Consider the following 259,622-nt stretch of genomic DNA (forward strand, 5'->3'; position numbering starts at 1 on the left):
GCACCCGCATGGGCGGGGGCCCGCCCGGGGCCCCCGTGGGCACAAGGCCCAAGCCAGGGTCGGGGTACACCAGGCTGGAGAGGAGCGGCTGGGGCCCGGGGAGGCTCTGCAGGGCAGCTGGGGAGGGGGGCACACCATAGGGGCTGCTGGGGCGCAGCTCCCGGCACTGCTCCGGCGCAGCCAGGCCTCCGTGCTCCAGGGGGAAGCTGCCGGGGACGCCCGCGGGCCGGCCCAAGCCTGGGGCGGGCTCCCCCAGGCTGCCGTAGAGGGCGCCGGCAGGGCCCATGTCCGCCATGGTGGGCTCATCTGCAATGGAAGCAGAGGGCAGTGCCCGGCGCCATCGTCCTCCGCCCCGCCCCTCAGCCCTCCTCCTGCGGGGGTGGGGGGGACACAAGGCCTGTGCCCGAGAAACAGCTGCCCCAGCCGCCCCCCACCGCGCCGGCGCCCGGGCGGGAGCAGGACCACGAACGGGCCGGCAGGGCACAGGGTCCAGGGTGATCCCCGAGGCGGCCGGGGGGTCAACCCCGTTCCTGCAGCTGGGAGTAGCCCCTGTCAGCCCCCCTCTCTGAGGAGGGCATGAGGTTTGGGGGTGCGGGAGCTCCTGGTGCCTGAGAGTGAGAAGATCGGGACCGGAGAGGAGTGGACCCCTTTTATGGCTTATGCCAAACCTGCGCTCTCGCCTGGCAATCAGGGGGGGCTGGAACCGGGGAGGTCTAGACCCCCGCCGTCTGGCCACGCGGTGGCGGGAGGACCTGCGCGGCAGGCGCGGCCGGCGGGGCTCGGGCGGGCGGGCGGGCGGGCGGGCAGGCCGGGATTGGGGGCCCGACGCGCTCCCGCGGCGGCGGCCGGCGCCTTACCGGGGAAGGAGACCTCGGCGTCGCTGTCCTGCGCCTCCTCCTGGGCGCCGTCCTTGTCGGCCTTGGGGCCGCCGCGCGCGCGCTTCACGCCGCGGAAGTACTGGCCCCAGCGCTGGCGGCCCGCGTCCTTCTTCAGCCGCTTCTCCTTGGCGCGCCGGTTCTGGAACCACACCTGGGGCGCGGCGTGAGTCGGGCCCCGCCCGGCCCGGCCCCCGGCCCCCGGCCCCCGCCCCCCGCCCGCGCCGCGGCGCCCGCTGACCTGCACGACGCGCATGTCCAGGCCGGTCTCCGACGACAGCTGCTCGCGCACGTGGCGCGCGGGCTTGGGCGACGTGTTGTAGGCGCTCTTCAGCGTCTCCAGCTGCTTGGCCGTGATGGTCGTGCGCGGCCGCTTGGCGGTGGCCTCGGCCTCTGCGCGGGGGAGGGGAGGCTGGGCCGCGCCGCCGGCTCCCCGCCCGGCCCGGGCGCCCCACCCGCTGGCCCGCGGCTCCGAGGCGGGGGGGGGGGGGGGGGGGGGCTCGCGGGACGCAGAGGGGGCGCCCGGCCTGGGCGGGCGGGAGGGGATGGGGGGCGCCTCTGGGCAGCCTTTGCGTGCCCCGAAACCCTCGCGCCCAGGTCGGGGCGCAGGCCCCACGGACAACAGTCCCCTCCAAGGGCTCCCTCTTTGTTCCAAGGGTGCGAGTAGCGCCAGGTCGCGCGGTCCAGGATTTGGGGGGGACGTCAGGGCGGGGGCGTCATCCACAAGAGCCCACCGGCTCCCGCTCCCGAGGAAGAGGGCGCGAGACCCCACCGGCCCGCCCTCCGCAGCGGGGTGCGCGCCGCGGGTCGGGGGTGGCCTGGCGGGAAGGCGCCGGGCGGCGGGCGGGAGAGTGCTGGGGCGGCCGCGTCCCTCCGCGCCCGCCCGTCCCGCGGGAGCCCCATTTCTGGGACTGGAGCGGGGCGCGCGCTGCCAGAGCAGCCCGAGGCCGCGCGCTCCCACTGACCTCGCTGCTTGGCGGTCTCGTAGTCCGCCTTGCACACCAGCCTGCTGTCCTCCATGAGGTAGAACTCGTCGCCCGTGGCCAGCTGCCTCTTGCACACGACGCAGGCGAAGCAGTGCAGGTGGTACACGAAGTCCTGGGCGCGGCGCACCACCTGCGTGGGCGGGATGCCCAGCTGGCACGCGGCGCACTTGGTCCCGAAGCGCCTGCGGGACGCACAGGGCGCGGCTCAGCGCTGCTCCTTCGCCCGGAGCGGGTCGGCGAGCGCCGGGCAGGGCGCCGCGCAGGCGGCCGCGGAGGGAGGAGCCGCCCCAGCCCGGCGGGAGAACCGCGCGCCTGTCACCACCGGGGACCCCGGGGCCCTGGGAAGCCACGCCCGGCTCCTGCGCGGTCCGACGGTCCCGCGGACCCCAGAGGCCGATGCGCAGGAGGCCTGGCGCCCGCCATTGAGGACAAACCAGCGCCGCCGAAGTTAGGCGGAGGAAGCGCGTGGGTTTCTACCCCCGCGGGGGCATCTGTTTAAAGACCCTCCTGGGATTTACAGAGCAAATAACCATTAAAGATGGGCTGGGGTGTGGCCGCCCCTGCTCCCCTCGAGGGGTGCCCCGGCCTGACCCGGGGCGCGGGAGCCCGCCGCAGGGGAGGGAGGGCGGGGAGATGGGGTTCCCGCCGCGCTCACTTGAAGAAGTCCTCCGTGCAGTAGACGCTCTCCCCGCGGCTGAAGCAGCGCTCCGCCAGGGGCGTGTGGCAGTCGCTGCACTTGAGGCACTTGCTGTGCCAGTGGCGGTCCAGGGCCTTGAGGATGAAGCGGTCCAGGATGTGCTGGTCGCAGCCGGCGCAAAGTGGGGTCTCTGCGAGCGGGCGGGAGCACCGCAGTCACCCCAGGGCACCCCAGAACCTGGGCAGGGGCCCCTTCCTTGCAGCCCTCTTTCTCAGCAGCTGGCTCCCCATGCATCACCCGCTCTCCAGCCCAGTCCACCCTAAATTTCAGGAAAACCCACAGTTTAGACATGCGCCCAAGGCGGGAGGCGCCAGGCATGGGTCCCCGCGGAAGGGTGCGCTGAGCCCAGCGGCTCCCTCTGAGCTGGGCTGGGAAGCCAGTCCCGAGAGCACCAGGGTCCTGGCGTGCGCGGGATGGGGGCACGCGGCTCCCAAGATCCGCAGGGCCCGGAGGCCCCAGAACGTGCAGCGCCCAGCCTCACGCCCTGCCTGCAGGCGGCCAAGGCGCACGAGCCCCCGGAGGCCAAGGGCTGCTCGTGAGTAACCGGGGCACGGGGCCGTGGTCCTCAGGTGGGTGCCCGGCACACAGTGGGGCCCTCGCCCCCCCAGCTCTCCAACAATGGGGTCCCCTCGCTGGGGCGGCAGGCCTCGGAGGGCCGGCTGGGAAGCCTGGAGCCGCGACGGTGTGCGGGCCAGGACTCGCGGGCAGTTCAGAGAACTCCCGAAGCGGGAGAAGCCAGCAGGGCAGGAGCCGGGGCCTCCGCAGACACCGCACCCCTCGCAGCGCTCGCCTGGCGGCCCAGGCCCCTCGCGTCCCGGGCCGGCCCGCAGCGGGGCTCAGGGAAGGACCTCCCTTCCCCGGGGCCAGCCCTGCCTCCCGCAGCCCCGGGAGACCCGAGGGACTCTCACCCGCATCGGACAAAACCGCGGGCGGCGTGCGGGCTCTGGGGACCCGCCGCGAGCCCCGGGACGCCGCCGCAGCCCGCCCGGGGGGCGCGAGGACACCCGCCCGCAGCGGGGGGCTGGACAGGTCCGTCTGCACCACGCGGATTCAGCACCGCGGCCCGGACAGCGCCCCGGCAGGGGCGCCCGAACCCCGCGTCGGGCCAACGCCGCTCCCGCCGCGCCCCGCGCGCCCCCCGCGCCCCCCGGCGCCGCGGCCTTACGCTGCATGGCGGCTCCAGCCCCGGCGGGGTATCCGCGCGCAGCGCCCGCCGGCCCCGCTGTCCGGCCCCGCCGTCCGGCCCCGCGAGCTGTCCTCCCTCCGCGCCGCCTCCGCCCTCCGCCCCTTCCCGGCCGCGCGGCCAACGCCTCCCAGCAGCCGCGGGGAAATAAATACATAAGTCGGGGCGGATGGGACCCCACAAGCTGCCCCTTCCCCTTCCCCACGCTCTGTCCCTCCCCCTGCCCTCCCGGCGGCCCCTGACGCCATCCCCGTGGGGAGGCGCGCGCGGCCGCGGAGAGCGCCCCGTCCCGGGCGCCGGAGCGCGGCCCGACCTCCAGGAGCCGGGGCCGGGCCCGGTGGGGCTCCCTGCGGGGCGTGCGCAGGCCGGGCCGCGCGGCCAGGGCAGCAGGCGCGTGCCGAGCCGGAGGCCAGAGCCGGGCGGTGGGCGGAGGACCCGCTCCCGCCGCCCCCGGGCAGGGTCTCCTCCCCGAAGGTGCGCGGCCCCCTGGGACGCCCGCCGGGGGCCCCGGGCGCAGGGCTGTGCCGGGCGGGGAGCGGCCTCCGACGCTGGCGGGACCCGAGCGCTCCCCGGCCCGAGCGCTGCGCCACGACCCGCGCCGGACCGCACGCGCCGCGCCAACTGGCCGCCAACTGGCCGCGGGGCCGGACGAGCCGGGGCCGCGGGACGAGCTTCGCCGCGGGGTGGCCGGGACGGGGGACGGGAGCACCCGGGGCCGCGGGGACCCGCCCTCCCCGGGCCGCGCGGCCGGCACCCACCTCGGCGCAGGTCCTCCCTCCGCGCGAGCAGGGCCAGCAGCAGGTCGCCACCTGCCGGCTCCCGGGCGGGGCCCAGCTCCGCGCGCGCCTCCATGGGTCCCGCCGGGGCGGCCGCGGCGCTCGGCCCCGAACTTTCCCAGGGCCCGGTGAGGCCACCCGCGGTGGCCCCGGGTCGCGTCCGAGCGCCGCGGTGGAGCTGGGCGCCGCGCCGCCCGCCTCCCGGGGCCCCAGCTCGGCCGGCGCGCGGAGGGCGGAGCGGCGGGGGGCGGGGCGCGGCGCGGGGCGGGGCGGGGCCGGGGGTCGCCGGGCGCCCGGGCAGCAGCCGCCGACTCCGCGCGCCCCGGCGCTGGCGCCCTCGGTGCCCCGACGTGGTCGGCAGCGCCGGGCTCGGAGGCGGGACCGGCCGGGAGGGCCCGGTCCGGGCTGCCGCCGGCGCTTGCCCGTCCCGCAGCCGAGGCCCGGGCGCGGCGTCGTGGGGGCGGGGAAGAGGCCGGGGAGGGAGCGGGCCCCGCCGCGCCCGGGCTCCGACGGGGGCAGGGGCTGGGAGGCTGCGCGTGCGGGGCTGTCCGCCTCCGCGAGGAGCCCCAGGGAGGGCGGCGAGGGCCCCAGACCAGGGCAGACCCGGCTCCCGCCGGCTGCGGGGCCTGCGCTTGCGACCGGAGCCCCGGGGGGCGGGTGCCGGCGAGGTGGGCGATTCCTGGGAGGGACACCCGTGTCCTCAGCCGGACCCGGACCCGCCGCCCGGACTCCAGGCGGCGGCTGAGAGCCGGGGCGCCCGGGGACGCGGCCTCAGGTCCCTCCGCCCAGCGTGGCGGCAGCCCCGCCGCCTGCTCTCCCGCGGTCTGGGGGAGCAGCGGCGGCGCGGGCCTCCAGCGCGCAGAGACCTCCCGGCTGCCGGCGGCTGCTTCGCCTGCCCGGAGGACACAGCGCCGGCCGCTCAGGACGCAGCCCCTTGGTGGCGGGGCGGGCCGGGGCAGGGGCCCTGGCGGCAAGCAGGAGCCCCCAGAAGTGCGGGGGGAGCCAGCAGGGCTGCCGTGCCGGCCTCTGCTCCGCGCAAAGTGACTCGGGTCAGGCCCCGCCGGCCGGCGGGAGAAGCGCAGCCCCGCGGCTTCCCGCAAAGGTCTCCGCGCGGTGCCGGCGCCGCGCCCTCCTCGCACGCAGACTTCCTACCCCAGGGCGGCGGGGACGCCGAGTGGGCGCCGGGGGCAGCTGCTGCCGGGCTCCCCGCGGGCCTCGGCGGCCTGCGCGGGAGGGAAGGGGCGGCGGCGGGCGTGCCTGCTGCACTGCCAACAATGCCTCCATTATTTCCCAACGTCCGCGGCCATCGGATGGCCCTTGGGAAGGGCGGGTGGGGCGGGAACCCGCCTCCAAGGTGGCCGGTGGGGGCGGCCAGGGCTGAGGGGTGTGTCTGGAGGCCCCCCGAGGAGGGAGGGCCGGGCCGCACCGCGGCAGGGGGCCCAGGCCTCCCCTCGCCCCTGAACTCTGGAATCCGAGAGACTTGCCGCCCCCTCCCCGCCCCCGGGCGCGGCCTCAGCCGCTGCACTTGCGCCCTGTCTGCCCCCCAGGGCACCCCGCTGGCCCCTGGGCTCCTCCTGCCCCGGCCTCCTCTCCCCTCGGCGGTCTCCTGCCGGCTGCGGTGGCCACGCACCAGGACTCTTACCCCGAGTCCCGCCAAAGGTGCACAGGGCCGCGGCCACGGGGCCCCGGGGCCCATCTCGGTCGCGCTCAAGCTCCGTTTCCAGCAGCATCGCCGCGCGGGGCCGGGGCCGGGGCTGGCCCTGGAGGCCGGCCTGGGCCCCGCTGGCCTGGACCCCGCTGGCCTGGACCCCGCTGGCCTGGGCCCCGCTGGCCTGGACCCCGCTGGCCTGGACCCTGGTGGTCTGGACCCCGGGGGCCCGGCCGCGGTCCTTCCGCTCCCGGGGGGCTCCCGGCGCCTGGTCCGGCGGGCGCCGCGCTGCGCGCTGTCCGCGGTGCTGAAGGAGGCGCGGGGCGCCCACCTCGCCCACTGCCGCCGCCCCCAGCCCGCCGCGCGCGCTCTGCACCTCCCCGGCACCTCGCAACCGTCCCCCATCCCGCCCCGCCCCGCCCCGCCCCCCATCCCCGCGGAGGGCGGAGGAAGCGCGGTGGAGGCTCCACCCTGATCTCCGGAGCCCTGAGGCGTGGGGTTCGCAGCAAGCGGGCGCTGGTCCTCTGAACAGCAGCACCCAGGTGCCCTGGCGGGGACCCGCGTCCCTTGGCCTCCAGCTCGGCCTCCGCGGAGGCCACCAACTATCACCGCAGCCTGAGGCCCTGCCCGCTTCCCACCTCCCTGCGCCCGGCACGCAACTTCCCCCGTCTCAGGTGCCCCTGCCCCGGCAGCACCCCTAAGGGCCTCGAGAGCTAGACAGTGGGCGACAGAGCTAGACGGTGGGCAGTGCCACCTCACATGCGGCCTGGGGGGTGTCCCTGCCCCCGGCGGTGCCTGTCGGCCTCTGCAGCGCCGGCTGGGGGGGCCACGGGAACCCTGGCCGCCAGGCTCCCGCCCAAGTCACATGGGCGGCTACGGGAGAGCCCCCCAACAATGTGGGGGGCAGAAGAAATCAAGTAAGTTCAGAATCTGAGACGACAAGGTGTCAGGCAAAGCCCGGGGAACGCTGGGGACAAAAGCTGGGGTGTCCGTGCCTGGGGCAGCGGAGCAGCGTGGGCCGGGCCCGGTAGGGCCTTCGTCAGAGGCCGCCACGGCCACTCGGGGCCCACGCGCAGGCGCGGGCGGCGGCAGCAGCTCAGCCCAGGGTCATCCATAGTTGGGTTCCCGCTCCCGCCCAGCTGGCCCGCTGGCTGTCTCCCGACTCCGCTTCTCCTCGGGAGATCTAGAATTTCAGGGTCAAGTCCACAGAACGCGCCAGGGAAGGGCGCGCTGACGCCCGCGGGCCAGCCGGGGAGACGAGCTCAGGGTTCCAAAAGATCAGCTCTTTTCCCAAACGTCGGATTTCTTTATTTTTAAAATGTGCAATTATAGTTCACTTACATACAAAATGTCCCGGTTTCTGGCAAGTAAGAAATTTCACATTTACATGTCAGCTTCTTTTTAATCAAATTTCTCCCGTTAAAAATAAATAAACATTTAAATTACCAAACTATTCTATTCCTCGGTCTCGACACCTCTTGAAACACAGCTCCAGGAAGCAGAGCCGACACCAGCCGGCCCCGCGCGCCCCGCCCGCACCCCGCTACTGGGGGCCCCGGCCCGGGAACGCCGCAGCGTCCCACAGCGGCCGACCCCACCCGCACCACCACGCGCCAGCCGCCCCGACGCGGCACCACCCCCACCCCGCGCGGAGGAGAAAGGCCCCGAGAGCCCGAGCTGCGGGGACAGAGCCGCGGGCTCTTCCGGCTGGAGGAACGCGGTGTCTTCAGCAACCCAGGCCCGCAACGAGCCGTGAGGACGAGCTCGTGCTCTTGTTTCTACAACACGAGCTTCTGGGCATTGAAAAGGCCCGGTAAGGGGACACTCCAGCAGCAGAAACGCAGGCCCCAGCGCCCCCCAGCCCGGCCTCCCCAGACCTGGCTGCCCGCCCAGCCCCTCACCCTCCGGCCACTGAAGGGTGGCGGCGGCTGGCGGCCGTTCAAGGGGCCGACGGGGGCCCCTCCCGGCGGCAGCAGGAACACGACGGGGCCTGCGAGCGCGACACGCGGCCCCCGCAGCCAGCCACTCGCGCGTGAAAGTGGAGCGGGAAGCACGCCCGACAGCCGCCACAGCCACACGCCGTGCCCATGGACACACGGGCACATGCACACGGACACACACGCTGCCACACACACAGGCATACGCGCGCCCCGGGGCTGGTGCGGCTGGAGGCCACAGAGGGGCTCCGTGTGAACGCGCCAGGCGGGGTTCGTCTGCCTCGTCAGAGGCGAGTCTAGCCCTGGAGCTGGAAGGGAGCACGCAGTGACCGCACCAGGTGTCCACCTCACACTGCTCCCGGGCCCGGCGCTGCCCACGGGGTGCACACCCACCCACCTACCAGAGCCCGGAGGACGGCGCCAGGACGGGTACCCTGCCCCCAGACCGACCAACAAACAAAGGCACGAAGCAGCCCAGTCCGAGCCAGGCCCCCGAGGGGGCAGCGTCCAGGCCATGGAGGCGCCGCGATGGGGGAGGCCTGGCCGTTTGGCGGACGCCCCCCTAGCTCAGACCCGCGGGAGCGGCAGGGGGCCCGCTGGGAAGGGCACCACGAGTGGCCGGAACGCGGCGTGTGGCGTGCCGGGTGTTTAGGGCAGACGAGCGTTTGCAGAGGAGGACGTGGAAGTAGCAGGTGCCGTGGGGTGGGGGCAGCCTGAGGCCGCGAAGGTCGGCTCTGGTCACAGCGGCGAGCGGGGCCTGGCTAGGCGCCGGGGCCAGGGGAGCTACACGGCCGGGTGGTGATGCCGGGTCTTCCACCGCTTGGACCGCACTCGGAAGAAGAAGTACATGACCATGAGGAACAGGGAGGAGGCCGCGTAGAGCAGCACGCACAGGCTCATGTCCAGGCTGGAGAAGCCAGACCCCAGCACGGGCACGGCCGCCTCCGCCTCCCCGCGGTCTGCGGGCCCGGCCAGCCTGAGCGGGGGCCCGGGGGACAGCAGGCTGGGCGGGCGCAGGCTCTCGGCACCCGGGCCCCCACGGGGCCTCGCCGGGGAGGCGCGGTCTTGTCCTTGCGCCTCAGTCTCAGCCGGGCTGCCCCCTGGGCCGGCGTTGCCCAGGCCCACAGCATGCGTGTGGACGAGGTTGTCGCCGCCGTAGTGCCGCTTCAGGAACAGGAGCACCTGGCCTTCATGCCAGCTGTCCAGGCCCTTGACTTCCTCGTGGCAGGCCGGGCAGAGGTCCGGGGTTGGCCACGGCACCTTTGGGAACTTGGGGTCCTCACTCAGGTGGCCTGGGGGGCAGAGAAGGAGTAGGGTGGTGGCAGGAACACCCGTGGGTCCCCAGAGCCAGCCGTCCTGCTGCTCCCCGCCTTCCCACACAGGCGCCTGCCTCTCTCCAGCTGCTGGTCAGGTCCATGCCCACTGCAAAGAACAGCAACCCACGCGGCCGCCGGGCCACTCAAGTGACCAAGTCTGGCTCCATCCACCCAGTGACACTGGCCCCCGCCGAGCTCTCCCCGCTGGGCCTCCGGCCCCATGACTCTGCCTTCTCCTCGGGCGCGGGCCCGGCCCCGGCCCCACACAGCCCGGGGGCACCCCCCAACACTGCAGGCCCTGGCTGCGCTGGCCCTTCTCAAGCCCTAAGGCCCGAGGCGCCACCCCTGTTCCCCGCGCCCCCTAGAGATGGATGTGATGCCAGCTCCCAGACGCGGGTCCTCGCTGGCCACTGCCCCTCAGCAGTCATGAGGCTGCCTGCCCCTCGCCCTCCCAGCGCCCCCTCCCTCTGCGCCTGCGCGGCGGCCACCCCCACAGCCGTCCCATGGCCGCACGGCCGTCAGCGCCGAGCATGAGAAAAACCAATTCTCTTTAGCGCCCTGCTGTGATACGCTTTCTTAACGCAGTGGATTAAATAAAACCCAACAGTTTAGTGCATTTTCTACTCATCCCTGTGAAGGTTTCTTCCTCGGTGGAATTATTTTTAAGCCTAATTTTAACCAGCTGCTGCCTCAGGAGCAGTTGGAATCACTTAACTGATGAAACGTGCCCGGCCCGGGGAACCGAACCAGTGCAGCCGACTCGCGGCGCCCAGGCAGGCGTTAGCGACGCGAAGGCCACACTCACACCAGCTGTGCCAGCTGCCCTGTCAGACATGCTGGGGCCGAGGGGCACCCCCGGGTGAGGGGCAGGACACGGGCTGACATCCGCCGCCAGGCCCTGCCCCGGACTCCGGCCTCACCACCCATGCCCTGCGCCCTGCGCCCGCCAAGACCCTGGCTGCCGCTCACCTGCCAGGCGGTGGTTCACCAGGTTATGCTTCCTCCAGAGCCAGAGAACTGCCTGGTCTGCAGTTTTCACAGAGCCCAAGGACTCGGCAGCCATCTCCTCGAAGTGCTCGGCGCACTCCTTGCAGCCGAAGAAGGTGCGCACGTAGGCCCTGATGGCCTGCAGCACCGCCTGGGGGTCGCCCTCCAGCCCTGCAGAGAAGGCAGCAAAGGCAGGTGCCAGCAGGGCCAGGCCGGGCGCCGGTGCGCCCCGACACCTGCACTGCCTGGGGGCTGCCCGCTCCCGTCACACCATGCACACCCCGGGGAGGGCCCAGGACCCGCACCCCAGCCTGCCCACCAGCACCCGGGCCACAGGCCAGCACAGGAGCGCGCCCTGAGAGCGAGGGCTGCGGCAGGCATCCTTGCCGCCCCACTGCCCTGGGGCTGGTGCTGGAGCCACGGGCCACTCGGCCCTGACCACAGCCGCTTCATGCCCAGAGCCTCGCTGAGCACAAGACCGGGCGAGGCCACAGGCTAGGACGGCCCTGGCCTGGTCGCCAGCCAGCCTGCCGGCGACCTCCACGCCAGGGCCAGGGCCACGACCATGGCTGCTGGCCAGCATCCTCTGGGCAGCGATGGCGCCCACAGCGCGGGCCTGCGCGCTCTGCGCTCTGCCGATGCCTCAGCGTGAGGACACGCACGCCCACCGCACGCAGCGCACGACGCCAGCTGGCCGCCGGGCGTGGAGAAGCCATTGGCGCGGTCACACCAGAGGTGCCCGGGCCTGGACCCAGCCGCCCGCCAGCCAGCCAGCACGGGGACGGCGCGGGCAACATGCCACGAGATTAGGGCAGATTAGGTGCCGGCTTTGAAAGAAACACAGCGAAGAAATGAGGGGAAAAAAACATATCTGAGACTAATGCCTTAACCGAGCAGGCCTCAAGGTCCACGCCGGGTGTCCACCACGCAGAGTTGAGGGCAGCTGCTGCAAGGCGGCCCTGACCCGGCGCCTCCTGCCCCGGGCCATGCCGACCGCTGGCTCCGAGGGGGAGGGGCGCTCCCCGCTCAGCACCGGTCCCCGCCAACGTCTCCCCCACGGGTAATCCGCCCTCCCTTCCCACCGCCCTGCTGCACTCTGCGGGCGCCCTAATCTGTAAAGTGGAGCCCTAAGCCTCTACCTGCGGGGATTAGGGGCGCGGCAGCTTCCAGAGGCGGGTTTTAAAGGCGCGTGTGGCGCAGAAGCCCCGGAAGACGTAATCCGCGCCGGCTGACCCAGTTCTCCGGGCGGGAGCCGCTCCTGGAGGCCCGCCCCGGTGGGTCAGGGCAGAGCCCGCTGCAGTGGGCCCCCCGCGGGGACCCCCTTCCTCCGGGCAGAACACGTCCGCGGCTCCCGCTAAAGGTGGCCGGCCCGTCGGGAGGTGCTGTCGGCCCCGCAGTCTTGGCCCGGCTCGGGCGTCCCCTCAGCTGCACGCTGCTGCCGCGGGACTCTCAGGAGAGCAGCGTCAAGGGCCACCCCGCCCGGCCCGGCCCAGCCCCACACAGCTGGGCCAGGGCCGGAGCAGGTAGGCGGGGCTGGCCCGGTGCACATGCGGGCTGCAGCTCGGGCACCAGCTCCCCAAGGGCCGTGGCCGCCCACCCCAACCAGCGCTGCCTGCTTCTGAGTGGCCACGGCCAGGCGGCCCCCGCCCCACAGGCGTGCGTGGGCAGAGCCACTGGGTCTGAGGGTGGCCTGCCCAGGGCCCCGAGGCAGAGAGGCAGGGCTCGTGCCCCAGCACCCAGGGCCGTCTGCACTGTGGCGCCTCCAAGGATGCTCCCGCCCCCCAGCGAGTTCCCCAGGCCAGCACTGCTGCCCCGACAGGCGTACCTGTGCCGTCCAGGGCTTCCGGGTGGGCCGCAGCGTGGACAGTCAAGGTGTGGAACAGCTTCCAGAGAGAACACGTGTAGCCCCTCAGCTCGGGCCAACTGCCTTGACAGCCAACCCACTTGATCTGGCTGGCGAGGAATATTCCAGAGATCTAAAAGGAGAGGACAAAAAGTTCTGATGGAAGACGCCACAGCCACCAGACAGCGGGAGGGCAGTTGGCGTCTGTCCAGAAGGCGACCCCTGTCTCGGGGAAGGAAGCAGGCGTGTCTGGCAGCGAGCACCGGGAAGCAAGGATGCCCCCCAGGCCCAGCCAGTAGGCTGTCCCAAGCGCCATCCCGAGCTGGTGGGCACAGTTGTGGCCTCGGGTGAGTCAGAACCGGCCTGCGTGCCTGAGTGGCCTCAGCAAGGATGGGCTGCGTCTCAGCGCTGGCCTGAGAAGGGCCGCAACTCCCCTAGGCACAGGCCGGCGCGGCCGAGGACCCACTATGACAAAGAGGACCGGGCCCGGCACCAGCCCCCGCAGCTGCAGGTTCCCAGGGCCAGGGCTCCCGTGGGCCTCAGGGCGCAGGGCTGTGCGAGGGTGTGGCTGCAGGACCGGGTGAGCGTGCTGACACCTGTCCTAAATTCTGGAAGGCCGCTCATGGGGGCAAGCCACGAGCATGAGCTGCAGCCCTGGAGGGCATGGCTGATGTCCAGTGGGTGCGGGCAGGACCGGCCTAGAGGCCGGCGGGAGGAGCCCCTCACCCGCATCTTGTTGTTGACCAGGTCGAGGACGGCGTTGTAGGGGATCCTGTCCAGGGGCAGGCTGGTCAGCCACTCCCGCAGCATCTCCAGCAGCTTCCTGATGGGCGGCCGGCCGGGGAACAGCTGGGGAAGAAGGCCCCACAGTGAGCCCGGGGGCAACTCAGACACAGCGAGCCCCAGGGTGGGGCAGGCACTGCTGCCCACCCACGTGAGCGTCTGACCCAGAACCTGACCGCGAGCCGCCGCTTTCCAGCTCAGAGTTCAGAGCCGCCAGCCAGAGGCCACCCAAGGCGCCGCAGACGGCTGCTGGAGAGCCAGCCTGCGCCCTCTCGGAAGGCCCGTCGACTTGACAGCCACAGGAGACGAAGGCAGGCAGGCCCTTGCCCTCAGGACACCCCAAAGGCCCTGCTGTCCTCACCGGTCCTCCCACTGCTGATCGTCAGGCAGAGGCCACAACCCCACCCTTGGCGAGTCCCGCTTCAGGTCAACACCCCGTGCCCTGGACAGCCCCTGCCTGACAGCGTCGCCTCAGCCTTGGCCTGACACGCTGGGGGGTCTGCACCAAGCAGGTGGCCTCTGCGCCCCGTGCTTCCCTGTGGCCCAGGCGGGTGGGCATCTGGGAGGCCTCTGGACAGCGCTAGGCCCCCTGCAGCCCGTGCCCCTCCCTCGGGCAGCACCCCCAGCGCGCGCACCTTGGCCAGGACAGTCACAAAATCCTTGAGTGCCTTTAGCTCAGCTCCGGCCAGGGACCGGTGGGCGGCCAGCTCCACGCGCAGGAGGTAGTGCAGGCCCGACTCGAGGTCCGCCGTGTATAGCTTCGACCTGCGCACAGTGTGTGAGTGAGGGAACCCCCGACGTGGTCCGCACGCCCGCCGGGGCCCCGCCAGCTGCGTCCAGAGCACCTGCCTGTCAAATTCTCTCCACACCACAACTTCCGAAGATTCTTCTCTGTTTTGCTTTTCAGGTGACAAAAGCAATTTCTTCCTCACACCAGGCAATGACTTCAAATAGGAAGAAAAAAATGACCGGAGGGGCTTCCCGCTGCGAGAGGGGGCAGAGAAGGGCTCAGAGCCCGGAGGTCGCTGCCAGCCGGTGGGCAAGGCTGAGTCCTCGCCATGGGGGTTCCTCGGGGGCAGTCCCAGCCTCCCTGCTCCTGTAGCACCAGCTTGGGGCGCTCCAGCTCAGGGGCCACACGTGAGGCCCCCCAGCAGGCTACTGGCCAGCAGGGACAGTGAGAGGTCTTTGGGGCTGGCGGGGCACCCGTGGGCTCCAGCTCGATTTCCTGCGCTTCTGACCTGCCCGGGAGCCTGATGCACGCACGAGCTGCAGCCCACCAGCCCCGTGGTCCCAGACCCGCCCCACTCCACCCGAGTCTGGGGGCGGAGAGCTCCCAGGAGGCCTCGCCCCTTCTCAGGCCAACGACCAGAGGGGATCCCGGGACCCCGGCTGCAGGAGGCGCTGCCTTCAACCTATGGTGCTGCCCACCCTGACTCGGGGCGCACAGGCCCTGCTGGCCGTGGCCAAGAGGGGACCATGAGCCTCCACCGCGCTCTGGGGAAAGGGGTGAGCACTGCTGGCCACCACAGAGGCCGGGGGGAGACCCAGGCACCGCCCAGCAGGCCCAGACACCTGCAGCCGACAGCTTACATGGCAACCGGCCCGTGAGACCCGTTCGGGTGGATCAGGTAGCACGAGGGGACGGGGGAAACGCCCAGCGAGCCCAGGAGTGCCGCGTCAGTGTCCAGTGCTCTCCTCACCAAGATGTTCTCGAACGGAACCAGGTCCAGGATCACCTGCGCTCCAGAGGGCAAGGTGGCTCTGCGGGGCGGTGTGCGGCACGGCGCCCTGGGGAGTGGGGGGCGTGGGCGCCGGTGCCAGCCGCCCGCCTCAGTCCTGCTCCCCAGCCCGCAGAGCCAGGCCGTGGACGCACCGGCTCAGGCAGCGCTGGCCCCGCACGCCCAGGCGGCCAGCGGCCCTCCCTCCACACATGCGTGTGGCCCTGGGGGCACAGGGGAGCACGGCGCAGCCCCTCAGGAGCACATCCCAAGGGGGACAGGGGCACTGGGGTGTGATGAGGGATCCTGGGGTGGCAGGGCCAGCTGAGGGCTCTGGGCCTCGGTGGCGTGCCGCAGAGGTGGCGGCAGGGGTCACACGGAGCCTGATCACGGGCCGCCTGGCACCGTCTCTGCCTGGGCCTGGAGCCACAGACACGGGCACTGGGGGGGAGGGGGCGCTTCTCTGGCTCCCTCTGGGAACCCCAGTTGCCACCATCACCTCCGCGCCCAAACTCACTAAGGCCCAGACCCCACAGCGGAACCAACAGAGGGACGGGCTCCATGGCGTGGCCGACGCACCCGCTGGTCAGCACGAAGCAGACGCCGACCCCCCACCTACCTCACGCCCAACATAGGAGCCGCTGCTCTCAAACAGAATGGCCACGTAGCGGTCGTCGTGCTGGCTGAGGAGGGAGAGGACGTCGCCGGGGCTGTGGAGAGAGGCTTTTAGGGCCCAAGGGCGCAGTGGTGCGGAGCCTTAGCGCAGGTGCCGCCAGGAGGGCTGAGGCGGGGCGCTGGCGGCAGAGCTACACACCGGAGGGGCTCCAGCGGCGGGCAGGCGGGCGGCCGGTGCTCAGCTGAGTGGTTCTGCAGGAAGTCGACCATCGTGCGTCGCACTGTCTGTAGCTCTCGGTCTGGCCCTGCGGGTTGCACGTGGCACCATCCAGTCTGGGCAACCACAGCTCTCCTCCCGGGGTCCCGGGGCCCAACCTGGGCAAAGCTCCGTACAGGGAGCCCCTGGGTGCCCACCCAATGCCCACGGGACCCTGAGCATGAGCGCACATGCCCATGGACACGCATGGCCAGGCCGGGCGCCTGTTCTGCGTACTGTCTCTGCGTGTGCTCCGGCCTCGGCGCGGCGCCAAGCCTTTTTTTTTTTTTTTTTTAAAGATTTATTTATACAAGCACTGGGTACAGTCAGAAGCGCGGGAGGGTGAGAGGATTCACCAGAGCCAGAGCGGGGAGCAGAGCAGGCAGAAGGACCGAAGGACACTGCTGAGGGGAGCAGCGGGCGGCAGGAGAGGTCTGCGCGCCATGCGGGACCCTCCTCCGGTGGCCGGGGAGCAGCCGGGGATGGAACCGGCGCTGCAGAGGCTGCGGGCAGCTTCGCAACCCGGCGCTCAACCGCTGCGCCACCGGGGAGGCCCCGCCAAGCCTTTTTAATCTGAAATTTTAACGCTTCCCCCCTTATTTTCCCAGGAAGGCCGAGCACAAGCAGCAGTTCCCCTGCCCACAACTATTTGGAGCGGAGGGCAGGGGAGGGCGCGGGGCAGGCCAGCATCCTGGGCTGGCGAGGGATCTGACAGCAAACACAGCTCGCCCTTACCTTTAAAATTTTCTCCAGTTGTGAAGTCCTTGGCGAATGCTTTAAAATACTGAGTGGGAGGCCGAGAACAGGTCAGGAAAGGGCCCGGCCTGAGCCCAGCGGCTGCTCACCTACACGGAGACGTTGGGGTGGGGCAGTGCCAGCTGCGAGCAGGCAAATGCGTGGCCAGAGGGTGCGGACTCGGCGGGCTGCCAAGGCGCGGGCACGCGGCAGGCGACCCCAGAGGGAGCCCTGATGCTCACACGCACACCCACCGCCCCTCCTGGCAGCCGCCCTGCCTGGCGGAGAGGGCTGCATGCGCGCTGCCCGGGGACGCCCGCCAGGTGGGGGCCGCAGCAATGCACATGACCGGCGGGTGGAGGCGCAGCCGCCTCCTGCCAAGCCCCAGACCTCCAGGGTGCAGTGGCCTCAAGGACGAGTGCGGGGCAGCTCCCAGGGGTGCCCTGGCCCGTGCTCCATGCGCGAGGACGCTCAGGCTTGCGGTTGGAGGGTGGGGAGGGGGCACGGCTGTGGGAGGCCAGGCCCACGACCCGCGTGTCCGGGCCGGGTGGGAGAGCGTGGGGGCACGGGGCTGCATGGCGGGCCACTCACCCGGAAGGTGGGGTAGAAGTGGACGTCGTAGGCCCCGCACACCTCGTGATTCTTCTCGTCTGCACAGTCCAGGGCAGCGACGCGGATGGCAGCCGCCCAGTCTGAAAGCAGAGGCCGTGGCCAGGCTGGGGGGAGTCCCTGGGGCCTTGCTGCACCACGCCCCCGCAGTCTCCGGGCCACTGCCAGGCCTCGGGGCCACCGGGCACTGTGGTCACCACGGGCCGGGCTCAGCCATAGCTACACCCCACCTTGCCAGGCAGAGACTAGGGTGTGAGACACCCCAAGGGGCCCCCCACAGCACGGCTCTATCTTGGAGGTGGAAAAGGAGTCTTGAAACGTGTGCATTTCCCTTCTTCAGCTTTTTATTATGGAAAAGCTTATTTTTTTTAAAGGGTAGAGTTATTGTTGGTTTTTTTTTTAAAAAAAAGATTTACTTATTTATGCATACAAGAACTGGGGTGCAGGCCAGCGGTGGGGGTGAGAGGACTCCCCAGAGACAGAGTGGGGAGCAGAACAGGCGGATCCACTGAAACACACTGCTGAGGGGGGCAGCGGAGACAGGTGAGGTCTGCCGCGCCGTGTGGGTCACTCCCTGGCCGGGGATGGACTCGGGCCGCAGTGGCGACAGCCTGAGACTGACCCCCAGGGACAGCGTATCATGGGAAAACTCTAACGTGTGAATGAAACAGAGGCGGCAGCCCAGCCCCCCATGCCCCTCATCTCAGGACAAACCACCGTGCGCCCCGGGAGGCCCACTCCTGAGCATCCAGCGGCGCCTGAGCCAGCGCCGCCGCCGCCCGCACGTGCCTCCAGAGGCGCCCGCCTGCTGCCGGCCAGTGCAGACACACCCCGGGCCACGGCCCTGGCCTGGCTCCAGTCCCCTGCATCTCACCTGTGCTTCCGGCGGGGGTCCTCCCGTCTGCCGCGCCCACCCTGTCCAGGCAGGCCACTCTAGGGGGGTGACTTCCCCAGAGCTGTAGCCTCCAATGGGGGTAGGGGACCTCCTTTCTCACTGAGCACCCCAAAGGGGTTACTCCTGAGGCTGCAGTCAGATGGGGCCTGGCAGGCCCACCTCAGGGGTCCGGGGAGCTGCACAGAGGCCACTCCAGGGCCCCGGGGGCGCTGCCCTTAGTCCTCAGCTCCCTCTTCAGAAGGCACCCCCTTCTCTAGGTCACATGCGCCCCGGGGAGCTGCCCGAGGAAGCGGGACAGGCCAGCAGTGGCCCTGCAGACAGGAAGCAGTGCAGTGAGACTGTGGGGGGCAAAAGGAGTCTGGTGGTCACCCAGGGGTGCGGCCACCCTGGGCAGGAAGTCCACTCAGTGACGTCCATGCGGAACCCAGGCTGGCCATCAGCAGCGACCTGGTTAAGGTCACAGGAGGAGAATCTTCCCCCAGCAGTGACTGCGGCCCACACTCAGAGGGTCTGTGAGAAGCCCCCTAGAAGGGGGATGCTGACCAGCAGTGGACACCACAAAACCGGGCCTGCAGAGACAGCGCCCTGGAGAGGGCCAGTGTTCCATCTAACAGACCCCATCTGCTTTAAAAAGCTCGCTTTCGGGCCTCCCCGGTGGCGCAGCGGTTGAGCGCTGGGCTGCGAAGCTGCCCGCGGCCTCTGTAGTGCTGGTTCGATCCCCGGCTGCTCCCCGGCCACCGGTGAGGGTCCCACACGGCGCGCAGACCTCTCCTGCCGCCCGCTGCTCCCCTCAGCAGTGTCCTTCGGTCCTTCTGCCTGCTCTGCTCCCCGCTCTGGCTCTGGCGGATTCTCTCACCCTCCCGCGCTTCTGACTGTACCCAGTGCTTGTGTAAATAAATAAATAAAAATAAATCTTAAAAAAAAAAATGTTGCTTAAATGCTGTTGAATTAAAAAAATAAATTAATTAAAAAAATTAAACAAAAAGCTCGCTTTCCCTGAGTTACAGCGAACAGCAGCCAGCGGGAAGGCGACGGCAGGATCGAGCGCGGAGAGGCGTTCGCGGCCAGCGCCCACCCGCACAGCACCCGCCCCGGGCCTTGGGGAGCCCGGGCTCACCCAGGGTGCGGGCGTGGGGCGCCGCTCCTCGGGAACAGCAGCGGGGCTGGAGCGCACCAAGGAGAGGACAGCCAGTGCTCCCCCGCCGTGCGGCAGATGGCCGGGCTGGCCTGGGCGCCTCCCGGCAGTGTGGCCAGCACCCTCCCCGCCCCGCAGGGCCCCGCGCCCCCCCAGCCCCGCCTGGTGTTCCTCTCCCCGAAGCTCCCCCTCCAGCAGCTGGCGCCGCCTCCTCCCCGCTCAGATGCGGGCATTGACCAGGAATTCCCGGCACCAGGTGCACCTGGAGCCACACCCGCCTGGAGCCGGCCCTGAGGCCTGAGGGACGGGCCACCCGGAGCAGAAACCGCCTCCCTGGCCCCTGGTGCACCCACTGGGTCTTGGAGGCGGGACGGACCCGCGTTTCTATTTCAGACTTTGCTTAGTGGGGCTGCCTAGGAAAATAAGCCCCCCGCCCGCTGGCCTGACCGCCTGCGTCGCCGGACCTTTGCCTTGGAAGGACCAGCACTCCTGTCCTTGGGGAGAGCCCGGCCTGCACCCAGCCCCGCTGCTCCCACAGGTCAGCCGGGCCTCGGCGCCCCACTGACACCACCTCTCAGGGACCCCAGGACAGGGACGAGACCACGGTCCCAAAGGAAAGACATGGGCCGCGTGGGGCAGGAAGGGCAGGGTGGGGGCCGGCCTCGGCCCCACCAGGCAGCTGACGGTGTCCCCCGTGTCAGGGCCCCCTCCCGAAACCCACCGAGGGCTGTGGAGCGCCACCGCCTGCCCTGCGCCCCCCGCCGTGGAGATCAGCTTCCCGCCCTGGCAGCCCCGGTGTCTGCGCTCCAAGCCTCAGGGTCAGAGGCCTCGGCCCCACTCAAAGGTCAAATCCAAACTCCCTCAGAGACCAGCCCCGGGACCTCCACAGGCCCCCCCTCCCCGCCACCAGGTCACTGCGCCCGCCGGCTTCTGGCCTTCAGCTCGCCCGCGCCCTCTGCACCCGCACAGGGAGGAGCAAGGGGGCACACTGGTGGGGGGGGTCTGAGGGCAGCACCTCACTCCCTGGCCCCTCCAGGCCGTCCCTGTCCCCTGGGCTCCAGCCCTCAGGGGTGCCTTTGTGTGTCCTGAGGCGGGGGTGGGGTGGGGGCCCCCCCGCAGGCGCCCCTGGCAGATGGGAGCATTGAGGCCGCACAAAGGAGACCACCCCGGCGGGAGCCAGCGGGCGCCTGCACCATCCCTGCCCCTCCCTCACGAAGGACAGACCCCCACCCGGGGCGACTGGGAAGCAGCAACCTCAGGTGGGGGGGCCAGGGCGCAGGGGCCTGCGGCCAGTTTTCTGCAGAGCAGCCCTGAGCCGACTCTGCTCCCACCCGGGGTGACGCAGGCTGCCCAGGGCCACGCTCCGCGCCAGTGCCGCCTCCTCCCGGCCAAGGCTGTTGCACCCAAGCACAGGCCCCAAAGCCCAGGCGCAGCTGAGGCCGCAGCGGTAAAAAGGAAGTGGGCGTGCTGCCTAGGCCAGGCGGCTCTGCGCAGAGCCAGGGGCCTGGCAAGAGGCCGGTGCTGCCCCAGCCTCGGGCCGTAGCCGTCAGGCCCACTGAGGCAGCCGGGCAGGTGCTCTGAAGCATGGTGGGTGACTGGCAAGCCCGGGGCGGCCACCATCTCTGGTGGACATGTCGGCACCAGAGGTTGGCGGCTGGGAATGGGCCCCTCGGATCTTCAGAGTCCAGGTGAGCAGCGTCTGGACGCCCCCTCTGGACACCGCCCTTTGGAAGCCTGGGCCTCAGCTCAGGGCCGCTGACCACAGGGGCGTGCGTGGGGGAGGGGCGCGTGACAGGCCTTTCCAGGCCCCTGAAGGGAGGAGGCCACACACCCACCCCAGCCCCCCCCGGCCTCACCACCGTCTGTCCTCCCTCTCTGGCCTCTGGGGTCGCCAGCTCGTCCCCCAGACATGTGTCTCAGTGCACGGCTTGAGCGCCCGGTTGGGGCCTCTCCAACGGGCACTGGCAGGAGGGAGGAGCGCGTGGCGCAGGTGCTCACCCACCAGGCCTCAGTTCCCCTCGAGGATCCCAGGGCCAGCCAGGGCAACGCCCCTGACCCCCGTCTGTCCTCCAGGGACCAGCAGAGGAGCCGGGAGGGCACAGCAAGGGCAGGCCTCCCGCAAGTCTGGGGAGCCCAGCCGACAGGCTCGGCTGCGCCCCAGGCTACAGGTTTTGAGGGCTGGAGCTGCAGGCTCGCTGGAGCCAGCCAGCCCGGAAGAGCCACCCAACAGTGGACCTTTTGTTCGGCACGAGCAAAAGCAATTAGTGTAAAACCCTTGGAAACCGGAGTGACAAGCGGAGCGGTCCAGGCCTCTGCGGAGAAGGAAGGCGCCCTGGGCCGTGGCCTGCGAGACAGGACCCACCCTCTGCAGCCCAGTGGGGGCCTCGGCTGGTGTCCTGCGCCAACCGTGCCTGTCGGGCACCCCACACCTGGGAGCCGCGCTAGACCGCACCCACTCCCGGACATCAGCATGGTGAGACCGGGCTGGGGGCTGGCTGGGGTGGCAGTGGGACACCCTCTTTGTGGAGGGGCAGGAAGAGGCCCCAAGGAGGTTGGCCGTACAGCCCCCTCACAGTAGCTACTCAGGCTCACTTGCTGGCAGTGGCACAAAAGCTGCACGCACTGGCCCCGGGGGGCTCAGGGACCTCCATGCCCTAGGGACCCGCTGCTGACAAAGGCCTGGGTGAGAAATGGGTGGGGCCCCAGCACAGGCAGGGCCGCCCTCTCAGGGGCTCACCAGTCAGGCCTGGGAGGGCTCCCAGCGAATCCACCCCAGGGTGGCGGGGCGGGAGCGCAGGTGTCCTCATGCTCCACAGTCAGCTCCGCCCATAGCACCCAGAGGCCTGACCCAGTGGGTCTGGGCAGGCCAACAGCAAGGAGCAACTCCAGCAAGTCCCTGGCGTGTCTTTGGGGACCCCCAGTGGGACACTCCCCAGAGCCAAGAGCTCTACTGTCAGAGCCTGTTCCTTGGGAGGTGGCCCCTCAGCCTGGTGCCCGCAGGCCCCCTCCCAGTCTCGCAGGCCACAGCTGTCTCACTTTCGGACCAATCTCCCTTTGGGCTCAGGCCTGTTCTTCCTGCCTTGGCTTGGACGATGGCCAGCTGTGCCTGTTCAGAGCTGTGCTTATTTAGCCAAGAGTAATCACACCCACCAAGCATGTATTTCACAGTTTCACTTTCGGAGTGCCCTCCATCCGGGGCCCAGGGGCCACGCTCCTGCACCAAGGCCCCTGGTGTGCAGGTCCGGCTCCAGGATGGTTGGCAACACTTGAATTTGGTTCACAAGTTTTACACTTCAGATACGGAACTGAAAAACTCAAACCGCACATAAAATAGGTGACAGCTGTCCTGCCAGGCCTGGCTACCTGCATTTGAATTTACACATCTGTCTCTGCTACAAAACAACAAGTGAGAACTGAAAGGTCCTCTATGTTGTCCAAGAGCTTGTTCTGGAACGCTTACCAAAAAAAAAAAAAAAAAAAAAAAAGCAGCCTCGGAAACCGCAGGCTGGTGACAGCTCTGGTCATGCCAAACAGGGGGGACTCGGGAAACATGGGCTCAAGGACCAAACCCGTGACTCCAAAGGCCCCAACACCCTGAGCAAGACAAGGGCCTTCGAGATCGTCACTTGCACAAAAACGCTACTTAGCCCGCTCCCTCTAGTTTCTGTGTGCATTTGCTGAGCTGTAAGAAAACACCGCAAGGCAGGATATGAGACTTAAAAAACAAAGGTGCTGGAAGAGAGAACAACACTTTGTTACCCGCTCGCCCACTGAAGAGTGTAATTAGAGGTTAGCCCAGGCAGCACAGTCCTGCCACAAACCTCACTCCTGCTGGGCCAGCGCCACTCCGGAGCAATTCCAAGGAGCCGGCGGGCAGGAAAGCCCTCGCGTGCCCCCTCCCCACGACAACGCTGCCACTTAGGGCAGGCCAGTGACTTGGGGGCCCAGGAACTATTTGCAGCAAAGCCACAGCAGCGTGGGCGCCGCACCCGTCCTTCGGCCGATGACAGACCGACCTAAGGCTGGGCGCCCGCGCGCAGGGAGCCGCCCGTGGAGAGTCCGTTCAGGTCTTTTTTGCCTCTCTAGACAAGTCTCCAGAGTACCGGGACTCCTGAGTTGTGGGCTCCCTGGGCGCACCCACCATATGGTCAGCGGTTCAAAACGCAGAGAGGACGGGGAGGGGCGGTTCACAGGGAGAGGGGCTTGGGAGGGGATGGGGATCCGCAAAGCGTGGGAGTTCTCGGCCCTGAAGTGGACGTGCTGAGCAGGGGGCGGGCGCCCCGCGTCAGCCAGGGGCTGCGGGGGGTCCGGAGAGCAGGGAGCGCGGGCGGGCCCGCCCGGGGTGGGGGGGAGCGAGGCTCGCCCGGCCTCCCGGCCCGCGGCCGCGACGGGGGCGAGCGCGAATCGCGGGGCCGCGCCTCACCTCGCACGTCGGCGGCCAGGGCGCGCCAGGTGGGCGCGTAGCCGATGCAGTGGCCGCACCACGAGGAGTAGAACTGCACGAGCCACGCGGCCGAGCTGTTGGCGGTGGCCCCGCGCACGCTGCCGCTGTCCAGCACCCACACGGCGTCCTCGCCCGGGCGGTACAGCCGGGCCGCGCCGGCGCCCGGCCCCGCCGCCGCCAGCAGGACGAGCAGCGCGGGCAGCCGCCAGGCCCGCCGCGGGGGCGGGCGCGGGACTCCGGCCGCCGAGCCAGCCGGGGATCCCGGGCTGCGCGCCGCCGCCCCGGCCGCCGCCATGTTGGAAGTGCGCCGGCGCGCGCCTGACCTTTCACCCTGGCAACCGCGTCACGTGCGCCGGGCCCCGCCCCGCGCCGGGATCCAGGCCCCGCCCCTCGCCCCGGCCCGCCCCCGCCGGCGGCCCAGGCCCCGCCCCGGCCCCGCCCCGCCGGCGGCCCAGGCCCCGCCCCGCCCTCCCCCGAGGGGCCCCGCCCCCCGCCCGCGCGGACCCGGGGGCGCGGCGTGGGGCGCCCGGACGCGCCGGCGGGAGCCCAGACCCTGCGGGGAAGCGTGGGTCCCCAATAAACGTGGGTCCCCGATAAATGGGCGTCGCGTGGGGCCCGGGGGGGCGGCGCCGGCCTCGGGGGACGCGGCTGGACGCCCCTGGCGCGTGGGGCGCTGGGCTCCCCGCGGGGCCGTGCCCGGTGCGGCGCCGAGGCCGGCCGGGGGGCGCGGCGGGAGGGGGCCGCGGGCCCCGGGCCTCTCCGCGGGCAGCGCGGGCTGTGTCCGGCCGGCATCCCGGGCCCCCCCCCAGCGGGTCGGTGCAGGCTCTGCTGGGGCGGGATCCGCGGGACCGAGGGCGGGGGGTCCAACCGCTGACCCAAGCCAAAGCGCCCTGGCCGAGCCCGGGCCGGCCGGCCCAGCTCTGGGGTCTCCCGGCCGCCGCCGGCCGCCTGGCCTGTGCGGCTCCGGAGACAGCGGGGACCCGCCTGGTGCCCAGCCCTGCGGTCCGGGGGAGCCCGCCGAGGCCGGGCAGGTGGGCCCCGGGCTCTGACAGGTGAGGGGTGGGCAGGGTGGGGGGCGCGGCTCTGGGGAGGGGGCCTGTGGGGGAGGGGGGGAGAGGCCAGCGCTCGAGGCCAGGAGCTGCGGTGCAAAGGCCCCGGGGCGGGGCGGGTGTGAGAGGGGCCTGGGCCCTCTGAGGGCAGCAAGGAAGGGAGTTTAGTGGGAGCAGAGCCACTTGGGGAACAGAACCAGAGAAGCCACGGGTGACCGCCAGGGCCTCGCCGTGTCCCGGCGGCCGGGGAGGACAGGAGGGGGCCCAGCTTCTGCCCTGGCGCTGCCATGTAGGGGCGGGAAGGGAGAGGGGGTTGAGGGGCCACCCAGCCTCCACGGTTGTGGGTTCTGCAGGGGAGGGTAAGACTTGGGGCCGCACCCAGGGTTTGTGGCCGAGAGGCCCTCTGCCCGCCAGGCCTGGCCCTGGGCACCTGGGAGAGTGAGTCGTTCTTGGCCGCAGGCCTGGGGCAGGACAGGGGGTGGGAATCAGGAATCTATCCGTGGCCTATTCAGTCTCTGAGACCGTTTTGACGTCAGAGGGAGCATCTCTGCGTGGCTGGGTGGGCATCGGGGCTCGCCGGGTACATGGGCCTCACGCAGAGCCCTGGGCCAGCTCCAGGGCTGAGGAGGGAGAGGGCCGGAGGCCTAGCCGGCAGTGGGAGGGCCTGGGGGGTGCAGACTCTGAGACAGGGACGGCGTCCAGAGGCCAGCTGGGCATTGGCCCGCGGGGGCGCTCCGTGGTGGCCGGACACCAGCGCCGGTGCAGGGACAAGGCGTGATGGGATGTGTTTCAGGAGGGCAGTGGAGAAAAGGCCCAGGAGGGACGGCCCTCTTCCCAGGAGGAGGGAACAGCGGCGGCTGCATGGACATGACCTTTTCTGGAAGCTCAGAGGACCCAGAGCGGGAGCCTGTGTCCCCACAGTGAGTAGAGCTGCCCACGGAGGGGGCAGGCGGTCCCGGAGGAGGTGGACGGTCCTGGCACAGCTCCAGGGAGTGGCTGGGCTGCGGGGGGGGGGGCAGGTGGGGGGGGGTGTCTTAGCATCTGAAGTACCCCCGCAAGGCCTGCTGGAGCCAGACCCTGCAGGAGAGTGCAGGGCGCGGGGCGGATGCGCCTGCATGTGTGAGCAGCCCTTGCCCGGCCCACACTCAAGTTTTGCAAACACCTGCCTGCTCCCAGCTGTGTTCATGGGCGGTGGGGGGAGGGTACAGGTGGGAGGGGCGGGACACACCGCAGCACAGCCATGTGGAACTTCGTGCTCGCCGGGCGGACAGGACGGGGCCACAGGCACAGGCAGCACGGGGCTGGCCGTGGTCCTCCGGGCCCGCTGCCTGCGGAGCTGGGTGGAGAAGGCCCCGTCCCAGCCTGGTTTTGTCTGGGGCCAACCAGACAGGCTGGTCCGGCACGGCACCGGTTCCACAGAGGGCCAGTGCTGGTCACCGCCACCCTCCCCGTCTAGGCCCCAGCAGAGCACCCTCGCTTGACCCGAGTCCCCGGGGCGTGCCGGCCCCCCACCCCCGCCCCAGCCCCCGCGTGTTTTCGGAGGGCGGGTGCGATGATCTGGGGTTTGGCGCAGACACGTGTCTGGGCATTTCATGCGGGCGCGAGTGGTTCCTCCGGAAGCTGAAGGAGACAGATGACGGGAAAATTAAATGTGGGCTTTAACTGAGAAATAATCATTTTCTATGAAAGATAATGACTTCTCTGGAGGCTGGTATCAAGATTTATTGACCCAGGAGGTTACGACGGACCGGAGCCAAGGCGAGCTCAGGAGACCTTGAGGGAGTAATCTGGATATTGAAGTCCTGCCCGTCAGCACACGGGAGCGGCCCGGGCGTGCGGGGGCCGGAGCCAGTGCCCAGCTCTGCGGGGGACACGCATGTTGCAGCACGGCACCCTGGGGTCCCTCCTGGGCAGGTGTGGCCAGGACAGTCATTAGACCCCAGCCAGCCCCCGCCAAGGGCACGGGGCATGGCCGCAGACGGCTCCTGGGAGGCCACGCACCTGCTGGCCCTGGGAAGGTCACCGGGGGCCACTGCCCAGCTGCCAGTGCACCCAGCCCGCAGCCACCCGCGGGAGACTATCGAATTTCAGGCAAATCAGCAGGGCTTCAACGTGGGAGATTTATTACGGTGCCAAATGTGTGTGTGTAAAATACATAATTCCTCTCACATGGCCTCGTAAATCCAAAGGGTCAACCATAAATAGGAAAAAAATAAAAAATTACAGACTAATTTGTTCAGAAAACTAGAAGGGAATCAATAAGCTGTAGCTCAAAGTGAGTTTTGAAATTGTGTACACGGAGCATGAACACATTTCCCCTCCGTGGCCCTGTCACACAGCCCGAGCCTCGGCGGGCGGCGGAACCTCTCCGCAAGCTCTCGCTCAGTCCTGGACTCCCTCCAGGCGGGGGCCTTGCAGTTCAAGAAGGGTGTTGGGAGAGGACGGACGGACGGACGGACGGGACAGATGGAAGGGTGGGTGGGTGATGGGCGGACAGACCGATGGACGGGCAGAGACGAAAGACCAATGATGGTAAGTGCACGGTAGCTGGTGGATGACACAGGTGACAGGTGAACACAGGCGCCTGGAGACAGCGGCTGCTGTCGGACATGGCGCGTCTGCCAGAGGCCCAACCACAGTATAAGAGAGCCCATCGCAAGACCCCTAGCCAGGTAGAAACAGATTTGAAAGCTGCTTCCCTTTATAAAAGAGCTGATTTCTGGACTCGCTTAAAAGTCACTTAGTCCCCAAGTGCACAGAAAATACAGTTTAGGACAAATATTGAAATGGCAGACCCTTCGGCTGCGAGACGCAGGGTCCACTAAGAAGAGCATCAGGTGGTTTCCGGTGAATTCCTTTGTGTGCCAGCCAGGACGTGCTGCATGTTGGTGTGGACAGCCAGCATTCTGACCACTGGGGAAGACGGTCGGGTCCCTCACAGGTCTCGAGGGTGGCCTTGGCTTCTGGCAAGGGGTCTCATTCATGGGAGCTGCTCCCCCTCCCCGGGGGTCCCCCTGCCAGCCCCTGAATCCATACCTTTTGGCTATTGGACAACAGCCCCCCAACTTTTTACATTCCTGCCTTTTAATCTCTTTGGGTCGGGGCCCCTTCCAGAACCTGGAGGACATGGCGGACCTGACATCCAGACAAATGCAGACGGAGCCGACCCCGCCAGACAAGGAGGAACCGCAGCCTGGTCTTGGACTGGCACCGGGTGGCCAGCTCCACGGCCAGCACAGCGTGACTGTTCTGAGTGGCAGCTCCGCCCTGACCAAGTCCAGGCTTCCTGAAGCCCCACGTACATGCACACACACACACGCACACGCATGCACAGCCCAGCTGTGCACACACCCGTGGCTTCTCAGGCCTCCTGGCCCCGCCAGGACAGCCCGGCAGGCTTGGCGGGCGCCTCAGGGACCCAGCTGGTCCCCACCAGCTCCCCCGTCAGTGGGCTGCCCGGCTGGGCCCGCTCCGAGAACACCGCCCGCGTGTCGCACAGGATCCTCCTGGTGAGCCGGGTGGACACCACATCTGCTGCCTCGGCTGTCCCCACACCCAGGAGACCAGCCTGGGGGCCTGGGCCCAAGCCAGGAGCTGGGTGGCCGCCCTCGGAGCCAGAGGGCAGGGGGTTGCCAGCCACCACCCCTGTCGCCAAGCCTGCCCCGGCCACTCGGGCCACAGTGGACACTCTGGGGAGCCCCCCTAGGGCATCATCTGCCCCCCCACCCCAGGGGGACCCTGGCCAGCCGAGCGACTCAGTCCACTGGCCGCCCACAGTCTCCGTCTGCCCCCCAGAACTCGATTCGCCCGTTTCCTCCTCCAGATGTCTGCCCCGGCCAGCCGCCCCCAGGCCCAGCCCCAATTCCGGGGGGGCTGGGGATGGTGCCTCAGGCAGAACGTCCTCGGACCAGGAGGGTACCTCAGTGCCGGCAGAGGTGTCCTCCCCTGGGGAACCCGGGGGCACCCCAGGAGACAAGACAGCGTCTGCCGGCGGCGGGGGGATGTCCTCTGGCAGGGGGTGGGCCTCTGCCTCGCTCTCTGCCGGCGGGGAGGGGGGCGGCGGAGGGAAGGGGGCGGCCCTGCGGGAGGACAGCGCCTTGTCCACAGGGGACAGGATCTTGGGCAGGATGCCGCCGGCCAGGCCAAGGCGAGGGTCTGCTGAGGCCCTCCCGGCTGCTGGGCCCCAGGCTGCCAGGCTGCTGGGGCCCCCAGGAGGAGCCCACAGGTTCCCGGGGTCCTCAGGCTCAGGCGAGACCCGAAGGAGGTTCCCGTCAGTAGGTGGCCCCTGGACAGTACTTCGGGGCGCCAGCAGGCGGCCAGCCAGGGCCCACACGGCCTGGGTCTCTGCTTTGCCTGTGTCGGGCCCTTCCAAGGCCAAGGCCCCCGAGGGGCGGGCCGGGGTCAGGTGCCCGTCACTGCGGGAAGGGGCTCGGGGCGGCACTGCGGGGCCGGCAGTCTCAGGGGCCTTCTGGCGGGCCGTTCTGGTACCTGGTCCACCGGTCAGGCTCCCGCTGGCTCCAGAGGCCTCCTGCCCCTCCGCAGGGCCCCAGGATGGAGGCGGTCCCCAGTTCTCGGGGTCGGAGGAGCCGCCCGAGGCCGAGGAGGGTCCCGAGGCTCCAGGCCCCGGCAGGTTCTCCTCATCCCAGACTTCTCTGGACGCCTCGGACAGGTCGGACCCTGGCCTCGGAGGGGGGCTCTGGGGGCTCTGGGGGCCTGGGGGTGGCTCTGGGGCTCCTGTCCCTGTGGTGAGGCCCTGAAGGGGACGGGCGCCCCTGCCCTCTGACCTCTCCCAGGTCCCCTGTCCTCCGCCCCCGTGGAGCCCCCGGGAGTCAAGGGCAGAGAACTCCCCAGGCCAGCCAGGGGCCACCTCCGGAGTGTCCCCGGCCTCCCCGCCAGACAGGGAGCTGGAGCTCCGGGAAAGCTGCACCAGGATGGCCGACGCCCTCTGAAACTCCGGGAGGGAGGCCCAGGACGCGCTGCTGTCGGAGCCGGCCGGGGAGGCCCCCCGTCGGCCCGAGCACTCGGACTCGCAGCCCAGGCCCACCGGGGCCACGATTGCAGGCGGGGGGCTGCCCTCGGCGTGGGTGGGTGGCACCTCCCCAGCTGCTGCCGGTGCTGCAGAGAGAGGGGAGTTTGGGGGTGATAGCAGGGTGGTGGCAGCCCACCGGCCCCGAGGCGGCCCCCGGTGCTGGCAAGAGCAGCACAGGCCAGAACAGGGGCAGAACACCTGGACTGAGGCGCCAGGTGGGCCGGGGACCCGGCGGGATCTGCCCCAGGGTCACATCTGGGGGACGCACACAGGCAGGGGCTGGCTAGCTGGGTAGGGGCTGCCCGTGGTGGTGCCTCCGCCATCTGGGACGCTGGATGTGAGGGTGGGCGCTGGGCGGGGCGGCCCCAGCCGCACGGGAGGGAGGGGTGCGGGAGAAGGGGCCTCTGTGTCTCGGCGCGGGGCTGGGCCGGGCATCACCTGGGGCGGTGGGCAGCTGGGCAGCGTGCCGCCTGGAGGGGCCGCAGGGGTCCTCCTGCCAACAGGTCTCCCTCCTGCAAGCACATTCACGGGGCAGTCCTGGTGCCCCCGGGAGGGGCCCATCCTCGCCGCCTCCTCCCCCGCGCCCGCAGGCTCTCTGGGGGGTGACTTCCCTGAGGCCTGTCGCCACCTGCCCCTGACAGGAGGTAACTGGGTAGGGGTACGGGATGGTTTTGGGGGAGCTGACCTGTGCCCCCGCTAGCCTGGTAGATGGGGAGGTCGCCCTCCCAGACACGGAGACACGGCCCCCCGAAGGGCCTCCCGCCGCCCCTGCCCGGGTCTGGACACTGCCCCACGCCCCTACCTCTGCCCCCCCGGCCTGGGGCCATCCACTTCAGGGGGCTTCCCCCGGGGGCTGCAGGCCACGTCCAGCCCCAGTCCTGACACCTCTTGACTCTCGCTGCCTTCCCCCACCTGCGGGGAATGCTGGGACGGGACGGTCAGGCTGTGGACACAGCCCTGCGCCCCGACCTCCTCCCAGAGAGCCGTCCACGGGGCCGGACGCCCCCGCCAGAGCCTCGGCCGCATCAGCCCAAGCCCGCACCCCACTCACGCCGGCTTCCCGGGGGCCTTGAGGGCCTGCTCCACCTGGGGGCGCGTAGGCCACCTTTCCCTTAGGGACACGGGTCTCCTCTGTGGCCGAGGGGCTGGCCCGGGGGTCACCTATGAGGCAAGGGGTCTGTCAGGGCTGCCGGGGAGACCTTGAGATGCAGCGGGCGGCGTCCAGGGCCCTGGGCCACGGACGGGCTCGGCACCCCCGGCAACCGCAGCTCTGCGTGGACAGGCCGCCCTCCCCGCAGCTGCGCCCGTGGGCCCGCAGAGGGGCCCGGGCTCCCGCCGGCTGCTAGCCTGGCCCGCAGCACAGCCCAGTGTGCGTGTCTGGTGTGAGGACAAAGAACAGGCCGTCACCCGCGGGCACTCGGGACGGGCACAGGGCCGCCTGCCCCACCTGGGCCAGGGGCTGCTGCGGCCACCTTGCCCTGTACCTTGACCCTGGGCCTCAGAAAACCGGGCGTTTTCTGCCCGCTTGGGTTACGGCACTTGGCGCTGCTGACTAAGCGTGGCCAGGAGGCAGAGAACCCCCCCCCCCCGAGCAGGATGGCGGGGCAGGGGGAGCTGCTGGCCATGACCCCTGGGGGGTGAACACGCATCCCCAGACCTCTGCGAGAGGGAGCAGAGGCCCCCTCCTGGGCAGCCCCGGGAGGCCTGGCTCCCTTTACCTTGACCCTGGGCCTCAGGCCCGCCTCGGTCCGCAGGTGTGTGCTCTCCCGACCTCAGAGGCCACAGCTGACCATCTGCAGGCGAGGTGGCCCTGGGGGGTGCTCTGTCCTGCCACTCGGTGAGAAAGCTACAGGTAGTGCAGAGGGCACTGATGACCGCGGGCCACACTACCCAGCGGCCAGCCCTGCCCACGGTGGTCACGCCAGGGACGGTTGTGGCCGGTCCGTGGCCTAGCAGTCAACACCCGGGTGAAGGGAGACCCCCCCCCCGGGCCCTCCTCACCCAGCGCCTTCCCAAGCAAAGCCAGTCCCCCAAGGGGCAGCGCCGGGTGAGAGGCGTGGGCGCGGTGCTGGTGTGGGGGGCGCAGAGCGGGCCTGTGCCCTGTCAGGACTGGGCCTGGAGATGGCCCCGGTTCTTGGGCCTCGTGGGCAGTGCTGGCCCCAGCTCCGGGAGGCAGAGGGCGGGAGACGCCCCACACCCAGGTCCTTGGCCGGGCTCCGGCCACACCTGGGAGGCGAGAAACTGCCCCGGGCAGCCCCGGGAGGCCTGGCTCCCGTCTGGCTCAGGTCAGCGCCAACACTGGGCAGCTCCAGAACACTCCACAACCTCTTGGGGGGAACCGCTCACCCCTCTTCCCCCAGGCACCTGCTGCCCTGGACACAGCCTGTCGCTGTCCGCGGGGTGGGCTGAGAGACCTCCAGCTCACCGGGGTGCGGGCGGGGCGGGGTTCCAGGGCCTCCGCTCCAGAGGACACGCTGATTCTGAAGGTCGGGTTCGCCTCCAGGGCAGGACCTGGACTAGTGGGTGCCAGTCCACCCCCCTGTCCGGATGCAGCCCCAGGACGGAGGCTCTTGGGCCTCTAGAGTGAAGCGAGGAGTCTGCCAGGGGGTGCACGGCACCCACAGATTTTAGGCGTTTTCTGCCCAGTTGGGTTACGGCACTTGGCGCTGCTGACTAAGCGTGGCCGGGAGGCAGAGACCCCCAGCAGGATGGCGGGGCAGGAGGAGCTGCTGGCCATGACCCCTGGGGGGTGAACACGCATCCCCCCGACCTCTGCAAGATAGTGATGGACACCGCGGGACAGTGATGGCCGCCCCCGGGCAGGCGTCCCCACAAAGGCCTCTCCCAGGAAGGTGCGGGCCCTTTCTCAAGGAGGGGCCCCTCCTGTGGCCTCCCCCCGGGCTGCTGCTCCTGGGTGGGGCACCAGCTCTGGGGCAGACGTGGAGAAGGCGCAGAGCACCCGGCGTGGGGGCAGGGGCTGGCGGGGTGGCGGCAGGCTCCCTCCCGCGGCAGGGTCCAGCTGGGGCCACCCCATCCTCCCAGCCCAGCCAGTGGCCGTCCTCAGGACCAGCCCCCAGCGGCTCGGGGGACAAGCCAGCACCGACGCGCGCTCCGCCACGCCCACCCAGCAGCCTGAGCAGGGCCCACAGCAGCCCTCCCGGGCAGGCAGCAGCACCCAGCACAGGACTCAGACTTTTAATGGTGAGCCCAGGGAGGCCGCCCGCGACAGACTCACTGTGAGACTCGGGAGCTCAGGGGACTCGTCCAATGGGGGGCCCTGGGAGGGCGGCCTGGCCTGTGTGGCCTGGGGGGGCTCGAAGGGCCTGGCACAGGCCCTGCCGACCGCTGGCTTGTCTCCCCATTGGCCTTGACTCCGCGGCCGGGATTCTAGAGACACGGGGCAGGGTGAGCTGGGTGGGCACCCGCGCCCACCTTCAGGGAAGAGCTGCTGACGGGCGCCACGTGGCAGCAGCTGGGGAAACGTGCAGGGCGAGCTCCCACATGCCCGGCCACCCTCGCCCCGGCAAGTGCCCCAGGTGCAGGTGCAGGCCGGAGGATGGGGCCGCCTGGCCCCGGGCTGTGGTCTCAGGCTGCCGCCCCAGCTGTGCGGTGGACTCAGGCCACCCTGCCCCTCTGCTGCGGGCTGGCGGGGTTCAGAGAAGCCCCCTGCTGTCCTCACCCCACCCAGCAGGAGACTCACGGAGACCCCAACTTAAAGGGGAGCCATCGGACGAGTACCCGGCACGTCCCCGTGTGTGTCCACGCCATCACGGGTCAGTGAGCTGGGCAGCAGCGGGAGGCCAGGATCCCCCAGGGACGGGCCTCCCGGAGCAGCCCAGGCCACGCTGGTCCTCCCCGCTGCCTGTGCCCCCACCACCCTGCCGGTCCCTGCCTCCCCCAGCCCCCTACTCGCTGAGCAAAGGCCTGGCCGCACCCCCAGCCCCAGCCGCGCCCACCTCCTGCGCCCACCTGCACCCTACCCTGGCCACCGGTGTCCCCACACAGCGGCGGTGGACAGCCCTGGGCAGGCTGGCCCGGCCCTCTGCCCGCAGGCGTGTCTGTCCCTTGCCCGGGGGCGGCCTCCGCTGCGGGTGCTCGAGGGGGGGAAGGCGTCTGGGCGGCGCCGAGGCGTCAGCAGGGCCCCCAAAGGCCGCCCGGGTGACGGGAGGGGGGGTGCTCGGGCTGCGCTCGGCCAGGAGGCCCCTGCACTGGGGCTCCCCTCCTTTCATGGACAGGGGGCTGCTCAGGGGTGCTCGCTGCCCAGCGCCCCGGTGGGGCGGGCACGGGCACCTGCCCCGCCGGGCCGCGCGGGCACCTGGGGGACAGGGCGCTGCGGACCCGGCGCCGCGGGGGCGCCCCGGGGATCTGCGCTGAGGGGCGCGGGGCGGCCCCCCGCGACAGGGGCGGGGCGGGGCTGCTCCGGGACCCCCGAGCGCGCGGGCCGGGCGGGGCGGCGCCTCAGGCTTTCCCGACCGGCGCGCGGGCCCTCGCGGCTGCTGAGCGGCCTGTGCGCAGCCGCCTCAGGCGGACAGACCGCAGGACGCGCGCGACGCGGACAACCGCGGGGGGCGGTGCGCGCGCGGGGCAGCCCCGGGCGCCGCGGGGTTCGCGCCCTCGGAGCCGGCGGGGCGGGGCGGGGCGGGGCGGGGCGGGGCCAGAGCCGGGGCGGGGCGGGGCCTGGAGGCGGGGCCAGAGCCAGGGCGGGGCGGGGCTGGAGCCTAGCGGCGGGGCGGGGCCAGGGGCGGGGCCAGGGGCGGGGCCGCACGCCCGCGCATGCGCCCACCGTCGCCGATGCTCCAGCCAGGCCAGCTCCGCGCGCATCTTCTCCTCCAGCGCCCTCTCGCGCAGGCGCAGCAGCGCAGCCTGGTGCTGCACGCGCTGCCTCTCCTCCCGCAGGCTCTGCTGGAGCATCTGAAGCGTCAGGCGGGTTCCAGTCAAGCTATGTCACCCCCACCAAACCCCCAGGCCTCTTCCGAGACGGCCTCGCTGGGTGGACTGTTGCCGCCTCCAGGAAGCCTTCCCGGACTGCCCACCCGCCTCCTCGTTCTCAACTTGTGCCCCGTCCCCAAGATGGGGGCCTGTCTGGACCGAGCACGCCTTTGTGCTCCAGTAGGGTCCCGAGCAGGCCTCCTGCTCTGAATGTGCATCCTCGGCGGGCACCTGCTGAAGCACCCACCGTGCTGCCACCTGCCACTGGGCAGGAGGACGGGGGTGCGTGAGAGGTGCCATTAGAGCGGTGGGTCATGCCCAGGGCAGGGAGAGCCTCCCCCACCCAGAAGCTGCAGTGGAGACTCCCTGGCATAGCCGAGAGGAAAAGGCCACTGCCCCAGACAGGCAGCTGGGGGCACTGAGCCAAGGCATGCCCCAGTGCAGGGGTGGGGAGTGCCCCCAGACCCCACTCCTCTGCCAGCCCCAGGGCCGCCCCCTGTACCTGGAGAGTAGGGTTGTCCCATGGGTAGGGCTGCTGCAGTGGGGGCTCTTGGTCTGGCCGCTCTTCCTGCACAAGCTCTGAGGACAGAAAGCAGGTTGGGGTGTGCAGCAGCTCTGGGGGTGCAGGGCCTTCCCTCCAGAGGGCTGCCCAGCAGGACTGGGGGTCTAAGCGCCCCTGCCCCCATACACACAGCTGCACATTAGCCCCAGGACAATTCGCAGTCTCCTTTCTCAATATGAAGTTCTGTGTACCCCGGTCACTGGACTCAGGGGGCCTCAGTCCAGTTACTTGGCCTCCATAGAGGGGAGACTGAAGCCCAGAGAGAGCCTCTGGGCTGAGCCCTTGGAGCCATCCACAGGGAGCTGGCTGCTGGGATTTGCCGGGGGCTGTGGCGAAGTACCCAGTGGCCATGATGGAAACCCCCATGACCAGCAGGCCCCGCCGCAGCAGCGACCACCATGGCGAGCGTGGGCTGACAGAAGGGAGCGGCTAGGTAGGTCAGGCCAGGGGAAAGAACAGGCTCTGATCCCCGCTGCAGCAGGAACACTGACCTGGGCCAGGCACGAGCCTCAGGGCGGGCCCTGTCGCCGGCCGAGGCAGCCCCGGTGTTATGCTCAGTGGATTTCAGGGCAGATCGGCGCGGGCCCCGCGGGCCACAGAGCGCGGCCACCTCAGCCACGGCGCCTGGCCACACAGCAGGCAGCACCCCTCCCCGGTGAGGGGGCCTGGGCCGAGAGTTGAACGCCACTGCCAGCAACAGGAGAGCGTGTTCCACCCCCCGGGACACTTTTCTCACAGGGGGCGGGGGGGGGGGCGCACCAGGACAGGGCGCTCGGGGGAGCCACCCCTCGGCCTGCGGCTGTGCAGGTGGCTGTGGCTGGATGGGGCAGCTGGAAGGTGGTAAGGGAAGCCGAGCCTCGCTGCTCAGCCTGGGGCTCTTGGGGGCTGCGCCTGCAGCAGGGGCCTCATTCCAGTGCAGGGCGCACGGCAAGGAGACTGGACCGGACACCTGGTCGTCAGCTCCTGAGGGCCTCCAGGAGACCACACACAGGGACAAGGTGAGCGTCAGGGGCCTGGAGAGCATGGGGCTCCCATCCCCAAGGAGTGAGATGGGCTGCAACCTGGCCTGCAGGGCTGGGCGAGGGCCACCCGGGGCCACCAGCAGCTGAGGCCCTCTCTGTCCCTGGTCAGCAGGAGGGCAGGATGACGCCCCGGCTCTGCTGACTCAGCCGCAGCCCCCATTCCTGAGCTGGCCCAGAGCCCCTGCCGTGACCCAGGCCACTGTCCCCAGACGCGGTGGGGACTGTCTCAGGCTCCTGGCCCCTGGCCCCAGATGCCCAGCGGTCCTCAAGCAGGAGGCAGCATGGCCCCTGGTCAGTCACACGGTCCTGGCATCAAACACTCCGCGTCAAACACCAGTCCGCGCGGGCAGGCCCTGGGCAGGCCCCTTCTCTGCTGGGCCGGGCACACAGCTGGCACAGCCTGGGGTCCATGCAGCGCTGCCTCAGCAGGCCCCGGAGGGCGTGACGCCAGGGACACTCACCCCTAGAGGCCGATGTGCCTGCCTGACGCCCCTGTGCTCCCGCGGGGCCCCGCAGGGGGCTGGCAGCATGTCCGCCTAGGGGAGGCAGTGGCCTGCGGAGAGAGCAGCGGGCACTCCCAGCTCTGGTCGGCCAGCCGAGACCACCCCAGCGCGCCCCCGGGCCGGACCCCACCTGGGTCCCGCCGTCTCCGAGCTGGCGAAGGTCCTGGGCGCTGGGTCCCCGCCCTGCGGGAGCTGCTCCTGCCCTGAATCCGGCTCCCGCCCGGCCTGCGCGGGCTCTGTCTGCATCAGCCGCTGGGGGCAGCAGGGCGTGGGCTTGGAGGGTGCCGGGTTCAGGGTCCCAGCCCTGGGGGCGGGGGCTGCCCACGGGGAGGGGCATGGGGGGGTGTCCCGCAGACCAGGGCTGAGCACCCCGGGTGCTGGGGTCACTGGGCGTGACTGCGCCCAGGGCCCGGGGAGCCCGAGGGCCGCTCCTGACCTCCAGCTGGTGTTGGAAGAGCAGCTCCTCCAGGGCCTTCTCGGCTGCCCAGACCTCCCGTTCTGCCCGCAGCCGCAGCAGAGCCAGCGCCCGCTCCTGCGCCTGCGGGTCCAGCTGCAGGGGGCAGCCTCAGGCCCTGCGCCCGGCCGCCCCAAGGGGCTCCTGAGGCCGCCCCCTGCGAGGACCCTCAGCCTGCAACCTGCTCCTCCCGGGGCCTCCCTGCTGGGGCTCTCCTCCCGGACCCAGTTCCCGGCAGGGCGCTTCCCTCAGCCTCCCGGGGCCTCTCCCAGACAGCGGAGCCCAGCATCGGCCCCAGGGGGGAGGGCGGGACCCACCTTCAGGGCCTCCAGGAAGCTCAGGGGCTTCTGCAGGTCTTCGGGGAGGGCCCCGGGAGGCGGCTGGCCCTGCTCACGCTGGCCTGCGGAAACCGCAAGGGGCTCTGAGGCCCTGGCCCCTGCACCAGCCTCAGCTCCTGCGGAGGAAGCAGAGGGAGGGATCCCGGCTGCCCAGCCCAGGCGGGCTGTCCCCAGACCACACCCACCCGGCTCGAGGTGCCCCCTCCCCGCACAGCCAGGGAGCCCTGACCGGGGGCAGCAGGCTGTCCCTGGCCCGATGTCCCCAGGGCCCTGACCCCCTCCCCCGGCCTCCCCCAGAACCCCGGCCTCCTCCTCCCCCAGGAGCAGCGACCTGACGACGGGCAAGAACTCCATCTGCCACAGGCCAACCTGGCGTCCTGCGCGCGCCAGGGCACCTGAAGCAGGCAGCCCAGCCTCACAGCTGGCGGCGGTCCCCTCGCCGTCACTGCTGCGGCCATTGTGAGGTGGGAGTGCCGGGCAGGCCCAGGCCCAGGGCCCCTGGGGTCTCTGGAAGGCTCCAGAGAGTGAGCAGGGCTCAGCCGCCCCTTGGACCACCGGGAGGCTCCTCCCCTCCGCCCGGCCCGGGACGGGGTGTGTTCTCTGCCAGCGTTGCCTCCCAGGCAGGAGGGCCAGGCCCTGAGAACTGGCAGGGCTCAGAGGACGATGGGTGGGCTCCGGCCAGGCCCTGCCCACAGCCGTTGCAGATGGGCGCCCAGAACCCCGCCCGCCCAGCACAGCCGCCAACAGGCCCCGCGGCGGGCCCAGGCCTTGGCCACCCAGCGCCGGGCTCCACGCAGGACCACAGCACGGGCGGGCAGCGCTATCTCCCACGCCCAGTTGGCGGGTGCCTGGGTAGCTCGGACACTCCGACAGGCCTCACAGTGTCTGCTCCGAGCTGACGTCCCCCAAAGGTGCGCCCCCCCAACATGTCGTTGAGAGGCTGAGGCTGCAGGAGCCGGACCCCAGGCGCCCCTGCAGGCCCAGGGATGGGGGGACGGCCCCACCACCAGGCGGGACAGTGCCAACAGGTCACCAGGGTTGGGCTGCCTGTCCCTGAGCTCGGGGTACCCCAAGTCCAGTGTGGGCCTGCTGGCCAAGCACCCCGGAGCCCCTGGAGTCACTGCTGAGCTGAGGGCCACAGGCGACCCCTGTCCCCCCACCCCCCTAAGCAGGAGCCAGCACCGCACGGCACCCCCTGCGCAGCAGTGCCCCGAGGCTGACCCCTTCAGCCTCATCTCAGCGAGGGCGTCCCCACGGGCGGCGCTATACTGGGTACCCCAGGCTGAGGATGCGTCCTCGCCCCAGAAGGCCCCAGCACATGACATCCTGGGGTTGCAGTCTGGAAGTTCTACTGGACACGCTGGCCCAGCCGTGCCCTTGGGGGGCTTCCTGGAAAAGGCGCCTGCCGAGACCCGGGCAGCACTCTGAGCTGTGCTGGGGCTCAGCTCCTGGCACTGGGACTGCTCTCAGCCCTGCAGGCGGGAGCAGTCGGCTCCCCAGGGCTCTTGGGACTGCCCGTGGCCTCGGGCATGACCCCTGGGGTCAGGCGCACCCAGGCCATGTGAGGAGACCACGGCCGGCCGCTGTCAGGCAGGGCGGGCCTGGGAGCCTCCACTCCGCGGCCTTGCTGCCCGCCCCCACCCCGCCAGACGCCTGGGCAGCCAGGAGAGGAGCGGCGGCCCCAGAAGGCCTGGTGCTGCGCCTGCGCAGGTTCCTGTGAACACCGCCGGGCCCTCTGGCCAGCAGCTCGCCCAACCCAGAGCTCAGGTGGACACACCGGAGGGAACAGTGACACTGTCCAAGGGGACAGCTCTGCCGTCTCATCCCCTGAGGGCACAGCAGGTGGGGGGGGCCCTGTGACCAGGCCCTTCCTCCTGTCCTCCCTGTGGCCCAGCCCTATCCTCCCGGGGAGGCCTGGAGCCACGCGCACCCCCACCCTGCCCTGCCCCCCTCGGGTGCGCCTGCCCAGCGCTGTAAGGAGACGCAGATCACCCCTGGGGCTTCCCAGAGGCCAGGGCAGGGTCGGAGCTCACTCTGGAAGCACCGCAGTGCTGGGGTCCTGCAGCCGGTGTCCACCCCCAACACCTTCAGGGGCAGCAGCTGCACGTGGGGACGGGGCAGCCTCCAGAGGCCGAGCTCAGTGCACGCCGCCAAGCCCAGCCCCGGCCACCCCAGCCCCCTGGGCCCCTCCCTCCCGCAGGCCCTCAGGCCCAGGTGCGCCCCAGGCGGGGCCCCCACTCTGGGCCCAGCTTGGTGACCCTGACCACTCCTCCCCTGGGAGGACACAAAGACATGGGTGCAAAAGGAGTGGCGGCAGCCTGGGCTGGGGCGCCAGGGCCGTCGGGACAGGGCCACGGTGAGAGCGGGCACACAGCAGCAGCCAGAGCCTCCAAGACCCTTTAATGCGGCGTGCGGGTGCCACGTAGGACGGGCACTAGGCAGTGAGGGGGGGCCCCCGCGGCCCTCCCTGGCCACCCAACCAGCCAGCCCAGGGCCTGTCCATGGGCTCGCCCTTACCGAAGTGCTGGACGGTCCAGGGCATGACCGGGCTGGGCCCAGGGGCCGGCTGCATCTCCTCCAGCCTCAGGGAGCCACCGGTGGGGTCCCCCATGACGGGTGCCCAGTGCGAGCTAGGGACACGCAGGCACACGCGTGAGCCGCCGGGGCAACACGGTGAGAGGCTGTGGGGGCCAGGCCAGGCTCTCAGATCCACACTATCCGGTGGGATCCAAGGCCAAAGTCCAGGGGGGAAGGTGGGCAGGGCATCCAGCAGCCGGGAGCTTCGTCCCCCGCCCTGGAGGGGGACGGGGACACAGCTGCGGACGCATGCGCACAGCCGCAACCCTGGACGTGGTGGGGCCTTGTTGGACGGAGCGAACCTGGCCAGGCCCTGGTCCTGAGTCCCGGTCTGAGCGCCCTGGTCCCTGGGGCACAGCCCGAATGTGCTGTCCACCTCTGCCTGCTCTAGACCTGGCGGGGGGCTGGGACCAGGGGACAGTGTCCTGGGCCCACACCTTCCCCAGGTGGGGACACCCCAGGGGCCGCGCGCCCACTGCCTCCCTGGCCCATCCTGCATCTGAGAGCAGGGCCGGGGCCTTGCCGGCTCTCCACCTTGGGGCCTGTGCACAGGGAATCCTCAAAGCCTGGCAGCGGGCAGGGAAGGCCTGTCCAGACCGCTGCTGCCCCCTATTGGCGGAAGTAGTCGGGTGCCAGGTGCCACCCTGGGGAGGGAGGCTGCGCCCTGCTGGGATGGGGGAGGTGGTGGGATCAGACCCTGGAGGACAAATGCCAGACCCCCACCCACCCCAGAGGTTAAGGGGGGCTTTGGAGGCAGGGTGATGGGGATCCGCAGGGGCCATGGGGATCCTCACCAGCCGGCCAGCCCCAGCCAGAGGCTCCCAACTGGCCCCAGCCTGGGCTTCTCCCGGGCACCCCGTCAGACCCTGGCTCTGGGCCCCAGGGCCCTGGGCAGACTCACCCCCATGGGACGGCGCCGAGGGCCTGGGAGGAAGTGGTGCTTCTCGCCAGCCTCTCCTCCGGCTCTGAGCGTCCATCCTCCATGAAGCCTGCGGGTGGGCGGGCACCGGGGTTTCGCCTCCCACGAGTCGCTGGGGAAGTAGGGGGACCCCACGCCAGCCCGCAAGAGGACGCACGCCTCGGGGGCAGCCCCCGCCCCTCCTCCAGCGAGACCGAGGGCTCCACACGCCCGCCAGGCCTGTTCCCAAGTCGCCCGCGCCGGGCCCGCAGCGGGGTGTCAGCCGCTCTGAGAGGAAGCGGGGCGGGGAGAGTGGGCCCCGGCCTCCCACAGCTGGGGCCCCCGGCAGGCCCTACCTTGGGGCCTGCGGGTGCCATGGTCCCGCGGGCTCATGCTCTGCCGCCGCTCCCAGTCAGCACCCCACGGCCTCTCGCCGTCCAGGGAGGAGGAAGGAGCGTCCATCGGGCCCCCGCTGGGCACCAAGGCGGCCCCGCCAGCTGGGGCTGCGGGCACGGCACCAGGGAGCAGGGGCGCTGGGTCCGAATCGGAAGGCCCATCGAGGGCCTCGGACCCCTGCAGCTTGGCGGTCAGGACGTCGATCCGCTGCTTGAGCATGTTGGCCATGGTCTCCAGGGCCTGCACGCGGGCCTGCTTGTACCGGAAGTGCAGGGGCCCCGCCATGCCCAGGCGCTCGGCTTCCTCGGGCGCCAGGTAGATGCACAGCCCTGGGTGCAGGGGGCGGGTGCTCAGGTCCCGGAGCCGCAGGGGGCCCCCGGAGGAGCCAGGAGACAGCACCCGGGCAGCCCCGGCCCAGTCATCCTGAGAGCCTCTGGGGTCCGGCGTCTGGGTGTGACTCGGGGCCCTGTTCAGACACAGGCAGAAGCTGCAGGGAGAGGCGAGGGGCTCAGCTGTGCGGCCGCGCCGGCTGTGCTGTGCGCTGGGGAGCGCCGTGGCAGCCGCGGGGACAGACGCCCGTGCCGCTGACGGCGGGGACACCCACGCACGTACTCAGGCCGCAGAGCAAGATCGGGGCCAGGGTGGCACTGCCCAGCACCCCCAGGCCAGAGGGCCGCCAGCAGGGCCCTGCGGAACATGCCCACCCCAGGGCCTGCTCTCCACGGTGTGGGCGGTGAGGGGCGTCCACTCTCGGGCCACACTCGGCTGCGGGGAGAGCCCAGTCTGGCTGCGGCTCCCTGGGTGCGCCACGGAGGCACAGGCGAGAGGGGAGCAGGCCAGACTCTGGGGTCAGATGCCTGTGTCCGAGGAGCGCCTGGCGGGAGGCGGCCACACGCAGCCAGACTGTAGAGGGAGCCGGACTCCTCGGCACCCACGTGGCCCCATCAACAATCAGGCGAAGGACCTGAGGGCGTGTCCCCAAGGAAGACAGACAGTGGCCACGGGCTCCGGGGCATGGGGAGCCGGGCTGGCCGGCTGTGCAGCTGGCCCTGGAGCTGGGGGATGGGGCGCTGGGCAGCGCTGGGCTCAGAGCAGCAGGCTGGACCTGCTCGGAGCTGCTCCCTACATGCAGAGAAGCCAGAGAAGCGAGGGGTGACCGCTGCAGCGCCCTCGCCACAGCCGGAGTGGACGCCCCCTGGGGCCTCCCGACAGGGCAGCACTCAAGCCTGGTGGCGCCCCTGCCATCAGCTGAGGGGCCGGGCTCTTGGGTCGGCATCCTGGAGGGTCCCTGCAGCTGGACCCTCCTGCCACGGGTAGATCTCCCACAGGGAGCCTGGCCAGAGGGGCTGGCACGCCTGAGGCCTGCGTGGTGTCCACGGGTCCTTCTGGGCAGGCCCAGTGCTATCGCCGCCCCAGCCCAGCCGAGCGGGGAAGGTTGCCCACCCCGTGGTTCGAGACGCTGCTCCGGGGCCTTCGGGACAGTGGCCCAGCGGCCAGCAAGGGAAGTAACCAGAAAACACACTGGGAGGCCCGGGGCCCTGGACCCTCCGGCTCTGGTGGGACAAGCACGGTGTGCCCGCGTGGCGACAGACGCAGGTCCTCGGCTGGACAGTGACCGCCACCCGACGAGCCCGCGGGGGCCCAGCCCTGCACACCTGCCGTGCCTCACAGTGGCCGGCAGGGACAGTCAAACCACCGGCCACGCTGGCCCACGGCGGTCACGCCAGGAGCACCTCTGGCCAGCAAAAAGGAAGCAGGCGCGCCGCCACCTGGGCAGACCCACGAGACGCACAGCCCGGTGGGGGGGTGCGGGGAGGGGCGGGGAGGCTGGCGCCCGAGGCCACGTGCCCGACTCCAGGGACATGCAACGTCCAGAGCAGGCAAGTCGCAGAGGTGGACGCTGGACGGGGAGACCCGAGGGTGAGTGCTGGAGGGCTGGGCCCTCCTCCCAGCCCTGGAACGCTCTGGGCTGGACGGGCAGCAGCTGCCCGCGCCGCGCACGGCCTCACCTGCACAGGCTGTCAGGGGGGCGACACAGGCACCCACACGCACCTGCCCGGGGCCTCCTGGTCCCCCAGCACCATGCCGGACGTCACCTTGCTCCACGCCAGCACAGGCCCCCCTGGGCTCCCCGGGGCTTCCTGGCCCTGAGGAGAGGACGCCACGGTCAGCCCCCCAGGCGGGAGACCCCGAGTCAGCTCTGAGCGGCCGATGTCCACGGCCGGCCTGGACCTTGGGCTGGGACAGGGTAACGAAGCCCCTCCGGGCCCCGAGGAGGCGGCATCTGGGGCTCCGGGCGCTCCCCTCCCCGCGCGTACCCCGGTCTGCAGGGAATGCGGGACGAAGGTCACGATGCTGGGGGTCATCTGGGAGACCACCGGGCCGGCTCCGCCGGGCAGCGGCAGGGGCTGGCGGAGGACGGCCGCCCTCTGCTCCTCGTAGACGTCGCGCAGCCGCTGGTTCTTCAGCTCCAGCGCGCGCACGGCCGCGGCCTTCTCCTGCAGGGCCTGGCGCCGCCGGGCCGCCGCCTTCTGCCGCATGAAGGCCCGCAGGCACTCGGGGCTGTAGGGGCGGCCCAGCCAGCCCCGGGGCTTGGGGCAGGGGCGCACCGGAGGCTCCTCATCCTCCTTCCCAGGCGCGGCCCAGGGGCCACGGGGGCTGGGCCCCCGCCAGCCGTCCTTGGCTCTCGAGGGAGGCGGCGGGGAGCCCCTGGCTCTGGCGCGGGGGCCGGGCCCCTGGGTGAACGAGGCGCTCCAGGGCCTTCGGGCGGGGCCCTCCCGGTCTTCAGCGGCGGCCCAGGCCCTCCCCGGATGGGAGGCCCCCCGGGCCGAGGCGCTCCAAGGCCGCTGGGGGAAGGGGCTCCGCCTCGCAGGGGGGCTCCCAGGCCTCGGGGAGGAGGGGCCCTGTCCCTCCAGGCGCGACTCCTGCCCAGCTGGCAGGCTCTGCCGCCGCCCGCTGGGGGGGCTTCCGGTCCCCGCCAGGAAGGGGTCCTGCGCGTGGGGGGCGCTCCAGCAGCCCTGCGGCCGCCTCCCCGCCTGCTCCTTCGGCCCCGGCTCCAGCCCGCCCCTGGGGTGGCCGCCCCAGCTCAGCTCCAGCCCCGCCTGGATCTGCTGCCGGAGGTCTCGCAGGATGTCCACGGCGGCTTGGACGGTCGCAGGCGGCTCCGCCAGGCTGGGCGTGTGGGCGGACACCTGCTGGTGGTCACGGCGGACAGGGGCTGGGCTGGGTATCTGGGGGCGAAGAGGGGGGCTCTCCGCACTTCTGCTCCTCTTGTCGCCTCCTGCAAAGACAGCACAGGCGAAGGGCCTCAGGGCAGGGCCAGGTGGACCAGCCCCCCGCAGAGGCAGCCGTGGCCCCGGGCTCCCGTCTCGGCCTGGCACAGAGTGATGCGCGGGCACCCTCACCCAGGCACCCTGTCTGTGCACCCGGCGGGAGCCGCCGCCCTGGACGCAGGCAAGACAGCACAGGCGGGGAGGGCGTTGTCCGCCAGCAGCCCGGCCACCTGCCTGCGCCCTCAGGAAGCTCAGGTGGCCGCGCCTTTCCGGCCAAAAAGGTGCCTCTGGGGCAGAGATCCTTCTCGTGGGCCTCGGGCACAGCGACCCAAGCCCTCTCCAGGGCGGGTCGGAGCCTGGCACGGGCCACGGGAGAGACGGTGCCTCCTCACTAACGCCACCCGCTCCTGGGCGTCAGGACCGTCTCCTCACCCACCCCCAGGCGCCACCTGAGCAGGTGGAGCAGAGGCCGGGGCAGGTACCTGGTTCCTGGGCGGGGGCCAGGTCCCTCGACGGCGCCTCGCTCGGGAGCCTGGGCCGGGCAGGCGGGGGCCCCAGCAGCTCCCTGGCCCGAGCTCGTCCTGACCTCCAGGCATAAACACCGACCGACTCAGAGTCTTAAACAGAAAGCACTTGCTCAGCCGCGTTTGGGCCCTGATGGCGGACCAGGACGGAGGGGCGGCACCCAGCAGCCCGAGACCAGGTCACCAACTCTGCGGAGGCCGAGCCTCTGGGCAGAACCAGTCCCTCAGCCCCGGCCCCTTGGCCCTGGCCTGGCTTTGCCGACAGGGTCTTGCTCCAGGGAGGTAGGGCAGCCGCCTGCTCCCACGCCTCTGTCCACAATGCTCAGTGGACAGCCCAGCAGCGGTCATGGGCCGCTGGCACCGCAGGGCTCAGCACGGGCCCGGAGGGCAATGGCGCGGCGGTCAGCTGTGCTGAGCCAAGGACACTGATTTGTTTATAAGTGCGTGACTCAGCGGCAACAAGGGGTGGGGGTCAATGAAGACCCCGGGTGGGCAGGACGAGGAGTCCAGATGGGGTGGGTAAACGAGCACCCCAGCCCACCCACTCACGAGAGCCTCCTGCAACGGCCGTCGCTGGCACCGCCGCCTACCAAGGGCACCCCACGGGCCAGTCACACCGCCAGGCACCAATTGCAGCCCTGCGCCACGACAGAGCCCGCAGAGGCAGGACCCCACGGCCCTCGGTGCTCACTCTCACACACGCAGACACACACACACACAAGGAGCTGCTCCAGGTGCTGCAAGGCCGGGACCACCCCGGACCCCTCCTGTCATGGTCCCCGAGGGCCGGCCAGCACAAGACTCACACCCCCACGGAGGGGCCATTTCTGCCAAGTGGGGGGTCCCTTACCTGCAGGGACCATCCAGGGAGCTGACCACTGGGAACAACCAGACAGGGCCAAGGGCTCTCTAGTACACGCTGCGCCCGGACATGACACCAGGACAGCCCTGACCCACGCACGCCAGCCACAGACCTGAAGCAAAACCTGCGTGGCACCCTGCAGGGCTGCGCCCCCAGAGGCCCGAGGCCACGTCCCGGGCCCAAAACCAAGCTTCTCCAGGCATAGAGGCCACGCCCTCTGTGAATCCCTCCCCCCGACTAGAACAATCCCCACAAAATCCTACCCACAAAGGACAGATCCCTGTGGACCCCGAATTTCAGAGCCATGTCAGGAGCCCAGACCCAGCTCAGATTCCTGCTCCGCTGCTCCCTGGCTGTGGGCTTCGAGCGAGACCCCCGGCTGCCTGTGCCTCCGTCTCCCCGTCTGCGGGCCCCCCGACAGGGCCCTGCACTCGGGGCCGGCTGGGGGGTTCCCGCTGGCTCCGGGAGGGTCGGGCCGAGGGTGCCCAGCGGGCCAGGCTGGGGTCCGGCAAGGGTCGGTCCAGCGCCCCACCCCGTCGCCCTGGCCGGGCCGGGCTGGGCTGGACCCGCGGGGAGGGGCGGCCCTCAGCAGCCGAGGGTCCGGCTCGATAAATGGGTCCTGACGGGCACATTTTTTCTTCCACTGAGCAGTTTAATGGCAATTAATTTTTTTACGAGAGGATTTTTAATCTGTGGGAATGGATGAAGTCCCCAGCGCCCTGTCAAAGGTCCGGCCTAATCTATGATAAAAAATGCAAAGCGAGGGCTGCAGCCTGGAATTAAACCTCGGCAGCGCTTCCTCCGCCCGATGGATGAATATTTTATATCTATTGTGATTTAATTTTTTGTTAACTACAGCAAATTTCTAATTCATCCGATTCCCAGGGCCGCGGCGCCGACCTCTGAACCCACACTCATCTCTCCGGCCCAGCTGGGCCTCCTCCCTGACAGAGGCGGGCGGTCAGCGCCGCTCGGCCGCAGCGGTGATGGATGTGGTCCGGGCGGCCCCCCGACCCCGTGTCAGCCCGGGCGCTCATTTTTCAAGAGAGCCGTTGAAATAAAACAAGCCCGGGGCTGGGGGAGGGGGAGGAGGATGCAGAAAAGCATCGTCGTTGGCGTTCAGGAGCCTTCCGGAACCTTCTCTGACCTTCCAGTGTCCTCTCTAGGTCAAAGGGAGGCTTCCCATCTCTCCCGTGTCTGTCCCATGCCCGGCGGCCCTGTGGAGCCCCCTCCCTCGAAGGCCGGCCAGCGAGACTGGAGCAGGGACCCCGGTGGGGGCAGAGGGCTTGGGGTCTGGACGCTGGCAGAGGTGCACCCCACTCCCCACGGGACCGAGGCCCAGAGGTGCCCCAGGCGCCCACCCAGCTGGCCTCACCCCAGGGGCTCTCAGTGGGGCTCCCGATCTTGTGGTGCCCCAAGGATGGTCTCAACAGTGCCCAGGTGGCCCCAGATAGCACCGCTGGGCCGCGCGGCTCAGCCAGGCCTGGAGCTAGACAGGTCAGGGCTGAGCCTTGGCGCCCCTGTGTGGTCTCAGCCTCTGTGGCCTCTCCTAGCCAGGGGCACAGGTCTGCCTGTAACAGGGGGGTCCCCAGGAAAGGGGGAGGTTCCAGGTTCCCTGCCCCACCCAAGGAGGGTGGAGCCGAGCAGGGAGGGAAGAAGCTGCAGAGGAGACTGAGGACAGAAGGAAGCAGGGTGGCGAGCAAGAAGGAGACCTGGAGGAGGCGCATGGAGCCGAGAGACCCGTGGAGAAGCTGCACCTGCCTTTTGGTCGTGGACGGGGTGACACAGACGTGGGTGAGACCCGTGGGGAGGGGACCATGGCGGTTTTTGTCTTGATTTTGATTTTGCTCTTTTCCTCCCAGACTTGTCTGGTTGTTTCTGACCCTTTTCTGTGGGTCCCCCCTGGAAGGTGCTTTAGACTGTGGCAGGTTTTGGGGCCTTGCTCTGGGCCAATCCGCTTGGGTGGACTTTTGCCCACGGCGGATGGCAGAACCCATTTAGAGCAGGCAGGTTTGCGGGGTCTGGGCTGCCCCCTCCCTGCCCTGTGACATGCCCACCTCAGAAGACTGCCGGACGTAAGGAGTGGACAGCTGATGACCCTGAGCATGTGGCGCACAGGATGCCCCACCCAGCACTCAGGGAAGGGCACCAGAGAGTTCAGTGACCCCCATGCAAGGCCCCACATGAGGCAGCCACTGCACCCCAGCCCCAGGCTCCAACGGGCCAGAGAGAGAGGACCCACAAGGCCTCCCTCACCACCTGCCAAGGTGGTGTAACAAAGAGAGCAACATCCGCCTGCCCCCCCCGCCCCGCCCTCCGCAAGGCCCCTCCCCCCGCGCTGGTCAGTCCAGGCCAGCCCCTCCTGCAGCAGCCTCACCTTTGTCCTTTGTGGCTCTGCGGGCCGGTGGCTTGGACGGCTTCTCTCTCTTGCAGGAGCTACTTTTCATCCTTCTGGGTTTTTCCCGCGGAACTTCAGTGGGAGGAGAGGAGAGAGAGGGGAGTGGCCCCCTCCTGGGCATTGCATCCGCCCTGGGCCTTTTTGACCAGCGGGGCCCGCCTGCTTCTGGTCCTGCAGGCCAGAGGGCGCCCGAGCGCCCCACAGTGCCCCACAGCAGAGAGCCCCTGGGGATAGCACAGCCCCCCGCCTGCCTCCCTCCCGTGGGGCCTCCGGGCCCTCGCTGCCCCGTCCGTCACTGGGGATGGCCACGGGGGGCGAGGTGTGGGGACGTGGGGCTGGACCACGCTGCCCATTTCGTGTCTGGAGCACCCAGGACGGTGGGCCTCGAGCTGCTCACCTGAGGCCTGACGCTGGGGGACCCTGGGGGGCTCGTGCCTCTGGGCAGGGGGTGCTTGGTCTTCAGGGCCACGCTCAGCTGCTCTCCTGCCTGGAGGAGGAGAGGGCGGCATGAGGACTGCTCGGTAGAGGTCCCCCCTTGGCAGCCTCTAGAGGCCTTTGAACACAGGGCCTGCGCGCCTGGGCGGAGGGCACCGCGCCACGGCCACCTGGAGCGGGCAGGGCAGCCCGGCAGCCAGGACCATCACGCACGCGGCGCACGCGTGTCAGCTCCCGGGCTGCTTGGGGAGGGACGCTCGGGGAAGGGGCTGTTTTCCCTTTGCTCTTTGGGCTTTCCAAGCGCGCCCCACAGCCCGGGAGCCCTTAGGGAGGACAGGCCCTCGGCTTCACGGGCGGGCAGGGCCCCGGAGGGCAGACGGGCCTCCCTGGCCAAGTGCTGTGGCCCTGCGGTCCTGACAGTGCCACCGCCCACTCCTGCCAAGGCCCCTGCCCTGTGCCCCCAGCGCCCCCACCTTCCACAGCCTCCCCAGCCCGTGCCCACCACCACCACCAGGTCAGATCTTCCTGGAGTGGAAGCCCAGGATGCACCTCCTGCCCGGGAGGACGCCCCCAACCTGGGTGGGTACACCCCGCACTGCCCAGCCCGCTCCCACCATACCGACCCAGAGGGCCGCCACTGACCAGGGCAGGCCGGGGCTGGGGGAGCGGCGGCTGGCCTGCGGGCCTTCCTGTGGGGGGCCGGCCTGGAGGCTCTGCCGAAGAGCGAGGCACCACAGGGCGTGGAGGTGGCCAGGGAGGCGCAGCTGGCCTGGCCCTGGGCCTGAGCCCGGATCTTGTCCAGCAGCCGCTCCAGCTGTGGGCTGCTCTCTCTGGGCTGCCGCTGGGGTCCCTGCACCTGGGGGGGCCTCTCCTTCCAGGGCGTGTGGGCAGGTGAGGACAGCTCATGCCCCCCCGAAGAGCCAGAGAGACGTCCCGATGACACCGAGCTGCCCCTGTCCCCAGACTCCTCGCCGGTGGACCACATGGGGCAGCTGCGGGCCTTCCCCAGGGGGGCAGGCTCCTCGCTGCAGTCCGGCCAGGCCTCGTGGGGAGCCCCCCGGAGGGTGCCTGGCTGCAGGCAGGGCCCGGGCCGCCTCGGGTCAGCCATGGGTCATTCTTGGCGGCAGGCAGGCGCAGCCGGCCTTCCCTGGGAGGGAGGAGCAGACCCGCTGGTCAGCGCTGGTGCCCGGGTCACGGCTCCTCCAGGGACCTGACCGCCCCCAGGGGAAGGCCCCCTCTGCCTCCCACCCATGGCAGCAACGTGCCTGGTCTGCACACACCAGGCCTGGGGCTGAGGGGGCACTGCCTCGAGCTAGCTTTCAGGGGGCTGGTGCACCCCCCAGGCTGGCCGGCAGCACCCCAGGACTGATCAGCTGCAGGGTGGGGAGCGAGGGTGGAGCCCCCAGCACAGCCCAGCTCCGCTGCAGGTGCCGCCTGTCCGGGCCACGCCCACAGTGGGAGCCCTCAGGAGCGATGGGGTGGGGTAGGCACACGGTGGGGGTGCTGCTGCTCCGCGGCGGGAGAGACCCTGGCACCGGACAGCAAAATTTCCCAGTCACTCAGCAAGGAAGAGCCGCAGCCCCAGGGGCTGGGCCCACGATGGCCATGCCGGCCCTGGCTGGGAGCCGCTCGGCCTGGGCAGGGAAGGGGCGTGCCGGGGGCCAGGAGCAGGATTCATCTGGGGCAGAGCGGGTCAGTCTGGGAGCCCCGGGGCAGGAAGGAGAGACCTCCTGGAGTCCCATCGCCAGCAGTGGACAAGGCTGGGCACCAACCCCGACGCCAGCACTGCAGCGGCCCTGCTCCCGCGGTCACCTCCTTCAGCCTCCTGGGATTGTCGGGCAGCGGGCCCCACTTCTCGGCCTCCCAGGCACCTGCTCTGCCCTCAGACACTAGCTACGGCCTCCGGGGCCACAGGCCCAGGCTCCCCTCAGCCCGGGGGCACCTCAGAACCACCTCAGGGGCTTGCAGTCACCTTCCAGCAGCCGGCAGGCCACACAGTGGGCAGGACACAGGCTCCAGGGGCGCCCGGCTCAGCATGGTTCCAGGGGAGGGAGCCCCCAGCCCCGCCCACGGCCAACGTCACCGGGGCAACCAGTGTCCCTGCCCGCGCCTCCAGGTATTGTGAACGCCCAGTGAGTTCACTGCTGGGCAGGGCTAGTTTCAGCCAGGCCCTAAAGGGCCACTTCTATCGTGGCCCCAGGAGAGGGGCCTGCAGCAAAAGCCCCTAATGGCCCGGGCGTGGAGAACCGGCCCCCAGGTGGCTCTCAAGACTCAGGGAGTGGAGGCCACGAGGGCGGGGTGCACAGCAGGGTCTCTGCTCAGGGCCGCGTCATGGCAGCACGGCCCATGGTCAGTAGGTCATTTGTGGGTCATCTGCGTGGGCGACAGGCGCCAACTGCCCTGGCTCTGCCTCCTGCCCCCACCCCTCTGTGGCTGGAGCTGTATCCTCAGAACACAGGGCCAGCAGGACCCCAAACCCAGCCTGCAGGCCCAAGCCAGCCCCACCCAGTGACCCAAACAGAGAGGCCTGGCGGCATAGCCCCAGAGGCTGCACCAGGCCCCCCACTTGTGCCCTGCTGACCGGGGCGGCCGCAGCCTGAACCCAGCAGGTCCCCCCTATGTGCCCAGGTGGCCAGCTGACCAGGCAGGTAGTGGGGCATCCGCCATCCAGTAAGAACTGGTGGTGAAGGTGGCCACCACATGCTGGGGCTGCACCTGCCCACGGGCCCTCGGCCACGCCCTGGGAGAGGTGGGGGCGACCGTGGCCCCTGCACCACCCTGGAGGCCTGGACACCCAGGGGACACCCAGCGCAGCTCGACCCCCATCTCCTCTCACGGTGCGTCCTCCTGGGAGAGGCCCTTGTAGCCAGGATGAGGGCACAAGCCCTGCCCCCTCCGGAGCCTGCCCCACCCCCCCAGCCTCCAGGGCCCACCTGCCGCCCGCCCGCCCACAGGTTCGCTGAGGTCAGGGTGCCCAGCGCAGCCCCTGGAGCGCAGAGGAAGGGCCTGGGGGCCTGCAGGCCGTTGACCCCAGGAGCAGCAGCCCCGGCAGGACGAGGTGTGGCCGCAGCCCGCTGCGCAGGGACGGGAACACGGGCCATGTGAGGGCAGCCCGGCCAGACCCCCGGCACTGCCGCGGCCCCCACTTCAGGAGAGGCACGCGAGGACCCCAGCTCCCGCCCAGGACCCTCGACGGATGTCCAGCCCACAGCTGACCCACCTGCCCTGGGCTGGCAGGTGGAGGCTCGAGAGGGCAGGGGCTCAGGCTGGGGGCGGGCCCGCCGCTCAGGCACCCCCGGAGCAGCTCCTGCTCAGCCAGCCTGAGTCCCCGCGGGGCGGGGGGCCGGGGGGAGGCGCAGCGCGGGTCGGGTGGACGCCCTGTTTGCTGCTGGCGGCTCTCCCTCAAAGCAAACCTGAGCAAGCCCGGGCAGGCCGGGGACAGCGCCCCGGGGGGAGCAGAGGGGCCACCACGCCCGTCCCCAGGGCCCGCCGGCCGACAGGGACAGCCGCTGGCACAGGCCCGCAGGTTGGCATGACACCCAAGGCTCCTCAGGCAGCCCTGGGCACGGCGCCCCTGAACCGGCCGGCGAGAGCCTCCTGCTGCAACAGGTGGAGGCCAGGGGCCACCTGACCAGGCACCCCAGACAGGGCTCTGGCCACAGAGGAAACAGTGCGGGCGTCCGGGAGACACACTGATGACACGACCACCAGGCACGCTGGCCCCGGCCCCCCGGCACAGACACACGGACACACACAGGCACACGCTCACGCCCACTCGCACACTAGGGTCTGCACAGCAGGACACACCCCTGTGGCTGCCAGCGTGACCCCAGGGAGGCCCTGATGCCTCAGGGCTGGGGGCCCCGGGGCGGGTCCCCAGACGTCCCCAGACGCGGCAGGTGCAAGGGCGGGAGCAGGAGACACAATAGCCGGGGCTGGCGGCGGGAGGGAGGAGGGCACCGTTGGGCGGCCAGATGGGAGCAGCCGGTGGCGGTGGGGGAGGCAGACGCAGGACAAAGGGCCGCCCCGCCCCCGCCCCCGCCCCGCCAGCCCCGCTCCACCAGGCACCCAACCGCTAGCCCGGGTCCAGGAGCACAGGGGAGCCCGGACCCCCACACGGCCTGGGTCGGGCGAGGGCAGCTGGACCCCTCAGGCCCCGTCCTGCCACCTCTGCCCTCCCCGCCCCGCCCCGCCCCCCCCCCAGGTTGGCTTCTCCAGGGCCCAAACCAGCGGCCAGCCCTGTGCCCGGCTACTGGGCTCCTTGCCGCAGCCTGGCCCACTGGCACACAGAGCAGACGGGAGCCCTGTACCCCGATGCCACCTCCCCAGCCCGGCAATCCTGGCCGCCACACGGAGGGGCCATGCACACCATGCCAGCCCGCGGCCCGGCCCAGGGCTGCCCCTGGCCGAGCCTCCAGTGCACGCCCCATGGCGTGCCGGCCAGCAGGATGGACAGGCCCTTCTGGGGAGAGGCGAGCAGAGGCCCACCCTGAGCTGCCTGCCTGGCCCGCGTGCCCTCCCCCACCAGCGCGTCGGGGCTCATCTGGTGGAGCCAAGTGCAGAACCACCAATCAGGCCCAGGGGTGGGCCCCATTTGACTGATGGGGAAACTGAGACCCGGTTAATAGGTGACGCCCACGTCTCCCCCAGCAGGAGGAGCCCAGAGGCAGGGACGCCACGTGGGGAGGCCATAGCACCCCTGCTAGAGCAACCTGGCTTTGCCCCAGCTCTTGAAGGGACCCCCATGGGCAGACCCCTCCTGAGGAGCAGGACAGAAGCAGGGTAGCTGCCTGAATCCAGAAGGCAGGCCGAACCCCGGCCCTCCTGCTGCACCCACCCAGCCGCCAGCCCTCCCCACGCCCAGGTGCCTCGGGGCTCAGGTAGCCGCAGAACTCACCAGCCAGGGCTCCAGGCTCCCAAACCTGGGGCAGCTGTTCGCCCAGCGCCTGCTGCGGCACCCACACCTGCAGGGCCTTGGAGGCTGGGCGGGCTCCCGCCCCGATGTTGCCAGAGAAACCGTGGCGTCCACATTGGGCTCCTCCTCCGGGCGGGCTCCCGGGGCCTGAGGGACCAGTGCCACATGGCAGGGCCCCACCTGGGCGGGGCAGGGTGCACACTGGGACAGTCCTCTCCTACACGGGACCCCGGGCAGAGTGGGCAGGACAGGAGAGGGGCTCTGAGCGCCAAGTGCCCCCCAGCCAGGGAGCGGGCAGGTGGACCTTGGCGGAGGTCCAGCGCACCACCCCAGATGTGTGGACTCTGGGCTGCCCCTGCCCACACCCAGCCGCTGCCCCCACTTGCTCCCTCTCCCTAGGGGCCCAGCAGCCACTGGGTCTCTGGTGGCAGCCTGGCCGCTGGAGCCTGGGGCTTGCCCATGGGGGCCACCACCCCCGCCCTCCTGAAGACAGTGGACACACCTGGCACAGCCTGCGGCCTTGAGGGTGGCCCAGAGGCCCGGGGGGCGGCCGAGGGGCTAGAGGACCAGGCCCACAAAGTATACCACGCGAAGCCCCCCACCGTGGGGCCTGGGGGGGCGCCCAAGGGTTCTGGGCGAGCCGTGCAGCCATCCTGGGCCTGGGCCCCTGCTGCTCCTGGGCATCTGGGCCACTGGGCTCTGGGGCACCCCCCCCAAACCCCCGCAGCCTCCCCACCAGCTTCTCAGCGCCAGGTGTCCGCAGGGCCCGACTCCGCCCCACCCGCTTCCAAGCCCAGGGCAGGGGAGCCCCGGGGCCAGCAGCCCCGGGCAGTGCCAGCAGGTGGCGCCCGCTCCCCACCGCTGCCTGCCTGGCCCGGGGGTGCCGGAGGGGCCGGGCCTTTGCCTTCCTGCCGGCCGGACCCCAGGAGCTGAGTCTCTCCCCCCAGAAAACACTCTGGGCAGCTCTCGTGCCAAGAGAGCCCGGTGCTCGGGAGATGTGGCGGGAGCACCTGGGCGCGGGGGCGGCGCGCAGCCCCTGGGAGCCGCCGGGCGCCGGGACAGAAGGGGCGACGCTGCCCGGCGCCCAGGCGGGTGACCCCGCAGCGGGCGTGTGGTGAGAGCTGCCTGGCCGGCGGGGCTGCGGGCTGCCCGCCCGGGGCACGGAAACGGGAGAAGCGCCGCTGCGGCAGGCAGGGCCGGGAGGGCCGGCAGCCCCTCGGGGCTGGGCACGCCGGGTGGGCGAGGAGCAGACCCCCCACGGAGGACCGCGGCGCAGCGCCCGCACACGGTGGGCTGGCCTGACGCAGCCTCGGGGCCCGAGCCACAGAGCCGTGCGCCCACGGGTCGGCCCCGGCCACCCCTGGGCACGGTGTCCGGCACCCGGCACAGCACACTCCCCGCAGAGACTCTGCCTGCGGCCGGTCACCCAGGGCAGCGCTTGGGCAGGGCGGGCGAGGGTGAGGCCAGGGTACTGAGGCCAGGGCTTCCTGCCTCCGCAGACCCCCTCAGCTGTCGGGACGGGCACAGCCCCTCTGGAACGTCCCGCGCCCGCCCGGAGCGTGGTTGGCACAAGACCTCCCCACGGAAAGGTCCGCTGCCCCTCCTCCCAGCTCGGTGCCTGGCGTGGAGGCCGGCGCTGCCCCGAGCAGCTGGATGGACCGTGGCCCCAGATGCACCAGGGCCGTGGACACAGGGCATCACCTAGGGGGGACCTGAAAACTGTACCCCTGGGGCCCTGGTGGCCCGGCCCCCTCCAGACCTGCAGTGCCGGGGAGGGCTGCCCAGGAGGCCCTGCGCCTGCCAGAGCATGCCGGGCGGGGGCACTGGACAGCAGAGGCGAGCAGTTCTCCCGCTGCTGTCCCCAGCGGCCTCTCCTGTGCCCTGGGCCCCGGGCTCCTCAGCCCCACTGACAAGAGGGAAGGCCGGAGGTTGGGTGCCCACCCGCCTGGGTGCGGCAGAGCCAGTTCTAGGATCGTCCCATGGCCCCACGGCCAGCCGCTGTCCCTCCACTCTGCACAGGGACACTGCAAGGCCCGGCCAGCAGTGGCCCCACCTCAGCCCCGGTGTCTCTGGAGAGCACCCCGGGTCCCGGTTGTGCTCGTGACTAGCGCCAAGGGGCAGGGTCCATGAGGCCGAGGCACCACGGGACTCCAGCTACACGGCACCAGGGCCACGGGGGCCACGCGACCATCGAGCGGACCCACGGAAGAGCCTGGTGCAGACACCAGGGCCAGCCAGAGCCCCAGACCCTGGGAGAAGCAGGGGGACCCTCCGGGCTCCAGGGGAAGGGCCAGCCCCTCGGTGAGTGTCTCACCCCTGAGGGTGGGAGCCAAGGGGATGGTCACACTGGGCCCCACAGGGAGGGTGTGACCCCTGCTCTCCCCCAGAGGCCGGGGTGGGGAGCCTCCTGGTGGGCGGTGGGCGGGTGCCCCGAAGGGAAGGATCCGCTGCCCCTCCTGACTTGTCTGGGGGACACAGCCCCCTCCTAGTTCTGTTTGGTTCAGGCCGCTGTTGGGAGACTCCGCCCTGCCACACCCAGGGTCCCCCCCCCCCAGGCCTGGGGCCACAAGCTCTACCCCAAGTCCTTCCCTCCCAGGCCCTGTGCCGCCCCTCCCCGCAGGGTCTCTGGCGCTCTCCTTGCGGCCCTCCCTCTCCCCGCCTCCCCGTCTGCGTCTGCGTCTGCGTGTGTCCCTCTGCTTTTCCCAGCGTGGTGTGTCCCCCCGCCCTGGGCTCAGTCACAGGCCAGGGAGGAGCCCAGAGAGGCCGCCATGGCCCTGCGCGCCCGCCGCTGCCCGTGTGTCTGCCCTCCCCGTCCGGGGCACGTGCAGTGACCAGGCCTGCAGCTGCCAGCGAGAGCCCCAGGAATGCTGCGTGGCCAGCGCCTCCCGCAGCTATTTCCTGGGTGTGTGGCCGTGGGTGGACGGCGCTTCCTTCCGGGTTCCCTGTGCATGAGGCCCTAGACCCTCCGCCCTCCCTGCGCCTCCACCCCAGGGCTGTGCGACCTGAGGCCTGGGCGGGCGCGAGCCCCAGGGGAGCAGACTCTGGGGAAGCAGCTGCTGGAAACGCACAGAACTGGGTGTCCTGTCACCTGGGACCACCCGGAAGCGTGTAGAGCTGAACGTCCACTCACCAGATCCGTAGGCGTGGGTGTGCCCGTGAGTGTGCACAGTGTGAGTTTGCATGGTGTGCGTGCACGGCGTGAGTGTGTATATGGCGTGAGTGCCCGTGTGCATGTGAGTGTGTGCACGGCGTGAGTGCGTGTGCGCATGGCGTGAGTGCCGATATCCAGGCCGCCTCCCCCCCAGGGTGGAACCCTCCAGGTGGCTCCGAGCTCAGGTCCCATCACGCCCCGGGGCACCTCAGCAGTGGCCTGGAGGTGGCCCCAGCATTGCAGGGAGGAATGTGGGGGTGGCCACGGGGGAAGGTAGGGCAGGGAGGCCGTGAGCTGGGAGCTGCCACGCCGGCAACAGGACACCCCATTTTCCCAGCCCCGGGTGGGCCTCAGAGGCCACGCATCCCGCCGCAGCCCACGTGCTGTGTCTTTGTGACCTAGATGGCTTCAGGCCCCGGCCTGGCCCTCCACTGACCCGCGGCGCCTCCATTCCCTGGGAGCCCGGCCCCAGGCCCCGCGGGACTCAGCCAGAACCCCGTGTCTCTTGCCAGACCCGCAGCCGCAGGGTCCAGGGCAGGGAAGCGCCGAGGCAGGGACTCAGCTGGTGTCACAGCCTTGCCTGATCTGCATGGAGGTCGAGGGGTGCCGGGGGCTGGGTGGTACAGGCAGGGCCCATGGAGGGGTTCGCGGGGTGCTGACGCTAAATCCTGGGCGAGGGCCTCCCCGGAGGCGCAAGGGGTTAAGCACCGCACTGCGAAGCAATCCACAACCTCGGCAGCACGAGCTCAACCCCGGCCAGCCAGGCGCGGCAGACCCCTCCCGTCTCCCCGCTGCTCCCCTCCGCTGTGGATTTCAGTCCGTCTGCCTGTTCTGCTCCCCGCTCTGTCTCTGGGGAGTCCTCTCATCCCCCGCATCTCTGGCCTGGATCCCAGCTCTTGTGTGCAGAAATAAATAAATCTTTAAGGAGAAGAATGCTGGGCGATCCAAGTATGGGGCCCGGGCTTGTGGGCTGGTGCTGCCCAGCTGCGCCCACCTGCCCGCCGTGGGCTGGAGGCTGCCCCAGGTGGGAAATCATTTCCTCCCCTCCAGAGCCCCTGGGGACGGAGGCCCATGGGGATGGGCGGAGGGGCGTGCCGCTGCCTCCTGGGGAGCACTCTGTCCCGGCTGGGGCACGAGGCGTGGGAGGGGGTCATGGCATGGCATGTGCCAGGCGCCCAGGTGTGCCCGGCCAGCGACCGCTCCCGTCGGGGAGAGCAGAGGGCTGGGGCGATGGAGCGTGTGGCCAGGAGCGCCTGCCCAGACCTGCCATCCGCTCAGTCCTGCCGCCCGCCGGAACCCCTGCTCTTGGGATGGGGGCGCCTGGGTGGCTCGAGGGCCGAGGTGACACCCACCTTCCTTCGTGGGCTTGCCCCCGGGAGTCAGGTCTCCGGACAGTCGTGGTGCGGCACGGACGAGGCTCCCACCCCGCCAGGACGGCCTTCAGGGCCCCGCAGCACCCAGAGCAATGCCCAGCAGTAGGGCCCCAGAGGCTGGTGTCCCCAGGGCCACAGCGACAACTGGACCCCAACCCTCATGGCCCTTGCGGGCTGCTGAACCCACCCGGGGCGCGGCTCGGAGGGCACGGTTGGTGCGGGTCACGCAGCCCCGGCCTCCCCGCTCACCCGACTCAGCTGAGCCCTTGGCCAGCTCGCTGCCCGGCACCCCCGGGGTTCCAGCCCCCTGGAAGTTCTGGGGGAAGGGGGGGCTGCTCCAGCCAGCGACCCTGCTTCTTCCCAAGGGGGCGGGGTCCCTCATGGCCACGCACGCTCCATCACTCTCCAGCTCTCTGGGCGCCTGCCCTGGGCTCGGGGGCTGGGGGCTTCGGGATGGCCTCCTGATGGCCAGCGCTGGGACCGAGAGACTGGGGCCTGGCTGGGGGGGGGGGGGGCTGCGCAGTCCCTGACCTGACCCTGGTGCCAGTTCTGAGGGTGCCCACAGAGAGGCCGGGCAGGGCGGCAGGGCCAGCACCGCCCACCGTGGGGGCGCTGGCAGCGGCGGCCAAGGCCGGGAGCAAGGCCTGGCCGGCTCCTGTGGTCATGGGGGAGGGCGTGGGCCGAGCCTGGGGCTGTGCTCCGGGCACAGATGGTTCCCATTCCCGCCGCCCCTTCCGTAGGAAAACAAGCCAGCGGGGCCAGCGGCCCGGAGCTCGTGTTTATTTTCGCCGCGTCCTGGAGTCCTGCGGTTGGCTCTGAGGGTCGGCCCAGGAGCCCAGACCTCAAGGCCGCCCTCCCCGAGGCCAAGGAGCTCCCGAGGGCCCCGCCCGCTTCCCGGCCCCTGTCACGGCGGCTTTCCCAGAGTTTGGAGGCTCCGGGCGGTGCCAGGAAGGCTGGGTTGAGAGCGGGCCAGGGGAGGCCAGCAAGGTGCCCGGAGCTGGTCCTGCCCGCGCAGGGCCGCTGGAAGGGGCTCCCCGCAGCGCCGGGGTGGTGGTGGCAGCCTCGGCGAGGTCCCCCGCCACGGCGCGCCCCGGAATTCAGCCGAGGTGGCGGCCCTGGACGTGGCAGGGCGGCGCGGGTGGCCACATCCCCGCCCCTGCCAAGTGTCCAGCTAGGAAGGGCAGCTGCACGCGGTCCCGGGGGCAGGGGGGGTGGGGGGCGCTGGCCCGGACCTCAGGGCGCCCGGGGAAGGCGTGCGCGGGTAGCTGAGGGCACCCCGCGCCCCGCCAGCGCCGGCGCGGGGAAGGGGCGGGCGCGGGGAAGGGGCGGGCGCGGGGAAGGGGCGGGCGGGGAGCCCGCGCCGCCAGGCCAGGCCCCACCCCGCGGGGGGCCGGCCCGCGCCCCTCCCCAGCGGCGGGGCCCTCGGCGGGCGGCGCTGACATCACGCGGCGGGAGGGGCCCCGCGCATCACTTCCCGGCGCCTCCCGCGGGCCGGACAGACGCGGGGAGACGGCGCCCGGGCTGCGGCGGGGCGCGCGCGAGCGTGGGGTGCGGCCGCCGTCCCGGCCCCATGGCGGGCCCCGCCCCGCCCGCCGACGAGCTGCCCGGCCCGGCCGCGCGGCGCCTGCACTCCAGGTGGGCCGGGGCCGGGGCGCGGGGCGCGGGCTTGGGGGGCGGGCGCGGGGCCGGGGCCGGGCGCGGGGGGGGGGGGGTGCGGGCGCGGGGGGCCGGGCGCGGGCGCGGCGCCAGCGCCCCTGAACAAAGGCGGGCGCAACGTGGCGGGGACGCAGCCTGGCCGCGGGGCGCGTGGGGGGGGGCGCGGGGGCGCCGGGGCGGGCAGGGGGCGCGTGGTGGGGGCGCAGCGGCCTCCTGGCCCCTCTGGCCCCCCAGAGCAGGCCGGCGCGGGGGGCTGCACAGCCCGCGGGTGCTGCCTGCGCGGCGCCGGGGTTGGGGTCGCCCCCCAGTCCTGGGCGCGGCCCGCGGCTGGCCTGCAGAGGGGCACCCAGGAGCCTTCCTGGCGCCCCTTCCCACCGCTGTGCCGGACCAGGGGGCGGTGGAATGAAGGGACCCCACTGTGTGGGGTTGGGCCTCTCCCCCAGGTCCCCCAGGCCCTCCTCAAGGATCTGCCTCCGCGGGGTGCGGTGCCCGGCTGCCAGGTGGGTGTGTGGGGCCAGTGACCCGGCCGCCCGCGGCCAGGATGACGGGGTGCCCTGCCCAGGGTGCCTGCCAGGGCGCGAGCCTGCCGGGTGACTCCCAGCCCGAGGTGTCCCCACGGCTGTGCGCGCTGGCGGCCTGGACCCCGCCAGAATGGGCAGGGCCCGGCGGGGCGGGCGGCGTGTGCTGGGCAGAGGCAGCTGCGGGCCAGAGGCCAGCCCGGCTCCCCACAGTGGGCCTGTCGGGCCCGGACTTGGGGGGACATCGTGGTCCTGCCCCCCTCCCCCACGTCACCCCTGAAACCTGGCAGCCCGGCCCCCGGACACCCCGCCGCGCCGGGCGGCACACTCCCCGCCCCACACGCAGAGCAAGGCCTGCTGGCGGGTGGGAGGAGGCCTCGCTGCCCCCTGGCCTGGTCTGTGCTGCTGGCCAGAGACACAGCCCCCATTGTGTGGCCTCGGGGACTGAGCGCTGAGCCCCAAGTTGGGCCCCTGCAGGGGGAGGGGCTGCTGGTGGGTTTTTAGGGCTGATGCAGGAGGCGGGCCCTGCAGGTCCCCGGGAGGGGGCTTGGGAACGGAGAGCTGAGGAGAGCCCCGGAGACTGGGGGGGCCTCCTGGCCCGCCAGGCCCCGTGCGTGGGGGGGGGGTGTGTATGGGGGACCGTGTGTGCGGCGTCCAGGGCCCCGGCCTGCACTGCCCGCCTGGACTCCACACTGCCTTGTCGCGGCAGCCGCCTCAGGCCCCGTGGCTCTGCTGGGAGGAGGCCTCCGCCGCTTGGAAGACGGGGTGTCCGGGAGGCTGTGCATGGGGAAGTGGCTGCTGTGGGGGGCCCCAGGGGCCCGCAGGCTGGCAGGCTGGACTGGCTCCGTGTGGTGCAAGCTCGCTCCTGTGGTTTGGGGGGCCTCCTCAGGGCCAGGCATGTCTTTTCTTCCTTGCCTGTGCCAAAGGGGTGTTCCCCACACCCCCGTTCCTGCTGGTGCCAGCTCCGTTCTTATAAAGCGGGCCCAGGGACGGTGCCAGGAGCCTCATGTCCCAGTGGGCCCGGGAGGGCGCTGGGGCGGAGGCCAGAGCTGGGGCGGACTGCTCAGACCCCGGGCAGCTCGGCTCGCGGCAGGGGGCAGGCAGCTCCTCACAGCTGAGTCTTCACCTGGGCTGGAACGGGCACCCCCACCTGTTAGGGGGTGCCCCAGTAGCACAGGCAGGGACATCTCCAGGAGCGGGGGAGCCCCCCCGCCCCCCGCGCTGCTCTCACAGGGCCCCTTCCGGCTCCCTGGGAGCCTCACCCTTGTTGCTCTCCTGGTGGTGACACCTGGGTCCTTCCTCCCTGGGAGTCCCCGCCCCCCCATTGAAAGGACATCCTGGGCCTTCCCCGTGGGGTCTCAGGAGGGGGCAGGCGCGGGGAGCGTGCTCCAGAGAGGGTGGTGGCTGAGGCTGGCAGAGGGGCCTCTGGGCATAGCCCCGGGTGCGGACGCGGGGAGCTGGCCCGGCTTGGAGACCAGCTGGGCCCGGGGACCGCGGGGTCTGGTGGGGACAGGCAGGTGAGGGCAGGAGGCGCCGGGGCAAGAGGCTGGGGTGCCAAGCCAGGCGGCAGGCTGGCCAGCAGGAGCCCACTCGGCTTCCTCAAGGGTGCCCGGCGCAGGACTGGCAGACCTGCCCGCCTTCTGGCCCCTGCGGTCTGGCTGCTGGGGACGCCGGCCCTGCGGGGAGCTGCCAGGCAGCTGGGGTGGAGTGAGCCGTGGAGTGGATGCTGCCCGCTTGCTGCCGGGCCGGCTGGGCTGTCCCCTGCGCCTGCAGGCGCTGAGCCCAAGCTCGTCCACCGGCTGGGCATCTGTGTAGCCCCTGGTAGAGGCCGGGGCAGAAGGCCGCCCCCAGTGTGACCGACCGGCTTCGGGGAGTCCTCAGACCACAACCTGGAGGCCGGGGCACCGCCCGTGGGTCTCTTGCTCCCTCAGGGCGGCTGGTGGCAGGCGCAGGGAGGCCGGCTAGCGGGCAGACTCCAGATGGGCCGTGTGGCTGCGGCCCCGCACGTCCCCAGGGCCGGGGCAGGTAGTCACAGACTGGCGGAGATAGTGTGGGGGACAGAGGCTCCAGAACCTTCTTCACTGGCTAGGAAGGGGACCTTGCCAGGCCAGCCCAAGAGACGGGAGAGGGTGGCCGGCAGCCTAGACTCAGAGCTGGGCATGGAGGAGGGTACCGGTCCTGCCCCGCCCCTCAGCCGGGCTGTCCTGGGGTGGATGGGCAGCTCCCGGAGGGAGTCGGCTGTGCCCACAGGACGTTGGACAGAAGCCTGAGGGCAAGGAAGGCAGCGCCCCTGGCCTGGACACCCTTGGGAGCAGGGCCCGGTGCCAGCAGCCACCGAACTGTCTCTCCAGGACCGTGGCTGCTCTTCCCCGGTCACCCCCAAGTGGGCCTCGGGCTGGCCTCGGGCTGGCTCTGGCCTTGCCATCCTGCTCGGCAGGGGAGGGGGAGGCACTGGGTGGCCTGGACTCTGCATTCCGTGCTGCTGACTCTGCCACCACCAGCCCGGGAGCTGGTGCCAGGCCAGCTGCAGCGGCCCGGGGAGACATGGCCTGCGGGTGGGGACAGCAGGCCAGAAACAGGCTTCAGGAGGAGGCGAGCGGGCCGGGCCCCACGCCTGGCTCTGCTCAGTGGAGTCTTGCGCTCTTGGCGGCCGGGCTGGGCCAGGTGGGGCTGCTACGGCCAGGAAGCGCCGGGGTCCACGCTGCCTGCCCCGCCAGGCCTGCCCCCTCTGCCAGGGCTGGGGGGAGCGACGCGCCCCTTAGCTGACCGGTGCCGCTTGATGCCCGGTATGCCTGGGGCCAGGGCGGCTGGGCCCAGCTGGCCAAGGGTCAGAGTGAGCCGTGGGTGGGCCCTGCCCACCGGCACCCTGCTTGGGCCGGCCCCCATGGGGAGCACCTGGTGCCGGGTCCCCTGGGCTCCTCCCACCGCAGCAGACATCGGGCAGCTGCTGGGGCAGCTGTTCCTCAGCCCGCCTGCTGCCCGCCCGCCAGCTCCTAGGGTGGGGCCGGCAGGGTAGGCCTAGGGGTGCTTGACCTTGGCTCTGAGGCAGCCGGGCCCTGGGGTGGGGGCGGGAGAGGGGAGGACAGGCCCCCGTCCAGAGCTTACAGGTGGGGTCCCCGCCGTGGGATGTGGCACTCGGACCACACCCAGCCTGCGTGACCTCGACCCGCTCGCCTCTCTGGGCGCGGCCCCTCCGCGGACTCAGACGGGCCCCAGGCTGCTGGGGCTGCTCTGAGGCTGGTGAGGTGCTGGCCCCGGGCGGGGTGTCCGGGACTTGGGGGACTTCCCCCGGCGCTCGGCCCCGGCGCTCTCGGAGGACAGGCGCTGGGGTTCAGGGTGCTGAGTCCCGGGCGTGCCAGCTGGAGGCGGGCGCAGCACTGGGCCCGTGGCACCTCCTTCCGGGCACTTACCCAAGGGGACTGGTGTCGGGCGCCCGAGCGTCCCCGGGTGCCCGCCTGACCCTCCTGCCCCCCAGGATGGAGGCCTCGTGCCTGGAGCTGGCACTGGAGGGGGAGCGTCTCTGCAAGGCGGGGGACTTCAAGGCCGGCGTGGCCTTCTTTGAGGCGGCCGTGCAGGTGGGCACGGAGGACCTGAAGACCCTGAGCGCCATCTACAGCCAGCTGGGCAACGCCTACTTCTACCTGAAGGAGTACGCCCGGGCGCTGGAGTACCACAGGCACGACCTGCTGCTGGCCCGGTGAGCGGGGGCCGGGGGTGCCCCAGAGGGCGTCGGAGCTGAGCCACGCGGCCGTGGGCCCGAGCCCGCGTGGGGACCGGCTCCAGGCTGCGGGCGGCCTGGCTCCAGCCCCGAGCGGGCCGCGGGGGGTGGTGTGAGGTGGGCGACTGGGGCGCAGGCCCCTCCATCTCCTCGGCCTGCACCCCCACCCCCCTGAGCGGCCATCCCAGTGCGGCGGAGCTGCTCCAGCCCCCCAGGCCCGCGCAGCCTCTAGTCCGCGGGCAAACGCGCAGTCAACCCATGCAGGGCTCCCTGCAAGGCTGGTTCTCCAGCCCCCCCAGTCCCCGCTGCAGCCCCCTCCCCGCCCCACCAGCTCACGTGGGGCCGCTGCTTCAGGATGGGCAGGCTCTCCCCAGACGCCAGCCACGTGCGCCTGGACGGGCACCCCCTTGCCGTACCCAGTGGCCAGGGGGTGCCCACCAGCCCCAGGCGGGTCTCTGGCCCCCTGCTGAGCTCAGGGCTGGCGGGTGCCTGGCTCTCACTTCCCCTGCACCCCAGGACCATTGGAGACCGCATGGGGGAGGCCAAGGCCAGCGGGAACCTGGGCAACACCCTCAAGGTGCTAGGGCGCTTCGATGAGGCCGTCATCTGCTGCCAGCGCCACCTGGACATCGCCCAGGAGCAGGGGGACAAGGTGGGCGGCTGCCCTGGCCCCTGCCAGGCCCACAGCGCCTTGCTGCCGCCCCCCGGGAGGAGGATGGGAGGACCAGCCCCAACCCCACAGAAAGCAGGGCACTTCTAGCCGATACCATGGGGCCATGCTAGGCGCCCCCCAGCACCCCTCCTCCAGGACGCCCCCTCCCCCTGACCCCTGAGCTGGCCGGCCCCCCTCCGGCCCCAGGGAGACAGCGGCTGCAGAGGCAGGCCCCAGCGTGGGTGAGACGCTCGGCAGCAGCCCTTCCTGCCCCCCTGGGGACACGCATGGGCTGGGAGCACCTTCCCCAGACTCTGAGGGGCGCCTCGGCTGGAAGGAGCTCCCCGTGCCCCTCTTCGGCCCTGCCCTTGCCAGGGCCCACCACGGGGCCTCCGGCCCGCCATGGGTGGGTCGCCGCTACAGTGCCCGCCTGTGCCCGCAGGTGGGGGAGGCGCGGGCACTGTACAACATGGGCAACGTGTGCCACGCCAAGGGCAAGCAGCTGTCCTGGAGCACCGCGCAGGACCCGGGGCACCTGCCCCCTGGTGTGCGGGACGCGCTGCGCCGCGCCTCCGAGTTCTATGAGTGAGTGCTCCCCGCGGGTGCCCGCCGCCAGCACGCCCGGCACGGCTCCGCGCTGCAGGGGGCGGCTGGCCGGGCTGCGGGGCGGTGGGGGCGGCTCCCCGGGCTGCGGGGACGGCCGGGGCGGCTGTGCTGGAAGCCGCTCAGACTCCCGCCCGCAGGCGCAACCTGTCCCTGGTGAAGGAGCTGGGCGACCGCGCGGCCCAGGGCAGGGCCTACGGCAACCTGGGCAATACCCACTACCTGCTGGGCAGCTTCGCGGAGGCCACGGCCTTCCACAAGGAGGTGAGGCCCCCCGTTCCTGCCGTTCCCCCCCCGCCCGGGATGGCGGCCGCCCGGGCCGCCCTGACGCCCGCCCTGTCCCCAGCGCCTGGCCATCGCCAAGGAGTTTGGAGACAAGGCGGCCGAGAGGAGGGCCTACAGCAACCTGGGCAACGCCCACATCTTCCTGGGGCGCTTCGACGTGGCCGCCGAGTACTACAAGTAGGTGGGCCCCGCCCCCGGCTGCGGAGGGAGGGAGGGGTCCCCAGGAGGGCGCCTGGGCCCTGCCCCCGCACCAGGGCCCCGGACTGGGGGTTTCCACTGCCCCTGCCGGGGGTGGGGGGGCGTGCGGCTCCAGGGCCCCTGCCTCACGCCGGGTGGCTGTGGGCACACGGGGCGTCGGGACCGGAGGGGGCGCCGTCCCGGCCCGCACAGGCTGGGGTGATGAGGTGATGGGCGGGCAGGCCCGGGCACTGGGAGCGGAGCCCGTGGCCACCCCACGCCCGCCCCGCGCCCACCCCGCAGAAAGACTCTGCAGCTGTCGCGGCAGCTCAAGGACCAGGCGGTGGAGGCGCAGGCCTGCTACAGCCTGGGCAACACCTACACGCTGCTGCAGGACTACGAGCGCGCCGCCGAGTACCACCTGCGCCACCTGCTCATCGCCCAGGAGCTGGCCGACAGGTGCGGGCAGCGGGAGCGGGTGGGCAGCGCGGCCACCCCTGCGCCGCCAGGGCCGCGGGCCAGAGCTTTGGCCAGCAGGGAGAGGCTCAGGGCCAGAGCGGCGGCCCCATGGGGTGTCGTTTCCCTCAAGGGGCCGTGAGAACTAGATGGCGCGTGGGAAGGTGACCCCAGTCAAGGAGCGATGACCCCGGACTCCGGGTCACCGGCCCCCATTGGAGGGAGCCGCGGAGAAGGCCCGGCTGGCCGCCCAGGGCCAGGAGAGGCGCGCAGCCCCCACGCACCCCCTGATGCGCCCCCACTGTCCACCGCCCGGGACTGCCGCCTCCGCCAGGGCACTCTGAGTTCATGGTTTCAAGGGGAAGAAAAGTAGAGGGAGACGCTAGAGCTTCTCCCCTATGTTGGCAGCTTGTGGGTGCCCCTGTTAGTGCCTCACCGGCCACGCGGCCTCCTGGGATCCCAGTGGGGTGCCTGTCTGGGGACTCAGTGGCAGAGCCATGTACCCTGTCTGGCAGCTGCCCGGATGTATACCCCGAGACCCCCAGAACTGGCCCTGTCCTTCCCACTTGGTTCTGCTGGCACCCCAGCGCTTGAGATGGCCCAGCTGGTGGATGCAGACGTGACTCAGTTTCCCTCCCTGGCAGAGTGGGCGAGGGCCGGGCATGCTGGAGTCTGGGGAATGCTTACGTGTCCATGGGGAGCCCAGCGCAGGCCCTGACCTTCGCCAAGAAGCACCTGGAGATCTCCCAGGAGGTGAGCCAGGCCCCCAGCCGCTGCCCGGCCCGCTGTGGACCCCGGGCCTCTGCCTCAGGTGCGCCTGGTGCCGCGCGGGTCAGACACCTGTGCCTTGGAGACCTGGTGGCTTCCTGAGTGCTGCAGGGTGCGGGTGGGGGGAGGGGCCTGCTTGGCACCCCCAGGGTCTTCATGTCCCCCGTGGGCAGGTCCATAGCCGGTCCCTCTGGCCCTGATGGGACTGGGCCCGGCTGGGCCGTGGGGATGCCCGACACCCTAAGTGCACACGACCTGCCAGCGGCAGCGTGAAGCTCCCATCCCCCACCTCACCCCCAGCCCCACCTGCCTGGGCAGCAGCCCTAGTTGGGGGGACACCACCTCCCTGTAGCTGTCGGCTGGGGTGGCCCCATGCAGGGGCAGCTGGTGCCCAGGAGGGGCAGGAGAGCCCGCACAAGTCTCTCTCCCGGCCACGCACATGCCCTGGAGCGTCCCCCAGCCTCAGCTCCCTGGCCCCTGGGGGGCTGCTGATGGTGCCTGAGGGGTGGGCATGAGGCCCTGGGGCCAAGGAAGGTGCAGCCGGCAGGCCAGCTGCCCTCGCAGCCCAAGAGGAGGACCCCAGCGTCCCAGAATGAGGGCTCTGCTGGGGCACAGCCACCCCTCCCAGGCTCCCTGGGCACAGCGAGGCACTGGCTCCCCCAGAGCCCCGCGGTCACTGACCACCCCAGGGGAGCCCCTGCCCCTGACCTGGCCTGCTCGGCTGCAGATTGGGGACCGCAGCGGGGAGCTCACGGCCCGCGTGAACGTGGCGCAGCTGCAGCTGGCGCTGGGCCGGCTGACCAGCCCGGCAGCCGCGGAGAAGCCGGACCTGGCCGGCTATGAGGCCCAAGGTGAGCGGGGGCGGGGCTCTCTGGCTGGGCCTGGGGTGCGGGGGGCGGCGGCAGGGGCGCGGTGGGAGGGGTGGGCTTTGTTCCTAAGCGGGAGGCTGCCACTGGCCCCCTCTCCAGGAGAGGGCCCCGCAGGGGCTGCCACCCGCAGGGGTGCAGCCGGGGTGACGGGCGCACGGGGGAGGGCGGCTGTGAGCCAGCCTGCGGCCAGGAGCGTCAGGAAGGCCGGGACGGGAGGGGGCATTCCCGGGCGAGGATGCCACGGGCCGGGGGCCCCAGCTGGGCTTTCTCTGGGCAGCTCGGTCCCTGGGCTGTGGCCCGGTGGCTCCAGGTAGGCTGAGGGGAAGAGGCTGCTCCCTGCCAGCCTGGTATCCACCCGTCCAGGGCCACAGACCCTGTCTTGGACCGAGGATGCCCTGCGCTGGGGCCCGCGGGGCAGGGCCAGGTCAGCAGAACCTGCCGTGACGCCTTGTTCACGGCCGCTGGGCACTCCTGGCACTTGGCCGTGCCGTGCCGGCCTGGCTGTCCGTGCCAAGCAGACAGCGGAGCGCGGTGGGGGGCCGGCTATGCGCTGGCTTCCCCCGCCGCAGGGGGTGGGCCGGGAGCCAGCACCCCATCCTCACCACCCCACCCTGGTTCTTGAGTTTGGGGGAATCTGGCTCAAGCCGCTGCATGGCTGTGCTGCTGGGGCTGCCTCTCGGCCCGCCGGGAACCAGACCAGGGCTGGGGGTGGGTCCGCGGGCACCCGGCGCTGTCCTGTCTTAGGGGGCATGTGTCGCCCCTCACTTTGAGGCCGAGGGGGGGAGGGAGGGAGGAAAAGCTCGTGGACCCACAGCCGCTCTTGTCTTGAGGGTGCCGTGGCTGGGTGGGGCGGTGGAGCGCAGCCCCTGGCCCCTGCCCCCTGGGATCTGCCCTTCAGACCCGGTTTCTGGGGGCGGCCTTACCCGCGCACCTGGCCCCTGCCCTCCGGGACCCCAGCAGTAGCATCTGGGACTCCTGGAGACGGACCCCTCTGGGAACGAGGGGGTGCACCTGCCGGGTCAACGGCGGGAACTAGGAGCTTCTGTCGCCCCCCCGCGGGCCTCCCTGCCCGGCCCGGCCCGGCCCTCCCTGCCAGGGCCTCCGAAAGCGCGCCTCCCCCCGCCCTCACCCCCGCCCTCACCCCCCCCCGCCTCCCCCCGCCCTCACCCCCCCGGCCGCTGGGGGCGCGGGACAAGGCCACCTGCCTGGGAGGTGCGGCGTGTGGCTGCCTGGCCCGGGCGCGTCCAGGGGCCCTGCGGTGTGGCTGCTGCACTGGGCTCCCGGGGGCCTGGCCGGGGCGGGCCTTCTCGGCTGAGGCGCCTTCTCTGACTCTCGCGGCCACTCCTGGCCGGCCCGCCTCTGGGCAGTGCCCCCGGGGTCTGGGGCAGGCCTGCCAGCCTGTGGGGGAGGGCTCTGGGGAGGGCCAGGCCCTGGTCCAGGACCCAGGAGCTTCCTTTCCTGTCTTGGCGAGAACAAAGGCCCTTTATGCTACCGGGGACCTGGAGCCGCTGTGGCTCCAGCTGTGACCCTCATGGCCCCCCCACTTCGCAGGGGCCCCAAGAGGATCTGGTAGCGGGGTGGGGGGGGCAGGGCAGGGAACCAGCACATTTTTGCGCTGCTGCCTGGGTGCATGACCCGCTGGGTTTCCCGAGCCAGCCCCCATGCCTGGTGTACATAATGGGGTGCAGCCCTGAGCCTCAGGGGTGCCCCCTGCCCGCCCGCCCCACAGGGTGGTCCCTGGCGCCCAGCGGCTACTCCTGCTGCTCGTCCTCTCGTCCCACCACGCACCAGTCAGCTCTGCCTCAGTGTCCCCTCTGGGAAGCCCGGGCACCCTGGGGACCGTGCCTAGCTGAGGCGAGAGCTAGTCTCGCCTGCCTGTGCTCTGACGCCAGTGACACCCCCAACCCCCTCCCCTCTCGGCCGGACCGCCTGGGGCCCCGAGTGGCAGATTTCCCCGCCGCTGACCTCCCGTGCCCGGCCCTGGCCTTGCTCCTCCAGGCGCGGTGCTCCCAGTGCCCCCAAACCTGGCAGGGGGCTGTGTGGGCACCCCAGAGACGCCACACCCCACGTTCCCTAGAAGCAGCAGCCAGGGAGCTGGAGGGGCGCCGGAAGCAGGGCAGGCAGAGTAAACCCACGGGGGTTGAGCACCCCGAGTGACAGGTGCTCGGCGGCGGGGGCAGAAGGTGGGGCAGCGTGTGGCCGGCGGTGCAGCGGCCGCGGGGCCGGGGCAGCTTTGCCCACAGACGCTGGTTTCTCACCTTCAGGCCGACGTCCCGGCGCCCGCGGCAACCCCCCCCCCCTGGTGTGCGGGGGGCGCGCAGAGCGTGCGGCGGGCAGAGGCCGGGTCTGGACAGGGCCGGCCAGGGAAGGGCCTCGTCAGGTCAGGGAGCGCCCCGGGGCCCCAAGGCTGGCGGGTAGGTGGGGTCCCGAGGGGCAGAGCAGCCCCGCTGGCGCGTGCGGGAGGGACCAGGGGCCAGGCGGGCCCGGCGGGGGAGGAAGGCCGGGGAGGGGTGGAGAGGCCCGCGGGACAGGGACTCCGGACGGGGAGGGGAGGTGCCCAGGCCGGGTGCCAGACCCCGCCGGGTGGGAGGGGCGCGGCGCGCGGAGCGGAGCGGCCTGAATGCCCCCAGTCAGGGCGGCCGTTGGAGCTGGCCGGCCCCGGCGCCCACACTCCCTCCAGACAGAGGCGCATTTAGCCGGGCCGGGCCGCCTTCACCTCCGCTCGGCGCTGCCGGCCGGGAGCCGAGCCGCCGGGCCCGCGGCGGCGTGCTGGAGGGCCAGGCTGGGCAGGGGCAGCAGGGGCGCCCGGCCCCCGAGGCGGGGATGCCGAGTCGGGCCCCCACGGCGTCAGAGGGCAGCCTGGACCCCCACCCCCTGGCCGGCCCCGGCGAGGGCTGCAGCGGGGCCCTGCCTCGCCGCGGTGAGTGAGGGGCCGCCTGCCTTTGCCGTGGGGGGGCTGCAGGAGCCTGGTGACCCCCGGCGGCGGGACGATGCCCGGGCACGGCTGGGTGTGGGGATGACTGGGCTGTCTTAGCCCAGGGTTGGGGGGGCAGCTGGGCCCCCAGCTCCCCGCCAGGCTCTTGTTGGGGGCACAGATGGGCCCTGGCCAGCCCCCTCCAGGGTCCCACCGCCCTGGGAGCCCCCAGTCTAGCCGTTTTTAGGACCCTCAGCGTGGACAAGCTCTGAGGGGGTGCTGGTGAGCAGAATAGGGCTCCCCTGTGCTCCCGAGCCAGCACCCCACGACCCAGCAGGCCCCCGTGTGATCCCTCTGGAGTCCCTGGGGGTCTGACTCCCGCTGGCCCCCCACCAGCTAGGGCAGAGGCCCCGCTGGTCAGGGCAGAGGCGCCAGCGCTGGCTCACCCCCTCCCCATGCCATCCAGTGCAGGCGGCGTGGGAGGACCCCAGAGGCCTCTGCTGTGTGGCTCGAGCTTGCTGTGCCCGCAGCCCGTACCCCTGGGCCGCGTGGCTCTGGGTGGACGGGTGCTCGCTGCCCAGCCTGGGGCGCGGTGGGGCTGGTCTCATGCCAGGCCAGCGGCCCCGCACACTGGAGCAGAGCCAGGGGTCCCCTGAGACCGAGCTGCACCCCGGTATCAGGAATGGCTCAGCCAGGTGCTCTCTGTAGGCCCCCCAGCCCCGGCCACCCTCACAGGCCCCCCTTGCTACATCTCAGGGGCTCCCGATCCCGACCCCTCGAGCACCTGGTGGCTCGATGGACCAACCCATCTTCCCCACTTTCTGCTAAGGAGCCTCCATCCCTGAGGGGGGCCAGTGCAGGTCCCAGACTGAGCGCACCCCTGCCTCCCCTGGCCCCGCCCCACCCCACTGGCTGGTGCATGGGGGACCCCCAGGGGCAGGGGCGGGCCCCAGAGCCACCTGCTCGTCCCCGGGAGTCGGGCCCGGGTGCTGAGCTAGCCGGGTCCTGTGCACGCGGGGAGGACGGGCGGCTCCACACTGGGGGACTGGGTGGGAGGTGGGGGTGGGCCAGGCCCCTGCGGAGCACCCCCAGAGTGGCGCATGTCGGCCTCCACGTGGGGCTGGCTTGACGCGCCCAGGACTGACCGGCCACTGCCTCCAGGGGCCAGGCCCAAGAGGACACAGAGGCTGAGTGCGGAGACCTGGCACCTGCTGAGGCTGCCCCCGGAGCGGGTGAGTGGGCAGGGCGGGGGGCAGCACGGGGTGGGGGGGTGATGGGCTCAGCAGTGTGTGCTCAGCCGCCTGGAGGCCCCAGGGGCAGGCAGATGTGCTGCCTGCTCTGAGGTCGGGGGCGGGTCGTCTGCTTCAGAGGCCCCCGTGGGGCCAGCCCCAGCCCCTCCCCCCCACATCACGGGGTCCCCCCACATCACTGCATCCTGGGGAGGGGGGCCCCTTGGTTCCCACACAGGCCCTGTGCCGCCCCCAGCCACAGCTCCGGGTCCGGCCCAGCCCCTCTCCTGCCCACTCCTCAGCACCGAGGCGCTGCAAGCAGGGAGGCCACACTGGCTCGGGGGCTCCGGAGCTGGGGCTGGGAACTGGCCCGGCCGCTCTGCACCTGCAGGGGTACATGCTGTGTGGCTTTGGGGGGGCAGCCCAAGGCCCCCGGCTCTTTGAATGCAGGTGGGGTTCAGTTTGTGGGGGTCTTGCGGGGGCCAAGGCCCAGGGCTGCCAGGGCCGCGTGTTGCTGGCGTGGGGCTTCAGCTCCCGCGGCGCCCCCCCTGGCAGCCTGGGCCTGCTGCCCACCCTTCCCCTTCCCCGGGCCGAGCGCCTGCGTGTCCGTGAGACGGGGCAGCTCGTCCCCCCCAGCCTGGGTCGGGCCTTTCACCCATGCCCGGCCTCCTCCCGCGCAGGAGCAGAATGGAGACAGCCACCACGCGGGGGACTGGCGGGGGCCGGGCAGGGACGCGCTGCCCCTCTCTGGGAGGAGCAGGAAGTACCAGGAGGGGCTGGACGCCGCGGACAGGAGCCCCCGAGAGGGCAGCCGCTCCCCGCTGAGCAGCGCCGACGTCCGGCTGCAGGTGCCCCGCACGGTAGGCCGCAGCCCGGGCGCTGAGGGCGGAGTGGGTGGGCGTCCCCCTGCCCGGCGCCGCGCCGCACGGTGGGTCTGGGAGGCGGGGCCGGCCACGCTGCGGGCAGAGGTCCTGGGCCTGCCGACCGCCCGGGCACCCTGCAGCTGGCCTGGAGGCCTGTGGAGGGGGCGGCAGGTGGCCCGGCGGGGCGGGTCCTCGGGCCACGCAGGGACGCGGCATCCAGCGGCGGGTGACAGGTGGACGGTGTGTGCACAGCTGGACGGGGGGGCCGTGCTGGGGCTCAGCAGGCAGACGAGGTGGGGGGGGTGGGCACCGGGTTGCGCCTGCCTGGCGGAGCCCGCGTGCCCGGGAGCCTGGGCGCCCTCCCGTGAGGCGCAGACACTGGTCAGAGCTGGGGGCCAGGGCGAGCGCGCGGCTGGGCCCCACCCATGGGTGCAGGCCGGCCGGAGCCCCGCGGAACACCTGGTCTGAGCCTCCAGGATCGGTCTGGAAATAGCTCCCCGCGAGGCTTAATCAGCCCCTTCCCGCTCGGGGGCGTGGGCGCCGCTGGTATTCTTAGCCCAGATGCTGCTGCGCGCCCGTCTCTGCCACCAGCCTGGCGAGGCCTCAGAGGCCCCGTTTGACCCCAGCTGCCCGCCTCGGCCAGGGTCTGTGCCCAGCGAGAGAGGTGGGGGGAGGCGCCCACAGCCAGGCTGCCCCAGGGGGAGGAGAGATCCCGGGGGGCCCGTGCTCAGGACCCCCGTGGGGCCGGCTGGTGCTGGCACCCGAAGCGTCAGGGCGCCTCTCCTGCCCCCGCCCCGGCCTTGACGGGGCTGGCTGTGGACTGTGGGCCCAGAGAACCCCCTGGGCGACGCGGGGCGCAAGGTGGGGGTCCTGGAGCGGGCCTGGCCGGGAAGGGCCCGGCGTGCCGGGCGGCGGGAGCCAGGGCGCGCCGGAGCAGGGAGGCCACAGGCTTCGTGACCCGCTGCCTGTGCCCCGGGCTGTGGCCCACGTGACGGCGCCGTGTGCACCCACCGCTGTTCCCTGGTGAGGTGGGGGCGGGGGTGAGCTGAGCCTGTGCCCCAGCTGCCAGGGCTCCCCGCAGCAGGGGGAGCAAAGACAGGCTTGTCGTGTGGATTCCCCCGCACCCCAAACCTCATCAGCCTCCCTGCACGAGGCTGTTTTTAAAGCCTTCCTGGAAAGGCAGCTGAGGGGAAGCCGCCCCCTTCGACGGGCCCACACCCGCCCGCCTTCCGGGGTCTCAGCCCCAGAGGTGGGCCCCGGGGCCCCGTGCAGGGGTCTTGCCGGACAGACAGCCGCCGACACTGAGGCTCGTCACTGGGCTGTTTCCACCCGTTCTCAGAGGGGAAACCGAGGCGCAGGCTAGTGAAGATGCTGGCCGCAGGGTGTCCAGCTGGCTAACAGCAGAGCTGGGGTTCCAAGGCCAGGGTCAGCTCCTGGCACCCTGCCCGGCCCCCCGGAGGCGCCTGTGAGTGCCTGAGTGGGGCTGCCCCAGCTGGAGGGCAGGAGCCGGGGCGCTGAGCCCAAGCCCTCCGGGGGCGGCGGCCTGGGCAGGGCCTGTCCGCCCGCGGGCCACGATGGGGGAGGGCGGTCGGGCAGCTTCGAGCTCCCGAGAGACGGACCCGAGAGGGTGCAGTAGCCCCGTCCCGGTCCCGTCCTCCCTCCCGCCGGGCGCACCCCGGCCCCGCTGACAAGGGCGGCCCTGGGAGCGAGGCTGGGCTCCCGGACCTGGTCCAAGGCTCAGCCGCCCCAGCCTTCCAGGGGCTGCGCCAAGGCTGGGCCGCGGGGTCTGCCCTGTGGGTGCCCCAGCGGGCGAGGGCAGAGCGCCCGCCGGGAGCTGTGTTTACAGAGCTGCCTGCCTGTGATGTGTGCGCGGGCTGGAGCCGAGCGGGGTGGGGGGCGGGGGGCGGGCCGGGGCGGGCCCAGCGCTCACCCGGGGCCTATTTAAACCTTGCGCTGACAGCGCGGTGGGTCCCAGCGGAAGGCAACCTGGCACCTCCGTCCCGCCTGGGCTGCGCCTGGCTGAGCGCCCCGTGGTGCCTGCTGCTGCTGCTGTGGAGGCCGCACACCCCGCGTGAGTGTGGGGCCTCTGGGGGGCCCCGACACAGGCGGCTCCTTGAAGTTGGACCAGGCGACAGCTGCCCGGGAGGCCCTGGGCTGGGGGGTGGCCCTGGGTGGGGGAGATGTATAGGGCCAGAAGGACGTGCGGTCGGGGCGCCAGCGGTCACTTCCCTGAAAGCCTTGCCCGGCCAGCGCCTGCTGCCCGGCGGGTGTGGGCAGCTCTGAGTGGCGGCCGGGCTGGGAGGGGCAGCCCCGGCTGAGGGGAGGCTCCTCCATGGCGGAGACGGGCAAGAGTCTGGCCGGAGGGAGGGAGGGAGGGTGAGCAGGGAGGCACTTGGGCGGGGGGAGGGGGGCGGAGGGGTGCGCTGGAGGTGAGCTCCCCTCAGCTCCCCGTCCTGCTGAGCCTGCAGGGGCCTAGGTCTGGGCCCCGCTGCTGCCTGAGGAGGGGCGGTGCTGGCAGGAGCCTCCTCTGTGACCCTGTCTCAGGCCTCATTGGACTTGGGGGGGCGGCCTGGCGCCCCACCGGAGTGTGATGGTGCCAGGAGAGACATAAGCAAACTTTCCTATTCCTTCAGGGGTGTCTGCTGAGCCCCGAGTTTCAGCCCTGGGGAGGTTGGGGGTGGGGAGCAGTGATGATGTCTGGCAGTGGAGGTGCTGAGCCCTAGGGACCCCAGAAAGAGGGCTTGTGACGTCGGGTCACCCACGCAGCCCCTCCTGCATGCAGGCTGATGCCGGGAGAGCCACCCTTTGCCTGGCCTGCAGGTCCCTGAGGCCTGGCCACCGACTTCACAGGACTTGGGGGGCAGCCCGACTCCTCGCCTGAGTGACTGTGGGGGGCACTTGAACCCCCCCAGCCATGACTCTGGTCCTGCCCTCTGGCTCAGCTGTCCTCCCGGCACGGCACCACCCCAGCCCTCTTGGTCTTGGGAGACGGTGCCATCCTGGCCGAGACCTGTTCTAGGCCTTCGACATGGCCCCTGGCTGCCTGGGAGCCTGGCCTGGGCTGGCCCTCGCTGCTGTGACCTTGGGGGCTGTGCCAGCTCCAGGCCAGGCTGGTGATGGGGGTGGGCAGGTACGGGTGGCACGCGTCCCCCAGCCCAGCCCTCAGTCACCAGCACCTGTGCTGCAGCGGCCTCTCCGTGGGCCCTGCCCTGGGGAGGCCTCGACTGTGGAGACATGGGCGGGGGTGCCAGCTGCGGGGAGGCGGATGGGCCCCTCTGACAACAGACGTGCCGGGGGAGCCACACTGCCCAGCCTGGGCCAGACTAGGTGGGGCCTGGCCTGCCTGCCCTTGGGGCGGGGGTGCCCGCGTGGCCGTGCACACTGGCCCAAGGCCTCCCTGTGGGGAGGCTCAGCCAGGCCCAGGGACCTGGTCTCAAGCTTCTCAGCCCGCCCACCCCTCCCTCTGGAACTGTCACCCTCCAAGCACCCCTCTCCCTTCCCACCCACAGTCCAGGTGACACACCATGGTGTCTCCCGGATTCCCTGCCATCTGGGGCAACTCGGAGCCCCCAGCCACCCAGTGCAGCCCGTGGAGGAAGGACTGGGCCGTTAGCACCTTCTTCCTGAACACCCCAGAGGGCCCAGCCCACAGATCTGCCGCCTCTGGGCTTGCCCACTGTTTCAGCACCTTATCAATATATTTTGCCCAAACGCCACAAAGGAGGGACGAACCCTTCAAGAGCGGAACCCAAGAGACGGCACCTCCCTCAACTTGGGCTCCTTGCCTTCAGTGATATGACCCGAGAGTGCCGGCACCTTGGGGTCCACCCATCCTCGCCAGCAGGGCTTTGGCGCAGACCACGGCCAGGATGTAAAGAGCCGGCCGGCCCCTCGCCCAGCCCGGGCCGCTCCTTCCCAGCCGAGCGAGCCCGGGGCACAGGGTGCAGCCGGGTGGAGCCTGCGGAGGGGCGGCCTCCGGCGCGGGCACGGCGCGGGCACGGGAGGCTGCCGGGAGGGGCGGTGGTGATGGCTGAACTAGGGTCGCTGCGGAGGCGCCGGGTGGGCGAGGGGGCCGAGGTGACAGGGAGTGGGCCGGGGGCCGCGTGACGCCTGGGGAGGTGAGGGGGGGGCGGTGCCCCAGGAGCCGGAGCGGTCGGCGGTGGGGGCGCGGGCCGTGCCCCCCGCTGCGGCCGGGGCCCGGGCTGACCGCCCCCCTCCCCGCAGAGCACCCCGCGCGCCCCGTCGCTGGAGGAGGACGGCTTCCTCGACCTGCTGAGCAAGTTCCAGAGCAGCCGCATGGACGACCAGCGCTGCCCGCTGGAGGACGGCCCGCCCGGGGCCGCCGAGGCCACCGCGGGCCCCGCCCCGGAGGAGCGGCTCGGTGGGTGCCCCCGGCGGCCCCGCCCGCCCCCGCCCCCGCCCCCGGCCCCGCTGCGGAGCCCCGCGCCGAGCGCCTGCCCGCGCCGAGCGCCGGGGGTGCCGGCCCCCCGACCCCGCAGCGCGCGTGGGCGCCGGCCGGGGGGGGGGGCGGTCCCGCGGGCAGCCGGCGGGGGGGGGGGAGGGGAAAGGGGGGCGGCCCGGGCCCCGCTCACCGCCCTCCCCGCAGCCCGGCCCGCGCCGCCCGCCTCGCCGCAGACGGAGCAGCTCTTCGACCTCATCGCCAGCTCGCAGAGCCGCCGGCTGGACGACCAGCGCGCCAGCGTGGGCAGCCTGCCCGGCCTGCGCATCACGCACAACAACCTGGGGCACCTGCGCGGGGACCGCGGCCCCCAGGACCCCGGCGACGAGTTCTTCAACATGCTCGTCAAGTGCCAGGTGCGCCCGCCCGCGCGCCCCGGGGCCTGCGGCCGCGGGGGAGCCTCGCGGGGACGGCGGGGGGCGGGCGGCCGAGGAGACCCCAGACCCGCCCTTCCCTCCGCAGAGCCCGGGCAGGTGCAGCCGCGCCGCGAAGCCGGCCCCCCGCGCGCCCCGGGCCCCCCGCGCGCCCCCGAGCCCTCCGCGCGCCCCGGGCCCCCCGCGCGCCCCCGAGCCCTCCGCGCGCCCCGGGCCCCCCGCGCGCCCCCGAGCCCTCCGCGCGCGCGCTCCGGCGGCTGCCCCGGCCCCCCGCCCCCCGGCCCCGCGGAGGGGTCCAGGGCCGCCCGCGCGCGCCCACACACCTGAGCGCCCTGCAGGGTCCAGTCCGGTCCGGCCCGGAAGCGGCAGCCCGCGCGGGGGCTGCTGGGCTCGGTGGTCTTGGGCGCCCCCTCCTGGCGGGGACCCCACGCCCCCCTGGCGGCCCCCGAGCGGCCCGGCCGGGCCGGGGCTGCGTCCCGGGTGGATCCCGACGGCTGGAGGCCGCTGACCGGCCCTCCCGAGCGGACACGGCCCGGGCCTCGCCCCCGCCGGCCTCACCTGCGCGTGTCCGCCCCGGCCGGCCTCACCTGCGCGTGCCCGCCCCGGCCGGCCTCACCTGCGCGTGTCCGCCCCCGCCGGCCTCACCTGCGCGTGTCCGCCCCGGCCGGCCTCACCTGCGCGTGCCCGCCCCGGCCGGCCTCACCTGCGCGTGTCCGCCCCCGCCGGCCTCACCTGCGCGTGTCCGCCCCGGCCGGCCTCACCTGCGCGTGTCCGCCCCGGCCGGCCTCACCTGCGCGTGTCCGCCCCGGCCGGCCTCACCTGCGCGTGTCCGCCCAGTCCTCCAGGATCGACGACCAGCGCTGCCTGCCGCCCGACGTGCTGCCCCGCGGCCCCACCATGCCCGACGAGGACTTCTTCAGCCTCATCCAGAGGGTGCAGGCCAAGCGGATGGACGAGCAGCGGGTGGACCTTGCCGGCAGCCCGGAGCAGGAGGCGGGCGGCCCACCTGAGCCGCGGCAGCAGTGCCCGCCCGGCGCCAGCTAAAGTCGGGAGCCCAAGCCAGGCCCCCCCGCGCTCCTGGACGCAGGCTCCCCGTTGTCCAGGATGCCCACGGCCCCCAAGAAGCTGTGCCCTCCCGAGACCATGGCCACAGGCAGCTCAGAGCCCCCGGCCCTCCCCGCTGAGCTGGGTGCGGGGCGCAGCCCCCACGGCGTCTCCCTTCCCAGGCAGCAGTCTCAGGCCAGGCTGCCGTTGGGGAGGGAGGCGCACCCCAGTGTCCTGGGCCGCCCTCACACGGTACCTGACTTCCGCAGGCCGGCCCAGCCCTGCCCCTGCCCCAGGCCGGCCGGGCCTCCAGCATGTGGGCCGGAACCCCGGTGCTGTGTAGACCCTCCATGCCTTTCCCTGCCCGGCCAAATGTGAACCCCCTGCCACATCCCCAGAGCCCCCGGGATCTCTTCAGCCTCTTCTGGGGGCAGCCGGGGACACGGGCATTTCTGTCCTCCACGGCGGTTCCCAGGGACGGCCCAGCATGGACGTGACCCCCACCCCTGCTTCCCCCCAGTCCCAGCCAGGCGGGGCAGGGCCTGGAAGCAGCGGCCCAGAGGCAGCAGCCTGCCGGGTACCCAGCTGGGTCGTTGGGCCAGGGGTGGCCATGCCTGGCTCCACAACCCCAACCTGGGGGGCACGGCCTGCCCAGGCCCTGGGAGCCCAGCCGGGCCCAGCTCTGCGCCTGCGCCGTGGCAGAGGTGAGAGGGCACGAGGGTGGGCGTGCCCAGGGCCAGAGGGCGGCAGCAGCACAGCTGGCTGGGGCTCAGCCCCACTCACCCCGCCCCACGGGGGCGCTGACACCACTGCCTTCCCGCGGGCCGGCTGCGCCCAGGTCCTGGGGGCCCAGGCCACCTGCTCTCGGCCTGACCCTGCCAGGCCCACAGCCAGCCCGGGAGGCCCCCTGGTGGGGGTGGCTGGAGGCTGGGTGCAGGGTGATGGCCCCCGAAGGGGTATGGGGTGGTCCCGCAGGGGCCGGGCACGCCCATACTTGAATGTACACGCGTATTTATTGCCCACACGTGTTTGCCATGTCTGCGGGGCCCGGAGGGCCGTTTCCTTTTCTGTTTTCCCAATGAAATAAAGTCTGCAAAGTGGAAGCTGCGGAGCAGAGGGGCCGGGCAGGATGGGGGGGATGGGGGGAGTTGGGGGGGCTTCCCAGCGCCGGTCACTGACCTTCCCTGGGAAGGCGGCCCGCACCGCGGGTGCCCGGCGAGCGTGGGCTCAGCGCCCAGGCCTCGGGTCTGCGGGTGCCACCGGTGAGGGGCAGGCCTCAGGTTAAGCGCGGCCACCAGTGGCTGAGTCTCCCCAAGTCAGGCCGTCTCTGCAGACCCTGGAGGCTCCCGCACCCCAGCCTTGCGGGGGGCTCTCCAAGGGCCGGGCCTCAGCTGGAGGCGAAGGCCCAGCAGGAGCAGGTTTCGGCGGCATCACGGTGAGCAGCAGGAAGCCCTGCCAGCGCCCACGTCAGCCGTGCAGGGGCCCCTCGGGCCAAAGGCGGCGGTGAGGCCAGAGCCCTACCCCACACGGCCTGGGGTGTGTGCTGTGCCCGTGAAGGGGCAGCCCAGGAGCCCGTTCGGACGTGCCCTCCAAGCAGGGCCCTGCCAGGAGCCGTGACCCCAGGCTGCGCCCCCAGGACCACATGCCGGGTGCTGGGCTAGGGTGGGTCAGGAAGACACCACGGGGGCCTTTGGGGTGAGCCCCAGAGATGGCTTGGGGGGGGGCAGCCACATTGCTTCCACTCAGGGCGGGCGAGGCTGGTGTTGGGGAGCCCACCATCGAACTGGATGCAGGCAAAGGCACTGGCTTCCACCCAGGCATGAATGCCTCGGGGTTGGCAGGGCCGAGGCAAAGCTCTGGGACAGCCGAGAGGATGCGGCGGAGACACAGGCCAGGGCCCTGCGAGGCCAGCTGGTGGTTAATGGCTGGGGTTGTGCAGCCCAAACACTTCTAGAAATAAACAGGCAGCTGTGTCCACTCGCTGTCACCAACGCAGGTGGTCGGCCGGCCGGGCTGAGGCAAACTGCACGCCTAGCACCGCCTCGCCATGCCCAAGGCCGCGGGAGCAGCCTGCTGGCTGGCCTTGGCAGGCAGCAGCCAAGGGTCAGGGCTGAGGCTGGTGTCTGAGGGGCAGCGGTAGCCTGGCAGGATGTATGGGGTTTCCTGCTGTCTGGCCAGATGGTCAGGACCCTGGGGGCCGCCCCCCTCCAAGGAGAACGGTGGCTAGCCATTCCAGGTACGCCTCCAAAGCCAACAAGTTGGGGGCCCTGAGCCCTTCCATGCCTGCCCCTCACCATCTCTGCTGGCCACAGGCCTGGCACCACAGGGGCCTGCCCAAGGCCACGCAGCCCCAGCCAGGAGGGGCGCAGGCGCCAGGTGACGGTGACCAGCAGGGCTGCCAGCCCCAGGGAGCGGATGCCACCATTCTGCCTCCAGACCCAGGAACAATGGAGTCCTAGCCCTGAGCAGCAAGACGTCTGTTTATTGAGAAAAAAGAGGCCCAGTCCAGGGTTCGTAGCGTCCACTCCCAGGCAGAAGGCCAGTCAGCTGCTCTCTGTCTTGCCAGGGTGGGTGGGATCCTGGTCCTCACCCCCTTTTGGAACATCAGTGGGTGTGGGGGCCCCCGCAGCCTCCAAAACCAGCTCCAGGGCCCTGTCACTGGCCACTCTGCGCACCTCCTCCCCTCTGGCCGCCAGGATTTCTTCAATATTCCTGGAAGGAGGAGGCACGTGACGCTTTGGTGGGGGGGCACCTAGGTTGTGCCCGGCACTCAAGGCCAGGTCTGCTCAGAAGCATGGGTCCGCGGACTGGGGTGGCATCAGGGCCACCCAAGGCTCAGCTGAGGAACCTGCCGGCCCCCAGAGGCAGCCGCTACCCCCACCCCAGGCCCAGGGGAAAACGCAGCTCAGAACTCCGCTGCCCGCGGGCTCTGACCATTGCCCTCCACCGCCTCACGCGCCTCCGCGCCTCGTGTCCTCAACCACCCGGCGTCCTCAGAAGTGGCCTCGGGGGTTCCCTGGCCCGGGAGGGCCCGGGGGAGGACGGAGAAGGAAGCCTCGCGCAGCTCCGCCGGTCCCTGCAGGGGATCCCGCCGCGGGCCGGCCGGGCCTGCCCTCCCGGGGTCCCCCAGCCCCACCGCCCGCGCCGGGGCCGGGCGGGGCGGGAGCGCGGGGCTCACCTCTTCCCGTCCAGGTCCGAGAACCAGCCCAGGTTGTCGGCGATGACGTGGTGGCTGCGGCAGCCGGGGCAGGTCACGACCACCACGCCCTGGTGGTAGGCGCGCTTGGAGACGCGCCGCGCGGCCCGCGCGCCGCAGACCTGGCGACAGGGCGGGAGGTGGGGCCGGCGCCCGGCCCGCGCCCCCGGAGGGCCCCGCCGCCCCGCGCCCCCGGAGGGCCCCGCCGCCCCGCGCCCCCGGAGGGCCCCGCGCCCCCCGAGCCGCGCCCACCTTGCAGGTGTAGACGAGCTGGTAGTGAGCCGCCGCCGCCGCGCGCCCCGGCCCGGAGGCCCAGCGCCGCCAGCCCCGGCCCGCGGGCTCCGGGGCCGCCCACGGCCGCCTCCGGCCCGGCCCCCCGGGCCCCGCGCGGCCCAGCAGCGCCGGCAGGAGGCCCAGCGCGGCCCGCAGCATCCCGCGCGCCCGCCACCCCCGAGGTCGCCCGCCTGACGTAGCCCCGCTCCGAGGTCGCCCGCCTGACGTAGCCCCGCCCCGAGGTCGCCCGGCCCGACGTACCCCGCCCCCGAGGTCACCCGCCCGACGTAGCACCGCCCCCGAGGTCAGCCTCCCGACGTAGCCCCGCCCCCGAGGCCACCCGCCCGACGTAGCCCCGCCCCCGAGGTCAGCCGCCCGACGTAGCCCCGCCCCCGAGGTCAGCCGCCCCGACGTAGTCCCGCCCCCGAGGTCACCCGCCCGACGTAGCCCCGCCCCCGAGGTCACACGCCCCGACGTAACCCCGCCCCCGAGGCCACACGCCCCGACGTAGCCCCGCCCCCGAGGTCGTCCGCCCCGAAGTAGCCCCGCCCCTGAAGCCGCCCGCCCCGACTAGCCCCGCTCCCGAGGCCGCCCGCCCCGCCCCGCGGAGGCCGCGCCGCCGCCATCTTGGGTGCGGGCACGCGGCGGCCCCACCTCCTCAGCTCGTGCGCCCGGGGGCGCCCTCTGCTGCCCCCTGGCGGGCTGGCGGCGCAGGCGAGTCACGGGAGGCGGCGTCCCGGGCCCTTTATTAAGTGCACTTGTGACGCCCGCCCGGGGGGGGGGGGGCGGGGGCGCGGGGCTCCCGGGGCCGAGTCCGCAGCTCGCTAGGAGCCCTCGGTGTCCGTGTTGTCGCTGCCGGTGGTGTGCTCCCTGTCCGCCTCGCCCTGCCGCGAGCCGTGCTGCAGCTTCCTGAGCGCCCGCTTCCTGCGGAGACGCCGCGTGCAGGTGTGTGCAGGTGTGTGCAGGTGTGTGCGCCCCGCCCCGCCCCGCCCTCTCCGCGGGAGCCGCCCTCCAGGGCCCACCTGCGGTAGTTCTCGAAGCTCTCCTTGAGGCGCCGCCGCTCCTTCTCCGGGGGCTCCCCGCCTGCCACGCCTGCATCCTGGAGGGACCCCACCCCAGACGCCGGGACTGCAAACCCTGGCAGCGCCCCATGGCAGCCGCGTGGATTCCCGCCCGTGTTCCTTCCCCTGCAGTGCTGGCCGCGGGTCCTTAGCTCCGGGGGCTCTGGCACAGTGCCGGCCCCCTTCCGCCTGCCGCTTTGTCCAAGCAAGGGGGATCCAAGCACCCCAAGGCCCTGTGAGCTGAGGCCCTGTGCCCACCCCCAGGCTGCTGGCGGGGACTCCCTTAGCCTGGAAGCACAACTCTGCCACCCAGCCAGGAGCCCCTGCAGCCACCAGAGCCCCGGCAGCCTTACGTTGGAGGTCAGTGACAGCCGCTCCTTCTGCAGAGCCACAAAGGGCTGCTCCGGGCTCTCCCTGTCAGCTGGGGCACCTGCAAAGGGCAGTCAAGCTTGTGGGGACACCTCCCCCCTCGTCCCTGGTACATCGCCTGGGACCTCACTTGGTGCCCACGAGGAGCCCCTGTTGCAGAGATGTCACCTGCCTGCTGCTCTCCACGGAGGCGCCCCTGGGGCTCCCACCCTCTGCCCTGATCCTGTGAGCTCATCCCCAAAGGGCAGAGGCAGGCAGGCTGGGCCCCCAGACCCCCGTGCCAGCTTGGAAGGGGCTGCCATTGCAGAACATTCCAGGCTGCTGGACAACCTCCCCCACACCCAAATCTGCCAAGGCCCAGACAGTGCTCTGATGGGCTGCAGGCACTGGTAGTGCCAGGCCGGGCCCTCCTTGCCTCCCGCCCTCACTGCTGCCTGGCTCCTGGGCCACCCCTGGGCCGCCCAAGTCCTGAGCCTGCCCACCTGGAGGGCGGTCTCCAGCCACCCGGCAGGCACCGTCCCTCACTTCTCCCTTCGCTCCCTGCCCCTGGTTCCCCTTTGGCCAGGCCTGGCACTGAGGAAGTCTGGCTTCCCACGCGGCCTCTGCGGTATACCCTCCCCCCTCCCAGCCAGCAAAGGGCTCTTCCGGACCCCCCGACTCCCATCTGACACCCACCTTCAGCGTGAGCCCCTTGTCCGCTCATTGCCCCCCTGAGTCCTCTCCCAGGCACCCCTGCCCAGCCTGACTCCAGCACGCCCATCCTCCCCCAGCACCCCCTGCCCGTCACCCTGAGCCAGTTCCCTTCCCAGGGTTGGCACTTCCTAGCATGGCACACCTGGGCACCCACTTGCCACCTCCGGCCACACTCCTGCTCTGCGGGCCTGGGTGAGGGCTGGGTGCAAGGCTGCACCCCCAGAGTGGGAGGACTGTTGGTGCCCAGCAGGGGCGCCGCACCCATGCACGGGGCAGCTCAGAGCGGCGCTCTCCTCCGCTCACTGGGGTCCTTGGGGCTCCCCTATCCCTCTGAGCCTCAGTTGCCCTGTCTGTAAACTCGCACGTTTCCCTGTCTGTGGAGATGGGGGGCTGGCGTGCACCCCGGCCGCCAGGTGTCCACAGTGGCCACTCCTCACCCTTGTCCGAGAGCTGGGCGTCCTCCAGGTCCTGGGGGGGTGAGAGCTTCCGAGAGAGACAGGCGTGCGGTCAGACCACCCTCCCGGAAGGGACGACGCTGCCCACCCGTGTGCTGCGGCGCCCCCGGCACCCCCTGCATACGTCCCTCAGGAACCTGTGCGGCCCAGTGGCGCAGCAGACAGGCCCCGCCTCAAGCAGGCGCTGGGCACGGCCGGCGCTCGGGCCTCGGCTGCATGGCTGCGCTCCCTCCACCTCCCAGCCCCGCCCCGGGAGCCAAGGGCCGCCAGGAGAGTCTGGGCCTCCCTGGGGCCGTGGTGGCTGGGCGCCCTCCGGGGGGGGGCGGGCCCACGCACCTCCTGGGAGTGCCTGCACGAGCTGTCCTCCAGGTCGGAGCTCTGTGGTCAGGAGAGGGGGCTGGTCAGCAGGCTGCAGAGGCCCGAGCAGCCCCAGATGTGGGGTGGGAAGGGACATGCCCCTGTCCTCTGCTGGTCCCGGCCCTGCCTGCACCCCTACCCCCCCACAGCCGGGCTGGGTTAGGAGGCGCGGCGGCTCCTCTGGGCTCTGGGGACATCCCCGTGCCCACTGTGGTCTGAGCTCCCGTTCGCCTGCCGGTCAGACCCCTCAAGGCCCCACCCCGGGATGCCCACCAGGACGAGCATCTCCAGCTGCTGTTGCCTGAGCCTGCCCTCCGCGGCCAGCAGCTGGCCCTCGCGCTGGAACAGCTGCAGCTGCAGCTCGTCCGCCTTCTCGCCCAGCTCGCGGACCTGCTTGCGCAGCTCGTCCTTCTCCTGCAGGCCCCTGGCGTGCTGCGCGTGCAGCTCCTCCCGTGCTGCAATGGCCTGTGGGGACAGCGCGGGGCGGCCTCACTTCTCAGCAGAGCCCGCTGCACAGGGCAGGGCCGCGGCCAGACCGGCGAGGGCGGCCCGGGCTGGTCTCCGTGGGCGTGAGCTGGTGCCCGGGACTTGCGCTGGCCACGGTGGCCATCCTAGGGCGCGTGGGCAGTTGGAAATTATAAAGAGAGAACATACATCTGCACTCGGCCGTCCAGAGGGCCCTGCTGGCCATGCCGTGGCCGCGCCCCGCACGGCTGTGAGGACATGGCCCACGTTCACACCCACGTGTTTCAGAAATTTCTAGTGCAGCTTGATGTGGAGAAGGCTGCCCTAATGGCACCCTACCTGGTCTCCTCAGGCACAGACGGGACACGAGCCACACCACTGTCCGGCTGGCACTGGCCCCCCGACACACACCGGGACCCAGGTGGCGGGCACGTAGCCCTCCAGGAGACGAGCCTCCGTCTCCAGCAGCAGGCCAGGAAGCTGAGGCCCAGCCCTGCAGCCAAAGGCCCCAAGCAGCCAGGACGCGGTTTCTCTCCATGTCCAACTTCAGACCAACCTTTTGCCTGGCCTGCCTGGCCTCACGCCTAGGCCCCGGGTTGCTGTAAGGGTCCCCCTCCAGCCTGCGCCGCTCCAGGAGGGTGGCCGCCGGCTCTGCTTGCAGCCCTCGTTCCCCCGCTCCCCCGAGCTGGCTCCACCCTGCTTCCCTGGCCACGCTGTGGCGTGGAGACCGGCACCAACAACAGAGGTGACTCTGCCCTATCACCGCAAGAGAAGTTTCTAGAAGTGGAACCATGGGGTTCAAAGGAATCTGTGTTTTTATGGCTGCCGTGGATGCTGCTGCCGTTAGTGAAAGCAGCCCGGAGCTGAGGAGCACCCAGTTACTTAGGAAAGCTACTTAGGGGCCTCCCCGGTGGCGCAGCGGGTTGAGCGCCGCACTGTGACGCTGTTCGCAACCTCCGCGGCGCCGGTTCCATTCCTGAGTGGCCAGGGAGCTACCCACAGGGCGCGGCAGACCTCTCCTGTCTCGCCCGCTGCTCCCCTCGGCAGTGGATTTCAGTCCTTCTGCCTGTTCTGCTCCCTGTTCTGTCTCTGGTGGATTCTGTCACCCTCCCGCGCCTCTGGCCTGTACCCCAGTGCTTGTATAATTAAATAAAATCTTAAAAAAAAAAAAAGCAAGCTACTTAGCAGCTCGCCTGCCCGCCCGGGCCCCGCAGCGTCTCTTTGGGCAAACCCGTCCTTTCCAGGGCGTTAGCCTCCTCACTGCTCAGGTTTTGCAGTGAGCCCCTACTGCTTTTAGCTTTTGTGTGCCCCTTTGACAGTCCCCGCGCCCACCCACCCCCCGGCAGGAGCCCCACCTGGTCGCGCTCCACAGCCACCTCTTCCATCTGCTGCAGGATGGCCTCGATGCGGTCCTTGTACATCTTGGAGTCCTTCCGCAGGGCCAGGCACTGCAGCTCGAACATCTCCTTCTCCTCCAGGCACTGCGGGAGAGGCAGCTGGCCCCTACCACCTCGCCCTGCTCTGGCCCCTGCCCGGGCCCGGCTGGGACAAAGGGAGGCCTCCTGTACCCCTGGGTCCCGGCCAGGGCCAAGGTTGGCCCTGGCTATCCTGGGGCGGGGGCAAAGAATGGCGCGAGAAGGCTGGTCCCAGGGGGGTGAAGTTAGGGTGTCCAGGCCGGAGCTGAGCATCCCTCCTCGGGGCACCCACCCAGCCCACCTGCCCCGCCCGGCCCTGCCCCCCGGCTCTCCTACCCGGGCGCGCAGGGCCTCTGCCTGGCGCAGGTCCTTGCGCAGCGAGAAGATGGTGCTGACCTGCGCCTGGTGGTCCCGCAGCGCCTGCCGCCAGTCCTCCTCCGGCACCTGGACGCAGGGGCGGCTCTTGTCCAGCCTCCGCTCCTGCGGGCGCGGCAGGGAGGGCAGCGGCCGGGCGGGCGAGGACTCCTCCCGCCCGCCCCGCAGGCCCGGCCCCGGCCGCCCTACCTGGGCGGAGACCTCCAGCTCCTGCACGCGGGCCTGCAGCAGCGCCTTCTCCTGCTGCAGCTCCCACAGCAGCTCCTGGCTGGGCCGCTGCTCCATGGCGCGCCTGAGCTTCAGCGTGTGCTTGCGCTCCACGGTGCAGTCGTCCTCCGCCCTCATGAGGCTGTGCTTGAGCCGGTCGATCTGCAGGACGCAGCTGTCAGCCGCGGGCCATGCCCCTCCTGGCCAGAAGGGACGAGGCCCGGCGCTTCCCGCCCTCCGGCACCTCCAGCTGCAGGTCGCGGTTTCGCATGAGCGCTGCGCCCTTCTCCTCGCTCTGGCGGGCCAGGCGCACGGCCAGGTCGTAGTTCTCGTCCTTGCAGCGCCTGAGCTCGCGGCCGCAGGCCTCGGCCTCCTCCCTGAGCCTCTGCACGCGCTCCTGGTGCTGGCGCAGCAGGCTGTCCTTGACGCGCAGCTCCTTAATGAAGTCGTCCTTGGAGCTCAGCAGCGCCGTCAGGTCCTGCACCTTCTTCTGCAGCTTCATCACCTCGCTCATCAGCAGCTGCGTCAGGCCGGACTCCCCGGAGGCATCTGGACGCGGGCCAGTGTCAGGGGCTGGTCACCGCAGCCGCCTCGCTCCACAGCCTCCCGGCTCCGACTGGAGGACCGGCGGCCCTAGGCCCGTCTGGGCAACCCCGCCCGGACTCGACCGGCCAGCACCGGACTCGACCCCTTCGGTAAAGAGACAGGGCCAGGGAGGGCCGAGTCGCACTTGCCGGGGCCAGCAGACCCTCCCCTAAGGGACAGCGGTGGTGGCCCAGGTGCAAGGCCTTCGGCGGGGCGGGAAGGCCTTCGGGGCAGGAGGGGCTCTGGCCCACGTGTCGACTTGCGTGCCCACCTGCTCCCCACCCCCACCCCCGGGCCCCGAGCGGGACCCCCGGCGTGTGGGGCAGTGGTGATCCCGGCAGGGCTCATGGACAGCAGGGCCCGGAAGGACAGCCCCGCTCCAGCCTCCGCTCCCCACACGAGTGCCAGGAGCAGAGAGCGGGATGCGAGCGGGGCCAGTCACGCCCTGGCACCTCTCGGCTGCGCGGCTCTTACTGTTTTCATCCTGATTTACCCAGCAGGAGCCCAAACGGGGCGGGGCCTGCCAGCCCCAGCTCGCCCCAGGGCCCCGGCCCCGCCCCCAGGTGCAGGCCCGCGCCGGCCGCCGCCGCCTCACCGATGATCATGGAGAAGACGCGGGCGGGCTCCTTGCCCGTGACCTTCTTGTAGAGCTGCGGGTAGTAGAGCTCCAGGCTCTCGAGGAAGGCCACGTAGCCCTTGTGGCCGGTGCGCTGCAGGATGTCCAGGAGCGCGCCTGCAACCAGAGGGGCCGGCCTGGACCCTGGGGCCGCGTGGCGCCCCTGGCACGGACCCGCCCCAGTGCTGAGGCCGGCCTGGGCTCTGGGGGCTCGGGGCGGCAGGGCCCGGCATGCGGGCAGGGGGTGCCGGGCGTTGGAGCGGGGGTCACTTCAGGGCGGGGCGAGGCCAGGGGACACTGACCCACTTTCCGCTTGCGGATGACCAGGTTGGGGTCGCTGAGCACCTGCTCCTCGTCGTCGGGGTTCAGAACCTTGCACTGCCGCAGGTAGGGGGTGATGCGCGAGGGGTCAATGATGGAGATGAGCTTCACGCGGAAGCCCTCCAGGGCGCTCCAGCACTCGTCCTCGTTCTCATAGTCAGACATGGCGCCTCTGGCCCGGCCCTGGGCGGGGAGCAGGCGCCAGTGTTCCGGGTGTTGGTGCCGCCGGCCCGCTGGGCTCAAGGCAGGTGTCCGCCTCCCCTGCCCCGCACGCCCGCCTCTGCTGCCCATGGAGGGGGACCACGGCACCCCGTCCCCCGCCGGGTCACCCGCCTGGGCCTGGGCCTGCCTCGGCCACCCCGGGCTCACTTCTTCGGGTCACCCGATGGGCGGGTGAGATGATGGCGAGGCTCCAGAGACGACCCCCAGATGCCCCCGTGCCGACTGGCAGGAACGGCTGCCTCCGTCCATGGAGGTGGGTGAGCAGCCGGTGACCCCGGGGGGCGCGCGCCGCCGTCACCCTCCCACCTGCACAGCAGCAGCCCGCGTGCGACTTCCTCATTCCCGTCGCGGCTCCCGCCGGCCGCGCCCCTCCTCCCGCGGTGATGCAACGGTTGGCGGCGCCCGGCCACCGCTCAGTCACCGCTGCCGGGAAGGGACGCTGCGCCCACCCCCTGGGCAGGGCCGGCCGGCCACCGCCGCCGCCCCGGAATGCTGCCTGGCACCCGCTGGAGGCTCTGGTCCTGGGCACCCTCGCAGGCGCCCCCACCTCCAAGATGGGGCCCGCCCCGGCCCCGCTTTCGGAGACCATCACGCAGATGGCGGGCAAGGGCCGCGCGCCACCCGGCGGGTCCGACGCGGCCACCTTCGCGCCCCCACGGCGGGCCAGGCCGTGCTCGTGGACACGGTGGCCTGGGCTGCGCGGGGCTTCTCCAACTTCCCACCGCCCCGCGCACCCCACGCAGCGCGAGACCCATGCTGGAGAGCCCACCGCGCCGCAGCGCCCCGTCCTGGGGATGCCGGGGCCCGCCCCCACCTTTCTAGTCCCGAATCCCCGGGCCCCACCCGCACCCGGGCTCGCCTGCTGGAGCGAGGGGGCAGGCGCCAGGTGGTTGAGGGGACGGGATGGCAGAGCTGGGGCCACTCGGTGCCCTTCTGGGAGTTGGGCCCTTCTAGGAGCCTGACCCCCAGCGCAGCGCCCCCTGCCACCTTCCAGCGAGGGCGCCCGCCCGCCTACCTCCCGTCCCGCCGCGCGTCAGCCTGCTCGCAGGTCAGTGAGCGGTGGGAGGCGGCCCGGGAAGCCTGGGCACTTCCTGAGGCCCGCTGACTCCGGCTGGCGCCACCTCCCATTCGCCAGCCAGGCCGGGGGCGGGGCCGCGGGAAGTGGAAGTCTGGGCACGGAGGAGCCCCGCGCGTCCTCCCAGCAAGCGGGGGCCTAGCCCGCCCAGCCTCTCCGGGGCGAAGCTGGCACCCGGAGGCGTCTCCAGCGGGGCGCCCTGGGCTGACGCGCCACCTGCTTGCTGGGCAGCCTCGTCGGGCCAGCAGCGGGCCCTGGGGCCGGGCATCCCGGGCATCGACCCTCCGTGTGGCCAGCACGGGCCTCCCAGGGGTCGCAGCATGGGCCCGGGCCCAGCCGCGCCGGCTCCGCATGCCAGCCAGCCGCGCTGCAGCCGCACACCCTCACCCCTCCTGAGGGCCCCCGGCCCCAGCACCCCCGGGACAGTGGCAACAGGTCCGGGCACCAGCCAGTTCACGCGGCTGCCCACAGCAGACGCCCGCCCACGGCGAGGCAGCTTGCTCCGCCCTGGCCGCGGCCGCCCACCTAGCGGGGAAGCCCCAGCCGCCCCCGGCGCGGCAGTATCGGCTGAGCTGCCCGGCTGAGGCAACAGCTCCGGGAAGGGCGGCCAGCCCCGCTCCCGGTCCCACCCGTCTCACCCGGCCCAACCGGCTCATCTCCACCGGCCTCACCCCTCGGCTTCCCTCCAGGCAGCTCAGCCGCGCACTTCTGGGGGTGCTGTGCCAGGGCGGCTGGGCACCCTAGGGGGGGACAGCGGCCTGACACTGTCCTAGCCGCCCGCAGCCGGGGCTTCCGCCCGCCCCTTCGGGGAAACTGAACACGGGGCCCGGGAGGTGCACCCTGCCCTCAGCACGCAGAGCCGCTCAGCCTCGTGTCCCCATGAGGCCCCTTCCCGAGATGCGATGCCCCGGCCGGGAGCGGCCAGTGGGGCACCGCACCTGCTCTCCGTCCGGAGGCGGGAACCTTCCACGAGGCCGCGGCAGCCGCGGGGAGGCTGCGCCCCGGAGCCTGCAGTGGGGACGGTGCACGCTCGGGCGCTGGGCTTGGTCAACGCCAGGGGCGGGGAGGGGGCCGGCCCAGGCCTCCGTGACTGTGGGCAGCCGGGTGGCCGCCGGCTCCAGGGAACCGGCCCGGGCTGGCCGACGTGGTCTGGCGGGCAGAGGAAGTGGCTCCCCCTCGGCCCCCGGGGAGCCCGGCCGCAGGCCCGCTGGTCCAGGCGGCCCAGGCCTTCTGCCGCGAACCTCAGCGCGCGACACAAGTCTGTGGCTTACTTTTTAATTAAAAAATAGAACATTTTCTTTATTCCTTCACAGCCCGGGCGGTGCTCGAGGACCAGCCGAGCCCACGACAACGCGGTCACCGCCAGCTGGGCCTCCCCGCCTGCTCCCTGAGCCGCGGGGGTCCTGGCGTCCAGCCTGTCAGCAGCAGCAGTGGGCGTCCCGGCATGGGTGGCCCTAGAACGGGACACCCAGGGCAGGGGCTGGGCCACAGGGGGCAGGTGGCGAGCCAGGCCGTGAAGAGCGATGCGCCCCGCCCCCCGACCCCAGGACCAGGAGCCCAAGCTGGGGTTCACAGGGACCTGCTGGCCAGGTTCAGGCCGGCGGCTGATCCGTGCCGAGCCACTTCCGGCCGGGCCTGCGCGCAAAGGCCAGGCACATCTGACTCAAGACACGGGGCCACGGCAATCCGGGGGGATGCCGGGGAGGGCAGGGCGCGCCAAGGCAGGCAGGTGGACCCTGGGCCCACGGGGCGCTCAAGACAGAGAGAGGGGTGTCTCGAGGGCAGACCGGAAAGGAGGGCGGGCAAGCTTTGCAGGCACAGGAGACAAGGACCAGGTGCGGGGCAGCACAAGGGCCCCGGGGCCCACCGGAGAAGCGTCTGAGGCTAAGGGGTGGGACCTGCGGGGCAGGCGCGGAGAGCCAGGGGGCATTTGGTCTGGACAGTTCTCCCCCAGGAGGGCCCGAGGACCTATGCCTGGGCCGTTACCCCTGACAGGAGCGCCCAGGGTGGCCATGCCGATCAGCAGCCCTGGGGGTGCCACCTGGGCGAGCCCAGGGCTGGCCAGGCCTGGAGGTGGCCGGCAGCTGGCCCCAGACAAGTGGCCTGGCTGTGCGTGCCCTGTAGAGCAGAGGGACAGCCCCTCCTCTGGGGCACGGGTTGCGTGGCCCCCAACACACCCTGCAGTCACACGAGCCTCCTCCGCTTCCGGGCGTGCCGCGTCCGAAGGACATCCAGGTGGTCAGCACCGTCCGGGGAGGAGGGGGCAGCGCCCCCACCAGCATCAGGGACCCCCTGAAATCGTGCACACGGGAGGTGAGCGGCCCCGGGGTTGCTGTGTGCTCACGCCGGCCGACAGGCAGCGCTCCCACAGGAGGCTGCGGGGAACCCGTGGGCACGCGTGGGGTGAAGACACGCAGGGGCGGGAGGTGCAGCTTTCCCGGATGGCCTGAGGCCCCAGCTCACTCGGGACTTGCCCCAGAGTGGCTGTGGGCAGCTCCCGGGGCCCACTAGACAGTGACCAGGCACGGGCTGGAGGCTGCAGAATGGCGCAGGGGGTTGCCCTTGGCGTGGGGGCAGGGGCACCTGCCCGCAACAGCAGTGTAGGGCCTGCTCAGCCCAGGCCCCTGTGAACCCCTGGAAGGGGTTCCAGGCACCCTCTGGGGCCACCACTGGGCAGGGCTCCCACCACACCCTGGTTTGGCACGAACCGGCTGAGGCCGCTCTCCAGGCAGCCCCAGGCCGCAGCAGGAGGGCCGCATGAGGTGAGGACCCGCTGGGAGGCTGGCGACGGAGGACTAGGCAGGGGACCTGGGGACAGCCCTGCCGCGAGCCCCTGCCCACGCAGGACCCCTCCCCGGGCCATGGGGCTGGGCCCTCCCGGGAGGGGCCCCGCAAAGGAGCAGAGGCCCCTCCCTCCCGCCTCCCACAGCACCGACACGGCCACGCCCCGGCCGGGGGACCCAGCTTCCTCCTCTGCAGCCTCGTCCACCCACCCACCCCTGGGCGGGCACCTACCTGCACAGGGGCGGGGCCGGCAGAGCCCTCCAGGCCATGGTCCTCACTCTCGCTGTCGCTGTCGGAGGCGGCCCTGGGGGCAGCCAACAGGGTGGTGGGCACGCCGGGCGGGGGCAGGGTGGCCAGGAGCGCGGGCAGGGTGAAGGCGGCCAGGAAGCGGGCCCTCAGCTGAAGGTAGGCCGGGCTGTCCTGGAACTGCCCCCGCACCTGCCCCAGCGCCCCAGCAGGCCCGAGGGAGACGGCCCGGCCCTCCAGGGCCTTCTTCTGCAGCAGGAGGCCGGCCAGGGCCCGCAGGCTGCACAGGGCAGGGGGCAGGTAGGGCAGTCTGCTGCCCAGCGGGGGCACACACACCCCTTGCTGTGCCCTCAGCCAGTCCCGCACGGACGCCTCGCTTTCCCGGGAGAGGAGGCTCAGGTCCAGGGTGCCCTTCTCAGGTCCGGGCTGTGGTGGGGGCGGCCTCTCCAGGCCCAGAGGTCCTCTGGGCGCCTCTGCTGCTGCTGGGGCCCCTGGTGTCTCTCCGGGGCCACTCCCCGGACAGGAGGTGCTGCTTGGAGGCCGCTGGCCGGGGCAGGGGGGCTGCGTTTGAGGGCGCTCAGGCAGGAAGGCGGCCTGGGAGGATGTCCCGGCTGCCGCTGACTCCCCAGCCTCCCCAGAGGCACAGGCCATGTCACTGTCCCCTCCTGCAGAACTCTGGGATGACAAAGGGGCTGGCAGGGCAGAGGCACATGACGCTGTGTCCTTAGTCGCCGGGAGCTGTCCAGGGTGGCTCTGCCCAAGGAGCTGGGGGCCCTGGCCTGCGTGTGTCCTGGTCACGCCTGGGGGCAGGGCCACCACCAGCGCTTTGGGGTCAGAGGGTGCTGCTGGCCCGGGAAGGCCCAGCATGGCTGGCACGGGGAGCAGCCCCTGTGCCGTCAGCACCCACGTGATGGACAACGAGGTGCTGGTCACTGCATGAGGCACGCCCTTGGGTGTGCTCAGAGCCGGAGGCAGGCTGAGCGGCTGGGCAGGCAGCTCGGGCGGGCCTTGCTTCTGGCAGGCGGCGGGGGCCTGAGACTGCCCGAGACCGCCGGGTGGGCTGCTCTCTGGGGCGCGCCCGGGGTCCAGAGCTGGCGCCCTGGAGACAGCAGGGTGGGGGAGCTCAGATGTGGGAACTGGGGCCCTCACTGGGGCCGTGGCCAGGTTGAAGGCAGGCAGGACAGAGGGTCCCGCTCCCCTGGCTGTGGCCGCAGGAGCCCCGGGGCCGGAGGGCCGGAGCAGCACAGGCGGGACCAGCAGAGGTGGCGGGAGCACGGCGGGGCCCAGGGCGGCCTTCCTGGCACGGGCCTCCCGCAGGCGCTTCTCGCGAAGCAGCTCAGACACCGTCTTGGGCTTGGGCCGGGGGCCCCCTGGGGCCGGCGGGGGCGTCTGTGTGGCGGAGGCTGCCCTGCAGGCCTGTGGGGTCCCGCCTCCGCGGCTGGTGCTCTTCTTGCCGGCCTCCCGGGCTGGCGCGTTGGGGACGAGGCCACCTGGGTGGGGACAGGACACAGCTGCCGGCGGGCCCACGTGCCCCCCCTCCGCTTCAGCCTTGAGTAGCCTCTGAGCCAGGCTCCCTGGAGGCCAGCGCCTGCCCCACCCAAGCACCCAGGCCCGCGCTGGGTCCGCAGGCAGGCAGGGCTGCGTCCCAGTGCCGTGCGGCGGATCTGACACCCGAGCGCCCGCCTGCTCGCGTCAGCCTGTCCTGTGCTGGGGCCGGGCCCCTGGCCCTGGGGCCGCCAGGCTGCGGAAGGCCCACCGGCAACGCCAGCGCCGAAACAGCTCTGCCCCGCGCTGGACGCCAACAGCCGAGAGCTGGGCAGTAGGTACCTGGGGTCTTCTGGGCACTCGGCGCCTGCAAAGAAAGGCCGGTCGGCACCTCTGAGAGTCCCGGGACCCGAATCTCCCTCTCTGCTCCCCACCCCAGCAGCACAGAGCCCGCCCCCACAGCTCTGCGCCCTCAGAGGCCGCTGTCAGCCTGGACACCCCGGGGTGCCTGGGCTCCCTTGAGAGATGGCTCCACCTGAAGGCGCCCTTGGCTGAGCCCGCTGCGGGGCAGTGGGGCGGGGGGGGGGCCAGGCGGGCCCCGTGGCCAGGCAGCCGCGTTCAGGCTGAGACCGGAGTCCCCAGTTGCATCTCCCCCCGACGGGCTCAAGGATGCGCCTCTCACGGCAGCCGGGGATGGGAGCGGGGCCCACACTGGGCAGGCGGCGGCAGGGGTGGGCAGTGCAGGGCTGGAGGCAGTTGCCCAGGTGGCTGCCCCTGCCCCTCCCTGGCTGACAAATGCACCTCCCGGGCCTCCTCACCCGCTGAGGCGGCAACGGCTCCCTCCTCTCGCGCACGACCTCCATGCAGCCCGCCGTGTCGATCTGGAGGAGCTGAGGTGCAGAGCAGCATGCGTGAGAGGTCTGCGGGCTCCGGGCCAGCCCCCACCGAGTCTTCTGGCGTCTGGCATGGCCCTGGGGCGCGGCCCAGCCCAACATCCGGCCCTTGGGTCAACATGGGCAGCGCGCACTGTGTCCAGGCTCCCTCCCCGCAGCCTCTGGACACACTGGGCCCGGCTTGGCGGACTGAGCAGGGACGCTGCTCCCGGCCGTCCCCTCCGCGTCACAAAGGCCACCGAAGACCCTGGTGCAGGACCCAGAGCTTCTGAGCACCAGCTGACGTGGACGGACGGCGCCACCCAAGGCCACGGGGTGACACTCACCTGGATGAAGAGGGCGAACACCGGGGTGCTGGCCAGGCGGGCGTCCTGCAGCTGCTCCTGGACACGGTCGGCTGAGGGGACAAGGACATGCCAGGTGTGCCAAGGGCCCCCTCCCACGGACCCCAGACCCACGGTGTGGGGGCGAGGACCAGAGAGCGGGTGCAGCTGGCCCTGGAGAAGGGGGCAGCCAGGAGCCCAGGAGTGGCCCCCATGCACCCCCAGTGTGGGCTGAGCGCCGCATGCCAGGTCCTGCCCCACTGACCGCCCGCTGTGTCTGGGCGGGATGCTGGGAAGAGGAGACGACATGGTCTCTACCCAGCAGGCAGGCGCAGCCTCCTCAGGCCCGTGGTCCCCCTCAGCCCTCTCCTCTGGCCCCCCTCCAGGGCCCCAGGCAGTACCTCGAGTGTGCACCCTGAGGAGCCTCTGGGGAGGGCAGGGCAGGATGATGTCGCCCACCCAGGGGCTCACGGCCATCAGTAGCTGGCGGCCCAGGAGCCTGTTCTGCAGGGCGTGTCTCCGGCGTGGCTGCTGCCTACATGGCCCGGCAGCGCTGCTGCCACCACCGGGGTTGGTTCCTGGAGGGAGGCCAGGCAGGCGGGGCCGCCTCGGCCGCTGCTTCTGCAGGGGTAGAGGGCATGTGGGCCTCCTGGCCATACCCAGCTCCAGGTTGCCCCGTGGCCTGCGTCCCCCCTCGGGTAGGGCTGGGTCAGATGCGCAGATGGGTGGGGCACAGCGGGCCTTACCAGCGGCCGGCACCAGGCGGTCGTGTTGGCCCTGAGCACCTGCAGCACGGTCGCCAGGGGCACTCTCAGTGGCCGCCTCCCACTCTGACAAGAGACAGTGTGAGGCCGGGTGGGCACAGGTCCCCGCCGGGGTCACTCACGCTGCCTGGTGCAGACCCCGACGGCCACGTGCCCCCAGGGTGCGGGAACATGCTCTGGATCTGGAGATGGTGGCCCTGGCAGGGCCTCCCCCAAAGGAAGGGGTGTCGAGGGCCTGACCCACGCCCCCGCCCCACTGGGCTGCAGCCAGCCCCGAGCGGTGGCTCCAACGCCCACAATAGGCTGAACAGCAGCTGCATCTGGGTGGCATGGAGGGGGCCGCAGCCCAGGACCAGTGGGTGTGCACATGCCCGGGGTCCCCTGGCGTCAGCGTGAACCTCCAGCCCATGCCAGGACAGACCAGCCGGGCCAGCACTGGTGTGGGCAGAGCTGATAAGCCCCGAGCGGCACCTCGGACGAAGCAGGTGGCCCCCCAGGCCACACGCTGTTGCCAGCCCTGCTTGGCCCTGCAGCTTTCACAGCCAACAGGCCAGGGACTCGGAGCCGCCAGCTTGAGCTTGGGCACCCGAGGCACGGCCCCGTGAGGCTGGAGGAGCAGCCCTGGGGGGAGCGCGAGGGGCCCACCCCAGCCTGGAGACATGACGGGCACAAGATTGCCCGTCCCTGCGTCTCCGAGCGCCAGCCCAGATCCCCAAGCGGCCCTGCCCAACACGCCCGAGCTAGGGTGCACCAGGGGCCTACCTCATCCACGGTCTCCTCTGAGCCCTGAGGCTGAGTGTCTGCCAAGCGTGGAGACGCGCCTGCTCTCGGGCTGGCACTGGGGGTCTCCGAGAGTGTGTGTGCCCGGCATGCCTCCTCCCCGGGAGCCAGGCCTGTGATGCCAATTTCCCCGAGGCCACCCTGGGTCGCCCTGGAGCCAGGGGCAGGGATAGGGTGGGCAGCAGGCCGTCCTGGCCAGGCCCCTGCCCCTCCTCGCCACAGATGGTGGGCGCTCGGCCTGGTGGGGACCCAGAGGCCCATGTCTGGCACAGAGCGCTGGGCTGGAGGCAGGGCCTGGCCGTCCTCCTGGGCCTCTGGTGCTTCCTCTGCTTCTGAGTTCTCGCTGTCCCCGCTGCTGCTGCCGCTGCTGCTGCTGCTGCTGGAGGCCCCGCTGCTGGAGCCCCCGCTGCTGGAGCTCCAGCGCACGCTGCGCAGGGGCCGCCGCCGCCGCCGCCGCCGCCCCCGACTCTGCTTCTGCGGGGAGAGGGCACTCTGGGGCTGCGGCTCCCCGGCCAGCCCGTCTGCAGAAGCTCCCCCTCCCAGCTGGCCTCCCGGAAGACGCCGGGCTAGGAACTGGGCCGCCCCACCCCCGCACCGCCGACAGGCCTCCGTGCTCACCCTGACCATGATCTTCCACTTGCTGAGGCACTGGGAGCCCGTCCGACGGGGCAGTTCCGCAGCTATTTTTGCCCAGTGACCTACACAAGCGGACGAGGGCTGCTCGCACGGCGCTGACCCGCGAGCTGGCCGCGTGGCCGACAGCTCCCCTCCCCACACCCGAATACCGCAGACGGGCCCTAGCCTGCAGCGGGACAGGGCTCGGCGGCCACACACTGCACCCACGTCCCCGAGGCTGGACGAGCGGCTGGGTCTCCCTCAGCCCCATGAGTGTTCTGACGGGTGCGCCAAGGGGGGCACGTGCCCCTGCAGCGGCTTCCCATGTGACAGGCAGGGGGCGGCTGTCATGGGGCACTGGGCCATGCCTGGCCCTGGCCTCCGGGTTGTACATGCCCCTGGACCTGGCAACCTGCACCCCGGCTCTTGCCCGTGGACATGTGGTCCAGGTGAGTGGGGCTGCGCTGTCAGCCCCGGCTTGCTCCGGCCACTCAGGGTCCCTCCGCGGACTCGGGGGGCAGCCCTGCCCAGGGGTCACAGTGGCAGCGGGAGCCATGCCGGCGCCCCAGGTGCTGGGCAGCAGGACGTGTCACGGAGAGAAAACTCCTGGCGTGAAATTTACTGGACGCCCGACATGAATGCGCCGCCTCTCCCCAGAATAGCTGGCGGAGGCGTGTCCTTCTGTCTGTCTTTCCCCGCAGGCCGTCTGGGGTGGGGATGGCTTGTCAGCTGCAAGAACGGTCACTGCCAGCAGAGCCGCGACCGCCAGCCCGGGGCGTGCCCTGGGGGAGCAGGGGCTCACCCACACCGTGTTTCTCGATCAACTCAAGCAGCTTCTCCTCCTCTTTGGGAGTCCAGCGCCCCTTCTTCAGGCTGAAGTGCAGCCTCCTGAGATACCTGCAGGCACACGTGGGGAAAGGGGCGCCTCAGAGGCTGAGACGTGCCCGCCGGCCTGGTCTTCACCGCGCTTTCCACAAAGCGGTGCCCAAAGCGCGGGCACAAGCAGGGCGCGGGCCCTTCCTGCGCCGGGCCCCAGGCCGCGAGGGCTGCCAGGTCCCCGCTCTAAGCAGCAGCCCGGGCAGGGCCACGTCCTCGGGCAGGCCAGCTGCAGTGGGGGCCGGGGCGCGTGCAGACGCTCGCAGAGGAGACAGGCGGCCGCGCCGGCCTGGGAACCCGACCTCAGCCTGGAGGAGACCCTCCCTCGCGCCCTGGGGTGGGACGCGTGGAACAGCAAACGCTGACCAGGGCGCGGGAAGTGGGGGCTTCACCCTGCTGGTGGGACAGACGTGGGAGGCGGCCGCCCCCGCAGTGCCGTGCCATGTGGGGGCGTGAGCAGCGGGCACGCCACGCAGACGCGCAGGCCCACCCTGTCCTCGTCCCTTGGGCCGGCTAACGCCGTACACCCGCGCAACTGGGCGTGGACACCACGGCTCTCCCACCGCTTGGCCAGGCGGGATAGGGCGGCCGGTCGGCAGTAGGGCTAAGGGTCTGCCACAGGAGCCCTTCCTGGGGCGCAGCGCCCCCTTGCGGCCCCCGACACTGGTCTGTTATGCGGCGCCGGGCCAGTGTGCCCAAGGTGGCCTCGCACAGGGAAGGGCCTGCGGACGCCCTGGCCGGCACCCCGGCGCCCACTTCCTAGAGAAACAGCCACTCAGCCCGGCCTGTTTCCCGGTGTGGAGAGCGGGTTCTCTGTCAGGGGCTCAGAGCGTTCTCAAACTGACGGTGACGGCGGCGCGAAGCCCCAACACCCTAAAACTGAGATCGGGGTGCTCAGGGCTGACCCTGTGGTCTGCACGCTCAGTTGCTGGGAGTGGCCTAGGGGCGAGGCCGAGACCACAGGGCTTGGGGAACCCACCACCAGTGTCGGCGATGCCAAGTCTGGCTTGGAAACAAGCAGCCACCTGCCGTGGGCCAGCCCAGCCCTGGCCACACCATCTGCTGTGCCCGCACATCGCCCTCGCCCCTGCCCACGGGAGCATGTCCTTGAGCAGGCATGCAGGCCAAGCCCAGTGGCCACCCGCCCCCATCAGCGAGCCTGCAGGCCCTGCCCAGTGCCGCCCCCCCCCCATCAGCAAGCCCGCAGGCCCCGCCCAGTGCTGTCCAACTCACCGATCTCGGCACTGGGCATCGCTCCTACCTGGCACCTCCTCCCGGATCTTAAACCAATCCTGCTCCCCGTATTTGGCAACTGCTTGAAGCAATTTCTGCGGAAAGGCAGCAGGCAATGCACCTCCTCAGGCAGCCAGGCCCCCGGCCTGAACTCGGCCCCTTAAAGGGGAGCTCAGGCCCCAATGGCCACCCTCGGTGTTGGTGACCCCAGAGCACGGGCTCCCGGGTCCTGCTAACTCACCTCATCTTCCTCGGGTGCCCAGGACCCCTTCTTTAGGCTGGGGTCCAGGCTCTTGGTCCAGCGGTAGATGAGCTGCATGGAGTCCCGGCCCTCCATGTAGTAGACAACTGGGGACAGAGGGCCCGTCCTGGGTCACCAGGCGCAGGCCGCAGGCGGGAGTCCCCCTGATCACGAGGACCGGGCTGTGGGATGCCTGGGAACGCCGACCCCTACGCCCTCCCCTGCCCTCAACTACCCTCGGGACCCGCCTAAGCGACCTGCGCTGGGCAGGCGCCCACTCACTGCGGCGGTAGGGGATGTGGCTGCCCACACGCATCTCCTGCACCAGCTGGCTGAGCATGTGGTCCTCGGCCTCCGTCCACTCCTTGCGCTTCAGCGCCGGGTTGTGCTGCTGGTACTTCTGCAGGCACTGGAAGGCGCTGCGATGGGTCTGCCAGGTAGGACATGCCAGCACTGTCAGGGCAGGGCCAGCCCCGTGCAGCAGCCATCGACGCCTACTGGGGCCTTGTGGGGAGAGCAGAGAGCACCCGGCTGGACCTCCCAGGAAGCGGGGCTGCCTGGCACAGGTCTCTTCAAACTTAGCCCCTGTGCTCTGGCTAGAGATCTGGAGACTGACATAGGGCAGTAAGCGGCACTGGGGAGCAGCGGGGCAGCCAGGGGGCGGCTCCCACACCACAGGAACAGCACCAAGGCGACCGTCCCCCGTCCGCGGACGTGTTCTGGTTCTTCTGACAGTGACGGATCTGCCCGAATCTGTCCCCACTCATGTCCGAGGAGCTTCCAAGAGCTGGTGAGCGTGACTTGAACCTCCCTATCCCTCAGGTGGCCAGCAGCTCCCGAGGGACACACCCTTGCCAGCGTTGGGGGAAAAGACCAGCAGGCACAGGCCAGGCTCTGCACCCTAACGAGGGTTCTCAAAACAAAGCATCTACCCAAACCAAGTGCTTGCCAGTGAGACACCTGACGTCAGCCGTGGTCTTCGGGCAACGCCACCGTGCCCAGCAGGTTCACCTTGGTGGCCCGTGATGACAAGGCCAGGGCACATAAGTGCGGGCGAGTGCGCGCGAGCCCTCGCTCCCCTCTCTCAAAGCTGCCCTGACCCTAGAGCTGCTCCGTCGAAACAGGGCCTCGACGTGGCGCCAGAACCAAGCACTTGAGAGCCCCAGCCGGCGGCACAATGGGCAGGCTCAGGCCAACAGGCGTCCCTGGGGCTCTGGGGCTTTCCTCGGCTGTGATGGAGCTCATATGGCTCTGGGTGCTGCACACACATGCTCGGCCGTCACAGCCACACACTAACACACGGACGCCACGCAGCCCCTCAGGACCCCGGCCAGATGGCGCTGACTCCCGGCAGCCCAGCCGAGGGCCGCCCTGTGTAACCTCGGCAAAGAGGCGTCTAAAACCTATGCAGGAGGGCCTCCCCTGGTGGTGCAGCTGTTGGGCACCGGGCTGCGAAGCTGCCCGCAGCCTCTGCAGCGCCAGTTCAATCCCCGGCCGCCAGGAGAGGGTCCCACATGGCGCGCAGACCTCTCCTGCCACACCCGCTGCTCCCCTCAGCAGTGTACTTCGTCAGTCTGCCTGTTCTGCTCCCCGCACTGGCTCTGGTGAATCCTCTCACCCTCCTGTGCTTCTGACTCTATCCAGTGCTTGTATAAATGCGTAAGTCTTTATAAAAAAAAAAAAAATAAAATCTATACAAGAGAGGGTCCCCGCCCGAGCTGTCCGCAGAACAGGACCCAAATGCCACGAAGCAAACACTGCTGAGTGCGACGGGGATAGCAGCACGGGGCAGGGGGGGACTCAGAGATGATGGGAGGACCCCCGGGCGCAAGGTTTCTGAGGACGTGTGTGTGGGTGCCCGGCGAGCCCTCAGAGGCGGGCGGGGAAACAGGCCAGGGCAGCAGGCAGGTCACCCCCCCCAGAGCACTGACCCGCAACAGCAGTGGGACAAATGCCACAGCGCCGAGGGTCCCTAGACCCCAAAGAGGGCCTGGCTCAGTTCGAGGGTGACACGGCCCTCGAGGTCAGTCCCCTCCCCGTTCCGTCCTTACTCCCAGCTCCTCGGCGATCTTCTGCCAGTCCAAGTGCCCGTGCCTGGCTGCGAGGGCCTTCAGCTGCTCCACTTCCTGCCCGCCCCACTCCTGCTTGTTGATGCTGGGGTGCTCGCAGTTCTGCCAGAACTTCCGGATCTCCTCCGCACCCCGGCCCCCTTCAAACTGCACCGACAGAGAAACCAGGCTGCTGGCCGCTGCTCTGACGCCCGAGCGTGGCACATGGGGCAATGCGCAGGTGCCAAGGGACGGCCTGGCCCAGAAGCGAGGCTCGCAGAGGCAGACACAGGTGTGGCTCCGAGCAAAGCCCGAGGCTCTTGGGACCGCCCACCCTGGGAAAGGTGCCGCACGCCAGCAGGGAGGGTCCAGAGACTGACCCGCACCACTGGACGCATGTGTTGCCAAAGGAGGGAACTGCTGAGGCCACAGTCCCGGTGCGGCAGCCTCCCCCACCCCAGGTGCACCCCCGACCTGGGACAGAAGAACCGCCGCTGTTCGGGGCCGCCGCGCTCACATTCACGTTGGCGATCTTCTCCCAGTCGTGGCTGTCCAGCCTGTCCCCCAGCAAGGCCTCCTCAGGGAGCTGGCTAGAAAAGGGCGAGGGCTCGCATCTGGCAGCCTCCCTGGCAGCCCCTGGCCCACCTCCCCTGCGAGCCCTCTCACTTGATCTCTTGGACCTCGCGCTCGGCCTCCTTGGCCTGCTTTTCCAGGACCTGTCTCTCCGCCTCGCTGCTGACGCGGCTCTGTTTCTGGTGCAGGTACTCGAGCCTATAGGCACCGCAGAGGCGTCGGGGCTGAGTGACCCCACCCCGCTCACGCGCACGCTGGGACAGAGCCGGGCGTGAAGCAGAGGCGGACCACTGTGGGGGGGCGGTTAATGCTCTCCTCGCTGCAGGAGTACCCTCGCCGCAGCAGCACCCCTCCCTGGGGTCCATCCCCAGGACCCCACAATGTTTGCTGACACGGGTGGAAACAGGTGGCCACCCCCACCTTGGAGCGCGGGTCCCACACCCAGCACTGCACCCTGCATGCATGGAGGAACGGCAGACGCTTCCCTTCACACCCGGCAGTGAGGCCAGAGGCGGGCTCATGGCCCACAACCTCCTGCAACGTAAACATCTGCTCCACTGGCAGGGATGAGGCGGCTTTCCCCAGTCTGGGAAACACCGAGTGTTGCAGTAGCAACCCAGACCCCACAGCCAGTCACAGGCAGCCGAGTCCCCTCTCCCCCTCCCCTCCCTGCCCAGCCAGATGCCGTGACGCGGTCACCCGTCCAAGCTGGTGGGGACGCACAGAGCAAGTCTCGGGTCAGCCAGCCCCCACCCCCCAGGTGGAAACTAAGGCCTGGACCAGAGCACAAACCTGAGCCGCACAAGTCAACGTGGCCGCTGGGCTAACCTGGCCCTCCCACGTGTGGCCCTGACGCCGGGCTGCCTCCTTCAGGGGAGGCTGGGGGTCAGCCCCTCCCCCCACATGAGCTGGGACCCAGCAGGGAAGGGCCAGTCGCGAGCCAGAGCCTGACTCGACTCCTGAGCGGGGACATGGGCCCCCGCGCTCTGGACTTACTTCAGTAGCTTGGGCTGAAGCAGGCGCTGCAGGCGGCCACTCACCACAGACTTCCTCAGCAAAGCCTTCTCCCAGCTCTTCCCTGAGGGATAAGGAGGTCAAGGGCATGCATGGAGCCCTGGAGCAGAGGCACCCCTTCTCTTCCAGGGCTCTCTGTAGAGCCCCCACCGAAGACGTGGAGCCCCGGCCACGCCGAAGGATGCCCCACACTCAGCCACACCCTCATGAAGAGCCTGCTTGACACAAGGGGGGCCTGCACGGTCGGTCCTGGGGCCGAGGCCTCACAGGAGAGGCCTGAGGAACTCGCGCACCCTGGGGGCCGGGGTGGCGATGGCCCCGGGAGCCTGAGTTCGGTGGATGCTGAGGCCAGCACTTACATTTGGTCACCAGGAGCTCCTCGAAGGCCTTGATTCCCTGGGCTGCCTTCTCCCGAGTGTCGTCATTGGCAGGAGGTCCCTGTCAGGGATGGAGGTCACAACCTGGACCAGGCCCAGGAGCGTTCACCTCAAGGGCCCAGCATTTCCCTCCAGAGCCCTCCCCAGGTCCCAGGACCCCCCGTCTCCTCGGACACCCAGCCCTGCTGCCTCATGAGCAGCCCTGGGCTCCCAACAGATGCAGGGCAGTAGGCCGGGCCACTGCACTGGGGTGGCTGGGAGGTCAGGGCTGTGGTCGGCACCGGGGGGGTCCTGGCGACCCCTCCCCAGGGAACACCTGGGAGCGTATCCGTGGAGCAGCCTTCCTTGGCCAGGGTACTCAGTCATCGCCAACGGACCGGGGAGAGGGAACTCCGACACCGTGGTCCTGAAGGACCCAGGCAGTTCAGCCAGCCGCAAAGAGCTCCCTGAGGCGAATAGCTGAGTTTTGGCCACTCACCACGCCGGTGACCCTGTCCTTGAAGTAAGGCTTCATGAAGTGCCCGATGTACATGTTTGGGGGCAGGCTCCTGCCGTCCTTCACCCTGGGGCCCTTGGATCCAGCCAGGTCCCAGGCCAGCTCCTCCTGTGACAAGAGACCCTGCGTGGGCCAGGGGACCCGGGCAGCTGGGGAGCGGGCCTGCCCAGAGGCCTGGCAGGGCGCGGGGCTCCGGGCCAGACCCCCATCCCACCTGCTGCTCCCGGTTCTGGGCCAGCAGCAGACTGAGCTCGGCCAGCTTCTCCTGGATGACCTCCTGGTAGACCATGTTCAGCTGTAAGCACGTCTCCGGGTCTTCGGGGAGCGCCTTCTCTTTGGGGTCGTCCTCGTCGTTGCTGGCTTCACCCCACCGCTCTTCTTCCTGGTTACACGCAGGGAAGGGTGGGGAGGAAGTGAGGTGTGCACCCGCTCTCCCCGCCTTGAGCACCTGTCTGAGGTCACCATAGCCTAGGAAGGAAGCACAGAGCCTCCGGGTGGCAGGACTGTGGAGAGCCTGAGACACTCCCGAGTCCAACACACAAGATTCTGCCCCAAGGACAGTGGGGGTGGGGGTGGGGGGAGTCGCTTTCCCGTTTTGTGGTGATAAACTCCCCAGACTCGGGAGCATAAGGCACTCCCTTTGTTTTCATCACTGATGGGTGACAGGTAGCAAGAGCCTTGAGGGGGCCCTGCCGTGCCAGCCACGCTAGAAACACAAAGTGACCCAAATGCCTACGGAAGCTGGGACGCCAAAGTGCCATGGAGCCATGGCGGCAGCCCAAGCCCATGGACTTAGGAGGAAAAAGACACGTTGCAGAAACCTTCCAAGGTAACACGCAACTCCAAGACCAGTGCCACGGTGGTGAGCAAAGCTGCACGTTGCTTGCCAGACGGTTCTGGCAAGAACACGTGGTGTCCCCACGTGACAACCACCACATGCAGTGACCATCCCCCTGCCCAGAGCAGTGAGCGACCGGGGGCAGGATGCAGGCGGGCTGCTTGCCACCTTCACATGTGACGCCACCCGTGACCGCACGGGTCAGTGCAGGGCTGGGAAGTCAGGAGATGCAGAAGCCAAACTACTAGAGGTGCTTTTTATGAGGCCAATGAAACCCTGGTGAGAAATACTTCGTGACACTCCATCTCACCAACAACACGCGCCGCTTTGTGAAGGAGGAAAGCCCCCCGGGCCTGTTGAAGGGCACGGCCGTCTCAGGCCAGTAGTTACCGAGATTGAGAGGCTGACAGCATCTGAGTCCTCATTGCACGGCGAGTCTGCGGGGGGGCAAGCACACCATGTTAGAACGGGCATGGGCAAGGGCAGCTGGCAGGGCCACACGAGCCCCATCGGCCGAAGCCGCAGCTGAGGAAGGGGCTGGAGCCCAGAGCCAGGAAGTCCCTGGGGAAGGCTGGAGTCGCCAGGTCTTCTTCCCCAGCTGTGCCCTCAGCCGAACACCCTGCCCTGACTGAAGGCAGTCTAATATAAAGCATCCCGCAGGCCTCTAGGGCACGGGGACTGTCAGGACTCTGCAGGCCAGCCTCCGGTCAGGGCTGCACGAGGGGTAATGAGGCCCAGGGAGCCTGTGGGGCAAGCCTGGCAGCAGGCGCCCCAGATAAAGCCTGACTGCTGACTGAGCCCTGGGATGGAGTGTGGCGGCTGTCCGAGCGGGGGCAGGCGTGCACCGAGCTCTGGAGCCTTTGATTCCTGAGAGCAGCCGGCCCTCCTCCAGGACAGCCCGATGCATCCGGCAGGGCACACTCAGCCAGCGGCTCAGGGCCGGTCAGCACAGATGGTGACAAGCTGCCCAGGCAGCAAAGGTGGCCCAGCAGCATCGTGGTGCGACATGGCTGACCGCTGCAAGGGTGGACCCAGCCCCGGCCCAGGAGGCCCAGCACATGGGGCTCACCTGCGTCAGAGTCTGAACCGAGACTTGACTCTGAGACCTCCACGTCGATCCTCGAGGAGCCGGGGTCCAAAATCCTCTCCAGCTCCTTGATCTCCTTCGCTATCTTTTCTCTCTCGGCATCTACATCCATGGCGTCTGCTGCCTCCAAGAGACACCACCCAGCGTTAAAAGGCGCGGCTTTGCGGCCCTTCTCTTTGACGCGAGCGCCTGTGGGCGGTGGGAGCCTCACCCCCTCCTGCCCCAAGGACTCAGCCCCGCTCAGCCCAGCGCTGAAGCCCGCGAGGGCCTGCTCTGAGGCTGCGTGGCAGGGAGGGGGGCAGAGCCGCAGGCCCCACGGTCTCCCTTCCCACCGCCAAGCCGCTGGGCGGCCGTCAGGACGGCGGGAACGGGGAGGCCCGCACAGGACAGAGCCCCGAGCTCGGCCCTCGGAGCCCGGAGCGCAGGAGCGGCCCGCTGGGGGGGGCGCCGCCACCAGGCCCCCCCGACCCCCACCCCCCACGCCCGGCCCGCGCGAGCACCCCCGGCGGAGGACGCCGTCCGCGGGACACTGCCCTGGGGAGCCGCGCGGGGCCCGGAGGAGAGCTCGGGGAGGAAGACGCCGGCGCAGCGCGTTCCGAGCGGACCCCGGCGCCGCGCCGGGGCAGACACCGCCAGGGGCGACGCCCTCCCGGCCGGGCGCGGCGGGGCCCGGGGCGCTGCGGGTCGGTGGGGTCACGCCTCGCCGCCCCCACGCCCGGCCCGGCCCAGCGGAGCGCCCCGGGCCCGGGTCCTCGCCGGCGCCTTCCCCGCGGCCCTCGGCGCCGACCCTGGCGGCCGCAGCGCCCGCCCGCGCCGCACGCTCACCCGCCGGCGCCCCTCAGCGCCCCTCAGCTCCCCGCGCCGCCCGCGCCGCCCGCTCACCCGCCGGCGTCCCTCAGCGCCCCTCAGCGCCCCTCAGCTCCCCGCGCCGCCCGCGCCGCCCGCTCACCCGCCGGCGCCCCTCAGCGCCCCTCAGCTCCCCGCGCCGCCCGCGCCGCCCGCTCACCCGCCGGCGTCCCTCAGCGCCCCTCAGCGGCCCTCAGCTCCCCGCGCCGCCCGCGCCGCACGCTCACCCGCCGGCGCCCCTCAGCGCCCCTCAGCGCCCCTCAGCTCCCCGCGCCGCCCGCTCCGCGAGCCTCGGGGGCCGCGGCCGGAAGTCCCGCCCCACGGACAGGAAGCCCCGCCTCGAGGGAGGAAGTCCCGCCCCCGCGCGCGGCACGCCGGGACGGCGGCGGGGCGGCCGCGCATGCGCGCGCGCTAGGGTCCCCGCCGCCGGGTCGGCCCGCGAGCCTCTCGAACGGGCTCCCGCCCCGGGGCCGCGTGGTGGGCTTTGCTGCAGCCGCCAGGGGGGACGCGCGTGCAGGCTTTGTGGCGCCTGCGCTGCGCGGGGCAGGCCGGGCCGGAGGCCGGGGCGCGGGCGGCCAGCCTGAGGGCGGTCAGCGGGACGGAGCCCACCCCGACCTCGCGCGCGCGCACCCTTGGGGGCCTGAGGGCGTCTGTGCCCCGCGCGCGCTTGTGCCGGCGGAGGGCAGAGGCGAGCCCGGCCCGGTGACGGCGGGGGTCGCGCGGCCCGTCCTGAGGGGATCCCTGAAGGATGGGGGGGACGGGCGGCCTGTGCTGGCCCCCGTAGGGCTGGCCCCAGCGGCCAGCACGGCTTGGAGCTGGAGTGAGGGGCCCCTGGGAGGTAATGTCAGCACTCCTGGGCCAGACCCGGCCGGTGGGGCAGAGCTAGACTCTGGCCGTGCTCCAGGGGTGTCCCCGTGACTCGTGTTTGAGTCTCTTTTGTGGAGAATGTCAAACCTACAGGGATGAACAGTAGTAACGTGTCCAGCCTGGCCTGCAGCCCTGGGGATGCCAGGCTGGTGATCTGCCCGGCCCACCCCCCACAGGCCGGCCCGCAGCCAGCCCTGCTTTCACAGCTGTCCCAAGAGAGCCTCAATATTCTAGCACATTCCTGCCAGACAACTCACACTCTGCCCGACAGACCCTACTCTTCCCGCCCGGCTGGCACAGCTGTCTGTGGGGTGGGCTGCCTGAGTCCAGAGGTGCCTTCTGGGAAGCACGGCCAGGAGGCTGAGGTCAGGGGCTGGTGGTTTAAGCATCATCTTAAATGTCGAAGCAAGTGGTCGAGGGACTAGAGCCCAGTCTCCAACTCTCAAACGCCAGCTCTGATGTGCGTCTGGAACAGCATGTCACATGTTGAGTGCAGTGGCCCCCACCAAGGCGCCCGCCGCCGCATGTCAGCCCTCACGCCAGGACAAGCTGCAGCCCCGGTGCTGGAGGCCTCAGTCCTCGAGGACTGGCTAAATCACCAAAAGGGACACCATGTGTGAGCTTTAGAATTTATTAAATTAGTTGTGGATTTGAACAAGAGGTAAGAGAAAATATATTTAAAAAAATAACATCTTCTGAAAACAGCCCCAAAGGCACACAGTGTACGCGATGCCATCCCAACGGGGAAGAGTGGGCAGAAAGGCACTGGGGGCCCGGCTGAGCCTAACCCTAACTGGGCCTAACCCAGCTGAGCCTAACCTAAGTGCGCGCTGCTCATGCCATGGTACGAGCGAGGCATGAGCCCAAACCCTTCAGCCAGAAGTAGCTTTTCCAACCTGCGGACCCGCATAGGATGCTCACAAAGCCTTGTGGTGCGGGTGCCCGCGAGGGGGAGGGCAGACCCACCAGACACCAGAGTTGCCCCAGGAAGGCTGCGCGGGCACTGAGTGGGCACAAGGGCCCGCGTCCCTGCGTGTCCCGAGGCCCGCCTGTGTCTGCTTTGGAACCTGACGGTGACCGAATAAAGCTACGTCCCAGAGTGACGGCGGAAGGTGCTGCTTTCAGAACTGCTACGCGCATGTTTAGTAACTGAAAGAATCACCCGCCTTTATAGAAACATCTTCTGGGAGGGTACACACGGCGGGAGAGGCCCGGGAAGGGTGGCCGAGAAGCCCTCGTGCTGCCTCTGGCACGCTCCTGCTCCCTGGCGGGGAACACCGCCGCGCCAGGCCGTGAGGTTGGCACTGCGTGATGAACGCTTTACTAGCGAGGACGCAGGGGCGCTGAGAGGGACTCAGTGGCAACTCCGGGACGTAAGCAGCTCCGGGCCGGAAGCACCTCGCGGTTCAGGACGCCGCCTCCTCCTCTTTTACTTCAGAAATCCTGTCTATAGATTTGAGGATCTCAGCGACGAGATTCAACGTTTCAGCTCCGGAAACCAGCTGCCTACGATAGAAACAGACACAGGCGTCAGCATGGCCGCAGCGGTACCGGGCGCGGGGCCTCCGGGCTGCAGGTGCACTGGGTGGCCCTCGCCAGACGCCTGCTCCCCTGCGCTGGGAGGGCACATGCCGAGGCCAGCAGGGTCATGATGGGGGATGCCCACCCAGGGGTCTCGCCCCAATGCGCCCAGCTGGGCTCTCTGAGCTAATGTATGTTTTACAAAGAAAGGGAGGGCGGCGCCCCCTTTACTTCAGGGCCCTGTGGGTGGGAAGGCGGGGCCCACCGCTGGGGTGGTTATGGGCCCAGGGAGAAGCCCCGCGGCGCTCACTTGATGGAGGTGTGCGCGCTGCTCATGACCAGGCGGAGGTTCTGCAGGGCCACATCCGTGTTCTGCCTCACCACCGCCAGGCTGGCGCCCTGGCCGCACCGCAGGGCTTCGTTCTCCCGCTGGAAGTTGGAGACCTGGGCCTGGGGGAGGGCGGCCGCCACAGGCGCCCATGGGAGACGGCTTAACACCATCCCCTGGACTTCAGCCCCCACCACCGGCCCTGAGCTACAGGAGAGGCCTAAACACAGGTTACAGGACGGACACCTGGGCCTCTTGCTGACACGACCCCCCCCCCCACGACCGGCCCAGTCTTTGCTGGTTACCTGGAGTAGACTCACTTCCTGTTTCAGTTTCACGACGTGATTTTCTGCCTTTACGGCCCGTTTCTGTTACCCGCCCCCCCCAGAAACAGCCGTCACTGACATGGGAACATGGACTTTGGATGAGCTCCCACCGGCGCCCCCACACCCCCGCCCCGTACGGTCATCAGCTCCAGGTTCTGCTCCGCCCGCTGCACCACAGACTCCAGGTCGTGGTAGTCGCTTTCCTCCTTGAGCATCTTCGCCTCCAGCTTCCGCTCGAGCGTCCTCACCCTCGTTAAAGAAAAGCCTGAGTGAGCAGGGGCCCCGCGGCTGATGCTGAGGCACCTCTACCGGGCAGTCAGACCAACGGGCTCACGGCCCCACCCGGCGGATCTGGGGGCAGAGGGTCGCGAGCTGGGGCGGGAGGCTCCGTGGCGCAGGGCGCGTGGGCTTGGCTCTGGCCTAACGTTAGAGTAAACGCCTCACAGGACACAGGAGCCGCGGCCGGCCCCGCGGGTGTGCGTTTGCTAACAGGACTCGGCCCTGCCGTGCCCAAGGGTGCTGTGCTGCCCGGCTGACTGCTCACGTACATCTCGGTCTGGGTTTCAGAGAAGCTCTGGACTTCGCTCAGCTTTCTCCTCAGCTTGGCGTTCTCATCTTTCAGCTGCAGGCAGGAGGAAACCCTCGTCAGAGACTGTGAGCGCCTCTCGGGGCCGTCTGCAGCCCGCGCGCTGGGCCCGGCGGGGAGCCAGGACGGAAGGGGCGGCTTTTTAAAGACATGTGACCACAACCTCCGGGCCTGGGCACGCCTGATGGCGTCGCCAGCCGCCGTCCTCGCCAAGTTCCGTGTGACCAGGAGCACCTGCGAGGGGCCGAAACGCCAGCTGGGGCCTGGCCCAGGGTCCGGCTGCGCGGGCTCCTGCTGGGAGCCTCCCCACTCCCCCCATCCGTGTGACCAGCCCCTGGGCGAGCACGCCACAGCAGGCCCCTGCAGCCCAAACCCGGGCGCTCGAGGGCTGTGCCCTCCTCGGCGAGCGCTCGGGCCAGAGCGTCTCCCAGACCCACACTTACTGCTTCGTAACTCATCTGCAGCGTCCGGAGGTGACGGTCCCCGAAGGACTCTCCGTGGGCTGCGAAGTCAGTGCCGGGGCTCCCCACTGGAGTGACGCGGGAGTCAGAGTCGCTCAGCGTCCAGGAGGGCAGCGACTCGGGCCCTGCCAGCTCCGAAGGGTTGGAGAAGAAGGAGATGTAGGTGCTGGTGCAGGGGGACGTGCTGGCCGCCGCCCTGGATGAGTGCGTCTGCTCCACCACCGAGGGCAGGTAGGCCCCGTCCCACCCGTCCTCGTCCTCCTCCTCGTCCAGGAGGTCGCCTGCCCCCGTGGGGTCTTCAAAGAACGGCTGCTGGTACTCCAGGCCATAGCCCACCGTTGGGGACGTGGGGGAGCTGTGGTCTAGTCCCAGGGAGTGCCTCGGGGCTTCCTGAAGAACAAGCAGGAGACAGGCTCAGGCCCTTCTCCCGCCAGGTGCAATGTGGGCACACAGAGGCCTGTGGCAGGGACGCAGACGCAGCCCAGCCTGCTCCTCAGGCAGTTGCCCCAAGAGCGGCGCACCCAATCAGCAGAGACGTCCTTGGAGCTTTCCTCAATCACCCCAATACCCAGCTTTACCTTTGGATAGATTCTGCTGTTGGTCGTGTCTTCTTTCGACAAGCTGAGGTTCTTCGTTTTCAGAAACTCTTTAAAGGAGAACGGATTTGCCTCAAGATCTTCAAGTTTATCCTCTGAAACAACAGTGGACGTCACAAACAGTAAAACCCACCAAGGAGGGAACTTTCCGGTCCATTCCCCGGCCGAGGCCGTGACAGCATGTACGGCGGGAAGGCACCCTGCCCACTACCGCACTGGGGCGCCAGGAGAGCACCGGGTAGACCTCCAGCACCAGCTTCTTCATGATGTGGGTGAAGAGAAAGAAATCAGGACCCCGGGGGCTTCCCTGGTGGCGCAGAAGTGAAGCGCAGCGTTGTGAAGCTGCGCTTCTGCAGCACGAGTTCGATCCCTGGCCAGGAAGCTACCTACAGGGCACAGCAGACCTCTCCTGTCTCCCCACTGCTCCCCTCAGTGGTGTATTTCAGCGGATCTGCCTGTTCTGTTTCCCGCTCTGTCTCTGGTGAATCCTCTCACACCCCGCACCTCTGGCTTATACCCCAGCACTCATAACGCATAAGCCTTTTCTACCTTTTCTAAAATTTTTAAAAGATTTATTTATTTATACGCAAACCAGGGTACAGACCAGAGACGTGGGAGGGTGAGAGGATTCACCAAAGACAGAGTGGGGAGCAGAACAGGCAGACTGAAACGCACTGCTGAGGGGAGCAGCGGGCGAGACAGGAGAGGTCTGCCACACCATGTGGGACCCTGGCCGGCCGGCCGGCCGGGATCAAGCCAGCACTGTAGAAGCTGCGGACAGCTTCACAGCGCGGTACTCAACCACCTGTGCCACCAGGGGAGGCCCATGAACCTTTCCTTTTAACGATTTACTTATTTATACAAGAACCGGGGTACAGACCAGAAGCGCGGGAGGGTGAAAAGGATTCATCAGAGACAGAGCAGGGAGCAGAACAGGCAGACTGACCGAAATACACTGCTGAGGGGAGCAGAGGGCGAGACAGGAGAGGTCTGCAACGCCATGTGGGTATCTCCCTGGCTGCCTAGGAATCAAACCCGCGCCGCAGAGGCTGTGGACAGCTTCACAGTGCTGTTCTCAACCCGCTGCACCACTGGGGAGGCCCATAAAATAAATCTTTAAAAAGGAAATCAGGACCCACATGGAGCAAAACCATCTTATTTAAAAGCCCACCTTTATACAACGTTCTTTCACCTAGGGTCACAATTTCTAAGAACTTATCACTGATGTCAAGGGGAGACTCACTGTACTTCCAAGTTCTAAATTCTTCTCCCTCCCGTCCACCCCCAAAGCTGTCTACAAAGACGCCCTCCACTGTCCCCTGGCCTGGGTGCTATGTCACCCAAGTCCCAAAGGGGCAGTAGGGAGTAGCTACTGGGGGTTCACCCCCCCAGTGCCCAGCCTGCCTCCCTGCAGCCCCCCCAGTACCCAGCGTGCCATTCGCAGGGCCCTCCCCCCCACACCCCGCCTGCCACCCTGCAGCCCTTTCCTCTGTGCCTGAAGCTGTCAATTATCTGTGTGCAGGGACAGCCTGGTATAAACTGGCTCCTGGGATCCCAGCCCCCGTGGCCCCTCATGCCACAGGGTCTCCTGCCTTCTGCTAAGTGCAGGGGCCCCAGCCGGCCTGGGGTTCCAGGTACAGGCTATCAGGTGGACAGTCCTGTGGCCCGGCGCCTGCAGGAGGAAGAGGGGAAGGAACTACTCTACCTCCAAAATGTGTCTCCTGGGCTCCCGGTGGGCCTGGCTTAGTACACTTCCCCCTTCCATAGCCAAAATCTGCAAAAGAGGGTCCCCACCCGTCACCGCGGGAAGCCCCTGAACAGCCTCCTTCCGCGGGGCCTCTGCTCGGTTCTGCCGGCAGACCCCGGCCCGAGGAAGCCTGACCGGCCGGCCGGCACCGGCTGTTGGAACGGGCTCCCCGCAGGCTGGGGTGTCCCGCGGCCCAGGGCGCCCCTCTCTGCCTGAGACCGGGGCGTCCCGCGGGGGCCTGGCCCCCCAGGCCCGGGAAGGCCGGGCCGGCGGCGTCCCGCCCCGCGGGCGCCCCTGAGGGCGGCTGCCCCGCGACCCCCAAGGGCGCGGGGCGCCTGCCGCGCTCCCCGGCCTGGACCGAGCCGCGCGCCGGGCCGTGAGCCCGGGCTCACCTGCGTCTCCCAGGGAGGCCAGCGCGGGGCTGGGCACATAGCACATAAAGGTCGGCCGAAAGCCGAGGAGGTGGGGGTCCCGGTCCCCGGCGCGGGGGCGCTCACAGTCTAGCTGGGGGAGACAAGACCGGCGCTCATAGCACGCGGGAGCTGCAAGGACAACAGAGGCTGTTCCCGCGCCCGCCGCCGCCCGCCGCCCGCCGCCCGCCGCCGCCCGCCGCCCGCTCACCGTCGGGGACCAGCAGGCTCCGGGCCCGCGTCAGCGGCGAGGCGCCCGGGCGGCGCGCGTAGCCCGACATGGCGCCGGCCCGCCCTAGCCCGGCAGCGGCGGCGCCATGGCCCCGGCTCCGCCCGGCCCCTCGCCCGCCGCTCGGCCCCGCCGCTCCGAGCCGCTCGCCGCCGCTTCCGCTCCGGGCGCCGGAAGCGCGCGCGGGGGGCGCGGCGCCGCGGGCGGAAGTGACGCCAGAAGCGGGGGCGGGCCCAAGATGGCGGCGCTGGTGCTGGCGGCGGCGCGGCTGCTGCGGGGCGCGGGCCCCGGGGGCCGCTCGCGGCTGAGGTGAGCCGAGGCGGGGCCGGCCGGGCGGCCCCACGCCCGGGGCCCCCGGCCGCGGGGCTCGCCCCCGGGGCGGGGGGGCCGGGGCCGCGCGCCCCCCGGAGGCCGATCTGGGGCCGCGGGCGGCCGCCCCCGCCTGGGCCGCCTCCCGGCCGCCGGGGCCCGCCCGCGCCCTCAGGAAGGCGCCTGAGGCTGCCGCCGTCGTCCAGAGCCGCCGCGCGGGCCGGGCCCGGAGCAGCCTGGGCGGCGCCCCCGGCGCCTCTGTGGCCTCGGGCCGCCGGGGCCCTGCGGGCGGCCCAGCAACCGGCGTCGCTCTGTTCCAGGCCCGGCGCGCCCGCGCGCAGGGGGTTCAGCAGCGGCGGCACCGACCCCGGCACCCCCCTGTCCGTGCCCCTGCCCGGCGTCCCCAAGCCCGTGTTTGCGACGGTCGACGGACAGGAGAAGTTCGAGACCAAAGTCACCACCCTGGAAAACGGGCTTCGCGTGGCGTCCCAGAATAAGTTCGGACAGTTCTGCACCGTGGGGAGTGAGTGCCCGGGGCGCCGGGGCGGGCGCGGGTCTGCGGGCGGCCGCTCGAGCGCCCCGCGAGTCGCAGTTGCAGTCACCCGAGCGACCAGTGGCCGCTTAGCTCGTGGGGGGCCTCCTCTTCTCCCGGGGTCATTTTGAGAATTTCCCGCCGCGAGAAGCTTGCCCGGCTCCGGATGCTTGTACCAGCGAACGGCTGTGAACGCACCCCCCCCTTTTTTTCCCTTGGGTGCCAGTTCTTATCAACTCAGGATCAAGATATGAAGCAAAGTATCTTAGTGGAATTGCACACTTTTTGGAAAAATTGGCCTTCTCGGTGAGTGTGGAGGCTCAGGGGAGACGCGCCACTCTTTGCTGGCTCCCAAGGGCTTTCTAGTCAGTGGCTGGGGCAGTGTGCTCGTGGGGGGGTCTTCAGGTCACAGGGTGATCGGTTCCATGTTTTAAAGCCAAATGCCAATTTCCTCTTTAAAAAGTGCACTTCTTGTTGTCCTCAGTCCACCCAGCGCTTTGCCAGCAAAGACGAGATCCTGCTGGCCCTGGAAAGGCACGGGGGCATCTGCGACTGCCAGGTGTCCAGGTAACCCTGCCGCAGCCCATCCTGCCACCCCTCCCCGGTCCCACTGACCCCCCCCCCCAAGAGGCCATGGGGGTCAGTGTCAAGGTCATCCCTGCTGCAGCCCATCCTGAACCCCCCCCCCCAGGCCCTGGGGGTCAGTGTCAAGGTCATGGTCAATACTGCTGCAACCCATCCTGTGCTCCCACCCCCAGTCCCAGGGCCTTCCCCCGGAGGCTGTTGGGTCAGCATCAAGGTAACCCTGCCGCTGCCCCCTCTCCAGTCCTGCTGAGCCCCTCCCTCGGGAGGCCTGGGGGTCAGCGGTGAGAAGCCCGCCTGGGCTCAGGGAGACGGCAGACTCTGCCGCCCACCGGTCATATGCAGGGCCAGTGGGGCATCCAGCATCAGAGAAGGGACACTTGACATAGGGCTGTTCAGAGAGGACCTCGTCGAAACAGTGGAGGGCTTGGCCGAGGCAGTGGCCGTGAGGAGGCGGCCGGGGCGGAGGGCCTGTTGCTCTAAGTGATGGGTCCATCGGGGAGGCAGACGTTCACCTCGAGACGGTGATCAGAAGCTTCCGTGTCACCTGTCCGTGGTGAAGCTTAGGCTGGTGCCCAGTAGGGGCCCTGGTGTTCTTGCTTCCAGTTTCTTGCTCGACTCCCCAGTGAGCTCAGCGCCGTTGGGTTTTGCAGAGACACCACCATGTACGCCGTGTCTGCGGCATCCAGTGGCCTGGACACGGTGGTCGGCTTGCTGGCGGACGTGGTCCTGCACCCCAGGCTGACAGGTGTGCGTTGGGCCCTCTTGGGGCCAGTGGTGCGGGCTCCTGGGGGCACCCCCGTGGCCTGCGTGTCCCGGACTGTACTCCTGAGATGGCCTCTGAAGTCAGTCCCGACTGTCCCTTCCCGTTGGCGGGTGCTGGCTTCCCTGCAAGAAAGGGTCGTGCTGATGGCTCCGTGGCTTCCCTGCCCTCGGGTCTGGGATGTGGTTTCCGGTTAAGCTCTTTCTGGCTCAATTAGCTGATGAAATGCTCTCCCCGACTTCAGTCTTGCCTCTTTGCAAGCACCTTCGTACAGGAGTCTTGGCATTTCTTAGCAGCGTAGGTCAGACAGGGTGGAACCTGGTGCCTTTCAGGAGCAAGCGCAGGTGGCTGCTAGTGGCCGCACCGGACGAGAGGCCTGGCCCCTGGGACCTTGCACCCCAGCTCCACAGACTGCTGGTCAGCAGGGCCGGTCCTGCCGCCATCCCGCAAGCAGCAACCTCTGGCCCCAGGGACTCGGGTGCACGCAGCCTCTGTCTCTGCTGAGCCGGTTGTGCCTGTTATGGGTCCTTTGTAGATGAGGAAGTGGAGATGACACGCATGGCTGTCCAATTCGAGCTGGAGGACCTCAACATGCGGCCTGACCCTGAGCCGCTGCTCACCGAGATGATTCACGAAGTAAAGCCGCGCAAGTCCTGCCTAGCACCGGCCCTGTGTTGGGGGAAGGGGTCCTCCGCCTGCTTGGGTCAGCTTAGGGCAGTGACACAGTGTTCTCAGCCTCTGCTGCCCATGTCAGCCAGCCTGACGCGGTGGCCAACTGTGGGCCGCCCGTGTCCGGGAGGGCATTTTAGTTTCTTTTTTTTTTTTTAAAGATTTATTTATTTATACACGTACTGGGTACAGTCAGGAGCGCGGGAGGGTGAGAGAATTCACCAGAGCCAGAGCGGGGAGCAGAGCAGGCAGAAGGACCGAAGGACACTGCTGAGGGGAGCAGCGGGCGGCAGGAGAGATCTGCGCGCCATGCGGGGCCCTCCTCCGGGGGCCGGGGAGCAGCCGGGGATCGAACCGGCGCCGCAGAGGCTGTGGCCAGCGCTCAACCACTGCCCCCCGAGGGGAGGCCCTTTGTTGATGTTTTTAACGAATTTCTACTCTTGGGAGTGGTTTTTGCCATTTTCTGAAAACAGCACAGCTGCGTCTGCCAAACGGGAGGCTGAAGAACCAGCAGCGGCTCTCCCCGGCCTCGCTCAGTCGTGGCTCTCGTTTCTCAGGCCGCGTACCGGGAGAACACCGTGGGCCTGCACCGTTTCTGCCCCCCCGAGAACATCGCCAAGATCGACCGCGCGGTCCTCCTCTCCTACCTGGCCAGCTACTACACGCCCGACCGCATGGTGCTGGCCGGGGTGGGCATGGAGCACGCGCGCCTGCTGGAGTGCGCCCGCAAGCACCTCCTGGGGGCCCAGCCGGCCTGGGGCAGCGGGCAGGCTGTGGATGTGGACAGATCCGTGGCGCAGTACACCGGGGGACTTGTGAAGGTAAGGCGGGGGCTTCTGAGGTGCGTCTTTCCCCACGTGGCCTCTGCAGTGCCCTCCTCACCCTGCCGCATCAGGCAGCGCCGGCTCTGTTGGGGGCGGGAGCGGGCTGGGGACCGGCAGTCCGCGAGGGCGCCCGTCTTCCGTCTGTTACAGCTGGAGAGAGACATGTCCAACGTCAGCCCGGGCCCCACCCCGTTCCCCGAGCTCACGCACATCATGGTGGGGCTGGAGAGCTGCTCCTTCCTGGTAAGCCCGAGGGTGCGGCTTGACCACGAGGCCCCGCCGCCTTGGCCTCGGCCTCTGCCCTCCGCCCTCTCCCGCAGGAGGAAGACTTCATCCCCTTCGCGGTGCTCAACATGATGATGGGTGGGGGCGGCTCCTTCTCGGCCGGCGGGCCCGGCAAGGGCATGTTCACCAGACTCTACCTGAACGTGCTCAACAGGTGGGCGAGCCCTGCCCTGCTGCACCCCCACCCTGGGCCGCCGGGCTGGGCGAGAACGCACGCCAGGTGTCCCCCCTTGTGCCCACAGACACCACTGGATGTACAACGCCACCTCCTACCACCACAGCTACGAGGACACGGGCCTCCTGTGCATCCACGCCAGTGCCGACCCGCGGCAGGTGCGGTGGGGTGGGTGGCGGCCTCCTGCTCCTGCCAGAGCGGCGTGGCTGGCGGCGCTCACGTCCACCTCCTCGTAGGTTCGTGAGATGGTGGAGATCGTCGCGAAGGAGTTCGTCCTGATGGCCGGGGCTGTGGATGTGGTGAGTCCGGCAGCTCCCCAGCCAGGACAGGGGCCCTGGGGCCTGCGAGTGGCCGAGCTGCTCTGTGTCGGGGCCCCTTCTGGCGGCCCCTCCCTGTCCGCTGTGCTGAAGAGGGAGCCCGAGATGTCTCCCCACAAAGTGGGCTACGAGGGGGCTTTCGGGGATGTGAAGCCTCCGCTTGGCTCCGTTTTGTACCTCGGTCTCCGTCTCTAGGTCAGGGCTCGCTCCCGGCCCTGCTCAGAAGCCTCGTTGCTCCCTGGGCCGCGGCTGGCCGCGTCAGCCAACGCCCCTGCTTCTCTCCGGTTTTTTCCGTTCTGCTGCACTTTCTAAGTTGTGAAATGCTGTTTTTTTCTAGTCAGGAAAGGCGTTACTAAGACAACGAAAATGCCTTAAAAAATGAACGTTTTGTGGTTTCCTTAGCGTCCCGTGGGGATCCTCCGCCTGCAGCCCCGTCAGGCTCCGCCCCGAAGTGGACGCTCCCCAGGGAGTGCGCGCCCAGCCTCCCTCTGGTGCCCTGGGTCCGGGCAGAGCGCGGGTGTGGTCCCCGGGGCCGTAAAGCCTTGTGTTTCCTACCTGCTCGGAGGCTCAGGATTGGAGTGGCTCAGCTACCTCGGGGCTCCCAGGGCCTGGCCACAGTTGCCCGGCCAGGGCGAGGGCAGGGCCGGCGTCCCCCTAGCCGGCGTGGCCAGGCCCCATGAAGTGCGGTTCTGCCGCCCAGGGGGAGGCGATGGCGGGCGCGAGGTGCTGGGCGCCCCGGCGTTGGCAGGGCAGCCCGTCTCTTCCTCCTATGGCCTCGGGGAGCGGGAGGCCTTCTTCCTCGGGGCCGCCCGGCGGCTAAGGGAAGGGGTGCGTGAGCCGAGCGGACGCTTCTGTGGCGCGGGCCCCGCAGGTGGAGCTGGAACGAGCCAAGACGCAGCTGATGTCCATGCTCATGATGAACCTGGAGTCCCGGCCTGTGATCTTCGAGGATGTGGGGAGGCAGGTGCTGGCGACGCGCTCCCGAAAGCTGCCCCATGAGCTGTGCGCCCTCATCCGTGAGTCCTCAGCTGCTGGGGGTGCCCCCGGAGGAATCCCTCCCCCCCAGCTCCTGCCTCAAGTCCTCCTCGTGCGGGCTCTTTCTGGTCCACCACCTTAGCTGCGCCCTGCGCCCCTCGGGAGCAGGCCTCGCACTCCCACTGGGTGCTGGGCGTCGGCGGGGGTGGGTGGAGCCGGGGCCCGAGCCCTGGGGTGGAGCCAGCAGCTTGCGCCGGGCCTCTCGTTTCCTCTGGGTCCCGCGGTGCCCTTCGGGGGCCCTGAGGCTTGCTCCGGTTTCCCAGGGGCGGGAGTCGGGGGAGGGCGGGTTTGTTTGTAGGTCATCGGGTTCTCGAGGCTCCAGGACCCACAAGTGGGCCGGGTGTCCCAGCGTGGCGCGGGCCGCCTCCCGGGCTCAGGGCCGCTGGGACAGTGCTGAGCCGGCCAGCCGGGTCTCGGCCCCTGTTCTCCCTTGGGAAGCCCCTTTGGCCCTCCACACCATGGCACCCAGTTTCCCTGGGGTCTCAACTGTAGCAGTGACCCCACTGGTCAGTAGTCAGCTGCCTGGTCCCACCCCACATGTGGTTCAGGCCTCCACCTTCTGGGGCGTGGTCTGCCCCCCTGCACGGGGCGCTCCCTCATGTCTCCTTAGCCCCCCATCAGTCTGCCTGGAAGCAGGGCCAGCGCCGAGCCGGGCACCTGACGCCTCATTCCCGTGCCAGGCAACGTGCAGCCCGAGGACATCAGGAGGGTGGCTTCTGCCATGCTGCGTGGGAAGCCGGCAGTGGCTGCGCTGGGTGACCTGACGGACCTGCCGAGCTACGAGCACATCCAGGAGGCCCTGTCGAGCAAGGACGGCCGGCTGCCCCGGGCCTACCGGCTGTTCCGCTAGAGCCCACCTGCCGCCGCCGCCGCCGCCGGGACTCGCGTCCAGTCAGCAGCCTGCGCTCCGCTCGGCCGGGTGGCGCGGACGTGTCCGGAGCCTCCCCCTGTGGCCTCTGCTGCCGCCATGGGGTGAAGACGGCCCGGCGGCAGCCGCTCCTCCGCAGGGCCTGCCACGCCCAGGGCGCCGCCTGCCCCTTGAGAAGATGGTCTCGGCGCCGTGTTTTTCGCCCTGATGAGGAGCCATTTGCCTTAACGAGAGCCAGCTGGGGGCGCGGGCCGGCTCCAGGGGGACTGGCCAGCCTTGCGGCGCGGGGGCTGCGGCTGCCACAGCCGGCTCAGCCGCCACTGCACAGCCCGTGTCGCGAGGGTGGGCCAGGCAGTAGCGTGGGCCCGCGGTGGGGCTGCTTCCAGAAGCAGAAGGGGTGAAGGGCGCAGCTTGTGATTCTCAACCAGAAACACCCATGGAACCCCGAGGTCCCGTGTGGAGGTCCGGGGCCCTGGAGCCACCGCTGCTGCCGTGAAGAGGGCAGCCCCGGGCAGTTGGGGTCTCCCAGGACCGGACTGCAGTTTGGGGGGAACGGACACCGGGTGGGAGACTGCAGCGAGCAGCCTGGCCTCGGGCGGGGCGGGGCGCGGCTAGTAAACGTGTGAGCGTCACGCACCTGTACCTGAGCGCTCATTGCATGCGGCCGGCAGGTGGGGCCTGTAGCCGGGGGCCGAGGGTCAGGTCTGAAGGCAGCCAGACCCGCAGCGTGGGCTTCCTGCCGCCGGGCACTTCTGTGGTCACCCCCCGGCGGGGAGGGTGGAAGTGGAGCTGCTTTTCGACCTGCCGGTTTGTGGGGCCAGAGCCGGCCCAGCTTACAACCGCCCGGGAACTTGCCGAACCCTAGATCATTCTAGAGAGTGCTGGTATCCAGACCGTGTCCCCATTTTGGAGATTGGTGCAAGCACAGGTTTCGTCCTGTTTCACTCCCCCGTCCTGGGCTGGGGGGCCTGTCGGAACCCCCGAAGAGCGTTTTCCCAAGGTGACATCCCGTTGCCTTGAAACCCGAGGGCTGGTCTGACTGGACGCCAGTCCCCTCTCCCCCCAGCCACCCCAGCACCACCTGACGCCTCCGTGGCTGGTGGGGGTGAGGAGCTGTGGGGGACCCTGTGGCGCTGGCGTGAGCCCAGCAGTTTGGGGAGCAGGCCACTGCTCCTGCCGGCGTGGCGCGCCCGCCGGTTCCGGAGGCTGAGTGTGCCTGAGTACGCTTGGGGGGGCGAGCGCCTCCGAGTCTGCCCTGCTCAGCACGACCCGCTTTCCAGGACTCGGTCTGGCCAGGAAGGGTTTAAGATTCAACGTATGCATTTATTTAAAAATATAAATATGGAAAAATAATTTAAAAGACTAGATTGAATGCCCTAGACTTTGACACATTCGAGACCTGTTCCTGTCAGATGAGATGAGACGAGACGGTGACAGCAGCTCCAAGACGGGGGCCAAAGAAAATGGGGGCCGCTGGCTGCCGGCTTCTCTGGCCAAGAACCAGCCTCCCCCCAGGCCCAGCGGCGGGGTGCCCCCTCAGCCTGACCCCTTCAGCCTGAGGATGGACGGGAGGCTCTGGGGGCGGGGGGGCAGAGGCGGCCCCCTGCGCTCAGAGATGGGGCAGGCGCCAAGGGGCTGCCAGGGCTTCGGGCTGGAGGCTGTGCCTGGCTGCAAATGGACAGGAGGGCGGGGGGGCCTGTGAGCGGCCCAGCGCCAGCCCCACTCAAGCAGCGGCCCCCCGAGTGACTGGAGGTGGCATGGCCAGCGCGAATGCCGGTCTGGGCTGGTGAGGGGGACACTCAAAGGGCTGTCTGTGGGGACAGCTATGGGTCAGCCTATCGGGACCCGTCCCAAGAAGGAGGCCGGGCACCTGCAGTGGGACAGCCGCTCACAGCGGCCCCACTGTGCCCCAAAAGAGTGAGAGCCCCTAAAGGTGCGGCCCTGCCCCGCCGTTGAGCTCAGGAAACCGCGCACACGGCGCTGGAGTTCTGGCTCCTCAGCGCCTGCTGCCGCTGCATTTCTTTGGAAATCCGCCGTTTAATCCCCAGCAAGTACAGCTCTCGGTCGAACTTGCCGGCAGCCAGGGGGATGCTGCGGAGGAGGGGCCGTCAGGAGGGTGCCCGCCGGCCCGGGCAGAGCCCCGGGGCCCCCGCCCGCCGGCAGCCTGCCCAGGTGTGCAGACGCAGAGGGCGGCCCACGCGTCCAAGGGTGGCGCCCAAGCAGCGGGCGGCTCTGCCCCGAGACCAGAGCGGAGAAGTGGGGGTACTGACTTGTCTCTCCCCGGCCTCACTTTCACCCGGAACAGGCCGTACACGGGCCGGTGGTCCGACGTCCTGACGCTGGGGCAGGAGGAGTACCTGACCGCGCAGATGTCGTCCTTGTGGCGGCTTCTGTACAGGACCCGGTCCTGCAGGCCCCAGGGCCAAGAGGGCCGTGAGGCGCCATCACCGCACACCCGGGCCGCCCGCTGACCTGGCTGCTCCTGAGCTCCCGGCCCGCCCTCTCCTCGCCCGGCTCGGACAGGCAGGGCTGGGGGGGTCTTCCCCACTGCTCTGGGGGCTGCAGGAGCAGATGCGGCCAGGGCCCCTGCCCCGGGCCTCGGGGCTCCAGGTGCCTGCAGACGCAGGGCTGGGCGCCACCCACCCCCACCCACAGCACAAGGTCCTCGGCGGGGAGCGCTGGCCTCCTAAGGCGGCCCTGGGGCGAAGCTGACGCCCCACCCCTCCCGGCTCGCGCCTCAGCCCCATGCGGACCTGCTGTCCCTGCTGACAACCGTCCTGTTGGGCCCCACCCCTGGGCCAGCGCGGGGCCTCACCGTGTAGGACGGCGTCCTCTGCTTGGACGTGCTGTCGTAGGAGTCCTTCCCGACGTCGAACTTGTAGGACGGCAGGAAGTGGATGTCCGGCTCCTGGAAGCCCCTGAAGATGGACCCTGGGGCCCGCACAGCCCTCAGGCCACCGGGCAGGCCCGGCCGCTGCCCCACGGTCCTCCCGGGCCCGCCCCGAGGGCCCCCCTCCCCCAGGACCCCCGCCCTGCCCGGCGCACCCTTCCTCATCTCGCGCGTGAGCTGGTCGTGCTGCAGCAGCGCCCGCACGTCGCCCCCCGGGCCGCGCCTCAGGATGGCGTCCACCGCCCCGCGGCCGCCGCTCAGGCGGAAGTTGAAGTCTCCGAACCAGAACACGCCGTCGAAGCGCGTGGTGACGTCGGCTGGGGGCGGCAGGTGAGCGTGGGGCGCGGGGGTCCCCCGCCCCCCTCCCCCGCACAGCCCCGCAGGCTGGGCTCGGGGCCGCGGGCTTCACCCCAGACAGCGGCGCCCCGGCCCCCCCCCCTCCGCCCCCCGCACCGCAGACCCTCGGGCCCACCGGGGCGCGTCCTCACCGGCGTCGGAGCGGTAGGGGCTCGTGTCCGGCACGTTCTTGGGCAGCGCCAGGCCCTGCACGGTCTTGCTGTAGTCCAGCAGCCGCTCGCTGACCTTCGCGTCCCCGGCTGCAAGACCCAGCCCGCTGGGCCGCGGCTCCGGGGCGCCCCGCTCAGAGGGCCCGGCGGGGCGGGGCCGAAGAGACTCGGTCCCCCGCTTCCCCATGCGGCTGGGGGACCCCCCCCCGCCACCCCCCCCCCCCCAGAGGCCTGGGCGTCGGCGCCCGCGACTCACAGGTGAAGTGGGAGGTGATGAAGAGGAAGGAGGTGCCGAAGAAGGTGAAGCCCACGCCCAGGGCGCCCTTGGTCTTGATTTGCGACACGATGCGGGTGGTCACCGTGGCGCTCTCCACCTCTGCGGGCGCAGGAGCGGGTGTCGGGGCGTCAGGGCGCCACCGCAGGGCCCCGCCCGCACCCGCCGGCCCGCTCCCGCCTGCGCCCACCTGAGCAGAACCAGATGAGGTCCCGGCGCAGCAGCAGCGCCAGGTGCAGCGCGCCGTGCGCCGCCGAGTGCAGCATGACGTAGCGCGGGCCCAGCGTCTCCTGCAGGCGCGTCTCCCACTCCCGCCTGCGGGGACCCTCGGTCGGCGGGGCGCACCCCGCCCGGCCCCGCGGAGCTCCCGAGGGTCCCCCCTGCCCGCCCGCCCCCCTCCATCTTGTGCAGGGCGAAGGGCCAGGAGACCAGGCGCCTCCCTGGGCCCTGTCCTCTCCCGCATCAGAGGGACACCGGGCAGGCCCGGGAAAGCCGGGCAGGGCGGGGCCGGCTGCACCCCCCAGGCACCCACACAGACACCGCAGGAGGGCGCCGGCCCGCCGGGGAGCTGCCCCTGCTACGGTGAGTGCCACCAGCCAGTGGACGGCGGGCGGGGGACCAGGACACCCACCCGCCCGCGCTGCCTGCGCTCTCGGGGGCACCCATGAGAAGGCCTCTTTGCTGGGCCTCGGTCCTCCGAGAGGGCCCTCTGCTGGGGCGCCAGCCCACCTGGCACGCGGTCACGGGGGCCTACCTGTCGGAGCAGCCCTCCTGGACCCCCACCACGTACAGGTCCTGGGCATAGTCGGCCTCGGCGGGCAGCAGGAGCTCGTCCAGGTTTGTGGGCAGCTCCTGGGGGAGGGAGGGCCTCGCCAGGGGCAGGCAGAGGCCAGGCGGACGCTCGCCCGGACCCAGCCGGGCTGAGGGAGGGGTCCTGGGCTGCAGGCGGCCCCCATGGCCCTCCATCACCGCCCACCCACGCCACCGCCCCTGTGGGCCCCCGGCTTGCCCAGATGCGCCCGCCCCATCCCCAGCACCCCTCCCCCGGCAGCCCCAGCAGCGCCCGGCGTGGCCGGCCAGATGGGTCCCAGGGGCGCCCCTGAGCCCCGCTCCCCGCGTGCTGCGCTGCCCGGGCTGGTCCTTCAGCCACGGGTGGACACGTGCTCCGAGGCCACCAGCCTGGCACCCGCCTCCTCCCTCATCTCAGAAAACCACCTCCCGCTCCTGCCGCCCGGGGGTTCCAGGGACACTGGCTGACCAGCCCTAGTGACGGCACCTCCGGCCACACCCTGCGCCTGTCGCCCAGTGTCACTGGGACCCCGCGGCATGGAGGGAGGCACCGCTCTCGATCTCCTGGTCACCCTGGGTGCTCAGGAGCAGCCTCTGCCCACGAGCACGACGCCCTGGACCTGAGTGTCGGGACAGCTGGAGCGTGGACCAGGCCCAGACCGCCCCCGGGGCCGAGGGCCAGGTGCCCTGCAGGGCAGGGGACCCCAGGGGCTGGCACCCACCTTCTGGCCCTGCATGTTCCAGGTGGCCACATAGAGGGCCAGGCTCCGGTCGGGGAAGTACCGGGCCAGCTCCTCCGCCCCCATCAGCGCCCCGCTGGCCAGGAGACTCCCCTCCAGGTAGCTCCTGCGGAGACAGGGAAGACCCTGCTCAAGGGAGGGGTCGGCACCCGGCTGGGCCCGCTGGCCTCCCGGTGCCCCAGGCCCGCAGCGCAGTTCAGCCAAGAGGAGGGGGCAGGAGGCCGGGCGAGAGGTGTGGCGCCCCCACCCCCCCCCGCCCCATGCCAGCTGCGCCTGCCGGGCCGCCCACCCCCCTCCATGGGAGGTTTTCACAGAAGGACACAGCAGATGGTTAGGATGTCAAAGAGTGCCGCCAGCCCCGCCCGGGCTGGCCACTGCCCGCGGGGACACATCTAGGACGGGCGAGGCCAAGGGCTGTGGTGGCACTTTCCTTTCCTGCTTCTTCAACCACTTAGGGGCATGAAAATGCAGGGAGGCGCCTCCCTGGACGGGCCCCTGGCCTGCCCCTCTGCACTGCCCTCCCGAGGCCCACAATGGAGACCGCCGGGCCCTTCTGACGGTCACTCTCGTCACCGGCCTCTGTCTGAGGAGGCCTCTGCTCGGAGCTGCCCACGGGGCTGGGGGCACCGCTGCTTCCCACACGCGGAGCCTGTTCTAGGAGGAAGGTGAGGGGCGGGGGGGGGGGGTGCACAGACTGGGGAGCAGAAGCCGCCGCCCTCCGCGTGCTGCGAGGGCACCTGGCATGAGCCCTGCTTCTCGTCCCCCCAGAGCCCGCGGGCCGGGCCGGCCACAGCGGCGGGTCCTGCATGAGGGCAGTAGCAGCCCAGGGGCGGCCAGGGGCACGTGGCCCTCTGTGTTAGGGGCATGTGGGGCGGACGCACCCCCAAAGGGGCGCCTCCACAGCGGCTGGCTCGTAGCACCCCCACACCGGGCTCCGGAGGCCCGGCACCGCCCTGGGTAAAGGGGCGCACAGAGCGGGATGCAGGGCTGGAGAGCAGATGGCAGCTCGCCCTGTGCCCTCCCAGATGAGGTCCTGCTCGACGCGGCGGCGGGGACGTCCAGCGCGCGCACGGGCTAGTGCTCCGGCGGGACACTGGGCTCCCCAGAGCCGGCGCCCAGGATAAGCGCGCGGGAAAGGAGCAGAGAACCACCTGGCCTGCCCGAGGGGTGTGCCGCCAGAGCCACCCCTCGCTCCCCGCAGCCTCTCCCCGCCCCCGCCCCCCCACGGCCCGCGGAGGGGGCTCCACAGCCGCAGGGCTTGGGAGGAGGCGCTGAAGCACTGCGAGACGGGCGCCGGCCCGCACACCGATGTCCGCGCCAGCAGAAGGCGCTGCTCGAAGCCGGGTTGAGTGGCTTCGCCAAATCTGGGAGAGCCTGTCAACAGCCGGGAGCGAATACAGCGGCGAGTCGCTGGGCCCGGAGGAGGAGAGGGGACAGCCGGCCCATCAGAAGCGGCCGGAGGCCTCGACAGGCCACGCAGTGGCCCATCACACACTAACCTCGGCAGGCCCTTCGCTCAAAAATGAATAGAGACCACGTCAGCGAAAGGGAACCGGCGGATGGTTTCACGTCTATGCAGAATCGAGAGAAAAGGAACCACGGGTCAGAAGCGCAGATGCCAGGGCAGCAAGAGAAAACCAGAAGCCTTCACCCCGAGTTCATCAGACCCTCCAGAACGTGCGCCCATCTTGCACGGGTTGTTTTTACAAATACAAGAAGAGGAAACACTCGCTTCTGTATTTGATGATGCCAACATTACTTCAGCGTGGGAACTAGATGAGGACAGCACAAGAAAAACGACAGACCGATATCCCTGTGAACGCTGACGTAAAAGTCTTCAACAAGACGCTGGCCCGCAGCCCTCAGCAGTCCACTCCAAGGACGTTATGGTCACGGTCGAGTGGGGCCGGTCGAGGTCACACGCCGTATCAACAACAGTGAAGACAGAACTCAAGGGGTGCAGCGAAGGCCTCGCTAAGAGCCAGCACCCACTACGATGGAGCTCTCAGCAAGGGGGGGCTGGGATAGAGAATAATAAAATAAAGACCACACATCCTACGCCAGCAGTGAATGTAATACCTCGGGTGAAAACACAAATCTTTGCCCTGAGACCAGGAAGAAGCCAAGGACGCCACTGTCACCACTTCTGTTTGACTTAGTGCTGGAGATTTTGACCTGAGCCATTACACAAAAAACAGAAAGAGAATAATGAAATTTATGCGGAAGCCCAAAGGCCTTGAATAGCAAAGACAATCCCGAGAAAGCAATACTGGACTTCAAACTGTACTGTAAAGCAACAATACTTAAAACGGTATGGGGTGTTGGTGCAAAATAGATACAGGGGTAGCGGAACAGAGTCAAAAGCCCGGAAATAAACCCGTGTCAGTGTGTTCTCTATGATCATGCAGCCACAAGCACGCAGGAGGGTCACACAAATCAATAAAAGAATGACGCTGAGTCACCCTCTAGCTCCATGGAAAACATAAGTTTCAAGTGGACTAGAGACTCAGCTAGAAGACGCGGCCACAGTGCCAGCCACGGAACCGGTTCTGGAAACTTGGCCCCTATGGCAAGGGGAACAGAAGCAAAAACAAGCAATTGGGATGATCTTGACCGAAAAAGCTTTTGTATAGTGAAAAGCACAAGACGATTAAAAAGACGCCCTCCCGAGAGGGGGAGTGTTCAGACGAACAGGCACTATCAAGGCGTATACGTACAACCCCACACGGTTAACACCACAGACACCGACGCCCGGCCAGTCCACGGGCAGCAGTCTGAACTGACAGGTCGCCCAAGGGGAGAGCCCCGGGCCAGAGATGCAGAGAGTCCGGCGCCACTTCTGAGAGACGTGGGGAAAGCCACGAGGAGAGCCCCACCCCCGTGGGGGGCACACACTAAAAGGCCCCCAACAACCAGTGCCGGAGGGCGCGGGCAGGGGAGCTGGTGCAGCGTTCCGGGGGATGACCTGGCTTGGCCGTAGGACGGTAGCTGCGGAAACAGGACCGGCCCGCGCCCGCGCCGGGCAGCCCCCCGGGAGCCAGGAGAAGCCGGCCTCGGCGGAGGGCCCAGGGCCGGGACGGGGCCAGCCCCAGCATGGAAGCAGGTTCGCGCGTGGGGGTGGGCAGGGGCGTGGAAGGTGCCCCTCTGGGCGGGACGGGGGCAGAGGGTGCGAGAGGGCTGCACAGCAAGGCAAGGCTGCGGCCGAGGACATGCCGCCTGAGCACCTGGTGCGGCCTGGAGCCCCAGCTCCTGGCCGGCCGGCTCGGGAGTCTCTGCCCTGCAGCCTAGGGGTTCGCGGCTCTGGCCCCGGGAGAGCTGAGCCAGAAGCAGGGCGCTGTGGGGGTGGCCCCGACGCACGTCGAGCTGAGTCAGTACAGGAAGTGACCCCCACAGCCCCGCAAGCCAGGGCGGGCCAGCGTCCCCTGAGCCCAGGCCGGCCCCGCCGTCCACCCCCTTGCCCATGAGTGGACCCCGGGTCCCGCTGCGGCCCGCAGGAGGGCTGCCCAGCACGGCCCGGCAGGGGTGAGCCGCTGCGTCTGCAGCTGACCGGCCCACCCGCTCTTCCTGGGGCTACCTCCTCAGGTTCTCGGGTCACCAGCTTCTGAACCCCAAAGCAAGGGCCCCTCACTCCGGAAGCCCCACCTGCTGCGGACGTCCTTGGCGCGGATGGGCGCCAGGAGGCTGAAGGAGGACTTGGCCGAGCGGAGGGAGCAGTGGTCGTAGGTCAGGGGGCTGGGGGCGCGGCTGGGGCCCAGGCTGCTGTGGGCCCGGAAGAGCCGGGTCTGCGGGCGCGGCTTGTCCTCCTGGTCGGCGCCCGCCTTGCCGGCCGCGGCGGGCGGCAGGCGTGGGGGCAGCAGGCCGGCCAGCCTGGGGGTGCCCCTGCCCGCGGCCCCTTCGCGGTGCAGGAGGTCCAGGGAAGAGCTGATCATGCCCGACAGGCAGGTGCCCCAGGAGGACGGCCCCCCGGCCTGGGCGCGGCGGGAGCTGGGGATTTCCTGCAGGGAGGCGCTCAGGCTCGGGGGCGCGGCCTCGCGGGTGGGGGCCCCGGGGTCCTCGGAGGCCCTGGGCGGGCCGGCCGGGTCCTGGGCGTCCAGGTCCTCGCCGCTGGCGCGGAAGCGCCGCCGCCGCCAGCCCTTCTCGTCCAGCGACAGGGCGCGCTCCAGCCTGGGCCTGGGCGGCGGCTTCGGGGGGAAGGGCCTGGGCCGGGCGTGTGGGTCCTCGGGCCCGGCGGGGATGCTCGCGGGGATGCTCGCGGGGCGCGGGGAGCCCGCGCAGGCGAGGTCCGGGGCGGGGCCCGGGAGCCGTCCGGGGAGCATGCTGCCCTCGGGCCGCGGGGGCGCGGGGGCGCGGGGCTGCCGCGGAGCCGCCGGCGAGGGCCCCGGGCAGGCCAGCCGGGACGGCATAGCCCGGCGGCCCGCGGGACCCGGGCGCGCGTCAGGGGCGCGGGGGCTGGTCGGGCCGGCGCGGCCGGCGCATGGCGGAGCCCGAGGCCGGGCGCGCCGCGGCCACCTGGAAGGACAGCGGCCTCAGCGTCCGGCGATGCCCGGGCGCGCGGCCCCGAGGCGGCCCCGGCGGGCGCGGCGCGGGGAGCCGGGGTCCGGGGCGCCCCGCGGGGGAGGCGGCCTCTGGGCGCCGCGCGCGACCCCGGCCCCAGGCAACGACCGTCGCGGGGCCCCCCCGCCCCAGGGCCCCCCCCGCCCGCCCGCCGGCCCGCCCGCCCGCCGGGGTCCCCCGCCCGGCCCGCGGGCCCCACCTCGCGGCGCCCGCGTCTCCCGCCCGGCGCGGCCTCTGCGCGGTTCCCGGGCAACCGGCGCGCGGGGCGCCTCGGCCCGGCCCGGCCCGGCCCGCAGCGGCCCCTGGCGGCCGGAGGACCCCGCGCGGCCCCGGGGAGCGGCGCCCCCCCCCCCCCCCCCCCCGCGCGCCGGGGCCCCCCGGGCCGGCAGACCCGCCCCTCCCCCTCCGATGCCGCAGGCCCGGCTGGCTGAGCGCGCAAAATATTTTATTTAACAATTTGCCGTGTAACAATTTGCATTTAGGAAAAATAGCAGCTCCCGCCTGAGGAAGCTCTTGAATCACGAGGGCCGCGGCCCCGCGCGGGCCAGGGCGCCGGTCAGCGGGTCAGTCGCGGGCGGGAAACACGGCTCCTTCCAGCGGCGCCGGGCCAGGGGGCCGGGGGGCCGGGGGGCCAGGCCGGCCGCAGGACCTGCGCCCACCCCGCCGCTCCCGGCAGAGCCCGCAGGAGGCGCGTCCTGCTGATCCTTAAGGGTGGCACGTCCATCTCTCCTTCAAGTCGCTTAGATTTCACAAGTTTTAAGAACAGTCGAGAAAGCCTTAAAGCTCGGAGGCGCGTCCCCCCCAGTCTGACGTGGCTGGCGGGCAGGGCACGAGCCACCGAGGTGGTCGTGGGCAGGAAGGCCAGGCCCCAGGACGCGCCGCCCCTTCAAGAGCCCTGGCCAGCCGGCTGCTGGCCACCGGCCCCAAGAGCTCCGCACTCTCCCGGCTGCCACCAGTGAGGCCTGCAGGCGGGTGGCCGGCTGCTGAGTCTGGACAGTCACATTCCGACCCAAGTTGCCCGGAACCGCGCCCGCCCCCCTGCCCGGGGGCCGACCCAGCGGCCTGAAATGCCCTGTGGGCCTGGTCAAGCCACAGATGCTCGAGAAGCTGCAGGCATCTTTGCTAAAGGAAGGGCCGCTCTCCAAGCCCCAGGGGGCCACTGCCGAGCAAGGCTGCACTTGGTGGGCGCCACAGCCCCTGCCCGGGCTGGGATGGGGGCGCAGGGCCCCCTCTGCGGCAGAGTGGCCAAGGCTACCCTCCTCCAGTGCCTCGGCCCACAGCAGCGGCACCCCAGGGCGTGGTTCTGAGAGGCCCAAGCTCCTGAGAAACGTTTCTCCCTGTGCCAAGATGCGTCCAGCTTCGCCTCACAGTGGGAGCACGCTGTGCCCAGCGGCCATTCCTCTGGGCAGGGGTCTGAGCTGAGTCCTGTCCCCCAGCATCCTGGGGCTGTGCAGTTCAAGCTGATGACACGTCAGAAAGGGGTGGAAAGGAGGGAATTGCACAGTGGCCGCCTTGAGTCACCGCTGTGTCCACCTGGGGCGGCGGGGTCCTGGCCTGACCCGGTGGTGGAGAGCGAGAATCCGGGGTCCTAGGGCGCGCGCAGGGGCCGTCCTAGCTCAGTGCCGGGTACTTCCTCTGGCTGGCCCTCCCCGTCCTTGCACTCCCTGAGGCCTGAAACAGAGAGGCGCTGGCTCCCACGGGCCCGTCCCCCGGCCGGCTCCCCCAGGAAGGTCAGCAGACCTGTGTGACCAGCACATCGGGACGTGCACAGCAGGCAGGTGAGCGCCTTTGCTTTGTTTCGACAAGCCCCAGTGGACTGAGCACGCTGGGCTCTGACCCTGGCCTTCTCTCCCAAGGCGCCTGCGGGTCAGCGAGGGCGGCGGGGTCACCAAGCCTGCTAGCAGAGGGACACGGGCGCCAGAGAAGGCAGGGAGTGGACAGGGCGTGCTCCCGCCCCTCAGTGGCCCCGACTGACACGGGAGAAGGCGTCAAGCGGGAACGCAGGGCTAGGGAGAGAAGGTGGCCGCCCGCAAGCCACAGCGCAGCGCAGGGGAGCTGGCGGGGACTCGAGATGTGGGAGGGATGGTATGGCCGCAGGTCTGGCCCGGAGTCTTGGCAGGCGGTGACGACAGGGTCTGCACTGTGAACAAGCCCTCCCCTCTGATCTCATCCCCCATGGGCATCCCCAGGCTGGCCGCCCGGTCCCCCACTACAGGCCGGACACGGGGGCAGACGGGAAAGGACCCCTCCTGGCCTGCAGGGAGGGTGTGGCGAGCCACAGCAGTGAGCAGGCCCCGCAGGGCGCCCAGGGCAGCAGCCCAGCAGGGAGGAGGGCGCAGGTAGGTGGGGAAGGCGGGGGCCGGGCACTTACTGCTGAAAACTGGGCGGGGTTGTAGAAGGGCACTGCTCCCCCGGGGGGGCTGCCTGCGGAAGGGGAGCCACCGGGAGCCTAGAACCACAGAGAAGGAAGTTAGAAGGCCCCACCCGCAGTGGGCTCCAGGGCAGGCGCACGCGCTGCTTCCGGGCCGGAGTGAGCACGCTCCCGACGGTCCCGGGACCAGGATTCAGTGGCCTGAAGGTTCCTAGAAAACGTGGAACTGCAAGCGCCAGGCAGAGCACATGCTTCAGAGACGACGTGCGGACATGCAGCGAACGCCACGGTGGTGGGACTCGTGCCCACTCCCGCCTGAGGTCAGCCATGAGCTCCGTGTGCTTGGCACCTGCCTGAGAGGCCCTCTAGGCCGCAGAGTCCACGGCAGCAAGGGGGCGCCTCCGCCCCTGCCCAGACCCCAGCCAGCCTCCTGTTCAGTAGCCCTGGGCCGGGGATCCGACTGGCTGCCCACGTAGGGGCTCCAGGGGAGGGCGCGCTGGCAGCAGCACCGCTCCCTGCCGCGCTCTGGGGTCAGCGCGGGCATCGCCCTGGCTGGGGAGCGCCCCTAGCAGTGCAGCTAGAGAAAGGCGCCTGAGTCACGGGTCGGTGGGTCAGCAGCGGGCAGCAGGCCGCGCTCCGCAGGGAGGCAAGCGCCCGCGCCAGGCCCAGCGTGCCGCCAGCCGCAGTACCTGAGCGAGATGCTGGCTGACTTCACGCGACAACGAGCTCATTGAACTACAGCGCGAAAGCTACGAGACAGCAAGAACACACAGGACAGACGGACGGTCAGCATGCGCGCCGCTACCCAAGCCGCCAGCCTGCCCACTGCACTCCTGAGGCCACTGTGTCCACCTGACTCGGGGGGAGGAGCCCGAAGGATCCAAACCCTACTTGCGTGGACGGTGTTAACGTGAGCCGGGGAGGCCCACCCAGACCTCGCGCGCGCCCGCCCACCGTGAACGCCCAAGGACCCCAGGATTCCTGGCCGAGCTGAGGGAGGACTCGGCCGCAACTCCAGCTCAAGCCCCCTGCAGTGTGAGCTTCCAACTGTGCAGAACAAGCGGGCCACGCGTCCGCCCTGGAGCGCACCGCGCACGGAAACCACTGCTCCCAGCTCACAGGCACCTGTCCAAGGACCAGTGCCAGGCCCCGCGCCTCACCTCTCCTCCCGAGTTGCCGTCCAGAGAGCCAGGGAGCACTGCTGTAGGGCCTGGGACCTGCCGAGAAGGGGAGGAGGAGGTGCAGACCAGCCTCCATGCCAGGCCTGCCCGAGGAGTCCTGGCAGGAAGGCCTGTGGGTGTTCCAGCCCCCACACCCACAGGCGCTGGCAGGGGGCACACGGGGCCTGGGGCCTGTGCTACTGCCTGGGTCTCAGAGCAGAAACTGAGGCTCACGGGGGCTTCGGGGCTTCCCCAAACTCTGATGGGCTAACCAGTGGGGACCCAGGGCAGAAACCAGGTCCCCCAGCTTGGAGCCCCCTGGGACGGTGCCCCTTCACGTGGACGCTTCACGCTCGCAGACCATGCGCCTGTAGGATACGAGGCCGCCACGAGCACCACGCAGGGCTCGCGACTGAAGACAGGAGGGAGAGACTCCGCACAGAAGGCCCCCGTGCCCACGGGCCGGCTTGCAGGCACCTTCTGCCACGCCCTCCCCGTCGCGCTGCGTTGGCTCACCTTGGGCTCTGGGGTCAGCTCTGGGGGGGCTGGGCCCCTGGCCAGCGCCTGCCCTTCCCCAGCAGCTCCGTCTGCAGGTGGTGCGCGCTCCGCATCTGTGGAGGGACAGGGCAGACAGAGGCCGCTGTGGGGGCTGTCCCTGCCCGGGGGGCCCAGGGGACCCCACAGCCCGGGCGCGGGAGGTGGGCACGCGCGGCCTACCTGGCTGTGGCCCCAGCAGGTGAGCTGGGATGGGCAGCGGGGCTAGTGGGGCAAAGAAGTCCGCGGGAGCAAGAGCTGGCTCAGTGCGCCGGGTGCCCCCTGGGTTCAGGACGTCCACATAGCGCGCCCTGGTTCCAGCTAGGAGAGGGGGAGCCTTCAGGTCCGCTGCCCCCGCAGCCCCGGGTGTTTGCCAACGCGGCCCCTTCCAGGTGGGATGCAGGAACCTGCCGATGCGCTCCTGCCTCCGGGGCGGCCCAGTACCTGCTTTTCTGGAGAACATGTTCACAGAGGCCCGGGGGGGCCCTCCCGGGCCGGCGGGTGCAGCCTGTGTGGCCTTGGGAAGCGAGGTCGGCGGAGGCGGAGGCGCGCTCTTCTGTGGAGGACACGCGGCTCAGAGGGGCCCCCCGCCCCCCCCACCCTCTCGGGGCCCCGCCAGCTACCTCCTCGTCCGGCTCGTTGACGTCCACCCACCGGTTCTTCTTCTCGTCCCAGACGATCTGCCCAGATCGGAGAACGGAGTCTCAGGGCGGGGGCCGCGCCGCCATCGCACCCCCCGCGGCCCAGGGCGTCCTCAGGCCCCGCGAGCGACACTCACCGACTTGTTCTTGTCATCGGGCAGGTAAGCCTCCGTCCTCCTCTTCCCGGACAGCCAGCGGGAGAAGAACCAGGGCTCACTGCTCTGGAACGGAGACCGGCAGAGCCTCCTGAGGGCCGCTCGGGAGCCACCCACAGCAGGACGGGGCCTGGGGCCAGAGGCAGGCGCGTCTGACAGGAAAGGGTGCAGGGGCACGGGGAGCGCTGGGCTTGGTTTTAAGAACTGCGTTCTTGGCAAAAGACGCCCCCAGACTGGGAGAGGAAGCTGGCGCTGCGCCCCCGCAGAGGCGCTGTGCCCACATGGAGCTCCCACCAGCACCCGGCGCCCCGGCTGAAACGGAGCCCCAAGCCGGCACCACCCGGAGGACGGAGGGTGCCAGCCACGCAGCCCGCCACGCCCAGCCACGCATCCAAGCAGCGAAGGGCTGAAAAGAGGGCGGCCGGCCCCGGCCTTGGAGGCCACCAGTGCCGGGTAGGCGGCCCCACCTACGGCCACGGCCTGCGGTCCTGACCGGGCACACACACAGAAGGCTCTGCCACCGGACACTCCAGGGCCGCACGCAGGAGCGTCCCCATGACCAAGCCCAGGCGCGCATCACGGAGGAGAGCGGCCTCCTGCACAGGAAGCTCCAGGGCAGCCAGAGTCAGTCAGCATGTGGGCAGGTCCGGGTGGGGCCGGGGCGCCCTCGCCACGCAAGCTCACCGTGCACACACGTGGAGGGGAACTTGGGGCCGTGGGATGTGTGAGTGAGCCCTGTCCCTCTGCAGCTGGGAGACTTACCTTCTTAGGCTCCTTGGTCTCCTTTTTGGCCGCCGATGACCCGGCTCTCTTCAAGTCGGGAGCAGGTGTTGGGGGTTGCGGGGGCGGCTCCCACGCCATGGGGGCCTCAGAGTCCGGCAACACCCCAGAGGGGCCCTGTCCCAAGGCAACATGGGAGGCAGCTCACCTAGGGCTCCTTGTACAATGCCAGGAGAGGGGGGCCGCCCCCCAGAGGCCCTGGAGCCGCCAGGGAAGCCAGCCCACAGCAGTGTCAGGGGAGCCGGGCCCCTCGCATGCCCGCCTGACCGCAGGAAGGGTCAATGGACAGCATCACCAAGGGCAGCTTGGGTTCTGAGGGTCATGGGAATTACCAGGCTGGAGTATGCGCCAAGGTCAGAGGCGGATAGTGGGCGTTTAAAGGTAAAACTGCTTTAATAGAACATCTAACCCTGGGTCAGTGAAACTCCCACTTCTGCTTTCCCAGGAACAGCAGCACATTTTAAGTGGAATGCACAGCTCGAGTTTAACAGACGGACACCGCGCTGCCAGCTCCTCCAGAGCTGAGCGCCTCCAGAGAAGGTTCTGGCCTGCAGAGCAGTGCCGGGTCCTCCCTCTCAGCAGGGTCAGAGCCGAGAGGAGCCATCGACACGAAACTTGTCTCACAACACGCATCTCCGAAACCAGCGAGCGCTGCAGGTTCTGGAGGGCGGGAGCGGGCTCTGTCCAGTCGCCTCCCCCACGGGCCTCATTACAAGCCCCCTCACGGACTTTCACAAGAGCCCTCTCTGAGAAGCCCTCTGAATGGCTACCCCAGGCGTTGCCTCTACTTACGACCAAGGACGAGGACCCCGGGTACCCACTTGGAGAGGTTTAGGGAAAACACAGCTCTAAGTAAAAGGGGGGCAGTACCAGGTCAGCAAGACTTTGGCCGCAGTCCCCGTCCCGGAGCTCTGGCAGCGGGCTCCCGCCGGGCGCCTCTAGAGGCCCTGCCCCTGTGGGAGAGGAGACGCGCGTGAGCCCAGCCAGGGCCGCTCCCCTAGGCCGTGGGCTCCCCCAGGGCTCCCAAAGCATGGACACAGGTCCCCCGAGCGGGCTCGACACTGGGCTGTGTGCAGGCAGGTGGAGACAGGGTCAGGGCTGCACACCTCCCGGACCAGGCCTTGGACAGGTTTTTCACCCTTCCCACCTTGACGGAAAGTCACCTCGGCGAGAAGACGACGACTGACACAACTAATGCGCTCAGCCGGGACGTCTTTAAAGCTTTTGGTCCGCGCCCAGGTAAGTCACCCAACTGGTATCTTATTTCAAGTTCAAGCAACCGAAGTCTCTTCTACCCATCGCCTCGCCCAGCACTGACCCAGCGCAGCTCTGCTCTCGGGCAGCCTCTCACACACCCACCTGGCTCCTGGGTCCTGAGGTCCTGGAGAGGTGGGGCAACAGGCAGCAGGCCGGGCCCAGGGTACAGGGCTGCAAGGTCAGGCCCAGAGGGCTCTGAAAAGCCGAGTGCAGGCCCTGGCTCAATAGGACCCGGGGGTGGCAGCACGGGGAACATTGGCACCCTGGCGGGGATGGCTGGCTGGCCGTCAGGGAGCACCTGTGGGGCTGCAGGGAGACAGCAGAGTGAAAGGGTAGGGTCACCAAGACGGACATGCCAGGTGGCATCTCCTCAGCAGTCACCTGCCTGGCTTTCTCGGGGCAGCAGAGCCAGTCACCAAAGCAAGCACCGCAGATGCCAAGGCACGCCACACCGCAGGGCGGGCAGACCTGTGGAGTGGGGCCTGGGCTCTGACACACCGCACCGCCCTAGGAGTGCTGAGCAGCGCCCCTGAGAGCTCTGGGTCCTCCCCCCATCCCCCACACGGGGCGGACGGGCACCTGCCCACCCAGACAGGCGTTCACAGCTGCGACTGGCGCAATGCTGGCCGAGGGAGCGAGTGGGCCAGTGCAGAGGGAAGGACAGGGTGCCCCAGTCTCCTGGCAAGACAAGAAGGTGCTGCCACCCCGTCACCGAGTGGGTCTCACCTGAAGGTAGCAGCCGCACACCTGGGGCGAGACACTCGACACCCTGCACGGGAGGGGCCAGCAGCGGGTTGTCCACGCCCAGGCTGGTGGGCTGAGCCAGGGCAGGGCCATCACACTGCCCCAGCTCAGAGCTTGGGGTGCTGGGGCACTGCTGGGGGAAGGCCACGTCCTGGCTCCACAGCACTGCGCCCTCCTGCAGGAGAAAAACCCCACACTCCCAGCTTCAGACAGCAAAGGCGTCAGTATGGAGCAGGTGCCTGCCCTGCGTGGGGATGCTGACTGCCCTGCTCTTGGAGGGGCCCCGCGGCGGGGAGCATGTGGGAAGGCCTGGCCCAGTAGGGACGGAGGGGTGCCCACCTGGACCTGCTTGTCCACATGCCGCAGCCGCACCAACCAGGCGGGCTCCAAGAAGGACTCCTCCTCCGGCTTCTCCTTCAGCTGAGGATCGAAGAGACGTAACTGGGACGCAACCTGCAAACACGCAGTGGCAGAGGCCTTCACGCCAGGGAACAGCAGGGTACCCCTGACCTGCCTATGCCTGGCACAGAGGGGGCAGTGCCAGGTGGCAGGAATGCCTGGTCAGCAGCCCTGGCCCCAGCCCCATACCCAGCACTCGACGAGTACAGGCGGCAGGGCTGCGGGATCGTGGGGAGGCCCCGGTGCCCGGTCTACGCCGGCCAGCAGCACCCGGCCACTCGGGCTGCGCGCGCCGTCTCCCACCACCCGACCCGGGCCACATCACAGTCAGAACCCTGTGGGGCTGTGGGCGGGCCTCAGGGACAGCGGTGAGAATACAGGCAGGCTGAGGGGCGGGGCAAGGACAAGTCGGTGGCTGCGCTCTGCACGAGCCCACACGCCCTGGGGGAGACGCCCACGTCACATCGGCCCATCCCGTGGTCTCCATTTCGGCAGGAAACCGAGGCTGCGCGCCCCTGCGGTCAGGCCCTGGGGCAGCAGCTCGTGCCAGGCTGGGCTGCCCCTGGGCAGGCTTCTCAGGAGTCGGGGTTGCCCTGGGGTTGCAGCCTCAGGCCAGCCTCAGCATAGGCGCGGGCTGTCCAAAGAGCTCCCAGGGTGAGCGCAAAGCCTGCACGGCTCACCCCAGGCTCACCAGCATGGGGAGGGGCGGCGGTACCTGAACCAGCTGGCTGATGAGCACCGGGGAGTGGATGTGGGGCTGGGCCAGGATGCTCTCGGCGATGACCTCGCAGTAGTGGAAGGCTTGCGTGGCGAGCCCCATCTCGGCCAGGCGGCAAGAGTAGATGAACTTGAATACCTGTGGTGGCCAGCGAGCGGGTCAGGCAGGGCTCTCCCAACTCCCAGCGTTGCCACCACCCCCTCAAGCGGAGCTTCTGCGGGCACTGTGGCTCATGCCTGTCCCTCCACACCTGCCCCCATCCTGAGTTTTTCAGAGCTGAGCAAAACTTCTGAGCAGCTCACCTTCCTTGGCCGACACCTGCAACAGGACCACTAGGCCCATGACTGCAGGCTCCAGGCTCAGCGACCACACTGCCCCCAGCCTCCCATCCCCCTGTACACGCGGGGACCTGCAGGGGTGCCCTGAGTAGGCACTGTCAGTGGGGTTCCCTCAGTGCGCTGGCAGAGCGCACCGCCATGTCATGGGTCACAGGGCGCTGGGGGCTGCCATGTGGACGCAGCCCTCAGACTGGATGGGCAGCAGCCTGCACGCCTGTCCCGCTCACTCCACGGCACCAAAACAGCTGACATGCAAGTGCTTGAAACCAGACACTCCAAGTTTTCAGATTTAAAACATTTAGAATCGGGAGCCTCCCTGGTGGCACAAGAGGTTTAGTGTGAGCACCAAGAAGCCATCCGCAGCCTCTGCTGCACGAGCTCCATCCCCCGCCAGGGAGCTGACCCCCAGGGCACAGCAGACTCTCCTGTCTCCCCGCTGCTCCCCTCAGCAGTGGATTTCGTCAGTCTGCCTGTTCTGCTCCCCACTCTGTCTCTGATGAGTCCTCTCACCCCTCCTCACTTCTGGCCTGCACCCCAGTTCTTGTGTGCATAAATAAAATACATGTTAAAAAACAAAAAACGTTAAGAACCCAAATGCACAATCTCCAATTCAAGCTTCAGCTCCCAAGCATCAGAGATCAAATGAGCCCCCGAGACTCCAGACACCTTCCTGTTTTCACATGTGGGGTCAGAGCCCCAAGCTTCCGCAGGCGCTGGGGGCCCGTCCAGGCAGCACGGGCAGCCTCACCTGGAAGTTGGGTAGGGGGCAGGTCTGGGCCCCAAGGGACTGTGCGTACTCGTAGGCTTCTGTCCTCTGAATGGCTTCATTGGTCGCAAACTTCAGGAAGGGCAAACTGTCGAGAAAGCGTCTCTGTGACGTGACGTGGGTCAGGCCACACAAAAGCAGCCAGGCTGCCAGGAGGCGCGCCCAGCCGGTGAGCGCAGGGGGGCGTGCGTCACCCTCCTGCAGGAAGCGCCACCGCCAGGTCCGCTAGACTCCTCACCTGTGATTTGAGCCAATTAAGACGAGTTTTGTGGTTTTCTTTGTATAAACCCCAAATCCAACCTGGGCCATGAGGTAGCAAAAGTGAGCAGCTTCCAGGAGCCCTCTCGAAGCTGAGGAGGCAAACACAGGCAAGTCCTGGTCACAGGGACCAGAGCACGACAGAGACGCCGCGAGCCAGGGCACCCCAGCAGCTCATGCTCCGCGCCCGGCTTGTGCCTGTGCGGGCCTACCTAGGGTGTCCCCCATCGTGGCCATGGTCCTGGATTCCACGTCCACGTTGTTGCTCAGGTTGGACAAAACCATAGCGAGATGCGGCCTCCAGTCCCCCCACTTCTCGTCGCCACAGCACTGCGCCAGGGAGAGCAGGACCAAGTGAGCCCTCAGCCCCGCGGCCTCCACCCCTAGGCCCCCCACCCCGCAGCCCGCTGACCGTGGAGGCGGCTGGCATCCGGCCCGACATCAGCTGGTACACGGTCTGTAGCGGGTCGTTGATTGGAAGGCTGTTGGCGAACCTAGGCGGACACAAGGAGGAAAAGCTTTGCCTCTGGTTTAAAAGACAAACAAAAAGGAAAACAAAACAAGTCCGTCTGATCTCAGCCCCTTTAACAAACTCAACGCAAGACCTTGGCAAGGCGCACAGGCGCTCTTGAGGTGAGCAGAGCGGAGCCTGAGGGCCCGGAGGTGGCAGCCAACATGGTGCAGTGACAGGGCATCTGTTGGGCCTCAGCAGCACGAGCCCGGGAGGAAGCCGCAGAGCCAACAGCCGCCTGCGTTCCCGACCAGCCACAGGGGTGCTTGTGGCCGAGGACGGCAGCGCACCTGGTCATGACTCTGGCGTGGGTCCGGCTATCCATCTTGCTTGCAAGTAACAAAGCGTGACCCCACAAAGCGTTCTTCATCGCAGACTCTAACGCGTCCTGCAAAGCGAGTTCACAGTTACGGAAGGCAAAGGCCCAGAGGCCGAGTCAGCAGAAGCGACGGCGCCACCCAGGCAGGGAGGGAAGCTCAGGTCAGGAAAAGCAAGCGCGGGTCCCCAGCACACCCACTCGGTGTTCAGGGCTGAGGGACACCAGACACGCTGCTCCCGGGGGTCATGCGGCGCCCACTGTCATCACCCCTGCAGCACCCAAAGTGAGCTCCAGTCAAAGCCAGGGGCAGACGGAGGATCCACCACCATGGTCTGTCCCCCCCGGACGTGGACTGGCCAGCTCCAAGCGGCCAAGAGGCCTCCATGAGTACCTTCTCAACACAGGGCGAGCCTAATCAACACAGCCTCCCCTTTATCCAAAATAAACTGGGTCTGGGCCTCCCTGGTGGCACCGGGGCTAAAGACGGCGCTATCAAGCTATCACCAGCCAGCAGCACGTGTTCGATCCCCAGCCGGCCGGGGAGCTGACCCACATGGCGCAGCAGACCTCTCCTGTCTCCCCGCTGCGCCCCTCAGCAGTGTGTTTCAGTAGATCCGACTGTTCTGCTCCCCACTCTGTCTCTGGGGAATCCTCTCCCTCCTGTGCCTCTGGCCTACACCCCAGTTCTTGTAGCATAAATAAATCAATCTTTAAAAATAAAAAAACAAAATAAAGTGGAACTGACTCAGAACTTCTGATGAGGAGGCAAATGTGTCGCAACCATGGCAGATGCACGCTAAGCGCAGAGGCGTGCCCCAGCAACCCCGCGTGTTACGGTGCTGCTTTACCCCACAGGCCGTACGAGGACCAAGAGCCATGGCCTATCTGAACCCCTGCTGCAGCCCCGGGGTGCTCAGAGCCCCCAGCCTGCCATGCTGTTCGAGCACGGGCTCCAGGCGGCCACTCCAGACGCGTGCGATCGTCACACGACCCAGAACCGAACCTGCGTCTCCAACGCGGGCGCCATCTAGCAGAAGACGGCCGCCGCCCTGAGGGAGGCTCGGGCGCCCTGCCGCGAGGGGGAATCTACCTTCTTGCGGCCATACAGCAGCAGCTCCCGGAACCGCTCGGTCTCCTTCTCGTCGCTGCTGGCGGGGGCCGCCTGACTGCCGGTGAGGAAGGACAGCTGGGCCTCCCCGGACTCCTCCTCCTCCACCTGCTCCACCGCCTCGTTCGTGAAGTCAATCAGGTTGGCCTCATCGGGCGATTTCCCGGGAAGCCACACTGTCCGGTGGTCCCGTAACAGCAGCTCAGCGATGTCTGTTCCCACCACGGTCTGTGAGGGTCGGGGGCACGGGAGGGGGTACAAAGGCTCGAGTACGTGTGGACAGGCCCACAGGGCAGCAAGACACCCACAACTGGGAGAGGAGGACCCCAAAGAATCTCCTTGGCTGGGCGGCCTGCACTCAGCAGCCCGGGCCCTGAGCCACACTCCCTCCACTCCCCGCTGCAGAGGCGGCCGGGACTCTTCACAGGGAGCCCCAGGAGCGCTGCTACCCACACACTAGCTGCGGACGGGCCGCCCGGCCCTCCCGGACAGAGGACCCCACGACCGCGGGCAAATGAGACAGGCCGCTCCAGCAGACAGCGGCCATGGCCCGCGGCCGCCAGCTCACACCCTCACGCCGTGAGGCCTGGGGCGAGTGACCTCCCCTCTCTGGGCCTTGCGTCCCCACTGGGGAGACACAGACACTTACCCCGTTCTGTCTGCATAAGAGAACAATAAAATTCCAAAGAAGACTTGCAGACTCTTTGTCAATTAAATTGTCGTTCTGCAAACATTTTGTAGCTTTATTCTGGGCAAAATTAATAACATCCACTTTATGGGTGTCATCTCTGTAAAAAGAACACGCACTCGGTGAGGGGCGCAGCGGCGTCCGCAGCCCAGCCCGGCTTCCAGCAGGTGTGGGGAGAGTGTCCCCGGCACGTACCGGCCCAGGGGCCCCGGGAACGCGAGCATCTCCTCCTGCTCCGGCGTGTGCTGCAGCAGCGTCTGGGGAGAGACAGGGTGCTCAGCTGGCAGAGGCGCTCACTTGGGAATGCAGGCAGGTGTGTCTCCCGCAGACACTGCCAGACTTGACTTTGCAGGTGAGATCCACTTCTCCCCCCAAGCCAAGCCCCCTACCTGGGACAGGTGGGGGCAGCTCCCACTGGCCCCATGGGTCTGCACTGCCCACCCCTCCCCACCCGGGCACAAGATCCCCTCTGTCCAGTAGCCAGACCACCAGTAGTGATGGTGATCAGGCTCCTCCCCTCAAAACCAGAAATGCAAATGCGGGAAAGGCACATACGGTGGATTCACCCTGACACCTAAGCAGCCCATAAAACCGGCTTCAGGGAGGAGAGCGAAGACCCAACAAAATCGACAAGCTACAGATGAGGCCCACAGGAGCCCATGCTCCAGGCTGTGTCTCCAGAGGGCGCCGCGCGAGTCACAGGCATGGGGTGAGCCACCCAGGCTGGCGCGGGAGCTGGTACCTCCATGCTGTGGACCTCCACCAGTGCCGGCTGTCCTTCTGAGGGCAGGTTGGGGATCACCTTGATGAGCTGACCTCCGGGCCCAAATCTGGCGCAGAGGTGAGGCACCGAGAATTTCTCAGGAGAAGTTGGTCTCGAGGGCACTGAGGCGAAATCAAGCAGAAGAGAACCTGTGAGCTGGCCCTCCGGGGTTCACACTGCCGCGAAGGCTGGGCCCTCCAGGGCGGAAAGTAGAGGGCGGGAGTGCCAGGAGCTGACATTCCCTGAAGCCAGCCATGGCCGAACACCTGCCGACAGTGGCGCCTGTGCGAGCCGGCTGGGGGCTGAGCTGCCCAGATGACCATTCTCTGCTAACGCCAAGAAGCCCCAAGCGCCCCTGCAAGGTGGGGGCTGCCCGGGGGCCGCACTCGCCTGCACATGCCTCCACCCACCAACCTCAGACCCAGGGTCACAGAGCAGGACACCTGGCACCAGGCAGACCTCCAGCCAAAAGGGTGCTTTTGGGGACCCTGCTGTTTATGCTGCAGAGCTTTGCACAAGTTTGGCACATCTGATCAAACATGTCCCCGGGGAGTTAAGGCCTGGCCTGAGTTTCCAGGGAAATGGGGCATTTGTCCCCAAGACCACTGCCCTGTGTGGTCAGCATGGGGACAGCAGGAGGCCCGCCCTACAACTTGGCAGTGAGCCTGTTCTCAGCGCCACAGGGGACGGATGGATGGGGGGGCAGGCTCTAGGCCCAGAGCCTAACCAGCTGCAGCCAGAGGAAGGGCATAGCCCCTCGTGATGCGTGCGGTCCGCCAGGACAGATGTGGGGAGCAGAGGATGCGGCTGGCCACCCCCGTCCTCCCCGCGGCCACCTCCGAGGCGCACCTTGCTCCATGGCAGGCCAGTTGGCGTCGGCGCCGTAGCCGTACTCCGGGAAGCCCTGGGCACTGCCGAAGTTGCCCCTGTATGCGCCGTAGGGGTAATCGCCGTGGAAGGAGCCTGGCGGAGCCGGGGCCTCGTAGGCGCTGGCCGACACGTGGTGGCTCCTGTAAACCTGGCTCTTAGGGACACACAGCGACCAGGAGTGAGCGGCGTGCAGCGACTCGGGTCCGCCCCGCCACGGGTGGCGCCTACCTGCTGGGAGTGCGAGCTGAAGCTGCTGCGGCGGCTGTGCAGGCTGGCCGCGCTGTGCAGGCTCTGCGCCGAGTGCTCGCTGTGCACGCTGCGCCTGTCCGCCTCCTCGCCATAGGGGTCCCTGCGCGGCTCGGGGTCATCGTCGAAGCTCCCGGCGAAGCGAGGGTCATACCGCCAGTGGTCGTCGCCCTTTTCAGGCCTGGGGCAAGGAGGCGCATGGGAGGGCCTCCGGGGTGAGGCCCCTCCGCACGCTCCCGTCAGTGTCCCGGCTCTCCCTCTCCTCTAAACTGGAAGGCCACGCTCCCTCCTCCTCAGACCCCAGCCAGGGCCCACCGGAGCCAAGCCCGTGGTCCAAGCCCGCCCCTCCACCTTACCGTGGAGAAACAGGCCGCAAGCTCTCCCCAGGCGCAGGCGGGCCGCTCCCGGACACAGAGAAGAGCCTGGCCCGGCGCCGTGCGGGCCGCGCCCCCACCATGGGGGAAACGCTGGCGGCAGGCTCAGCCTCCCCTCTCGAAGGCCCCGCGGCACCCGCGGCCCACCAGAACCACACTGACTGCCGGGCAGGGTAAGCTCCAAGGTGGGGGCGCCACCCACCTGTCGCCGTGGGCGTAGCTCTCCCTCCTGTAGAGGTCGTACTCGGCGTCGCACCAGTACCGCTGGTCGTAGGCGCGGGGGTCTCTGAGTCTGGCGCCGTAGTGGTACCGGTCCCAGCGACCCAGATCTGGAAGCGGGACAGCAGGGGGTGGCAGGACAGGCAGAGGACCACGGCCCTCCGTCCCGTGCTGCAGGGAGGATGCCGGCCCAAGCCAGGGACACGGCAGGGCTCCCTCGCCACAGGCCAGGGTGCCCCTGGGTGCTAAGCCGTGAGACGCGGGAGGCCCAGCGGGCTGGCCTGTAGGTGACCTTAATGCCTGGCGGCCGTGCTGTTCCTGCTCCGTGCCCGCAACCAGAAGAAACCAACCGAGCACGCCCTGGCTGACCGGTGCCCGCTCCTGACTCTAACCGTCCGCGTCAACGCTGCGGGTCGTGTCTGTCTCCTCTCTCCAGGGCGGTCCGGAAAGTTTTTAGAAATACTCTCAAAATGGAAAGGCCGTTTTAGAAAGGCACGATGATGACATAAATGAACTGAATGGACCGTCTTGGGCCAGCGTGTGCAAGGATTTGAAAATCGCGCAGACGTAACAGAGAATAGGCCTGTGAGCAGCGGCAGGCCGGCAGGGACAACCGAGGGGCCGCAGCCTCGGGGAACATGGACACACCAGTGACCAGCAGGACACCTGGGGGACCGGCTGCCGAGAGGGCGCGGCTGGCGCGCCACCACAGAGGACGGCCTCACTTCACAAACGTCCCTCGGTGGACACCGGTGGGCGGCCCTAGAGCTGGAGCGCGGGGCCTGGGCACAGGGGAGGAAGCCACCGGGTGACAGGCGCCCGCACTGCTTCGTGAAGACTGGCCGCGTGATCATTGCCCGACACCCTTATCTTCAACTACTTCAGACCTCAGACAGAAACAGAGACACCGACCAAGAGGAGGCGCCCCCGCCACCCCGCACGCACCTCCGTAGTCATACTGGCCGGGGTAGTAGTGGCTGTAGTAGTCGCTCCAGGTGCTCTGGGAGGCGTAGTAGCCCTCAGGGTGCTCGCGCCTGCAGGACACACGGGCCGTCAGCGCCTGCCTGCACCCAGCCCACCCCGAGCAACGGGTCCTGGCGGAGCTGCACGGGCCGTGGAAAACCCGTGTGAGATCCAGAGAGGAACAGAGAGGAGACCAGAGACGAGACTAGGAACACCCCCTGCCTGGTGGCGCGGGCACCGCTCTTCAGCAACCATGCAGAGGCTGCACGGCCTGGGCCTGGCCCTTTGTGCCCAGCGCAGGGCGCTATGAAAGTCCAGGCTGACGTCAGGCTCCCGCTTCTGGGGCAGCCCACCCAGCAGGCACACAGCAGAGGCGTCAAAACCCAGCCCTGTCGCCCCAAGGCCCGCACGGACCACGGCGGTGGTGAGGGGAGGGTGGGTCAGGCCCTGGGAGCCCAGGCGGCACCACCTGTGACCACGGCTGGGCTCCCTCTTGCCCCAGAAGCGGCACGAGCAGCCTGAGGACCCGCCTCAGACCTCTGGGAGGGGTGTCATGGCACGTGTCCCCAACAGCTAGCTTGGACGATGCTCGGCTTTGAAAACGTGACTCTGCTCGTGCTCTGGCAGGGGTGTCTCACCTGAGCCCGGGACCTGGCTCACAGAGCTCCTGGAGTGAGGCGGGGCGCTGAGTGCAAGGAGCACGCCCCCGTCCCAGCACTCACACCCGCTGGCCTTCGAGGCCTCAGAGGGGAGTCGCCAAGACTGCATGAACCCTCGGGGGCGCCAGAAACACCACGTGACTCAGCGCAAAGCTGCCATGCCCCTCCCTGACTGCCCAGAGATGGTCCCCAAGGGAAAGGTCTGCGCGGGGATGGGAGCAGGGAGCAGGCTGCGCCGCCGCCGGCGTGAGCCTGCGCGTATGCTCCCGAAGGAGGCCACTCCCAGGCTGCCAGACGAAGACCGGTGTGGACACATCAGACCCGAGGCCAGAGGGGTGACGAGTCTCTCCAGTGTAACCTGACCCGGCGCTGGCCAGGGGCCCCGGGCCCTGCTCACTCGCCGGCCTTGACACGCGCCGCGCTCACCCGCCGACAGAGGGAGAACTGGACGGATGGGCGAGCAGGGCCCTCCTCCCTTTCCCTTGCCACTGGGGGTTCTGAAACACCTGCTCTGCTCCCACCCAATCAAATGCTCCCTCTCAGGCGCCGTTACGAAACACACCTGAGCGGGCGGGCCTGAGCTGCTTAAACTCTTACTCGGCTGCAGGCCTGATGCCAGGGCGCGGCCAAAGCCCGCTCTGGACCGGCTCCTGAGGCGTGCGTGGTGAGTGCAGGCGGGCACAGCGGGACAGAGGTATCTGGGGCCGTCAGGCACAGAAGGCAGCGCTGGGTGGCTCTGCGTCCTTACCCAAGCCTGGCCTGCCTGAGCACAGGTAAAAGGCTGCCAGTGTCAGGTGCTGGACACGCGGTCAGCAAACTGCCAGAGGCATGTGCGTGGGTCTCCCTCAGCGATGGGACACAGGCCTGATCCGGGAGGAGCCTGGCCCGGCCCGGTGCTCAGTTCCCTTGGAAAAACCAGCCCGCAAACAGCGCACATGGCCACAACACGCCCACCGCCCAGTCCCGGCTCTTTCAGCCCCACTCTCCCCCAACCGCAAGGGGCACCCCGCTCAGTGACGCGAGGGACACAGGGCCCACCTGGCAGGCGGCTGGTCCGAGCAGTGGCTGGCGCGGGAGCTGGGCCGCTCCGGCTCAGGGTGGCGGTAGAGCTGGGCGTAGGCGGACGCCGCGCTGTCATAGGGCCTGTATCGAGGCTCGCACAGGCCATAGGCGTCCTGCTGGAAGAAGGGTCCGTGCACTGTCAGCCCCACGCAGAGCCCACGCATCAGGTCCTGCACCGCCCCGGCTGCCAGCACTCCGGGAGGGCGCAGGTGGCCCCGCCGCTGTTCCCGGCGCCTGAGAAGCCGGAGCTTCACCTTGGCAGTGCACGTGGTGGCGTCCCAAACCTCACTTGTGTCCCTTCTGGGACATTCTTATCCTGAAGGGAGGAGGTAAAAGGCCGGCTTCCTGCTGCTTCTCAAGTTGGCTTTTGCAGCCGTGTCTGCCCAGGCAGGACCTGGCCCTGCAGAACCCACGGGTGTGGCAAGAAGGGCTTTTCCTTCACATGAGCTGGGGGCGCCACGCAAGGAGAAACCACGCAGGTGGTATGTACCACCCAAGGCATGGCCACGTGGGGTGAGCTCCCAGGAGCTGGCCGTGCTGTGGGAGCAGCCGGATGGCATTCTGAAGGGCCTGCTGCCGGATGGCATTCTGAAGGCCCCGAGACCACGGGGCATCTGGGTCAACCAGCGGGATCCACCAGGCAGCACAGAGCAGGAAAGGCCCTGGACAGCATCCACATGCCCCAGCGCAACCCACCTGGTAATAGAGGGTCCCCACGCCAGGGTCTGGCGGGTACGGCGTGGGGTACGGGGGCTGGTAGCCATCATACAGCGGCCTGTAGTAGTAGTAGTCGGGAGGCAGCGGCTGTGGCCAGGGCTGGTCCGACCGCGCGGCTGCCTGGCTGGAGCTGGTGGACACCACCGACGCGCTGGAGGATCGCGGTGGCCGAGGCGGCAGCTGCTGGCCCGAGTCGGCCGGGGCCCGACTCGCTGGTGGCTGGGCTGAGCTGAGGGACTGTGCCGGCGCAGGCGGGCTTCCTGCACTCGAAGATTCTGGGAATGTGGCCTGGGGCCCCTGCTGGGTGCCCTCTAGGCCCTGCTGGTCCTGAGCGTCTTTAGTCACCTGTTGGTAGAAAGGGTCTGGGTTATGGCCTCTGGGCCCAGAGTGCCTAGGCTGGCTGGCCACGGCGTGCTGACAAGAAGCTGGGCCGTCAGGATGGGATGGGCTACACATTCTGACGGGGCTCTCCGGACTCCTACGCGCTGTGACGTCTGGGCCTCCTGAAGCCTCCTCCCGGGTACCGGAGGGGTCGGCCTGCGGCGCGCCAGGCGCCGAGGTGTTGCTGGCGGGCGGGGCTACCACCACGCCTGTGCTCCCAGCAGGCCTGTGAACCAGCTCGGGAAGAATGTTCTCTGCCTTGGGAAGCTTTTGGCTTTCTGGAGGCAAGTTCCTTGGAGCTGGATGAGATGGCGGCTGAACCAGCAAACCGGCAGGTTGACTAGAAACCATTTCACAAGTACCAGAGACTTGGGGAAAGTTACTCTGGGCAGAATTGGACAGAGGCAAGCAGAGGAGAGAGCCAGACGGAATCCCAGACAGAGGCGCGCCTTCTCCAGAGTCACCCCCGCCGGCCCGGCTGCCCAGGGCGGCCTTCTCCCCCGCCACAGCCTCTTTCCAGGGCCGACTCTTCTCAGAGGGGCTCGACGAGGACACAGAGAAAGGAACAGGTCGAGCCAGGCTGCAGCTCTGATCGGGCTGGGCGCGCAGAGACTCCACGGGTGGGGAGGCTAAGACACCGGCATGGCCGGAACTTGCCTGCGGTGGGAGGGGCTCCTCCTCTCCCAGTTTGGGGGGGTTCTCCAGATTCTCAGAAGCACCGATGGCCTCCCCGCTCTGCAGTGGGGTCACGGAAGCTGGCGGGCAGGGCGGCTGAGTGGGGGCGCCCCCGTCTGGAGGCTGCGTCACTCCAGAGGGCTGGGCCCTGGCAGGCACGCGAAGCGCAGGAGCAGCAGGGGCAAGGAGCACGTTGCCCCCGAAGTCCGGCAGCTCGCTCTGGGCCCACAGCGTCGTCGCGGGGCTCTCGCACTTCACGGGCCCCTGCGCCCTGGCCGAGGGTTTTTTCTCAGGGGCTGGAAGCAGGGTGTCCAGGGGCAGGCCCCCAGTGCGCAGGGGCCCAGGGCCAGCCTCTGCGGGAGTGGGCCGAGGGCACGGTGTGGGTGGGAGGAGGGTCTCCATGTTGTCCGGGGGCTGCTCCAGATTGCCGGGGGAGGAGTCGGGGAGAGCAGCGTCCGCTCTGTGCTGCCTCTGGTGGGCATGGGCGCCCCTCACCTCCCCCACCACGTTGGCGCGGTCTGCCTCGACGGGTTTCACCCCAACTAAGTGGGATTTCACTGGCTCAAAAGAACTATTTGCACTTGTCTGAAACACCCCTGTGGGTTTTGGGGGGCTTGGGGTTGAGGGCTGAGAAAGGGTGCCCCGGCGGTTCTGGCTCATAGCGGTCTCCTCCGCCTCGCCTCCGAGAGGAGAGGAATCGATCTGCTGGAAGAACCCCCCCAAGGCCTCCTCCTCAGGCCTCCCGACTTCCTGCTGAATGAAGGTGCCCCCCAGGTCCTGGGGTCTGGCCATGCCAGGAAGGCTCCCGCGGCTCCTGCCGTAGCTGGATGAGCCGCTCTCAGACCGCGGGGGGCCAGGCCCTGGGTCCGGGGCCTCTAGGTTGGGGCCCCTGCCTGCTGCGAGGCCCCCTGCACCGAGCCGGGGGGCAGCTGGCCCGTATCTGAGCTGATCGCTGGGGGAAAGGTCCAAACCGAGGGGCTCACTTGGCAGGACTTCCTGGTTCTGCACAAATTCCAGGTTCTCCATGTTCTCAAACTGCGCAGGGCTGGCCCCGGGAGGCCCGGCCCCCGCCCGCGGGTCCACGGCAGCGCCTGCACTGGCCTGCTGCTCTCGCGGGGTGCCCGCTGCCCACGGGAGGAAAGGCTGCACTTGCCTTCCCTGTGGCGCGGCCTCGCTGCCGGAGCCCCTGGGAGGGGCGTGAGCTGGGGGGTGGCCGGGCCCAGTGCTGGGGGAGAAGGCGTCCGGGTCAGGCGGCCCCGCTGAGCCTGCTCTTCCAGATGAGAGGTTCTCCTCATTTTCTGTCTCTCCGCCTTGGAAAAACATGGAGAGGGCTCCTGAGTCTGCCTCTGGCGGGGCCCGGGCGGCCCCTAGCCCAAGGGGGGCGTGCAGATGGCTTTCGGGGCCGCTCCCCTGGGTGGGGGGATGGCCAGGAAGAGGGGCCAGGAACTGCTCTTTATTCGCTCCTGGGTTAGGCCTCGCCTCCTGCGCTGCCCAGCTGGTCCCAGCTCTGGGCTTCTGCCTGAAGGCGAGCTCGGGCTCCAAGCCAGGGGCGGGTTGGTCCCCCCGGTGCAGGTAGACGGCCTCGGCTCCGCCCTCGGCTCCGCCCTCAGCGGCCAAGGGTCCTGGCAACGACACCATCGGGTTGTGGCGCTCGTGGCTGGGACCCTGGCGAGGGAGGGCCGGGGCAGGGAAGTGGGGAATGCCAGAGGCCCGGGGCGCCGTGTTCGGGACCGATCCCTCGGGGCAGGGCCAGTAATGCTGACCTGAGGGCGGGGGCCCGCCCTGCACTGGCCCCCACTGCCCTGGCCCTTGCTGGAGAGGTTGTGGAAAGAAAGTGGAGCCCGCGGGTGCCATGGTACCGTCGTGCGGGGCTGGCCGGCTCAGGGGTCCGTCGGGCCCAGGCACGCCCCCGGGGGGATGGCCCCCCAGAGGACCACCAGCCCCCGCTCCCGGAATGTACTGAGGAAGATGTGGCAGAGCCTGAACTTCAGCTTCCGAGCCGGGCGCAACCTCGGTGCTCTGGTTCATCTCGGGCCCAGGGGCCAAGCAGCTGTGGAAGGGGCCGGCCCCTGGCCCGGGCTGCGTCTGGGCACGCTCCCCGGCGCTGGCCTGCGTCATGGGTGGGCCCGGGCGCTGAAGAAGTGGCGATGGGGCCGGGCCTGTCAAAATCGGGGGGCTGCTTTTGGACGGCCCTCCAGGCGAGGGGTTCTGGAGCGCCTGCCTGCTAAACGCAAAGGGGTCCGTGACGGGTGGCAGCGGGCAGGCGAGGGACGCCACCGGGGCGCTGCTGGGCGCCTGTCTCCTGTAGGGGCTGTTAGACCAGAACAAGCTCTGAGGCTTCCCGGCGGGAGGGGGCCCCACCAAGCCTGAGGGGACTGCCTGGGGCGGCGGCTGCATGACTGGTGGCTCGCACAACCAGGTGTTTCTTACGGCAACAAGCAGGATGGAGGTTTTCCTTGACTTGAACTGAAAAGAAACAGAAAAAAGTTAGTGTAAGATCCATAGGTTCAAGGTCCCGGTTGTAATCAGAAAATCTAGAAAAGATCAAATGTGATCTCTCGTCAAGTAAATCCTGAGAGGTGCACTGCCCCCACCCCAACTTCCCACCCCACCCCACAAGACAAGCAGCGTTCCTGCTCCGGGAGGGCGGGCAGTGCAGGAAATGACAGCAACTAGCAAGTGGGCTCTGCCTTGAGCGAGCAGAGCGACTTCCAGCAGACAGTGCCCTGCGCTGGCCTTCAGGCTCCCCACCCAGCTGAGCTCCCGCACGCCTGCCGCAGGCAGGGCCAGGGTGGGACCGAACCACCAGCCTGACGGTCTGGCAGTGCAGAGTTCCCTGCGAGTCTCCTGTAAATTAACATCAAGTCCAGAAAGAGCCAACCGTTCTGTTAAGACAGAAAAGCCACACATTAAACTCTTCATACACCTCAATTTTAAATCTCAAAAGGCAGGCAGGTTTCACATCTGCTCCTCCACTTCCTCTACGCGCACAGGGAGGACAGAGCAACGCAGGCTGCGGAACAACACATGGGGTCTCTCCGTCTAACCTGCCTTTGCCCCACGTGTAAAATGCCTCTGGTTCACACCTTAACCTGCTGCACTCCGCTGCCAGAGCCTAACTATGCCTGGAAGAAAATCCAAGTAAATCAACAACTTTTTAAACACCGACCAATAGGGCCTCCCTGGTGGCACAGGATTAAATCTCAGTGCTATCAAGCTATCGCCAGTTCCTCGGCCAGGGAGTGACCCACATGGCACGGCAGACCTCTCCTGTCTCCCGCTGCTCCCCTCAGCAGTATTTCAGTAGCCTGTTCTGCTCCCCACTCTGTCTCTGGAGGGGATCTTCTCCTCGCCCCCTGCACTCTGGCCTGTACCCCAGCTCTTGTACGCATAAATAAATATTTTAAAGAAATAACCAATTAAAAAAAATGACCAATAAGTTGACTAAAAAGCCAACTGACCTTTCAGAAAAAACAGAAGGGGCCCTGCTTTTTTAATAAGACGCAGCAAGTAAATCCTTAAGGCGAAAACCCAAGCGCTGTCTGTCCACCAAGTCCCCTCTCGTCTTCCAGCCTCCTCCCAAGCACACCTTCACAGGGCGCACTGGCCACCCAAGGGGGCAGGACTCAGAGCAGGGCAAGCACAGCCTCGTCCTTATCTTTGTGAAACGGGCACCAGAACTCTGCGAGAAAGAGGGGCTTCTGCTGGCAAAGGTCCAGCAGGGGACCCTCCAAGCACTCTGAGAGGCTCTGGGAAGAAATGAGAGCGCACAGGCCGAGAGGACGCATTCTGGGGGGACGGAGGGCAGGCATACCGCTTCCTTCGGCAGCTCAGCTTCCCCTCCATGAAACGAGAGATCACCACGGAGATTGCTGAGGCCCCCGTCCAGGTATCATCTTACAGACTTCCTACCCACAACAGTCCTGAGACCGGCTAACCCGCGCTGCCGGGGAGCAGGGAAACTGTATCAGAACAGACATTTCACAGGTTGACACCTGAACGTTTTTCTTGTACAAACTTAAAATTATTTTCTCAGCTCCTGGACTAAGAGCCGTTTATAACAAACACTACCTTTTGCCCATAAAGCAGCATCTCCTGGTCTCTCCTCCAACAGACCCATTTCATTTGGAACAGTCTTGCGACACGAACCGTACGTATTCTTTTGATCTTTTTCTCTATTTCACCGCAGAAAAACAATGCAAATGCATAGCATTTACCTCATGACCCTGGATAATTTTATTCTGACCAGAAAGTCATTCTGTAGTCTCAAGCCACCTAACTTTAAAAAAGGCACACTGTTTCAAAGAGACCAGCTGATCTTAACGATGCATCACTTGCAAACTGAGCTCTTTCTTAAACTGCCCTGGGTCGAGCTCAGAGTTAACCGTGATCAATACGCGCTTCTGGCTGCTGACCTGAGACGCCCCACGCACACAGCACACCGGCTCTCCTCCCGGGGCCGCGGCCTCCAGCATGTAACAGGAGAGCCAAGGAGCACCTGTGAGTCTACCTCTGCCTACGATGTCGCTCCCGGCGCTGCCAGAGGACGTCCCGGTCAGAGACACTGTAAACCCCAACTTCCCCAAGCACAGGATCAAACATGCTCACAGACGGTAAAGATAAAGAAGGGGGGAGAGGGGTCAAAACACTGCACAGAACGCCAGACACCCTGCCACTCAGGAAAGATGCTCAGAGAAGCAAGGAGGAGTCACTAGCGCTTACACACTGCCCTGAAGAAGACCCTCGGCAGGGTTCTGGGACAGCCACTAGGGGTAAATGTGTCGTGAGGAACAAGAAAGAAGGGCCTCTGCCTCTCGGCTCACCCTGTAAGGGCGGCACTTAGAACCCTAAAACGGGGCCAAACAAGGCAAGGGGCCAAAACTGGCAGCAGGCAGCTTGTGCTGACACTGCGGGGGGGGCGGGGGGGGTGTCTCCCGGGTCTCACACTGGGAAAAACTATCTGCGAAGAGTTTGCTTCTAGCTCTCAAGGTAACACCTGCACCGGATGAAATTAAAGCAGAAACTCAGAACCCTGAGGCTGGGGGAACCAAACAGAACCTCGGCAAGCAATCTCCAAGCCACTCCGTGCTTTTGGGTGAAGCAGCAAAAGCTGATTTTAGGAGCTGTGCAGGCCGGCGCTCCACTGGGAGGCTCCATCACAAAGGGCACACTGCCCACGCAGTCCCCACCCTGGGCAGGAAACACAGCCTCCGCCTCCCTTGCAACACCTTGGTCACCTTGCCACGAAGTGACCAATGGCCACAACGCTGAGCCTGGGTCCAAATGCACACATCTCGCCACCAGCAGGGCCAGAACTCTTCCAACCAACCGGGGCGGCACCGCCTCGGGCTTGTGGATGCGAAGGACACCCCGAAATGCTGAGACACCTCCCTGAGGGTTCCACTCTTGAAAGAGTTGCAGGTCTGGCTCCTCTTACCCGCCCACACCGGGGCCAGCCCGGCCTGACAGAGGCCGCCCGGGTCCACGTCAGCCTGGCCCGCGGCTCCGGCCGCCGCGCGGTGGGCCGCCCCCCGGCCGGGAAGGGCCCCGCCGTCCCCGGAGACAGCCCTCCGCTCCCGGCCGGCGCGGCCCAGCCGCCTGCCCTCTGCCCCGACCCCGGCCCTCCGCCCGCCTGGGCCCTCACCGCGCGCCGCAGGGAGAAAGGCCGGCGCCGGCTCCCGCCCGGCCGCTCCGCGACCCCGGGCGCCCTCGCCTCAGCAAACGCGGGCGAAAGCCGGCCGGGCGGTGGCAAATAGCGCAGACGCGACCGCCGCAGCAGCCATCTTGGCACATCCGGCTCCGGTCGCCCCGGCTGCCGCGTAGCCGACGTGTCCGGCTGCGACGTCAGCGCGCGCCACGCCCGCCGGCCCCGCCCGGAGAGCCCGTCCCGAGACCCCGCCCCTCTCAGCTGCTCTCGCGACCCTCGACCCCGTACCTCGACCCCGCCCCGGCCCCGCCCCCGCCGACGTCCCGCCCCTTTGGCCCCGCCCCCGCCGGCGCCCCGCCCCCGCCGGCGCCCCGCCCCCGGCGCCCCCCCCTTCGTCCCGCCCCTGGCCCTGCCCCTCGCCCCGCCCCTCGCCCACCTGCCGCCCGGCCGCGCGGGGGCTGCCCGGGGTGCCCGGCCGGGCCGGGGCGTCTCCGCGTCTTTTCTCGTTCGGGACGGCGAGGAGTCGGGATTCTCAGTGCCCCCCAGGGGCAGGGCGGCCTTGCGAGGCCGCCGCCAGCAGCGCGCCCGGCGAGAGCGGGACGCGGCCGCGCCCGGGCCCCGAGCGGCGCCCTGACGCAGGCGCGCCCGTCGCATTCTTCCGTTGGCCGCGAGCGCCGGGGCCGGCGCGCCGCACTGCGCACGCGCCCACCGCGTTCCCGGGTTGCCTGGCAACGGCCGTTGGCGCCGGCGTTCGGCGCCGCCGGGGGCGTGGGCCTCTCTCCGCGCCGGGGGGCGTCCGCGCCCTCCTCGGTGTCCCTCGGGCGCCCCCCGCTCCCCTCCACGCCGGGCGCGGGCGCCGTCTCGGCTCGCGGCCCCCTGCGTGCCCGGGCGCGCGACACCCCCCCCCCCGCACCCGCGGGCCGGCGGCCCCCCGGAGAGCCTGGGGGAGGGGCGCCCGCGCGCGCGCGTCCGGCTCTGCCCCCCCCCCCCCCCCCCCCCCGCTCACCTGCCCGGCCAGGACGGGCGCCCCGGCTGCCCAGCCCAGGGCATGGAGCCCCAGGGCGCTGCCGCGCGGGCGAGGGCACCCAGGTGGCGGCGGGGCCCGGGGAAAGGAGGACGGGCCGGGCCCTCTGCCTGCCCCTGGCCGGGCGAGCCACGCTGTCAGGGCGCGGCCGGCACGGACAGGCCGCCCCGGGGCTGACATGGGGAGGGGACACGGGTGCAGCGCAGCCCGGGCCTGCGCCGCCACCACGTCTTCCTGGTGGTCCCCAACAGGCCTCGACATGGAAGTCATAGTTGACCCTCCCCAAAGAGGGGGCAGCAGAGGCGAGGAAGTCCCGCGCATCTAGCCTCGGGCTTGCCTCCCTTCCTCTCAGTTGAGTTCAGAGAGCCCAGGAGCCGGGCCTTGGCCTACAGGTCCTGAGGATCCCTCTGCTGGGCCCTGGTGGGCTGGGGGGGCCGTGAACTGTGGACACCAGCCCGCCCTCTGGGCCAGGCAGCACTGTCTTGCCTCCCACTGGGGTCTGGAAGGCAGAGTCGGGCCTGCCTGGCCACCGGCTGCTCTGGGCACCCTCTGTCCCTCCCTCCCCTCCTGCCTGTGGCACCTCGAGGGCCATAGTCCAGTGTGCAGTACAGGCTCTGGGCCACAGGGCCAGGGTTCTGAGCGCCAGGCCCTCTGACGAAGGCCCGCTGCCACCTGGCTGCTCGTGCTCCTCAGCCCCATGCCCCCCTGAGCGTCAGGTCCTCGTCTTAAAGCTGGAGGTAAGCGTGTCCTCCTGGGGTTCAAACAGGGTGAGAGCACCTATGCCATTTGGAGACAGGAACAGGGTGCTGTTAATACACGGCTGGGACCACAGGGCAAGAACGGGGTGCACATGGCAGAGCTGCATGCGGGGGCCTGCAGGACACACGGACCCAACCGGAACGTGGCCCTCCCCACAGCATCGCTCCTGTCGATTAGGCTTCCTTCCCCAGGCCCCCTCGGCTACCCCCTCTCTAGGGACACCCGAGAGATGTCACCCACTCCCAAGCCTCCCTCAGAGGGCTAGAGTCAGCCACTCTGCTGGGGCAGCATCGTGGTCCCATGCCCAGCCCTTTGGCTACAGCTGTGCCCCCGTTTCCTGGTGCACACAGGATATGGCTGGGCGCTTCCGGACGCTGGCCCAGGCCATACGGGGAGCCCAGGGCCAGGGCCTGGCCTCACACGCTTGGCAGGGCGGGGGACGGGGGTGGGGGGGGCAGGGGGTGGTGCTGAGCAGGGCTGAGAGGGGAGCGCACAGCTGAGCCACGACTGGGGTATTGCCAGCCTTTTTCTTCCATGTTTGAAGTGATATTTTGGACCTACTGGGTGAAATAAACTTTCTATTAAGTACAGCGTTTTAACAGTGTGTTTCTTGACAGTGCAGCTACTAGGAGTTGAACTCCATGTGCCTGGCCTTCTGTTGGGGTGGACGGTGGCGGTGCAGACGCCCACACCCCGCAGGAAGGGTTGGGGACGCCTCAGCAGGGCCTGCACCTCCTGGACTGTGGAGCTGGCTTGTTCCCAGTGCCCCACCCCGCTCCTCTGAGGAGCCCTGGGGTGCAGGGGGCCAGGTCGGCTGGTCCCTCACACCCCCTGAGTATAAAGTCCGTCACTGAGTATGATGTGGAACATTTGTAAGGCAGCTGCTTTGTGTGTGTGCACCCCCACCCAGCTTGGCCTCGAGAGAGGAAGGGGCAGCTTCCGGAAGATACAGCTCATGGAGTAGTCCAGCAAAATGAGCGTTAGGGCCTCAGAGGTGGGAAGAGCTGGACTGAAGGTCTTCCTGGATGGGAGGACTGAGTGGTTGGAGAGGAAGTGGCAGACGTCTGCGCCATTGCGAGAAAGCAGGTGCAAAGGCCGGGATGTTCTCTGGGCCCTGGGCCCTGCCGGTGAGGGCGTCTGTGGGTGTGCAATCAGGTCAGGTGTGAGGAGGTGTGTACAGCCCGGGGTTAGAAGTGTTCCCCCCAGCAGAGCTGCCCCAGGGCCCTGGGTGGAGGGGAGCAATCTACATGCAGGCCAAGTGCCGAGGGGCTGGGCCCGAGAAACGCCCCCAGGCCGCCCTTCCTTCACAGGAGCCAGCATGGTGTACCTGGGGTCTCCTGAGTGTTCACTGAGCCGGGTCCTGAGGCAGTGAGGTGATGCGTGGTGGGGACGGAGCAGGCAGTACGTGCAGACGCCCAACGCACACCCACACGGCCGGGAGAAGCAGGCATGGCCCCGGGCAGGCGCAGGCCCCAGGCCAGCCCGACACCCTCCCCGAGAAGGTGCGGATGCCGGCGCTGCCCCACGGGCCCTGCAGCACTGCGGCTGGGGCGTGGCGGGTCCGGGCTGCCATCCTTGAGGGAGCGTGGGCACTGCAGCGCAGACCACCTGCTGGGGTGGGGGGTGGAGGCAGAATGCCAACGAGGGCTCCAGCTGAAGCAAATGAAATTTCCATGGTGGGGGGGCAGGAGGTGGGGGGGCCGGCGAGGTGGTGAGGGCGCTGCGGGCCCAGCTGCCGGGACTCTGGCGCCTGATCCTGAGAGTGGGCGAGGTCCTGGGGGCCTGTTCCGTCACGGCCTCGTGGGTCGGTCTCCCCGGCTCTCTGGCCAGGCACGGGGAAAGCTGAGAGCCCAGCGGCGGCCTGGGGCCCCCGAAGTCGCAGTGGGCGGCGGGGACCAGCCCACTGGGGAGAGCTGAGTCCCGAAGGCCCTCGGGGCAGGACACAGCTCTCCTTGCCCGTGGTGTCCCCGGGGTTGGCACAGCAGCTCGGGGTCGGGCAGCACAGGCGGCGAGCCCTGACGCGGCAGTGGACTCGGAGGCGGGGGCTGTGAACTGGGCAGAGGAAGGGCCGGGTGGAGGCGGGAGGCTCCCGGCACCCACAGGCTGCCAAGTGCCAGGCTGGCCGCAGCACTAATTCCTGACAGTGTGACCTTGGCAAGTCCCTCCCTGGGCACCAGTTTCTGGTTTGAAAAGTGATGGGCTGGGCGACAGGCTTTAGGGGCCCTCTGGGTCGACCCAGAGGAGGTGACCCCTCAAACTCTTGGAGAACATGGACCAGGGTTCTCACGCAGTGGGTGAACCAGCAAAGTCTCCTTCCTCTTTGAGCCTCAGTTCTGCGTCTGAACACCCGGGGAATAACACTGGGGGGGGGGGGTGGCCGCGAGCACTCCCTGGGGCCAGACCTGGCGGACCCCAGCCTCGCCCGCTGGAGCAAGGGGGGGGGGCACGACACACACACAAGCCCCGCGCGCGCGGGCACTGGCGGGCGCGGCCAGCAGGGGGCGGCAGACAGCCGCCTCAGAGTCCGGGCAGCGCCTTCCACGCCGCCCGACACCCCGGGCTGGCCCGGGACCTGGCCCCAGCGCAGCTGGAGGGGGGTCTCAGCTGCCCGCGTTGAGTAGTCACCTCTGGACCCTGAGGTCGCCCCATCAGTGGCCCCCGAAAGTTGAAGTTGGTGAGAACCACAGGCCCCTTCATTTTCCAAGCTCAGCTCAGCGGCCCCCCCTCAGCTTTTGATAAAGAGGCGCGCAAACTGGCTTCAGGGAACACCTGTCCCCGGCACCCGTCGAGGTCCTCGGCAGGTGCGGTGGGGAGAATGCCACAGGTGAGGAAGCGGTGGGTAGAGAAGGAGCTACTCACCTCAGGTGACATACAAAGGGCTGCTTTTTTCAATGAAAAATGCCCAAGTAGGTGGTGAAGGCGGTTGCAAGGCCACGGGACACGTGCTCGGGTCAGGGGCGCTGCCCCCGAAAGGCTCGGCGGGTCCGTGCCGGCAGGGGATGGGGGACACCCCGCTGTGCCCTGCCGCTCCCCTAGCCTGCCTCCCGTCCACATCAGGGTGGGGGGTGCGGCTGGCCCAACAGCCATGCTCTCCGTCCTCATCTCTGCAGTGGGTCAACGCCCCCAGCCTTCGCTGCAGAAAGGGCGGGTGGTTTGGGAACCGCGGTGGGCACTGCCCCCTGCAGACCAGGCACCCCAGCATCTCAGTGCGAAGGACCTTTTCCTGACCCCAGACTGCCCAATCCCGCCACCTCCCCGACAGGCCTCTTCACCGGGCCCCCTGGCTCTTGGGCCCTGGGGGCCAGCTAGACCCTGGTTTGGGCTGATGATTTCACAAGGCAGAGCACTGGGCCCTGCCCTGGGGCACTCACCACAGTGGGAGCACGCGAGGCCCCCAGCTGGCCCGTCAGTGGACAGTGCTCTCCTGCAGCGGCGTCCAGGGCCCCTCCATGGGGCTGGCAGCAAACACCATCCGTGGTCTGCTGAGCCCCATGGCCACAGCAGACGGAGCATGCCCCCCACCACCCCGCTTCGTGCCCTGCGGGTGGGGCGTGCGCCCAGACCGGGTGAGGAAACTGGGGCTCACCTGGGCTCGCCAGGCCAGGCCCCACTGCACCATCCATCTGAATGCTGGGGCCGGGGTGGGCCTTGCAGGAGCTGGGCAGGGCTCCCTGGGTGAAGGGGCAGGTGCAGGCCAAATGAAGGCTCCGACAGGCCCCGGGCTGCCCAGCTCCACACTCCCACTCACATGGTGCTGCTGGCCAGCACCCCTTAAGGCCCACGGAACCCGGGGACTTGCTCTGTCGACCCCTAAGTTGCCCCTTCTCAGTGTCTTCACGCCCCACTGGGGCCTCCGGGCCCACCTCCTCGTGGCAGGATCCCCGCACCCACCCCAGCTGGGACGACCGCGGCTTCTGGGCAGGTGCTCCTGGCGGCCCCATCGCTCCGCATGGCAGGGACTGAGCTGCTCTGCCCCACCCCCGCGCACGGAAGAGGAAGCCCCGGCCCTGAGGGCCCAGCCGGCCGCCCTCCCCGCACCCCTCCCAGGAGCAGGGCCACCCGCTGCTGCCCCCCAAGTGAGCCAGGGCCACAGCCAAGGTCAGCAAAGTCTGGATGACGGTCAGCGTCACTTTTATTGCAAATCAGTTAACAAAAAAAGATGAAAAAAAATACATCATTTTCATCATCTACAGTTTTGCATGTAGACAACTTTTTAAAAAAGTTTTTTTCTGTAAACTACACTCTATTTTATAAAACACAGTAAGAATCAACGTCTTGGGTTGTCCGGTCCTGCCCAGCAGGGTGCCAGGCTGGAGAAGCCGCACAGGGGGCGGGGCGGGCAACACGGCCACTCGGTGGGCGGGCCGGGGCCGAGCAGGCCACCGGCGACGCCGGACAGACGTGTTCATTCAGATTTTTTAAACAAAATCCACCTTTAAAAATGTATTTACAGACATTAATTCTGCCACAGGCTTATACTGCCTATTGCAAGAATCTGCTCCTCCCCAGGCCAGCGCCCCCCTACAGCGGGAGGGTTGGCCTGAAAACAGGCCCCCAGCGCCCCACCTCGCCACGCCTGAGGCCGGACACAGTCTTTACTTCCCAAGGCCCCACGCAGGGGGCTCTGCTCGTGTCCCCTAAAACCAGCGCCCGCCAGCCCCCGGCCAGTCGTCTTCCGCGGGCCCCGGACAGCGCGGACCCAGCCGAGGCGCGGGGCCTCCCATCGGCTCGGGCAGTGCTCCCGAGGAGGGCGCGGTGCTCCAAACGGAGTCCCGAGTGGGGCGCGCGCAGCCTCTGCATGATGCTGAACCAGCAAGCGGGCGAGGGCCGAGGCCCAGGCGCCTCCAGAAGGAGCAGGAACGGGCAAGGCCGACGGGACACTTAATACTGAGCCTGGACAAAGATTCATGAGCGGCCCGGGAGGCCTGCCCCGGGCTCCCCAGCGCACATCCTGACCGGCACGTTTTCAAATCGCGGAAAAACGCAGAAGTACAGACCACATCATCTCACTCTCCTATTGTAGATGCAAGTGAAGCCACGCGCCCAGGGCCGGGGCGGCCTGTTCTGGGGGAGCGGAGGGTTGGGGCGCTGGGGGCGGGGCTCCAGCAGCCAGGCACCCCGAGGGCTTTTTGGATCACGCTGGTTCAAACCTCCAACTTCACTTCTTTTTGGATTTTGAAAAAGAAATCAATAAATAAATGGCATTTATAAATCATGAATCTTTGCTTATATTTTACAAATAAGTAAAATCTTTATCCTAAGTAGGAAAATCACGACTGAGAACTAGTTAATTTTCTTGGAACAGATAAAGGCTCTACCTGGTGCCATAGAAAACAGGACATATAAATAAAAAGGCAGTGTTTCCATGTAAAATGAAAGTACATAAATAAATACTAAAAAAAATTGTCTTTTTTGTATAAAAACATGTTTCTTAAAAAAACAAAAAGGGCGAAGCTCCGGGCGCCGGCTACTGGAAGGCCTCGGGGAGGCGGGCCGCCTGGGCCGGCAGGCTGGTGGGCGGGCTGGAGATGCCCTCGGACCAGTCGGAGATGTTGGAGCGCGGCGAGGAGCTGGACCACTGGTCGGGGGACTCGGGGGACGGGGTGAGGAAGGGGTGCTCAGGCACCTGCAGCGCGTGGCTGGGGGTGTGCTCGGCCGGCGAGGAGGCGTGGCTGTGCTGGGACGGCGGGGTCAGGAACTGGGAGGCGGCCATGGGCGGAGCCAGGGAGGAGGGCAGCGACGTGGGCAGGGCCTGGCTGTCCTGCGGCAGGGCCGTGTGGGCCAGGCTGCCGGGGCCCAGGGGTGGCACGTCTGCCTGGCTGGGCTCCCCGCCCAGGAAGCTCCGGCCCAGGTGACCGCCGGTGGCCGAGCCCGCGCCGAGGTGCGGCGGGGGCGGGGGTGGTGGCTGCATGCTCGGTGGCTGCATCTGTAAGCCGGGCTGCTGCTGCTGCTGCTGCACCTGCTGAAGCTGCTGGGTCTGCACCAGGTGAGGCTGGGCGGCCAGCCGCGTGCCAGGTAGGGGCTGGTAGCTCATCATCTGAGACAGGGCGGGGGCCGACAGGCCGCCATGCAGCGGGCCCATCACGCCGTGCTGGAGTGCCGGGCCCTGCGCCCCCAAGGTGCCGGGCGCCACACCCCCTCGCAGCGGGTTGTACTGGCTGGGCACCAGGCCGTTCTGCAGGCGAGACAGCCACTCGCACTGGCCATTCAAGCCCGTGGTGCCCCCCACGGTGAAATTCACGGCACCAGCACCTGGGCCCAGAACTGTGCTGGTGCCAGAGGCCACAGGCAGGTGGGACAGGCGTGGCGGCCCCGCCTCGAAGGCCAGCCGGCCGCTCCCGCCCAGCGCGGCCATATCGGGCTTGGCCGCCACGCTCAGATGGCTGACGCCCAGGTGGACGTCGGGCATGCCGGGCAGGTGGTTGAGGGGCATGGACGGAGACGGCTGGAACGGGGAAGGCAGGAGGGGCGGCGAGGCCACATCTGACAGGTAGCCGTGAGGTGACTCGAGGGAGTCCACGGGGGACAGCACGCTTGAGCTGTCCAGCAGGCAGCCCTTGCCGTCCTGCGACTTCTTCCTTCGTGCTTTGAGGTCCTTGGCGTCCTTGCCGCTGCAGGCCAGGCCCTTGGTGCTGGGCTTCCGGGCCTTCTTGCCCTGCACGGTCGGCTTGAGGTTGCCCAGGTAGCCGTTGGGCGAGCAGAGCGGGGGCGACAGAGTAGGAGCACCAGCCAGGGCAGGGCCATGCAGCGGGGGGCTGCGCACTAGGCTGTACTCGTCGAGCAGCCGCACGATGTCGTGGTGCATGCGCTCCTGGGCGATGTCGCGTGGCAGGCGGTCCATGTGGTCCGTGATGTCACGGTTGGCGAAGTGGTCCAGGAGCACCTTGGCGGTCTCGTAGCTGCCCTCCCGGGCGGCCAGGAACAGAGGTGTCTCCTCCTGGGGGTGGGCGTGGGCGGGTGAGGCGCCACCCTTGCGGCACCAGCTCTCTGACCCGCAGGGCGCTCCGCCTCCTGCCTCCCCGGCGCCACCCACACCTGGCCCGGGCTGTCTCAGACAAAGCCCTAAGTGGCTTTCGAGGCCGACCACAGAGACGGTGTGAGACCTGCTGGGTCAGCAGGCTCCAGCTTGGCAGGGGTCACAGTCGCCACTGAACACCCAGTGCCACGCGGCCCGGTCCTTCCCGCGGGACGCAGGGGTGCAGCACCCAGCGATCTCAGCCATCTGGAGGTGCCCTGTCCAGTCGGTCCCCAAGTGACTCCACCTCAGTCCTGTCTGTACCCAAGGCTGCTGCGTGGGGGAGCCCCGGTGGCGGCAGTCCAGGCACAGACTCCGCCACCAACCCTCCTGGAAGCTGGGAGTCCCTGAGGGCCCCCCCACTGCACGCCAGGCGCTCGGGAGAGCCCCCTAGTGCCCACCGCCTGCCGCGCTCACCCACACAGGAGTGAGCCAGACACTCTGGGAGTGGGGTGAGGGCCTGGAGGGGGGGTGCCTGCATTTCTACAATCAGAAGAACCCAGAGGGGCTCAGGAGGTGGGGTGGTCAGGCAGCTTGAGCAGCTTCCGAAGCCTTAGGGAACCCCAAGGCCGGGGACAGGCCACATGGTGGGGCCGGTCATGTTTACATCTGGGGGACTAACCCCTATCCACTGGCCAACTCTGTGCCCCTGGGCCACCCCACCCTGTCCAGTGACGGTCAAGGCGAGAAGGTGAGGCCCAGGTCACAGTGACAGGTTCCCTGGGCCCCAACGGGAGGCACAGCCGCTCCAGGGCAGCCGGGCCCAGAGGGCGCAGCGACAGGTGGAGGGGGCAAGTGTCAACGTACACCAGGCGCTGAGCTGAGGACTGGGCTACAAGCTGGGGCAGGTCTTGCCCGCTGGTGGTCAGGACACCCCCAGGTCACAGGCAGGACACCCGGGCCAGGAGCGGCCATGTCAGCGCCCCTGCCCCACCCACCTTGTTGTTCTGCATGTCCTTGTTGGCCCCGTTCTTCAGCAGCACGACAGCGGCCTCCACGTTGTTCACGGCGGCGGCCCAGTGCAGGGCGGACTTGCCTGGTGGGGAGCAAAGGCGGTTGGTGGGGGTGGGGAAGCAGCACATTGGGGGGGGGTGCCACCAGTGCCCTGGGCTGGCACCCTTACCCAGGTCATCCACGGCATTCACATCGGCGTGCGCGCTGATGAGGTCCTCTAGCATGCCCTCCACGGCCAGGCGGGCGGCCAGGATCAGCGGCGTCGTGCCATCATGCATGCGGGCATCCAGGTCCGTGGCCCGGTTCCGGATGAGGATCTAGGGACAGGGAAGGACCAGGGTGGCAAGCCGGACCTGGGCTGGAACCAACACCCGGGGCCAATCCCTGCAGACCTGGCATCTGAATGGTCCCGCAAGACCAGGGGCCCCAGGGCAGGTGCCAGGGGGCCCAGGTCAGAGCCCAGGCCAGCCCGTGGGGACCGTGTGAGCCTCATGGAACCCGCTGGGGGCCGTCTGTCCCCCACTGTGGACCCCAGGGGGCAAGGTGGGGATGGAGGCTGGGAGGTCTGTGCTGGGGTCCCAAGGTGGGAGTCTACCCAGGCGAGCGCACAGGAGGGCAGCCTAGGGGGCAGCAGTGCCCTGGGAATGGCCAGTGAGCGGGCTGGTGGCCAGTGCCACGCAGGCCAGGCCCGGTTCCTGCAAAGGGCTGGTGGGAATCGGGGGCTCTACGAGCCAGAACGGCCTCGGGGAAGAAGCGCTGGCCCAGGGGCTGTCCAGGAGCCTCTCTGACCCGGCTTCTTATTTTCCTGGGAAGGCCACGTAATTGGTTACCCTGAAAGCTCAGAGGCGTCCCTGGACGCGAGTCCCTCCTGCTGTACAGGGTGGGGGCGCCAGGGCTCGCACACGTGGGGCGGCTGGTGGCCAGCGAGTAAAAGAAGCCTTGTCGGGGGCGCTCCCCAGAGATCCGGGACCCAAATCCCTAAATCCACTCTGGTCGTGGGCTCCCGGCAAGGCTGGAGCCCCAGGCGCACAGCAGCGTAGCCCCTAAGCCCTCCTGCTCACCGCCACAGGCGACGCCTGCAGCAAGGCTGGCGGGGGAGGGGCTGCCTCAGCGGACAGGCCCTCTCACCCCACAGGTCTCCGAGCCCCCTGCCGGATGCCCTAGGCCTGGCTCCCCGGAAAGACACCACGGGCTGGGGACTCTCCGGCCTCACCACTCAGGCGCCCCCAGAGGGTCGGGATGAAGGGACACTGCAGCCCCGCTCAGGCTGTGCTGGGCCCACGGCCGGGGTGCCGGCTTGGCTGGGAGTGGTCAGCGCGCGGCCGCGGCCCACCTGGAAGACGCCCTGCGCGTCGGCGGACACGGCCGCGTGCAGCGGGGTCCGCCCCATGTTGTCCTGGATGTTGGCGTCGGCGCTGGCCTCCAGCAGGCGCTTGGCCGCGTCGGAGCGCGAGTAGCGGGCGGCCAGGTGCAGGGCGGTCTCGCCGGTGCGGTCCGTCTGGCTGTGCAGGCTGGCGCCCTGGTAGATGAAGTCCGCGATGACCGCGGGGCCGTCCTCCTCCTCCTCGCTGTTGCCCGTCTCCAGGCCTCCCCCGCTGCAGGAGGCGATCATGAGGGGCGTGAAGCCGTCTGCAACGAGCGGGGGCTTGGTCAGGCGGCCGCCCTGCAGGGCCTCGGGTCTGTGACACAGTCCGGGGGGGGGCACACCCCAGTCACGCCACCGGGGCCACAGGGACCTCCGTTCCTTGGGGGACACAGCCCTTGGGCGCTGGCTGTGAGGGGGAGCGGAGACCCCAGCCACCGTGTGTTCTGATCTGCCTGCGACTGCCGCTGCCCCCCAGCAGGAGGAGGCAAGGCGGAGAAGGCGCAGCAGCTCAACACTGGATGCTCAAGCAGAAGCGTTTAAGAAAATTAATTTCCAGGCAGAGCAACTTGGAGCCCCCCCAGAGGACATCAGCTAAGTTGGGGGACAACCCAGCGTCGCCACTGGCTGGAGACGAGAAGCACCATGAGGACCGAGGAGCACCTGGCCCCTGATGCGGAGCTTCCAGAATACGGACCCTGGGGCTGGGGGAGGAGCGGCAGCCACAGCCCCAGGAGGCCCAGGCCGCGGGCGGGCCCCTGGCTGCAGATGGGCCCCGGGCGGGCGGCCGGCAGCACTCACCTGGCCCCCGGACGTTGACGTCCATGCAGTCAGCGTCTGCCTCGCCCTGGGGGGGCGTGGGGGCCATGGCCGACACGCGTAGGTCGGCAGCGTCCAGGTGCTGCTGCGTCCACTGCCGGTGGTCTGTCTGGTCGTCCAGGTCAGGGAGAACCACCGGCTCCTCGAACTGAGGAAGGGGGAGCAGAGACCACGTCACGCAGGCCCCGGAGGGAGCGCAGGCATGCCCTGGGGAGCCCTGGGGCCCCGGACTCACCCGGAACTTCTTGGTCTCCAGATCCTCGTCCCCCCACTCGTTCTGGTTGTCATCCATGAGGGCGCCGTCCGAGGCGTTCTTCAGCGGCCTGGGGGGAGCGCGGCTGAGCAGGGCCCCCAGAAGCCCACCGCCCCCGCCCGCTCCCTGCCTGCCCGGCGGGACCCCGCCGCCCCCAGCCCCCAAGCTGCAGCAGCGCCCACTAACTTGAGGCCCACGGAGTCCTCGCCGAGGGGCTCCCGCCGCTTCTTCTTGCTGGCCTCCGACACCTTGAAGCCCTCGGGGAACCAGAGCTGGCCATGCTGCCGCCGGCGCTTGCGGGACAGAAGCACCCCGCAGCCCACGAAGAAGAGCAGCACGAAGGCGGCCACGGCCACGTACATCAAGTGCAGCTGCGGGGGCGGGGGCGGCTCCACCGTCTCGCCTGCGGGCGGGCGCGGGCGCGGGCGGTCAGCGCGGCGACGCGGCAGGCCGGCGGCCGGGGGCAGTGGACTGGCTGCGGGGCCGGGCGCCTGCTCGGCCGCTCTCCTCCGTCCCACCCCCCAAAATAAGGTCATTTTCTACGCGATTAATCAGAATTGCAAACTATCGCTAAATTCTCGCCTGCACCAGCCCGACTCTATCTGGAGGCGCTTTCACTTTTTTCTCCTTTAAGGGAGGAGGATTAGGCAACTTCAAATCGCTGCGCTCACATTGAGCTGTTAAGACAAAGGATTTACGGGGATTTTCGAGATACAAACTTCAACACTTCACATGACACCGATCAATTCTTCTCTCGCTCTCTTTTTTTAAAAAGCTGTAATGATTTTGAAATAATACCCAACAAAGACAGATCGGGGGGGAGAGTGGGGAGAGAAGACTCCCACTTTCCGGGGGATGTGTTCTGCCCCCAACAGCTGTCGTTATGGGGAGGGAGCGTGTGCCAGGCAGAAAATTCCAGAACCCCGCTTCCGAATCTGGAAGGCATGTGCTCACGCACGGGTGGCAGGGGCATTGGGGGGTAACCGGGACACGCGACCCCCCAGGCGGAATCCTCCCGAGCGCAAGCCAACGGCCCCGGGGAGGCAGGAGGCACTCACTCTGCACGGCCTCGATCTTGTAGGGGATGTTGAGGCTGCCGAGCGAGGCCAGCGCCCCCAGGAAGGCCGCCACGTCCGTGGTGCTCTGGAAGCACTGGGAGGACGACTGCACGCACTGCCGGTTGTCGATCTCCAGGTAGACGATGGACCTGGGGAGGAAGCGGGTCAGGGGCGCGGCCCCTGTGGCAGCACCCCATGGGGGGCCCCCCCGAGGTCCTCAGACAGCAGGGCCCTCCCAGCACGCCAGGCGGCAGCGTCACAGACACCCTGGCTGCATCCTCCCCGGATGCCCTCACGCCTGTCCTCATGGGGGAGAGACCTCGGGGCAGCCCCAGGGGTGGGCTGTGGGGGTAGGGGTAGGGGCATGACTGCCCCTGGCCTGTGTGGTCCTGTCAGCCGGCGGCACCTTTACCATCATTGGGGGGCGCCGCCCCCACCCGGGGGGACCTGTGCGGGGGGCCCGGCTGCCATCGGTGGCGCTCTCACCCGCGGATGTCCATGGGGTCCAGCTCGCGGCGCTGGCGTACACCCCCGGCACCCGGGAGCAGCGCAGCCTTCACCTGGCCCAGGAGGGCGCCCGGCGCGGCCCAGCCGTCCAGCGAGCGCTTGATGGGGTGTTTGCGCAGCTCCTCCTCGCGGCCGTAGTAGGGGAAGATCATCTGCTGGCCGCTGGCATCGCGCTTGAAGACCACGTTGGTGTGCAGCAGGCGGCTGAGCTCGCGCAGGAAGCGGAAGGAGTCGTTGCGCAGCTGCTCGGGCGGCATGAGCACCACCAGCACCAGCGTGCCGGCCGCCCGCTGCTCGGGCACGTGCTCCGCGCAGTCCAGCCCGTCCCACTCGCACTCGGCGCTGTTGCAGCCCTGGTCGCAGTGCCCGTCGCTGAAGTGGTCCTTGCAGTACTGGTCGTACAGGGGGCTGCGGGGGGGCGCGGGCGGCTCAGGCCTGGGTCGGGAGGCCCCGGGGAGCCAGCCCCCAGGGGTGCCCTGGGCCGCCCGCCCGGGAGGACCGCCCCGCTCCCCTGGCGGCCCCCCGCCGCCCGCGCCCCACCCCGCCTCACTTGCACTGGCCCTCCGCGTGCTGGCAGTCGAAGCCATCGAACAGGCAGCCGGCCGAGTTGCACTGGCTGTCGCAGCGGCCGTCGCTGAAGTACTTCCAGCACTGCAGGGACTGCGAGCAGTTCTGCCAGGGGTCGTTGAAGTTGAGCGAGCAGTCGCCGCCGTCCCAGCCGCACGCGTGGTTGTTGCAGCGCAGGCTGCACGCCTTGTTGCCCGCCTCCTCGCGGCACCCCGGCAGCTCGCAGGCCTCCTCGATCTGCGGCGGGGGGATGTCGCGCCCAGCGCCGCCGCCGAAGCTGTAGTCCAGGATGTGGCACAGCAGCCCGTTGAATTTGGGGGGGCACAGGCAGCGGTAGAAGGGGCTCTCGGTCGTGGGCTCGCAGCTGCCCTGGTTGTAGCAGGGGTTGCCGCCCACGCAGGGGCTGCTGGCGGGGAACTGGCACTCGGGCCCCGTGAAGGCGCCCAGGCACAGGCAGGTGGGGCTGCGCGGGCCCGAGATGCAGGTGCCGCCGTTGAGGCAGCGCCGGCTGCCGCAAGTGCGCGCGTCGTTCTCGCAGGTGGCGCCCTCGAAGCCCTGCGGGGAGCGTGGGGGTCAGGCGCCATGACCCCTGCCTGCCACCCCGGCCCTCTCTAAAGACTTTCTCCATGGCAAAGAGCACGGCTGGCGGGGGGGGGGGGCGCAGGACAGGGATGGGGGCCGAGAGCCCATCCAGCTCGGTGCTGGGCCCTGGGGCCGAGGACCCACTGCAGGGGCCATCCCGGGGCGAGCCCCTGGGCACATGACCACTGGGTGAGGGACGCTGAAGGACGGGGAAGGGGCCAGGAGAACCCCGCTCTCTGCAGCTTTCTCGTGGGTCTGAAGCTGCTCAAAAATCTCATGAGGTAAAGAACAGGTCCTCAAGGAGCCTCAGGCCTGCCCGTGGGTGGGGACGGCCAGTCCGGGGCCAGGACGGCTCACTGTGCCTGGGCAGGGAGCCGCAGGCCAGGCCAGCGGTGCCAAGTGGTGGGGACGCCCTCCACAGGGAGCCCGTCTGCCCCTGGCCACCTACCGCGGGGCACTTGCAGATGAACCCGCGGGCAGTGTTGGAGGCCACCGCGCACGTGCCCCCGTTCCTGCAGGGTTGGCCCTTGCAGCCGTTGATGACCGACTCGCAGCGGCGGCCTGGGGGTGAGAGTGGGTGTGAGCAGCATGGGGGTGGGTGCAGGCGCCAGCCCCGCCCCCGCCGCCGCCCCTGCAGCACCCACCGGTGTGGCCGGCCCGGCACTCGCAGTGGAAGTCATTGACACGCTGCACGCAGTTCTGGGTGCCCCGGGCGTCGCAGGGGTTGGACAGACACTCGTTCACGTCGCCCTCGCAGCGCTCGCCCACGAAGCCCGGTGGGCAGGCGCAGCTGTAGCCGCCCACTTGGTCCACGCAGGTGCCGTTGTTGAAGCACTTGGGGCCCCGGGAGACGGGGTCTATGGGCGGGCTGCAGTCATCCACGTTGATCTCACAGTGCACACCTGCGGGCCGGCACCGTGCATGAGCTGGGTGGCCCCCGGACCACGCTCAGGCCAGGCCCTGGAGCCAGGAAGGCCTGGGCGCCGGCCACCGACTGGCAAGCCCACTCACTCGTGCCGTGGCCCGCCGGCCCCGCCCTTTGGTCAGCCTCCATTTGGGACCCTCCGCATCGAAGGCGACCGAACTGCTGCTTTGCTCCATCCCTGCCCTTACCCTGTGTGCCCCGGGGACAGGAACACTTGTAGGTGTTGGTGAGGTCGATGCAGGTGCCGCCGTGCTGGCACGGGCGGGACAGACACTCGTTGATCTCCTCGGAGCAGTTGACCCCGTGGTAGCCGGCCACGCACTGTCGGTGACAGCCACGGCTCAGAGGGCGGCGGGGGCACCGCCCCCTCGGCACGGGGCGCAGTCACCCAAGCTGCTCCTAGTCCAGGAAGCCCTGGGACCTCATGCCTGGCTGACCAGGAGAGGCCCCTGCCTGGCCCACCTCAGGGAAGGCCTGATAAGCTAAGAATCACTGCCCAGAACAGTGGGGGCTGGACCTTGTCCTGTATGCACAGAGGTGGGGGCCTCAGGGCAGGTGTCAGCTGAGCACAGACACAATCTGGGGGAGGGGAAGACCTATCTGACTTCTCAGTAGTCTTTTTCCCCCGAGGCTTCCCCTACCCATAACAACCCCTCCAGGCAGTCTTCCCTGATTGCCATTTAGGAATGGGGCTGCACAGTGCACGCATCTGCTGGGGCTCCTTGCTGCACCGGCTCCCCGCCCAGGGCCCGCATGCATGGACATGCCCGCACCTCGCAGGAGTAGCCACCGGGGTAGTCAGTGCAGGTGGCGCCGTTCTGGCAGGGGCTGGGCGAGCACTCGTCCACCTGGTCCTCGCAGTAGCTGCCCGTGTAGCCTGTTTGGCAGCGGCAGTGGTGAGTGTTCCCGGTGTCCACGCAGAGCCCTCCATTCCGGCACAGGTGGGTCACGTTCACACCTACAGGCACGGCGGGAGAGAGTGAGGCCCGGTCCTCCAGGAGGCCCACCTGGAGAACCCGGGGAAGCCTGGGCTGGCAGGGACGGGGCAGTCACCTTGGCGTCGTGCGGCCACCTCGCAGGACACGCTGGGCACATCGCAGTAGAGGCCGGTCCAGCCACTGTGGCACTCGCAGCGGTACTGGGTGTTGGTCTGCCAGCACTTGCCCCCGTTTTTGCAGGGCGAGGAGTCGCACCAGCGCACAAGGTTCTGGGAGGGTGGGCGGACAGGCGGTCACCCTGGCTGCCCCCCAGCACCCCCCAGTACGGACTCTGCCTGTGGACAGCCTCGCTGCCCAGAGGGAGCCAGCCCAGGGCAGGGCCCCTTTGCCGACATTCCTTGAAGGAAGGTTTCCCACCAGAAATAAAAACCTTTACAACTTTGTCTAACTGACATTTCAGGCAGAAATCTTCAATGAAGCCGCCCCGACGGTCCTGTGTACTGGTCAGTGGGACGTTGGTTTTCAGCCGGCTCCCCCAAAGACTAGCTCTCGCTCTCACTCCATAAACCCTGGACCTTGAGCATGGCCAGGGCTGGGGATCCAGACCTCGGGGCCCTGCCACAAGGCCACTGCCCTGGGCGGCTCTCCACCCACCAGCAACCCCTGGCATGGGACAGCCCCCGAGCTGGTAGCGGCAGGTGTCCCCATAAGCTGTGGGTCTGCGGCCCCTCCTCTGGGCCCCGCAGCGATCTTTCACCTGGCAGTTGAGGCCGGTGTAGCCCTGGGCACAGGTGCATCTGTAGGTGCCGTAACTGTCCTGGCAGGTGCCGCCATGCAGGCAGGGCCGAGAGTCACACTCATTGACGTCGTGCTGGCAGTAGCTGCCCGTGAAGCCGGGTGGACACAGACAGGTAAAGGCGTTGATGCCGTCCACACAGGTGCCACCATTGAAGCAGGAGCTGAGGGAGCCGGAGGTGGGGTGAGTGGGCAGGACAGGCCCCAGAGGGGCCTCCACACAGACATGACCCTCTCGACTCAAACTGAATGCCAGATGGGCTGGGCGCAGCTCGGGGAGGCCCCCCCACAGGGCTGGGGCCTGACTAGCACCACGTCCCCATCCCTTGTTCTGTCTTCTCGGGAACTCCCCCCGATAAAGCTTTATCACGCACACAGGTACACGGCGATGAAGATAAAAATGACAAAGAAACTAGGGACAAGAGTGACTATTTTTTGGCTGAGCTTCCTGGCAACCAAGGCAAAAACCATGTAAGGTGAGTTTGAAAGACCCTGTTTTCTGCTAGGGCACAGGCCGGTTCTCAGGAGAAGGGACCAGCTTTCCTGGCTGTGAGTCACAGTGGGCGGCAGACAGGGCCCTTGCAGAAGGGCCCCTGACCCCACTGGGCCAGTGCTGAGGGCATGGGCGCCTGCTGGGCGGGCCAGGAACCAGCCCTGGGGTGGCCGCTCCTGACTGGCCGGGCCGGGGCCCTGCAGCAAGCGCGCGCACACACCTCTCCGTGCAGTCTGGCGTGTTGTTCTCGCAGTGGATGCCGCTGAAGCCGGGGGGGCAGGTGCAGGTGTAGCTGTCCACGCAGTCGGTGCAGTTGGCGCCGTTGCGGCAGGGGCTGCTGGCACATTCGTTGATGTCTTCCTCACAGAAGGGCCCCTGGAAGCCGGGCAGGCAGTCGCAGAAGGCGGTGTTGATGCCGTCCGTGCAGGAGCCTCCGTTGTGGCAAGGGTCTGGGGAGACAGGAGGGCGGGCCTGAGAGGCAGCCCCGCTGCCCGGCTGTCTCCATGCTCTGCCCCAAGGCTGCAGGGCAGGGGAGTCGTCAAGCAGGGGTGGGTCAGTCCTCCCTGACCGCTGGGCGACCCAGACGAGACTCGGGGCTTTGCTGTGTGGCAGGGGGAGCTGCTGGGCAGGCAGGGTCCACGCCGGGCCCGCCACGATGGCCCCACTGCCTGCAGCACCTGGGTCAGGCCCCGGGCCGGCCCGGCTGAGCAGACCCAGGGCTTGGTCTCCCGGGCATGAGGACTGGCAAGGCCACATCCACGCCCCACACCACGAGCCCCGCCCGGGCCCCGGGACAGGCAGGCTGGCGGCGGCAGGCCGCAGGGCGCGGGCACTCACTGGGCCGGCAGTCGTCGATGTCCGCCTCGCAGTTGCGGCCCGTGTAGCCGGCCAGGCAGTGACAGCGGTAGCCGCCGTGGGTGTTCTGGCAGGAGGCCCCGTGGCGGCAAGGGCTCTTCACACACTCGTTGATATCGATCTCGCAGGTCTGCCCTGGGTGGGGAGCAGCGGCTCAGTCCCGTCCAGCCTCGCCCGGCCCCGGGTGCAGGGCCTCTCCGGCCCCAGGACCGTCCTCTGGGCCACGGAAACAGGGGGCATCTCCCTTGCCAGCTCACCGCGGTGGGCCAGCAGGCCACAGAGGTCCAGGTGAGAAGGGCCCCGGCCCACCGCCAGGCCCTGCGGCTGCTGGCTCACCTCCTGCCCCGAGCCCCCCAGTGCCCGGAACCCTGTTCCTGTCCCAGCCCCTCGGGGCGGGCACTGGGGCCGCGGGAGCAGCATTCACCTTGCCAGCCGGCGGGGCAGACGCAGGAGAAGCTCTCGTAGTCCTCGGACTCCTGGCACTGGCCGCCGTTCCTGCAGGGGCCGGGGGCGCAGGGGGCCAGCACCACCTCACACGTGGCTCCTGAGGGGAAGCGGGCGTGCAGTGAGACTGGGGAGCGCGGCCTTGCGGCCGACCGCCCTCGTGGCCAGGCCTGCTGGCCGCCTGGCGTTGGGGCGCGAGGGCGCCTGTGGCGTTCATCAGCGCCGCTGACCGGGGCCAGGGGCCCCTGGCTGAGTCAGGACCAACCAGGATGAACACCCCGCCCCAAGAGGGGCCTCACCCCGCAGGAGCAGGGAGCGGGGAGCTTGGGGGCCGCGCCTTGGGCAGCCAGTGCCCCCACTCGGGGCCGCCCCACGGAGGCCGTGCTGCAGGGGACGTGCGGCCTGGCCGTGGCCTATCAGGGCCCGGGCGCTGCAGGGCTGCGGCTCTCGGGCGCTTTCCTGTTTACAGCCCGCGGGGCCGACTCCCGGGGAAGCGCGGAAGCGTGTTATCGTCCACGGCGCCCAGTATCTCCCGGGCCTGCTGCTGCGATTTTCCAGGGCCTTTCTTTCTATCGGTTTCCACGGTGACCCCGGCAGGCAGGAAACTCGCCAGAGTTTCCGACAATTGTGCAAAGGGAAAGCAGGAAGCAGGCGGACGGGAAGCGGGTCAGCTCGGGCCGGCTCCTCCCCACCGGCCCTCCAGCCCCATATCAGTGGGTCCAAAAGGGGCTGGGGTGCGCCCGGGAGAGGCGCGGGGGTGGGGTGCTTCTCAGCAACACGGGAGAGAAAATCCAGAGCCCCCGCTTGGGCCAAGGAAACACGGCCCTGGCCTGGTCACGGCCGCCGATGCCCACGGGAACAATGGCAGGGCCGTCCTCCGCCCACCAGGCAGGGCCTGCTCGGGACAGAGTGTCCCCGGGGCAGAGCTCCCTGATCCCGCACCCAGCGGTGCGCCCCGTGCCTGCAGCAGGCTGACGGCAGAGGCTGGGACGCCGGCAGGCCCTGCGCTCTGCACCTCAAAGCCACCTCAAAGGAACCCCTCAGGCTGGGCCAGCAGACAGAGTGGGTGGCCTGACGCCGGGGCCCGCAGCAGCGTGGAGGCCCACCAAGGCCGCCAGCCCAGGCCCACTCTGGCTCTGCGCGGGGTCCCTCCTCACCGCCCACCGAGGCTGCAAGACGAGAGTTCGGGGCAAGCTTGCATTAAACCCCGTGGGTTTAATTAAACCCCACAGGACCGTAGGGGTCCCGTGCTCTGCTGATCTGTCACTGGCAGGACAAGGCCCTGCGTCTCCAGGTACAGCTCAGCAGTCCTGGGAGTGTCCGGGGCAGGCAGGTGGGCCCCCACCAGCCTGACCAAGACTGCACAGGCCCCAAAGGCCCTGCCCTCCCAGCTGGCCCAACCCTATAGATCTTCCCCTCCAGAGGGTCAGCCCACTCCAATCAGCCCTGCCCTGCCCTCTCCTGCAGGCCACGCCCCTCCCAGGCCCTCTCCTGCAGGCCGGTGCCCACCTGTGTACGGCAGGGGGCAGTTGCACTTGTACCCGGCCACATCGTCGATGCAGGTGCCCTGGTTCAGACACGGGTTGGAGCCACACTCGTTGATGTTGGTCTGGCAGTTGGGGCCTGGGGAGAGGGACAGTGGTCAGTGTCACCCCAGGTGCCTGGCAGGGCCCACGCCTTGCCTCCTGGTGGGACAGAGAGCCCCGAGGGTCTGTGCCACCCGCCGCAGGTGCCCACCTGGGGAGGGGGGCTGGGCCCGGGGTTGCCCACCCCAGTGCTGGCCCTGGCACCCGGGCACCGGCGCCCACTCACCGCTGAAGCCCTCCCGGCAGGTGCACACATAGCCGCTGGTCATGTCCTTGCAGGTGCCGCCGTTCACACAGGGGTTCGACTCACACTCGTTGTTGTTGATGTCACAGTTGGCCCCGCTCCAGCCGGGGTGGCAGTCACACTTGTACCTGCAGAGGGGCCCACACACAGCTCAGGCGAGGTCCGGAGCCTCCGCTGCCCGGCCCGGCCAGCCCAGGGTGCTCAAGGGTAGGAGCAAGGTCCCTGCCATGCCAGAACCCGGGGCTGGGCCGGGCCGCTGGGCCAAGGCAGGGGAGCACCGTCAGGAATGCGGGGTCCAGCGTGGCCACCCGTTGACGGCTCATTCCTGAGAGGCCCACCCGGAGGCCTTCTGCAGGGGGCTGGGCTCCACCTGGAGCTCACTGGGCCCCAGGCCTATGGGGCTTCTGCCCCCCCACTTGCTGCCCGCTGACCCCAGCATGGGGCAATCTCCCACCAACACCTCCCTGGCCCCTCGGGCCTGGGGCCAAAATGCCACCCATAGCCTGGGCCCAGCCCCACAGAAGTACCCGGGACGCCCTCCCGACCCCAGGGTGTCACCAGAGCTCTGACGACCAGGCTGTGAGTGGGGTCCCAAGAGCCCCCCTCAGAGCCCGTTAACTGCCAAAAGTGAGCTGAGGACTCGGGACGTTTACTTGCGAGGTGACTGGCTGTCGCGACAGGATGTGCCCCGAATGGGGCCGCGGGACGGGGCCACCCTGCCAGCCCCCCAGGGGCTCACCACCCGGGAGTGTCTCAACCCCCCAGGGTGTTTCCACGGTGGTTTCACCACAGGAGTGACTCACTCTACCGCCAGCCCTCCTGGGGGCCAAGGCTCTGAGCCAGGCACCCCAGCACCCCCCAAGGCCCTGGGTGGTCTCTCTAGGGCTTCCCCAAAGCCCCCTCCTTGGCCCAGACCCGGGGCAGCGGGGAGGCAGGGCGCAGGCGCTTCCTGCCTGCAGAGCTCCAGAGCCACCTGCTGGCCCGCCAGCACCCCCCTCCCCCCCAACCCCCGCGGGCTGCCCTACCCGTTGAGGCCGTCCCGGCAGGCCCCGTGGATGCAGGGGTTGCTGTCGCACTCGTTGACCTCGGACAGGCAGATGTGGTCGTGGTAGCCCTCGGGGCAGCGGCAGGTGAAGCCGTTGATGCCGTCCTCACAGGTGCCCCCGTTGCGGCAGGGCTGCTCCGCGCACTCGTCGATGTTGACGCTGCACATGCTCCCTGGGGGCGCACGGGCGCTCAGGCTCGGCCGAGCCAAGGAGGGGCTCTGGGGCCGGTTCTGACGGGCTGAGCCCGGCTTCCCCCCACACCCGGACGGCAATGGGCCCCCGGCCCTCTAGCGGGGTGGCACATGGTGAGGCCGGCCAGGTCAGGCCACGGAGCCCGAGGCCGGAGGCTCATGTGGGCGGTGCTGGGGAGCGACCTGGTGGGGAGCCCCGGGCCTCACCTGTGTAGCCGGGCTCGCACGCACACTCGTAGCCGTCGATCTTGTCCACACAGGTGCCCGCATCGCAGGGGCTGCTGGCGCAGTCATCCAGGTTGATCTCGCAGTTGGGGCCTGGGGGGACGGCAGGGTCAGCCCGGCCCCGAGGCCCCGCCGGCCACCCCGCCCCCGCCCCCGCCCCCGCCCCCACAGGCACCTGTGGTCCCCTTGAGGCAGAGGCAGAGGTAGGCGTTGTCACGGTCCTGGCAGGTGCCGCCGTGCCGGCAGGGTTGGCTGTGGCACTCGTTGACGTTGGTCTCACAGTGGTGGCCGGTGTAGCCGGGCCGGCACAGGCAGGTGAAGGAGGCCACGCCGTCCTGGCAGACCCCGTAGTGGCAGGGGTCGGGGTCACACTCGTCAATGTCCACCTCGCAGTGGGGGCCCGTGTAGCCTGCAGAGCACAGGGTTGCCGTCGGTGGCCTGTTCCCGGCAGCGGCCCAGGCACCTCCCGCCTCCCCGGCCCAGCCCTGAGGCTTGCTGGCCAGTGCGGTGGCCGGACGCACCCTCGGTGCACACGCAGCTGTAGGTGTTGGGGCCATCCAGGCACTTGGCGCCGTTCTTGCAGGGTGTGCTGGCGCACTCGTCCACGTCATACTGGCAGAGGTGCCCGGTGAAGCCTGCGGTTGGGCAGAGGCCTGGGTCAGGGGCCCCAGCCTGGCCAGACCCAAGTGGGGCTTCTGGAGTGCCCTGGGTCAGGGCTCAGCTGCCCCCAGTTCTCTTGCCGCCCCCTTCAGCTCCTGCCCTTGGGCGAGTGCCCTCCCAGCCAGGGCACTTCCTGTCCGCGTGGCCCACCTTCCCCAGACACACTCTGCCTGCTATGGCTGCAGCTGGGTTAGCTCTGAACAGGGCTCCCAGCTCAGCGTCCGGGATGGCTGACTGCCATCTTCAGGAACCCTGGGCTCTGACCCCCAGGGCCTCCTGGCTCAGCCCCCAGCCCCCACCACTTGAGGCCCTGGGCTCCTCTGGTCTGGCCATTGCATGAGCCACAGGCCCCTGGGAGGGGGTGGTGGGCAGATGGGAGACCAGGGACCAGCTGGCTCCTCCCTGCTCAGCACCCTGGGGTCTGAAGAGCACACTGCTGTTCCCAGGGGAACCCCTGGGACAGAGGAGGCCGCCCGGAGTAAAAACACCCCATCTACCCTGAGGGGGGGTCCTCCCACCCAGCCCTCTCCCTGGGACCCCGCCGGTGCCCCTCCAGGCCCAGCTCCGGGCTCGGGCACCCACCGGTGGGACATTCACACAGGAACTCGTTGACCTTGTCCAGGCAGCGGCCGTTCTGCAGGCAGGGGCTGCTGGCGCACTCGTCCGTGTTCACCTCGCAGTGCACACCCTCGTAGCCTGTGGGACAGCGGAAGCTCAGGCACCGCCAGGGCCATGCCCGCCCTGCCATGTGGGCTCCGCTGGGCTGCGTGTGCAGGGGGGCGTACCGGGCATGCAGATGCACTGGAACCCCCCGATCTGGTCCAGGCAGGTGGCGTCGTTCTGACAGGGGCTGGAGACACACTCGTTGACGTCGATCTCGCAGCGCGGGCCGGCGTAGCCCTGCAGGCACTGGCACTCGAAGGAGCCCAGCGTGTTGATGCACTTGCCCGCGTGCTCACAGGGGTTGGCGCCTGGGGGCCAGCACAGGTCAGCGGATGTCCAGGCGCCCCCAGGAACACGCTGTCCCCATCAGACGGGCCCTGAGGGCGGCGTCCGCAGCAGGTCCCGCCCCACGCCCCGCACACACCCAGTGAGCACTCGTCCACGTCCTGGCTGCAGGCGGGCCCCGTGTACCCCGAGGGGCAGGTGCAGATGGCCTTGCCGTTGACGGGGTTCGTGTCGCAGTTGGAGCCCTCGTTGCAGGGGTTGCTGATGCAGGCGTCGTTGAGGTGGCACAGCAGGCCTGGGGGGCCAGGTGGTCAGTGGGTCCGCCGGGCCCGTGCCCACTGACCCTCCCGCACAGAGGATGACTGGGGCCCACCCTGCCGGCCCCGGGGCAGCACCACAACGGCCCGCAGCCCACCTGTGCGGCCGTGGGGGCACTCGCAGTAGAAGGAGGCCACGCGGTCATGGCAGGTGGCGCCGTGGAAGCAGGCTGCACTGGCGCAGTCGTCGATGTTCTCACTGCAGTCCTCGCCCGTCCAGCCATTGACGCACACGCAGTTGTAGCCGCCGTGGGTGTTGTGGCACGTGCCACCATTCTGGCAGGCGTTGGGCATGAGCTGGCACTCGTCCACGTCCTCTGTGCAGTACTGACCTGTGGGTGCAGGACGTCGGGCCGGGCACGCCTCACCCCCGCCCAGGGCCCGCTTCCTCCGGGGGCCTTCCGGCCGGCCTCCCAGGCCTGAGCCACGCCCCCGGCACTGGGGCCGGTTGCCACGCTTGGACAGCGGACCCAGGTGCCTCAGGGACCTTGCTCGCCTGCTGTCCCTGCCCAGCAAGCCCGGCTTGGTCTGGGGCCCCGTTCTGTACAGGCCGCCAATGGCTCTCACAACTGGGGGACACCTGTGGGGGATGCCAACCCTGGCCTGTGCCACTGCCCCCCGCCAGGACCAGGCCCTGCCCTCCCACGCCCCTCTGCCCCAGGTACGATGCGCACCGGTCCACTCCGGGGGGCAGCGGCAGTTATAGGTGTTCACGCCATCCACGCAGGCGCCCCCATTCTTGCAGCTATTTCCCGGGCAGTCGTCCACGTTCTCCTCGCAGTTCTGGCCAGTGAAGCCTGCGGCAGGACGAGCCGGCACTGGTCAGCCCCTCTGCAGGGCCAGCACCCTCACTGGCCAGGCCCTGCGGTTTTCCTGAGCCACCCGGCAGCTCTGCCTTGGGGCACTTGGGGTGCCGCCTGTCCCCTGCCTCCAGGCTCCACATACCAGACCCCACTCCAGACTTGGGGCCTTCCAAACATCCTGCAAGGTGCAGGCTGGACAGACTGTGACTCAGGAACACAGTTTCCAGAAGATTCTATCATAAAAGCCCTTCCGTGCAATAGTTTCCGGCAGCTCCTCCAATCAGGAGCTGCCCACAGGCCAGGCATGGTGTTGGGGCCCCCCCCGGGGTGGTTAGGGTTCCCCTCTCATGGGAGGCAGGGGGCTGGGTGGGGAGCTGGGCTGGGGACAGGCCAGCAGTGCTGAGGGTGGTGCCCAGGGGGTCCCGGCCTCCCAGGGAGAGGAGCAGGCCCCTCCCAGCCCCGCAGCCGCAGCCCCCGGTTAGCTATTAATCAGCCCAACCGCTGCTGTTCAATGATCAACCCGGAGAGGTGTGCCTCGCAGCCCCAGGCCTGCAGCTGGTTACTCATTCCTGTCCCCCCGGTGCCTCTGAACCCCTCCTGCCCTTGGAGAACCCAGATGTTTGGGCCCTCCCTAAAGGAGGGTCACCCCAGAGAAAGGGGGGCAGGAAAAGCCTAAATGCAAACGGGAGAGAGGTCTGGGGAGCACGCCCAATCAGAGCCCACCTAGGCCGTCCTTGGAGGCTCTCCCCCTAAAGTGGCGCAGGGCTCTGGGGCTGGGCTGCTCCCTCTCAGGCCCCCCTCCCCCAACCCTCCCCAGTCCCAGGAGGGCAGCCTGTCTTGACCCACATGGCTGGACGGGGCTATTAGGCCTGGGGTCCCAGGGCCACCAGGAGGGCATGTGAACCCAGAGTGGGGGTGGCGGGCAGGCCTGGCGCGAGGGCTTGGGGGCCTCCCGAGCCGGGGCGCCAGGGACTTGCAGGAAGTGTGTGCACCGGCGTCTGCACGCACCGGGGCCCCGGGGCCGGGCTGTGGACAGTGGCGGCCGACAACTTCCACTTTGCCGGGGCCAGGCGGGGGCCACTCTCGGTCACTTGCGGGCTAACTGGGCCCCAGCCCCCCTCCTGCTCCCCGCCCGCCGCCATGGCACAGCTGACAGACGGAGGTTTTAGGCCTCTTCGTCATCGCTAGTATTTTTAGAGCAGCAACAGCAAAACTTACTCAAACAAAAACCGCAGTGAAAAGCTGGTTTGCACAGGACAGCGGTGTCCCCTAGGGGCCCTGGGAGTGTGCCTGCTCCCCACCCCCGCCCGGGCAGCAGGGCCAAGGAGGGCTGTCCTGGGGAGCGACAGTGCGGGCCAGTCCCCAGCCCAAGAGGGGAAACCCCAGGAGGCGCAGGCAGGGGGTGCTGGCCGGCCCGGGAGCTGCACATGGCACCAGAGGAGACTCGGCGTGGGGGGCCTGCCAGCCCAGGAGGGCAGGCACAGGGGGACACTGTCCCCAGCCCAGTCATCCGGGGCATGTCCCAGCGAGGAGCGCAGCCTGGGATGGACCCCAGGTCCCTGGCCCAGTAGCCAGAGCGGGTGGGAGGGGCAGGGGCAGCCTGAGTCTGCTCTGCAAGCCCTCCTCTGACCACCCTGCACCCCTCAGGCTGCCCCCCACCTCCCTTGGCTGGATACCACCCTGCACCCTCCCCGCCTCCCACACCTCTTCGGAGCTCTCCTGGGCCTCGCGGCTCAGGGGCCTGCCCCGGGCTGGGCGTACCTGGCAGGCAGGCGCACTCATGGGTGGTGTCCCCCGTGGGGCGGCAGGTGCCCCCGTTCTGGCAGGGCGAGGGGCTGCAGGGCACGTAGGGCAGCTCACAGTGGGGGCCGGTGTGCGTGGCACGGCAGGCGCAGCGGTAGGACCCCACCGTGTTGTGGCAGGTGCCGCCGTGGCGGCAGAGCCCGGGGTTCTGCCCACACTCGTTCATGTCCTGCCGGCAGGTGGGGCCATGGAAGCCGGGTGGGCAGTGGCAGATGTATGAGGCCTCGAAGGGCAGGCACTGGCCGCCGTTGGCGCAGGGGTTGGAGGCGCACGGGTCAGCCTGCTGGCACGTCTTCCCTGGGGGTGGAGGGCGAGGGTCGCGCAGGCCCGGGCTGGGAGACGCGCCGCAGGGAGCGGGGTCTCTAGACGGGACCAACCCGCCACCCGACGCCGTGCTGCCGGTGCCAGCCCTCGGGGAAGATGAGGCCAGGGGAGGGAGGGAAGGGCCCTCGGGGCGGGGGCACTGGGCTGTCTTCGGAGCAGGGACCCCAGCAGCCTGGAAGGGGCCGGCCGGCACCACACGGCGCCTCACCTGACCAGCCCGGAGGGCAGCGGCACTTGAAGTCGGTGAGGGTCAGCAGGTCGCAGGAGCCGCCGTTGCGGCAGGGGCCGCTGAGGCAGGCGTTGTCCCGGGGCGTCAGGCACAGGGGCCCCGAGAAGCCCAGGCGGCAGCTGCAGGTGTAGTCCACGCCGCCCGGCCGCTCCAGCACGTGGCAGGTGCCTGCGTTCCTGCAGGGGCCGCTAAGGCAGGGGTTGGGCTCCTGGCATCGCTGCCCGGCGAAGGCCACGCTGCAGCTGTGTGGACACAGGGGTCAGTGCTGCTCGCCCCACCAGCCCCTGAGCGCGACAGAGCAGGGTGGGATGGCTGCCCTCCCAGGGGCCCAAGTCTGGGACCGACGCCCCGAGGGAAGCCTGGCTGGGGCCATGAAGACGGGGACACGTGAGGACAGCTCAGACCTCCGGGACCCGTGAGGTGCGCGTTTGCGCGGGGCCGGCTGGAGGCGGCCTCCAGAGCCCCTGGCTGCCCGTCCCGCTCAGTCTTCCCTGCAATGACCCATATCGCGGGCACAGGGAGCTCAGCTCTCCTTCAAAACCCCACAGCAGCTGACAGGACCTCACGGCCTGTTCCCCGCTCCCCGCGCCACTGGAAACCGCCCACCAGGGCCCAGACCCTGCGGCCCCCGGGTGGAAGTACGGCGGGCTGGAGAGCCGGGCAGCTCCCAGGTGGGAGCAGAGTGGGGCGGGGGGGGCCGCCACCCCACCCCATGATGATGCTGCCCCACCCCCGCCACCTGCCAGTGGCTTCTAGGGGCTGGGCCATAAATTGCCTGCCGAGGTCACCTCATGTCCTGCGCTGGGGAGAGGCCGTGGGACCCGCCAGGGTTCGCTCTTCCCATGGCTGAAGCCCCTGAGGCAGAACGCGCCTGGCCGGCTGCGCTGGGCCTCCCCACCTGGACACCGGTGCCCCTCCCCCATGGGGCCAGCCCTCGGCCTAGGGCCACCCGGGAGCCCCGGTGGGGCCCACCCTCCCCTCCTCTCAGGCAGGGGTGGCCTGGCTGCAGGCCCCCACAGGGCCCGAGAAGGTGGGCCAGGCTGGGCCACGCATTTCTCAGCAGCTGCCCCGTCCCCACAGCAGGACGCATCTGTCTCCCGGGACGGCACTCATTTGTGGCCACGGCTTGGGCAGGGCGGCTGGGAGGACGCAGAATGGCCACTCCAGCCGACCATCTGTTGCCAGAAGCCAAAAGTCCCAAAGCAACTGGCTAAAAGTAAACACGCTGCCCCCCTGGGAGGGGCCGGGGGCTGGGGCTCCCACACAGCCAGCCTGGGGGGCTCCTACAGGTAGACCCGAGAGCGTGTCCCGCTCCACCAGGCCTGGCTGGGATGGGGGGGGGTGGGGATCCAGTTACAGGCCGCCTGGTCGGGGGCCTGGGCAGCGCCGGGGGCGGGGCCACCTCAGACAGCAGCTGCCCCTCCCCCAGGCCGTCAATGCCCCTCATTGTCAGGAACTGGCCACCCTCCCGCCCGCTCAGAGAAAAGGCTCTTTTCTTCCCAGCCATTGACGGGGCGGGCGGGCGGTGGGTGCCGGACAGAGGGCGCTTGGTCATCAAAGCGGTGGGAGCCTGCCCTGTCCATGCCTCCCCGTGCCCCGCCCCGCGGGTCTGGGGGGTCCACACGGGCTGCCCAGCACCTTCCTGCTAGCGGCTGGGCCTCCTCACCAGTCCCAGAGGCCCCGGGCCCGCCAGGCCAACAACCCCCAGGATCCCTAGCAAGTCATGACGCTTGTCCCCAAGCGACAGAGCCCACCCAGACCCCACGGAGCCCCTACGCAGTGTCCCCCTGGCTGCAGGTCCCGCCTGAGCGCCGGCCCGTGGGGCATCTGGGCCAGCAAGGCCGCTCGGGCTGGGCCGCGGGAAACGCGCCAATAAATCAGGCATGGCCTGGACAAAGGGCGCCGCAGCAGGTGCGCCTGTGGCTGGGACGCGGCGGCAGCTGCTCCCGCTGGGGCCGCCAAGCCTGGCGGGCGGGGCAGGAGCCAGGGAGGTTCCTTGCGGGGGCTGTGGCAGCTGAGAGGGCCCATTGTCTGCCCACTCCCGCCAGGCCCTGCGACGCCACTGTGAAGGCACGCTGCCCGTCCCAGGCTGGGCACGGCGCCCCCATCAGCAGCACCAGCGGGTGGAGCAGCGGCGCAGGGTGCAGCGCGGGCCTGCGCGGGGAGCGCCAGCTCTGGGCAGCCTTCAGCCGGCCACCTGTTCCTCAATCTGGCCACAGCACTGAGCTTCCTGGGGACAGACAGCTGTGCCCCCTCGGCCCCTGGCCTTTCCAGGAAGGTGGGAGGGGCTCTGAGGTCACGTCCAGGTAGCCAAGGCACCCAGCGCACGGGGCCACGACCCTCGTGGCCGCCTGTGTTCCGCGGGGCAGCATGGGCCCCTCGCAGGCCACAGGCAGGGCCAGGCTGAGACGCGGAGCGGCCCTGTCCCCATGCTGCCCGCTCTTGCCGCCCGCGCCGGTGGTCGCCCGCCCCTGCTGACAAGGACCTCACCCAGCACCTCCTCTTCACTGGCCCTTCCCACAGGTGAGTGGCAGGGGGCAGGGAGGGTGTCAGAGGCTGGTGGGGTGGCCAGCAGCCCCTCGCACTCCGCCCCTCACCCAGTCGCCCGCTCCATAGAAATGCAGCCCAAAAGCATCCCGGGCAGATGCTGCCGTGACCTTTCACCCGGGACTAATTCTAAATTGTGCTGTTTTCCTTTCTAAGTAAGCGGCCATCTGCCACCCCCGGGGGACAGATGACAGCTCCCTTTGGCCCCAAAAACGCGGCAGGGGGAGGGGCTCAAGGGGAGGAGCCAGACTCAGTCCTGCCTGCAGGAGCTTCCTCGGATGCAGCCCGCACCCTGGCCAGCCGGGGCCAGTGACCGAGGACCGCCCCTTCCACCCACAGGAGGAGCCAGACCCACGACGGGGCCTCTCCAGGGCTCCACAGGACAGAGGGCCCTTCCCCGAGAGGAGCTTTGGGGGCACCCGTCCACCCCGCCCGCCACCAGCCACTCTGGGCAAGTCAGGCCCTGCCCACCCGGCTCCAGCGGCCAGGGCAGCGGAGGGGCTGCGTGGGCCTGAGGGCCGGGCGCACGGCACAAGAGTCATCGCAGAAGCCTGACCGTGGCCACTGGGCGAGGGGGCTCCTGCTGTCCCCGCTTTGCTCTGCACGGACCTGCCGCTGGACGAGCTGGCCGCCCGGGGAGGGTGCCCACCTGAAGAAAGCACCCGGCCCCAGGTGTCCCCTGCGTGTGGACGACGTGGCAGGGAGCCTGGCCCAGGGCCTGCACCCAAAGCTGGGCCATGGCCGCGCCTCCCACACGGGAAGGGCCAGGCATGGTGTCCACAGCTCCTCATGCCACCCCAGGTCGCCTGTCCCCAGGGAGTAGACAGGAGGCCTGCTCTCCAGCCGGATCCCCTCTCCGACCAGCTCCACCTGTCCCAGCGGCACTGAGCTGGGTGTGGCAGGGCAGGGCAGGGCAGGGCAGGACCGGCCCCCACGTCCTCTCCGGCCCATCTGCCTGCACCAGCAAGTCCAAGTTTCCTGGGAGAGCACAGTCACACTGGGGCAGTAGAAGGAGGTCACCTCCTATTCAGACACCCCGGAGGCAGGGCCTGGACCCCCAAGCCCCCCTCCCCCTGCACAGGCAGCCTCCAGAAGGCCCTCCCTGCCCATGCTACTGCCACCGCCTCGAGGCCCTGCCCAGGAAGGAGGGCAGGCCCAGCTCCCGGTCTGGATGCGCGCTGGCCATCTCAGTGCCACCGGGTGGGCCCCTCGAGACCAGGGGCCAGGGAGCAGGACAGCTAGTTGGTCCCGCGCCTGGTCTGCTCCCCATTCACACACAGGCACCTCCCGCCTGGGCAGTGCAGGGAGTCAGACCCACACGTCCCAGCCCAGGCCGCGGGGCCACATACACCAACGGGGCAGAGGCCCAGCCTCCTGTGCAGGTGGAGCCGGGATGTCGGGGTCCCTGCCAAGACTCAGGGGCCCTCAGCTCCTCCCTTGGGCCAAGGCCCGTCTGAGCTCCCAGATCCCAGCAGTGGGGTCACCTTGCCTCCCAGGCCAGGTTGCAAAGGACGGTGTGCTCGGGCTGGCGGGGGGGCAGCGACCTGTGCTGGGCCCCCAGCCGCACCCACAGTGGTCCAGATCCTTCTTCACGGGAGCAGGGGGGAGGGCAATGGCCGGGAGACGAGGACAGGGGAACTTCCAGAGCCCCAGCCCTCACCCCAGGTCCCGGGACAGACACTGCAGCAGGGCAGGCCCTTGGGCGCACAGGAGACTGCAGACGCCTGCCTGCGGGCGCCGGAACCCCACCGCCCACAGAGGACGTGTGCGGGGGCAGCCCTCCTGCTCCTGGCCCCTTCCTGCCTCCAGAGCACGGGTGCTTGGCCCCAGCGGCTTTGGGGACTGCAGTGCGGCTGCGCCCGCCCCGGAAGTGACGCCAGCGGGGCCAGAGGCGCCTGTCGGAGCTGTGGTCTCCTTCAGAGCCACGGGGGGCCTGGCCCTGCTGCTGGGGCTGCGGGGGGCCGGGGGGGGGGGCGGGTGGCAGCGGCCTGATGAGACGGACCCCAGCCCCAAACAGGGGCCCAGAGAGGCAGCGCCGGGCCGAGGAGGAAACGGGGTGGGGGTGGCTTTCCGGGCCGAACAGCTGCTCGCAGAGCTGCCCTCGCCTGTCTCAGCCTTTTTCCCAAGTCGCATCCTCGGATGGTTTAAAATACGGTGGGAAGAGGAAGCACAGGGCAGCGCGGCTTCCTCCCAGCCGGGCAGCCCTTTGTGTGGGGACAGCGTCGCCCGCCCGCCCGCCCGGGAAGTCACCTTTCCCACCGCAGGGAAACAATGTCCCCCCGGCACTGCCCACCCGACCGGGCAGGGGCCGTCTGACGGGCCGGCGCGGGGGCCAAGCAGCTTCCCGGACGGCGCGGCCGTGTGCAGAGGCGCCTGAGGCCTGGTCTCCCAGAGCCCGCAGTGCCGGCATGTGGGAGGCCGGCTTGGCCCCGCGCTGCCCTCCACTGGGAAAACCTCCCACCGGGACCGTGAAAGAAGGCGCCGACCTGGAGCCAGGCTAGCCCGCGCCCCCCCACCCCGCACCTGGAGACCCACATGGTCCAGGCTCAAGGCCCTGACGCCAGGGAGGCTTCCCAACTGTCAGGGGGCCTCTGCTCCCCAGCCAGGCCGAGCCCAGGCCCGCACCCCCAGCTGCAGGGGAGGGATCGATGGGCAGAGGCAGCGCCGGGGAGGGCTAATCCCAGACTTGATTAATTAAGTCCGCGCGGGAGCCGGAACGATCCGGCAACTTCCCGCCTCTGCTCCCGGTGACGTGGGGGCGAGGGGGGGGGCGGCCTGCGGCCCCCCCACCAGCCCAGCGAGCTGCTCGGCAGACAGGCGCCCCGGGACGCGGCGGGGAAGCCAAGGACCCCCTCCCCTGGGTCCCAGAGGAGGGACACGGGCCCTGGCTTCGACCTGGACAGGGGCCCCCAGCCCCTCCCCAGGTATGCTCCGGGGCCCACTCCCCAGATGAGGAGCCGGGGCGCAGACAGCTCCGCTCTCACCCTCTCCCGCCCCTGCGGAGGCCGTGCCCAGCCACACCCCGCAGGCCACCTGCGCCCCTGGCCCGGGGCAGACGGGCATCCTGCACCCGCGGCTCAGGGGACACGGCCGGGCGGCCCGGCGGATCCTGGGTGAGACGCCTGCAAGCAAGCGGGGAGCCCCCAGGCTCGGGGGCTTGGGGACTTCTCTGGACCCCCCAGCTCCCATCCGCCGCATCCCCCAGCAGCAGGTTCACATGTGCCGCCCCCTCAGTCACAGGGTGCCGGGCAGGCGACCTTCTCCCCGCCCTCACGCCAAGAAACCCCAAGCCTCCCAGGCCCGCGGGCACCCTGGCAGGGCCACCCTGGCATGCCCGGCTGTGAGTGACTGCCTCTGCGCAGGCCGCGCGGGACCCCAGGCTTCGACGCAGACCCAAGGTCACCCCACCCTGCAGCCAGCACCCCACATTGCCCTCTGGCCACCTCTCCCAGCCCGGCTCCCAGCCCAGGCAGACCACCAGCCCCGCCTGCCCACCCGGCCGGCACACAGGCCCACCCCACGCCTGCTGCTGTGACCGACCCAGAGGCGCCTGGACACGGCCAGCAACAGGAACAGGCCCGCGCGGACGGGATGAGTGGCTGCGTCGTGACTCAGCGCGGCAGAGGGCGTCTGGGGCTGGCGTGGGCCCGGGCTGGGGCTTCTGGGGGGAGCAGGGATCCTGGGCCGGGCTGCCCTGGCCAGGAGGGGGCTCTCTGCACGAGTGGGCATGGCTCGGTGGGCCCCCTCCCAGCAGGCAGTCTGAGGGCGAGCAGGGGTGGGGTGTCAGACTGTCGTTCCCTGCAGGACGGAAGTCAGGCCTCCAGGCCTCCCAGGCCCTGCAGGGCCGGCCGGCCCCGAGGGCACGCCACACTCCCTGTCGAGCTCCTGCCCAGCGGACGCTGCGCCCAGGGCCTGGGCCCCGCCACGTGTGGGCACGGGCTCACAGCCCGCCCGCGGCCCGCCAGGCACTCACTCAGAGCACCCAGCGCCTCCTTCTGATGCTGCAGGGGAAGTCCCAGGGCCTCCCCGCCCCCACCCCGGGCAGGACCAGGCTAGGACCCAGCAGCACCCCACCCCCTGCAGCCGCAAGCTGCAGTCCTGCCCAGCGCCCCCACGGGGGCCTCCACCCCACCCCCGCTCATTCAGCGTCTTACTGAAAAGCTGTCAGGGAAAACACACCGGCCAGCGCTGGCTTCTCCCCCAAACCGCTCATTTCCAGTAACCGTGCAGTTTCCGCTCGTCAACAACACGGAGAGGAAACGGTGGGAGGCTGTCCCCAGCCTGTCCCCCACCTGTCCCCGACCTTCCAGGGCCTCGGCTGCCTGGATGGCCGCCCACCTGCTCTCACATGCCCCAGCCCTGGCCCCTGGATGGCGCCCCCAGGGGCCAACTGCCTGCAGCGGCTGGTACGTGGCCTCTGGGCTAAGTCACCCCGGGGCCCTCATGGGGTGAGAGGGCAGAGTCCCCAGGATCCCCAAGAAGGAAAGGCGAGCCGCATCAGCTCTGCACGAGCCAGGGGGCTTCCTTCCAGCTGGTGCCCCCCCACCCTGAGCACCCCAGAGCAGGTGGGGGCGTCTCAGATGCTTCCTGCCCCCCCGCCCCCAGGTCCACAGTACCTGGGACCGACCCCCTCAGGCTGCAGGGAACCGGCTGCGCCAGCGGTGGGGGGGTGGGCTTGCTCACAAACCCGGGGCTTGCCAGGCCCAGTCGTCGGCACAGCAGAGCACCCGGCTCCACCATGGCGGGAGGCTGACCGGCCTTGGGCAGCACCAGGGGCCCAATCTGGCCGCTTCCGCAGGGGCGATTTCAGCCACCAGTCCCCCATGTGCCCTCGGGCCCAGCTGCCTGCGCAGGAGGGGCCACGAGCAGCCCAGGGAGCCCCATGGCAGGGACGCGCACGAAGGGGGTGGCGTGGGGTCTGGCTGGCCTGGGGCCGGCGCCCTGACGCTGCGTGTGAAGACCCCGCCGGAGGTGGCTGCTCGGGTTCGGGTTCGGGGACCGCAGGTGGGGAGGTCAAAGGAGAGGCTGCCCAGAGGGTCCTTCCAGGAAGCCACGAGCGCCCCAGAGGGCAGCCTTTGCTGCCCGGCCAACGTCTGGAGACAGGCCCGCAACTCCCCACAGAGCCCAGTGCCTGGGGCACTGGCTGGGGTGGGGGCTCCAGAGGGGTGCGCTTCCTACCGGGCGTGGGGGGCAGGGGGGCGGCCTGTGGCGAGAAGGGGCGCTTGATGCTCAAACACCACTCCCCAATTCCGTAGATCTTGGGAGGCGTGGACAGCACCCTCAGCCTCCCACGCCAGCCCCGGCCACTGGGGACCAGGTGCCAACCTCACAGGTCCGCCTGACCCCAACCCAAAGCCTGGTGCCTCCCTGAGCCCTGAGGGAAGCTCAGAGGGGACCCCCACTGCAGCCAGCACCCCCCACCGTCCAGACTGCCCTCAGGCCGGGAGGCTCAGCCTCCCCAGCCAGCCCTGGGTGTCAGGGGAAGCCCCGCAGGCAGGGCCAGGGCTACCTCGCGGGGAACCCCAAAACAGGCGCGCCTGGCAGCATGTGCCGCCAGGATGGGGACACCTGGTCCCTGGCCTGGCAGCGGAGGCTGGGCCTGCTTAGCGGTGGGGGCTTTCTGCTGGAGGTGGTGGGAAAGCTCTGGAAGCACACAGGGACGGACAACCTTGTGAGCCACCAGCGCCGGGGGCCGTCCAGGCGGCATGAGGCAGGTGGGGCGTTCCCCTGGCAGGCGGGGCCAGGAGCTGACGGCAGCGCCCTCCCCCCACCCCCTTGCAGGTGCGCCCCAGCCCTGCGGGTGGGCAGCTTGAACACCGGAGCCCAGGGCAGCCCAGACTGGCAGAACCGGCCTGGCCGCGTGGCCAGGCCTGGCTGCTGGGCACCTCCGCCCCCGCAGCACCCACCACGCTGCTGCCCGCTGCCGCCACCAGGCCTGTGCAGCCCTCTTCCCAGGGTCCCGCCTGGACACAGTGGAGGGGGCTCCAGAGACCACCTACCCCAACCCCCTCACACACTGAGGAAGACCCAGGCCCAGGCCAGACGGGCAGGCGTGACGGAGGCAGCCGGCTCCCACCTGCCGACCCCCGCCCAGCCGAGCCCCAGCTCCGTCTGGAGCCTCTGGGCCCCGAGACGGGTCCTGGCTCCCGGCGACCCTGCCCCAAGCAGCCGCTTGTGAGGGCCCGTGGGAAGGCTCCGCGGCGCTCAGGACGTGCCGGCACATGAAGGCCAGCGCTGACGCACGCAGAGTCCGTCCCCGCCCTCGCTCAGCCGTGCGCCTCGGCCTCCGTGTTCCCCCTACGAAGTCGGGGTTAAGACAAGGGCGGCAAGGCGACCCTGGGGGCCGGGGGGCTCCACGAGGCCAGACGGCGGCCAGTGCGGAGCTGCCACCCTCAGCGAGCGGTGGCCCAGGCTCCCCGCCAGCCCCGCGAAGCCCATCCTCCCACGTACAGGCGGCAGGAGAGCTGGGCCCCTCTCCCGCGGCCAGCCTGGAGCGGCCGGGGCAGGTGCGGGGAGCAGGTACCAGCCAGCCCGGCTCTGGGGGGCCCGTGGGCGTGGGCGGGCTCTCCCCGGCCACCGCTGTCCTGCCCCGCCCCTTCCTGCTGACGGCACAGTCTTCGCTCTCTTCTTAAAAAGTGTTGTTGTTATTTTTTCAATGGAAAAAAGCGCTGGCTGGCGCTCGGCAGGGCCGCAGAGGCCGCTTCCTTTACAAGCTCGTGTTCCCCGCGGCCCCCGGTGGCGGACGCAGCGGCGAGACTGACGCTGGGCGCCTTCCCACCCCAGCCCCGGCCGCCCGGCCTTGGACAGCCAAGGCAAGGATGAGACCTGCCCTGTCCCTCCCCGGCCTCGCCAAGACTTGCAGGTGACTCAGTGGAAACCGCGGGCAGGTGACAGACGCACAAGGCCCTGTCTGTCCCTCCCCAGCCGGGCAGCGGCGGTCACTTCCTGCCCGAGCCGACCACCTGCTCTCTAAGGGGAAGTGGCGTCCTGCTTCCTCGCAGGGCGGCCAGGGGTCAGGGCCTCAGCTCCAGAGAGAGGCAGGCGGGCGGACTCGCATGCGACCCTGGGCCCGGCAGCCACTGCTGCGGGCACCAGGTCCCCTGCCTGGCCAAGAGGGGCAGGGGCTGCTGGGAGCCATGTCCAGATCCAGGCTGCCCGCCTCACCCATCCCCACCTGCCCCGTGCAGACAGGGCCGCCTTGCCCGCCCCAGCCCAGAGCATCAACTCCACGAAGGCAGGGCAACCTCGGGGTGGCCAGGCCTCGGCATCACGGCCCGTCCCCTGGCTGTGCCTGTGTCCCCGGGGGTCCAGGAAGGAGGCCCCTGAAGCCGCGGCACCAGTTTTCGGCGGGGGGGAGGCGGCGCACATGGACCCCGGCCCGCCTCGCACCAGCCACACCCCCCCCAGGAGCCCAATCACCTGCGAGAAGCGAATTCGGGTGACCCCGGGGCGTGGACTAGTGGGCCTCAGAGACAGGATGGCGCAACGCCAAGCCCGCCGTGCACTGACCAGCTGACACTGTTGCCGGGGCGCGGGACCCACGGCTCACCCCTCCTGCATCGCCCCAAGGGCCTGCTGACCCGACTCTCCCAGGAAGGGCCGCCTATGTCCCGGGCTCAGCCTCCGCCCGGAGCCCGCGAGGAGCCTCAGGCCAAGGATGACCCTCACCCAGACAGGCCATCCGCCGGCCCCCACCGGCCTCTAGCTGAAGAGAAGGGGCAGATGGGCTGTCCCTCAGGAGGGCAGCCGGAGGTGCAAGGCCAGGCAGCTGTGCAGAGGCCGCGCCTGCCGGGGCGCCCGCCCAGGCCTCCCCACAGTGCCTTCCCGGGAGGCACGGACACACCAAGACCTCTTTCCGATCCCGAGCCCTGCGGTCGCCTGACTGGCAGCTTCTGGGGACGGTTCCTCTGGGGATGGAGGCAGATGATTCACCAGGCCCTAACCCCTCCCGCTGTGCACCCCGTTCCCCACACCCTGCGCACAGGGGGACTGGCAAGCCAGCAGGAAAGCCAGAGAACTTTCTGAGGGTCACAGCCGAGTGCTGCAGAGCTGGGGTTCACACAGATAGGCGGGGCTCCTGAAGCCTGCACCCCAGCACCTTCTAGGTAAAAAGGTGGCATCCCCTCTGGCGGGAGAGCTGGGCCCCTCCCACGTGCTTCGGCTGGCTCTGGTCAGCTGACCCTCAGGGCCTCCAGGCTGGCTGGCAGGTGTGGAGGGAGCTGCGCCCCACTTGGCGGCCGCAGCAGCACCCCCAAACCGCCCCGGCCCTGTCCTGTGCTCTCCTGCCTGGGTCTGGCCGCCCAGCCCTGTCCTCGGCACCGCCCCAAGGTGGGGGCCTCTGGGACGACTTCCGCTCTGACTTCTAAGTGGAGCTGCGAGGTGTGCACAATGGGGTCTCTGTGGGCCGAGCTCTGTGCCAGGCCAGAGGGAGGCGGGCTTCCCGCCAAGGAGGAGGGGACGCCAGGCCCCGGGGGAGGAGACAGGCCCGCACCCAAGCCCGCACCGGAGGCCTGGCTCAGGCGGCAGGGCGCCCCCGGATCCCACGTTTGGGGGTGGAAGAGAGCACGCCGCACTATTGCCATGTCCCCCTAAAGTGTCTCAGACCTGATGCCAGAGCAGGCGGCCACAGCCTGTCCTCAAGACACCCCTTTTCCAGCCCATGTGGCCTCAACAGAAGACCTTGCGTGTTCCTGGCCAGGCTGGCCCATTGGCCGGTGGCCCCAAGAAGAGACGGTTCCCACTGTCCCCCGCGCAGACCCCTCCTGCTGGCCCACAGCCCCTGCACGGGCACCGGCCCCGCCCGCAGGGCAGCGCAAGCCTCTGGGAAGCCGCATAATTAATCACACGGCATTAATCCGCCTCCCCGACAAAGGGGCTGCGCTCCCACTGAATCCCAGCTGTCGGTCTCTGAATGAAAGGAAGCAAGATTTAGGGCGTCAAGCGTCGCCGAGGCTTCTGCAGGAGGAGAAAGGCCCCGAAAAAGCAAAAAAAAAAAAAAAAAGCAGTGCGTGTTCATTAGCATCTCACAAAGACACAATCCACTCTGTCCAGTAAACTGCTCGCGGACCTGCTTAATTGGCTGCAGTTTGGGGGGGGCCGAGGAGGGGGTGCTTGCCCACTGGTGGGGCAGGCAGGGGCCGGGGGGGGGTTGTCTAGGGGATGGGCTCTCCAGCAGTTGGAATGAGGGCGCGCCGACCCGCAGCCCCTGGGGAGGGGCTTTCTGCAGCCACGAACACCGCCTCATTCTCCCCATCAGGGAGGAACTCAAGTTGAAGGGTGTCAGCCGCCGCCGGGAAGCTGCCCCAGGCTGGCGGGGGCTCAGGGCAGGCAGGGCCGAGGCGGGCACCCCACACACAGGCGGTTCACAGCCGAGGACCAGAGGGCTGGAGGGTCGGCGTGAGGGATGGGGCTGAGCGGATGCCAGGACAGAAGGCACGTCCTGTGGCCACGCCCACCTTGCACCCAGGGATGCTGCCAGCTTCCTGGCGGGCGCGGAGGCCAGAGGGCCTCGGGGTGGGTCTGCCTTGGAAATACTCTGTTTCTTGCTGGGAGGCGCCACCTGCCCAGAAGTGGTGCTCACCTGCCCAAAGAGGCATGCACCTGCCCACGAGCTGCTCACCTGTCCAGAAGTGCTCACCTGCCTAGGGAAGGCACACACCTGCCCAGAAGAGGTGCTCCCCACTTGGCAGAGTGCTGGGGCCTGCGCCTCCCCGCAAGTGGTCCAGAACGCCCCCCCCCCCACAGGTCAGTTGTTTCTCTGAGACTTTAAGAAGAAACAGGATGCTGGGGGTTGGCATCCAGCACCCCGGGAGCCCGAGGTGGCCCATGGAGGAGCGCTGGGACCTCCAGGGGCCAGGCCAGCTCCACATGCAGCATAATTGCTGGTGATTAAGTAATTGCCAGACTTTGTCCAATAAAAGTAGCACGTGACCGCGCCCAGCCTTCTGGGCCATCTCCACAAGACAATGGCCCTGTGTTCTGTCCCGGCCGGGCCTGCCCGCCGCAGAAGGCAGGGGCGCAGCTCCCAACAAAAGCAACAGGTCCCCGCAGGGCGCATACTCACACACAGGCCTCCGTGCCGTTGGAGAGAACCTCGCACTTCCCGCCATTCAGGCAGCTCTCGCCGGGCTGGGAACATCGCAGGCCTGGGGGAGGGGAGAGGACAGGGTCGGCGGGTGCACGGGCCCTCCCCGGGGGGCCCTGGAGGGTGGGGGGCCAGGAAGCCCCGACCTGCCACCAAGGGGCTGCAGCACCCTGCCCGGAGTTGGGGAGTCAGAAGGGGAGAGGCCAGGGAGCTGGGGTGGCAGGTGGCCGCGTCCTGCCCTGCGTGGGGAGGGGTGTCCTGGAAGGCGCCCGGACACAGCGCAGAAGAGCCGAGGTGACCCGGGGCCGCCGTCCCCACTCCGCCCCCCCAGTCCTCCCTGGGGAGCGGGGCTGGGCCACGCAGCCACCTCGATTGTCTGGCTGTTCAAACACGCTCTGCGAGGGGGCGGCGCTGGGGGCTGGGGGCGCGGCCACACCGCGCCCCGCTCCCCGCTCGTGGGAAAATGCGACAGCTGCACCGTGCGCCCCGCCCGCCCGCCGCGCGGCCAGGCCGGGAATCAGAGCGGCCCATTGTGGCGGGGCCTGCCCTGCCGGCCGCGGGACGCGCCTGGGGACCCGCCCGCCCCCGCGCGCCTGGGAGGGCGGCTCAGGGTCCCGCGCCCGCGGGAGGGGCGAGGACGCCCGTTTGGAAGGAACTGGACCCCAAGGCCACGAAGGGTCCCGGCAAGCCAGGCCCTCCCGCCCGCCCGCGGTGTGAGTAGCCCCGGCCGGGCCGGGCGGGGTGGGGCGGGGGGGCGGGGGGGCGGCCGAGCCTCTGGACCTGGGGAGCCGCTTTTCACCCCCAGCTTCCAGGGGCGCGGGAAGCAATCGCCCCGGACCCCTCAGACCCCGGAGAGGGCGCAGGAGCCGGCGCCTCCCGCCCACAGGGCTTCCCAACTTCAGCTCCGAGAAGTGAAAGTCCCACAGCGGCAGCCGAGTGTGCCCCGGGCCCCCCAGTGCGTGCGGCCCCCCCAGTGCGTGCGGCCCCCCGTGCGTGCGAGCCCGACGGGGCGGCGGCCGGGCCGGGGGGCACGGGGGGGGCGGGCGGGGGTGGCCCGCGCCGGGCCCTGCCGAGGGGCGCCCGGGGCCCCGCGCCGCGCCCGCGCCCCCGCCCCGCGGAGCCGCCCCCGCCCGCGCGCCCCGCGGTCCGGCCGGGCGGCGCGGGCCAGGGGGTGACGCCGCCGGGCCCCACGCTCGCGCCCCAACATCCGCCCCCGGCCGGGGCAGAGGCGGAGCGGACGGCGGCGGCCCCGCGGGGCGACAGGAAACCAAAACCAGCTCGACTCAAACCGAGAAGCAGCCGGAGCCCGCGCCGCCCCGCGAGCCCCACGCGCGGCCGGGGCGCAGCCCAGCCCGGGCCGGCCCCGGGCCCCCCGCCCGCCCCGCCGGGGGCGCGTCCCCCCAGCCCCGGCCGCGCGGAGCGGGTCCCTCCCGCCCCGCCGGCCCGGCCCGGCCCGGCCCGCCCGCCCGCCCGCTCCCCAGCGGCCCGCGCGGGGCGCCCCGAAGTTTCCGAAGCGCGCGGGGCGGCGCCTACCTCGTGCGGCCAGCGCGGGCAGCAGCGCCAGGCAGAGCAGGGGCGCCAGCGGCGGCGGCATGCTCCCCGCCCCGCCCCGCGCCGCGCCCCGACGGCGGCTCCTCGGCTTCCCGCGGCGGCCTGGGCTCCCGCGGCCTCCCCGGCGGCTGCGCTCCCGCTGGCGTCCCGCTGCCCCGCGCCCCGCGCCCGCCCCGCGCCCGCGCCCGCGCCCTGCGCTCCCTCCCGCGGCCGCGGCACTAGTGAGGCGCCCGGCGCCCCGCGCCCCGCCCCCGCCGCGCGCCCCGCCCCGGCCCCGCCCCGGCCCCGGCCCCCGCCCGCCCCGCGCCCCGGCCCCGCCCGCGCCCCGGCCCCCGCCCCCGCCCCCGCCCCCGCCCCGCGCCCCTCCCGTGCGGCCGCCCGGCCTCGGCGCGGGCGCCCCGCGTGGGACCCCTTCTCGCCAAAGTTTGGAGGGGCCGAGGGCGGCGGCGGAGGGATCCGGCCTGGCCCGCGCTCGGCCCCCGGCCGCCCCGGTTTGCATCCTCGTGGCCGGGCGGCCGGGGCGGCCGCGGCGGGGCGCGCGCCCCGACTCCCAGGAGCCCCGCCGCCGCCGCAGCCCCGAGCCCCAGCGGCCCAGGCCGGACCCCCAAGGCCGTGAAGGCCCCGGGCCGGGGCGCCTGACCCTGACGGGGGGGGGGGGGCGCTGGGGGCCGCCGAGGAGCCTCCAGGCACCGCCGGGCCGGGCGCCCAGGTGGGCGGCACACCCGCTGCCCCGGGACGGGCTGCAGACCCTCCCGGGCACTGCCCTGCCCCTCTGACTGCCTCTCCCTGAGGTTCCCCGAGGGCTGCCTGGACGGTTTGGTCTGGGGGCGCAGCCTCTGCCAGCGCCCTGCAGCCCGCCCGCGGCCGGCGCCCTCGGTGGCTGCTTCCCTGCCCTGATGCCCTGCTGGGGCTGCGGCGTCCCACCCACGGCAGCGCTGGGCATCAAAAATGCCCCCCATGTCCCTGTGCAACCAAGTACAGGGGCTCGCACTGCAGGCCACGTAGCACCCCGACCCCAGGAGCCGTGCGTGCCAGGGCGGGGGCTGCGGCGCCTGAGCCCAGGCGGCCTCCTGGAGCAGGCATGCCAGGCCAGCCTGGAAGACGGGCACCTGTTTGGGTGAAGGAGAGTGAACCCAGGGGCAGGCTGTGGAGAAGGGGCAGGAGAGGCTGCCCAGCCAGGACCCTTTTCAGCACACCTGTTGCCGGCACGGTGGCTGCTGGGCTGCTGCTGTGAGCCCGCAGGGACAGCCGGTTCAGGCCCCGCAGCTGCTGCTGGGCCCCTCTCGGCACTTCTCAGAACCTGGGGGAACTCCTGGGTCGGTGCCCAAAAAGGGGCAGGGGAGCCCCTGAGGCAGCTGTTTATGTGACAGCGCCCCCCCCCCCAAGAGGGGTCTGCAGAGTCTCTCCTGCACTGCCCGGTCCACAAACCCTGGGGATGGGCTGAAGGCTTCAGGCCAGGTCCCTCCGGGAGCCACTGCCCAGTGCCCGACTCTGGAGCCGGGAGTCTGCCAAGAGGCCCCAGGCCAGAAGGAAAGGCCCTCCAGCCCTGTGGGGGCAAGTTCCCACCCTCCGGGAGGAGCAGCCTGCAGGGCAGGGGCGCGGGCGGGAGGGGGGCACTGGAATAGGGCAGCCTTTCCTCCGTCTGCCCCGCGCTGCACTCAGCTCACCCTGAGCCTGGCACTCGCGTTAATGGCGGTGCCCACGGGCCTCCGGCTGCCAACCCCTGTGCCTCCCCACCCTGGGTGCTCCTTGAGCAACCAGAGCCAAGGAGACCTCAAGAAAGAGAAGGGACTGAGGCCGGGGAGGGCTGGGCCGGGCCTCCCCCCAGGCTGGGAAGGAGGTGCTAAGCCTTTTCATTCATAGAACAGTGCTGAGATTTCTGGGCTCCCTTTCTCTCCCCTAATATCTTCCTTCCCAGGCTAGGGGTTCAAGGGACGGCAACGCTGGGGGTTCCGATGGCCCTGGAGCTGAGGCCGCCTGCAAGGCGGGCAGGCGCCTAGAGGCAGCCCCGGACAGTGGACCCGGGGAGCTTAGGACAACCAGGGAGGGGAGGTGGGTGTGGGCACCAGTCTCCCCAGGAGCTCACGGGCATGGGGGGTGGTGGGGGTGAAACCACAGGCCTACTCATGGGGGCGGGGCGAGAATGCTCAGGAGCCCCCGTGGGTGCCCGGGTCTCCCCTGGCCGGGTGGCCAGTCCCTAAGGGGCAAGGCCTGGGAGCTTGCAGCCATGCAGACCGCAGCACTGCTCCCACCTGCCGCCTCCAGACCGGGCACTGTCAGTGTGGGCAGGAGGTCTGCTGGCATCGGCCTCTTCTGTCCCCCAAGAATACCCTGGCAGCCCCCTCCTGGGGAGCGGCGACATCTGTGGGGCATGTCCCGGCTAAAGCTCCCCACGCCCTGGGCCTGGTCCTAGCTCCTTCTGTCCGCAGCTGTCTCTGCTCCTGTGCCCCTGCGCCCTGGGCATGGTGGTCAGCGAGGTAGTCAGCAAGGCCTGCGGGTGGTCAGCAGGTGGCCGGCGGGAGGCGAGGTGGCCAGGCCCCGGAAGGAACGCTCTGCAATGGGGGGCACAGGCGGGACTGGGGTGTGGGCTGCTCTGCTGGGATGGGGTGCTGTGTCCCAGCATGGGAGGGACTGGGGGGCAGGGCTGGGCTGAGGCCACACGGGGCTTGCAGAGACACTGCGGGGAAAGCCCTGAAGCCCAGGTAGTCCCGACTGCAAAGCACACCTGTCCCCTGGGGGGTCCACCCCCCCCTCCCCAGCCCTGCTTGCAGCCAGCGGACCGCGAGCAACACCGCCTCCGCCTCTGGTGCTCCTTCTGTCCAGTGAGCGCTTGCGGCTCTTTTCTCCGGGCGGTGAGGCCGGGCCTGGGGGCAGGAGTGGGAGGTTGGGTCTGCTGGGCCCCGGCCCTGGCCCGCTTGGGGACACACCTCGGCGGCAGGAGGGCCGAAGTTCCCGGGTCAGGCCCAGGCTGACTCAGAGGAGGCTGAAGACCAGCCTGGCCGGCGCGAGGGGGCCCGGCCATGCTCTCCTGCTGGGCCGGCGCCTGTGCCTCCTGGGGTCCTGCTGCAGGCAGGGGGGCTGCAGGGCTCCTGGGCATGGCGGGTCCTGCTCTGCACCCGCGGGCTGCACGCCTGCAGCACAGGGTGGGGATGTGTTCCCTAAGCGGACCGCATCCAGAGGCACCCTGGGGCACCCCGCGCCGAGTGCTGCCCGGGCAAGTCACCCCGGCAGCCGGGCGGCCGGTGTCCTCTGAGCACGGAGCCGCAGGCCCCACGGGGCGGGGACGTGGGACTGGCCCGAGGGCCCCGGTCCTGTCGTTTGAGAAGTGGGCTTGGGTGACCACAACAGCCAGGACTCGGACACAGAGCACCCTGCCCGGGGCCAGCACCTTCTCTGGACAGCCCCACCCTACTCGGAGGCAGAGGCTCATGGGGCTGGGGTAGGGCTGGGCAGGGTCTCCCCAGTCCTGAGACCCTGGGAAGGAGGGTCCCCCCAATTCAGACCTCCCTGGTCTGAAGACGAGCTGGGCAGCAGTCACCCCTGGGCTTGGGGTTTGCTGGTCCAGGGAGGCCGGGGGCCTGGGAGGAGGCAGGCCCAGCAGCACGCTGGGCATCGTCAGGTAGGAGGTGAGAAGTGGGCAGGCTGCCCTGGTCAGGGGGAGGTCAGGGGACTGTGCGGAGGAGGGGCCAGGGAGGTGGGCTCAGAAGCTACTTGATCTTAGGCTGACACTGCCAGGCAGGGCCTGGTGCTGGGGGGGTCCCCATCGGGAAGCTGTCACCCGCATGGAGGCCAGACACGCCGCTGAGGGGGACTGTGGAGCCTGGTCTGGCAGGGCCCTGCGGGGATGGGCTGGCCAGGAGGGGACCGGCTTTGGCCACAGAGAGGGCCGCTCTAGGAGCTCCCGGCCACCGGCCCTCAGCCGGGCCCCTCAGCTGCTCAGAACTTTCTCCAAAAAGAAAGGGCCCCAGGGGCCGAAACTGATCAGCCCCACCCCTTGGGCTTCAGTAAAAAGGAAGCTCCAAGTCTGAGTCACGGAGAAGCCAGCCAGGCTGAGTCCTCCTGCCCGCTCCTGTCCCCAGCTCCCTGCCTGCTCCCTGCTCCCTCCTCCCTCCTGCTCCCTGCTCCCTCCCACCTTGTCAAACTTCCCTTCCAAAGGGTGTCTGCTTCCCACAACAGAGCTCTTCTGCCCCAGCCTGAACGGCTAAGCAGGGTCCCCCCAAACTGTCCTCCTGCCCCCCATGGCCGCCCGCCTGTCCCCCAGGTGGGGCTTCCTGGTCCTCAGGACCCTCCTCCCTCCCAGGAGCCCCCCCCCCCCGCCCAGGTTTCCCCCCTTTGCTGCAGACACATGTGAGCATGTCTCCTCCCCCAGGCCCCCTCTGCCCCTTTTAAAAAAGAAAACGGGCCGGGAAGTGGGGTTTGGGCTACAGGACACGGGACCCCGTCCTGGCGTGACAGGCCAGCCCCCCCCACACTGTACAACCACGGCTGTTTTCCTGTCTCCAGGGGGAAGGAAAAACCCAACCACCCTAAGCCAGACCAGAGCGCGTCTGTATTTCTGCCTTGACAGCTGAGGAAAGAATTTGCCAAAACGCAGCGGCGGCTGCGAGTGGCGTGGGAACCGGCGGGCTGGGCGTCTGCAGGGAGCCCCGGCAGGCCCCGCCCTCGCTCGCTGCCTCATGCAGCAGCCGCGGCCTGCCCGGGATTCTCACACATCCCCAGGAGGGACGAGGCTCTCACCTGGCCTGAGGCTGCCTGGGGGGGCAGGACAAACCAGACCCTGGGTGGCGGAGGAAGGGAGCCGCAGGAGGGGCGCCGGCGCCCCACCAAGGCAGGCAGCGGGCGGCCAGGTCGGGCTGGTGGGCATGGGTGCTCAGCGGGCGGCCCCTGCGGGGCCCACACTCAGGGCGCTGCTGCCAGTCCAGGGCGAGGACATGGGCACCCTGTGTGCCAATCGCCCTGACACTGGGGTCTGCCTGAGCTCGAGGCTGGAGGGTGTGCCCGGGCCAGGCCTCCACAGGCCGGGCAGGGTCCCTTGCTCAGGGGCAGGACCCTGCTGCGGTGACTTCCGTCCCTCGCTCCCTCCCAGGAACCCTCGGGATCCCCAGGCTGGATCCTGAGGGGGACTCACACAGGCTCCCGGCCCAGGACAGGGAGCCTTGGAGCAAAGCAGGGCCCTGCAGAGCTGTGCCCACGCCCCGCCCTGGAGCCAGAGGGAGCTCCCAGTCTTGGCCTCACCCCTGCGTGGTCCCAGCCACTGCCCACCTGGCTCGGGTGCTGGCCCTCTGTCCTCCCCCACGGGGCACAGACGGGGCTGGGAGCCAGGGCAGCGGCAGGCCTCCCTCCATGCTGCCGGGGCACCGCCAAGGCTGGACCCACGCATGTGTTTCTGGAGCCCCTTCCCTGTGGGGCGAGGTCCCCAGAGGCTGCGGTGGTGCCTGGTGCCCCAGAGGGGAAGACAGGCGGCAGGTGTGGGGGGCGCGAGGTGGGGTCAGGCTGGGGCAGGGCCTGGGCGAGCAGAAGGGAGGGGCTGGGCAGGTGTCTGGAGGAGGAGCTGGAGAGGGCCCCTCTGGGCCGCACCGGCCTCTGCTCCCGGGGTTAGCCACCAAGTAGGCAGGTCCCAGGATGGGCCACCTCCCAGGGCTGCCGGACCCGGACCGTGACACCCGTGCAGCGCCGGGCCACGGGCAGAGGCTCCTCCTGCCTTCGGGGGCCCGGTCTGGCCCCCATGCTGATGTCAGCATCAAGCCCCAGGAGACTGGCACCAGGCGAAGGGCAAAGGAAGAAAAATTTAAATCTCAGCTTTGCCCAGGCTCTGGGGGGTTAGCAAGAAGGAGGGGCACTGGGTGAGCGAGGGGTGAGGCCCAGCACCCGTCTTCACGCCCACCGGCTGGCACGGGGCTCCCGGGTCTGTCTGCAGAGGAGCAGAACGCGGACCTTTGCCTGCTGAAGTATAGAGGGGGTCGGGGGCGGGCAGGCTGCCGCGGTGACAGCCCCTGAGCTCTGCTGCCCTGGGCTGGTCCTGCCCGTGGGCCGCTCCGCTGTCCAGCTGGTGCCAGCCCCAGGAAGAGGTCCCCGGCCCGGGCCACTGTGGGCCGCTGCTCTGCCCCAACAGAGGCCATGGCTGCACCTAGGAGGCAGGGCACACCTGCCCAGGCCCCCAGCTCCCCCCCAGCCCCCCAGGACAAGCACACCCCACAGGTGGGCCTCAGAGCGCCCAAGGGGCTTCAAAAGTGCAGGCCAGGCAGGGCTGGGCTCGCGGGGAGGGTCTCGAGGGGGCAGTTTCTTTCTTTGGGGCCTGCCTTTGGACACCCCTGAGGGCTAGCAGAGGGGAGGCCCCAGCCTCTGCACCCCATCTCCCTCCGGAGAGGACCCCGCCCAAGGCCAGCCTAGGGAAGACAAGCGTTTGTGCTCACCCAGCGCTCCTCGCCCAGATGAGAAGCTCCCCAGTATAAAAACGCAAACACAACGGACAAGTGCGGGACGGGACGTGACCTGGGCGTCCCGCAGGGCCTCATGCCGCAGCCGCTTTCTCCACCCCTCAGAAGGGGGGGCGGGTAGCCTGGAGCGGGGCTGTGTGGGGTGGGGCGCGGGTCCCTGCCATGGTCTCCGCCCGGGAGCCCTCACTGCGCCCCCACGCGGCGCTGGCCCCTCGGCCCGCCATGCCCCCTCTGGGAGTCCAGCTGCCGCCCCTGAGTCCTGCATCCCGGGCTCCACCCGCATTGAGGTCAGCACTGAAGCTCCCGGGGTCTAGGTTCCCAGGGGCTCTGAAGCCGCTCCCCGAACAGCACGTGACGGTCGCAGGCCAGACCTGAGGTGTCAGGAGCTGTGGTGGGTTCTGACTGCCAGGGGAGGCGGCCGGGTCGGGGGTCCAGGTCAGCCACGTATTATTTCCGTGAGCCCCGCGGGCCCGGGCGCCCGTGCACACTTCGTCAGCCTGAGAGAGACAGGGCAGGACACTGAGCCGAGAGGAGCCGTGATCCAGAGATACACGCCCCGTGTTCCCCACGGCCCCCTGGCCCCAGGCCCAGAGAGAAGGCCCGGCGGCCTGGCAGGGCGCCCTGCGTGCGGGGTAGAGGGCGTGGCCCTCGTGGCCACCGGCCTGTCCCATCTCGCACCCTCAGGTCCGGTGTGTGGATGCTCCCTGTAAACTCCGGGCTGACATTGGCCTTACAACACAGACGCTGCCTGCCCCAACAGCCCGTGTCTGCCCCTGGCCTTTCTGGCCTCCCCCCGGCCCAGAAGCTGCGCCTCAAACACCGGCTCCGAACTGGAGGGCGCCAGTGGCCAGGCCTTGGCCTGACCCACATCCTACCAGGGATCCTGGATGGCCGCGGAAGCCGGGGGCTGCTCAGGGTCAGGCCTGGCCACGTCTCCTCTGGGCTACGGTGGCCCGAGAGCTGGGTGGGCTTGGGCAGGCAGGGCCCCTGGCCAGCAGCCGGGACAGCCCTGTCAGCGTGGACTCTGAAGGACGGAATGGGGCCGGCACGCGAGCCAGGCCTGGGCCCACTGGCTCAGTCCTTTGCAGGGACAGCTGTGATTGGGGGCCCACGGCCCCCATCATCTGGCCTTGGACTTGGACTCTGGGCCCAGGGTGGGCACACGGCCCAGGCTTGCCAGGACGGATGAAGGCATTCATGGGAGGGAGCTCAGGCCTGGAGTGGCCCCTGGGCCCATGCCTGCCACAGCGGTCGCTGGGCCACCTGCTTCCTTCCTAGGCTGCCAAGGCCTGACGGGGCTGCCCCTCTGGCCTCCAGGACGCCGGAGCCCAGCCATACACCTCTGTCCTCCAACCATAGACCCTCCACTCGTCCCCACGCCCACTTCCTCAACCAGGACTGTGGGGGCGCCTGGCCAGACAGCAGGCTAAGGGGAGGGCGTTGCCACCACTCGGGAAGCAGCCCTGCCCTGATGCTCTCCGGTGCTGAGCTGCTCCTATCCCGGGCGAGCAGGTGTTTCCGTGCCCAGGCTGGGGGGCTCAGTCTCACGGTGGGAGTTAAGCCCTGAGGCCCCACCCATGGCCAGGGCCTGGGTTCTGTTCACCCCGGAGGAAGGTCCCGTCCACCTGGGCAGAAGCCGACGCCCCTGCCCACCACCTGGCTCCGTGCCCAGGCCAAATCTGGTGTGTGTCTGAGGTCTTGAGGGCCGGGCCATGCTGTGCTGCCCCCCTCCCATGAAGGGGCCCAGTGACACCCACAGAGAGCCGGCGGGGCTTGAGGGGAGCAGTGGGCAGGGAGCCCCCCAAGGCTGGCGCCCGGCAGGCCTGGTTGGGAGGCTGCGGAACAGCCGACTCAGGTAACAGAGGAAGGTGCTGCTGCCGGGGGCAGACTGAGGAGGTGGCCAAAGAGGGGCGCTTCATCTGGGGGCTCCCAGGGGGTGGCCATACCACGGCCTGCTCCTGGATGGACGTCCTGCCTTGTCCCAGGGCCTTCAGCCACTGTCCACAAGGCCTCCCTGGGCCTTTGTCCCCAGAGTCAAGGGTTACGCCTCCCTGACGCGGCGCCTCCCGCCTCCCAGGAGAGAGCGCGCCTGCACCCATGACTGAGTCACCTTCCCACTCTCCTCTGGGAGTCTAGGCCTCGTCTTCTGGCCTCACTCACCCCTTGGGGTTGGGCAAACATTGAGAAAGATCACATGGGGTGAAAATTCTGGGGGAATTACCAGGAGTCTAGACGCAACCAGCTGGACCCGCATGGGCCGGGCCCACAGGCTCCCTGGGAAGCGTGAGCCTGAAGGGGCGCTGGGCACATGGTAATTCACAAGACCAGGCCAGCACTTCACAGTTTGCTCCCACTTGGCCTGGGCCCTGCCCACGGCGCCCTGGTCCCAGAGGCTCAACAAGTGGCCCCTCTTGGACATTGCACCCCACTCCGGGCTTGTCCAGCTCCCAGGCCAAACTGCTGTCTTGGAAATGTGTTTACTGGGATGGGGGTGGGGCTCCAGCCCCCCAGCCCCCCCAGGTTCCAAGACACCTGTGGTGCTGTGTGGTGGGCACTGGCTCTGGGTAGCAGCCACTGGGTTGACCCAAGCAATCAGCTCACGGGCCTTGGGCAGGTAGCCGGCCGCCAGCTCAGAGGCAGCCCTTGGAGGGAGCCCCCCCTCGCTCCCACATGGGGTGGAGGGGATGGAGGCGTGGGGAGGGGCTTCAGGACAGGACAGTGTGTGCAGGACCAGGGCTGGGTGGGGCCTGGCTGGGGGATGCGGATCCCACCCCAGCCAGCCCAGCTGCCCAGGGCCTGAGGCCTGAGACCAAAAATGGAATCAGATCATTCTTTTGGCAACTAGCCCCCCGAAGCCAGGTCAAGGCCAGCATCTGGGTGCAATAAACAGGAAAGTCCATGGGGGGCCGCAGGGCTGGGGGCCGCTGAGAAAGGAAAGGCCTGGGTCAAAGGGCCTCACAAAATGTTTTAAATGGGCAGGAAACGGTGACTTCTTTGCGGCTCAGTTCTCCCCGGTTGCTGAGCCAGCTTGAAGCCCGAGGACCCCACCGCAGGGCCTGCAGGTGTGAATCTGGGGGAGCCAACACTATGGGCCGAGGGGGAGGCTGGCGCCCCAGGTAAAGCCAGCTTCCACCGCCCAGCCCTGGTGCCTGCCCACCGGTCCCACCCACTCCAGCCAGGCCTGACCGGCTCCTAGCGCGGGCTGTGCGTGGGAAACTGAGGCCCGGGGGGCGAGCCAGCCGGGCCGCCCAGGTCAGCGGCAGATCTCTGCCCCCGGTCTGCTGGCCGCGCCTCGGTCCCAGGCCCCCTCTGTCCGCAAGGGAGCCCAGTGCCGTCTCAGCGGTGCCAGACCCGGGGTCCTGCCCCCACCCTCACCCCCACGGCACGTGGGGCCTGCGTGTCTCAAAGAGCTGGGCTGGCCGGAAGGCAGGGTGGCCTGGAGGTACCCCGCAGCTGCACGGCAGGCACTCTCCCCCGCCCCCGGTGAGGAGCAGAGTGGTCGGGCAGCAGGGCCTGCATCGTGGCCAGGGGGCCCTGCTCCGCCCCAGAGGAAGCCGGACTCCTGGGTCAGCGTGTCACTGGACGCTGCTGTGGAGCTCGTCCCGTCACAGCCGAGAGCCGGGGCCGCTCTCGAGACGCCGTGCTTGATTTATAACGGGGAGCCTGGAAGGGGGGGCAGGAAACCGCCACATGTCTGTCTAATTGAATAATGTGCGGTTGTGGAAAGTCGAGTCTGTGAAAGCGGCAGCAACGTGGGAAATGCTTATTATGCGGCGAGAGGCGGGAAAGGCAGGTCCCCGCTGGAGGGGCGCTCTGCTCTGCCCCCTGCCAAGCTGTGCCGCTGGGCCTGGCCCCCCGGGGAGAGGGCGAGGGGCAGGGAGGGCCCTGAGTGGGCCGGGGGCGCCAGGGGAGGCACCAGTTCTCCCCGGGCCCGCGCACCCCCACCCTTAGGACCTGCTCCAGCTCCGTTTGAGCCTGGCCTTGGGGTGCGTGGTTAGGAGTCCCCTCCCACAGCCCCGTGGCCTGTGTTGCCCCCAGAGCCGAGTGGGAGCTAGGCGTGGTGGGGCCTGGCCCGCCTCCAGACCCCGGCAGGCCGGAGCTCTAGCCTGGGCCCCTGCTGGGCAGGACCGCTGGGGCGTAGGGAAGGGAGGGTGCCGGTTCGCCTGGCGTCTGCTGGGGAGGGGTGAACCTCCCCAGAACTGCGTGCTGATGTGGGGAGATGCAGGCCAAGCCAGAGGCCCTGAGGTCCCGAGCCCCTGAATGTCCATGCAGCACAAGGCCAGGGCGCCGGGGTCTGGGGGAGCACTCGGCCAATCGCGGGCCCTGCTGTGCAGGCCTCGGCCGCGGGCGTCTCTGCAGTGAGGGCTGCTGGTCCCAGCCCCATTCAGGCTGACCGGGGGCGGGTTTCTGACTGCCTGGGGCCTGGGTTAGGGTCCGGGCAGGGCTCCTGTGGCTGAAAGGGCTGGTGTCACCCCTGCCGGCACCACCTTTGTTTCGTCATTGTGTTATCACGACAGCCTGTGAGGTGGGTCTATACCAACGAGGAGGAAACTGAGTCAAGGAGGGAAAAGGTGGGGGCAGGGCTGGGCCAGCGGCCACCTCCGGGCAGGGGGTTTGCACATCTTTGAGTCCCTGGAGTTTTCCTAAGGAGAGGGAGAGGCCGGCGCCTGGCTAGCCTGCCCAAGCCCGCACGCCCACACGGGGTGAAGAGCGTGGGGCCCGGGGCACGTGGGGTCCCGGGGCCACAGGCTGCCCCGCAGACGGAGTTTGGTCTCTACTGGAGCAGCCTGGGCCGGGGCCTGTTCCCGGGACCCAAGGTCCTGCCCAGCCTGAGGGTGCTGCCTTGGCTGGGGACCAGGGCACCCCGGTCTCCCTGCCTCCTGGCCCGGGCCAGGCCTCATATATCTCCCCGTGAAGCTTTCGTCCCTTCTGCCGAAGACTTCATTTCAGGGGTGATCAGGAGCAAACCGGGAGAGATCCAGGGGGAAGCCGGCCCCGCGGTGACCGGACACCGGGCAGCTCAGCCGGTTCTCACCATTAATCATCTCGATACTCGTGCAAGAGCCAGTAATTACCCGGCTAAGTGAGGTTTGTTTATCTTCTCTCCCCGCTGGCAGCGGGGCTGGGACGGGCCCGGGCGAGCCTCTGTGGGCACAGCCCCCATCCCTCCTTGGGCTAAGGCAGCGTGGCCATGGCCGGGGGCCGGCCTTTCTGCAAGGGAGGGGGCAGAGATGCCCTCCCTCCACCCCCTGGGTCCTGAGCCCCAGGGGCCGCGGGAACCCCACCCTCTGGCTTCGGCCCAGTCCTCTGCCCCGCCTGGGCCGGGCTGCTCGCCTGGCAGGGCTGCGGGGGACAGGGGGCAACCTGGGCGGGGGACGCATGGCCTGGGGGCTGAGGCTCATCCTGGACAAATACATGGCCCAGGCTGCAGTCCGGCAGCGGGCGGGAAGGGCAGCTGGGCAGCCACCAGGAGAGGGCGGGAGGGACTGGTAACAGGTGGGTGTTCTTCAGCGACCACGAGAAAGTTCTGGAGCCAGACAGTGATGACGCACAGCGTGGAAAATACTGTGTCACTGCAGTCACGTTAAAGTGACTACTTTCATGTTAATGGATTGCACCTCAATTTAAAGAACAACAAGGTGGATGGGGGCATCTTGGGGGCACCCTCTCCAGGGAGCCCTTGCACTGCCCGGGCTAGCCCCTGCCACGGCGAGCAGGGTCAGGCTCTGTGGGGTGGGCCTCAGCCCAGCCCCGAACAGCAAAGCGTGCAATGAGCAGCAAGGCCTGGCTGGGGGCACAGGCCAGGCAGCTCCGGGGCCCAGGCCTGTCTTCCCAGGGGTGCTGGGAGGCAGAAAGGGCTGGGCTGGCGGGCCGTACTGGGCTCTGAGCGGAGGGTCAGCCCCCCGCCTCTGTCTGGGGTAGCCATGGCTTGAGTCTGGGCCTGACCCTTGTTATAAACAGCTCCTGCCCCTGCCCTTCCTGTCCCTCCGGCCCCTCACCCAGGCCGGGCCTCCCCTGCACCCACCCCTCGCCTGCCTGGCGCCCAGCTGGAGCTGGGAGCCGAGCCAGGGCCCCACGCCAGGGACCAGAGCCGGCTGAGCCTGCCTCCCCCAGACCCGATGGGCATTTGGACCCTTCGCCCAGCGGCCCCCAGCTGCCCTGCCCACCGGGCCCCCTTAGCAGACACCTGGGAGGGTGTGGCTCTGTCCTGGGCCCTGGTGTCCTGGCCACATGCTGGAGGCCAAGGAGGGGATGCAGGACCCCAAAAAGCTGGGGTCCCTGGGTGGCTTGGGCCTGCCCTAGAAGGCCTCCCCCAGCCAGCCCTTCACATCCCGACTCAACGCCTTTGACACTCGCTCAAGTGACACCTCCTTCGGGGACCCATCCCCTGCGGCCTGACCCTCCTCCCCCAAAGGCGTCTGCCCCTCCCTCCGGCAGGGCGGCTTAGCCACCTCCCTGTGCCCACTTCACAGGCAGGACGCCCACCTCAGGGAGGGGCACAGGGCACCGGGCCCCGAGTCTGCCCCTGCTGTGTGAGCGTGGAGGGTGCGGGCACAGCCTCCCGTACGCATGTGTGCAGACGCTCGTGTGGGGGTGGCCCCTTGCTCGGGGGGCCTCATGTGGCCCCGGCTGCAGGCGTGGCGTCCTCCGGGGACAGCCAGGGGCAGGCAGACCAGCAGGGTCAGGGCGAGGTGGAGCTGGCGATGCGCTTCCCTGGCGCACGGGCTGGTGCTTGGGTCCTCGCGCTGAGCGTCAGTGCAGGCACCTGCTGCTCCCTGCACCCCCCTGTCCCCACCTTCGTATGAGAAGTTGATCCTCCCAGCCCCCGGGGCCCCAGCCCACTTGCCTTTGGTTAAGTTCCCACTCCCAGTGATGCCTCTGCCAGGGAGCCCTCCTGGCTTGTGCTAGGGTTGACAGAAACCCGTGCAGCCGACTCCATGAAGCCAGAGTCCCAGAGTCTCAGAGCCCCCACTTGGCCTGGCAGGACCTCCCCTTCTCTGCAGAAGGGAAGCTAAGATCTGAGCAGAAGCCTCTGGCCAAAGCTCACACCACGAGCGTGGCGCAGGGTGGGGACTGGAATCTGAGCCCTTTGCTGCCTATGGGCAGTGGGCATGTCCCCTGTGTCCCCCAGAGCAGACGAGAAGGTCCCCTCTGCCCAGTCCCCAGGGACCAGCACTGCCCGCAGCGGGAGAGGAAGGAGCAATGCTTCCTGAGCTTAGGCCTGGCAGGGACCTGCCCTGCCCACCCCGGTCCCAGCTGGTGTGCTGTCCCCTTGCCAGAGCCATGGACCCAGGATGGGCAGGTCAGCACCCTGCACTCCAATCCTCCCACCCTCCGCTATGGACTCTGCTTCTGGGACGGCAGGACATCGGGGGGTAAGTACTGAGACAGGACCACTGCCCTCCACCCCCAGCTGCCCCTCCGGGAGCCTTCCCTCTGCCATGGGCCCCGGGCTGCTGCTGTGGGCCACCTCCGCTCTCTATGCCCCCATGCCAGCTCCCTTCCCGGCCTGAGCCTGAGCCGGGCAACCCAGCCCAGAGCCCACGTCCCGGAGGGATGCCCGGCAGGCTGCTGCCATCTCTGTGGCCCAGACTGGCGGCCTCTCTGACAGTGACCAGTGCTCTCCTTCCTCCTCACCCCTCTGCCCCATCTCCCCTCACCCCCCAGGCGGAGAGCAGATCCCCACAGGGTGAAGCATGGACCCTGGCTCCTCCAGCCCCATCTTCCCTGACAGGTGTGAGTGACAGGAAGGCCCAGGCCTGGCCAGGATGTGCGGGCTGGGCTGGCTGGGCTGGGGAACAGGGCCCCTCTGGCCCAGGCAGCATTCTTGGGATGCTTACGCCTCATTCAGCAGCACTTGCTGTGCAAACACTCAAGGCCCAGCACACAATGCTCCCGCCAGCCCCTCCACCATTGTCCTCCCTCTGGGGAGGGTCAACCCATGGGGGCCACTGGAGAGACAGCGGCCTCCTCCCTTTCTCCCCCTGGGAGGGTTGGGGGTGGCTGGGAATGTGGGATGATGAATGGCATGCAAATGAGATGCTGATGAGCTCCCCAGAAAGCAGCCCTGGGAGCTGCCCCCCAACCCAGAGGGCGGGGTTGACTTGGGCCCCTTCCCCGCCCATGGCACCTGCATCCGCTTGGACCTCAGCCTGGGCCTGCATGTCCCTTCTCTGCCTGGACGCACCCCTTGGCCACCCCCTGCGATGGCCTGGCCTAAAGGGCTGCCCCTGGCCAGCCATTCTACTGGGGTCAGAATTTAAGGTGGCAGGCCTGCTGCTCAGGGCTCCACTCCGGGCCGCACTCCCGGACCTCTGGCTCAGACCCGGAACATGGGACCTGGCTCTGGCTGGACACCGGCCGCCCCACTGCTCCCCTCCCTGCTGTTGCCCCCCCTTTCCAGCCCAGAAGCTGAACCCCCGCTTCCTGTGCTTGCATTTTGAGTGGAGATACATGTGTGGGGTGCAGAAGTCAACAAGGACCCTAAGGATGACAGGACAGCTGCCTGCCCCGGTGCCACCAGCTCCCCGGCAGGCAGGTGCCCCTGCCCTGGTCCTTCCTTGACAAGACGGTGCCAGCAGGCAGGGCGAGCGCACTCTCTCCGGCCTGCGTCTCCCTTCTCAAGCCTTCTCCACACACTGCTGGACATCGCCCTCACCGATCCCACATCCTGGAAACGGCCCACGTCACACACCTCCTCCCCCTGCTGCTCTGCCTGCTGAGTGCCCCGCTGGGCAGTTTGTGTGTCCATCGATGGACATTCAGGCTTTTCCTGGCCAGCTTAGGACCGGGTGCCGGCTCACAGCTGGGGGGTGCTGCCTAGAGGCGGGGCCTGGTGGAAGGATGTGTGCGCACAAAACTCTGACAGCTTGCCAGGTTGCCTCTGGCTGAGGTCGTCACCGCTCACAATGAATGAGCGAGTCCCTGCTCTCCCGGTGCTGCCAACGGTGCTTAACGAAAGACAGTGCCAATCTGATAGGGGAGGATGTCATCATGGGTGTGATGTGATGTGTGTTTCTCTAACCAAGAGTGAGGTTGAGCGTCCTTCACACCTCCACGAGCCATACCTTCCTTTCACGTGAACTCCCTGTGTGTATCCTGCATCTACTCCCCTATTGGATTGTTAACCATTTCTATTGATTTGTTGGAGCTCTTTACATATGAGAGAAACAAGCCCGTTGGGTGAATGATAAACTTTGCACATTGCTACATAGCAGACTTGACTTTACTTCAGGTTTTGTTTTGTTTTTTTGCTAAGTAGAAGTTTCATGTTCTTGAATTTATCAAAAATTGTGTGTGCGTGGTTTTTGTAATTTCTGTCATGGCTAGGAAAATCTCATCTCAAGTCCATAAAGACATTCCTTCTGTGTTTGTGGTTTTCTTTTTCACGTTGAAATCTGGAATTAATTTTGGTGTGAGGTGTGAGGTAGAGTTGCAGCTTTATTTTTTCCTGGTGGCTGGCTGCCTGACTTCTCAGATGAGGAGAGGGTCCCTGAAAGAGACATCTTTCCTTGCCGAGTTGAAATTCCACCTTTGTTACTTGCTAGTGCCCGTGGGCATCTGCGTTTGTTGCTGGGCTCTAATCTGTGCCCTGTCTCTACCACCCTGTTTGAATGATTGTAGCTTTAGGCCGTGTTTTAATTCCTGGTGTGGCTAGTCCCACTTCTCACTTTGGCAGAGACCACAGGCGCTGCCTTCACACCCACATCCGTGATCTCCTCCTCCTGTGTCACCTGATTTTGCTGGTGGCAGCAGAGCACCAAGAGCTGTGCTCCCCAGGGTCCTTACAGAGAGATGTGGCCACAGGACTCGGTTCCGGCCAGCAGGACAGTCGTGGAAACGCAGAGTCTGCTTCCCAGGACCGTCCCTGTAAAGGAGGGCATGAGTGCTTCTCCTTCCTTTTTCCTTCTTCCAGCGGCCTGGAATATGGAGGTGATGACTGGACTCAGCAGCCACTTTGGGCCATGGGCACACTTGGAGTGGAAGTCACACAACAGGAAGGCGGGACCGAGAGCTGGAAGGAGTCTGTGTCCCAAGCCACGAAAATCCGGGGGCTGCCAACTCACCGAGGATTTCTTTTATAGAAGAGAAATAAATGTTCGTCTGCTTAAGCCTCTGAATTTGGGTCTCTGTTAAAGGCAACCAGACCTATTGAAACACACTTGTTCTTCCTCAGGTTTTCTTGACTGTTCTTGTTTGTTTAGTTTTCTACATGAACTTTAGAATTAGTTTGCAGAATTTAAAAATAAGCTGGGGGCCTCCTTGGTGGCACAAGGGGTTAAGTCTCAGCACTATGAAGCTGTCCGCAGCCTCGCAGCACAAGTTCGATGCCCAGCCAGGGGGCTACCCACATGGCGCAGCAGACCCCTCCTGTCTCCCCGCTGCTCCCCTCAGCATTGTTTTCAGTCAATCTGCCTGTTCTGCTCCCCACTCTGTCTCTGGGGCATCCTCTCACGCCCCGCACCTCTGGCCTGTACCCCAGCTCTTGGGTGCATAAATCTTTAAAAAAAAAAAAAACTAAGAAAATAAAAATAAATCACTTTAGTTCTTAAAAGTGAAACATCATTATATTTATGGATTTATTAAAAATTGATGTCTTCACGTAAAAAAAAAGTCCGGTCTTTCTGTTTGTTTAAATATTTTGTGTTGGGACCTCCCTGGTGGCGCAAGGGTTAAGACGCAACCTATGAAGCAACCCGCAGCCACTGCAGCGGAGTTTGATTCCTGGCCAGCCAGGGAGAAACCCACATGGCGCAGCAGACCTCTCCTGACTCGCCCGCTGCTCCCCTCAGCCGTGGATTTCAGTCAGTCTGCCTGTTCTGCTCCCCACTCTGTCTCTGGTGAGTCCTCTCACCCCCACACCTCTGGCCTGCACCCAGCTCCTGTATGCAAAATAAATAAATCTTAAAAAAAAAAAAATATTTTGTTTGCCTCAGGTGCATTTTTTTTTAAAGATTTACTTATTTATGCATACAAGAGCTGGGGTACAGGCCAGAGATGTGGAGGCGGGGGTGAGAGGATTCACCAGAGACAGAGCGGGGAGCAAAACAGACAGACCGAAGACACTGCTGAGGGGAGCAGCGGGCGAGTCAGGAGAGGTCTGCCGCGCCATGTGTGTTGCTCCCTGGCCGGCCAGGGATCGAACTCGTGCTGCAGAGGCTGTGGACAGCTTCATAGTGCAGTGCTTAACCCCTTGCACCACCAGGGAGGCCCCCTCGGTTGCATTTGAAACCTGTCCCAGAATGGCTCTGATGTATTTCTTACTGATTTCCACAGAGCGTGTGGTCGTGACGGGCTCACACGGAGGCCCCCTCCCGCGGGCTGGCCTTCACGACGTGCGTGGAGGCTCTGCAGCTCCTGCCCCGCTGCTCCCGTCCACCCTCGGCAGTTCTCTGCTCTCTGAGACACACAGTTCTTCAGGTCCTTGGTCAAGCGGCCTGCAGACGACGGTCCTCTCTCCAGCAGCGCTGTCGTCCTCTCGGGCCCGGCCGCCCTGCTGCCCACGGCACAAGCCGGATGCCACTGGACCACGCTGCCCCGTTGCACCTCTCACAGACGCCCTGGAGGCTCCGCACTAAGCAAGATGTTGGTTTATCGAGCCAGGGAGGTACTAATCTACTCGCACTGGGGTGTTTGATCAAAACTTTTGTCAAACGCCTTTCAGGCCTGAGAGGAGAGGCGTGTCTGGTTTCCTTCCTGGAGGCCTCCCGAGGTGAGCGGGAGCACAGCTCGGAACACAAAGGCAGGCAGGTGTGTGCCGGCGCGGGGGCTCTAGGGGCTGCCGTCCAGGGCCTCTGCCGCGGCACGGGCGGGGCAGGAGACGGCCAGGGAGAGGGAGGCCCCGCACCCCGCGGGCCCAGCTGCAGGCAAGGGGAGGGGAGGGGTCCCCACAAGGGGGGCTGAGGTTGAGGGCCGGCGGGTGCCCACGGCAGAGCAGAGGCAGAGCCCAGCCCACCCATGCTCCTGCTCCCCCGCCGCCTGACTCAGGGGCTGCGTCCAGGGCTGGAGGCCAAGGGTGAGGGGTGCGGGCCAGGGCCTTGGTGGGCGCGGGGTCCGAGGCTGAGACGTCCCGGGGTTCTGCGCTGATGTTCCCGCACTGTCCCCTCCAGGTGGCGTGGAAGCCTCGGTGTCCAGGGCAGCCCCGCGCAGCCTGGGCAGTGCTGGGCGCCGGGATCAGGGCTCCGGCCCCACTGTCAGTTACGGAGGCTTTGTGGCCCGTTGTGAGGGTCGGGGAGCCTTTGTCCCCTGGGGGGCTGAGGGGTGACTCACATCTACTCCCGGATCTGTAAATGGGGCGGAATATGGAAAAGGCTGAGGGTCTTGAGGTGGGTCCTGCTGGGTGCAGGGTGGGCCGTGAGGAACAGAAGCTGCAGCCGGGGGAGCACGAGGGGGGCTCCTGGAGCCCCGAGGCTGGAGGGGGCAGGGGCCTCCGGAGCCCAGAGAAGGCTCCGGCTGTTTGCGGCGCCCCTGCGCCCGGCCCCAGGACTGCCCCGGCCCGGGACCCTCCTCGGACCACAGCCCCAGGCTCCTCGTGGACCACGGCCGAGCCACGGCGTTCGCCCTGCGGGAGCGCCCAGCGGGCTCACCTGCGCCCTGCCTGCCCACCCGGGCGGTCTTGGGGTGCTCTTGCCCTGGTCTGTGTCATGGTCGCGGCTCCAGGGCCCGACGGTGCCTGCCCCCAGCAGGTCCTTCCCAGCGGGTGTCACGGAGGGCGAGCCCACGGAGCTGGCCTGAGAAGGAAGGCGCAGGCCCGGCCCCGGGGGGGTCAGCTGGGTTTCAAGACCCACAGAATGTCCCCGGTCTCCAGAAGACACCTGGGCCCCTTGGGAGCGCAGCAGGTAACCCGCAAACTGGGGGGACCCACTTTGGGGCGGCAGGTGGAAGGGCCTCCCCGAGGGTCCCGACGCAGGAGGGCCCACCCCCCACGGTGCTCCCCACACCTGGATGTCGCCCGCCCCCAACCCTGCAGTGGGGGGCGGGCCCGGGGCCCCTGCTCCGGGCCACCCTTCTCTCGCCCTCAGCGGCGCTAGGCTGTTCTCTGAAAAGCCACAACACTCAGAGCCCACCCCACGGGCGGCCACAGCTGGGCCCTGCCTCTGGGAGCCGTTACCTCCCGGCCCCACCGCGTCTGCCTGAGGGCTGTTTCCACGATAAATAAAATAAGGGTTCAGACGACCTGGCGGTGTCCGAAGGTGCCAAGGGCTGGCCTGGTAGGGAGCACAGCAGCCCCCGCCCGCGAGGCCCCCGAGGCCCGCACGAGCCGCCCCGCCAGACCCTGCGCTCCGGGCCCCCGGCAGGGGGCTCAGTCGGGGGGGCCCGTGACCGTCCCAACCAAGTTATTTTTATGCTCAAAAGCGCCTGTGGGAAAGTCAGAGGCGGTGGGAGGACAGGAAGCAGAAAGACCCTGCTCGCAGCGGGCGGGCCAAGCGGAGCCCCCGCTCGGGCGCGGGGGGGGGGGGGGGGGGGACCACGGCTTTCCCAGGCCTGGCCCAGCGCCAGGGTCCCGGCCTGGAGAGCGGGCACTCCGTCCTCCCAGGCTGGGTCCAACCAAGGGCTATTTATAGCCGCCCAGCATGGAGGGGCACTGCCCCCACCGGGCCTGACACCCGCAGCCCTGGCGGCCGCGCTCCGGCTCCAGTTCCCAGCCCTGCGGGGCCTGGAGGAGTCGGGCGCCCCGGCCCCCCAGCAAGAAGCCGGCCCCCCAGCAAGAAGCCGAGGCTTCAACTCCAGCCCACATCAGAGGGGCCGAGCTCCTGCTGGGCCGGCTCCCCCTCCCCCACCCCGCCCCCTCCTCCCTGAGCGCCTGCGGCAGCATCTGGGCCTGATGAGAAAGAACTTCCTGCTGGGGACCCCTGTCCGGGCCTGGGGGGCTGCAGCTTCCCTCCTCCCGCCTCTCCCCGCTCCTCACGTGTCCTCGCTGCGGCTCTTCACCCAGTCCCGGTCCATCCACCGCGCGCTCCCTCTCCCTCTCGCTCTGGCTCACTCGCTTTCTGGACACCTGTCTGGGCCTGACGCAGAGATGAGGGGGAGCAGGCCAGGGACCTCGGGTCTGCGGGCACCCCCTCCTCTACCCCACTGGGGCCCTCCTCCCCTGCCGAGGTGGGTCTGGGGTGTCAGGACCCCGCATCCAAGGTGCCCTGGGGCCCTTCGGGTGGCTGAGCATGGGGAAGCCGAGGCTGAGAAGAGCGATGGCGGGGCCCACACGGGGTAGCTGAGCGTTCTGCCTCCAACCCCTCCTGCCCACCCTCTGGCTGCACCCCACTTTGCCACTGGGCTCCCTGGATGCTGGTGGACAGACGGGCCCTTGGCTCAGCGCAGAGAACCTAGAAGGCCGCCCTTCCTGGCCCTGCCTACCAGGGTGGGTGGGGGGGGGGGCTTTGTCTGCAGAGGGACCCGGGTATCCGCCAAGGATGAGCAGACCCTGACCCACTGCACAGCTTCACCAAGGGAGTGACTGCCACCCCCATCCAGGCCCACGCTGTGCCCACCTCTGCATGTTTATGCCACCTGCGCCCACCTGTGCAGGTCTGTGCCACCTGTGCCCACCTGTGTCTAATCTGATGGGCCCATGGGGGCCTCGTGGGCGGTGCAGGCCCCTAACAGCAGCAGGCAGGGCCAGCTCATGCCACCCCTGAGCGTGTGTCCAGGCCGGCCGGCAGGCTCTGTGGTGTCCCGTCTCACTACCGTGCGATAAGGGCCCAGCTCAAAGCTGCTTTGTTCGGCCAACAATAGGACATTTCTGCAGCGCCTGGGAGCGGGCCGCGGGCCTGCCTGTGCTGGAGAGGCCCTGGCCCAGCCCCGGCACCAGCTCAGGAAACCCTAGCTCGGCCCTGGCTGGGCTTCGGGGCTGGGGACGCACCTGCTGTGGGCTTCCCAGGCCCTCGGGCCCACGGGAGGTGTCTCCTTTCTGCGCCCTGCTGGCCTGCCCGTGGCCACTGCTGTCACCGCCCAGCTCCCGGGCAAAGAGGGCTGAGCCCTGCAGGAGTGGTGGGCGCTGCAGGGACAGTCACCTGCGGGCGCGGAGAGCCACCGGCTCAGGGACCAGTTCCCACAGCAGGAACAACCGCCACGGGACAGCCTATGTGGCTCTCAGGCTGGGACGAGCTCTGCCCTTCACAGCGGCTGTCCTGGAGGGCACGTGGGGTGTGCGGTGGGCGCAACGCCACGTCTTCACACGTGTGGGCCTCCTGGACCCGGCGGGGTCTAGCCCCTCACCCTTAGAGGACAGGACGCAGGGAGAGACGTGGGGAGGGGCGCAGGGAGGGACAAGGGTTGGGGTGCGGGAGATGAGGGCCGTGATGCTGCCCTGGCCAGGAGCCCCAGGGCTCCCCAGGCATCCAGAGGCTGGAGAGGCAGGAAGGGCCCTGCCCTGGGGCTCAGCTCGCTCTGGCCGGGCTGGGAAGCGCAGACTCCCGTGGTCAGCTGCCAGGCCGGGAACGTGGCTGAGGCAGCCCCAGAAAGTGACAGCGTCAGCCGCCCTGGCGGGAGGCTCCAGGCCTTGGTCCCCCGGCCCACCCCGACCGGGGGGTCCTGGCGGGACCCCATCGGCTACAGGGCTCCACGCGGCCGGAGCTGCCTGGGCTCGGGGCGTGACCCGGCGGCAGGCCTGGCCCCCTGCTCTGGTCCTTCCTCTCCCTGCTTGGGGGCTGCATCCCCTGGCTTCCTCCTCCTCCCTCTTGGCCCCGGTCACAATGAGCAGCTCCCTGGGGTGTCTCTGCGTCACCCTTCCCGGGGCAGGCTGGAGCCGGCCTTCCTCCCACGGCGAGCTGCTCACCGGCCCAGACGGCCTGTCTTGGACCACGGGTCAGCGCCGGGTGAGCAAGGGGCCAGCCAGGGAGCTAGGGGCATGTCCACAGCCCGCGTCAGGAGAGGGTGAGCGGGCTGTGCAGGCCGCTGTCTGGGCGCAGGCCGGCTCGCCCATCTCGGCCTCTCCCCGCAGGGTCCCCAGGGACCAGCAACAGGGGGAGATGGGGCGCACCTGCCCTCACCCAGCTGTTCAGGGTTTAGACCCGGGTGCCTGTAAACAAAGACCCCAAATGCCCGCGCCTTGGCCTTGGCTGCCCCACAAAGGGAAGATTGCAGGACAGGACTGGAGAGGAAGTGGGGGGCCCTGGGATGCAGGAGGCGGTACAGTGGGGGTCGGGCTGGGCTCTCCGTTTCCTTCCCGCCCCCATCGCCTCTGATTCCTCGCCCTCTTTCCTTCCCGCCCCCATCGCCTCTGATTCCTCGCCCTCCTGCCAAGCACTGCTCTGAGCATTCACGCCCCAGGCTGGCTCTGGGAACTCCCCAGGGGAGCCTGGGGGGGGGGGGCAGGGGCTGAACCCCTAACGAGGGGGTCACAGGAGCCGACAGGGTCAGGGTGGCGTCCAGGCAAAGAGACACCAAGAGCCAGGAGACCAGGCGGCTAAAGGGGTAGCCTGGGGGCCCGGCAGCCCAGGCCAGTCTTAAGAGCAGCGCAGGCCCCACCTCCCCACCCCCTGCGTGGACCTGCTCACACACCGCACCTTGTGCGTTCTCACACTCACACACGACGTGGAGACCAGCCGTCAGGCCGGGGGAACAGCCGACAGATGTCCCGGGCACACGTGCGGGCAGTGCCCTAGGGTCTGGCGCTGGGCGGGTTCCCGCTCCCGACTCCCACCGCAGAGAGGACGCACTTCCAGATGGCCGGGAGTGGCGAGTCCCTGAGGCGTGGGGGTGGGCTGGTCCCTGTGCAGGGGGTGCCCGGCGCCCCCAAAAGCTGAGCAGACGCTGCCCCTCCAGAGCGCACCCGGCCCTGCAGTGCCAAGGCCCTGAGCCGCGGGCGGCCGGGCCTGTGAGGGCGGGGTCTGTGCTGACCCGCGCCGCGTGCCCTGCACACACCCCAGCGTAGCTGCACGCGTGTGCGTCTGTGGGCACGTGCGTCTGCATGTGCGTGAGTCTGCGTGCACACCCACACTCGTGCAGATGCAGCTGCAAACTTGAGCCACGCCGTGTGCCCGCGTGGATGCACGTGTGTGCCTGGCGGAGCGGGCTGTCATGGGCTCCGGCCGCGGGGTCAGCACCTGGCAGGCAGGGCCACTGGAGGCCCTGGGGGTGGGCAGCAGGGGCAGCGCCAGCCAGAGCCAGCGGGCCGAGCTGACGTCTGCCGTCCTTAGATACCAGCGTCCCCTGGGTGCCCACCGCGGTGAGGCCGGCCCGGACGCCGCCAGCCCGAGAGGGGAGGCCTGCGCCCACCCAGCCTCCCGGCCTCAGTCTCCCCAACCGCACCGCGCGCGGGCTTGGGGCCTGGCCACGGCCACTGGGCCTCCACACCAGCCGGCACCGCCACTTCCTCCCGCGCCCCCACGGCCGGTCCCCACATCTGGTTGGTGTTTCCAGTGAGCTGGGCGGGGGCGGGAGCCAGGAGGAGACCGTCTGGGAAGAGTGTGGGAGTCGCAGAGCAGCCGGGACTGTGAGAACCCGAGCATCCGGGGGCGGGGCCCAGCGGCGGGGTGGGGGAGGGGCTGCTGGGCCCCCCAGCTCCAGCCCGGGACAATGGCGGTCACTGCGGGCGCAGCTGGGCCTGCCTGACTTCCTGCACACCCACCCCCCGCCTCAGTTTCCTCGTCTGTGCTCGCATGACCGCTGGGCTGTGGGGGGGCTCGGGGCGGGTGCTGGCCCCTGCCCGGCCCGGAGCGGAGCGCGTCTCTGCGGGGCGTGTGGACCCGCTGCCCTCCCGTGGGGGCTCGTCTGGGTGTGGGGAGCCCGCGGGCGCTGGGCCAGAGGGGCCCGGCCTCCTGAGCAGGGGCCGGGCCGCAGGGCAGCGGACACGCCTCCCGCCCGGTCAGCTTGCTGCAGGCCGGCAGGGCTGGCTGGAGGGGGTGGCGCTGCCTCCCTGGGGCTCAGCCCTTCCGGGTGAGGTAATGGGAAAAACTTGCCTGGGACGCACCCCCCAGCGGAGGAGCCCAGGACGGCAGGTTGAGCGCTCCTCCTGCGGGGGGCCAGGCCGGGGCCCACCCCCAGCGCCCAGCCCTTGGCTCCCGGTCAGGTGCGCCCCAGGTCCCCGGGGCCGTTTCCGGGTTCCCAGGCTCCAGGGGCTTATTTATCCTGAGGTTTCTTGTCTTTGTTGTGTTTTCTCTGCCCCCCGCCAGCCGCAGGAAGGGGGGGTCTCCAGGCGCCAGGAGCCCGGAGGAGCCCGGCCGGAAGGGGGACAATTCATCCAGCCCAGAAAGGGTTAACCCCAGCACCCCCACCCCACCCCCTCGGTCACACAATTCACCAGGAAATAAACAAGAAGTGGTTTGTTTCCATTTGTCCTCAAAAAATACAAGGATTTCCTCTCCCGCTGGTCTGGTCTGCCCCCCATGGCCCCTGGAACCCCAGGAGGGCAGGGCAAGAAGAGGGCCCTGGGTGGGCAGGGGGTGCCGGCAGCCCCTCGGAGCACCCACCATCGGCAGAGGCAGCAGCTGGGCAGGGGTCCCTGGGGGCACCTGGGGGCCAGGAGCATCTGGACAGTGGTGGGGTCCGGACGAGGGTCAGGTGGGCTTCCAGCCTCCGTCCCCGCCCGGAGGACCTGCAGGCTGCAGCCCTCGCCCGAGACCAGCGCTCACAGGCCGCTGAGCGTGTCCCTGGGCGGGTGGGCTGGGCCGCTCCGCGCCGCATGAGGAGAGCGGGCTGAGCCTCTGGCCGAGGCCGGGCTGTGCAAAGGCCCCGTGGCAGGCAGGCACCGGCGCCGCCAGGCTGGGGCGGAAGGTCGTGGGGGCCAGGGGCGGCCCTGGAGCTCTCTGACTGCGCCAGGAGCCGGGGGCTGCGGCCGCCGCTCGCCCGGGGCACAGGTCAGACTCAGGGTCAGCAGGACCCCAGCCTGGGCTGGGACGGGCAGCCGGACAGGGCCAGTGCGGTGTGGCGCCCGGCTGTGAGCGCCCAGTGGGAGAGGCCTGCTTCCTCCCCGCCGGGAAGCCGGCGGGACTGGGGAGACAGCCCGGGGCCCGGCGCAGCGCGGCTTCAAGGCCGTGGGCCCGACTTGGCCAGGGAGCCTGTTTCTGGAGGAGGGTGCTGAGAGCCGCGACCTGCGCGTCCGGGAGGGCGGGGAGAAAAAGAAGGGGGGACTCTGGGTGGGCCCCTCTGGGGGCTCCCAATTGCCCTGTCCTCACGAGGAAAGTGGGGCGCTGTGAGCGGGGGACAGTGGGGCCACTCAGCGGGGCCCGGGCTGGAGGGGCTGCCTCGCCACTGACTCACCACTGCGGTGGCCCTTCCTCGCCACCCCAACCTGTGGGTGCTCAGCCGCGTCCCTTCGCTGGCAGCAGCGGCTCCTGCGTCCTCGCCCAGCCGGCCTGCAGGCCCGGGCATCCTGGCCTGTGCGCACGCGGGGCCTGGGTGAGCGCCTGGGTGCGGGCCCATGTCCTCACCCACACTGGCGCCTGCTCCCACCCACGTGCCACCGCACGCCCAGAACCCACTGCTTTTTTCCGCGTCCCGCTCGCCGGCTGGCTCCGGGGGCGCCCAAGCTGCTTTGTTGGGACCAAGTGGGAGCTCTCTGGGGCCCCCGAGCTGGCCGCTCTCAGGCCCACGGCCACTGGAGGAGGCCCCGTGGTACCCAAGCTGAGGAGCAAAGCGGCAGGTCCCCCGGCTTCCCAGGCGACCAGGGGCGGAGGAGGACACGCAGGAGCCTTGGGGTGCCCCAGCCCCCCCAACACCAGCAGCTCAGGACAGATGCCAGGGGGCAGCACAGCCGCCTTGGGCAATGGGGGCCCGGAGAGCATCCCCTCCCCGAGTATGGGGGCTGTGGCCCAGCCGGGGCGCTGACTCTGGTCCCCAGGGTCTCTTGGGGAGCAGCTCTGCCTGCCCAAGGACCCCCCAGGGGGAAAACGCTCTCCCCAGGTGAACGACAGCCAGGGGCCTGCTTGGAGGCGGAAAAGGGCTACTGAGCCCACAGATGGGGGCTTCTCCATCAAGGACGTTTCCAGGGACTTAGGAGACATGATGGCAGAGGCTGGAGGGGCCATGGGGGTCTCCCCTGAAGGGCAGGGCTGTGAGAGCACCCCTGGGCGTGGTGCCATGGGTCTGCAGGTGGCTGCCACCCCGGTGCTGGCTATTGTTCTGGCCAAACCCACTACGGGCCGAGCACCCCCGCCCACAGCCACGGACAGGCCGCTGCCTTGGCACCCGGGGCCCGTGGATGGGAGGGCCAGCCAGGGGGCCAGTCCAGCCCAGCAGAGACCAAGGGCCTGCAGGGGCTGAGGAGACCCCCCAAATTCGTGCCCACCAAACCTCAACATTAGCCTTATTTGAAAACTTTGCAGATGCAATTGCTAGGGTCTCGGTGAGGCATGAAGTAAGCCAGGCGCCGGGGGGCGCTGGGGGCAGCTGGGAGGGGCGGCCTGAGGGTCTCCGCCAGAGACGGGTGCCACGGGGGCAGCACCCTAGCCCAGCAGAGGAAGCGGGACGAGTGCCAGCTCCGAGGCGTCCCAGGGAGGGGAGGGCCAGTGGGGCATTCTCTGAGTGGGGGCCAGTCACCCTCCAAACATGGCTCAGACCCTCTCACTGCCCCCACATGCTGCGTCAGAGGGACCAGGGCAGGGGTGAGGGCTGCTCAGGCCCTGCCACGCGGGCGCCCGGGCTAGGACCTCACGACGTGGGAGGGTGGGGAAGGGGATAATGATGGAGAAAGTGCCTGCGCAGTTCGGGGCTCCCTGAGGCCACCCCTAATGAGGCCCTAAGAGCCTGGGCTGGCGTCCCCAGCTAGGCTGGGCCTGGACGGGCGGGCGGGGCGGGCTCTCTGGCCAGGCCTCCTCCCACTCAGGGGGTCCGAGCGGCACCTGGGCCGGGGCTCTCTGACCCCGGCTCGAGGAGGTCCTGCCGCCCTGTGGCAGCTTAAAAATCAAGGGGCACCAAAAGCGTGTTCAGAAAACCAGGGGACGGTCCTGTCGCCGGGCCCCGCTGCACGAGCACACGTGAGTTGGGGGCGGCCCCTCCGGCCCTCCGGCCCTCCGCCCAGCTCCAGCGGGGCACGCCGGGCCCCCGCCAGCTCCGGCCCTGAGCACCTCGATCGTTGCTTGTGGAGTAAACGGGGGGATAACACTTTATCCTCACTTTATCCACACGTAGCGGAGCCAAAAGGGCGTCCCCAGACCCTAACCTGCCGCCCCACCTAGGGAGGGACTGGCGATTGCTTCTTTTTTCTGGGGTGACACCCACTTTCATGCGCGAGGAGCAGGGTGACTCTGGGCCTTTCCAGAGGAGGCAGCGAGACCGGAGATGGGGTCCGTGGACCGGCCCGCGCGGGGGACTCTCTGGGCTGGAGGGCCCGAGGGACACACCCGTAGCCCCAGGGAGAGGAGGGGGCGGGCACTGCCCACCTCTGACCTGGGCCGTGGGGGCTGCTGGAGGCCCTGCGGGGGGCAGGGGGCGCTGAGGGGGCGGAGGGGCACGACCGTGTGGCAGGGAGAGGGACAGGCGGAGCCTCCAAAGGAGACTCGGTACTTGAGGGAGAGGGGCGGGGAGGACCCGCGCGGGTTTGCACTTGGAGGGAAAACGCCCCGGGCCTCGCTGGGTCAGCCCAGAGGGTCCCGCACAAAAGCCCCTTTGTTCCCCCAGCGCCCAACAATGAGGCAGAAAGAAATTATCTTTTCAGCAAAAGATTAAGCGGGCGTCCCAGCCGGGCTGGCCAGCCTCCGTGGGCCGGGCGGGGCCCCTCGCCTGCCCTGGCTCTCGGGGAGGCGGCCACCGTGTTCCCAGGAGGTGACAGTCCGCTGGGGGCAGAGGGGGGACTCCGCCACCGGCCCCGCGGGAGGAGATGCTGTTGCCCCAAGTGATGGAGGAAGAAACTGAGGCAGGCCGGTCCCCAGCCCCGCCCCCAGCCGCCTGAGCTGAAGCTCCGACTCCCCTGATGCTGGGCCCCATCTGGGGGCGGGGAGCGCTAGAGAGGGGGGCTCGGGCCACCCAGGAGCACCGGCGGATGACCCCGAGGGGCTCCGGAACCAGACTGCAGCCTCCCCTGCCTGCCGCCCGCCCAGCTGCACCGAAACTCCCGGCTCAGCCCACGCCAGCTCCCCTCCCTGGGAGGCTCGGGCTCCGGGGTGAGGGCAGGTCTGGGGGCGCTAGGGAAACGGGCCTCCTGGAGCAGGGCGAGTCTGGACGGGCCTGGCCCACCCTCAGCCCAGAGACACGCTGGTCGGGCCTGGAGCGCAGGCGCCATCGGGAGGGTCCTGGCCTTGGGTCAAGTGGCACAAGAGCCCGCTGGGCCTGGGCGCCCGGGGCCTCCGCTGCCTGGCAGGTCTCGCATCCAGGCTGGGGAGCCGCGGGAAGATAGTGGGAGCAGGTGGCCTCCGGCTGGGGGCTCAGGGCTGCTGCCCGCCCGCCCACCACGGGGGGGGCACCCCAGGGATAGCAGATTGGGGCACAGAAATGCTCCCAGTTATGGGGCAGAGGGGCGGACCCATGGGAGAGTGTGAGCCCGGCCTGGGCCTGGGCGCCCGTCTGACTCTCTGGGTCACCTGTCACCCTGTCCCCCCCTCCCCTGTCCACAAGCCTCGCCTCCAGGCCCAGAAACTTCCAGAGCAGAATCTCGGGTCATTTGAGCTGGGGATCCGGTGGCTGGGACCCGGGTACGGACAGGTGGGGGACAGGGTCACGCTGGCGTCGGCGGGGGGATGGGAGTCCTGGTGAGAACGGGGCTCCCGCTGCCACAGAGGCCACCGTGAGGGCAAGGCTGCCGGCGGGGGGGACACAGGCCGGCGGGCACACAGCCCGTCTGCGCAGGGCCGGGTGGGCTATCTGCGCGGGGGCCCGGGATGGGGCCTGCGGGGTCCAGGCTCTGGGGGCACTGGAACGCCCGGGGTCCCCAGAGGTCCCAGGCAGCAGCTCTGCTGAGGGGCCCGGCGCCCCAGGTGGGAGGTGGGGGCCAGCCAGGAGCGGAGGCAGGAAAGAAGGTGGAGCCAGAGGGGCCCATGGAAGAGTCAGGGCCAACACCCCCCCCACCCCAGCTTCCCCGGGGCTCAGGCAGGGGTGAGGGGCCGTAGCAACGTCCACCGTCACTTCTCCTGGGCCTTGGCCGGTGGAGGGCAGGGGCCTCTCCAAGGGACTCATTCAAGCACCTTGACCCTGGCAGGGAGCGGGCAGGGGCTGGCAGGGGGCACACAGGGCCCTTTGTCCCAGGCCTGGCACTCGCCCTGCCCCATCCTCTCAGGGCCCCTGAGGCAGGGCAGAGCCTGCTGGCCCCCCGCAGCCCCCATCCCAGCCGCTTGGCCATCGGAGCCCGCCCCAGAGGCAGCGCCACCAACGCTCAGCAGGAGCCCCACACCCCGGGCTTGGCCTTGAACCGGAGGAGCAGCCCCGCCTGACCAGGGACCTGCCCATGCCCACACGCTCCCACGTGTCCCAGAAGTGTGCGCACACAGGGGAATGTGCACTGGGGTGAGTGTGCGCAAGGGGCCGGTGCACTGGGCTGCGTGTGCCTGCACACTCGGGGAGCCTGCCCTGGCACCCCGCCCACCTGCCAGCAGGGGCCCGGCCTGGCCCCGTGGGGCTGCTGAGCGACCACCGGGGCAGGTCCCTCCCTGCCAGCCTGGCCTTGAGCTCCTGGGTGCTCTGGTGGTGTGGCGCTCCTGCTGCGGCCAGGCCTGTTTCGGGGGGTCAGTGCTGCGCCCTCCCAGGGCCTCTGAGGACCTCAGGTCCTGGACTCGCTGCCAAGCCTCAGGGACACCCTGGTCTGGCACTGGGGGGTGAGGCAGTGCCTCTCCTGGGGCCAGCAGGCTCGAGCGGTCACAGACCTAGGGGCCTCGACTGAGGGAGGGGTCGCTTTGGAGGGGCGTCAGTCTCCTTGGAGACCCCAGCTTGGCTCGCAAAGGGGGCAGCCTTGAAGGGTGTGCAGGAGCCCCAGGGGCCCCGTCCTTCCCCACCCCCCCGGGCGTTGGCAGGTGGCGGTGGCAGCGGGCGGCGCCAGGCGGCGGTGTCTCGGGTGTCTTGGGGCAGTGATTTTTGGAGCGTGGGCGCGCGGGAGGGCGGTGTCCCCTGAGGGCAGGTGGGCAGGGAGGGAGGTGCAGGTGGAAGGAACACCTGCCAGGGAGCCTGGGAACGTGGGAACCGTGGCCGGCTGGCCCGGGGCCTGCAGACTGCTCTGATCCCGAAGCAGGAGGCAGCGGGCCCTGGGGGGCGGGGGCGGGTGCCTGCAGCTGGTGGTCCCACAGGCTCCGGCGGCTCCTCCTTGCCTGAGCCAGGCGAAGCCCCTGCATTCGGGCACCAGCCTGCAGCAGGCCCAGCTGGGCCTGCCCTGCCTTGCCTCCCCTGCCTGCCCCCGAGTCTATCAGGGAAAGAGGGGGCGGTGACCCCAGATGCCTCTTCAGAGATCTCAGAGGGCTCTGGGGAGGGGTCCAGTGCTGCCCCCAGTTTCCTCGCACCCTTCACAAAGGCTCTGTTGCTTGGGACTGAGGCGCTGCCTGTGTGTTCACTGAGCGAGCTGAGCAATCACTCACACTTTAGCGAAAACTGCTCCCTCTTCCCCCACCCCTCTGCCAGGGGCCTGCTGGCTGACCCGGATCCTCCTAAACGCCCTGCACCCACACATGCCCAGAAACACTCATCTGTAACCCCAACAAGCCCCACCGCTTTCTGGTGGGGTGACAGTCTCAGGGGATCGGTGGAGACTTGGGGGTGACAGCTGGCTATTTATGGGATGCTGGCCGCATGCCAGGCACGTGCTGCTCCTCCACCCTGCGCTTCGCTCCATTTTCCACTTGGGGAGACTGAGGCTAGGGAGGCCTGGCCTGCTGCCCCAGGGCTCCTGCACCCCACCGGCCCAACTCCCGCACGTGCAGCCCCACTGGCTCTGTCTCACCAGGAGCTGTAGGTCCTCGGGGGGGCTGTGTGAGTTGGGGAGCTGAAGCCAGGGACCCCGCTCCACAGCCAACGGGGAATCATGTCCCAGTGCTAGGTCTCCCCGGGCAGGGGTCCTGGTGGGGCCCAGGGCCCAGCTGGGCTGGGGAGGACCTCCCTGTGGCTGTGGGCCCTGGGCAGAGGCCGGCCCTCTGGCCAGCCTCTGCGGGCTCAGGGGTGGGACGGCCTGAGTCCCAGCCCGCCTGGCTCTGCACAACCCTGGACTTCAGGGCCTCAGGTTCCCTACCTGCCAGGCAGGAGGGAGCCCGCCCCTGATGGGGGCTCAGCCTGAGGCCCATGGCCACTCCCAGGTGGCCTTGCTTAGAACTTCTGGGGCCCATGACCCCCCCGAAATTCTGTCACCATTTTCTGGGGAGAAAACCCAGGACATAGTCCCCCTGGAGACCCAAGTGGCCACTCAGAGGTATGGGGGTGTGCCTGGGGGCCAGCAGATGCAGGCTGTGCTGGGGGCAGGGGGCCGGGGGCTGGGAGGGGTGCCAGGGGCCGGGGCTGGGGATCTGGGGGAGGTTGGAGTCTGGGGGTCTGGGAAGGGGGCCGGGGGTCAGGGCTGGGGTCTGGGAGGGGTTCTGGGGGCCGGGGCTGGGGGGCTGGGAGGTTGCAGGTGGAGGCTGTGTGGCATGGGGCCATGACGGGGTAGAGCACGCGAGGGGCCTCCGGCGAGGGTGGGTGGTGTCCGGCTGGCCTGGGGACACGCGGGGAGGGAGGCGGCTGTCGTGCCAGGGCTGACTGGAGGGCCTGCGGCTCTCCCTGTGAGATCGTCCCTCAGGGCACCAGCCTTGCCAGCAAGCAGGGCCACCAGCCAGGACTTCCTGCGGGAGCGTGTGTCCAAGCGGGTGGCTGGCTAGGGTCCCCGACAAGGTGGCTCCTGGACGGGAAGTCTGGCTCCTCAGGGTCTGAGCCCCTGCCTTTGGGCTCCCCGAGTCCCCGGACAGACTGCTGGGTGGGTCCTGGCATAAGAGGAAGGAGAACAAGAGCAGCTGGGGTGCTCAGTCCAGGCCCCGGCTTCCCCTGCACAGGGGCCTTCCATGGCTCCCTCCAACCACAGGCTCCAGCTGCTCCCACCTGCAGGTCAATTCCCATATCTGGGGCTCCCCCCTCCAGCCTCTTCTCCAGTCCCTCCCAGGCCACAGGTTCCCTTGACTGAACCCTGAACTCACCCTGCACTTGCCCCTTCCACAGCTGGAGCCACCTTCTCCACCTCTATCTACACTTATCCCTCAAGAGTGGTGATACCCCTCCTCCGGGAAGCCCACCGTGGTGGCCCCTCTGTGTGCTTGTCTGATCGAGGGGCGTGGTCAGGCCTGCTTCCCACTGGAGCCGTCGCCGGGGGTTCTGAGGAGGTCCCAGCCAGCCTGACCCCGGGCAGAACTTCCGGACCGGGTCTGGCGTCCTTTGCTGCCCCGACAGGCTCAGATTGGTCCCTGGAGCTGGAGGGACCTGGCGTGGGGAGGCTGCACAGCCTCCCTTGCCTTCCCTGGGGCCCCTCCAGGCTCCATCTCTGGCTTCCTGCAGCCCTGACTCTAGGCCATGCTTGCGCTTATCAGATGCTTCCCTGCCGCCCTGCCTGGGGGCCTTCCCAGGCCCAGAGACCTGCCCCTTCAGGCCCGCCCCGCCCCCTGGATTGCACACACGGGCTGTGGGGTTGAGAAACCCCATGGGGGTGGCTGGCAGGGACGGGCAGGGGTGGGGCCCTGTGGGCGGGCCACGGGGGAGGGGGAGGCAGGCACCGGTCCTGGGGACTCCAGTGCCTTGGCTGCACCCTTGCGAAGGGCGCCTGGGGGTCACAGGGGTTACAGGGGTGAAGGGAGGGTGCCCCAGGGCAGCCAGCAACTGAGTGGATGGCCCTGGTGCTGGGCTCAGTGGCCACCCATGTCAGGACCCCAGCTGCCAAGTGTGGGGGCCACATGGACTCCAGGTGTCCTGGCTGGACTGTCCAGCAGGGTCTCGCTCCCTGCACACCTAGCCCTTGCCTAGCTTACCCACTCCCGGCAGATTCCGCCAAGCGCCGCCGCGTGCTGCGGGGGCTCTCCTGACGCGCACAAGCTGCAACCTGGGCCTTCCCCGGGGGCGGCTGGGGGGGTGGGCAGAGCCCTGGGGGCAGTATCTAGGCAGCAGACACTATCCACGTGGAGGCCAGGAGGCAGGGGTGGGCACTTCTCTGGGTGGGGCAGTGCTAGGGCACGGCTGGGGACCACGGGGGGTGGGGGGAGTCTGGCTGCTGTTCCTGGGGCACAGTGTCTGTCCAGAGACTGGTGAGTAGCTTCGGCCTTGGGTGTGGGGGCCGAGGGGGCCGTAGCATCTGCAGGCACGGGGGGGGGCCACGTGGACTCGGGCAGATGGACAGAGCCCAGTGCCCTCCATGGGATTTTCAGGCTTCGATGCCCCCTGGGCCAGGAGCAGGGCTCCAGCAGGCAGGCAGCCCCGCCAGGCAGGGGATGGGAGGCGGGCAGGCGGCTGAGCCCCCGGCCCCCGGGTGTGCACATCTCTCTGGGCCCCCCGGCGTCCTCTGTCCTCGCCCCTCTTGTTGCCCTGCTCTGCCCGCCACTGCCGCAGCTCCGGGCTCAGGTGTGCAGCTTGCATGTGCCCGCACCTGCTCAGGTGCCCACCACCAGGCCCCGCGCCCCACGCGCCTGCTGTGTCCACACCATCTAGGCCACGGAGGCCACCCCACAGGGGTCCTGCCTCATGTCTGTGCTTGGAGGTCAGGGCGGCCCGCCATCCGCTCATAGCTGTCAGAGGCCGCTCCTGGCCCTTCTGGCCGCCCGAGACGGGCGTGTCCGGCCGGAGTCCCGGGCCCTCGCCCAGGCACACGGCAGGCCTAGTCTCCCAGGCACAGGCACACGCGGGCCCCGGTGTCCTCCCACAGCGGGGGCCTCACCCCTCCTAGTCCTCAGTCACTGTGCCCCTGGCTCCTGGCAATTTCCGTCCACTGGCCAGGGAAGAACAGGTGGACGGATGGACAAATGGATGGGTGGACGGATGCAGGAGGGGATGGAGGATGAGCAGGTGGAGGGGTGGGCAGCTGGACAGGTGGATGGGAGGCTGGGTGGATGGACAAGTGGACAGAAGAACATGGGCCAGGGTGGAGGGGCCCTTGGTACAGCTGGGCGCGCAGGTGAGGGGGCTCAGGTGAGGGGGTCCACTCCAGCAGGGGCGCAGGGAGGCGTCCCAGGAGCCCCATCCAGCTGCGAGCTGAAGGATGCGGGGGGGGGCGGGGGGGGGGTGACGTGACCCGGTGGGGTCGCAGCACGGGCAAAGCCCAGGACAGGACAGAGCAGGTGGGAGGGCCGGGCCACGGCCTGCGGCCTGGTCTTCGCCCTGTTCTCCTGGTTGATGGGGCACCCCAGGCCCTGGGGTCTGCCCCCACCCCACCCAGGCCCCACCCAGGCAGGCGGTGCCGGGAATGTGGCAGGTGCGGGTCGGGGCTGGCAGAGGGTCCTGGCTCCAGGCAGGTGCTCAGATAGGAGTGGGGTCCAGGCCCTGCCCCTTGTCCCCACTAGCCCAGGGCCCAGAGCCCTCGGGGTGCAGCCCCGTGTGGGGTGAGCTGGGTGGGGGGAACCAGTGGTCCTGAGGCCCTGCTCCCTGGGGAGGGGGAGCCCACTGTTCCTGCTAAAGCCACAGGAGTCCCCACATCACCTGTCCAGAAACAAGAGCTGGAGAGGGAGGGAGCGCCCCTGAACCCAGAGGTTACCTGGAGGCTGCAGCCACCTGCGCAGTGGGGAGGGAGGGGGTGCAGGCTGCCACCCCCTTCTGCCTGGTCCCCTCCTGCACTGCCCTGGGGGGCCTTCTTGGGGGGAGCTGGGTCCAGGGTTCTGCGGTCCCTGAACCTCCCAGGGCTGACTGGAGAGGGAGCCTCGGCCTCTAATTACAGCCCTGCACCTTCTCATCCGCCCCCCACTCCCCACTTCAAAGGCCACTAGCCCCTAGGCAGGGAGGGAAAGTTTCTGGGTGCCCACGAGCTTTCCCCTGGCCGAGCTTTCCCCTGGCCGAGGAGGGGGGGTTCCTGAGGAAGCCTGGGTCCTGAGCAGGGGAGGCCGCCTGGGGAGCCTCCCCACTCTCTACAGGTCCCCCGTGGCCCTGCCGAGGCGCAGCGAGTCCCTGGAGGCTGCCCCTCCCCTGCGAGCAGCCCCAACCTGCTTCAGGCCCTTCTAAATTTGCCTTTCCCTGGGGGGTTGCCCCACCCCAGGCTCCCGCCACAAGCCCTCCCACTGAGCGACCTGGAGCTGACCACAGAAGGGAGGCAGGGGCCCAGGGCAGGCCCAGCCCGGCCACCCGCTCGGGGCAGGATGCCCGGGGATACCCAGGTGGGCACCGCTCCGGACGGGGTGTGTGGGAGAGGCAGAGCCTGGTTCCCAGGCCCAGGATCAAAGCAGCCAGCACTGGTGGCTAATTAGCCAGGAAGCCAGCACGCGCCTGGGGAGGCTCTGTGGGCAGGGCCTGGACGATGACGTCTCCACCCCGGGGGGCAGCTGGACAGTCCCCCACAAACCATGAGGCTGAAGAGTCCCACGGAGCAGGGAGGGAGCGGGCGGCAGCGCCGCGCGCGGAGGCGGTGCGCGTTGGGCTGGGGTGCAGGCAGGGCCACGGGGAGAGGACGTGAAGACCTGCTGGGCGGCATGAATGGAGGCTGAGTGCCCAGAAGGAGGGAGGTGTTTCCTCTCCACTCTGCCGTGGTCAGGTCTCCCAGGCTAACCCCGCCTGCGCTCAGGCCCAGTCCCAGCCCCCGACCCAGGAGGCTCCCCGGCCGGCCGGGGCCGCCGCAGGGGCATCAGAGCCGTTGTTCCTGCCACCTCTGTGCCCAGCTTGGAGCCGCCTGCTGGCCTGCCTCCCGGGGCCGCCCAGTGGTCCCCGAGGCCAGGGCCAGGGCCAGGCTGCCCAACGGTCTGCGGTCAGCGTCGGCTCAGTGAGAAAGGGAAGAGGGAGGGAGCGAGGAAGGACAGGAGGCCGGTTCTCCAGATTCCTCAGGCCTTTGAAGTCTGCCACCAGGGCCTCCTGCCCCACCTGTACCCGCCCCCCCCAGCCCCAATTAAACAGCGAGGTCCCCAAACCGGCTGCCTCTTCCTGCTCAAATTAAACCCTCAACATTTGATCTCAATTTCAAAAGGGTCTTTGTCCCGGCCCTGGCCTGCCGGTTCACCTGTCCCTCAGCCAGGGCCAGGCCGGGCCTGCTGGCCTGCACCCCCTCCTCTGTCCACCTCGGGAACCCCAGGGACCCGGGAGCCAGCGTCTCTCAGGCTTGTTCCTGTCATTTGTCTCTGGATGTTTCTGCATCTTCCCCTCCCCCCACCCCCCAGGAAAACAGAAGCTGGGCGGGCACAGTGGTGGGGAGACAAACGCCAAATGGGCCAGGCCGCTCCCGGGGGCGCCGCCCGCAGACAGCTGGGCGCAGCCCCAGCAAATGGTGCGTGTGGTCAGGGCCTCCCTGCTCCTCCCCTGACCCCGCTCCGCGGGCTCCTCCTGGGGGGCCATCATCACTCACTGGCCACAGTTCCCTTGGGCTGCCGGGCACAGCGGGGTCGGAGGTCACCCGATGGAGTTCTCACCCTGCGGAGGGCTGGGTGGGACCCGTGGCCTCAGGAGGGTCAGGCTGGAGGCACCAGGGGCCTGGCCCAGCCTCTCCCCCGGAATACCCAGCAAGCTCGGTGCCCCCATCCCACAGGGGCCCCGGCACCGTCCCCTTCGGTGGCAGCCCCCAATGCCTTTGCCCGACCTCCCCCCGGGACATCCCCAAGAGGCTCCCTTTGTGGGGCTGCTGTCCACTGACCACCTCGAGGGCTGTGTCCTCCTGCCAGGGCCTCCTGACCCGTGGGCTGCTCTGGGGCTGCAGCGGCGGCCTGGCTCCGCGTCTGCGTGGGCAGCATTGGTGGCATGTGGGCCTTTGTCCCGCTGCCCGCCCCGAGCAGTCACTGTGGCCGCACCCCTCACCCCTCAGGGGACTGGCAGGCACGGGGCCGGGGCAGCAGAGGGCTACGCTGCAGCGGGCTCTGGGGCGGGCTGGCAGCCTGGGACTATCCGGGGCCCCGGGCCTGGCAGGTTTGGCCACTGGCCTCTGCCCGGAGCGCCAGGAGCAGGCAGCAAAGGTGCAGGGTGGTCCGGCCCACTGGCCGCTGTGGCTCTTGTGGGCACGGCTCGGCCAGGACCGGGCACTCCGCTGTGGTGCCAGGAAGGCACAGAGCAGGTTCTCTCTCCATCAGGGAGCGTCCTGGAGCCCTCGGTGGTTCTCCAGGCGTTTGATGATCCTTCTGCACCATTTGTCATGAGGCTGCCAGGCGAGGGCAGCCAGGTAGGGGGCTGGCAGCCCTGGCGAGTCTTCACTCTGGGCTCCAGCCGCGGCCCGCGGCCCGCTGCCCCTTACAGGCTCAGCCTCTGGCTCAGGTGCGCCCGCGCAGGCGGCGTGCAAGACCACAGGTGTGGATCAAGACACTAATGGCAGGAACACCCGATCACGTGCATCCACCCTGCCCCACGCGCACCCTGGGCTGCCAGAGCCCCCTGGGCTGTCACTCGTGATGACGGGGCCTGCCAGGGCTTCGGGCCCCCCACACCCCTCACCCTCAGGGCTGGACTTCGTCATCCGCAGCCCTGGTGGCTCCGCAGGGAAGCCCCCCAGACCCCAACCCGTGCCAGGGTCCCGGGTGGCGAGGGATGGTGAGGCCAGGGGAGGGCGCAGAGTGAAATGCCCAGTGAGGAAGGGGCCAGGGTGGAGACAGCAGCGCTTGGCATCCAGGAAGGGGGCGGCTGTGCCTGGCCAGCTCGGGGTGGGAGCTGGATGTGGCTGAGCAGGAGTCTGGTGTCTGCCCCACCCCAAGCTGGGAAGGTGGGCCCAGGGCCTGCACCCCCACCTCGGACCCCCACTTGCTCGCTCAGGCCACCATGCTCCTGGGGAATGGGGCCTGGCCTTCCTGCCTCCAGGCCCCCCGGGACCCCTGCAGAGGGAGGAGCTGGCTGTGTAGGGGGTGCTGGGGAGCCCACCCGCCTCCTCCCCAGCGGAGGGTCCACAGAGATGGTTGCTCAGTGGCCAGGGCGGGCGCGAGGGGCCGGCGGGGCTCGGGAGGGAAGTGCCCGCGGCTGGGGCACCGGGAGCTGCGCTGCTTCCCCGGGGAGGCCGTGAGCGCGTGGGTTCCCGGTCACTTGAGCTGTTAGCTGGCAGCCAGGCCTGTCCAGGGTCCCTGGCGGGGAGGCAGGGACAGCTTCCAGCTGGAGCTCCTCCCGCAGCGACGGGCGCTGTCCCGTCCACCCCCTTCTCTGCAGGGGCCAGGGGCGGGGTGGTCAGAGGCCAAATGGGCGTGGGGGTGGGGCCGGGGCTGCTGGGGTCCTGCGGGTGTTTGGGAGGCCGGGGCTGCCCGCGGCCGGAGCCTGCTGGGGGCGTCTTCCCAGGGGCTGCTGAGCACAAGGACTGGGACGCTGGGGGGCCACACCCCACATTCCACCCTTGAGGAGCTGCCGTGTCCTCTGGTCACTCATCCCCGGCCGAGATGCTCCCAGGCCCTCGGGGTTGCGGGCCCAGGGGCGTCAGCCTCCCGGCGGCCCGGGCACTGGAGGGGCCCAGCTCCCCCCAGTTTTTGTCATAGGGGCCTGGGAGGGCCCAGGCAGGGGGCATCTTGGGATGGCATTCAACCTGGCCCAGGCCCAGAAGGACCCGGGTGCTGGCCCGGGTGTCGGGGGCGGCCTGGCCACTGAGCTCCTCCCGCCACCTGAGGCATCCGACGCGGCTTCTGTCCTTCCTCGGCCCCCCTTCTCCCCCCGAGACCCCAGCCCCTAATGACAACCATCCCCCCACTGCTCCCCTCGGCCGAGCGCTGCACCCTCTGGACCTGGGGGGCGGGGGCGCTTCCCAGAAGCAGGCCTGTGAGTCACTTCAGCCAGGGGAGGCCGCCTCCCGCCCAGCCCGCCGCTGACCGCTGGGGCTGTCCCCCACGGGGGGCTGCTCTCCCACGACCGCAGAGCGGACCAGGCACCCAGCCCGAGCCCGGCACGGCCAGCCCACGGCCCCGGCTGAACTGCGGGCAGGTGGGGGCTTTGTGACCTGGGCCAAGGTTTGGGGGCTCCTGGGGGTGTGCGGGAGGAAGAGCCTTCCCAGAGGGACGGCGTGGGGAGCCCTGTGACCCGAGACACGGGAGGGGAAGGAGGCGGCGGGTCTCTCAGGCCTCGCAGGTCCGGAGGCCCCAAGAGCCGGGCGTGACCGGGCAGCGGCAAGCCCGTAGGCGGCGGGGCTCGCAGGCGAAGCGGTGGGGGGAGGGGAGCCTTGCGGGGAGACTGAGCCCCGGCCCCCACGCAGCTTTAGCGCGCTTCCCGGGGCTCTCCCTGGCGTTCTCTCGGGGCCGCCTCCGTGTCCCGCCGCCCTTAGAGCCCCGCCTCCGGGCTCAGCACCTGCTCAGGCGTCCACCTCAGGCCCGTGCCCCCACGCGCGTCTGCGTCCACATCGTCAGGGCCGCGGTGATGGCCACAGAGGCCAGTGGCGTGAAAACCCCTCACCCCACACCCAGAGCCGGGGGGGAGCAGGTGGGCCCTGAGCTGCCCAGGGCGTGGCGACAGCCTGGGCGTGGGTGTGGAGGGCTGGAGGGGGCGACTGGCCCAGGCCACACGGCAACCCGGGGGCAGCCGGTTGATGGACACCCTCCGTCCTACACCATCGCCCTACAGCCTCGTCCTGCACCCTCCATCCTACAGCCTCCATCCTGCAGCCTCCATCCTGCACCCTTGTCCTGCACCCTCGTCCTGCAGCCTCCATCCTGCACCCTCGTCCTGCAGCCTCGTCCTGCAGCCTCCATCCGGTGCTCCGCCAGCTGGAGCCACGAAACAGAAGGCTCCGCGAGGGTCTTCTCAGTGAGGCAGGAAAACTGGTCCTGCCCAATGGTCCTTGAGGAGCCGGCTCTGGGCGCCCGGGGTGGTGAGTGGCCCCACCTCCTGCCTGCTGCCGGAGGAATTGGGTGCTGACCCCTGCCCGGCGCTGTGCCTGGGGAGCGGGGCTCAGGGCAGGCTGGGAGCGGGGTGCCCAGCAGTAGGAGCCATCTCCCACCCCGGCCCAGCACCGTTGCCCTCTGCCCCAGCCCCCTGGCCTGAAATGCCGGCGGGGGACCTGGTGAGCCTGGGGAATGCCATGGCCTCTCCCGCCCAGGGCCCGGCTTCCCCTGCAGACCCGCAGCCTTCCCGCCTCTGGGTCCACCTGCCCATTCCCTCCGGCACCCGACTGTGCTGGCCCCGCCCTGTGCACCCCCTCTGTGCCTGCCTCTGCTCAAGGACCAGGACAGGGTCAGGGGGGCGCGATCAGGGGGACTCTAGGGACCCCTTGCTGCAGGGCAGCTTCAAGGTGGAACAGGCTCCGGGGCACCCGGGGTGGTGCGGCCAAAGCGTCAGGGCAGCTCTGGGCAGCACCACGGCCCACACAAGTGGGTGCTGGGACAGAGCCCGGCCAGGCGGGCTGCTGGGGCCCCAGGGCAAAGCTGTCACCGGGCAGCAGCGGCCGAAGCAGCAAGACAACATAGCCCAGGCCCTCTCCACATGGACCCTGGCACTGCCCTCTAGGGTGGGGGTCCCTCCTCAGGGAGGGACCACCTTGCTCTCCACCCTCTCCCATTTGGATCCCACCTGCCCCCCCAGGCCAGCCCGGGGGGCCCCCATGTCTTGGGGAGGGGGATCAGCTCCACCAGGGCCTGCTGCCCGAGGACCTCCCCATGCGGGTGCCCTGCCCCGCTCTCAGGAGGGCAGTCACCGGGAGCATGTCCCCGGCTACCCCTCCAGGGCCTCCCGGGGTCACCAGGAGCACTGTTTGGGGTGCTGGGCTTGGGGTGCACCTCGGGCCCTCGAGGTGGAGCAGGTGCCCTGGCTCTCCACTGTCATGCTGTGAGGACATAGCTGCTCTGCCTGCCCCAGGGCCTGCCCAGTGGCGGAGGGCAGGGTCGGCCCACACCCCCAGAGCCCCACACGTGGGAAGGCAGAGCACGGCTCAGGGGCAGCTCAGCATGTGGGGGGCTCATCAAGAGCACCCTAGCCCCATCAGACTGACCCCTGCCCTGGGTCCTGGCTGGAGGCGGGGGGCCACCCTGAATACCCCACCTCACCAGAGCCCAGCCCAGGGGTGGGGGGCGCAGGAGCCCCTCGTTGGCTCAGCCTCCCGGGACCAAGGAGCCCCCGCAGCCTCTCCACATCTGTTCACCCCCAGCTCTCCTGCCAGAGGGGGTGGGGAGGGGGGATGCGGGGGCTGCCTTCTCAGGTCACAGGAGCCGAGCCGCCCCCTCTCCCCAAAGCCCAGAGGAGGGAGTTCCAGATCCCGGCCACAGCAAACCCGGAGCCTTCCCTGGGGACCCCTTCCTTCCGGCCTCCGCCTGACCCGGGGGGCCTCCCAAGCCCCCGCTGAGCTAGCCCCGCGCGGTGGGGGAGTCTCCGCTGCTGGGCCCCCCGGCCCCTGGCGCTCGCCTCCAGAAAGCGCGGTTCCAAGGGAAGCGGCTGGTCACGGCCAGCCCCACGCGCCAGCTGTCCAAACACGCTGCCCGGCAGCCGCAGGAAGCAGCTCCCCTGGGCAGGCTGCTGGGGGCTCCGCCCTGCGGGGGCCCGGATGTGCGCTCGGCCAGCCTGCGAGTCAGGGGTCTGTCACCACCACCGGACTCTCAGGGCGACCCCAGAGGGTGGCGCAGGGGCCCTCAGGGCTCGTGGGGCCGGAGGGCGAGGCCATGTCAGGCCACCGGCGCGGTGGGTGGCGAGGATGAGGGGTCTGGGAGGCCGGGCTTGGCCCTGGGGTCTGAGTGGCCAAGACACCTGGTCTGTGGCTGGAGGGCCAGGCCAGGCCCTGGGAGGGTCGCGGGAGAGGAGCCCGGGGCAGGGCAGCCGCCGGCTCCAGTGCTTGGGATGGGCCTGCCTGCCGGGAGGCAGCGGCCAGCGGGAAGCCCTAGGCCACTCGGAGATGGGGGCGGGGAGGGCCCCGGGAAAGCGGTTCCCACTCATCCAGGTGACCTCGGGGCGGTGTCTCAGCCTCTCTGGCCCTGGGGCTCTCGCCACCGGGGACAATGACACGGTTCCTGGAAGTGACGGGGGCTGGGGGTACACGAGGGGCCCTTGGGAGCAGCCGCAGGGAGGGGGGCGGCGGGAGGCTGCTGGGGGGTGCTGGCTGAGCGCCTGGCCCTGTCTCTGCAGCTCCGGGGGTCCTCGGGTGGGGCCGGAAGAGCAGGCCTCCGGGACAGGTGCAGGGAGCGGCGGGCTGGGCCAGCAGAGCTGTCTCAGGGCAATAAACTCCCCACCAGGCGACCCTGGGGATGAGAAGGCGGTGGCCCGGGCCTGCTCGGCGGCGCCCGCCCGCGGCTACAGCAGTGTGGGGGGCGCCGGCGGCTGGCTGGCATCCACGGGAGGGCGGGAGGCCCGAGCGGGATTTGTTCCTGAAGACGGGGACGCCGGGGCCCCGGTCTGCTGGGGGACGAGGGTGCTGTGCAAGGAGGACGAGGAGGCCGCAGACGGCGGGCACGGGGCTGGCTTCACCCGTCCCCCTCTCAGCCCCACGCCCCGCGCGCGGGCCGGCACAGCTGCCTTCTGTGAGCCAGGCGCCCTGTGGGTCAACGACCCCCGGCACTGTCCTGCCTCCCTGCCAGGCCCCTGCATCCCTGCCCGGCCCAGGGTCGCCCCCAGCTTATGGGCTGAGAGCACCCAGGCCAAGGCAGGCCTGACTCGCGTGCACCCTCACCCCCCTTCTGTAGGTGAAGAAAACGAGGTGCTCGGCAAACACGGAGTGCCCAATGTATCCCGGGTCCAGGGAGGAACACAGGGAGAGCCAGGTGTCCCCGCTGTCTCCAGGCAGCTGGAAAGGGGCCACAGCTGGGTGGGTGAGCATGCAGGGGTGGCACCAGCTGGGGGGTAGTCACAGCAGCAGGTAGGACTCCTTGTCCTCTAGGGATGCTGAGACCCCCTGTAAGTGGAATAATCCAGGAGGACTTCCTGGAGGAGGAGGATTTTTCAAGTGCTCTTGGAGGCGACACCCTTACTGGATCTCAGGTTCCCCCTGAGATGGGGAGAAGAACCTGCCCCATCTGTTTGCTGCACCTGTTTTTTGTATTTCATAAAGATCAGATGAGCTCATGAATAAGAACATGCTAGAACTTCCCTCTCTAGGTGCCTCTGATTCCCCGCTTGTGAATTGGGTCCCAGTGTCCAGCAGGGACTCAGCCACCTGAGGCCTGTGCCGCAGGCAGACCATGCTGGTCCACACTGCGCACAGCCCCCAGCCGGCCTCCGCACTCAGCAGGCGGCCTTGGCGGGTGACGTGCAGTGAGAGGTCGGCTTGCTGACCCGGCAGGCAGGAGCCAGCCCTCTCTGCTCACGCTCTGCCCAGACCGACAACTGAGCAAAGAGGAAGCTGGGCTGGGAACTCGGCCTTGCAACTCGGGCCTTGTGCTGAGACCTCGTGAGCTTGTGCAATGGACACGGGGTCCGGAAAACGGGCCGTCTGTGGCCGCACGCAACAGGCAGGTCGAGGGGTCACCTAGGAGGCAGCTGCTAACTGGGCTGAGCTGGAACCACAGGCCACCCACCCCACTGGCCCGAGCCGGCCCTCCCCTGGGCCCCTGCGGCTCCGAGGGGTGAGGCCCTCCTCCCCCTGGCCAGTGCAGCCACTGTCCTCCCCCAAGGGGCCTACCCAAGCCCAGCCCAATCACTCTGCACTTTGCACCCACAGCGCTCAGGACAGCGCGGGAGGGAAGGGCACAGGCCCTGAGGCGCTCCTGTCTGGAAGGGGAGCCGGGAGCAGGACAGCTCAGATGGGCCCAGCAAGGCCTGGGTGCCCGTGCCTGAGGGGGGCCAGGAAAGGTCACTGGGGACGAGGGGACCTGGAGACAAGGCCAGGATGTGGGCCTGCTAGGCAGAGCTGGGCAGCCAGAGTGAGAGTTGCAGGATCCCCGGCGGGTACCCAGAGCCCACATCCTCCCCCAGTGCCTGGCCGGCAGCCCCAGGAGAAGGAAGGCAGGGTCTGGCATCCCTTGTACCCAGGGTGACGCCCCTGGGAGGCCAGCCCTGGAGAGTGGGGGTGCACCCCCTCCCCAAGACACCCGGCCAGGCCAGGTCGGCGGTGCGGCTGCGAGGGCCTGTCAGTGGTTATCTCGGCGCCCTGACAGGGTGCAGGATACAGAGCCCAGACCCGTGGCCGGTTATCAGGGCCCCTGGGAGGTGACCTCACCAGGCTGGGCTGGGCACGGGGCGGGGGTGCCCGTGGTGTTCCCAGCCTGCCCAGCACCCGCTATCTGGAGCCGCTCAGCTGAGATAATTGCCCCAGCAGAGGCAGACGCTGGGAACAAGGTGGCGGGGCCGGCTCCCAGCCCCGAGGGAGGCTTGGCGAGGCTGGGCTGAGGGCTGGGTGCTTGGGAGGGGCGCCAGGGGCTCCTCAGAGAGCCGCAGCCAGCGGCGTGGAGCGGCGCGTCCCACGGGGAGCGGAGACAGCCGCCCGGATCAGCGGGTCCTCAGGCCACGGCCTGTGCGAGCAGCGCCCTCGCCCTGGGCCCGCCTGGGCACCCTGCACCCGCAGGGCGGACGCGCACGGCGCCCAGTCCCACGGTGCCGCCCCCACACTGGGTCCCAGGCCGGCCCAGCTCTGTTCCAGCCCGTACCCGAGGCGACAGCTCCCGGTGCCAGGCCCAGCGTGACTCGTGGCCCCGGGGTGGGGAGGAGACAACGCTTTGTGCCACTGAGGCCCCAGGGCCCGGCGGGCTCCGGGAGAGCAACGGGGGGCCCCGCACCACAGGGGCCGGGAGCGCGGGGCTTCCTGGTCGCACCAAGCCCCTCTTCCCACGCCAGCCGAGGGCCTCGGGGCCCCACCGGCCCACCCAAGCCGCGGCTCGACACCGTGTGAGCAGAAATCAAGTTTCTGCTCAGGCCCTGACATGCCCGCTGGCGGCTGCCCGCTGCCGGCCGTGGGCTTGTCTCCTGCTGGGCCGCCGTGGCACAGGACCCCTGGGCCCCGGAGCTGGGCTCGGGTTCTCCCCAGGGCGCAGGTGGGCACCGCTCAGGCTGCCCTCCAGGAAAAGCGGCTCCACAAAGACCCCCGCTGGTCCCCGCACCAGCGTTCCCCTGTAAGGGGTATCCCCGCAAGGTGCTGACGTCAGGGCCCCCCAGCCCGCCCCCTCCCAGGAGCCCCCCCCAGGCCGCCCCGGAGGCCAGCTGCACTGGCCCTGGCTGTCCATGTGGCCTGTCCCTGAGCGGCCTCCTCCAGGGCGAGGGAGCCCTGGGTGCCGGGGCATGGGGGGTGGGTGCCCTGCCCGGGCATGTCCGGGCCCCGGGGAGCGTCTGATCCCCGTGTGACCAGAGTTGGAGACACATGTGGTGGGGGTCCTGGACGTCCCAGGACCTGCCCGGGCTCCGGGGAGGGGCCATGAGGAGCGGGGCGTGGGCCGAGCTGCTGTCCTGGGCACTGGTCACCACGGCGGCGGGGAGCCCTGCTTCCTCTGCGGCAGCTGAGGCCACGGCTGCTTCCTGGGGGGCTGCAGGAGGGTTCCGGGGGTCCTCAGAGGTGGGCCCCACGGAGAAGGGGCTGGCCCAGCCCCCAGAAGCCCCCAGGAGGCAGACCGGCTCCTCTCTGCACTGGACCAGTGCCCCTGGCTGCTTCCCACACCAGCCTGGCCAGCGCTCGGGCCCGGGGGCTGGGCACGGCTCACGGCTGGGGCCGGCAGGCGGCATCTTTCTAAGTGTGACCAGGGGCTCCCACCTGCGGGCCCCACCATGGACCAAGCCGCCGCCCCCCGCCTCACCCTGCCTGGCTTCCCTGCCCCGTCCCGGCGGCTCAGCCTGGGTCTCGCCTGCTCTGCAAGTGGGGCTGGTGGCGCTATGGCCGCCTCTGCTGCCCCGGGAGTTGGGGTCAGAACCTGCCGCTGCTGCCGGCTCCCTGGGGCATCATCCAGCGGCCACTGGGGAGGGCCAGGGCTGGAGGGTCCTGAATCAAACCACTGTGGACTCCCACAGATGCCACAGAGGGCCGGGAGAGGCGCTCAGCTTGTGGGTTTGGCCTGTGAGGGGACCCAGAACTGGGGTGGCGAGTGAGTTGGGGATGGGGCACGGAGCGTGAGCTGGCCGAGCGTCACACTCAGCCCTCCCCAGGTGCCCAAGACCTCACCCTGCCCTCCTGTCCCCAGTGGGGGCGGGGCCCATGCTGCCCGGGCCTCAGCCTCTGCACCCCTGCCCAGGAGTGCGCCCACCATGGCTGCCAGCCCACCCTGCCCCTCGGCACAGCTCCACTCCTGCAGCACTCAGCTCCCTCTCAGGGTTCAGGGTACCGGCCACCTCCTCCAGGGAGCCCCCCTGGAGCTGCTGGACAGGGCCTGATCACCCGGGTCTGGTGGCAGCGGTCCTGAGGGTCTTGGGGGTGCTGGCTGGGCTTTCAGGATTTGAAACTACTGGGGCAGGGAGCCCTCCACCAGGTCCTGCTATGGGGGTCCCTGCTGGGCTCTGAGACCCACCGGCCCATCCCTGCCAGGCACTGGGAGAGCCGAGCATTCACATGCCCGGGCAGGGCCCACTGCAGCTGGCAGCTCAGAGAGCGGCACCCCACTTTGTGCTTGCTGGGGTCAGGGTGCTGGGAGATGCCAACCAAAGGTCCAGTCTCCTGCTCTGGCTGCCACTTCCTTCCCCCTCCTCCCTGCCATGAACCAGGGGCCCACAAAGGGCCCAGGGCCACTCCAGGCACCTGGCCGCCAGGCTCTGGGCATGGCTCATGGCCACTGGGGGCTGCGGTTTCTTGGTCTGGAAGGTCCCAGCCAGCTCTGCTGCTCTCAGCCCCTCCCAGCCTGCTGGTCTCCAGGGGCCATGTGCTCAGTGCCCCCATATTGGGGATCAGGGGCCTCCTGGGGGCTTTCTAGCACCTCTCAGGTTCTCTGACCCTGACAGGAGAAATGCCCAGAAGAGCTGTCCCCCGCCCACCACGCGACCAGATGGCCAGCTGGGCCTCCAGGTGGGCGCGGGCTCCGTGGGGTGCACCCTGCTGCAGGGGCGGTGCTGTCGGGCAGGGAGCCGCAGCCGGGCAGCCCTGCAGGGGCTGAGGTGGGAGTGGGCTCTGGGCAGCTCCGTGCAGCTCTGGACAGGGCTGGGGAAAGGGCCAGCCGCTGAGTCCTCGGGGGCACGGGGGTGGGCATTAGCTGGTACTCGCACCCGCACGGCCACGCCCTCCTCCCCAGCTCAGCATTTTCTCACGCTCAGAGCTGGCACCGGGGAGCGGGCCACGCTGGGACTTGCCGTCCCGACCCGGGAAGGTGGGCGAGGCTTTCCTCTGGGCCAGGGGCAGAGGCCCTGCAAGTCGAGACACGGCCTGGAGTGGGGAGCCGTTGCAACACCGCTGGCAGCTGTGGGAGGCTGGGCCTCGGGCACGTGTCCCAGCCCGCCCGCCGTCGGGCACCTGCCCCACTGAGGAGGGCAGCGGCCTCTTCCTCCCCAGAGCTTCCCCCTTAGAAACGGGGGCTTCTGGGGGGATGCCCAGGTGAGATCGTGCCTGGGACGCTGCCAGCTGGGGCCCTGTGAGCATGCTGGAGTGTGGGGCCGCAGGGCAGGACACCTCGGGCCGTTGGGAGGGCCCTGGGAGCCACGTGGGATGCCGTGGGGCCAGGCCTCTGGGCAGGAAAGCTGGACGCCTGAGTCTGATGCCCAATCTCCTGCCCATCCAGCCCCAGGTCTCCAGCTCAGGTCTGCGCAGGTGCAGCTGAGGGCGGCGAGGAGCCCCCCGGCCGAGGCCTCTGCCCCCTGCCCCGCCGCCAGCCAGGCCTCGGGAGGCCACTGGGCCCTCCTGAGAGGCCACATGACGTGCCGGGCTCGGGCAGGGGCCTCAGGCTTAAGACCAGCCGGCACCTCCCTCAGCACTGCCTGCCAGGCCGGTGGAGACGCCGCGGCCCTGGGACAGCAGCCGAGGCCCCGCACGGCCCTGGCTGGCCAGATTTGCCACCATGGGAGGCGGGGCAGTGGCTCACGGGTTAGGTCTGGGGCAGTCCCTCCCCCGATCTGTGGTCACATGGGGAAACAGAGGCCGGAGAGGTCCAGAACGGTGGCTGGTTCGTGAGCAGAGCGGGCCTGGGGACGCACGTGGCCCTCGGCTGGCGTGCAGTGTCCTCGGAGCGCTGTGCCCCCCGCCCCCTCACAGGGCAGGACGGCGAGCCCCAGGGCCGGGGATCTGGGAGGGGCCCCACAGGTCAGGGGCTGCTTCTGTCAGTCTGGGGCTGCCGGCAGCAGCTGGGGAGGGTGAGATGCAGGTCCCAGGGAGGCAGACTCCCAACACCCCACTGCTCTCTGGCAACCCCCCAGGCAGGCGTGGGAATGTGACTGGCCGGAATGGGGCCTCCCCCCGGGAATCAGCTGCTGGGCGCTGGCCAGGAACGCTCTGATGCGCAGAGGAAGCAAAACTCAGCTGCAGCAGCTTGCGCGAGACGGGAGAAAAGAAGAGCCGGAGCCGTGCAGACTGTCCACGCTGAGCCCCGTCCCGGCTGCAGGCTGAGCCCCAATCCCGGCTACGGGCCGAGCCTGGGTCCAGGCAGACTGAGTTTCCACCCGGTTATACACAGATCCCTGCTGCCAGCTCCAGGCTGACTCCCGACATCAGTCACACACTGAACCCCAATCCCGGCCTAACACTGAGCCCCAATTCTGGCCACAGACTGACTCCCGATCCCAGTCTGAGCTAAATCCCCATCTGGCCGCAGGCTGGCCCTGACACAGGCAGCGCTGGGCCCCCCAACGCCAGCTCCTGCTCCCTCCCAGGCACAGACTGCCCAGGTCCCCGTGCATCCCGGCACACCCCACACTCCGGCGTGGTCCACCCGCTCCCGCCTCCTCAGCTCCAGCGGAGACCGCCCTGGCTGCTCAGCAGAGGCCTGGCCTAGGATCTGGAAGGGCAACGGCCGCTCAAGGCGTGCATCCCTCCCGGTCCTGCGCTTTCACAGGGACGCGGCCCAGCTAGCGTGGGGTGCAGCGGGGAGGCCGGAGCAGGCCCGGAGGGGCCGAGGGAGCCAGTCTGGCTGGTGTGGAGGGAGGCCGGTCCCCGCGCGCGCGGGCCCCAGCGTCTGCCGAGCTCTCTCTCTGCCCTGCCCGCAAGACCTCGGGCCGGGAGGGGTCAGCATGTGCTCGGGCTGCTGACCACTGGCCGCCTGTGTGGGCGGGGCCACCCGGGAGTGCGCGAGATGCAGGACACAGGGGGCAGGGTGCCAGGGTGGGTGCCAGCCCCGGGACGCAGGTCCAGACCAGCCCTGAGCCCCCAGAGCCCGGATGGGAGGCCTGCGCCCCGCTGGGCAGAGGCCGACCGGGAGCGTAATCTCCCGGCTTATCGCCTCTGTTTGCCCAGCGAGAGTTCTGCGGGCCCCAGGGTGCGGGCGGGGCCGCCGCTGTTTGCCCTCTTCTCCCGGTGCTGTTATAAATAGCAGCAGAGCTTCCCGGCTGGAGGGTCCCGCGCCCCGCCCTCGAGGCCCTGGTGCCAGGTGGTGGGCCTGGGTGTTGACATTCCCCGGCTCCGCTCGCCCAGATAGCGCCCGACCGGCCAGGGTGTGGCCGAGAGGCCCTTTCTCATAGGAAAACCCCAAGAAACGGCTGCCCCCCAAGGCTCCCAGCCCGCACCTGGACTGTGGGAGAGTCCACTTGGAGTGTCCAGGGCCGGGCCGGCTGGCGGGGCGGGTGCCTGGGAGGGGCAGGTGGGCCCGAGTCGAGCCCACGGCGCCCGCTCTGCCTGCAGGCGGCCAGCCAGGGCGCGGGAGGCGCCAGCGTGACCGCGGAGCCTCGGCCTCCCCAGTCTCATGGGTCCGGTGGGGCAGCCCTGGCACGGGTGTGGGCCCGATGTGGCGCTCAGCTCCACCGCCCCCAACAGGTGCCCCAGCCCCGGGCGAGGGGGGCCACCCCTCCCCCAGCGCCTACCGGGCTGCGCCTCCCCCCTTGCTCCCCACGAGGGCCCTTTTCCTTTCTGGGTTTATTGGGATTAATCACGCTCATCACCCAGTTTACGGGCCCTCCGAGCCGCTTCAAAGCCCTCCTGGTTCCAGAAGCTCCTCTGCCGGCCTGGGCAGGGCGTGGCTCCTCAGCGTCCCCCTGACGCCCGCATCCGCACCAAAGGGGCCCAGAGCCCCAGGCTTGAGGGCCGAGGAGGGGCGGAGTGCCCGTGGGCCGGCGTCCAGGGCCCGCTGTGCCCACCCGGCCGTTGGGGCCCGTCCGAGGAGCAGATCCAGGCAGGCAGGCCCGGCGGGGTCACGGCGCCAGGGCGGCGGGTGGGGTGGGGCAGCGCCGGGCCCGCGAGCCCCTTCCCCCATAAAAACAAAAAGCGAGAATGAGCCGGGCTGGGCGCGTTGCACACACTCGGCGTGGACGCTGCCCCTTCCGTGCGCGCTGGCCTCCGGGCACTGAGGGGCAGCAGCCCAGCGGAGGGGCCGGGGTGCGGCTGGCCAGAACCCGCCGCCTGGGAGAGGGGTCATGGGCCAGAGGGGTTCCCGCAGCCCCCAGGCTAGGAGCCTGGGAGCCGGAGCTGATGGCGAGGCCAGGGGAGACGGGGCTCGTGGGGTGTGTCCCAAGGGCCAAGGGGAGCCCAGAACGGGAGCTCGGCAGGAGTGGGTGAGAGCCACCTGCATGCCAGAGGCGGATGTGGGGGGTAGGTGGGGGCCGGGGGCTGGGGCGAGGGCTGGGGAGGAGCCTGGCTGCAGGTGCAGGAGACCTGGATGTGGGGTGTCCCTGGTCCCAGGCTCCCCTCTGTGCCAAGTGGGGGCGCGGATGGCTCCAGGGGAGCACTGTGGGCCTAGGGAAGAGGAGAGTCGCCCAGATGAAGGGGTTTTCACCCAGCATCCCGGGGGGTGCAGTGGGGGTGAGGGGGCCCCTGCCCAGGAGCTAGAGCCCTTCAGAAGCCCCTGCGTGGAAGCTCCCCCATTCCTTGGGCACAGCGCGCTCAATCAGGCCAGTAGCACCCGCCCCGCCGTGTCCCCACATCCACCTGCCATTCCCGGGGCTCGGGCCCAGGTGCCCAGCAGTGCTTGAGGACCCCAAGGCAGAGCTTCCCAGACCCTGAAGTTGCAGCCCTTGGTCCTGTGAACCCCGACAGGGCCCCCCAACCAGAATACTAGGCGGGGAAACCAGACCTTGCCCAGCCTGGTTACCATCCAGACTCACAGGCGAGAAAACAAGGCGCCCCAGGCCTCTCTTGTCTCGCTTTTGCACCCGGGGGAGCCAGGCAGGGAGAAGGATGGGGCGCGGGGGGCCTCAGCTGCTGCCCCATCCCTGGGGGGCTCTGGGCTGTGTCTGTGTCGGGGCTCGGGGCTGCTCTGTGACCCCGATGTAATGAGCAGGGCAGCGGGGAGGAGCTCTCTGGGGCTCCCTGAGACTGGGGTGCTTACCAGGTGCTACCCCTGCCTGCGTACTGCTCCGTGCCCGGTCCCCCGGCAGCCCTAGCGCATGTGGTCCTGGGCCAGTGAATAGCAAAGCTGTGCCAGGACAGGCTCCATGGTGGATGGGCTCCTGATGGACAGGCTCCAGGTGGACAGGCCCCGGGGACGGGCCCCAGGGGACAGGCCTGGTGGACAGGCCTGGGTGGACAGGCCCTGGGGGACAGGCTCTATGTGGACAGGCCCTGCGTGGGGCCTCGGCGGGTTCCCATCCCTTTCTTCCTGGCAAACAAGGAGGCCCTGCTGACCATATGCTGCCGCTCTGATTTGTTTGGGTGGGGGAGGCCCTGACACACCCGCCCCGCCCACCTTGGCACAACAGACACCGAGCCTGCCGGCCCCTCCCTGCCCAGGCTCCCCCAGCCCTGGGGACGTCCCCTCAGGGAGCGGCCTGGGTGCCAGGGTCAGCAGCTGCTCTGGGCAGTCTATCCCTGCAGATGTGCCCGGGGGTAGGTGGCTGGGCCCGCTGGAGGCCTGAGGGGCAGGACCCCTCTGGAGGGGGAGGCCGGGGAGGCGGGGGAGGGTGGGCTCCCTCAGGCCACCGCCCCCCTCCTAACATCCCCAGGGAAGCTCCAGGCCGGCCTGCCCCTCAAAGGGGTTGGAGTGGCCCCTGCTCTGCAGCCCCTCCTAAGCGCCAGCTTCTGGGGTCTCCCCGCTGGCTGCTCCCTGGCTGGCTGGAGCCCGCGCCCCCTCCGGCCAGGGCCAGGAAGGCCCCTGCTCAGCCCACCAGTGGGCCCAGGGGCGGCAGTGTCTTCCCCACCCCCAACCCTCTCCTGCCCAGCTGAATAAAGGCCCCTGGGGGGGTGACCTGGCTAAGCCTGGCACTGCCCCCCACTCCAGATCGCAGAGGGGGCGGGAGGAGTTGCTCCAGCCCAGGTCCAGCCCAGGCGGGCTCAGGGACGCGGCAGGGCAGCCCTTCCCGCAGAGCCCTCCTCCCCCGGCCCCCCAGCTGCCTGCTGGGGTCCGTTCTCGAGCTCTGGGCGCCACCTGGTGACCCAAGTGGGCGCTGCAGAGATGGGGCCCGGCGGTGCCACCTCTGCGGGTCCCCTAGGGGCTGGGGCTCAGAGGCCCGAAGCTCAGGAGGGGGCCCGAATTGGGGGAGTTTGGATGGGAAGGGAGGTAGTCAGGTGGGGGGCCCGGGGGGGGCCTCAGCTGGGAGGTTGACTGGGAGGCCGGGGGCCTGAGGGGCGGGTGGAGAAGCCCCGCGGCTCTGGGGAGCCCAGGGAGTGGGGTGCACGGCTCGAGCAGGGCCCAGGCCACACCGCCCCCTTGTGGCCGCGGGCGGAGGTGCCCTCCCTGGAACGTCGGGGTGCCAGGCGGGGGGGGGGGGGGGGCGGGGCATGGCGAGCCGTCCACCAGGGCTCAGGACAGTCCCGGGCTGCGCCCCTTGTTCCCCCCCCACCCCCGGCGCCCCCTGCGGGGGGCACAGGCCCGAGGTCCATGCAGGCTGCCCGCCCCGCAGGGCCACACAAGGGGAGGGGAGCCGGAGCCCAGCAGGAGGGCAGGAGACAACGGACACCTGGCAGCGGGAACCAGTGATTCGGAAAGACCCATAAAATGGGGCCTTCCTGGGGCCTCCCCGGGGGCGCAGCGGTTGAGCGCTGGGTTGTGAAGCTGCCCACAGCCTCTGCAGCGCCGGTTCGATCCCCGGCTGCTCCCCGGCCACCGGAGGAGGGTCCCACATGGCGCGCAGACCTCTCCTGCCGCCCGCTGCTCCCCTCAGCAGTGTCCTTCGGTCCTTCTGCCTGCTCTGCTCCCCGCTCTGGCTCTGGTGAATTCTCTCACCCTCCCGCGCTTCTCACTGTACCCAGTGCTTGTATAAACAAAACAAATAAATGAATAAATAAAAAAAAAAAATGCCTCCATTTAAAAAAAAAAAAAATGGGGCCTTCCTGGTAGCCAAGGGGTTCAGCACCGCACTATGAAGCTGCTGTCCGCAGCCTCTGCAGCACGAGTTCCATTCCCGGCCAGGGAGCAACCCACAGGGCGCAGCAGACCCCTCCTGTCTCCCCGCCGCTCCCCTCGGCAGTGGGTTTCAGTAGATCTGCCTGCTCTGCTCCCCACTCTGTCTCTGGTGGATCCTTTCACCCCCCGCACCTCTGGCCTGTACCCCAGCTCTGTGTGCATAAATAAATAAATCTTTAAAAAATCCATAAAATCACTGCACTTTCATTTGCATCCAGGAAACAAGCGTGAGATGGGGCGGGCATTGGACGGGCGTCGCGGGCGTCGGTGGTGGGAGAGGCCGCCGAGGGCAGGAAGTCCACAGAGGGCAGGAAGTCCACAGAACGCCGGGAGGGAGAGAAACAACAGAAGAAAGTGCAAGGAGGGAGGCACGGCCGGAGCGCCCAGGGTCTGTGAGAGACACTCACCGAGCAGGCAGCCTGGGGAGGGACAGCAGAGTCCCAGAGACGCCTCCAGAAAGTAAAATTCGACGAAGCCGCCATTTTCCTGAAACCAAAATCTGACAAGATATGACGGGGAAAAATGATAGCTCTACTTTCTCATAGGCGGGGGCGCAAAAAACGCGTCACAAAGTAACAGTGACTCTGACGGAGCGCCCCGTATAAGAAAGCAACCGCACCGTGACCACGAGGGGTTACCCCGGGACTGCAAAGATGGCTCAACATTCTGCAGCCAGGCGGCGGGTCGCGCGCGGTACCGGGCGAGGAGCCCGCTGCGGGCACCCCAGCAGCTGCAGCAACGCACGACGACTTCCCGCCGTCCTCGAGAACTCAGCGGCGGGGCTGGAGGGGCTCACTCGGGGGAACAGGCAGCTACACCAGCCCCACCCGAGCGCCACCCTCCGTGGTGGAAGCTGACGCCTCCCCAGGTCAGGGGCCAGGCCGGGCCCCCCACCTGGCTGTCCGCGTGCACCCACACAGGGGCTCCCAGCCGGGGCGAGCGGGCGGGGAAGGAGGCGGGGACGGACAGATCTGGAAGGACAGAGAGCCCATTTAAGTGACAAGAAATCGTCATGACAACAAAGCAAGGCCGAGGGGCCGGGGCGGGAAGACCGGCCACGTTTCTAGGATCTAGTCAGAAGGCAGCAGGGATGGGGCTTTCAGAGCTTCTCAGAGCACCCCCGGACAGCAGGCGCGCGGGGCGGAGCGGCTCTGCGGGAGGACTCTCTAATGGAAATGGAGAAAAAGGGCGAGACGCTCGGGAAGACCCGGCCGGCCGTCGGAGGGGACGCGCGTCCGCAGGCGGGAAAGGCCCCCCCATCCTCGCCCTCCGCAGGGGGCCAGGCGGCCGGGCGCATCAGCCATCTCTCCGAGGCTGACAGGATGGTTCTAATTTGAAGCGGAATCGCGGCGTCTCCGGGATCGCCCCGGGAGCTGGAAAGAGCAGAGCCGAGGAGGGCGCTGCGAGGACTTGCTGCGTCGCGTGGTGATGAGGACGGGGTGGCCTGGCAGGGGTGGGCGGGCGCTCCTGGGGGGCCGGCGGGGATTCCGAGAATAGACTCCCAGACATCTGGTCTGCCTGGCGGCCAAGCGGCCAGGTCAAGGAAGAGGGGGGAGAAACCGTCTCGAACGGCGCCGAACAGCCCCGCGGCCCCTCGGGAGAAACGGCCTCCACTTCTCTCGCACGCTGCACGGGAATGGAATCAAAATGGACTGACACGTAAAACCCAGAACCTTCTGGAAGAACGCAGAAGGAAAGTCTGCAAGAGCTTGGGGTACGCAAAGATTTCTTTCAGGCCACAAAGGCAGCGTACCCAGAAAGACAACACATTGCTTTTCATCAAAATAAAAATTTCCCTCTCGTCAAAGCCGCGGGGAAGAAGGCGAGCAGCCCTGCAGCGCCCGGCCGGGCTCCCGGACGTGTCTCCGAGGACGCATTTGTGCCCCAAAGTTGTAAAGAGCACCAGCAAACCATCAAATACACAGAACCCACAGTTTTAAAAACGGGCAAAACATTTGCACAGCATTTCACAACAGGAGACACGGGGTGCCCAGGGCCCCCAGAAGGGTGGCGGCGGGCCCCAGGCCTTGCAGGCCCAGATCTCGGGGGGGACCAGGGCCTGAAAGGGGGGCTCTCCTAACTCCTCAGAGACCTGGCTCTGAAGTTCAAGGTGTGTCCCCCGCAGCCCCCACAGCCCCCACGACTTCCTCAGGGATTACTCCAGGGAAACAGGCGGCGCCCACCAGCTGTGGAGACCCCACGCTGGGCCCCCAGAGCCCCAGCCTTGCCCAGTTCCCAGCAGGGGCCTGTGTGCCTGGGGCTGGGGGGCTGGAATCAGGTCCATGGGGGGCGGCCCACCCAGAGGTCGGGTGGAAGTGCCTCCAGGCCCGCCGCGGGGGTTCTTGGCACCAAGACCCTGGTCCTTGTGGGCTGGTCGTCTCTGCGGCCAAGCCCCTGTGCTCCACCCTGCCGCGGGCACCCAGCCTCTGGCTTCGCTCCTCCAGGCGGAGGGCACTGCTCTGCAGGGGCTGCAGGGACTGGCCGCGCCACCGACGGGCCCCTGCTCGCAGGCCCCGGCCCCTCCTGCTCACGAGGGTGGGACGGCACGGGGCACGGGCCCCCCACGCGGCTGCTGCCACACCCAGAGCTGGCCTGTCCGGTCACAGGCCCCGGCACGGAGCCTGACGTCCATCAGCTGGGATGGGGCCCCCCCCCCCTGCACTGGAGCCCCGGGAAGGACGCACAACGCACGGGTGTCATGGCACGAGCAGCAAGAGTGTGCCCCAGGGTCAGGGCTCCAGCCAGGTCTGGATGCGGGTGCGCAGGGTGTGTGTGGGGGGGGTGCCAGTGGGCAAGGGGGCGGTGCGGGGCCTGTCCTGGGGTATGGAGGAAGCTGGAAGGCCTGGCCGTGCCCTGCGGGACTGGGCGCACTGGAGGGCTCGGGTCCAGCTCCATGGAGGCGCTGCGGCACGGCCGTGACATCCGGCCCGGGCCTCTCAGCCGCCCCAGAGGACCAGCAGGGACCCCGGGGCCAGGGCCAGAACAGGGACAACGAAATCCTCCAGGCCCAGAGTCCAACTCAAAGTGGCGCTCACGCGACGTGAAATGACCGGATGACAGACTAAGGGACAAACAGCCGATGCAGATGCCCAGGCCAGGCGGGGCCGTGGCGGGCACATCTCTGGACGGCCAACGGCCAAGGCCAGCCCAAGTCAGGGCTCGGGGCAGCTCCCCGACCCAGTGAGACCGGCACCTCGCCTCTGTGGCCCCCCCACGTGACCCTGTGACCCTGGACACGTGCCAGACGACCCCCATGGGGGCGTTTCTCCACCCCCTGCCCCCCCTCGGCGGCCAGGGCATCACAGACCAGCCGCCAGAGAGGGCCGCCGCCCTGGAGCCCCAGGAGCGGACCGGACATCAAGGCCCTGGGCGGGGCCCTGGTGGGAAGGGGACGGCGGGCCCAGGAGGGGACCCTGACAAAGCCCAGGCCTCGCTGCCAACCGCCTGGCCGCTGTGGTCCGGGTCAGGGCCGGCCGCTCGACGGCGCTCCGCACCCCTGGGACAAGTCTGAGGCGGTGCTGAGAGGAGAGGCTTGGCGCAGCCCTCACAGGGGAGGCCGCCACGGGGGGCGGACAAGGAGGGGCGCCCGGGCGCAGACGCCATCCCGTGACGTGGAGCTTCCGGGCGACGGTGGAGCTAGTGCTACTGGGGCGCGGGGGTCCCGGGAGGCGCCCGGCCCACACGCGCCCGCCGCCGGCCCGCAGGCCACTCACCTCGCCGACCCGGCCGGCGGCTTCTCCGCGCGTCCACGGGTGGACCTTCCCTGCGCCGCCCTCCTCGCTGCCGGCCCGGCCTGACCTTGACCCCAGGCGCCTCGGAGCTCTGAAAAGAAAACCCAATGGTGACGTAAATTAAAAAAAAACCCAACGCTGAGCCGGAGCAGGGGCCGCAGGGCGGGCTCCGTGTGGACGCAGCGCCCAGGGGCCCCCTGGGCCGCACCTCGGGCAAAGGCGATTATCTTCAGCTGGGCCGCCCGCAGGCCGCCCGCCGCCGCCCCTGCGGCTCCTCCGCGGTCGCCTGGGCAGCCCTCCCGCCGGCCCAGAACGCTCCTCTTCCCGGACGGTGGGGGGACAGGCTCCCCACCCTGCTCCCAGCCCCGCTTCCCTTGCGAATCCCTTTGTCCTGGCCTAGAGCCCCCTAACAAGACCCTGGACGCCCCGAAGGCTGCGGTTTCCCCAGGGTGAGCCTCCGCCCCCCACCCCCACAGGACTTTCCGCCTGACCAGGGGGTTCCATACCCCACACCACCCAGCCTGCCTGTGTGAATTGGGCCGTCCCGTGGCTGGCAGAGCCCGGGAACTGTCCTTGGGGCTGCCCGCTTCACCCGGCACAGCTGGACCCCACCCACTGCCTGCGGGCCGCGCCGCCTTGCGGGTGCCGGGCGGCGGGAGTAATGAGTGGAAGGATCGGACCGAATGGCTGCCCGCTCTCAGGCTCAGCCGCCGGGTTTTGGTGGCAGAGCCCCAGCGGGCAGCGGGCAGAGCTGCAGCTGGTCAAGTGTGGGGGCAGCATGCCCGGGAGGGGCCAGGTGCACCCGGGCGCTCTGGCTGGGCCGGGCTCTCTCTTCGCCTCGGGAGCCATGGAAGAGCTCTGTTTGCTCACAAAAGAATGATTTTAATTTTTAGAACACCGTAGGCACACAGCTTCAACCTCCCGCAAGACACAGATGTAAGTCATTGTCTGTTTCAAAATAAAACCTTTCTTTAAAACCCTCACAGTGGGGGGCCTCCCCGGTGGCGCAAGGGGTTCAGCACCGCGCTGTGAAGCTGTCTGCAGCCTCTGCAGGGCGGGTTCCATCCCTGGCCGGCCAGGGAGCTACCCACATGGCGCAGCAGACCTCTCCTGACTCCCCGCTGCTCCCCTCAGCAGTGTGTTTCAGTCAGTCTGCCTGTTCTGTCCCCACTGTCTCTGGTGGATCCTCTCCCCCTGCACCTCTTGCCGGTACCCCGGTTCTTGTATGCATAAAAAAAAACACCCTGACGGTGGAGGCCAACGTCACATTTTGAAGGGGGCAGACAGGAAACGGGGTGGGCTGGGAAGCTGAAGGCCTTTGCACTGGCCGCTCTAACCCTGCTTCTGCTGTGGTCCTGGCACGCGGCTTTTCCATCATGGGGGGGTGCCCTGTGCTTTTCCACCCGCAGGTCCCAGAGATTTGGGAGCCCAACCCCAACATGTAGAATCTCCTTCCGGGGCAAGAGCGCCAACCTGAGGAGGGACCACTTGCAACTCCCTCAACAATTTTAACTGTTCTTGCTGACATTTGCCTGCTTCCTTCAAAACAATGCCCTACGTTGCAATCCTTGAAACTCGCCACGGATTCCGACCCAAAGACGAGAACTGAATTTCTTCTCTCCCACCCCTCCCTGCCTGCCAGGCGCGCGTCCTCCCGCTCTCCAACAATGGTGACTAGATGCCAAATTGTTTGAACCAACATTCTGCTCTGTATTACTCTGTAGCTTAACTCTTTTTTTTTTTTTAAGATTTGTTATTTATTTATACAAGCACTGGGTACAGTCAGAAGTGCAGGAGGGTGAGAGAATCCGCCAGAGCCAGAGCGGGGAGCAGAGCAGGCAGAAGGACCGAAGGACACTGCTGAGGGGAGCAGCGGGCGGCAGGAGAGGTCTGGGCGCCATGTGGGACCCTCCTCCAGTGGCCAGGGAGTGGCCGGGGATCAAACTGGCGCCGCAGAGGCCGCGGGCAGCTTCGCAACCCAGCTCTCAACCGCTGCGCCACCGGGGAGGCCCGCCTAAATTAACTCTTACCATAGCTTTGTAACCAGGGCCGAACCCAGGCCACCCAGTACGCTCTGACCCCGGTTCTTTTCTTACAACTTTTTGTTTTTCCTGGAGTTAGTAATTGCTTCTCTTTCCACGTGCTCAGTTAGCATATTGGCTGAGCTAGGAAGATCAAGGGACCAAAATGACAGAAGTTGGATTCTGGCCCATGTAGCGAGAGCCGAGCAGTGCAGGCTGCTGGATGCCTCTGCCTTCTCACCAGACACAGGGCCCAAGGGAGCTGCTCCTGATCTCATCACCCGCCAGCCTGCAGCCGGGGAGCAAAAGGCCAAAGGACTGCTCCTTTCTTTTCGTGCAAAGACCCCAAAGGGTCCCAGCACACTTCTGATCTGTCCCATTGGCCAGAGCTTTCCGCGGGGAGACAGGGAAACGCACCCTTTTGTTGGCAAGCTGTGTGCTCAAAGGAAATGAGCGTGAAGAAGGGGCAAGTGCCAGCTGGCAGCCTCCTACTGCAGAGACTACTCGTGGACCCCCCAAAATCCCCAGTAGAGCTGCTTGATGTTTTTGAACATGCTGACAAGTATCTGGTCATCCCTTGGGCCAGTTTTCTTAATGCCCTCCTCCTCCTGAAGTCTCTGCCCCGGCCACTTAGCACTGGTCACTCTAGCCCTAGTTCAGTGTGGTCCTGGCATGTTGTTTTCCATGGTCGTGGGGCTGCCCAGAGATTTGGGAGCCCACCCACAAGGGCGCCCACCCACAACAAGGGGGTCAGTGTCCACGTGGAAGCTCCTCCCCAGCGGCAAAACCAGGAGGCAGAGCCCCGAAGAACTCGGGATGCACCAGCACTACTGCCGCCCAGCGGCTCGGTGAGGTGGCACAGAGGTGTCCAGTCCAGCTCCTGCCCTTCCTGCCCCACCATGTCCCGAGAGCCAGGCACGGCCACAGTGACCCAAGGAATGCGCAGCAGATGCCGGATCTCGTCAGTGAGCCGGTGAGGCCAGGAGCCACCACGGCCAGTAAGGCCCGCATCCTGGGAAACGCTGAGCCCAACACAGCACAGCTGGCACTTGCAGGCTGGGGAGGCTGGGCAGGGCCTGGCACAGGCGCGGGGGAGGCCGGGAGTCCCTGGGCAAGGCCAGCCGCCGGTTCTTGGGACAGAAGGCACCTCGTCATAGCGGCACTCCATCTTCGTGGCCCATGCACGTCTCCTTCTGTGGGAGAAGCGGCAGGAGGGTGCTCTGTGCAGGTGCTGGGTGGGTTAGGGAAGTGTGCACGCCCACACCCGGCTGGGTGCCCTGCTCCCTGACCCCGACCAGCCAAGGTGATTTCCCAGGACACGGCGAAACAGCGCCGCCTGGTGGGCAGGGAGGAACTGCAGGGGCCGCCTGCCACTCTCTCCAAGGGAATGGGGGGGGGGGGCAGGTGCTGAGGACCTGGTCCTGGGTGCTGACCCCCTGGCGGGCAGCCTCGGTGCCCTGGTGCCAGCCCCCCATCAGGGGTGGGGCGCAGAGGTGGGCTGTGACGCCGCCCCAGTGAGCCTCCAGCAGGTGGGAGCCAAGAGTCACCGAAGCCCCTCGCCCGTCTCCAGGGGCCTGGGCAGGTCTGGGAGAGTGAGGCATCGCAGGACATGCTGGGGCGCCTCAGATGGGCGGTGCCACAAGGAAGGTGAGGGGCCGCAGGGACTTGCTCCGGCCGGTGGGGCAGGGCCTGTGCCCAGGCCAGGCCAAGCACAGACATGCTGTGTACATGCAGGCTGCCCCCGCTGCCCCCTCGCATGTCCAATCTCGCCGCTCAGCAGGGCTGCCCCCAGCCATCGTGGCAGCCTTTGATGGGGAAACTGAGGCGCAGCCAGGCCCAGTGATGACAACGGACCAGCTTGGTTCCTGAGGTGGCAGAAGCCTGGGCCGGGGCCTGTGCTCCCAGCCAGACGCTGAGCCCAGTGCTG

At 69.3% G+C, this 259,622-nt stretch overlaps 11 protein-coding genes across 18 annotated transcripts in view; 2 read left to right on the forward strand and 9 right to left on the reverse strand.

Moving 5' to 3' along the window:
* The window catches only part of LHX3 (LIM homeobox 3), a gene marked incomplete at both ends in the record, with an annotated part of 6,541 nt that extends 113 nt beyond the window's left edge, over nucleotides 1-6,428 (reverse strand). Inside the window, 6 exons of one of the 2 annotated variants that reach the window (XM_084236089.1) lie at nucleotides 1-306; nucleotides 858-1,029; nucleotides 1,117-1,268; nucleotides 1,841-2,043; nucleotides 2,517-2,688; nucleotides 6,160-6,428. The exon at nucleotides 1-306 is cut by the window's left edge and continues 113 nt beyond it. In XM_084236089.1, coding sequence (XP_084092215.1) covers nucleotides 1-306; nucleotides 858-1,029; nucleotides 1,117-1,268; nucleotides 1,841-2,043; nucleotides 2,517-2,688; nucleotides 6,160-6,247 — 1,093 coding nt within the window. Of the gene's footprint in view, nucleotides 307-857; nucleotides 1,030-1,116; nucleotides 1,269-1,840; nucleotides 2,044-2,516; nucleotides 2,689-4,499; nucleotides 4,594-6,159 lie in introns of those variants that run through there. The other variant, XM_084236088.1, reaches the window with a different exon arrangement.
* Nucleotides 6,429-8,885: 2,457 nt separating this feature from the next.
* Nucleotides 8,886-23,733, reverse strand: QSOX2 (quiescin sulfhydryl oxidase 2; the record flags this gene model as incomplete). The annotated part of the gene is made up of 11 exons (XM_084237451.1): nucleotides 8,886-9,394; nucleotides 10,388-10,576; nucleotides 12,231-12,381; nucleotides 12,975-13,097; nucleotides 13,667-14,015; nucleotides 14,622-14,767; nucleotides 15,369-15,459; nucleotides 15,564-15,669; nucleotides 16,356-16,404; nucleotides 16,947-17,047; nucleotides 23,418-23,733. The coding sequence occupies 11 exons, from the start codon at nucleotides 23,731-23,733 to the stop codon at nucleotides 8,886-8,888; spliced, it is 2,130 nt and encodes a 709-aa protein (XP_084093577.1).
* Nucleotides 23,734-59,695: 35,962 nt separating this feature from the next.
* Nucleotides 59,696-79,739, forward strand: GPSM1 (G protein signaling modulator 1; the record flags this gene model as incomplete). 3 transcript variants are annotated; one of them, XM_084237146.1, is made up of 14 exons in its annotated part: nucleotides 59,696-59,760; nucleotides 63,775-63,996; nucleotides 64,534-64,669; nucleotides 65,112-65,254; nucleotides 65,413-65,536; nucleotides 65,619-65,734; nucleotides 66,038-66,193; nucleotides 66,835-66,943; nucleotides 67,686-67,809; nucleotides 71,903-71,973; nucleotides 72,651-72,830; nucleotides 77,058-77,214; nucleotides 77,377-77,648; nucleotides 78,504-79,739. In XM_084237146.1, the coding sequence occupies 14 exons, from the start codon at nucleotides 59,696-59,698 to the stop codon at nucleotides 78,708-78,710; spliced, it is 2,082 nt and encodes a 693-aa protein (XP_084093272.1). In that variant the 3' UTR covers nucleotides 78,711-79,739. The 3 variants fall into 3 exon arrangements, with proteins under 3 accessions (XP_084093272.1, XP_084093273.1, XP_084093274.1); XM_084237147.1 differs by having other exon boundaries at nucleotides 77,440-77,648; XM_084237148.1 differs by lacking the exon at nucleotides 72,651-72,830 and having other exon boundaries at nucleotides 77,440-77,648.
* A 1,433-nt stretch (nucleotides 79,740-81,172) lies between these two features.
* DNLZ (DNL-type zinc finger) lies at nucleotides 81,173-82,338 on the reverse strand (the record flags this gene model as incomplete). The annotated part of the gene is made up of 3 exons (XM_084237297.1): nucleotides 81,173-81,422; nucleotides 81,889-82,028; nucleotides 82,159-82,338. The coding sequence occupies 3 exons, from the start codon at nucleotides 82,336-82,338 to the stop codon at nucleotides 81,254-81,256; spliced, it is 489 nt and encodes a 162-aa protein (XP_084093423.1). The 3' UTR covers nucleotides 81,173-81,253.
* Nucleotides 82,339-83,003: 665 nt separating this feature from the next.
* Nucleotides 83,004-89,263, reverse strand: CARD9 (caspase recruitment domain family member 9; the record flags this gene model as incomplete). The annotated part of the gene is made up of 12 exons (XM_084237452.1): nucleotides 83,004-83,103; nucleotides 83,202-83,278; nucleotides 83,594-83,670; nucleotides 84,740-84,785; nucleotides 85,094-85,135; nucleotides 85,388-85,579; nucleotides 86,935-87,060; nucleotides 87,331-87,474; nucleotides 87,559-87,738; nucleotides 87,821-88,125; nucleotides 88,757-88,894; nucleotides 89,080-89,263. 12 exons carry the CDS (start codon nucleotides 89,261-89,263, stop codon nucleotides 83,004-83,006), a joined length of 1,611 nt encoding a protein of 536 aa, XP_084093578.1.
* A 3,263-nt stretch (nucleotides 89,264-92,526) lies between these two features.
* SNAPC4 (small nuclear RNA activating complex polypeptide 4) lies at nucleotides 92,527-107,180 on the reverse strand (the record flags this gene model as incomplete). Its single annotated transcript, XM_084236277.1, has 21 exons — nucleotides 92,527-92,687; nucleotides 93,411-94,915; nucleotides 95,253-95,277; nucleotides 95,729-95,800; nucleotides 96,130-96,200; nucleotides 96,528-96,747; nucleotides 96,873-96,956; nucleotides 97,653-98,144; nucleotides 98,289-98,368; nucleotides 99,088-99,182; nucleotides 100,395-100,489; nucleotides 100,636-100,742; nucleotides 100,918-101,065; nucleotides 102,687-102,851; nucleotides 103,201-103,273; nucleotides 103,350-103,454; nucleotides 104,253-104,334; nucleotides 104,630-104,708; nucleotides 105,126-105,251; nucleotides 105,358-105,611; nucleotides 107,051-107,180. The coding sequence occupies 21 exons, from the start codon at nucleotides 107,178-107,180 to the stop codon at nucleotides 92,580-92,582; spliced, it is 4,116 nt and encodes a 1,371-aa protein (XP_084092403.1). The 3' UTR covers nucleotides 92,527-92,579.
* A 3,007-nt stretch (nucleotides 107,181-110,187) lies between these two features.
* ENTR1 (endosome associated trafficking regulator 1) lies at nucleotides 110,188-115,037 on the reverse strand (the record flags this gene model as incomplete). 4 transcript variants are annotated; one of them, XM_084238953.1, is made up of 10 exons in its annotated part: nucleotides 110,188-110,287; nucleotides 110,613-110,752; nucleotides 110,936-110,998; nucleotides 111,094-111,205; nucleotides 111,505-111,578; nucleotides 111,986-112,393; nucleotides 112,582-112,694; nucleotides 114,305-114,373; nucleotides 114,739-114,888; nucleotides 114,968-115,037. In XM_084238953.1, 10 exons carry the CDS (start codon nucleotides 115,035-115,037, stop codon nucleotides 110,188-110,190), a joined length of 1,299 nt encoding a protein of 432 aa, XP_084095079.1. The 4 variants fall into 4 exon arrangements, with proteins under 4 accessions (XP_084095079.1, XP_084095081.1, XP_084095080.1 ...); XM_084238955.1 differs by lacking the exon at nucleotides 114,739-114,888; XM_084238954.1 differs by lacking the exon at nucleotides 114,305-114,373.
* Nucleotides 115,038-116,332: 1,295 nt separating this feature from the next.
* PMPCA (peptidase, mitochondrial processing subunit alpha) lies at nucleotides 116,333-121,963 on the forward strand. The gene is made up of 10 exons (XM_084236090.1): nucleotides 116,333-116,393; nucleotides 117,062-117,156; nucleotides 117,707-117,807; nucleotides 118,398-118,661; nucleotides 118,815-118,907; nucleotides 118,985-119,103; nucleotides 119,192-119,282; nucleotides 119,361-119,423; nucleotides 120,313-120,457; nucleotides 121,157-121,963. The coding sequence occupies exons 2-10, from the start codon at nucleotides 117,072-117,074 to the stop codon at nucleotides 121,324-121,326; spliced, it is 1,131 nt and encodes a 376-aa protein (XP_084092216.1). The 5' UTR covers nucleotides 116,333-116,393; nucleotides 117,062-117,071; the 3' UTR covers nucleotides 121,327-121,963.
* A 1,339-nt stretch (nucleotides 121,964-123,302) lies between these two features.
* On the reverse strand, nucleotides 123,303-130,946 carry INPP5E (inositol polyphosphate-5-phosphatase E; the record flags this gene model as incomplete). 2 transcript variants are annotated; one of them, XM_084236365.1, is made up of 10 exons in its annotated part: nucleotides 123,303-123,435; nucleotides 123,615-123,751; nucleotides 124,160-124,275; nucleotides 124,390-124,551; nucleotides 124,723-124,830; nucleotides 124,997-125,116; nucleotides 125,205-125,329; nucleotides 125,769-125,866; nucleotides 126,526-126,649; nucleotides 130,186-130,946. In XM_084236365.1, 10 exons carry the CDS (start codon nucleotides 130,944-130,946, stop codon nucleotides 123,303-123,305), a joined length of 1,884 nt encoding a protein of 627 aa, XP_084092491.1. The 2 variants fall into 2 exon arrangements, with proteins under 2 accessions (XP_084092491.1, XP_084092490.1); XM_084236364.1 differs by having other exon boundaries at nucleotides 123,543-123,751.
* Nucleotides 130,947-130,977: 31 nt separating this feature from the next.
* SEC16A (SEC16 homolog A, endoplasmic reticulum export factor) lies at nucleotides 130,978-153,170 on the reverse strand (the record flags this gene model as incomplete). Its single annotated transcript, XM_084236278.1, has 30 exons — nucleotides 130,978-131,052; nucleotides 133,469-133,546; nucleotides 134,158-134,217; nucleotides 134,629-134,685; nucleotides 135,145-135,239; nucleotides 135,346-135,483; nucleotides 135,607-135,718; nucleotides 135,786-135,842; nucleotides 135,941-136,024; nucleotides 136,721-136,855; nucleotides 137,609-137,685; nucleotides 138,092-138,301; nucleotides 138,722-138,914; nucleotides 139,079-139,192; nucleotides 139,854-139,994; nucleotides 140,943-141,048; nucleotides 141,199-141,310; nucleotides 141,431-141,548; nucleotides 141,631-141,712; nucleotides 142,020-142,117; nucleotides 143,139-143,384; nucleotides 143,806-143,944; nucleotides 144,040-144,101; nucleotides 144,587-144,729; nucleotides 145,457-145,631; nucleotides 145,706-145,904; nucleotides 146,300-146,426; nucleotides 147,262-147,350; nucleotides 148,977-149,113; nucleotides 149,697-153,170. 30 exons carry the CDS (start codon nucleotides 153,168-153,170, stop codon nucleotides 130,978-130,980), a joined length of 6,933 nt encoding a protein of 2,310 aa, XP_084092404.1.
* A 10,500-nt stretch (nucleotides 153,171-163,670) lies between these two features.
* On the reverse strand, nucleotides 163,671-198,372 carry NOTCH1 (notch receptor 1; the record flags this gene model as incomplete). The annotated part of the gene is made up of 34 exons (XM_084236279.1): nucleotides 163,671-165,140; nucleotides 166,157-166,254; nucleotides 166,342-166,489; nucleotides 167,506-167,801; nucleotides 168,337-168,502; nucleotides 168,590-168,677; nucleotides 168,794-169,010; nucleotides 169,666-169,814; nucleotides 170,152-170,580; nucleotides 170,723-171,294; nucleotides 171,770-171,882; nucleotides 171,966-172,223; nucleotides 172,435-172,567; nucleotides 173,020-173,204; nucleotides 173,300-173,453; nucleotides 173,942-174,143; nucleotides 174,693-174,921; nucleotides 175,310-175,462; nucleotides 175,752-175,871; nucleotides 177,281-177,394; nucleotides 177,584-177,729; nucleotides 178,627-178,819; nucleotides 179,046-179,156; nucleotides 179,239-179,472; nucleotides 179,585-179,698; nucleotides 180,306-180,419; nucleotides 180,509-180,694; nucleotides 180,811-180,966; nucleotides 181,087-181,320; nucleotides 181,663-181,785; nucleotides 183,553-183,891; nucleotides 184,127-184,389; nucleotides 196,758-196,839; nucleotides 198,312-198,372. The coding sequence occupies 34 exons, from the start codon at nucleotides 198,370-198,372 to the stop codon at nucleotides 163,671-163,673; spliced, it is 7,650 nt and encodes a 2,549-aa protein (XP_084092405.1).
* Between the last annotated feature and the right edge of the window lie 61,250 nt (nucleotides 198,373-259,622).

This window comes from Talpa europaea (assembly GCF_964194135.1).
Source record: "Talpa europaea genome assembly, chromosome: 7".
Lineage (NCBI taxonomy): Eukaryota > Metazoa > Chordata > Mammalia > Eulipotyphla > Talpidae > Talpa > Talpa europaea.

Bases quoted from the DNA above. Each gene is read 5' to 3' on its own strand.
- PMPCA (XM_084236090.1), top strand. From the start codon at position 117,072: ATGTACGCCGTGTCTGCGGCATCCAGTGGCCTGGACACGGTGGTCGGC. The intron at 118,908-118,984 runs GTAAGCCCGAGG...CCTCTCCCGCAG, and splicing joins TGGAGAGCTGCTCCTTCCTG to GAGGAAGACTTCATCCCCTT. The intron at 119,283-119,360 runs GTGCGGTGGGGT...ACCTCCTCGTAG, and splicing joins CCAGTGCCGACCCGCGGCAG to GTTCGTGAGATGGTGGAGAT.